Consider the following 269,925-nt stretch of genomic DNA (forward strand, 5'->3'; position numbering starts at 1 on the left):
AATAATGCTTTAATTTCTAATTTTCAATACTTTGACTTCTAATTTTCAATGCTCTGACTTCTGATTCTAATTATCAATTAGAATTCAAGAAATTTATCATAACTTCCCTAAATTTAGCATTAAATTAAATACCAAAAGTCCAGAGGGGGCAAATAAAATTTCAGAGGAGAACAAAGTTGAACCGAATATATAAATTTGTATAAAACTTCAAGATCCTCTCGAATACACTGGCTTTGCCCCTGATTTGAACCCTCCTCCTCCTCTCTCTCTCTCTTTATATATAGATATGTGTGTGTGTGTTATGTTGCAACTAACTGTTTTTGTGCTTGTCATTGCAATTTGGGTGTGCTATTAGAATATTATTTGTTAGTGTACATCTGATAAAAGAAACAAAATAATTGAGAAAGTTTATTTAATTAAAATGGTACAATCATATAGGGATTCTTTGTAAATATCAAAAATTTGAAAGGCTATCTAAGATCATATTTCATCATAGATAGCAAATATATATTTCAACTCTGAAAAAAAAAAAAAACTTTTGATGCTGCTGGATGCTAAGGTTAAAAAAAAGAGAGATGAGGAAACCGTATGTTCTTATTTATTCTTTGGGGCAATTTCATGTATGCCCCTCAAAAACATTGAAATTACATATTTACTCCTCAAAAGTTCATAATATCATATTTACCCTTCTAAATTTCAAAAACTCACAAATTTACCCATTTTATTGTCTTTTCTCTTTTCTCTTATTTTATATTTATAAAATATCCACTTTGCCTTTTATTAAAAATATTAAAATATGTAGTATGTTTCAAAAAAAAAAATGTCAATCTCTAATTGGTCAATTTTTTAGGGCAAATGAATAATTTTTCTACTTCTAACGCTTACACCAGCACACCTAGATTTCACTTTGTAAAGAACAAAAGTAGAAAAATTACCCATTTGCCCTCGAAAACCTTCCAATTAGAATACTGACATTTTTTTTTAAACATGCTACATTTTTTTAATAAAGGAAAAAATTGGTATTTTATGAATTTAAAATGAATTATAATATATATAAATGGGTAAATTTGTGAGTTTTTGAAATTTAGATGGGTGATCATATGATACTATGTAATTTCGAGGTTTTTAAGGGGTTTACATGAAATTCGCCTAATTGTTTTTTCCAAATTTGAAGGAAATTTTATTTTGATGTAAAATAATGCAAATTATTTCTTTGATTTTCATTTTCTCTCAGTTAATGGCAAGACGGAAATGTTCTTAATCATATATAGCAAGGGAGAAAGTATGGATTGTGGATGTAACTTCTCCTAATTAAATATTTAATTAATTACAAATTGATGAAAGACCCATATTTCCGTTGCCAACGAGCAATAAGAAATTAGTGCTGATCAATCCTTTAATTGCCAATGAAAGCAAACGGTAGATTAATACAAGAAGGCAACATATATCAATATTATTTGCGTTTGTAATAATTTTTTTATATATCAATTCAATTGATGGTGGTTTTTTGCCGCCAACTTTAAAAAAAAAAAATTATTTGCAGAGGTTGCAATATTATTGTTAATTAATTCACAAAATATTATTCCCAAACCGAGCTAGATAACGTTTGAACTTGATTCATGTGAATGAGTTGAGTCGATCCCGACTTATTTGAGACAATCACGAGTCAAACTGAGCTAGCTAGCTAGCTCATTAACATCTCATTCGTGCTGTGAGTAGTGTACAGACAATTGTTTTTCGTTAATGTTTTTTTTTTATCCGCACATAGATCATGAGCCATGAAAATTTCATCTTTTTCCTGTAACGAGTTTTATTCTCTTACAATGGACACAGATAGAAACTGTAAAAGTGTTATAAAATGAGTTTCATCTTCTTCTTACAACGAACGAGCAGAGAAACACACCGAGTTGAATCAATATTAAACTTGCTCCTGACAAATCAAATAAAAATCAAGCAAACAAATTACGAACTTCTTTCGAATCAATCTCGAACAATTTTCAAGAAACAAATTTATTTGCGAGCCCTACTTCTAGGACTCTTTGGTCTGATGTAATTAACGGCCCAATAAAAGAATTATTAGAAGAGATGAGCTTTATTGTGGGCTCACGGCCCAATAGAAAACCATGAGAAACGCCAGTATCAGCAAACCAATGTTATTTTAAACAAAACCCAAATCAATACCCATACCAAATGTTGGAAATTATACTAACGCGTATGACCTAGAAATTATAACCAGCTACAAATCAATTATCCATACATCCAAAATGATTTCTTAAATATGCATGTATTTCCAAAATGATGACGATGATGATAAATAATTACATAATAGAAAAAAATTCAGAACAATGAGAAAACAGCAGGTTTAAACATGCAAAATGAAAACGCTCAATTTATCCTTGAAGGCAAGGAATCGGTGAAAAAAAGGGGGAACATCACTATCTAATCGTGAGCTAGCTGAATTGAAGTGACCGTAGCAAACTTTTACTTGGTCAAATGGTTGGACAAAGGAGGAGGAGAAAAGAACACAACCCAACTTTTTCTTGTAAAATGCATCACCTGATTGATTATGGTTCTCCCTTCAAGGATTTCTGGTTTTACCAAATTTTGCATTGGACCTGGCATCTCAACGCCGGTGTTATTTTGTTTGAACAGTGAAAACAAGCCCAAGTATTAGTACTCTTAAATTATTGGAGTTTGAATGTGGGGTTAACGTCCAAGCATGAATTATTACAGATGCATCACAGGAATTAATGTAGTAACATTGCTTATAGTTTATGATTGATGAATCAGGAACTAGAAGTCGGTTGGGTGCATTTCAGAATATAAAAGTTTGAAAATTACTACAATATAGTTTTGACTGTCAAAACTATGTATTCAAATTAATTACATTAGCTATACAGATAAGTACACCAATAGTAATACAAAGACGAAACATCAAGATTGAAGAACAATACATACTTTCTTCAGTAATATAAGAAAAGATAAAGAACTACGTACATTAAACATTAATCAAGTAATAATTAAGCAACTCACATTACAAATAAAAAAATTATAGTTACTCCCATTATATACTAGAATTAAAAGCCATCTTTTGCCGTGAAAAAAATAGATGATGGTTGTGGTTGTTCAATTTCTAAAGTGGTGTAATGTGCCCTACGTCGCCTCACCTCAAAACTTTGAGACGTCAGAGGATGTTTTTGCGGTTGGTCAGACCGCCATAAGACCTCAAGCTGTACCTCCACTTTCTTCATTGTTGGCCTTTCTTCTCCTTTTAATCTCAGGCACAATTCTGCAAGCTTGGCAACGGCTTCGAGTTCTGTTTTGTTCTCCTCATTCATAACTTGGGGATCTATAATCTCGAAAAGACGGTTCTCTTTCATAGCATCACAAAAGTATCCAATGAGATTACCCCCTTCAAACATCCTAGAGGAGAATAATGGCTTTTTTCTTGTTAGCAATTCAGCTAGAATGACACCAAAGCTAAATACATCACTTTTCTGGGTTAATCGGGCAGTGGTATGGTACTCCGGGTCCAAATACCCGAGTGTCCCTTGGATAATTGTATCTATGCCAGTTTGATCTATTTGGACAGGTTTTGAGATCCCAAAATCTGACACTTTTGCTGTAAAATAATCATCCAATAGAATGTTTGCTGATTTTATGTCTCTGTGCAAAACTGATATAGATGCTGCAGATGAGTGAAGATAGGAAATTGCTCCTGCAGTCTCAAGTGCAATTCTTAACCGATGTTTCCATGTCAAGGAACAATGATCCTCAACATGGAGATGATTAAAAAGTGTTCCATTTGAAATGAACTCATAAACAAGCAACGGAACTTCGGTTTCTAGGCAACATCCATAGAGTTTCACAATGTTCCTATGGTTGACTTGTGAAAGAATGACCACTTCATTTATGAACTGATTGATTTCGGCCTGCCGATCAGTGGCCTGTTGAGCAACAGATCTCTGATCATTGGCCGGATCATCAATTTTGGACCTTTTTACAGCCACAACACGTTGATCTGACAAAATACCTTTATAAACATATCCATAACCTCCCCGACCAAGAATGAGTGCATTATCGAATCCGTTTGTTGCCTTTTCCAATTCTTTTAATGTAAGAATTCTTGTATTTTGTGTTGCATCTACATTTGAAGCCATTAGTTGTTGGAGAAGCGACCCCTGATTTTGATCAAAGAACTTCTTTTTTAACTTTTCCTGTTTTTTTTCTTCAAACAAGTTGATACGCTTGGCTATTGCAATATATAATAATATAATGCTACAGGCAATAACAAATCCCAGCAGGATCGTCATACCTGCGTACACAAATAAAGCATATATATGTTGAATCATTTTCTTTTATTAACATATCAAAATTCCCTCCTATGTTTTTATTGTTTAATGTTTAGTTTAACCTTGCATAACCTACATACAAGTATACAACTATATTATCTTATATATTTGGATCATTACTTTTTGGAACGAAATGGTAGGAATCTGTGTTTTAATTAAATAGTAAATAGTAGACTTATTAGCAGTTGTAACTAACTTTGCTGTAAGTCTGTAACAACTTCTTAGAGTTAGTTAGACATTGATTACTCTTGTAACAGACATAATTAGAGATTGTTAGAGCTAAGCTGCTGTTTGTAGACATCCTTATATAAGGAACTGTAAAGATTGTGAAATAGAAGAATGAAAAACAATTCTTCTCATCTCTCTGTCTCTCTTTACCAGTAACATTACAAACCTATTTGACTCAAGAGGGTTATAGAGGTATCAATCTCCAAATGCCGAACTATATGTGCCCAACAACTGTAAGAATTTAATCTCCAAATGGTAGGATTCCGTTTTCTAAAAGTTCATCCTTGCAAGGTTTGGTACATATTCCCTTTTTCCTACTTTGAACTCGAAAAAGGAGCCGGGGGAAGAAATATCATGCTAATACTTTAAAGCTAATGCTGATTTATGTTTGATTTTGTCTGGGCATTTCTGTTTGATGCTTGGATAGATACAATTATAAGTTTGGTGTGAGTCGGACGGTTTTATTTTGATCAGATTTGGCCTCCTCAAGCTAAGTATATAGGCAACTTTTAGTTTCAGCAAACTGTATTTTTATTTATTCTGAAAAGCAATTAATCCTTAATTACTCCCTATTTGTATACTTCTAAAAACATTCAAAACTTGATTAATTGATGTTATTTATCCTGAAAAGAAAATAACGAACCTATAACTAATACCACGTTGAGATGGCATCCTTGCTTGTCATCATTATTACGCCAACCAAAAGGACAACTGCATGAATAATTTCCATGAAGATTGTGACACTTTCCTGGCTTTGAGCATGGATTTTGGTTGGCACATTCATCAATATCTGCATGAAATATGCCACAATGAGTAGATGTGGCAGCCACCGGATAGATTATAAAAAAAATAAAAAGGAGAGCAACTGCAAGAACAGGAGTGAGAGAGAGATGTGTGTGTGCTGTTAACATGATGTAAAGACTGTTTATATTTTTTTCAATATATTGCCTGGCCTGGCAGCTGCTGGCAGCATTTCAAAAAAAAAAAAAAAAAAATCAGAGAGAGACAGAGAGACCTTGGCAGCCTCCATCAAGGTAAGGATTGCCTTCATAACCAATTGAGCAGTTGCAGAGATAACCACCAGAACTACTGTTTGAGTTTAAACAAACACTGTGATCACTTCTGCATGCATAGGATGATTTGTTGGTCTGTGCGTCTTCACACGTTGTGTTTCCTATGGCCCAGTCAAACACGATTGGCATTTGTGCTAATAACAACGCGTCAGTGGTGATGTAGTAGGGGTGCATCTGGAACTCAGCCTCCTCCACCACCATAGCATAGCTGCAAGGACTATAGTTACGCCCCTCCGAATTTTCGAATCTCATATCAAAAGTAGGAGAAAAGGTAATAGTTCCTTTGGGGATATCTGTCTGGCAGCAACCAATTCCAGAGCAGGATCCAAGCTCATTATGTATATCTTGGCTATCACAGGAAGAAAGGCATCCTACTGAGGAATTACTCTTCCGGCGGGGGTTGAGATAGCCAAGTGTATTACACCCAATGACTGTAAATTTGTTCTTCTCGGTGTTGAGCCGGAATGGTTCTTCACTATAAAATATTAATGTTGTTACGCTGCACGTTGAAGTTACAAGGCGGGATGAACGTGCCTGGCCTAAGGGCAGGTTTATATTCTTAATCAAAGATAAACCATGGGAAGGACCACGTTGGTTGCATCTGATATTGAATTCTTGAGACAGGGAGCAATCTATTCCAATGCCGAAAGGGTAAGGGATAAGAATATCACTTCCCTCACAGCTCTCTGGGCACCCGGGCAAAGCGATCATGGTGTTAGCAGATTCAATGTTTTTGAACTGCAGGAGGAGGAGAAGAAAAAGTTGGATTGAGATCATTGCTCTCTGCATTATACTGACAGTGCATGTGATGATTAATTCCTAATTTTTCTAGTTTTTATGAATGGCTCTTTATAAAACATATGCACATTCATATATATAATTGATCCAATAATTCAGCGGGGACCGAGTCAACATAGCTAGCGAGAAAAAGTAGCAGCTTGGATTGATTCCTCGAGTTAGTAACTTGGATTGATTCCTCGACTAAAGATACGTGGATTTTTTTTTTATAAAACGTAAATAAATAAATAAAATAAAAAACACGGGTAAATTATGCCCCAAATTACAAAAAGCATCAAAACCAAAAGAAATTTTCGATTATCCAATAGGGTATATAAATGATTTTTTTTACGATTACCCCTTTATACAAGCAGCCACCAGAAATTTTTATTAATAGAAAATTAATTAAATAAATATCGATAATGAAGAACGAATATGAGTTTTTTTGAGATATAGGAAAAACATGATATTTTATAATGTCCTCTCGACGTTGTAGACTATCACAGTCTAATTAGCCGTAAACTAATTACCGTACTTAGCTAGTAACTAACTAAAAAAGCAAAAAAAAAAAAAAAAAAAATTTCTGGACGTGATTGTTAATTAAGTCCAAGGCCCAATTTGAATTTTTACGCAAGACGGCAAGAGGTAAGGGCAGTTTATTTGTTTGTGCTCGTCTCCAGTTGTAATAAAATGGAGGGTCCGATACATTATAAGTGCTGGACAGTTTGTTTGTTTGTGCTCGTCTACCACCATCTCCATTTTATTACAGGTGCTGATGGTGATACCCATGACGTCGACTGTGCCCATGGCCAAGAGCCCAAGACCCAAGACCCAAGACCCAAGAGGTCTCTCTTTTTGGTGAGAGAGTGATAGTTAATCTTTTTTTTTCAATTTTTGGTGAGAGAGTGATAGTTAATCTTTTTTTTTCATGGATAGTGGATGGACGTGATACTCCATAATTAGTTTAGAGTTAGGCTAATATGACACTAGTGTTATATCAAACTAAATAACACCATCTTAAACTCTTAGATCTGCTTTAAGATTCGTACAAAATGAAGTGCTTGAACAGTAAAAGCGGATAGTACGAATCTTAAAGCAGATCTAAGGGTTTAAGATGTGGTGTTATTTAGTTTGATATAACACTAGTGTCATATTAGCCTAACTCATTAGTTTAAGACTAATCAGACAGTAATAGTCTATAACGTAGTAATAGTCTATAACGTAGTAATAGTCTATAACGTCTAGAAGACGTTATAAACTATTATGTTTTTTCTATATCTCGAAAAAATACAGATTCCTTCTCGATTATCAATATTTATTTAATTAATTTTTTATTAATAAAAATTTCGGAGCAGCGACATTAAAAAAAATTGGGGTAACTGAAAATTTTATTCGGTTACCTCCCACGTGGCATTTGCTAGTTACATCATCTTACCCCACTTCATTTGCTAGTAACCGAATATTATTTTTGATTACCCTTTTTCTTTTAGTTTTACTGCCATAACCGAATAAAACATTCGGTTACCTTTTTTTTTGTATAGAAGATTGTTCTGATTTTTTTATATTTCTTGGAAAATACATGTAGTACTATAAAAATTGAATTATTAGAAACACTGGGAAAAATGATCCGGATTAATATTTTTTAGACAGAAATATTTGCAGTTCTAAAAAAAATTAAAATATTTCTTGATATATTACTGGAAAAAAAATTCATCTGAGTAATTGATTCCGACTTAAAAATCACTTATGGATAAATAATTTTTTATCATGGTCCTTCTAGCTAGTAATTTTAATTCTAAGAGGTATTCCATATCTATTTTTCTAGAAGCCATTTTATATTTTAATATTTTAATTTTTCCTAGTAATCAACCCGTTCTTTATTTTCTTTATTTTTATTAACGTTTTATAAAAAAAAAAATCAAGATAAGTACATTGACATATAATTGATTATCCCAGAAAATTGATATATTCTAGTAGTACAATTGACAAATGGTAGCCATACTATATATATAAAAAATTCTGAAAAAATAGTAAATTTTTTTCCAAAAAATGTAAAATTTGGTCTCCAAGTACATTTTAATATGAAGAACACATTAGAAGATTCGAATCAAAGAACTTTGAAAATGAAGATATGATGAGAGAGTACACGTTAGAAGCACAAAAGGCATGATGCATTTTATATATATATAAATTTATCGAGGACCAAGCCAACATCAATAGCGATCAAGAAAGGTAGTAGCTTGGATTGATTCCTCGAATTAGTAGCTTCGATTGATTCCTTGACGAAGATATGCACATTCACAGTTAATTGATTAAAAAAAAACATATGCAAATTCTTTTTTTTTATGGTTGGCGGCAAGTTGCCGTCAACAAATTTTATAAATAGAAAAGTTATATTTACATAAATTTGCCTAGAGTAATTTAATAAAATATTTACACCGCATACGAATTAGTAGCTTCGATTGATTAAAAAAACATATGCAAATTCATATATTCTAGTCGTACAATTTGACAAAAGATCCCAGTAATAGCTTCGGTTGATTCCTCAGAGTTGTTATACCCAAAGGTCGAGAATTCGATTCCCTCTCACGAACCTTGGTAGCTACTACCAAGTTTTCAAAAAAAAGATTCCTCGAATTGGTTAAAAACCGTGTCTAGAGTGTAATTAATGTTTACGTGTAGAAATTAATGCACAATAAATGTTACTGTTGCCACAGTTTAACCGACCGTAGAGACTTCTTTGAATTGGCAATGTCAGAATATAAATATTGTGCGGTGCAAGACAATTTTGAAAACAAGTGACACTAAAGCGTAGGTTTATGTTTAAAAAATAGCAGAGTTAATATTAAACAAGCGTGGAAAGGAACAGGGAGAAAAAATGACAGAGTTTAATATTAAAGGGGGTGTTATTGTTGATTGCTACATAACACCCCATTCAACTTTTATAGTATATAATTACCCAACATCTTTTACAATCTACAAGCAATTGTCAGACAACTTCATCACTTCTAAACGGCCCAATAGAAGCCTATTAATTAAAGAGATGGGCTTTATTGTCGGGCTAACAGCCCAATAGAAAACCATGAGAGACACCAATTAATATCAGCAAACCATATGTTACATTAAACAAAACTCAAATCAATATCCATACCATATGTTCAAAATTATACTAGAAATATTTATATATCCATACATACAGCAACAAATCAACATCCACATTAAAATGTATCCTTAAATATCGATAAATTGCAAAAAAAAAAAAAAAAAATTCTAAATCCAAAATGCAAGTGATATATGCGAGTATATTAAAATTAAGCCCCATCCTTGCGCCGGCCAACACGAGCAACATATCCAGTTTTGATAGGCGCAACCGTGCGAGACGAACCGCACTGCACACCAAAATTAAATTAATAACTGATGATGATAATGATGATGATGATGATGATGATGATGATGGTGGTGGTGGTAATTACATAAACGCAAAAAAACTCAGAACGATGAGAAAACAACAAGTTAAACATGCAAAATGAAAATGCTGAAAAGCAAATAGAGGCAGCACAGAATTGATTTTAAAAGCCTAAAATGGTCATACTCTTGACGGAAACTTTAAAGATGTGACTTCTTCAGGTCAAAATTAGTTAAGATTATCTCATATTTACATATTCTTTAATTTATGGCTTAATTAGGTATTTTCTACTTAATTAGAGTACAAGAAGTTAAGAAAAAGTTAATTGAAGTTTGTATTACTCCCAACCTCCAATTCACTAAAAACAAAAAACAAAAACAAAATCCCAAAAGGGAAAGAAAATATTATTCGATATTTCACATTTTTCTGTTTCAATACCAGCACCAAATACCTGTTAAAATACTGTATCCAGTCTGTTATATATTTGACTTTTTTATTAACAAAAACTTCAATTTCTAATGAAATATTTGTTAACTGGTATATGAACTGGGTAAGTACCAAATTATACCAAATTTTTTATTTTTTAGTGTCAGTATTTGTGATTTTCAACTTATTTACTTGTACAGACACAATCACCTGGATATATACCCCAGATTTTTATTTGTGAATACATATTAATTATATATACCGGTTTCTTTCTTCTCTTTTTCTTTTCACCGAAGCTCGTTCCAGAACCCTCATCTGCAGAAAGCCATAGTTTGAAAACCAATAAATGATTTAACATGTACTCTTATGCAGGGGCGGAGCCAGACATTTACCGAATGGGGGTCAAACACATACTTAAAAAAAAAAAAAATTCAATGACATAACTATCTTTTACACAAGATGTTCTAAAATAATAGATGTATCCCAAGATTTTACACAAGTTATTCTTTTTTGAAATAGAATGGGGTCAATAGTATAAAAATTCACAAAAAAATATGGGGGTCAAAGTTCATGTACATGTAGCATTTTCATAGAATTTATATAACAAATTATATTTTTTCGCTGGTTTTTGAAAAAAATCGGAGTCAATTGACCCCATTCTATTGAAGTACATCCGTCTCTCCTCTTATGTTTACCAGGAAATATCCCTGAAATATCTGACCAGTACGGTTGAAGATTTTAACAGAGCAGTTTTAGCTTCATGCAGGGCATGGACTACAGAATTAAAATAACACTGCATACGGTTCGTGCGCTGCATGAAGCCTAAATTGTTCTGTTAAAATCTTTACCTAATTAGTATATATCCTCATAGATACTTCATACGCTAAGCAATTTCATTTCCTTTCAGTCTTAAGAATACTAAAACTATATATTGTTTTGATTAGGCTTATTTGTATCATTATTCATTAAGAAAAGAAGGAAGGAATTAATGTGAGTACGTACCAGTAATTTGTTGCTCCATTTTCTTAGGAGATTTATCGGCCTCTTCGGCGGTGTTCTGGAGAATGAGATTCTTGATATTTGGATCGAAAGGTGCTGCGCTTCTAAAACAGTATTAAAAATTTAATATCATGCCAAATCGCTGTTTGAACATGCATTCAGAACTCCACATTATATATTGTAGTAAATGATCCAAATGCTTGGCTGCCAAGTTAGTAGGATTTTCTGTATAAAAAGTCTGCAGCCATTCGTGATGCTTCTTGCACAAAATTATCAGTAGCTATTAATTTTCAACTCAATTTTTTAATACCTAGTCACTAGAACAGAGATTTGCACATGGCACATTAGATTCAAACGCTTGATAAAAAAATTGAAATGATTTTTATTTGTTGAACGTAGGTATATCTATGCACGGATTGATCAATAATATTATAACATTTTGTACAAGTTCAAATTTGTTCAGATTTTAGACTTGACGGAATAATTAAATGTGAAATCGATATGTATATTCTTTTTTTTATTAATATAATTATTTATAAATTTAAATTTGTCCATTGTTGATAAATATTAACCCAACTACTTGGAGGTCAAGTTTGAATGATTGGCTGCATTAATGTCTCTCTAGTTATTTGTAGATTGAGGGCTTTGATCAAATAAAGGGTGTAATCATTTCTTTATTTCATTTCTTCTTACTTTGCCAACTTTTTGTAATGGATCTCTCTAAGAGAGAGTAGTTCTCTGCAACGAACCTAGAGGTCTCGTGCAGGAAAATCGATTTGTAATCGATTTCAATGGAAAAGGAAAATAATTTTGGATTTTGATGGAAAGTAAATTGTGACACAAAATTGATCCTCAAACAGAGAAATCAGATTTTTCATAATATCAAAAGCATAAACTTGGATACACAGATATGTTCCCTATATATAGGTGAACTCAATGCAAAAGAAAAAACACAAAAGGATAGATAAAACGAGCTCTAATCGATCTCGTCGTGCAAGTGCAAATATAGAAACTGGACACATCACTCATCCATATTTTACACGTTTTTAGAGGTGGTTTTTTTTCTCCGTTCAATATAACCAATATTTCTGACGATCTATGAGGAATTTTGCAAATCTAAAACCACGAACGTTTTTTACACAATTTTATCTTTCAAATGAGATCCATGATGACATACTTTCGAGTTGTCCGTTGCACAAGTATTCATCTCTTATCGAGAAAGTATTAATCCTCATCCTGTAAGTGTAAATATAAAAACTGGACACATCACTCATCCATTTTTTTACATGTTTTTAGAGGTGGATTTTTTTTTCTCCGTTCAATCTAACCAATATTTCTGACGATCTGGGATGAATTTTGCAAATCTAAAACCACGAACGTTTTCTACACAATTTTATCTTTCAAATGAGATCCATGATGACATATTTTCGAGTTGTCTGTTGCACAAGTATTAATATCTTGTCACGCAAGTATTCATACATAAGATATTAAGTATTCATTTATACACATTGAAGTATTCATATCTAAGACATCAAGTATTCATTCATATATCTCTATTTTTTTCAAAATTTGTTTTTATGTCATTTATTTAATACGCAGTGGCCTAATTCACCATTAATAAAGCTTTGTTCTTTGCAAAACTCGCTACTTCATGAGGAAGGGGAACATAAACATGAAAAAGATTAATTGCATATACATATACAAAATTATTTTGATACGATCGACAGTGGCGGATCTGACCCGGTAGAGACGTGCTATAGTATTCATTCAAACACATTGAAGTATTTATTCCTAGCAGAGGCGTGCTTGATTGGGATGGAGTGACGGATGATCTCCGGCAAAATGTTCGCTAGAGCAGGAGCAGCATGCATAGAGGAAAAAAATCGAGGCGAAAGTGTAAGAGGGAGGGAGCTTATTGTATTTATCATTTCGAGGTGGGAGAGGGAGGGGAGCTTATCAATGGAAAAACGGAGGTGGAGGAGGAGGTGGGATGCGGAGGTGGGAGAGGGAGGTAGAGGCGGAGGTGAGGTGAGGTGAAGGTGAGAGAGAGAGGTGGGAGAGGGAGGCGGAGGCGGAGGTGGGAGAAGAAGATGGAGGTGAAAGAGAAAAATAGAGGTGGAAGAGAAAGGGAGAGAGAAGAAATAAATAAATGTTGTTAGAAATAGTAGTTATAGTTAAAATAGAAAGTTAGTTGGAGGATGAAATGAGGGATGAATAGGTGGGGATATTATAATTACCCCCTTTTTTAATGCTAAATCAGCGAATTTCTTGGAGCCAACTTTGCATAATGGTTTCAATAACTTAATGGTTTCAATAATTTGATTCCAAATCAGAGAATTTTTTTTTAATGCTAAATCAGCGAATTTCTAAAATTGTTGTATGAATTAAATTGACTTTTGATTCTGTTTTTAGTAAAATTTGAATCTTTTTTTTTTATTATATTTTTATCATATCGGTACGTTGATTTGGCCATATCCAAACGAACGTCGAGTGTTGACCAAACTGTCTCAATTTTAATACTACAAGATAAGTATAATTTAAGTCATCTACACAAATAAACGATTTTAATACATCTTTATCCATTCAATGATTCTCATAATGGGTGAGGATAGAAGTTTGTAAGCCCAATTATTTTTGGTACTTATTTTGGGCCTAATATTAGTTCCTCTTGGGCTACATTCTTTTAGGGCCCTCTCACATTTAATAAACTTATTGGTTTTATATCAACCAAATATAAATAATATCATTGACCTTGCCATTTTTTTTCTTTATATCGCTTGGCCTTCATTTTTTTTGTTATTGTTATTGTTCCGATATTGCAACAGAAACTTAATGTAAAAGGTTACAAAGCTAACCATCTCACTGAAGTAATTAAATAAGTTTCAACAATGAGAAATGTTTTCCAGTGAGTCCAATCATTTTAAAAAAAAATCAAAATAAGTACTAGAACCAGTGTACCAACTCACACTTAATAATTCCTCTACTGAACCCAGATTACAATAAATGTACAATAATCACTACGCAATCTTCCCCCGACTATGCTTCATCGTACCGATGAACTGTTTTTTCAATCTCCTTTTGAAGTTCTGCTGACTTATCAGATTCTTTCCTCAGGGTGAGGTACATGATGGCAATAACATAAATGGCCATAAAAGGGAATCCAATCATGCCGATTAAGACGTTTGCGTATTTCGGTAACCCGCTATGGAGTAGCCATGCGACAAAGCTTGTAGATAGAAAATAGACATTGATTCCAATCACCATTGAACCAAGGATCCAACATATCACAATTATCTGTATTGTAAAGAAAAATAAATGTGATAATATGTGCATTAATGGTACAGTGCTGGTTCTCTATAATGCAGTACAGATTGTCTAAACATGTCTTAGGCTGGACCACTGACAAATTGGCATGGAACATTAAATGGTTCTCATCCCTGAAACAAATCCACTTAGAATAAATACTATTTCTTATACTTCTCTGTCTTTTGCAATCCCTGAAACAGACCCACTTATAAACTTACAGGGAGAGAATTTTTGTGGGATCCCATTTTGGAGTTGCTGCTGCTGAATTTGAGTAGAGGTACTAGTGCAAAGGGTAGCTCAAAAGATAGGATGATCTACAATTAAAAAACATTTGCACTGTTTATAGTTAGTGAAAGCGATTATTTTCTAATAAAATGAAAGAAACATTTTAGGCATTGATCATGTTTAACTCTGACAACATTTTAAAAAAAAAAATTGTCAACTGAAACAGTACAAATGTGGGAAGTAAAAAAGAAAAAAAGAAGAAAAATTGTTAACAGCAATAGTACAAACCCATGTACTTTTATTGAAGAAATGAGAAGTGGCAAGTCAGATTTCTCTTGTAGGAGCAACCATGAACTCTATTCATAAAATAAAATGATGCTCTGATTTGGTAATAATAAAAGATAAATGAATGTACTGAAGCAATGATTATGAGGCGACCGGCACCGGAAGGACCACCAATGATTGCGACAACAAGGCTAGGAGTTATGGCAATGCTTCTTGTCAACAGGTTTTGTTGCCATTTCTTCAACTTTATGTCTAAGAACCCCTATTTTTTTTTTTCGTTCAATGTAATTAATAAATAGCAAGAAAAAAGTAAAAAAATAAATTGAATGATCAAATTGTATACTTTTTATGTGCAAATACCTCCATAATATACTGACCGGCATAGGTGCCGGTTATAGTAGAGCTCTGACCAGAGGCTAACAATGCAATTGCATATACAATGGAACTCGATTTTCCCAATATATTCTATAGAAATCAGACAAAAAAGAATAGCATGAACAAACCAATTAAGTACAATAATTAGAATTTTAATTCTGGTATAACTGATTAATGGACTAAAATTAATTCTTGTATGCTACCTTGAGCAAAAATGGTGCTGAGTTCAAGCTGAGGTCTTTGCATTGATATGCATTTGTTGGAGAGAGGTTATTTGATGCACATACTGTACCAGATACTGATATTACTGCTATATTTATCAGCAATGCCACGCACAGTGCGAAGCCGCTCTCCCAAAGGAAGTATTTACAAGCCTCCTAAGAAAAACAAACAAGAAGAGATTTTGGAAGTTTGAATTTTGATCTTAGTTCAGTTTGTCATATATGATTAATTAAAGATTAATTTGGATTGGAATGAATAAACAAAAATTTGGGGATGTGTCCCGGAAACAACCGTTAAAGTAACCACCCCCAGGTACCAATTGAAATTCAGTGCCTATCTAGATATAGGGTGTCCGTTTTGAGATTCGTGCCAGATTAAAACTGACGGTTTGATCTCATTCTACTGAGCTAGGTAGTGCACTGGATCTGAATTTCACTCCCCAAAAAAAAAAAAAAAAAATGTTGTATAGATCAAAATTTGCAAATCTCTATCCAAAATTATTTCTTATTATAGCAAGAGATTCTTACATTTATTTCTTTGGTAGATTGTTTAGTCTTTCTTGATAACACTAGTGCCGAGTGCAAGAACAAATTGTGACTACATAAAAAAAATTAATATTATTAATAAAACAAATGAAAACGAGTACGTTAATTAGTATACAAATACATATACTACTGGAACAATTAAGTACTTAATTAATGGAATCCGTACCATTTGTGTGTGGGTGGGTTGGGGGTGGGGTGGGTTAGAAGCAAATAATTTCACCTTGGTTGTACCTACTATTAATTTGTTGACTTCTGTTCCAACAATAATATGACTAGTTGGCGGTCCAACAAGTTAATGCAAAATTTAAGGTGGGGCGGGGTTTGGGTGGGTGTGGCCGAAATTTTTATAAATACTTAAAAAAAAAAAAAATTACGGAATCTACCCACTGTTTGAATAAAATTTGAAAAATACCCAATCTGGTTATCCAATAACCGGATTTGTGACAAATTTTCGGTCAATGGATTCCCGGACTCAAAACAATATATCCGGTTAACCATTCACCGGAAAGTTGTATTTTTTTTATTTTATTTTTAAAACAACATATCCAGTTGGAAAGTTGTATTTTTTTTATTTTTTTTAAAAAAAGAAATTTTTTAATTTTTTGTATTGAAATATTAGAAATGTTGAATATATTTCTTTAAAAATAGATGGAATACAATATAATTTGATTTATTAGAAAGACTGCAACAAATAACTCGGATCAATATTTTTTAGGCCGAATTTTTCGCGGTTGTAAGAAAAATTAATATATTTCTTTATGTGTTATTGGAAAAAAAATAAAAATGCTTAGATTCTGAGTTATTGATCCCGGTTCAAAAGTCACTTCTATGTAATCTAGAAAATATTGTGATCCTTCTAGGACATTTAATTTATGAAAAGTTGTATCTATTTTTGAAAAAAAAACTTTAAGTTATTTAATAATTCTTATTCAAAAAGAATTCTCAAAATAGATACAACTTTTTATAAATTAAATGTCCTAGAAGAATCACAATATTTTCTAGATTACATAGAAGTGACTTTTGAACCGGGATCAATAACTCAGAATCTAAGCATTTTTTTTTTTTTCCAATAACACATAAAGAAATATATTAATTTTTCTTACAACCGCGAAAAATTCGGCCTAAAAAATATTGATCCGAGTTATTTGTTGCAGTCTTTCTAATAAATCAAATTATATTGTATTCCATCTATTTTTAAAGAAATATATTCAACATTTCTAATATTTCAATACAAAAAATTAAAAAAATTAAAAAATTTCTGTTTTTTAAAAAATAAAAAAATACAACTTTCCAACCAGATATGTTGTTTTAAAAAAAAAATACAACTTTCCGGTGAATGATTAACCGGATATATTGTTTTGAGTCCGGGAATCTATTGAACGGAAATTTGTCACAAATCCGGTTATTGGATAACCGGATTGGGTATTTTTTGAATTTTATTCAAACAGTGGGTAAATTCCATAATTTTATATTTTTTTTGGGTATTTATAAAAATTTCGGTGGGTGTGGGGTGGGGTTTGGGGTTAATTAAACTAATCAATAAAACCTGAAAAGGAACACAGGTTAGGTACAAAATAATCCAGTCAAAAGATAACTAAAGGTAATTCTTTTCTTGTACAAAATCTCTCAATTCATCGAGTACTAAATAATAAGTCCAATTTGGGTGTTCCTAAGTTCACCAAATTTTTTTGTGAACTCAACTCTAATATTAATCGGATTGACTTTAAATAATGAATATGAACTGTTGAAACCTATCTACCTTACGAGTCATGCGTCTACATGTAATAATTTAAAATATTTGAATTAATTTAATATAAAGTCAAGCTGTCAAAATTAGAAAGTTTATAAATTAATTTTAATGTATTTATTTTTTGAATATTTTTTTACCACTTGACTATATACAAAATTAATTCGAAAATTTAAAATTTTTGTATGTAGACACATCACTCGTAAGGTAAACAAGTTTTAACAATTCATACTCGTCATTTGAAATTAATCCAATAGATATTAGAGTTGTTCACAAAAATACATAGTACACTTAGGAACACCCTAGTTCTTCTCCTAAAAATAATCTCTGTTTTCTTTAGTATGAATGTAGAAAAAAGAAAAGGTATTGCATGCATGGTTTATACTTACGGCATGACAAGAGCACCGAAGAGGGCAATCGCATCGCCGGTCGCACCAATGCCACTCAATTTGGGCACAAACAATCCCTCGATGACCTTGCCGGCCGGCGGCTTGACGTAGCTCATCTCCCCGAAGAAACACGCCGCCATGACAAACACTAGCATTGATATCACTAGCTCAAGTTTGCGCTCCTACACACATTTTTTTGTTTCTAATTAAATTTGGTTTAATTCACAGTGTTAGCAATTAAGATTAATTAATGTATCTCATGCAAAGAGATTCAATGATCATGCTATCAAAGGAAGGTACGTAGCATTCAAAACCCATCATATATTTTGAAAATTAGTTTTATGTAAGCTTAAGTATCAGATATTTTTTGACAAATTTAAGTATACGTACCTATAGCAGCATCAGATATTTTGACAGTTAATGGTTGTCTTTTTCTTTTTGCAACTTTAATTACCACTATTGTGAATGTCGACAATTTGTAGTGCTCAAGATTATGATCGTTTACTTTATTAACAAAAGCGTAAATAATAATAACAATAATAACATAATTAATAATAATTGCATTACTGCTGTTGTTGTTAATATAATTATATGAGCAAAACTAGGGTGTGATGCATGTGCTCACCAAGAGGGCTCCAAAAGACTATCGGATTGACTTCGAACTATGAATCTAAACTGTTGAAATCCAAGTACTTTATGAGTGATGTATGTGCATGTAAATTTTTAAAGTTTTGAATTCATTTAGTACATGGTTAAGCGGTCAAAAAAATAAAATTTTTATAAGTTAACTTTTTAATTGTTTTATGTATTAAATTTTCATCATTTTTTTGACCGCTTGACCATGTACTAAATGAATTCGAAACTTTAAAAAATTTACATGCACATATATCACTCACTCATGAAGTATACACATCAATTTACAAGAGAGCAACATCTGGCATAGTTGTTTGAGATATTGATCATCATGTAAGAAATGTAGATTTAAATTCAATGCATGTAACTAAAAGTGATTACAGTACATGTGATTCTCAAGTCATGATATTATTTAAACTAATCATATATTTTTTTTTTACTGCAAGAAAATAAAAAAAATAGTAAAAATCAGGTAAAACATTTAATTATTACCCCATATCGCTGTAATCCGAGAAGTAAAAGAGTGCTTGAACCGGTTATTAGTACTCCAATCCACAGTGGTATGTGAAATAATATGTTCAGTGCAAATGCGGTCCCAATTACTACATCAAGCATGCACAAAAATTTAGATTCAGAATTTCACAGCAGAACTCAACCAACAAAAAAAAAAAAAAAAACACATATACAAGCTAAACAACACATTAATTTCTTCTAGTAATGAGGTGACATTCAAAATTATATACAAAGGTTTTTGTTTTTTTTGGATATAATATTTTTGTCCTGGATTGTTTGTTATTCATTATGCACAATTTGTTTGGTAAATATAAGCCCTATACAAATTTGATGTTGTGTATGATTTATGGGCTAAATAATAAAGCTTCCTTAAAAAATAATTCTGAACAGTTTGCTAAATTGTGACCATTAATTTCCAATAAAAAACATGTATAGATGAGAACCTTCAGGGATGTCAGAGGCTATAACTGCTACCTCAGCAAGCATCCAGAGAAATAATTTGAGAAATTTTGGATATTCCATCTTACATAGTTCTGCCAGATGCTTCCCTGTATTGTCAGAACAGGCATATGCATTGTACCAAAATTTAAGTTTGATAAAATTGAAGCCAAATCTATTAAACAAATTAAATATTATATGAAATTTTGATAGAAATTAATGTACCTGTTACTACACCAAGATTGGCAGATAATGACTGTATGATCAATGCAAAGATCAAACCGACAAGAATAACCCACAAGAGCTGCCAAATTATTAAATAAAAATAAAAATAAATGAAAAATATGATGTAATGGGAAACTGAAGGTATTGAAGAAAAATATGTTGGTACCTCATATCTATGATTTGCTCCAGCTTGAAGATCAGTTTCCACTTTTCATGAAAATAAATATTCATGCATTACCATCAAATTAAAGTGTGTGCTTGAAAGAGAAAGAGAGAAAAAAATTAGAGAGAGAAACTTACAGTTGGCTGGATCAATGTAAGCCAATGACACAAGAAATCCTGGTCCAACATGTGCTAAGAACTTCTTCCATCCTGATTCCTATCAAATTTATTTTACCATATTTTAAGTTTGAATTATGTGTTACTAGTGTTATATATAGTGCTAGAAGGGATATATACTGGCCTAGAGAGAGATAGTGGTAACCTTTTGAGAGGCATCATCATTGCATTGAGATTTGTCTACTATGTTCTCTTCAACATCCATCCTATCACTTCCTTCTTCACACTTTGCCATCTCTCTCTCTCTCTGGAAAGTTATACTTAAATTGTAGTCATAATTACGGGGGGCGCCTCTATTTATGCATTGAAGCATGCATATAGAGACAAATTGTATTAATTAACTATGTCACAATCATTAATATATATTAATTACCACATGGCATTCATTAGGTACTAATAATCACATTTGGTGCTTGACCAATCTACATCCCACTAGTAGCATTTGGTTCATCCCCAAATAGATATCTTATCTATTTGTTAATTCAATGAATGATAACACCAAGATTTCTTATCTATGAAGCGTGCAATGTAATTTATCATATTTAAAGTTGTGTTGAAAACTATGATTATAGTGTTTGAAATATGAATATTAATGTGTTGACCGAGTTATTTTTTACATCAATATCAGGCCTCAAGGAATATGGAAGAGAGAAAAAAAAATGGTCACATGCTTACAAAAATAATAATGAAATTAAGAAAAAAAAAAGTGTTATGTGTTGTGTCTACGTATGTATTGTTTTTGAACATATTTGTTTGATAAAGGTAAACATATCATATATATGGGAAAGGAAAAAATAAGATATGATTTATAAACGAAAGAGAATTCTGTGTTGGATCTAAATGAGGGAGAGGGATTGGATAATTAATTATCAATATAATTTATTGTTTTAAAATTGAGTAGTAGTAACTTAATTTTATTTTGGAAAATTAAACTATGTTTAAAGATGGATTTAGGTTCATAGCTGAGATAGCTAAGCCATCACGTTCATAATTAAAATAAAATTAACAAGTTTATTTATTAATATTTTCAGTTTTTTCTACAAAATAAAATTACAGTCCAATAATTTATTTAGTTTTGAATACTTATATTTTATTTCTGACTAACTATATATGTTATAAAATAAATCGAATATATTATATCATTCAGATGCATTTGCAGCCTCCATTTCATTAATTACGAAAAAAGAAAACTTGGAATTGAATGCCGAGTGGTGTTGCTAGGCTAGTTATATTGGCATTTGAAGACACGTGTGTGCCATGTATGCATTGCTTTACACGTGTTAATACATTAGGAAGCGATCCAAGATGCAAACGCAACCGTCTGATCATGTCTATTGAATTGCTTAATTACATCAGCCTTTTTTTTTTTTTCTTTCTTTTAGAAACATAAATATATACATCACACTTTTTGGGTAAACATAATGGAAACATTGGGACCTTGGTACTACTGAGTTTGGATCCAGACGTCAGCAGACTGAGTTCTCAGAAAAATATTATTTTAATTTTTAAGTTTTAAAATTTGAGTCATAAAAGTTTTAGAAATGAAAGTATGATGGAAGTATGAAGGTATTTGAACTCTTTTTTTTTATTATATAAAATTTAATTTTCGAAAAAGATATTTATTTATGTTCAAATTTATTTGACTGTAAAATTCTCTATAGCATTAGTATCATAAATAGTTATTCTAAAATATAATAGATATAATTTTTGGAACAAAGTTCGAGTAGCAATTAATCCTGATAAATTTAATGATGAAATGGTTATTGATCTATTGTGGGGCAGGTTTAATTTTCAATTAATAATTCCATGAACTAACATCAGTAAAATATCTTTAGAAAGGGTGCTCAGTGACATCAAGTTCCAGTATAAAAGAACCTTCTTTCAAAATTTAAAAACAAATGAACTGAGAGGAAAAAGGAATAAGCACTAACAAAGTTGGATAGAAAAAAATCTGCTTTAAGACAAAAAAAAGTGTAGCTTTTTTAAAGTTAGTCAAATTAGACACTTCAGCAATTGAATTAGATCCATCTAATTAAGTTAGTAAAAAGTGCTCTTTATTTTAATACAAAGATTAATTGCATACTGGAACTTATAGCGGCAGTATTTTCTACAAATTCAAATAATACATTTTTGAAAAAGTAAATAACAACAACAACGAAACTAAAGTTAATATTTGATCAAATCTTCATTTCCACCGGATCTACATTTTTAGTCAAAGAAAAGTCCTCATATTATAGACTTTCTTTGTCTTTCTACTTTAAAGTGATGTTTTAAATTACTTGTATAAATTCAGGAATATAGTGATGTATTTGCATAATTAAATACTCCAACTGCAATGGAATTCCTCGTGAATTGAGTGGTTTGTGGTATTTTATTGATGATCATGGGTTTTTTTTGGCATGGTGTGATCATTGAAGATTGATTATGAAATGGGCAACGCAAAAATTAATGTTCAATTTTTTAATTAATTTTAAATTAATTAATATCTATAGTTATTTCGTACTAAAATATGACGCGTGTCGACCACGAGACATGGCCAATTTAATATTGGATGTAGGTGGAGTATCAGTATATACCTGCATTAAAATAAAATTCAATAGATGAAGAGGTTTTTTGGGTGGAGGTACTAAAGGCACATAGATTTTCAAGTCATTAATTTGATATATGGCATATATAAATTATGGTGTATCTGCCCAACTATTTTTTGGCCGAATATGAATATTAAAAAGGATACTGATAATTATCTCCGTACTCCTATCTCCACATTAACTTCTATAACTATCATGAAGGAACTATAAAAACTTCAATTTTTTTCTTCTAAAATATTAATACTTACACACGGAAGTATATATTACTATAAAGTGAATAATTTATACATAAATAATTGTCTCTCTAACCAAATCTCAAACTACATGGGGGATCATACACGTTATTAGATGTGTGTGTGTGTGTTTGTTTTGTTTTTATCTCATTTCAATCTCGTCCACATTTCTGAAGATTTATGAGGAATTTTGCAAAACTAAAACCACACAAATTTTCTACGCAATTTTCTCTTTCAAATGAGATTCATGATGACGTATTTTCGAGCTCGTCGTCGAGACATCATGGAGACACAAAAAATAGAGACATAAAAAAATTACAAATTACTGTAGCTGACCGCCCCAAAGCTGGGCAGTTTGCTCGAAAAAAAAAGGAAGCTGACCGCCTAAACGCGGGGCAGTTTGGTAAAAATAGCTGACCGCCCCACGTTTGGGCGGTCAGGACATTTTTAAAATTAATTTCAATGCGATGACATATCTGCTATTTTTTTTGGAGTATTAATAAAAATCTCGACATTTTAACCCTCCTCATATAATAGATCTCCTGTTTGAATAATTTCAATGTGTCGTTAATGTTCAACAGAAAAATTTGGCATTAACTAAGCTGACCAACCACCCTAATTATTGATATATTAATTGGTTGTCCAATTAATTAATTAACAATATTTGTATAGTCAGGTTCAATGTGAAAATGCAAATAGTGTTTAACATCAAGTTTCTGGGTCCCTCCAACTGTCGGTGTTAGCATACTTAGCAACATTCAACCACACCTGTATAGTTTCGACATTTGATATTACATGCAGATTGACAACAGATTTTTCTATAGATGACTTGTGGTAGCCACGCTTCATACCAAAAATATATATATATGCCATGTGGATGATGTTTATAGCATTATTCTTTGAACAAGTAAATCAATCAATCATGCTAATAGAGAAATGTTCTGATCACTCGAGCTATTATACTTAAGTCTGTCCTCTAACTAGTTTAATAGAAAACGTCTTTCAATTTTGTCTAACTTCTATTTTAATTGCTCATATTTAAGCTTTTAAAGTTATGTTTTTAATCTTTTACAATGCTCCTCGCAAATATTTAAACCTTTATCTGCAAACATTTAAATTTTAAATCTATGTAATATTAATTTCTAACTACTTTTGTTTTTAAGTCAAAAAAGAAAAGATCTATTTTACCCACTTTTTAGTTTTATTTTTCTCTGATCATTCTCGTCTATTTTTTCAACAATCCGTGATAAATTTTATGAATCTAAAAATGCGAATATTTTGTACTCGATTTTTTCTTTCAAATGATATCTATGAAGAAATATTTTTGAGTTATCTCGAAGTCATTTTTTTTTTTTAAAAAAAAAAGTAAAACTCATGAGCACTTTAATTTTTAAGCTTTAAATCTCAGTCTACAACCATTTAAACTTTTGATGTCAAAATTTAAATTACTATGTTCAAACATTTAGATCTCTAATGTCGATATATAGTATCACACATTTAAACCTCTATCTACAACTGTTTAAAGTAGTTGTCTGAAACATTTAAATAGTTTCTATTTCAGGTTTAAAAGGTTGTACACTGAGATTTAAAGTGCTAATGGGCTTTACTTTATAAATAAAATAAAAATGATGACTTGAAAAGTAAACTCAAAAAATATTTTTTATGGATCTCATTTGAAAAAAAAAATTAAGTAAAAACTATTTGTATTTTTTTATTCGGAAAATTAATCACAAATCGTCAGAAAAGTGAATGAGAATAATCAGAGGAAAAAAAGTGGGTTTAAGGAATCTTTTCTTTTTTTGCTTGAAAACAAAAATAGTTAGGAATTAAAACTACTCAAATTTAGGATTTAAATGCTTGGGAGTAACATTATAAAAGGTTAAAAATATTGTTTTAAATGTTTTAATATAAGTGCTAGAAATGAATATTAGACATTAAATACTTGAGTGCGCGCTCAAAAATTTAATTTGAAGGCAATTATGAGGCTCCATATTAATAAACAAGGTTCTTACAGCAAGGATGTTTATATCATTAGTCTCTGGGCAAGTCTACTAGAAGTAAGTAGACTTGTAATTAATGGTAACCAAGTGTCCCATCAAAGCACGAATTGGCTCTTTTTTTCTAGAGAACAACTCTTTTTGAAGCAAATATTTAGTTATCTTGTTATGGGTTTGGTAGGATTAGTATGTTTTGTTAGGTTACAATGGTAGCTAACTTTTGACCACGGATTGCCCTATTATGAAAAAAGAAAAAGAAAAAGAAAGAAATATGTTACTAATGATAAAAGACAAAAGTATTACACTCCAAATTAGAGGAATTAGTTTTATTTTCATTTTCTTCTTTCCAGTGACCAGCTCATTTGGGCCCTCTAATATATTGTGCCGACAGTTCAGATGTACTAGTTTTTCCTTTTTTGAGGAGGTAGAATGAGATTTATTCCTTACATTAAACACCTAATTTCAACAAAAGAAAAAAAGAAAAAAGAGCCCCACATCAACTTTTTCACAGACAGTCTTTAAAAGCAGCACTAAAAACACCAGATGAGGGGTAATGGAAACCAGGAAGAATGATTATCAGAAAATGATAGAAGAAAAGAAAAAAGAAAAAGAAAAACACAAGACAGTTGTTTTGCCTAATTCAATCTACAGCATCCAATAATGACAAACATCTATTCAGACTATCCAATAAATGCTCTTAACTTATCTGCCAAAATATGTAATGCAATAAAATCTGTCAGCATCACTTGTGATGGTGCCTCTTTCAAAAGCAAGAAAGGTTTAATCTATCATATTTTAATAAAATACCGAAAAGTAATTCTTAGTGATAGTTACTTTCAAAGCAGTAATATTTCAAATTGAACAGTATAAAAGTTTTGGTACAATACCAAAGAAAGCAACACCACTGGTATCAAAGTTTTGGGGCTGTTGTTTGTATCTAATTTGTGGGCCCTACCAGGGTAGATACAGAAGGGAAAGGATAAAACTTCTTCAGGCATAACAAATAAATTAATTAAAAATTAAATACTATAAACAATCAATTAGACCTGCAGCATAAATTACAAAATTTCGACTAAAGAGTATCCATAATTTATTCTTATTTTGGATGTCTTTTATCCACTACTATTTTTAATAAGAATACATTTAACATTTTGTATTTTATTTATTTTTCTGTATTTTTTTTGTAATTCCTTAGAGATTTTCTGATTAATAATTTTTTCTTATTTTGGATGATATTTTTTAATAAGATACTTACATACATTTAACATTTTGTATTTTATTTATTTTTTATGTATTTTTCTGTAATTTAATAGAGATTTTCTGATTTAATTACTAGTATTTTGTGTGTGTATGTTCATTTTTGTCTTTTTTCTTATTGAACCTGTATTTTAATAAAACTGAACATACTTTTTGTCTTTTGTCTTTTTTCCACCACTATTTTAAATACATACATACTTACATACTCTTTGGGTATAGATATACTTTGATTTGTGTCCTAAACAAAGTGACATTATAATTGCCTTCTCTGCAACACTTGCTTTCGTTCAATTATGCATTGATGTAGGTCTCCTTTTTGCATTGATGCTCCAAGAACCAACAGAAGACAAAATACAGAGATAATGTATTTTGAGGAAACTTTATTTGCTTAATTGAATTTCTCTCTCAACAAAGAGTCTTAACATAAACAAACTACAAAACAAGATACAAGTTACACAGTCAAAACGGACTCAAAAACAATTTGAGTCATGATACAACAAAACTAAAAACAAGATACAAGATACATACTCAAACGGACTCAAAAACAATTTGAGTCATGATACAACAAAACTACAAACAACATAGAAGATACATAGCCAAATGGACTGACAACAATACATCCCAAACTCCACTCGAAGTGTGCAGGTCTTTTTTGATTTAGTGAGATATTGAATAATAAAAAGAGAATTTAGACAAAGAAGGGAGATAAGAAACTTTCCATATATTATCAAAGTTGAAGAAAGATATGACATGCCATCTCTTCTTATAATACAACCATAACATAATAATTAAATTAGAAAAACTAAATAAACAACATATAAACTAATACCACAGGGCTCCTTCTTGGTACTTGTGCCTAGACATTTAAGACATTTAAGTTCGAGTCCGACTCAGTTTGTTTTTCATCACGGACTCAATACAATTTGAGTCCTGATACAACAAATCTAAATTAAAACTCAGGTTTATAGAAGATAGTTTCTCTCTACAGTAAGAGATTATTCCACTGCCATCATACTATTACTTCGGTAATTCAAAAAGGGAAGTGGTAACTGTTGGGTTTGTCATTTTGTTGTGCAAAGTCCGGCATGTAGTTCCCATCATGTCCATGTTCTTCAAAGGGTTTCTATGGGAGAAAAAAATCAAAATATTTTTTTTTTTGAGAGTTATCGACAAGTGTCGATAACGAATTTTGATTAATAAAAGCAAATTACTTAGAGTAGTTTATTCTTCCTATTGCTTAACCTATTATAATACATTGATATCTCGGGTAGATATCAACACTAAAATAAGAAACACAAGATAAGAGAAAAAAAAAACCAAAACTCATTCTCTATGAGGCATCTTCAACTCCTCTATTGATTACACATTTCGTGCCCATGATATGACCTCCACTGCCGTATCTTGAATAAGGACACTCACTGGGCCTCCTTTTGTTTGAAAAGAATCTCCTATTCCTTTTCCACCATAGTGCTCAGACACCTGCCACCCAAGCTGTATTCCACAACGATTTGACCCTTGCTGAAGATGTTTGCTGACCCCTTCTCCACATGTCATAAATGCTTGTATTCCCATTTGAGCTGAAACCAAAACTTGCCATAATACCCCTCCAGAAGTTCACCGAGTATCTACATTCCCACATTAGGTGATCCCTTGTCTCTAAGGTGCGCAGGCGACATAATTGACAGCCTGGTTGCACATTGCACCCCCTTGAGATAAGGACCTCCTATGTCCGGATTTTATTTTCTAGCATTAGCCAAATGAAGATTCTGACTTTCATCGGGGCCTTTAGTTTCCAGAGTCGGTTGTGGTATGGGTTTACGATCCCTGAATGATGCATCAATTTGTATGCTGAGGCACAGGTGAATCTCCCTGAGGTCGACCAGTTCCACTTTCACCCATTGTCCCAATGAACCGAGATGTTAAAAAAAAGGTAACAGTTGGTTTAAGTCCTTTATAAAGAAAGATTTGTTTGCATTTTCACTAAAATCCGACGAGCCAGCTATTCCATAGAGTCATCTAATGGTGGATGGCCATATCCCCTCCGGATTATCGCCTACTGCCCAGATCCATTTTAGTAGTAGCGCATCGTTTTGTTGGCGTAAAACAATGACTCTCAATTCACTAGGCAATTAATCCCTCTACAGATTGCATTTCCTTTCCAGAGGAAATTCCTGCGCATTCTATCAATGTGTTTGATTACCCCCTCCGGTAATCCAAAATATATATTATAAGTGATAACTATCAAAATCATATAATTAATACAACAATTTACTCGGTTATTTAGCTTAACGCCTAAATACACCATTTTCTTATAATAAATATTTGATCTAATATTAGTCATTCGATAAAGCAAGAAAAATATGAAAAATTAAATATAATTTAATACATTTTTTATCATAGATCTAATAGATATGGAATTGTGCTAATTGAGAGTTAGACAAATGTGAAGTTTCCTAAGATGAATTTATATTCTCTTATCTTATTTTTAAGATAATAATGACTCTAATGTCTCTGATTATTCTAGTCAAGCCGTTGTGTTGAACCTGTTGAAAGTAATTGGACAGTCTGGATGCGTCGTAAGAGGAACCCCAGCTGTTGTTTAGAGACGGCATTAGAGGGGCGATCGTTGGACCCGGCTGCTATTTGCTTGGGTCTGTATTAGACCAGGAGGTAATACCATTGGACTGAAAATGAACAAAGCCAAGGGATCATATATGATGAGTTCAATTTGAAGTTAAAAACATGCATGTTTGATTGGAGGGGCTTTTAAGAAAAGTAAATTGGTATAAGTTGCAATTGCTCTTCTTTGGCATTAAATTTATTTGATTAAATGAAGCATGCATGAGGAAAATTTAGAGAAAATTAATTACTTCCGATCATTTCTTTTGATTGGACTTGGATATCTCATATTTTAACCATATTATTTTGTTTATATGCAATGAAAGGCAAACTATATATATATTACTAAACACCCCCCCAATATATATATATATATATAGGACTTGGCTACGGTGCTATGGGTAGCTAAGAGGCCTCCCGTGCTACGGCTCAATATTCGACTTTTCAAAATTCTAACGGTCGATCCGAACCATTCATCTTGTTCTCCATATTAATATGTGCTTGGAGACCAAATTTTACATTTTTTGGAATTTTTTTACTATTTTTTTAGATTTATTGAAAATCGCTGTTTTTCAGACAAATCTGGACCATAAAAAACAGCGATATTCAATAAATCTAAAAAAATAGTAAACAATTTCCAAAAAATGTAAAATTTGGTCTCCAAGCACATATTAATATGGAGAACAAGATGAACGGTTCGGATCAACCGTTAGAATTTTAAAAAGTCAAATATTGAGCCGTAGCACGGGAGGCCTCTTAGCTACCTATAGCATATTAGCCAAATTATATATATATATATATATATATATATATATATATATAGGTTGGCTAAGATCAAAGTGGTATAGTTCCTGAGCTTTGGTGCTACCAATTCGTTTTTCAATTTTCAAAGTTCAAAACGTCGATCCGAACCGTTCAAGTTGATCTCTATATTAAAATGTGTTTGGAGACCAAATTCTACATTTTTCTGAATTTGTTTACTATTTATTAAGCCACTTTGAAAATCACTGATCCAACGGTGGCTTAACAAAACAGTAAAATCAGAAGCCACCGTTGGATCAATGATTTTCAAAGTGGCTTAATAAATAGTAAAAAAATTCAAAAAAAATGTAAAATTTGGTCTCCAAGCACATTTTAATATAGAGATCAACTTGAACGGTTCGGATTGACGTTTTGAACTTTGAAAACTGAAAAATAAATCGGGAGCACCAAAGCTCAGAAAATACCACTTTGATCTTAGCCAACCTCTATATATATAGAGAGAGAGAGAGATAGGCTAATGTGCGTTCGGTAGCATATGGGTTGAAATACACACGGTCCAAATTTGAAATTTCAAAATCCAAAAAGTCGATCTGAACCATTCATCTTGTTCTCCATATTAATATGTGGTTGGAGACCAAATTTTACATTTTTCTCAATATTTTTACTATTTATTAAGCCACTTTGAAAATCACTAATCCAACGGTTTTACTGTTTTGTTAAGCCACCGTTGGATCAGCAATTTTCAAAGTGACTTAATAAATAGTAAAAAAATTCAGAAAAATGTAAAATTTGGTCTCCAAGCACATATTAATATGGAGAACAAGATGAACAGTTCAGATCGACTTTTTGGATTTTGAAATTTCAAATTTGGACCGTGTGTATTTCAGCCCATATGCTACCGAAAGCACATTAGCCTATCTCTCTCTCTCTGTCTATATATATATATATATGAGGGTTCAAATGCCTCCATTTTTTGTGCCTCCACCATGTCTCCATTTTTTAAAACTTTAATAACTCAAAATTTAAAACTTAAAAGTCAAAATAAAACGTTGGATATGATCTACGTCATTTTATTTATGCACGTGTAAAAAATTATGACATTTCAATTTTATTTTGATTGTCATCAAGAGCTTGTAAAAAATGCATTAATGTGGATGATTTCTAGATATTGATTTTTGAACTTATTGATTCACATTAAAACAAAATTAAAATGTAATATTTTTTTATGAACACATCGAGAAAATAACATACATCAAAGAACAATCGGCCATTTTTTTAATACCCCAAAAAAAAGAAAAATATAAAAATAACCTCTGTTTTGGATTTTTTTTATATATGCCCTGACCGCCTGGATACGGGGCGGGCCAAAATTTTAGCAAACCGCCCATTGTATGGGCGCTTCATGCCATTACCAAACCGCCCATACAGTGGGCGGTCCACTTTTTTTTTTTAAACAGAAATTTTTTTATTTTTTTTATTTTTTATATTGAAATATTAGAAATGTTGAATATATTTCTTTAAAAATATATGAAATACAATATAATTTGATTTATTAGAAAGACTACAACAAATAACCCTGATCAATACTTTTCAGGCCGGATTTTTTGCAGCTGTAAGAAAAATTAATATATTTCTTTATGTGTTATTGGACAAAAATAAAAATGCTTAGATTCCGAGTTATTGATCCCGGTTCAAAAGTCAATTCTATGCAATCTAGAAAATATTATAATCCTTCTAGGACATTTAATTTATAAAAAGTTGTATCTATTTTGAGAATTCTTTTTGAATAACAATTATTAAATAACTTAAAGTTTTTATTTTTTTTCAAAAATAGATACAACTTTTCATAAATTAAATGTTCTAAAAGGAACACAATATTTTTTAGATTACATAGAAGTGACTTTTGAACCGGGATCAATAACTCAGAATCTAAGCATTTTTATTTTTGTCCAATAACACATAAAGAAATATATTAATTTTTCTTACAGCCGCGAAAAATCCGGCCTGAAAAATATTGATCCGGGTTATTTGTTGCAGTCTTTCTAATAAATCAAATTATATTGTATTACATCTATTTTTAAATAAATATATTCAACATTTCTAATATTTCAATACAAAAAATAAAAAAATAAAAAATTTCTGTTTAAAAAAAAACACAACTTCCAAAAAAAAAAATGTAGAACCCCAGACTGCCCCAGCCATGGCGGTTCATTTTTTTTTTTTGAAATTTTTTTTTAAACAGAAATTTTTTTATTTTTTTTATTTTTTGTATTGAAATATTAGAAATGTTGAATATATTTCTTTAAAAATAGATGTAATACAATATAATTTGATTTATTAGAAAGACTGCAACAAATAACCCGGATCAATATTTTTCAGGCCGGATTTTTCGCGGCTGTAAGAAAAATTAATATATTTCTTTATGTGTTATTGGACAAAAATAAAAATGCTTAGATTCCGAGTTATTGATCCCGGTTCAAAAGTCACTTCTATGTAATCTAAAAAATATTGTGTTCCTTTTAGAACATTTAATTTATGAAAAGTTGTATCTATTTTTGAAAAAAAATAAAAACTTTAAGTTATTTAATAATTGTTATTAAAAAAGAATTCTCAAAATAGATACAACATTTTATAAATTAAATGTCCTAGAAGGATTATAATATTTTCTAGATTACATAGAATTGACTTTTGAACCGGGATCAATAACTCGGAATCTAAGCATTTTTATTTTTGTCCAATAACACATAAAGAAATATATTAATTTTTCTTACAGCCGCGAAAAATCCGGCCTGAAAAATATTGATCCGGGTTATTTGTTGTAGTCTTTCTAATAAATCAAATTATATTGTATTTCATCTATTTTTAAAGAAATATATTCAACATTTCTAATATTTCAATATAAAAAATAAAAATAAATAAAAAAAATTTCTGTTTAAAAAAAAAAAGTGGACCGCCCACTGTATGAGCGGTTTGGTAATGGTTTGCTAAAATTTTGGCCCGCCCTGTATCCAGGCGGTCAGGGCATATATAAAAAAAAAATCCAAAACAGAGGTTATTTTTATATTTTTCTTTTTTTTTGGGTATTAAAAAAATGGCCGAAGAACAATTAACCCATACTAGGTTTAGTTTTCGTCACGGACTCAATACAATTTGAGTCATGATACAACAAAACCAAATTAAAACTCAGGTTTATAAAACATAGTTTTGTCTCTACAGCAAGACACTATTCCATTGACATCATACTATTACTTCGGTAACTTCAAAAAGGGAAGTGGTAATTGTTGGGTTTGTCATTTTGTTGTGCAAAGTCCGGCATGTATAATACAATACTATGTTAGGGTTTAGGGTTGGTATGGGAGAAAAAAATAAAAATATATAATATAATGATAACTATCAAAATCAAATACTTAATACAACAATTTAATCGGTTATTTAGTTTAATGCTTAAATTCAGCATTTTCTTATAATACAATATTTGATTTAGTCATTCGATAAAGCAAGAAAATTATGAAGAAAAAAACTAAATATAATTTAATACATTTTTATCATAGATCTAATAGATTGAATTGTGCTAATTGAGAGTTAAACAAATGTGAAGTGTCCTCAGACGAATTTAAAATTAAAATGACTCTAATGTCTCTGATTATTCAAGTTAAGCCGTTGTGTTGAACCTGTTGAAAGTAATTGGACGGTCCGGCTGCGTCGTAAGAGGAATTCCAGATGTTGTTTTGAGATGGTATTAGAGAGGCCGATGGTTGGACCCGCTTGCTCGTTGCTTGAGTCTGTATTAGACCAGGAGATAATACCATTGGCAGATTTAATTTAGCTTTCAGAAATTGAAGAATCTTTCTCGATCAGATTTATGCTTCTTCGGTACCTTTGTTTTTTTTAATTTCAATATAGAACCAAAGCTTTTTTCATCTTTAATTTGGCCTTTCTTATTACTTCTAAATAAATTTGATTTTAGAGATGCAGGTACCAGCTTGAACTTTGGAGTTGTAGTTCAAACTTCCAAATCTATATAGTGGCAATAGGAACCTTATTGTTCGTTAGTTTAAGACAGTAATATTGCAGTTTCTAACAATAACACGGAGTGATGTAATAACTATTTTAGTTTTCATGATATGAAATCATAATCTAGAACACATGATGATGAACCTAGACTTTCTACAAAAAAATATCGGATCAATTCTCACACAAAATATATTAAAAGAAAAAATTGGAAATAAAAAATTCCATGAAGTTATAATATACCACATTTCAGGAGGCTGTATCTAGGGGTGTCAATGGGTACAAAACAGGTACGATGGAAGCATTTTCATACCCGTACCCACTAAAATGTGCAATTAATTTCAACTGAATTATATCTTTTATAAAACAAGAGAATTCAAAAACAAAAATATATCTTCCAACAAATTTAATTATTTGATTAAAAAACAAGACATACAAATAAAAATAATATATTTAGTATTTTTCTTACAACAAAAACAATACACTAAATAACAAAAGTACTCACTAATTATTGCTCGAATATTATTATATTTTATATAATTAACCTAGAGGGTAATGAGTAGGAAATAGCCTTACCCATATCCTTACCCGTTTAGCTAACGACAAAAAAATCCTTACCCATACCCATATTATCCATACCCAATAAGCTAACGAAAAAAAAACCTTACCCATACCCACCTTATCGAATATGGTACGGGTCGGGTAAACGGCTAAAAGGGTATCATTGACACCCCTAGCTGCATCATTTGGTGTGAGCTTGAGGGACCTTCTCTGATTGAATTATTCCTCATAGCTCTGCCATATAAATCTTCCATGTAACTCTGCGATATAAAGAATACGCTATTGCATTTAATAAATCATTATTTGTAGTATATTTTGCTAAAATTGATCATTATTGGTAGTATATTCTGATTTCAAAAGGAGAGGTCGGCTACAAGACTCTTTTGTCTGGCAATAATATATATACTTATTTAAAAAAAATTATAAAACTATGCCTAATCTGAATGGAGGGACTTTGAAGGGAAATTTGGGTTGCCTGTCAACATGTAAAGAGTGAATCAGTGCCTCTCAAATTTACAATGACTGAATTTAATTATAAGGTGCAAGGTGAGGTCTTTCCTTTTTTTGAATAATGGACGCAATGTATTATATGGACAGGTAATTCAGGTATTATTGGAAATGCTTGAAAGGGCCGAAGGTTATATAGATTTCTGAGAATCATTGCTAGCTCAAGCCTCTTGTATTGATGAACATCTGTGTCGAGATGGGAATTGTTTGAAACTTAATTGAGTATGGTGCCACCAATTTATTTGTAAACACAGTTAATTTTTACTAAACTAGCCAATATTTATAAATAACTTACATCTGTTTGCTCCATATTAGCAATCAAGGCCTTCAGCATTTCCTCATAATAATCTAACTGGTCAGCAATATCTACCGTGACCGTACGACAGAACCTAATTATAGAAACCATATTGAGACAATTTAACATGTTGTTCATTCATAACTTGAAAAGCCCACTGAAATTGTTCGTAAGCTATATGATTTTTCTCATAATAAATGCGGTAAAATGCAACTTGGTATTTCGATATTTTCAGGCAAATTTTAAAAGAAGTACCTGTTGATTTCATGTATCTTTTGACGGAAGACGCCATATTGATAATTAATCAACTCAGCATGCTGCACATTACATAAAGTAAACTTTAGTAATATATATAACTCGTAACTCTGGGTGCATCTACGTTATTAATGGATCTCATTTGCCTTATCGGTAGTATTATATTCATTACTAGGGAAAAGGAAAAACAAATGAGATCAATCCAGTTTGTTGTTTGTAATGTAAACAATACAAATAGAACATGTTGGAAACTTAAAGTAGTACCTGATTGAATTGGTTGTCATCACCTGAAGTTATCGGCCCGGAGTTATTATCTTGTTTAGTACTAAAAATAGAAGGCATGAATATACACGGTGAGTATTGGTAGCGCATGCATGATAGAACAATATATATAACTGTTATTAGCTTCACACTAGCTATAACTACTCAATTAATCATTATATATTGAAGATCATTTCATTAGCTTTAAATTGGCCTAGCTACGCAATGCAAAATAATTTTATATATATTTATTGATATAAATAAATAAAAAATGGAGGTCAAACTTTATAACTTCAAAATTCTATTACGATTTATAATATATTATAATAACGTGATCTCCTTTGAGCACATACCGGATTTCTTCATCGGCCGCCATGTCGTCTTGTATTTTGCAATTTTGAAGTTTGTCAATTAGACTCTGCATTCCATGAAACAAACGTTTTGTTATAAGAGAGAAGTTACATCTTTGTTGGGGATTTTCAAAAGTAAGCATAACCAATATCAATATGAATCTAAATAAGGATTTCTTAATTAGGACAAACTGTAAAGTATTTTGATGGATATCTAAGCTAATACTATTTTCATGCACTAAACTATGGGCTCTTATATCAATGTGCTATTTAATTAGTTTACAAGGCAGTGTTCTTTAATAAATGGATTTTGATTAACTCTATATATTCTTATACTATATGGAGTTATGGCTACTTGTGTGAAACAATACTTAATATTATATTATTATTCGATTATTTTTTTATATTAAACTAAATTGGGTACAAATAAAGATAACTTACATCTTTGTTGGGGATCAGGCTTCTTCTGCAGTTCATAAAAGGACAAATGAAAAAAACATAAACAAGGTCAAAAACGAAAAACATAGAGTTTCTTTTATCACATTGATAATATGAGTCTTCCTATTCTCTGTGTTCTCCAAATCAATGATTTTTGTTTTTTTTTAATATAATAGCCGGATAGATAGAGCTATATGCAAATTAGAAAAATTCTACTCAGGTTAAATAGGTATGTGGTGCGTTTCTACTAGCTAGTGAAATCCACAATTACAATGAAATAACAACAACACAAATAAAGCTAATAGAGAGAATTATTACATTTAAGTTTTTTTAATTATCTAGTAAATAAAGTTGTTTTTCATGCAATTCAAGTATATGAGGCATATTTGTACCTATATTGACAACTGAAATTTGTTTCGTAACATTGTAATATTTATAATTGTTACTCCAAATATCCAATTGGGTTGACACTTCTATCCAATATATATATATACATATATATATATATATATATATAGAGAGAGAGAGAGAGAGAGAGAGATAATTTATACTTCAAACTATTAAAATTGAAGTAATAAATTCAAAATGTCTAGTGAGTTTGCCACTTAAAATAATACAGTAATATCATCAATTAATCATATAGAAGTAATATAACAAATTATAAAGATATATAATACCGTGCATCATCTGGCATGTTAATATATCTAAGCAATGCATCCTCCGGCCTAGAAAATAAGCATATAATAAAATGTAATTAATAAATGTAAAGCACATGGCGTGCAGAGGCGTACGTAGACAATAGATGCAATTAAGAATTTCTTAAAAGTAAATATGTAATTTTCCAAGGACTTATTAAAACATGGTTGCATTATTTTAACTGTCCGCAGGCGTCCGATTGATGCCTTTTGTTCTTTTCTTATCCGTCAGAATTTAATTTTCAATCTGGAATTAATGATTACATTAATTGTGCATCAATATGTGTGTCTTTTGTAATGTGTAATGCATTAATGTGACAATTTATGAAATATGCATTTTGTTCTAAACGTGATCAAGATGTCAAAATATGCTGAACAAACGAGTTGTACATATTTATTAATGCTTCCTTACATATTCTTAGAAGTGAAACTTAATATATGTTAAGAAGGTGGCGTTCGAAATAATAAAAAAAATCTTCAATTTTGAATATGCTCTCAACACAAATGTATATATATATATATATTTGATAGGACCATGTAGGTCCTACGAAACTACTCCTAAGTCAAGCATTAGGTCTGCCAAACATGTCCTCAAACCGGACCTCACCAATAGGTCAGCAAAACCAAAGACAAGGCCCGCCAAGGCCTCCTCAACAGGCTTACTCGGCACGAGTAGGCCCGGCCCGAGCTCGAGATCACATCGCAATGACTTTCATATGATCTGTCAGGCATATTGTCAGGTTACCAGGTTGACACTACACGATAGTAATGTACTAACCTATAAAAGGCCCAAAACTAAACCAAAGAGGAGGGTCACAATTTTTTCACTACACAAGGTGTCTATAGAAAAGAATCCGAACACCTTCATATCCATCTTTCCACCTCAAGACAGGACGTATTAATAGTCTTATGCTATGATTATTGTTTTGTTTGAAAGTTAATTTGTTGCTTAGGCAACGATTATTATATTTTTAAAAAGACCTTTTTAGAAGTTGCAAGGTTTGGTACTGGTCGTCTTATTGTATGATTATTATTGAACTCAAAAAAATTGTTTCTTCTCGTTTAAGCCTTAAACAAAATCTATTGAAATAATTTAGACTTTGAAGAAAATCAAATGAAATAGACTCAACAAATTACTAAACATGATTTGTGGGACAGCATAAGAGGAACAAGGTCATAGAGATCGTTTTGTCATCATCACAACTAGAATTAACAATTTTTTTTGTTTGTTTGAATTCGCCAATATTCTGCCAGTATTAGGTTTTTTTTTTTCCAAAATTTCCAAATCGAGAATAATGGAAAAAATGATGTAGAATAAGTAATCCCTACTCACTACATATATAGAAATAACTATTACTTCAGACATTTAGAAATTCAAAGAAACCTTAATAAACATGATTTATGAAAGTAAATATATATGAACGAGTCATGAATACCTAATGAGTGAGAAGTAACTGAGTTTGTCATCAGAAGGGTTGGTAGTGATGAGCACCCCGTCAGTGACGGTGAGAACGGAGAGCTCATAAGCCTTCTTGATGAGGCCAGGGCAGCGCTTCGAGAACTTGTTCTTGCGGCCGCTTAGTTCTTTTATCTTCTTAATTTCTAGCTTTTTTCTTCCCATCTTGCCTCTGTCTCTCTCTCTCCCTCTCTCTCTCTTTCTCTTTATCTGAAACCTTGACAACGGCTGTCAAGTACTCCCTCTCTGTGCCAATTAATTAATGAAAGCACGTAGAGGGTTTTAGAAAGGGTTTTGGACATGTAAGTATATAAAGGAGGGAACCTTCCAAAAACAAAAGTATATAAAGGGAGATGTCAATTATAGAAACTTTATTTTGATAAATGATAAATATAACAATTTGAGTAAAATCCATTTTGGTCAGTTATATAAAGGGCGTGTTTTTTTTTTCTCTTTTCCTTAGCCTTCCAAAAATAAAATCTTAATATAACTCTTAGGTGAAATTTAATACAGCGAGTGTCGATATAATAGGAAGAACATTGTTGGGGAAAAGAAATAATTTTTTGGCATCCGTGTTTATCTAACACGTCTGACTAGTCAACGAGTAGAAAAAATTGATTGAATCACTTTTTACAAATACAGAAAAGTTTGATTGGCATCCAAGTTAGCAGTTCGGAGGTCAACAGGATCCGCTCTTATAAATTACTTAAAATGTGCTTTATAATTTTAGTATCATTTAATTTAGCATACTTAGTAATCAATGAGAATTTAAATTGAATTCATACATCCACTGTAGACTAATAAACCCAAATGTATAAAACAGGCCCTCTAAAGTAGTAAGATATATAGAATACATTTATGCCATATGAAAACCTAATTATGTCCCGTGCCAGCATGCATGCATCTCAATTAAAAATTCTAAATGTTGTAATTATACATGAAGATTAAGTACTTCCAACACCTATATCTTTTTAAGTGTAAATATATAGCCTGCTTTCAGATATACACTTCATACATTTCAATGTAAATACTAAACAGACTGCGATGTGCATGATATTGGAAATGTATAGTAGAGATAGAGAGAAATAGCCCAATAAATCTAATTATATTGTTTTCGGTTATTTAGTGTCATTTATTATTCTTTTTAAAAAAAATGCATTGTAGCAAATCATTTGTATTATCAGCTTAAAAGAAAAAAAAAACATTATAGGGCTATCAGCTTAATTTAACATTTTATTTAGATACTTTAAAAATTGATTTGACAACTAGTATTCCATTTTATTTTAACCCAATAGCCTGTGCCGCTTTAATAACTTCAAAATTCCTATTTTGGTGAATAGCTTTTTATTAGTTGATCCGATTCTTATGAAATTCTCGGCATCAAATTAAATGTGGAAATTTTCCTTTATTAAATTAGACTAAGAGTAATTTTCTTAATATTTAAATATGGGAGATGTGTTTATACAAAGAAAAAGAATAAAAGGGTGCCCTTTTTGTAACTAACCAAAAATATTTGACTATGCTAAAAATAGTACGATTTGTCAAAACAAAACAAAAAAGTTTATATTATTGGCAACTTCTTGTGGTACACGAATGCTCAGAAAAAAAAAAACACAGTCCAACACTCCAACGACTTATAAAATAATGTATGCTAACACATAAAATAGTACGATTTATAAAATAACATTTATAAATAGAAATTGAGACGCATGCATGCTAACACATGAATTTAGGTCTTCTGGTATCATTAATGTATTATAACTTATATATTATTATTATTTTACAGATCTTGTTATTTATTTGATTGGAAATTTTGGACTGTTATCACTACTAAACAACAATTAGCCAATAAAATCTCGGTGTGTACCATGTATCAATATGTAACGTTCATCCTTCAAAAAGTAACATGATAAAATAAATTACAAGATGAAGCATAATATTAGATAAAAGGTCAAAACTAAGGATATGTCATAGTTGGTAACATGCGATGGGTTATATATAATGTTCTTACAAAACCAATATTTTGGAATGTTATTTGACCACAATTTGCATACATATAAAATAAAACATTCTCAAAGATTATTGATGGAAGTTATTTTTTAATTTCTTCTTATTTTTATTTTAAGGTTAAATTAAGTTCTTTGGAGAGTATGATTTTGTAATTTAGTAGGCTTCTTGTCCCCTCATTTACCTAGGATTCAATGACATTATTTGATTCATCTTTCTTTGGAAATTAATTATATATTTCGGGGAGAATATTTGAGTGATTCTCGGAGGACAACCAAAATCAAACAAAATGTCAGATGCAGATGTTATTATGAACAAAAATATTGATAATTTTATTTTTATTAGTTTAAACAAGCAAGTACACAACACACATTTCACTAGTCCCGCTTATAAAGAGCTATTGCACTCTATTTAATTCACAACTTGAGTAATAGTAACATCGGGATTTCCCTGAAATTCTGGATCATACTTGCTCTCCTCCTCGGAAGCGCTCCTTTGAAACCTTGGAGCAAATAAAGCCATTTCCTCCCTCCTGCTGTTCTTAAGCCTCCTCGCCTGTTCTATCGTTAGGCGGTAAGAAGCCCTAAGAACATCCAATGGCAAGGCTCGGATAGTAGATTCCTTCCCGGTTATTTTGCTCACCATAGCATTTGGGTTCGTCTTGAATGAAACATATTCAAATTGATCTTGGTACGCCCTTTTCAGCACTGCATAATTCTGAGGGATTAACAAAATTTGTCTTTGGTGGAGCTGGCCATCAAAAACAGTTCTTCCTTGGTGGTTGACAATCTGGACCCTTCCTCTTCCACCGGTCACATAAATCAAGCTATGAGCATTGATGTTCCAATGTGGGGCAAGAACAGAATTCTACAAATACGGACAATATTTCATTATGTTTGAACAAATTTAGTTTCTCATTGCTTAATACACAAAAAGGTTTTTTTAGAATTACCCTTCTCAAAACAACCCGGTTGGCACTCATTTGGACGTTGTTAAGGATGGGCAACTTCTGGCTGTTGAGTATTGTGATTCTTCCTCTACGAGGGTTGTAGATATCGGCACGGGATGGATCATTAATGTTCTCCCTTATTCTCATAGTGCAGAAGTTCTCATCCAAACCATTGGTATAATTGCCCCTTCGCTCTCCCTGATATCTTTCCCCGTAAAACTCTTCCTCTTGTTGTTGTATTTGCTCCTCTTGGATCCTAGATGGTCTGAGCAATTCAAGCCCTTGCGATACATGAACTATTTCGCCTCGCTCATCATTTAGACTCTGGAGCCTTCTCACGAGCTCCTGATTTACTCCGAGAGCCTCAGCCAAAAAGCGAGTGTCAAATCCAGTTAGGATATTTCCAGATTGTTGCTCGGTTTCATAGGATTGTCCTCCCCTCTGGTGCCTTCCAGCCAGCAGGAACTCCTTATTCAATTCAAAGAAGTACATAAATTAGAAGTTTATTCTACAACATGAAGATGCATTCAATTTTGCCCAACACATATGTTACGTGATAAATTAATGTTTTGTTACATCCCATACCCTGCGTCTTGGCTCAAGCTGATTGGCGCTATTGCTTATGTCAGACACAGTGACTGCAACTGCAGGGACATCACCATCATTGTAGAACCAGTGAGTAACACCTGCCGGTAAAGCAACAACATCTCCCTCACGGACACGCCGAACTTTCTGGTGTTCATCCCGAGGCCTCTGATCCTGAGCCTCGCCTTGCTGCCTAGACTGCTCAAATTGTTGCTGGAATGATTGGTAACTTTCTGGGCACCCAGGATATACAATTCCCATTAGGCACCTTCCTGTAAATTATGTTAAACAAAATTTTGTCAAATATGGTATATATTATCTCGGAATGGTACGCAAATAAGTGCTTTGATTTGAAATATTATGTCTATGCAATCTCTGAGAACCCAACTTTACCTTGTTTTATGTAGACAAGAGAAGGCGCATTAGAGTAGGCAGGTAAGCGAAGGCCTCTAGGCTCGATTATGCGGCGTCTAGCAGATAGGCCAGCGCATCGAAGTTGTTCGTTATTCTCATCATAGTATTCAGTGACGCCCGCCTCATGTTGCACCCGTCTTGATGGTTCGAGTGCTTCAAGCCTCTCAAATCGACATGCCCTCTGGCCTATACCGAACCCTCTTGAGGTATGCCATGGGCTCTGACCACCAACGCCAAATTGAGCTGCACATCCATGAAGCAAGACCGAAAGGCAAAGTGAAAGGGAAAGAAAAATAGTGGAAGTAGCCATATCTAATTAAGTTCTCACCAGAAGATTAGTGGCTGAATTGATTACTTGGTGAAGAGAATGACAGGGCTCCTTGGTATTTATAAGTGAAAAAAGTGCTTTGTTTTTGATAGACTCAGAGAAGTTGGTAAGGTCAGGACAAAATGACTTTAACAGAATTATATTGTGGGTGGAGATTATTATCACAAACAAGCGATTTTCCGCGTATTTTTCTATTGAAAAGCCAAGAAATATTGATCATATCAAATATAAGCTTCCTAAATAATGCAGAGAATTCCACGTGTCATTCTTCATCATGAAAATTATCAAAAGTATTCTTAAGGGTTCAATCTTGCTGAAAAAACTTGTGGGAAAAGCTAATCTCTTTTGGACGCTAATAAAAAGGTTGGTGAAGTGTAAATGATTGAAATTAATCTATACTTGATCATGGTAACTAAGAAATCTGTCATTCTTTTTTCCAAATACCCTAATTAATTATTATAATTAAAATGCTATTTTTATTGTAATAGTGCAATTTAGTTTTGTCATTCATTTGGAACCAGAAACTATGTAAAGACTTTCATGATTATTTATCTTCTTATTTAAAATTAATTGCGAACAATTGATTTGTTTCATAATTTTAATTTTTTGGGAAGTTTTCTTGTAGATACTAGTAAAATTTTCTTGGATATGCCTTGTTTATGATTTGCAAAGCAAATTTGTACCATTCCCGTTATATCTACATCTGTGTGTTCAAGTACTTCATAGTTTTATCTTTCGGTTGCTTAGGCTTAAGTTGGGCTTAAATCTGCTTCAATCAAAAAGTGTTGAAATATATTAAACAATAAACACTACAACACCTTTTATTTATTTTATTTTTATGAGGGTAAAATAGAAATTATGAATTTAGGAGGTTGAATGATTTAATAATAAAAAAAAAATTAATGAATTGGGAAACTATGTGATTTTTCGCAACTTTAAAGGGTAAATATGATATTACAAACTTTTGAGTAGTAAATGCGTGATATTGAAGTTTTTCAGGGAGATACATGAAATTCTGTCAGTTTCAAGTTTCTAACTAGTGAAGGAGGCCCAGTATAAGCCCATTATAAAAAGCCCATATTAAACAAGTCCAATTATTTTCCCAGTTCGTATAAAAACCAGTCAGTGGTCCTATTAGGAAATAAATCTGCTGCGATTCTTTGGGATTGCAGGGACCTGCAATTCCAAATCTCACCATCTATTTTCTGGAATCTACGAATCTTAAAAGCAATTATTTTCTTTGCACGAATCTCAAAATAATTAAAAGGACAGATGTGGAATTGCAGGGTCCCTGCGATCCCAAAAAATCACAGCAGATTTATTTCCGGTCCTATTATGCCCGGTTCGGCCGATCAGCATCTAATGCAACCTATGTTACCCTGACACTCCTAGGAAGCCATCGTATCCGTGTCCGACACGTATCCGACACCGACACGTCTCTGACACGCGTACGATACGTATCAGACACGCCAGCTGGCGTGTCAGATGAGCTGGCGTGTCCCTACCAGTCTGATACGGTCTCCGACACCTGGTTGACCCTGCCGATACGGCTTGATACGGGTGGGACACGCCAGCTTGGTGGACCGTGAGCTGTGAACCGCGAGCTGTGAACCGTGTGAACCGCGTGTGGACCAGTAAATTAAACAAAAATTGGTGCTAGCTGCAGGGATCGAACCTGGGAATGGGGTTAAATGCAACGGACTCCCAACCACTGCACCAAATTAATTTTGTTTTATAATGCCGCAGATATTATATTTAACTAAACGTTATAAGAAATTTTTTATTCAGAATTTTTAATATTTAATTTATATAGTAATTAATAATATAATTAAAATAATAAATATATAATAGCCGTGTCGTATCCTCTATTTTTTAGAATTATCGTGTCGCCGTACCCGTGTCGTATCCGACACGATACCCGTACCCGTATCCATGCAACATAGAATGCAACAGAGGACAGGACGCGCCATAACTGCTGATGGTGCATCATGTCTCAATCGAAATATCAATACGGTCGCATGAACTGTCGCATATATATGTTTATATAGTAGCGGATCCTTTTGCGAAAATACCATGCAGCCGATTTTTTACGAGTTTCACCATGCGATTTGCATATACAGACAAATATTACATGCATATACATTGCTAAATCGCCACAGAAAATCCGACATCTACCTGATTGTTTAGGCCAATTCTATTGGGCGAGTCAAGTCGAGACGATTGATTTGTTGGTAACCAAGTCAGGTTCGAATTTGACATATTACATGCGGGTAAGGTTAATTGTCATTTACAAATTTAAAAGCCGAAATAAACTTCTAAGCGCGACTAATTCAACATTTCGATCAAATCTGACAATATTAGTAAGACAGTATGCACAATAACATCAAAATCTATTAAACCAATATCTTAGACAAACAAAGTCAATATTGCACAATTCCCTGTGCATAATTCCCTTGCCATCTGATGATGGTTTTAATCACAATAGTCCACATGGATAGAGGTTCGTTATATCCTTTCCACCACCATCTCAAGAGTAAAGAAATATTTCTCATGTATAGGTCAGAGATCCCCATCCCTCCCCATTGTTTATGCATACAGGCCAGATTCCAATTACATAATGATATGGCTCTTTTTGTGCTGTTATACCCTCCCCATAGAAAGCTTCTTCGTGCCTTGTCAATTCTGACAATTACCCACTTAGGTTCATATGTAATCAGCGAATCAATTTAACTGTAATCAGCAAATCATATGGTAAATAGGTATTGTTGACACAACCGATTGAATAAGTTGCAACCGCCCCCCTCTACTGTACTCAACAGTTTCGATTGCCAGCCTTGTAATCTCCTCTCAATTTTTTCCACCAGTGGTAGATATAAATCCTTTGTCGGGGCACGGATAGTGAGAGGCATGCCAAGGTAGTTAACAGGAAAGTTAGTTTGTGTGCAACCCATGACTGCTCTAACCCATTGACTGTTTTCTGACTGTATATTCATTGGTATGAAAGTGCTTTTGCCGAAGTTGACTTGCAGCCCTGAAGCTTCGTGCAAAGGCGTGATACTCAGTATGATATATGGTTGTCGTAAGATTCGTATGTGACCAGCTGCATGTTAAAGCATCCTTACAACTCTCATAAGACGCTAGAAAGACAATTGTTAATTATGGATTAATGCTATCGGCAATTGTCCGTCCATCAGTCCGAAACCGAGTGAGCATCCGTATCCATGCACGAAAAAAATTAAAATACCTAGATCTGGGAATTCAGCCGTTTCTTCATTCTCTGTAAATCGATTTACAGACGGAAATTAATAAGCTTAGTTCTTTTCACGAGTCATGATTTTGTTCTGCGACAGCGAGTGCGAAACAAATTCTTGATTGAGCGAGGTGGAGGCAGCGTCTAATTAGGACAAGACCAACGCAGCGATGCATCGACATAGCATTTGTACTGGATGAGACGTGGCAGCGACCGCGATCTCTAGATTGGACTGCCTTATTACCTAGGATTTATCCTTCTATTACTTTGTTTTATTTTTAATTTAAAACAATGTTTTCTAAAAACACATGCATTAGGTAGTAAAAAGAGAAACATAAAAAGTATTAGGTAGTAAAAAGTGAAACAAAAAAAGAGAGGGTGAAGAAAAAATAAAATCTCAAAAAGATTCTATTCAAAAGCTTAATTTGGAATTAAATTAAACTACAAAATGGATCTTTGAAAAATTAAAACAATTTTTTTTTCTCTCCGGATCTCAAAATCTTCAGGACCGGCCCTGGGTTCAAATAAAGTATATTTTTACTTCTTCAAATTTGATCAGGCTATACTTATTAACATTTTTGAAATAAAAAAGGAACAAATAATTGTCCTTCATTTGAATATTTTATTGTAATTAGGGGTGCAAATGGATCAGATAGTGGTAAAACCATATCCATATCCATCTTTATTTTTCGGATACAGATATGAACTGGATATTAACGAATATGGATATGGATATCCATTTTATATAATGGTGGATAACATATATTTTTTCATAATATATATTAAACTATATGATATATATCTAGTATTCAAATATGGATAATTCAAATTTAAAATCATATATGTATATGTTTTTGTATGGATATTCAGTTATTGAATTTTTGTATCTAATTTTTTTAATACGGATCCGGTTGCCGAAGGATAATATCCGACCCATTTGCATCCCTAATTGTAATGTAATGTGACTTGACTTTGGGCTCAATATTTTAGTAGAGATGCACTGGTCCAGATAAAGCTCAATGGGCTGAGTTGATAGTTATACTATGCAAGTACTAACAATTAGATCATGACCTGATGATTCTAGAAATGCCATATTTGATTATAAAGAAATTTTAGTCATAGAAACACTATGCCTATACATGTTTTATACATGTTTAGGTCAACAATAAATATGATATGATAAAATGATTATCTTGTGTTATCTTATTATGAAAAACATTGTTATATACACATAGATCGTGCCATATATTCAGTGAATAAATTATTTTGTTTGTCGTTGTTAAGTTAAAGTTGCTAGTAGTTTTCTAACTAGATTTAAAATATTTGACATTAAAGTTGTCTTTAATGATTAAGATATATGAGAAAATCAATATTAAAAGTTTATTTACACATTTTAGTTTCAATTAATTGGTGTAGGATTATTAAAAAACACAACCATTTGGTTTATTACTTTAGAAATTTTTTTCAATTATATGAAATTAAAGCATAATTTTAAGATTTATTATTATTTAGGGTTCAAATAGTTTATTAGTTAATCATATTTTTTTTAATATGTAGCATATAATATTTTTGTATTTTTATTATGTAAAGCATATAATCTTTTTTACTTTTATTTTATAATTTTTAATCTAAGATCACGATTATCTAATTAGTTTCAACTTGATTAACTATTTAAATCAAATTTGATAATTTATTGCCTTAATATGGTGAAAATTTGATAGTTTCAAGAGAGTTGCCATCTTTTAGGAATGCCCTTATGCAATAAGATTCTAGAGGAGATTGTGTGCAAATTTCAACTTCACTGTTCCAAGGGCTAACACAATCCCAGAAATGTGGAACTTGGGAATAGGAGGCTAAGATCGGCACGTGGTAAAGTTCTATGGGATACGATGTGGGCGGCAGGTATCTGGGCGTTATGGAAAGAGCGACATAGAAGACTCTTCACAAATAAACAGAGGCTTGTGCATCATTTAATAGATAGCGCAATTACGGACACCTTGCACTTGATCAATGAGAAATAACAAGTGAGAACTAATGGCACAAGCAACGACAAATTTAAATAGTCTAGCGGCTTAGATCATAGAATTAGTAATTTTATTTTCAACAAGAGTTTTGTGCCATTCAGTAGTAGTTTGAATTTTAATGTAACTTATTGTACTCTTTTGATCATTTGATCTTTTATTATCAATATAATTGTTGGCAAACTCGCTAACCTTCAAAAATATGGTGAAAATTATAAATGACCACACACACACACACACACCACACACACCCCCCCCCCCCCCCCCCCCCCCCCCGAACTTTGATGAATCAATGATTTTAAATGAGCCAGAATTAATAAATTATTATACTTTCATATTTTATCAAATAAATATCTGGACATGTATCGGTTATATTTGAAATATAGCTGACAATTTTGTTGATTTAATTAATTGAAATTTTTCCATAATTGTTAAATATATATATATATGAGGAGGGTTCAAATGCCTCCATTTTTTGTACCTCCATTATGCCTCCATTTTTTAAAACTTTAATAACTCAATATTTAAAACTTAAAAGTCAAAATAAAACCGTTAGATGTCATGTGATCTATTTTATTTTCTCTATGTGCTCATAAAAAATTATCACATTTCAATTTTATTTTTATGTGAATCAATAAGTTCAAAAATCAATGTCTAGAAATCATCCAAATTAGTACATTTTTTACAAGCTCTTGATGACAATCAAAATAAAATTGAAATGTCATAATTTTTTACATGTGCATAGATAAAATGATGTAGATCATATTCAACGGTTTTATTTTTATTTTTAAGTTTTACATTTTGAATTATTAAAGTTTTAAAAAATGAAAACATGATGGAGACACAAAAAATGAAGGCATTTGAACCCTCCTCTATATATATATATATGCCCGATGCATACAACAAGTTTTTAATGCTTTACAATAAATTATGCCACGGAAAACTTGATTCATACTCCCAATAGTGATGAACGTATATCTATCAGTTACGGTAATAATCACTTCATGAAATGAGTCCAAAATATATAAAAAAAAAAAATCATTTGCGTCGTAGTGCATATAACAAACTGAAAATATTTTGCCAGAATTGATGATTTTTTCAAGATCAATGAATTCCGACTTAATTTAGGTGCATATATATTTTTTTTTTCTTTTATTTATTTTCAAAAAAAAATGTAACCCACCTTGCAAACTTTGGTGTTTCCATCTTGATTGTTGAAACTTGTGTAACACACCCTTTAACTGTTATTCCTATTCATGGTACACCAGTATTTAACCTAGTGTTTTTAAATACGGTTGCATAGACTGCCGTATATGTTTATATAATAGTGGATCTTTTGTGAAAATACCAGGGTTTCACGATGCAATTTACATACACGGAGACATATTTTATCATGCAACTACATATAACACGCATATGCATTGCTAAATCGCCACAGAAAATCCAGAAACGTCTTTTGTAGGAAAAGCTCCAGAAAGTATGCTACAGAATGTAATTAAATGTTTCCTCATAAAACAATATCTTTTACATCAAAATTTCCTAAACCATCTTATTATACAAGCTAAGTCGATAAGCACAATAACAATATATAGTTGGTGGATTCTAGCTAGGGGAAACAATGATAATTTCTAAGAAAGCTATGTAATATATAAAAAAACATACAACTAGGGGTAAATGGATCTGTCAAACAGCTACTTATTTTTTGTGATTTTCTATAGTCATTAATTAGTATGAAGCAGATTCTGCAGATATATTTGCAGCGGGCCACACTTTAAATGTTGTGGATACATGGGTGGATGTGCTACACAGACGTCTGTAGAGCATTTAGCACCAAAGCATAGATGTTAGGTACGATGTTGTGGAGACGAGTCCGAATCTGCTGTAATTTTGGGAGGAATTACAGGGTCCTGAAATTCCAATATCAACCGTTCAAATTTTTTCTGCACAGATCTCGAAAAAAAGTAAGTTTTCATGCACAAATCTCGAGAAAGACCAACGGTTCGCATTGGAATTACAGGGTCCTGTAATTCCTCAAGAATTACACCAGATTTATTTTCTGTGGAGAGATGGGTGGATGTGTGCTACACTGACATGATTTGGTGCTCCAGATTTTTGTTTAGAGTGGACTGGATCCAGATATAGCTCAATGGGCTGATTTCCGTGGTATACTAAACAATTCGATTTATTCATCTTTATGTCATGATTATGCAGAAATTTTATATTCATTGAAACACTATGCTTATACATGTTTAGGTGAATAATACAAATGATATGATTAAATGATTATCTTGTGATTTCTTATAATTATAAGAATGATTCTTACACATAGATCATGCCATATGATTCAATGAAAAAATTAATTCTTCTGTTAATTTTTCTTAATAGTTGCTAGGAGTTTTCTTAATAGTTTTAAAATATACGAATCTAAAATGTCTTTAATGATTGAGATATTTGAGAAAATCAATGTTGAAACGTCTATTGACGTGTTTAACTTTCTATTGACAAGTAAATTATGTTGAAAGGTACCGTAAAATATATAAATTATATTAAATAATGAAACACATATTGACATATTTCATTTCCAATTGACAAGTAAAGTGCTTCATAAAAAATTTCAGTGTATTGTGTTGATTTGCTTTTACAGGAGAGACTGACTAGTCAGGAGGAGGAGGTAAGGGACCTGCTGCCTACAGGTGGATTAGAACTAAATGAGAAAGTGAAGATGTTGCAAAATCTTATGAATGACTTAACCTTATGGATGTGAACAGAACAAGCAATTAATATATGTTGTTGTTAGAGAGAAGAACTTTCGTGTAAACTTGGAGATAGAAAGAAGTTTCATGGAGATTTCCTGTCAATAGAGAATCACTTTCCTTGTAAACAATTGGTTATATAAAGCTGGAATTAATTTTTCTGTCAAATAAACGTATACATAAATATCTGATTATTGGAAGTATTTTTTAATTAATTAGTTAATTATATATATTGTTGTCCTTTGTGTAACGAGCTGGTGCTGGATATATTAATTAATTTGCTTCTGCATGCTGGCTAGCTCTAGTAACCAATAATTACTGTATTTTCGATTAGTTGTATAGCTTTCCAATTAATTAAAAGCATGCATGCAGGAAAGTATGTTTTAAGTTTCGACAAAGTTTAAGACGATTGCTTAAGTGTATGACATAAGCTATATATATATGAACTATGAAACGGTATTAAATAAAAACTACATATGATGTTATGGTTTCTTAAAAGAATATTGTAATCATACTCTTTATTTATAAACAATATATTCAAATAATTATATAGAAGATGAATTGCTTGATTTTTTTTTCCTTGATTTTCTTGATACTAACTTTCTACTCCACAAGCCTATTTGTATTTGTTCTAGAAAAGTTAATGAAATATCTAGAGTTAAGATATTTTTGGCTCTCTTTATCTACGACTCACATTGCAAGATATTTTATTTGGTCGTTTTTAAAAAATCTTGAATATATTTTATGTGCTCTATTGATCTCTCTTGTAATTAAGATGAAGACAAAGAATCATGGACTTTCAACATTTTGCATTACCAAAACTAATCTTAAATGCAAGAAGCTACTGAGAGTGAAAATTGCTTCGCACCTAGAGTTTCTGTTAGGCCTTTAATTTTGCTTCTTGAATTCTTGAAAAGATGTTTTTTTTTTCTATTTTTCATTTTTAATGGTCAAATATTAATGGGTTATTTGAGCAGCTAGCTGTTTATGGATAGTAAACTACTATTGAATTCTATGTTTTTGTGAATTGAGCATGCATTGACTTATTTATTAATTATCATCTGAGGTATGATGTGTAAATACACAAAAGAAAAAACAAATAATCTTATGTGAATAGTTTCCGGAAAATTTTGTTTTATTTTATTTGGTATCTTATAATATTATACATGTAAATTGACATGATCATTATGCTTGGAGTAACCCGATAACTTATTATTTAGGCGAACTGCATGTGTGTAATTTTGTTTCTTATATGTTTTAAACTTTAATCATAATTGTAATCACATATAATATGTACCCTAGTTTGCTGAAAATCCCAAATAGGACTGATGTTTACATCAGGCCCAAATTTGTGGATATTATTCAGGCCCAGGCCCAGTCCACCTATTTTCTGTGTTGACGACATTATAATCAATCGACCACCATTCATTAATTCAAGCTTTTTTTGCCTAACACTACAGTTGGAACTGCCCCTCACCACAGCACGGACGTAATCCTTATCCAAGTTTTTTGAATAAAAGTTTGAATATCAAGCTATTTAACTATTTAATATTTATAAAGAATTCTTAACTTATCCAAGTTTTTTGAATAAAAGTTTGAATATCAAGCTATTTAACTATTTAATATTTATAAAGAATTCTTAACTTAGTTATTTAAAGAAAAAAATAAATTATGTACTTATTTATAAAGAAAAAAGGTATCAGGCCGAGTCTGAGTTTCGTTAGGAAGAGTCACGAATTTGGAAAGAAAGAGAGGGGTAGTCGATTTGGGAAGAAAACGAGAAGTGATATGTAGAGGAAAAAAGACGAATATATGTATATTTTTTTTAAATAAATATGGTGTATTGTTTTATTGTCTATTAAAATGGAAAAACCATTTGGTCTATCGTGAACCAGGAGCAATGAGGATACATGGTGTATAGAAATAAGAACATTAATTTTCTATTTGAGAGTAAGGTGGCAAGGTGCCATCTTACAGTTTTTCATTGATTAAGAAAAGTATTTACATCGGTACTAAAAGACCGTAATAACGAAATACAAAAAATCAAAAGTAATTACAACGGTTCTCTGCTCCCTCACAATATGTCAATCACTGTTGAATATCTCTTATTGTCTCGCCTAAAAGGATGTGGATCGTTTTTGTCTTTTGAGAGAAAAACTTGTTGTTCCTTTCCCGCCAAAGAGCCCAAAGTCTCGCTGCCCAGACGACGTCCCATTCTCTTTTTTGTATCTTGTCCAAGGGCTGCAAATGTGCTATCCAGAAGGCGACGTGTGAAGCTATAACCCGCGATGGCGGGGACCTGTGCAGTGACAGCATTAGTGCCCACCAGAATGCAGTCGAGTAAGTACACTCCCATAATAGATGTACACTTGATTCGACTATGTTTAGCCCACACATTACACATCCGTCCATTGTGGGGCAACTCCATCTCATGAGCACCTCTCTTGTCAACAATTTGTTCTGAAATAAAATCCACATAAAGACACGGACTTTCGGTGGAGTTTTGAATTTTCATAGTTGACGAGCGAATTGACAATTGACTCCCCTTATGTGTAACACTTTGTATGTCAACGCCGTAGAGAAGAGACCCCTGGCTTCCCATTTCCACACCACCGATTCCGTCAGATGTTGAATCACAGTTGATACCTCAACAAAAGGTACAAGAGATTTCAAATCCTTGAGGAAGAAAGAGTGGTTCACGCTGCTGCCCACTTGCGTGATGTTATCAATATCGTGTAAGCGTGATGTTATCAATATAATATTGAGGAAGAACATTAATTTTCATTGACTGCCTTTTTTTTCCTAATTCTTTTCCTCTTATTTCTTTTCCTCTCCATTTCGTTTTTCATGAATACCTCCACTTTTATTTTATGATTTTTATTTTTTCAGCACCTTTATTTTTTAACAAATTAATGTTTTATCATTTTTTCTATTTTTTTAATATAAAACAAACTTCTGACAAAAAAAATCCAAGTTTCTGGTCCGATTCAATCAATTTCGACCTATTGATCCGATTCTGCATGATCAAGTATCCGATCCTAATTCTAATTCTGAGTTTCAAAACCATGTGTCTCAGTCACCAATGAATAATTAAATTAAGACGCCAAATGCCAATAAATGAAACGAGTGCAATAAAAATGAAATAATTTGATCTTAAATGCCAATAAATAAAACGAGAGTGCAATAAAAATGAAATAATTTGAGATCAAATGAAACGAGGGGCTTACGGCAATGGCATGCTCTCCTGTTTTTGTTTCTTGTAGTACTCCAATCCTCATCAAATATCAAATGATTACTTGTACACTAGTGGAGAACTTGGAATTAGTGTCGGCTGTTTATGGGTATTAGTGTCGGACATTAGGCGACACTAATCGGGCTGATACTAATACTTTGTAAATAGCCAACACTAAAAGTAAGGCATTAGTGTCGGTTATTTATTAAATGGCCGACACTAATACTAACTTTTAGTGTCGGTTTTTTAATAAATAGCCGACACTAATGTTTTTTTTTTTTAAAAATAAATTTCAAAAATTCACTATAAATCATAGAAAATTCTAAAAATGAAAATTTTTGTTCTGGAATGCTCATATATTTTTGCTGAACTATATATAAAACAAAGATAACAAATAATTCATCATAATTTACAAATAACACTCACTAAATAAAATATCATCCAAATTGCTCATTTATTGTTATCATACAAATCCTAAAACAGAAAATACATAAAAGATACATAAAAGACCATTTATTGTTATCATACAAACCCTAAAACAGAAAATACATACATAAAAGATACATAAAATACCCTAAAAACTCTAAAATTATAAAGACTATACCAAAAGTCCATGAAGGAAGACTCGGATCGCGAATCTGTGCTCGCAGAATAGTGAAACAAATCATAGATTTGTTTTTGATCCGATTTTGGGCTGTGGAGTTCCTGTCAAAATTTCAGCCCGATCCGACGGACGGATCAAAAGTTACGCCCCTTTTCGTGAAGCATGCGCAGAAGAAGCAGCTGAGAAGATCAGATCGGAGAGAAGCGTGAAGCGAAGTGAATGTTTAAACTCTAGGCGTGCGTTTGAAAGAGGTGCGCGGGACTTAAAATGAAATTTTTTTAGCTTTAGTGTCGGCTGTTTATAAATAGGCGACACTAATAACTGAGAATTAGTGTCGGCTGTTTATAAAAAGGCGACACTAATACATTAGTGTCGGCTGTTTATAAATAGCTGACACTAATTGTTAAGTATTAGTGTCGGTTGTTTATAAATAGCCGACACTAATACATTAGTGTCGGCTATTTATAAACAACTGACACTAATTCTCAGTTATTAGTGTCGCCTACATCTAAATAGCCGACACTAATATTATTAGTGTCGGTTTTTTGTAAACAGCCGATACTAAAGTATTAGTGTCGGTTTTTTAAGGCGACACTAATTGTATGTTCTCCACTAGTGGTAATTTAGTGATTAGAGCTCTATTTTATTAGTGTAAAGACTTCAGTTCAAATTATATTTACCACATATTGCTCATTTTAAATTCCAGCCCCTATTAAAAAAATTTAGTTCCCCCTTGTTCACAACTCCATATATAAATGCATGAATCATGATACATATTTTGGTTACGTCAGCCAATTAATTTGTAGTATATATACATATTGTAGAGGATCAATCAATCACAGGTGCAGATGATTAATAAATTTTAATAGTATTAATTAAGTAATAAGTGCTGCTTCAGCTGGCCTGATATATTAATTTAATTAAGATAAATACTACTGCAATTACAATTGCAATTCGGCCTCAATCATTTCCATTGCAATATATCTAGAAGAGCATACGAATAACACAAAAAGTGTAGAGTCTCAAATCATCACGACTGATTGAATCATTGTTTTGCATATCTCCATTCTATTATTAAGCATGTTGGGTGTCCGATCCGCCAACGGCTATGATTGAAAGATGAAACTTCAGATTTGATCTCAACCCTTCAATTACATAATTTGTCTTCTTTTGATTAAATGCATCTATTTTATGTATAGAAGTCTAAATTTAGTTAAAAACATACCCACCACATGTGCTGCCACACGATACGTTACAATTAAAATTGAACAAATTCTTAATTTTAACAGTATATTTATCTGTTTCCATATTTCTCCTCTTCAATTGAGAAGACTCCACCTTCCATTTTCTTATTTTTTTTTTGTTTCCTTACTTCTTCTTCGTTTCTATACAGATCACAATAGAAATCAATTTTTTTATTTCCTTATTTCTCTTTCTTTGTTTCTATATATATTGGTGTGAGCAATTTAGAATATATTTCCAATATATAATATATCAATGTGTGTGTGTGTATTCTAAATTGGAAACAAAGAAGAAGAAGAATATAAATTGGAAACAAAGAAAAATATAAATTGGAACGTGTGTGTGAATATATATTTCTCTTGTAATATGTGTGTCCTATACATACAAACGATAACACTTTTTATTTATGTTTTTTGATATCATATTATATGTTGATATTGAATTGTTGTATAATATTTGATATTAGATTCGAATCGAGCTATTATTTGATATCATTTGTACTTAAAAATAAAGAATCATCACATCATCAAATTGTTATCAAAGATCACGATTAAAGTTAATTAAAAATACATAATCATATAAATTTTCTATTAACATGTGTTTTAATTTTTAAATAATTATTATTTTCATTGATATATTTGTTTCTTATAATATGTCCCGTTGCAACGCACGGGTATGATACTAGTAATTCTATTACATAATTAGTCATGGACGATTGAATAACAATTTATTCTGATGGAGAAATAGGCATCAATTAATTTTGATTCAAAAGGGAGACATTTCAGGCTGTACCTTTAAACTAATTGGTAATGATTTGGCATTATAAATGAATTAGTAAGAGCAGTATTTTGCATAGCCACCATTTGAGTTTGTTGAAGGTTATTCCTTGGATAAGTTGTGTGAGTTTTTCTAGCAGATCCATAGAATTTATGGTCACACTGGATTCAGACATTATTTTATCAAGAATTGATAACTCTTTAGAGCAATATAGCACAAGAAATTGAAGTTAAAGACAAGAAGAGCAACAATTTCTCTAGCTATATCACCAGATAATCATGCTCTGATACAATGTCAAAAGTATTAAAATAGTATAACAAAGAACAAAAACACAATTACTCCCATGAAGCTCCCTTCCCTCTCTTTGTTTTTATTAATTCAGAATAGAATTTAATAGAATAGAATTATAAAGTATTTATATATATTTTTTTCTGGGCAGCACCCCTCATATATAGTCTGATTGCTATTCTATCCTGCTTTAAATGAATATTTCCTAACATATACATATTTCCTTAATAACATATTTCTTTCATAAGTCAATATAAATGTACACTAAAAAATTTTGAATGCGACAGTGTACCTATTTTGTTCATAATGCATACAAAAATCATTAGGTTGCGTGCATTATGTAAACACGGCATGCAGGTCAACTCTACAACTTCATATATTTATTTTTTTTTAAATCGTTATATATAATTTTAGAGATCTCACTATAAGAATGGAATAGTACCTGTAAGCATAAAAAGTGACTATTTGTGAAGATACATTGATAAAAAAAAATATATTATTTTTGAGCAATAGAAATATTCGCGACAATATCCTCACAAATACCTTTGCAGATACTATCTCATTCTTATATTAAATTTTTCTTTAATTTGCTGTGATTAAACATGTGTACACATGAAATTCATCATCCAAAGTTTTACTGTATAGCATATGGTATGATTTGGAAAGAACATATATATAAAATGAGATAGGCTATGATACTATTATGCATATAGCACAGATTGGTCCATATTACGGATAAATATTTTTGTTTATAAAATTTTAACAGTAGATCTTAACTATTCAATATGATCTTTATATAAATATGTACTTAAAAAGTAAACTAAATTTTATATTTTTTTTAGAATGTTTTTACTATATTCTTATATGTAAAAATCATTGTTATTGTTTTTGGATGGTCTATAATTTTCAGATCAAGTGATTTTCTACTCATCTAAAATTTAGTTTTCAAGTAAACATTCATATAGAAATTATGTTGAACTGTTTGAATGAATCGTTAGAACTTTCAAATTGAAAATTTAAGTCCGTAGCCAATATGCGTTATGCATATATAATGCCATAGCCTCACTCGTAGAAATTACATCTGTACTATAATCTTTCCTGTTGCATGGCCATGGGCACTCTTAGCCCATGCCTCTTGTGTTTAATTGGTCAAATGGGTAATTGGAATCAATAACAGTTTTAAGCCTCCTTTCTCGCATCAACTCAGCTAGAAATTGCAAATCATTTTTCCCCAGAGACACCATTATTATCTTAATTTTCCTTTTTGAGAAGGTGAAGATCCCCCATAGAAACGCCAATAGGATTGAAAAATTAGGTGGCGCTGCCTCCAATACCAAACCTTCGTTACTTAGGCTAGATTTAAGTGTTTTCCATGGAACTGCTGGGGCGCAATTTATGATGTAGTCATATTTCTTGTTAGATGAGTTCTTCAGGCTTTGACCTATATATATTGAAAAGCAAATTACCAGGTTTAATTTAATCCCAATTGGCAAACAGTATAATTACTGGGAATTGTGGATTAAAAAATAATGTTTCTAATTGATTTATTGCCTTCAGGGGTTTTGTAGTCAAGAACCTCATCAGCACCCAAGCTTCTGACCAGGTCAACATTTCTGGCACCACAAGTTGCTGTGACATGGTGGCCTCCCAGCTTTGCCAGTTGAACCGCGTAAGTCCCGACCCCACCAGAGGCGGCCGTAACAAGGATATTTGCCCCCTTTCCAGTTCCATCGAACTTAGTCCCAATCATTTGGAGCGACTGCAGTGCCGTCAGGCCAGCTACTGGGAGCCCAGCTGCATCAGCAAAAGACACTTCCTCGGGCAGGAGAGCAGTCTCTGTTTCTGAGGCCACGGCATACTGGGCAAGCCCGCCCCCTTTCTGTACCAGTATCACAAATCATAATTGTTTTTTTTCTGTTGTAGACTTGTAATTGTAGTGATAAAAAGCAACTTTTAGCTAAGTATTACATACTGTGAAACCGAGCCTGCATACAACCTTGTCACCAACTTTAAATGCAGTCATATCAGAACCGATTTGAATCACTTCACCTGACATGTCAGTAACTGTGGCAGAAATAGTTACAATTTTAGTTTATTGTGATTTTCTTGTTCTTTAATTATATATTTCATAAAAAAAATGGAAAAAAAAAAATATGTACAAAGTGTCCCAAAGATGAATAAGAAAAATGGTTAGCCCCTTGTTTGTAATAAATGATTCTCACCTCTAGATTTAATTTCAGTAGGGTTGAGGTGGTCTTATAATTAATAGCAGAAATAAAGAACTTTAGTGTGTATGTGTTACAGTGTTAGTCTTTGTGTTATCTTCCTTCCTTTTTGTGCTTACCAGGAGTAAAGGGAAATTTATATGGCAAAAATGGCCGAAGCTTTCCCTTTTGAATTTTGCAATCAGACGGGTTGATGCTTGCCGCTTCTACTTTAACTAACACCTCATCTTTCTTTGGTTGTGGAATAGGAATTTCAACATTCTGCATTCAAACTCAAATATAATCAAATCATACACTTACGATGCTATTTTTTTCTTAAATAGTAAAGAAAACCATTTGAAAACTGTCCTCTAAGGCTTGATTCAACACTGTAGTGCTACTGACTTGTACCAGGGATATTATATTCTCCGCCATTCCATACACCAAATACTGGTACCCGGAGGAATAAATGTTATATATGTAGATAATTGTTGAACTTTAATATATGGTGGGGTACTGGGATCATGTATCTTTGGTAAATTTTTTTCTGGCAAGGAAAAAATATAAATACACTTATTGCATTAAGAAACCAAAGAACAAACAGTTCAAAAGAGAAATAGATCCCCTAATTATATTAGAAAAAAGTATGGAGGAGATTCAGAAAGAGGTTGATGTGCCTGAAGGGAGGAGATACCACCACCATAGCGCTTGTACTGTATTGCATGCATGGTCTTCCCAGTGTCACCAGCCATGTATTATATCTAAGAAAAAAGTAGTGCAATAAATAGAGAGATAGGAGAGTTAATTTGAAATTTTCTGAGACACTCAGGCAATTGAACTGGATAATTGAGAATCAGATCAGGCTATATATAATAGAAGCAATTTTTATTTGCTTAGTGTCTAACATTGAGTGTTTGACTGAATTTGATTATGTCACTGATGTTGAATCTGGAACAGCAAGCATTTAAAAGGCAAATAAAGAAAATATATATAAGCTGTATTGACTTTGCTATTTTACTTGACATTTTCACATGTTTGGACTTTGGATTATCTAATCCACACATTTAAAAAATAATAATAAGTAATGATCTGTGATGGATTTCTCTATATGATGCATTGTCTAATCGGTCTATGTTCACGCTGATTAGATTGGATTTGCAATATATTTTACCAATTAAAGCTTTGCAATGCATTGTGTAATCAGCTCAATCACCATCCAATCTGCATCAAGATTTGTCCCTTCCGCTTTAAAATTATACGTGTCTGCTTCAATTTCCGTGCACACAGCTCTTGATACAGATCAGACGGTACTGGAGCTCATTGGACTACTCCGTTCTCGTCTAAACAACCTAAATCTACTCGGTTCGATGAGTGCGTATCCTCTGAGACATCTCAACTTTTGCGTTTTGCGTTTTGCGTGACCGACGTGTCCGGTGCCTATTCGGAGGGTTACCACAAGCCCTCTGACTAACACATGATTCTTTAAACAACTTGTGCGATTCGATTAGAACCTTACAGCTTGTGTGATACTTGACACAAATAACCAGGAACACCTCACTAATTCTTGTGCGATTGTTAATGCAAGTGCTCAGGTTATTTCACTTTGGCATGTTTTGCTTTGGTCTACTTGTGCGTATCTCACTCAGTTTGTGGGCAAGCAGTGGGCTCAATTTGAAATAATGGCAGGAGCTTGCCACAAGAGATGCGCACAAGTAGCAACCAGCATTGTTTTGGATGATATACATATTTTGATCCTTTCATTATGTTTTATCTTTTTACAAACTTAATAGCCTTTTTAAAGAAAAATGTCAAAATGGTATCAATATAGTATACTGGTAAATTGGGTCATGTTCTGGTTTTTAAATGGAGCCTTTTGGGACCTCAGGATGCTGAGGTATTAGTTCTGTTGGGGTTTTGATTGATGTATATGACCTCTCAAAATAGCTCAGGTAACAATTGGTATACTGTCTAGTACCTGTACCACATATCTGGTATAAATATGTTATGTCCCAAAAATAGCTGAAATAACTGTTCGATAAACATCTTTATAGTTTATATTAAGATGAAAATTCAGTGGTTGCAAGTAGTGTTGTAAATAACGGTATGCGTTCGTCGGACGGATAGAGTACCGCCAAGCGATTAATCGGAATTATGCGGATAATTTAAGGTTTTTATTAAATTTATGTATATATATCATAATTTATTAAAAATAATTTATTTAACTCATTAAACTTATCAAATAAACTTAATTTAACTTAATTTCATTATTATAACATGACACTACATTTTCTTTTTTTAACGCATAAGTACTTTACATGTGTCAGTAACACGTTTATTTAATGAAAAAATAAATTCAAGAGTTAAACTTTTTTTAAATACTAAAAACATATTATGTGAAGAAATAAAATATTCCAACATAAAATCACTAAATTTAGTTTATAATAACAACTTAGTTTCATAAATGAATACGTCGTACTAATTGAAAAAATTACATCAGTAATTAGTAAGAAAAATATATGATAAATAAATAGAAGAATAATTAATTAATTTTAAAATAAGTAAGAAGAAAAAACATATATAAAAAATATTAAATGTATGTCCAAGCACAAATAAAATTGCAATACATGATTTATAAAACTTATTTCACACACTATCACATAAAAAAAAGTCAATGTGAAAAAACAATTACTGACATAAATTGGAATAAACGGAAATAAACAGCCGATTAAACAGTAAAACGGCTAATTAATCGAAAAAATCCGCAAAAAGTCCTCCGTTAAGTGTATTCGTGATGGTATGGCCGCCGTTTCCGATTAAACGACTGATTAATCGGCCGTTTTGGCCGTTTTTTACAACACTAATTGCAAGTATATATTTTAAGGGCCCAGTGATGTGATTTTTACAATACAAGTAATAAATCCTAAATTGCACTCAATTTGGTTGCAAGTGTACAATCTTATCGAGGAGTACTTAGGGATCGTCTCCACAGGGACAAGTCGGAATTTCAAGTCTAACCTAATCAATTTAATTTAGTAAAAGAAAATAAAAGGAATTTGTTTGTTTTTAGGATGGTTTGGTTGTGATTAAATTGAATTAAACTAAAGTCTTAAAGCAAAATCTGAGTTTTTAACAAGTATGAGAAATTAGGGTTTCTTAGGGTTCCTATCCACTAGTGTTATGACTAATTGGTTTGTAAATTTTGTTCTTATATTTATGAAGGCACAGTTGGGTGTTGTAGGTAAAAAGTGATATCTCTATATTAATACCATCTTTCAATTAGAATAAACGTCACCTCTCGGTACTTAGCTACTCTAATCTAAAGTCATTAAGTTCTTACTGTCCCAATAAATCTAGAAAACTATCTTTCACCTCTCGGTACTTGGCACAATTTTCTAAACTATTAGGTAAAGCCCGTATAAGACAAGCGTCACCTCTCGGTACTTAGCCGATCAAATACCCTATTCCTTATGGTCTGAACCTAATATTCAATTTCTCAATTGCAAATACCAAATCTTAGTGTTTCATGTGATTTCGATTAAGTCCTCACAATCAATTAAAATAAAGAATAGATCATAACAAAGAACAAGAATATATAAAATAAAACCAACTAAATCATAACAAAAGTTTCAAGTACAACCCTAGAAAAGCCCTTAGCCAGTCATGGCTAAAGCACAAATAAAATCAAAAGAATAAAAGAGTTCCAAAGGAAAGAAAATAATAAAACCGGTTGATCGATTTTTGCTCTCCTCCCTTCTTTTCTCTTCCTTGCTTTTCCTTGTTTTTCCTTGTTGAAACCCTAGAAATTCTGCCTAAAAAACCTGTCCTTAATCTGTTCTACAAGTTCCCTTTTTATAGCCCCCTCTAAAACCTAAAAATAGATCTCCAAAAATAGCAAATTCGGGCTCTGAACCGCCTTATTGCGGACCGCAATGAGTGGAGGCAGTTGATAACTTCGCGCAGAAACACTGTAGAGGTTATTGCGGGCCGCAATAACTATGCTGGAATAAAAGGGGCTCTAACTTGTTTGGTTGCGGGCCGCAATAACTGTTGGCAGAAGCTCCAATCTTCGTGCTAACTCACCCGTTTTGCTTCGTTAAGCTCCAAACACTTGATTACCTGTAGAACAAACATGACTAGGGCAGTAACTTGAACTTTTGGACATTTCTAACCTAATTAAACATAATTTAATCAAAACTTGATTTAATTTACATAACAAACCCTAGGTTTCAATAGATACAATTTCAGCTTATCACCCAGGTGTCATTTTTACTCAAATGAAATTATTTCTATTCTATTATGTATACTTTCTAATAAATAATTGGAAAAGAATTCAATTCTTTTCTTCAATTGTAAATCATCAATTCTACTGGTATTGAAATCAATTCAACTCCAAAAATTATTGGTTCCGATCACAGCCTTAACCTTCCTCCTCCACCTTTCTCCCGCTTACACATCAAATAAGTTATCAAATATTTTTATTTATATTGTGGGCTTAGCCCATATGTCTTGTCTTCTTTCTGTATCAAAAACCAAGCAAAATGGAATGAAATAATGAACTTGTATAATACGAACTGATGTATAATTTTTATTAATTGAATGACTATAAGTCTTATATCTAGAATTTAAAATAGAATTATCCCTTTTTACTATTGAATTTCATTCCATTAACCCAAACAATAATCTTGTAATTAAGTCTGCCATAAGATGTGTTTAATGCGGTTCATCCCATAATATCAGGAAATTAGATTGGCACGTTTTGATGTCGGAATGAACTAAAAAAAACTCGAAAAAAAAAATATTTGCTAATAAATGAAAATCTTTCTTTCACTGGTAATGATGATTTTCAAAACATTTCCAATCCAAAAAAAAATTAGAATTTCCGTTTTAAATGAAATTTTAAAAGCCTAAACAAGCTCATAAATGTGACTAATTCAGTTCGATCAAATCTGACAATAAAATGTTTCCTCATAAGACGATCTCTTTTACATCAAAAAATCTAAAAAAGTCTCTTGAGCCGTCAATAGGCACAATAGCAATGGTGAATGGATTCTAGAGGAAACACTGATAATTCCTATGAAAGCTATGTAATATATAAACAACACACAAAATTACGCAGCATTTACAGACTACTAAAGAAAAAAAAAATGAGTTACTCAAAACTAGAAGACCTGCTCCACCGATCCAAATAATCCTCGATGGATGTATTGACAGAGATTGAATCTACTGTCTGTACTGTACTGGCAACTGAGACTGAATCATCCTCCAAATCGAGCAATGCAAGACTGAGATACGATTTGATATTTGAACCAGGTGGTGTTATTGCCGCCTCATCATCTGATCCGTCACAGCTTTCCTCTGCTATTGTGACTTGCAACTCAGCCCATTTTGTTACTTCTTCATCCCCTTGAAGAAGCTTCACCACCTAAGGGTAATTATAAAATAGCAGAACAAAAATCAAAATTTTAAATTAAGACTTTTGAGGATGAACTGGTAAATATTATGGTAACAAAACAGGAACTCTTACAAGAGACATTGTCGGTCGGGATTGGTAATAGGTTCTAAGGCACAAGGAAACAGCCAGTATAACTCTTCTCATTTGTTTGGCCACGTGTGCATTTTTCAAACCCGGATCCAACAAGGCTTCGATGTTTCCATCTTGTAATATCGGTTTTGCCTTCATAGCAAAAAGAAAATAATAAGATATCATAAGGAGAAGTATACAGTATATTGTCAATTTTTTGCTTGTGCAATGCAAATCAATGGAATTATCAATTATAAATTTTTGGTTTTAAGGAGAATTTAGATACCCAGGAAACAATGCTCTCGCGACCTTTAGGAGACCCGGATTGAATAGGTTTTCGGCCAGATAAAAGCTCAAGTAGCACCACACCATATGCGTAAACATCAATTTTCTCATTAACCTTTCCATACATGAAATACTCAGGTGCCAGATACCTACCATAAAGGAGAAAATTATACAAAGTTACTAATAATATATAAAAAATAAAAAATAAAAAACACACACACACACAGTTGTGCTTATAACCTAAAGTTACTTGCTATTAAGCCCATGATGCAAAATTGATAAAAAGTAATTAATTGTTTACCCAAATGTGCCAGCAATATCATTGCAAGTGAGGTTTGAATCTGGAGAGGAGACCCGCCTTGCAAATCCAAAATCTGACAACTGAAACAGTAGCAGCAGTGTTTAATTGAATTTCTCAAGGTGCTTGTATTTCAACCCAAGTACTGAATCATATTGGAATGTTAGCAATACTAACCTACACATATAAATTATTATTAAAAGAAAAAAAAAGTATTAATTGACCTGTGGCTCAAAATCCTTCGAAAGGAGTATGTTTGATGACTTAACATCTCCATGTATCACTGGTTCATCAGACCCACCGCCACTATGCAAATAGTCAAGTGCTTCAGCTATGCCAACAGCTATCTTATACCTGTCCTCCCAGCTTAGCACATGTTTGTTCTCTTGTTCACCTGTTAAAAAAAAAAAACGATCAATAATGAGATGCTTTTATTAACATAAGCTTTTGTAAATGTATTGAATATACTCCTTAATGGTCCAAAGAATGCAATTAAATCTTTTAATGATAAAAAATGTGGGTGTGGGTGTGGGTGTGGGTGTGTGTTTGTTAAATTTGTTCATATATTTTTTGTTTAGTAAAAGCCTAAAAAAAATTTGCATATTTACAATGGTATTTCTCAAAAACACTTAATTTGCATATGTAAAAGCCCAGACAGAATGTTTAGAAGCACGAGAATATCTATACTTGGGAGAGTAAACCTAATATACACGAGAAAAAAATAAAAAAAGCCTCATAAGGGCTCTCATAATAAAAAAAGAAAAGTAGCAAGAGTATCGATTCAAATGAAGAATGAAATAAAAATAATCAAGCAAGTTAACAAAAATCAAAACTATAAAGGGACAAAATGGAAATTCAGTTTTGAAATCACAAAAACATCATACCGTGAAGAATTTCTTCTAAGCTTCCATTAGGCAAGTAGTCATACACCAAAATAAGGCTTTTATTCTCAAAACAAAAACCAGCAAGAGAGATTATGTTTGTGTGGCGCAAAACAGATGTGATCTCGACTTCACACATGAACTCCGTAAGGGCCGCATTACTGGGTTTTAACATTTTTACAGCTAGATCCCTCCCTTCTTGGAAATTTGCCTTATAGACCCTGCTTGTACCTCCTTTCCCTATCAGCTTATCTACAACATAATGAGGCAAATAACTTTCATAAGTTTAAGATATTTCCAGAGAATAATAGTTTAGGTTTTGGATAAGAAAAAGAAGAGAAAACAAACCAGCTGAAAAATTTGAAGTAGCTACTTGAAGTTCTTCATATCCAAAAAATTTACAGACCGAAGAAAATTTTTCCTCAAATTTTTGCAACTCCTTTGGAGGCCAATCTTCGCTCAATTTCAAGTCACTACTCGAGCTCATTACACCATTCCTTACCGGGTTATCGGGCCTCCCTTCCAGGTGCAATCTGGTCGGAAGCCTCATGGCCCACTTCACCACAGGCCACTCTGACGAGAGACACCTCCTATGAGTCAAAACCTTCTTTCTAAGAGAGTGGGACCCACCATTTGATTTCTTATTGGATTCACTAGGTGAGTTGCATGAACTGGAGTTGCTGAATTCATCCTCTGATGAAATAGTGCATACTGAGCAGTTCCTCTCACTATTTCTGGACACGGATCCATTAACGCTGCTACTAGTATTGTTCACCTCACCTCCTCTTGGCCATGAACAGTATAAATCTGCATCCTCTATCTGACTTGCGGTTTCACTCTCTGCTTGGGTTGGGTTCTCAGTGGGCCAGGGACAGTACAAGTCGTTATTTTCATTGTTACTAGTTGGCTTGTCAGCACTGGTATCATCGACATTACCAGATTCTGAAAGTACACATTCATCTCTTTTCTCTTGTAAAGTAAAACTAGAATTGTCCGTATCAGGGGTAACGCTGGGATGGAGGTATCTTGAGGGTAACACACAATAGAGGTCACTCGCTTTGATTATACCTTCTTCTGATTTTGGCTTGGTCTTATCTAATTTTTAATAATAGTTGTGAAGAATTCATTTATTGGATAGGATTAAGAGAACTTTTTGAGAGATAAATAAACAAAACAAATAAGCCAACTAACCTGGTACTTCACTCTTGAATACGATTTTTCCACAATTTATGGCAACAGCCGAGCAAGTAGATCTCAGCTTCCTCGCACAATACTTTGCAATGGATAAAGAAAACCTAAAATAGAATATTAATAAAAAAAAAATTTTAATAATGCTATGATATTGCTCTCCAAAAAGACCACAATTGGCCAAACCACTAAAACTTCCTTTGTTCATATATGACCTCAACATGTATTTGTGATTATAACTACGCCAGAACTGAATGGTACCAAATGGCATAGAAATATGTTGGATTGTTGGTGCACAACTTTTTATAATTTTTAGAAAAAATTTACCTTTAAATGGGTACAAAAAGGTTTTTCCTATCTAAAAAATAGTAAAAAGCTTTCAAAAAATAGAAAATTTTGGTTCCAAGCACTTTCAAGTATGGAGATCATTTTTAGCAGTTCAAATCAACTGTTTGAACTTTGCAAACAATGGGACATCTTAACCCTACTCATTTATAAATTTGCTGCTATAATATATTTCATTATTGTTGAAGCTACACTCGGGACTTCACCGCATTATCCAGTGCACAACCAGTATAGTACCAGTATTAGGCTATACGTACCCATTTTTGCGCTTATTCCTAGCGGCACCGAGAATAAGATGTGATGCTCCCAGGGAATTAGCTTCGCAAACCAATGCTCTTCTACGTGAAAATCCTTTACATATCTTTAGCTTCAATTCTATCTGTGGAAATAAGAAATTGCATTAGAACAATATATAAAAGGATGGATGAAATACTAGGATTACTTTAATAATTAATATTGAGAAATTTGAGTTAATGCAAAGTAATCACACATCTTAACAAGGAGAGAACCAAATAAATTTTCTATGGTAATTGACAATTAGTAACATTTATAATCAGATTGCAAGTTACTGTTAAATAAAAATATATGATAATCTATTTGGAAAGAGTCACAATGAGGGCAAATTCAGAAATGAGTCAAAATTTACACCAAAAATTTCATAAAGATATACTTGAAGGAAAATACCAAAAACAAAATTAAAAGATATCAAACGTTCAATCTGTATTTGGAGAGATAGTAAGAACTACCAGAAATGGAACTACATACTAAATTGAGGAAAATTGTCAAAATATGTTCTACACCATTTTTAACACTGAATTAAAATTCAGAAATTACGCTAATTACCATCAATTAGACAAGCAACTAAATTTTGGAAATGAGCAGTCAAATTGCATTTAAGGAGAAGATCCAAACTCTGAATGAACATTACTAATACAATAGATTGCAACTTAATTGTTAAATGAAAATGTATGACAATTTCAATCTATTTGCAAAGAGTCAAAATGGGGGCAAATTCAGAAAATAGTCATAAAAATACAGAAAAGAGTCAAAATTTTGTTTTGAGACATGGGTTAGCATGACAATTTACACCCAACAATTTCATAAAGATAAAATTGAAGAAAAATACCAAATGGTTAATCTATAATTGGAGAGATAGAACTAATCAGAAATGGGACTACAGATAAAAATTGAGGAAAAATGTCAAAATATGTTCTACCTCATTTTTTAACAATGAATTATGAATTAAAATTCAGAAACTAGGATAAATAAGACTAGAACAAATAAAATATATGAACTCTCAGGACACCAATTTACTAAAGTAAAATAGAGCATGGCTACTACCAGGTTTTCAAAAAAAAAAAGAGAGAGAGCATGCAAATGGAAACGCTAATTACCATAAATTAGACAAGCAAACAACTCAATTTTGGAAATGAATACTCAAATTTCAACTACAACCAGACAAGTTTCTACAGAAAGAAGAACAACAAAACCTAAATTAAGTACAAAAATAAAAACCTGTTTGAGATTGCAAAACCCTTCGTAAACAGCAAGCATGGAATCCAATTCCAAGTTGAGAGAAGAACAGGAAGCACCAGGCGAGGTGATGACGTGGCACGCCACGAAATGGTCCCCACTGTGGGCCAGGTTCACCAGTGCCCAAGTGAGTGTCTCTTTACTCTGTGAATCCATCTTTACTGCCACCACCACTGTTTTCTTCTCTCCTCCTCCTCCATGAATCATCTTCTCTTCTTTCTCGATATTCTTCATTTCTACTGTACGTTTCTCTTCTTCTTCTTCTCCATCCAATTGTTCCACATCTTTCTCTGACTTGGGGATTCCCATTCTCTCTCTCGATCGATCGATCGATGGATTTGTAAATAGTGGGATTACTGATTTCTCACATGGGTTTGTTTATGGGTGGGGAGAGAGAGAGAGAGATGCTAATTGGAGCTTTTGTCGCGAGAAATGATAAAAATGATGAGGTTTCTGTTCTCACTATTTATCTATTTGCGATTTCTCTGTTCTAAGAAACCCGCGAACAAAACTCTCTCCCTCTCTCTCTGTCTCGACTTCGGGGTAGGCCCATTGAACCTACTTCAGGTTCGATGGGCTCCATAACCGTCCGATTCGCTTTAAGATCTGTGTTTTGAGCTTTTATTTCTGCGCATCCGCATTAATTGTCGTGTGCACGGATTATAAAGCAAATTGGACGGTTTTGGATCCCGTTAGACCCAATTGGACCTACTCCCTCTGTCGCTATCTCTCTGTCTTTCTTGGTGTCTTTTTCTTTCATAATTTTGATTTTAGATCGAAACCGTCTGATCAGCATTAGGATGCAAAGGGATACATTAATATCCGTGCAGAAGTAGATCATACGGTCTGTATCTAACGTCAATATTTGAGTTACTTTAGGTTGTATGAACTCAAAAGAATGAGTCCGGTTTCTCTGAAGTAACTCAAATTTTTTATTATATCTGGACCATCTGATCAGAATCAGGACCAATACAATCGTACATCGGACGGTGTCGATCGAAAAACAAAATTTGAGTTATTTTAGAGTGATATGAATTCTTAAAGAAAGAAGAGATGGCGTCCGTTCCCACATACATTGCATCATTTGACACAGACATAGTAATTAAACGACGAATTTTCGCATTCCCCCCTCTCTTTCTATCGCTTTCCACTACAGTCCAAAATGGTTTGCCACACTCGGTTCCAGAAGAGTCTCTGCACCGGAGTAATTGTAAACCGTGTTTTGACTTGATAAGTAATAACAAGTCTTATATGTTAGAAAACCGTTGAAAAATAAAATATTTGTCAATATATGCTTGCCTTAAAAAAATCTACTAACTTGATTATGATTTAACTTTTTTTGAACATTTTTTTAAGTGTATTATTTTAGTTTGGTAATCTTTGTCACTTAATATTTTCTAAAAAATATTACATAAAAATCCTCTAATTTTCATAACAACTTGGAAATAGAAAAATACTCAATAAATAATATTTTTAGAAATTCAAAATCTAAATCAAACCTCCAAATAATTAATACACTAAACTTCTAAACAACTAAACATCTTATTCGAGCATCATACAAGTTCGATATAATACATTACAAAATATAAAGCCTGATTTAAAAAAAAAAATACTAAAACGTTCAAATTCAAATAACATGAAATGTTTTTCACAATTTACCAATTTTGTGTTAAATTTTCTTGTTAACCTAGCAAATTTACATTATTCATTGTAGTATTAGAAGTACAAGTATTCTCTTCTCCTCCAAATGACAAACACAAATGTAAATGCGATCTATCTTTTCAATTTTACACCAAGTGTAGGCAACATATTCTCTCCGGTAAAGGTATTTTCGTTCTCGCCCGCCTATGCCTAGTTGGTAGCATGCTGATTCTGTAATTGACCTTTCTCTTTCCGTAAATTTCTTCTATTGGTAATTAATTTCTTCATCTCCTCTCCTGTTCTTTTTAAACGGAGACATCCATTACATTCTTAAATGCAGCGTTCTAGTTATTAGAAAGAAGCTTCACTTTGGCTTGCAAAGCAAAAGTTACATTTTTCTTTCTTTAATCCGCAGCCAATTGGTGCAAACGGATCGGATATTATCGGTCTGCATTTATATCAGTGTCAATATCTGTATTTAAAAATTAAATGTAAATATTAAATATCTAAATATATGTGTAGATACTGATAATACGAATATAATTTTAAATTTTAATCATTTGTATTCAAATAGTAGATATATATCAATTAGATAAATAATAATATTGTTTATAGTTACAATTAGATAAATATTATGATTTGATATTTTACTAATATTTATATTTTTAAATTAATATTGAGAAACATATATCTAATATGTATCTGTTTAAAATCCAATATGCATATCTATTTGTATCCGTCGAATATTAATTTGTATATTTATCCAAAAATAAAAGCGGATACATATATGATTTTACTATTATCCGATCAGTATATGATTTGTTTGCAACCCAAGACCATAGTAATAATAATCGCATTTTATTAGCAAATAATTCGTGAATAAAACGCTTTGTTGGGATTGCTGAACCGAATGGAGAATTACTTGGTTGACCGAATTTTTAATGAATTATTATTTTATTTTTTATTTTTAAAAAGGCCTAAGCCCGGTTCCATTTCACTGAAACAGTTAAATAATACATTCCAGTTTAGAAGCAAATATAACTCCTCGTCAAAAACTAGAGACTCAACTCTGCCATACCATCTAAGACATCTAAAAAACTCAAGCTAACATCCAACAAAAGCAGTCCTTGCTATTGTGAGTGTGTTGGAAAGTTTATCTATTACTCTTTGTCTACCACTAACATTAGCCCTCTAGTGAGGCATGTATCTTCACTGCTCACTCCCCTCGGCTGGCAGCTGATAAGGAACAAGCTGATCATCGTCAGGATACCAGATCCGAAGTGGAATTGCGTCAATATCGCCTGCATCAGGCATCCATTGCTCAGTTGCGTCTTGGACCTTTTTCTTCTTATCCTTCTTAGAATGACCTGTCCAATAAACAACCAATGACATAGTAAGTAAAATAAGAGTTCGAGCTGTTTTAGGTTGTGTATTTTGAAAACAAATCTCATTGCAGTGTTTCCATATAGTCCAACACGTAGCACAAAAAACTATCAAAAAGGTTGTTATTTCTACAAGGGGTAGTGTTTTAGCAAAAATGAGTATATCTCGCATAGTTCTCCAAGATTGGAAAACTTGTTGATTTTTACCCATCCAAAACCATATTTGTTTTGCCATTGTACAATGTATGAACAAATGGTTGACTGATTCCTCTCTGTCACAGAACACACATGTGAGCGAACCTGTCCACCCTTTCTCACTCAAGTTTGTCTTGGATAGTATTTTATTTTTCAAAGCAAGCCAAATGAAAATTCTGATTTTTGGGGGAATAGGAAGGGACCAAATAAGCAAAGGGTTATCTACAACAATCCCTCCAAAATTAAGAAAATTGTATAAATATTTCACAGAAAAGGTTCCTGTTGACTCCCATCTCCAAGAAAGTTTGTCAGTAAAGTGAGTAAAAGAAATCTGACCGAGTATGCTGAGGATGTGATTCCATTCCTGGAGGAGTATTCATGTAAGGATTCTACTAAAAAATACATTTTGCCCCTGTGAATTGACTACATCAGCAATAGTGATATCTTTAAATAAACAAATTTCATAAAGTTGAGGATAGCTAGATGCTAATGGGTAGGAGTTTATCCAAATGTCCTCCCAAAATCTCACTTGAGAGTTATATCCAGGGACATATTGTACACTACATTGACCAAGGGTATCTAAGGCAAGAATGTCAGACCAAAATGAAGATATAGGAGTAGAAGAGTTATAACTAGAGTAAAGGTAGGTGATCAAAGTTTTCCAACTGGAATGATAGTTGGGGTCCTTATACTTAATCCACCATTTGACTAACAATGATATGTTCATATCTCTTAAGTCTAAGATGCCTAAACCACCAAATTCTTTTGCTCTACATACTGCCGGCCAATTCAATAATGAGTATTTCCTTTTTTTATCAGTACCTTGCCATAAAAAACGGCGTCTAATTTTATCAATATCTGAAATCACAGTTTCGGGAACTTTATAAAGGGAGAAGGCATATAATGGGATGGCTAATAAAACAGAATTAATGAGCGTATGTCTACCTCCTAAAGAAAGAAGTTGGCATTTCCAATTGTTCAATTTCTTTTCAATTTTGGTTATCAAGAATCTTCAATCAGCTATGGAAAGTTTTTTATCGTGCAAAGGTAAACCTAGATATTTCATGGGAAAATGTCCAATTGTGCATCTAAAAGTGGTGACTAAACTAATGTCAGGTTCATCTCCTATAAAATACATTTCGGTTTTAGCTAAATTAAGTTTGATTCCTGAGGTTGCTTCAAACGCTTGCATGGCCCATTAAAACCGAAATGTCCAATTGTGCATCTAAAAGTGGTGACTAAACTAATGTCAGGTTCATCTCCTATAAAATACATTTCGGTTTTAGCTAAATTAAGTTTGATTCCAATTTTTAATGAATTATTCGCAAATAAACACAAATAAAATAAATTTTACGAACTATTCACAAATAAAACAGAGAAACAAATTTGAGTTTCTTTTTGGTTTTTTTTTTTCCTTTCTTGTGGGATCAAACTTCTTGAATTATTTTTGAATTACGAAAATTTAATTCCGCCGAATCGAATCCGAATAATTCATTTGTTACTATGCCTACGGGACCCTTCTAAATTTCCCAGCTTCTCTTCTACTCTTTCAAACTGGAGACATCCATTACAGCATTAAATACAGCACTACAACATTAAATACGGCGTGCTAGTTCGTCACTTTGGGTTGCAAAAAGTTACATTTTTCTTTTTTTAATCTAAGACCGTAGGCATCTACGAAATAAATCTGCTGTTATTCCAATCCCAACCGTTCAAATTGTGTTCCATGCGATCTCAACGAAGATCAACGGTTGAGATCTGAATAACATGTGCCTGTTATTATTTTGCAATAACAGGAGATTTATTTCCAGGCATCTTGTAAAAGTCTTGAGCACTAGCAATCACCTAACCCCAGTGACCCCACATAAATGAATCTAAGCCATCTAACAAATTATTATTAATGAAGAAAATAATATATTTATTGAAAAGATGCTTATGAGGTGTCTGACTCTGACAGTATTGACCCGTTGACTACTGTAGCCCAGTACCTTTTTCCTTGTTTTTTTTTTCTTTTGCACGTGATCTTTTATACCACAAAAGGTTAAAAATAAATTTGTTGGGAAAAGAATTGTTCAGAATAAGAAATTGAAATTTAAAATTGACAAAATTTTTAAAAATATATTATATTCGGGAATATCCAAATTAGGTATTTCTCTTCCTAATTTCATAATGTCATATGCATGTAAATTTGAATATTTTGTTTTCTTTTTTCCTTTTGAGTTTAGACTTGGTGTTTTGACGCCCAACATTTAAAAAACAAAATTAGAAAAAAAAAATGTTCAGTAAGCAATTGAAATTTAAAATTGACAAAAATAAGAGAATTTCATGTTTAAAATCTCATTTTATTGTTTTCTATTATAACTCTTTTTAAATTTATGAATTGCCTATTTTACTCTTCATTAAAAAAAATATCACTATTAACATTATTAAAAAAAAATGTCTTTTCTAATTGGTTGATTTCCGAGGGCGAATGAGTCACTTTTTACTTCTGACACTTACACAAGCATATACTTAAATGTTATCATGTAAGCGTCAGAAGTAAAAAAAATAGCTCATTTGTCTTTAAAAACTGTCCAATTAGAAAACTATTTTTTTTTCTAAAACATACTACATTCTTTTTAATGAAGAGTAAAATGGGTACTTCAAAAAATTTAAATGAGTTTTAATAGAAAAGATATTAAATGAATAAATTTGTGAGTTCTTAAAGTTTAGAAGAGTAAATATGATATTATGAATATTAGAGGTGGAATACATAATTTCCAAAAAATTTAGGAATATACATGAAATTCCCCAAATAAAACTTTATGTTAATTTTAAAAGTCCGCTATGGATAAAATTGTTTGACTGAACAATGTCAAATTATAAATGAGAATTTCAAATCCAAGCGGTATAGAGTTGAAAAAATTATGATAGATTTCAAAGCTCCGGCTGGAAAATGAAAGCTGGATTTGGAAAGTATTTATTTATTTCAACATTTTATAAATTTTAGTTTGGAAATGTTAATTCTGAAAATTTGTTTTCAAACAAAAATGTCAAACTTACTCCATCTCTTGATATTTGGAGCTAAGTTTATATATATATATATATATTTAATTATTTATATAAAGAATTTTCATTCTGGTCCCTGTTGCATTTCTGTTCATAGTTAGCAGTCAGAATTGTCCCACAACAAAATAAAATAAAATAAATAAAATAGTCCGTATCTTCTGCATTTATTTTCAGAGTATGGTTGCACCAATTGATTATTCATTATATTTCTATTTGATCCAACCTTTCAATTTTATTATTACAGAGACTTCGGCTCAATTTGAATTTAAACCGTCTGATTTTAATCTGATGGACCTAATTAAAAATTAATAGTGTCAAAATCATAGCAATAATGCATTAAATTCATTACGGCCCCAAAATATTAAAAGCGTACATGGAATTAGCTCTGTCTCTATCAAACTTTAAATCAAAGAAAATATTTTTAGATGGGACTTGTCATTTATTAGGTTTGCATCTTTGATTATTTTGATTGTGTTAGATGAGTTCCAGTGTGTTCAATACCTATAAATTTATAAGGAAAATATTTGATGCATGAATCTGGGTGAACAATAAACTTTTCATATAAACTTTGATGAAAATATAATTAAATTGTGCATTGTGTTGAAACTTTCTCACACTAAGGCCCTGTTTGGTGCGTTATTGTTCACTTGAAAAAAAAAAAAAATCATTCCGACTGAATTTTTTTTCCCCACGTGAATAGTATTTTTCAGTTCCTGTTCTTATTCCTATTCCCAATAAGAACGCCGAAGAGGGCCTAAAAGTGTGTTTCAAAACGTCTTTATTAAAGAAAATGGAGCAACGGGAAAAAAGTGAGAGGGTAATCAAAGCTGATTGAGGAGAGTTGCTCTTGAATTTTGAGAGAAAGAAGGGAAATTTGCTATATAAAATCAACGATTTTTAAGAATCAGTATTTGATCTAGTGATAAAAACGCTCTCTGGACATGAGATGCGTGTTCGAAATCCAAATATAATTTTTTTTTTTAATAACAATGATAAAATTTGAACAACAAAAATGTCCATCTCTCTCTTTCAAAAAAATCAACATTTTTATCATCTTCAAATCGGAATGAAGAGAAAGTAAACTTTTACTGTATCTTATCCCCGTTCATCCCCATTTTTCATTAAACAACAGTTTGAAATCTAAAACTGAACAGGATACAAATTAATTTTCTTTCCCAATATCGAATTTTTTGTGTATTTACTTTATTTTAATGATTATATACGAGTTTAGCAAGTAAAAACTCCCCAATAAACTTGCATTAATTCATAGTCATAAATATAAGAAATAAATTCACATCTCTTCTGACCTAACATAGGTGACCAATTATGTTAGAAATAATGAATACAACGACTCTGCAACAGAAACAAAAACAAAAAAATGATAAAAAAATAGTAAAATAATTTGAGTGAGGCTATGGTACTATGCATAGTGCGGATTGGTTTGCGCTACGGATCAATATTTTTGTTTTAACATGGGCTCTATATGAATATATATTTGTAAACTAAATTCTATATTTTTTAGAATTTTTTATTATTCTCTTAGCTGTGTAGAAAATTATTGTTTTTGGATAATTTAGAATTTCAGATCTAGTCATTTTCTACCAATCTAAAACAATAATAAAAAAAATTCAAAAATTTAGTTTACAAGTACATATTCATATGAAGATCATGCTGAACGGTTTGGATCAACCGTTATAACTTTTAAATCAAAAAATTAAATTTATAATGCGGACCAATATTCACTATGCATAGTACCATGGCTTCACTCAAAAACAATTTTACATGAAGTTTTCAAGCTAGACTAAAAAGAGAAAAGGATAGAGACACTTTAAAAGTAGTAGTCTGTTTAATTTCTTCATTGCAGGGACCAGACCACAGCAGCAGATCTGGAAAAGTGGTACATGTGCTGAAAATAATGAGAAAAAGGGTAAGAGAATCATTTAAAAGTACACCTTCATAATTTGTCATGGTGCATTGCAAATATAAGACATGTGATTATATGACATGAATAGTTGGATTGCTCCAACTCTCATCACATGATGATGAAACACATTGTAATCAAGTGTGTGGATTTATACCATTTAAAAAAAAAACTAATAACCACAATTTTTAAACTGCAGACATAAATTAAATGTCCGCAGTTTCAAACTGAGGACAACTTAACAATTTTATGTTCTCAGTTTGAAAATGCGGACACAATTTATGTCTGCAGTTTCAAACTAAAGACGTGGTGAAAGTAAAATTACTCATAAATTATAGTTATTTGTTTTATTATTTTTTTAAGATGACATAAATAAAAAAATTAATTGGATCAAGCTATGAACTTTTTAATATCCAAACATAATTCTTCATCTAAATTGAACCTTCAATTTCACACATGAAGAGTATTAATTATCTTTTGTCACTAAATCAAAAGTTGGTTTTCAAAATATTTTTTTATATCCATGCAAGTTTAGTAAATTCAATAATATTTATGTTTTTATCGTTTAGTTGTATTTAATTTATAATTCAATAAACTAGAAGTTACTCTACAATCTACATGTTCACAATTAAAATTGTAATTATCATGTTGGTATCTGTAGTTGCATTAGAATAATTAGTGTTGCTTTCCAAGTTAAAATGGAGATGATTTTATATTGACCCAACAAATTTTAATTTCTTATGTGATAGCTGTAATATTCATTCAGGATCAGCATTGAAATCTTATCATAGGTAACACAATCTGCATTGAATTCCAGCGGTGCTCCTTGATGTCAGAGATATATCACATCAAAATCTTATCATAGGTAACTATATCTATATGTCAGATCCAGGTGACTGCTTCAATTCATTTCGTCTTATTCATAATTTTTCATTTCTAGAAAAGTAATAAATATTTTTTTTAATCATAAAGATGGTAAAAAAAATTGATTTCATAGATAGAATCGCATAGCGTACTGTTTCCAGGAATTTGCATATTTAGTGCGATTTCTTAATGTGCCACAACACTGTACATAGCTACTGCATAAAATAGTTTTAATTATTTGATGATAGCTTCTTAATCCCATGATATAACCTAAATAGGATGAACCACTTGTTTATTTTAATTTATTATTGAGATCGAACTAGTGAAATACTTAGACAGGATAAAATCATAATTAAATGCAATTTACGTACTAGAGGTTGGCAAGGTAATGTTGGTTGTCTATTTTGTGGTGCTCCTGAGATTGTACATCACCTATTTGTTACTTGTCCATTTATTTTTACTTTGTGGTATTTAATTGGTAACCATAACAATTTTGTTTTTAATTGCACACAAGTGTCTGACCTTTGGAATTTAGATTATTGAATACCTTTAAAAGATTCATTGTTGGTTGAGCTAATTAGGACAGCTATTTTATGGATTGTTTGGTTGACCAGAAATAAAATTTGTTTTCAAAATACACTAGTACTAGCTATTAGTTATGTTTCATCTTCTATATATTATTGCTTTGACTTCATATTGGTGTAAGTCTCGTTTAGATAATTCATATTTTAAATTGTCATTAATTATGTCTTTTGATATTTCTCCTCTGTCTCAGATAGGCCCCTTGATATTGATATCGGACACAGACTCTCAAGACAAAGCCAGCTCCCATTTGGTTTTAGACGGGGGTCCCTTCTCTTGGTTTAGGAGAGTTAGATGATGGGGACATCTTTGATGCCATTGATGAGGCAGCTAGTTTATTATCTCCTGATTGGTCTTTAGTTGATTCTAGCTCTTCTTCTGATGTGATTACTCTTAGTGATTGATAGAGATTTTGTTGTTTTTAGTGATGTTAGTTTGATTATATTTGGTATACTTCATTGTTTTGTGGTTACTGATACTAGTTGGTTGATGTTCCACTAGTTTAGAATAATTGAATTTTTGTAGGACCTATATTATTTTGTAATGAAACATGTGGAATTTCACTTTTTCAAAAAAATAAATAAATAATTAACTACTTCTCAATTGTATCCACACAACATGCATAGTAGAGAAGATAATATATCATAGAGCAATAATTAGCATTTAAATATTGAAGCTATTAATATATATTGAGTGACTAGATCAAAATGGTTGTTTTTGAGTTGTGGTAATAACAATTCGGTTTTGCGATTTTCAAAGTCAAATAGTCGATCCAAACCATTCAACATGATATATATATATATATATATATGAGATGAGCTACACTACTCCATGGAATAAAACGCGTTTGTACTCTATGCCGTATTTTCATTTTGAAAGTCCAAACGACCGATCCGAACGTTAGATGTAATCTCCATATTGAAATGTGCTTGGAGACCAAATTTTACATTTTTTGGAATTTTTTTACTATTTATTAAGCAATTTTAAAAATTGTTGTTTTGCTGTGAACAGTAAAAACAGTAAAAATTTATGGACCGTCGGATTAGCGATTTTCAAAATTGCTTAATAAATAGTAAAAAAATTCAAAAAAAATGTAAAATTTGGTCTCCAAACACATTTCAATATGGAGATCATGTTGAGCGGTTTGGATCGGTTGTTTGAATTTTCAAAATAAAAATATAGTGCCATAGAGCACCAACGCGTTTTACTCCATGGAGTAGCGTAGCTCATCTCATATATATATATGAGCTACGGTGAGCCATGGAGTAAAATGCGTTTGTACTCCACGCCGTATTTTTATTTTGAAAGTCCAAACGACCGATCCGAACTGTTAGATGTGATCTCCATATTAAAATGTGCTTGGAGATTAAATTTTATATTTTCTGGAGTTGTTTTACTATTTATTAAGATTGTTTGAAAATTATTGTTTGTAATTAATGATCTAAAAGTTTTTTATTGTTATTATAACAATTCCAAAAAATATAACAAAAATTTCAGAAAAAAATAGTTTCAATTAGGTATTTCACGTGTCACACTTAAGCTGGTATGTGCGAGATCCATCTCATTGTATTGATCACTCCGACTTGCACGTCCAAGATGACCTATCCATCTCATTGTATGTGGGAGAAATATTACGTTAAGAAATTTTTAATAATAACAAAAAAAAAATTAAAATGTTTAAAACATAATCAAATTTTTTGTTGACGAACTAGGAGTTTAAAATCAAAACAATTATAACATTAGTCTGAAATTTCGACAAAAATTTACTCGAATTTAAGAAAATTTATCAAGTTACCTTACATAACTGAATTATGACATATTTGTTACGTGTGTGTCACTTTACAATCACATTTTTAGAATATGAAGCATGCAGTAAGCTAGAGAGCTCTCGAACAAAACACAGATTGGGTGGAGAGAATCTTGCTCAGTAGTTCCACACTTCCACTTATTCTTGCCTTTTTACTCCAGGGATATGATAAGAAGCTCCAGTTCTTTTACATCTTAAAATAAATTTGGGGTGCAAACGGATCAGAAATTAGATGCGGATCGGATAGTGGTAAAATCATATCCGTATCCGCTTTTATTTTCCGGATATAAATACGAATAAGATATTAGACGGATACATATTGGATATCCCTTTTCCAATACTATTATTTATCATAAAAATATAAATATTAAAGTTCACAATATTTATTTAATTATAATAGTGAATAATATAGTTTTTTAAATATATATTAAATTATGTGATATACATCTATTGTTTAGATACATATAATTAAAATTTAAAACCATATATATATATATATATATATTTGAATATCAAATATCTGTATCTAATTTTTGAATACAGACCTAGATAGGGACATCTGTCCGTTTGAGCCCATGAAATATTTATATTGGTTCTTATTTGTTTCACTTTTGTTTCACAGTATCTTGTCCAAGTATATATAGTACCTAATTCCAAATCTTTTCTATTGTTCCAACTTCCAAGCAATACTAATTAAGTAAATAAAAAAGGATCTCAACATCAATGAAACAACAATTTAAGTTAGAATACATATGAGCTGATGATAAGTGCTAGCCAAGCGTTGATCAATCAAACAATTAAGAAATTTTTTTCTAAAACATCTACTTTTAGCCTCTCAATTTTAAATATCTACAAACAAAATATATATACTTCAATTTCAAACTTGCAACATCCACACGAATGAGATAGATTTGTTTTAGCCGTAATGTATTAAAATGATACAATTTGATCAAGTTAAATACTTATAAGATCATGTTATGTCTTGGGCTTTAATTAGGTGAGAAGTTTAAGCATACAAGTAATATCTTAGTTGCAAAAGTAGCCTATTTGCAACTTACCTATTTTATAAATTATGTTGAATGTGCATCTGTTCAAAGATTAATTAAACTTGACAAATCTTTAATTTATGTATTATAATTTTAAATAAGATATTCTTTTAACATAAACTTGTACTTTCTTGCATGCGTATATATCTCGTTTTTTTTTTCTCTCAATTTGAGTCATATTTCTAATTGTAAAATCAACAAAAATGATATGATTCTCCAATCATTATCAAATTTGCATTGAAAAGTATATGAATACTAATCCCAAATGACACACAATACTTTTGTGAGAACTACAACAAACAATTATACTTCAATTATTGTCAAATACTTGCATAATCAATTATTTATGCTAAGTGGAATTGATACACCTTTTTTTTTTTTTTTTGACAAACATATACACTTGAATGCATTTACATCATATTACGCACAATTATAGAACTTTTAATTAATGCAAGTCTCACTTTAGATCATAATCTCCACTGACAATTATTCTTCAAAAATAAACAAATAATTGAACAAAAGTTTATTGTGCAAATTGCAAATTAATAAAGAGAGCACTTGTGCAATTAATAAATCGCCACCATATTTTGTACGTGCCAAGATAAATAAACCCACTACATAACTACTACAAAGCAAATCAATTTTTAATAAAACTGCATTACATCATCTGACAAATTATTGCAGGAATCTTTCTTGGGTGCAACATTTTTATGTCAATAATTCTTGTTGGCGATTTATTTCATTGGTGGTATTTCAACAAATTATTGTATTTCGTCTTGGCACTGTCTCCTAGATATAGACCGATAGACATCATTAAGCGTTGGTCAAATTAAATAAATGTTTAGTTAAGCAGCAACTTGTTATGTGACCTCATAGTGGGATGCACGAGGAGCATATTTTTTAATTAGATAAATTAATCAGCAAATTAAGTTTGTTATTTATTATAATATATATATGAGGAGGGTTCAAATGCACCCAAATTTTTGTGCACCCAAATGCACCATATCTTTCAAATTCTTTTTCTCTGTTTTCAAAGTCCGAATAGTCAATCCGAACCGTTAGATGCGATCTACATATTAAGATGTGCTTGGAGACCAAATTTTATAATTTTTGGAATTTTTTTACTATTTATTAAGCCACTTTAAAAATCGTTGATTTTACATTTTCTGGACCATTGGATCAGCGATTTTCAAAATGGCTTAATAAATAGTAAAAGAATTACCAAAAATGTAAAATTTGGTCTCCAAGCACATCTTAATATGTAGATCGCATCTAACGGTTCGGATTGACTATTCGGACTTTGAAAATAGAGAAAAAGGATAGGGTGCATTTGGGTGCACAAAAATTTGGGTGCATTTGAACCCTCCTCTATATATATATATATATATATATATATATATATATATATATATATATATATATATATATATATATACAGAGAGAGAGAGAGGGGGGCTAATATCAAAACATTTGCACTACGCCTCCTGTGCAACCAAGTCATTTTTCGATTTTTAAAGTCCAAATGATCGATCCGAACCGTTAGATTTGTTCTCCATATTAAAATGTGCTTGGAGACCAAATTTTACATTTTTTAGAATTTGTTTACTATTTATTAAGCCACTTTGAAAATCACTGATCCAACAGTGGCTTAACCAAACAGTAAAATCAGAAGCTACCAACAGTATTAATTATCTTTACCGTAAGAGAAACTATTAAATTCCTTGTAGAAGTTATTCCACATTTTTAAGTGAAATATTTTGATATGTATTTAAGGGTATTCAAACGATTCGGTTTGTTTGATTTTCAACCGAGGCAAATTATTTTTAGGTATAAATGGATCGGTTTGGTTTATATTTTTCAAAACCGACTAACCGAACCGATTAAATTTTAATGGTTCAAGTATAATTTATATTTTGTTTGGTTCAATCATTGCCTTTTTTCTTTAATTTTGGTTTGGATATTTTAGATTTTCTACATATTTTGTATGAAATGAACAATGTGTGTGATAGTATCTTGATGATATATTTTTGACTTTTTTAAAAATTTAATTTCTCTTATTCGATTCAACCAAGCAAACCAAAATTTAGTCCGGATTAATGGTTCGGTTATTATTAGGTTGCCCATTTTAATTTAATTGATTCGGTTTGACTTTTAAAAACGGAAAAAAGTTTGACTAGCCTATTTTAAAACTTTGATTAGCCTATTTTTATTTCAGTTTCAACCGAATCAACCGTTTAAACATGCATCCCTATCTGTATTTTTGTATTTCAGTGAATTCAGTGTACCCTTTGAATTTTATTGTTTTTATAAGTAATACTATATATACAACTTTGATCAATATGTCGTGATTAAAAAACTTTTAACTATTATTTAAGTAAAAAAAGATCTTAGACTAGGAAAAATATATTGACAGCGCTGTTTTATCTTCATGCAACGCACAATTATATGTTTTTCTTTATTTTAACTGTATTGTCTGTACAAACAGACACAGTAAAAATTTAAAACAACGCTATCAAATAACACACTTAAATCTATTTGGCAAGGAAAAGCTCGCTATATCTTTATGAAATCATCAATATATTCAGGTAGTTTTCCATCAATGCTTTCCAAAATAATTTACTTGATCTGCTATATATAGAGAGGTAACAAAAACTGTAGAATATGTATCAGATATTACCAAAAAATTAGAATCAGAAATATGTAGACAACAATAAGAATATATTGGATCTGTACAAAGCCTATTACAAAAGTGATAACAAATAATTTATCCATTATTTTAGAGAGGCAATGACAATTGTTAGTGAACATCAGTGAAATGTAAAAAGAAAAACTTCTACCAATACTAGAAAAAATAGGTTGCTGTAAAAAAGACATAGCAACAAGAATTTAATAAGGGGTTACTGCATTAATTTCGATGTAATAGTTCATTTAATTAGGTAGAATAAGATATTTTCATGCAGCTTGTTTTACATTGATTTCAAATAAAATTGAAAGTGAAAAAGGCTAAGGGCCTGTTCGGCACGCAACTGTTTCCGTGGGAAAAAAAAAATTCACTCAGAGTGAATTTTTTTTTCCCATGCGCACAGTGTTTCGGCCATTTAAATTGAATCCGAACTCAAACTCATTCCCGTTCTCGCCTAACAGCAGAACAGGCCCTAACATTGTAAAGCCATGAAAATAGGGGTGAAAATGGAGCGGATGTGGAGCAGATAGTGCTAAAACTATATTCATATATTTTTTTTCCGAATATGGATATAGAGCGGATATCAGACGAATCCGAATATAGATACAGAAAATGGAGCGGATGTGGAGCAGATAGTGCTAAAACTATATTCATATATTTTTTTTCCGAATATGGATATAGAGCGGATATCAGACGAATCCGAATATAGATACAAATCAGATGGGATATTTATTAAAATAATATAAAAATAATTAAAAAATATTAAAGTTCATAATATTTATCTAATTAAAATGGTTAATAACATAATTTTTTCATAATATATATTAATATATGGTATACATCTATTATTTGGATATAGATAACGGAAACGTAAAACCATATCAGTATCTATATCCACACGGATATTCAAATATCATATATTCACATCTAATTTTTCAAATATAAATTAACAAATCAGATATTATTCATACCATTTTTCACCCCTACGTGAAAAGCAAGTGCATAACTAAAATGTTCTATAAAATGAGATTTATGAGTGCGCATGATTTTCAATTATAGTGGGTGTACCTTGTCAATGCCTAATGGGGTGACCAATATCATTTCTTTGACTTTTTCCATTTTTTTACTATGATTTTTAATAATAAATGACACAATTGGACCTGTTCTAAAGCACGAGGTTTGATCATCTCTGATAGATTGGACCACACACGTGCCTCAGACTTGACTCGCTGGAGATTTCATCATTTCATCACTTGTTGATTACACCAGTAGCATGACCCAATCAAATAAAACCGTTGCCGGGTAAATATATTGACAGAGCAATTTTTGCTTCATATAGAGCCCAAAATCCCAAATCATAAGCAGTGCTGGTAAGACAATTGTCTGTGCGCTGCTGCATAAAGCAATAGCTGCTCTGTCAATATATTTACCCGTGCCTGCCTGGAGCTCACTAGTCTGTTTTACTAGCGACAAAGGCATTGCCATTTTCCTATTGGAAACAACAGTTGAAAAATATGGCAAATATTCATAGAAGCCCATATTTCGGCATTATAGTACCAAAATGTATTTATTTGGATAACCAAAAATTTTAAATTCTAACAAGCCCATGTTTTGGCCCGTCAATGCCAATATAAACAACTTTTGATAATGCAAAACCGGTCCATTAAAGCCGGGTTTACCTTTTCTTCTACTCTGGTTGTCAAGTCAAAGTCCAAATGTCGCACATACCATATCTATTCAATTGCTATACAAAAATTAAACTATAAAAATTAACTGTTCTGAAGAAATTTCCTTTGAAACATATATACTACACAGTGTGAAATTCAACTAACTAACACTAGAAAATTTAACCCAAAGAACCAGAAGCATTGACAATTCAATAGTCAGCAAAAAGCTCAGATAATTGTTCATCTGTCCATTCTGGAATCGAGACCTTCGAAACCGGCATTTCTTTTGCATCATTTCCTTGGTTTGGTTGCATGTTGCCTTTCAGAATCTTGACCGAAGTGTTTTCTTTAGAAATTTTGCTGAACAAATCATCTCCCGGCATTTTATCGGTGCAAATTGTGGAGACTTTATTTGCTTTAGGGTTAAGCCGTGAGATTATTCCACAAAAATCAACTTTTTCGCTCCTAGTTTGTTCAATAGCTGATGATCTGATTTGTGCATGATTTTCTAATCCACTGTTGATTAGGGACTGTTCCATCAGCCTATTTTCCTCTTTTCTCTTCCCTATGAAAATAGAGGAAAGTAATATAAAAAAAGACATGCAGGTCAAATCTGAACTGACCTGAAAAACCAGACCAGTCAACAGTGGCTGGATTTTTATTAATCGAAATTATTAAATATAGGAAACAGAAAGTGGCTGGATTTTCAATTGCATAAGGATCTGGAAAAAAAAAAAATCCGGTTGGAGCTGATTTTTTTTTTCTGGTTCCAAAGTGTTTTTATTCTGTTTCAAATAAAACTCAGCAACTCTTTCAAGAAAAAAAAAAAACAAACACTTTGGATCCGAAAAAGAATCGGCTCCAAAGTTTGGAGCCGAAATATTTTTCTGATCCATCTATGCCATAGAATATCCCAGCCACTCTTTCTATTTCCCTACATTATTTAATAATAATTTCTATTAATATAAAACTTAAACTAGATCATAACTCCAGTCTTAAACCCAGCCTGGTACAACCCAGCAAAACTGTTATATAAGAAAAAGGTTCCTATTACCAGTAAAAACACATGTAAATGTAATACAAGGGAATTGACTGGATGCCTTGTTTAAAAAAGCTTATTCCAGTCAGGTTATGATGCCAGTCTAGTGTCTCTATAGCACAACTTGGATTATACTACAAAAAGGAGAGAGAAACTAACCGTTATCTTGAAACCTGGTTTCCACTGCAGAAGTCAAGTGCTCTTGAATGGGCCCACAGTTCTTTCCTATAAGCTGTTTAAAAAAAAAAAAAACTAATTGCAATTATTAAATGTACCATTCAGACCAATTCCAACAAGTACCGATTTGTTTACTGTTCTTACATTACTAATTTAATTATTTACACCTTCAACAAGTCATAAGTTGACCATTTCTTTCTCTGTCAGGCATTGCAACACTCATCTATATCAGGTGTTGTTCATCTATTGACCCCTTTAAAAATGGTCAATCTGAATAGTTTTCAATATAATAATTGTTCAGTTCCTTGGAGAATGCAAAAAGTTTATTCATTTAGTAATGCAATGCATTTTGACAGAGACTAGTCAACCAAAATTTGTCAAAGAATGGCAACATACAGTGAAAAGAGACTATGTTCAGTTCTTCCAAATACATTTTTACTTCTCTAACAAGATATCTTGAGAAAAGACTTATTTAAATATAAAGTATAAAAATTCCAAATTAGTTGTTTGGACAAAGATCTTTACAAACAAGACAAAAGCTTCACAAATTGTGTTCCAACTGAGTAGTAGCATTGCATTGTTTAATAAATACTGTAATCATTTAACTCAATGCTAGCAATAGAGGTATTGCACTCATTAATAAATTTGAATTTATACAATGAAAACCAAACCTAGACAAGGAAATTCATGTAAATTATCAATGACACGCAGAAGAAAAATAGCTGTATTTATCATTTTTCAGAGGGGAATAAAGATCAAATCAGTCTTTAATATTGAGATACTGAACTGATCAAGCAGGAGAAAATACTGAGATACCCACCTTTAGCACATTATCTTCTGTAATATTGATATACTGAACTGATCGAGAAGGAGAAAATACTACTACCTGAAATTACCAAAGTGATTAATTTTAATTGATAACTACAAAAACAATAAAAAATTGAAGTCCATAATAAACCAACAGTTGGACATATCATGGTTTTTGAATTAAACATGGTTGACCACACAGTGACTGATCAAACCTAACACAATAAAAATATTCAAATTAAGCCTTAAAAACAAATTACAGATTGATTTTATCTCCAACATGACTGATGTAGGGTTCAATTTCAAACAAAACTACACAAAAAAAAAAACACAAGTTGAAAAATCTAATACCTGCTTTAAAATAAGAACACACCCAACTGCTACATCACTCCCAAGAGTTCGCTCTAATAGAGCTTTATGATGGATTGAGGCGCAAATTGTACCAGTTTGATCCTAGAATGGGGGAACAAATTAAAACAATCAAAGATTAATTTATAGTCAAAATATATATGTATATAATATTATAATTATAAAGAGTTGGGCCATTGTAATTCATGAAGTAAAGGGCGTGTTTTACTTCACGCTCATATTTGCAATTTTAAAGTTCAACCAGCCAATCCAAACTGTTCAATCTCATCGCCGTATTAAACTGTGCTTGGAGACCAAATTTTACATTTGTTGAAATTTTTTTAATATATATATTTTTATTTTGAGAATCACTTATTTTTTATGGTCCACAATTTTCTGAAAAACAATGATTTTAGAAAATTCTAAAAAAATAGTAAAAAATTCCCAAAAATTGTAAAATTTGGTCTCCAAGCACATTTTAATATGGAGATCATGTTGAACGGTTCAAATCCGACATTTTGGACTTCAGATTTGAAAATATGGGCGTGAAGTACAACACGCACTTTACATCATGAAGCACAATAGCCCAACTCTAATTATAAATTGCCAACTTTTTTTTATACCTTTAAAGTCAGTACCAGATCTCCAAGTCCATTTGACGTGCAAGATTTAACAAGACCCACCACCTAACATTTCAAATATAATTTCATTATGAACTTCTACTATGAAAAAGAGTTACTCAATGATGTATCAAATGGTAGCAGTATAATTACCATTGGTATTCGACCAATTGTGCGTGTTCTGATAGAACCAATTGGAGTAACTGAATTGCTTTCTGTACCTGAACTGAACAATTTATTAATTACAGTAAAAAAGTGTACGAATTTGTACCAATATTAAAATCACCTGTCAATTCCAAATGGAAAAAAAAGTAACCTAGATATCGCATAGCGTAGATCCAAGAATCAAGCTGAAAATCACCATCGACCTCTTCACCCAAATCCATAGATCCACCTACTCTCCACCCAATTTCTTCCCTTTGGGACCCATCCTGACATACATCTTTCATCTTGACACGATGCATTGCCGCCTGTACAGCCCCAGCAGGACCTGGTATAAGACGAGGTGGTGAAACTGATCTAGGGTTTTCAACAGAGGGGTTTGTAGAGCGAGAAGAGCAAGGTCGAAGGGGGAAAGAAGAGATCGAAGGAACAATGGTGAACAAGTCCGAGTCGTCTACGTCTAATCTTTCCTCCCAACTAGTGCTCTCAGCCATGGTCTAGTTCTAGTTCTCTCTAAGCCAAAACCTCTTTGTTTTTTTTCCCCAAAGGAGAGAAAGGAAAGATGTCAGAGTAGGTCCGATGCCAATCGGACATACTTTGGTGAAATGACTCAACCACCGTCTAAATGGCATTAAGATTCGTGCGTCCCTTTAAAATGAGTGTCTGCTTTCAATTTAGTTTGCACAGATCTTAATACAAATTAGACGGCAAAGATCTTATTGGACATAAAAGTAGATCCGATGCCCATCGAACCTACTCCGTTCTCGAAAGAATAATGTAAATCTCTTTTGGGTTTACTGTGTCATACTTTTTGATTCAATGTATGTAATGTTGTTGTTTAAAAAAGCTTTCTGTTTCTATATATGTCGTTCACTACATGTATAGTTATAGAGAATGAGCCGTGTAAGATCAATTATTGTGAGACTGCATTGGGGAAAAGGCGGGAAGATATAGAGAAAAACCTGGATGCACATGGTTCATGTTTGCAAGCTTGCAGATTGAACTGAGGAGGTGCGGTCAACCCGACTCGTAGACCGTAAAAAGTTTTCCTTTTTGGAGTAAAGAGACCCCACATTGCATGAGATAATTAAGTTATTTGTATATAGAATGAGGATATTATGAAGAGTATGGTTAATATAATATCAGTGTCATTTCAGTCTATATAACACAAACTTCAAAACCTATCAAATTGAGTTTAAATGGTGAATTCAAACCGTTCAAACCAATTTACTTTATGAGTGATGCGTTTACATGCAAACTTTTTATATTTTCAAGTTATTTTAGTATCAAATCAAGCGGCAAAAAAATTGAAAAATGAATGTATGAAAATTAACTTAAAAACTCAAACATTTGACTACTTGACTTGATATCAAATAAACTCAAAAACTTATAAATTTTACATATAAACACACAACTAATGAAGTAGATCGGTTTGAACGGTTTTGAATTAGAGTATGGCTAATATAATATCAGTGTCATTTCAGTCTATATAACACCAACTCCAAAACCTATCAAATCGAGTTCAAATGGTGAATCCAAACCGTTCAAACCAATTTACTTTATGAGTGATGCGTTTACATGCAAACTTTTTATATTTTTAAGTTATTTTAGTATCAAATCAAGTGGCAAAAAAATTAAATTTGAAAGGATAAATTACAATTTTAGAGTGTAAAAATTTATGGATATAAATATGACAGATTTTGTGGTTATAATGATAAATATAATATTTGTAATTTTAGAAGAGAAATATGTAATTTTGAAACTTCAAGATATATATGTGATTGAGTAAATAATTTTCTTTTGGCATGTTTAATTATGTTTTGTTTAATTTATATTGGTCTTGTGTTTGATCAATTTTTATATAGTTAAATTCTGATTGTGTGTATATATTGTTGACAAATAGATAGTTGAAAGTATAGGGATAATTTTGGAACAAGAGAAAAAGAGAGAATTAATATTTCTCGCGCAGTTATCACAAAAAACACAAAAGTTTGTCCTAAGTGTTGTTCGGCAAGGGTCTTTAGCTTAAATTCTAACACTTATGTAAGCGTTAGAAGTAGAGAAATGACTGATTCGTCTTTGGAAACCGATCAATTATAAGATTGAATTTTTTTGTAAAAATGCTATATTTTTTTTTAACTTTTTTTAATAAAGAGTAAAAAAGGTACTTTATAAATTTAAAATGAGTTCTTAAAAAAAAAGAGTAAATTTATGAGTTTTTAAAATTTAGAAAGATAAATATGATATTTTATATTATGAATAATAGAGGAGAAATACGTAATTTTGAAAGTTTTGAGAGGTATACAAGCATGAAAATTTCCCTTTATTATTTATACGAGGAAGGCACAATATTAATTGTTATTAAGACTAACTTAGTGTCTTTTTCATTTACACGAGGAAGGCACATTAAAATTTTATTTACAATTAATTAAGTAGATCGTCCTTTAACGATTTTTTTTCATTTACACGAGAAAGGCACATATATTATTAGATGAAGGCACATTAATTATTATCGTTTGTACAAAGCATGCATGACAGTACTGAATTGAAGACTTTTCAAATTAAGAACTGTACCATGTCTGACTAATTCCTCACATGTGGACATGGTTATATATAGCAATTAGCCATATTATTTAATTAATTTGTCCACTCAAATGTGCTTGATACGAGGAACGCACATGTTAATATTAGTCGGTTACATGCAAGGCGAAACAGTAGTCAACTTTTACCATCACTTTTTCCGGCCCCCTTCTTTTTCTTTGGAAAAAAAATTAATTGCGGACGTCATTCAAGCAATATTTATAATTTTGTTTGAAGTGAATGGAACCTATACATGTTATATGTACTATGATAGAGCAGAGGGTTTCTATCCCTCTTGTTTTTCATACTTTATCATGTATGTTTTATATTTTATATTTTTATTTTTAAAGTTTAATCTGTCAATCTGAATCTTTTATATGATATTAATACTAAAATATGTTCGTAGATGAAATTTTATAATTTTTGAAATTTATTTACTATTTTTTTAAGATAGATGCAAAATCACTTTTTCTGGACTGTTTGAAAGCAATGATTTTGTACTTATCTAAAAAAATAGTAAATAATTTTCAAAAAATATAAATTTGATCTCCAAGTATATTTTAATATGGATATCATATTGAGCAGTTCGAATAGACAGTTTAGACTTTGAAAACAAAAATATTAAATATATATGAAGCATGATGGGTATGAAAAACATGAGGTATTGGAACCTTCTGGTGATATTTATATATAGAGAGAGATGAGCTAACTTGCTTTGGAAATTAAAGAAGATGTTTTACTTTCTGCTTATATATTCATTTTCAAAGTTCAAATAGTTGATACGAACCTTTTAAAAATGTTCTTCATATTAAAATGTGCTTGGAGACCAAATTTTAAATTTTTTTACTATTTTTTCAGAATTTTTGAAAATCATTGCTTTGTTGAATATTTTTTTTTTATATTTAATGAAAATTAGTGATTTTCAAAAATTCTGAAAAAATAGTAAAAAAAGTTCTAAACAATGTAAAATTTGGTCTCCAAGTACATTTTAATATGAAGATTGATCTTATGATGAAAGATTCGAATCAACTATTTGAACTTTAAAAATTATGATATGAGCGAAAAGTAAAACATCTTCTTTAATTCTCAAAGGAAATTAACCCATATGCACACACACAGTGAGAGAGCATATCCATCATGAATTTCATGAATATATGGCCGGCCTAATAATTAGCAAGGCTAGTTGTTATACAAAAATACAAGATATAGATATTGCAACCGTCATTTTGACAGAGAGAATAATGGAATATAACATTGATTTGGCCTAGTCAATAGCCTCAATACAATTCAACACTGCGCAGTATTGTGGGAGCACTTCATATATTTTTTCTGACTTGGTACAATTTTATATTAGAAACAATACAAAAAAGTATTCTAGAATGGCCCGCAAATATCCCACAACTACCACCTCTCCTCTTATAAATAGAGGACAAGTTTTGAACACTGAACAACAACGCTTTATAAAAGTATTCATAGTTTGTGAACACACCATATACATTAGTGCAACAATGGTTCCTTCTTTCATTGAACAAGCCTTCCCTTCCTCCACACTATTCTTCATCTCTCGTCTCCTTCACCATCTTGATCTTGCTAGTCACCAGAAAGCCCTCTAAGAACCTCCCCAACCCCCCTCCTTCCCCTCCAAAGCTCCCTATATTAGGCAACCTCCACCAACTTGGCACCTTAGCGCATCACTCTCTCCAAGAGCTCTCAAAGAGATATGGTCCTATCACGCTCATTCACCTTGGAGAGATACCGACTCTTGTAGTTTCAAATGCTCGCATGGCACGTGAGGTTTTAAAGACCAATGATGTAGTCTTTGCTAGCCGACCTCTTTTAAAAGTGGCCACAATATTAGCATACAACCACCACGATCTTGCGTTTGCGCCATACGGTGAGCAATGGAGGTCTTTGAGAAAGATAACCAACATGCACGTGTTGAATTCGAAGAGAGTGGTGCACACATTCAAGCACTTGAGGGAGGAAGAGGTATTATTTATGGTTCACAAAATTGAGAAAGATGCTGCCGCATTGCCTGAGGGAATCGTGAATGAGAAATACCTTTTACAAGTTCACCAACGACATTATTTGCCATATGATGACGGGGAAGTCGTTTAGGAAAGAAGGAAGAGAGGAGAAGTTGATGCATATAGTGGTTGATAGCATCCCTCTCCTTGGCAAATTCAATCCGGAGGACTTCTTCCCTTCTCTCAAATGGGTAGGTCGTATTCTCGGTGCGAAGGTGAGAGAGGAGGCAATGAAAACATTTATGCTCGGTGATGCGATGATGACGGAGGTGCTCAACGATCGTGTTGAAGGGAGGACCGAGGGTGACGACGACTTCCTTGACACGTTGCTCAAACTTCAAAAGGATGAGAAACAAAAGAAAGAATTTGAGATAAAGGATGAGCATGTCAAAGCACTTTGTTATGTAAGTTCTTTATATAATTATATACTTATACATATACATATGTGCGTGTACACATGTATATGTATGTACACATATATGTAAATGTATGTACATATATATATGTATATGTGTGTGTATTTAAAGATTTGTTCACATTCAGAAGTCTTGAAAAAGTGCTATTATGTTTGTATAAATACAGTAAGGAGCAAAGTGCTTCTTCATTAGTAATTTGTATATGAAAATATGTTCACTAAATAATTAACTTCACTAGAAGAAAAAAAATATTTCATTAACTTTACAATTAGGTATGTAGCAATCATTGGCCGCTGGCTCAGAACCGTTAGACTTAAGTTTGGAGCGGACCATGATAGAGCTCTTGAGACACCCAAGAGTATTGAAGAAGCTACAAGAAGAGGTGCGCAGCATTCCAGCGCAAAACAATCTGCTCACTTCTGAAGATGTCAGCAAGATGACATACTTGAAGGCTGCAATGACAGAAAGCTTCTGGCTACACCCACCGACTCCGCTTCTAATCCGGAGAGAATCCATGGACTACTGCAACATAGAAGGCTATGACATCTCGAAGGGATCAAGAGTTTTTGTCAATACCTACGCCATGGGAAGGGACCCTGAGGTATGGGACAATCCGTTGGAGTACCGACCGGAAAGATTTGTCGATAATCCGTTTAACTACAACGGTAACACATGTGAAATTGTTCCCTTTGGAGGGGGGCGGAGGATTTGTCCCGGAATGCAGCTTTCGCTCCTGACAATGGAGTTGGGCGCCCTGGCAAATCTCTTATGGAGGTTTGATTGGGAGCTCCCGAAAGGGATGAAGTCAGAGGATGTCGACATGACTGAGATGCCAAGTTTGTCGCTGAAGAGGAAGGAGGAGCTAGAGTTAGTTCCGAAACCTAGGCGGATTACATCTTAAAAGAGAGAAATAGTTTAAGTGGATTAATAATGTCTAATACATTTGGAATAAAAAGATTAAGTATATAAGTGGGTACTTCTTGTTCTAAAAGTGTGTGCATTTTTGTATTTTCTTTTCTTGTTCGTCATTTTGGATTAACTGCTAAGTTTCACGGAGTAAGATATAATTAATGTATGAACTTTGTAGTGTACTGTACTAAAGAAATTTGCATACTATGGATCAATTTTTTGGTTTTCAAAATTCTAACGGTTGATCCAAAGTGTTCAACATAATCTTTATATGTACTTAAAACCCAATTTGTGCAGTTCACATATTTTCTCTTGCACTGAGTACATTAAAGAAGTGTTTTCTTTGAACAAAATAATGGTTAGTGGAAGGTTCTAGATAAATTTTCTTTTTGTTCCTAAAGTGTACTATTTTACTGCATTCAGGAGTGTATCTAATCTATTTGATACAAATGATTAGTTAGGAGCTAAAATATCATCACGCAGATGTAAGTGCACACTAATGTCGGAAAATGCATGGGTTCAAACAACACCTTTCCTGCTAAGCTACAAACTTATCCATAATGGCAATAAACCTCAATATATAATTAAATTGAACGATTGTACAAGTCCTTGAGTGTAGGAAGTGATTGTACACTTAGCAATGTGGTAACAGGCCAGTAGGTATGATTGCAAAAAACACATGGAGGTGTATGGATAGCTTTCTTTCCAACAGTCAGCATGAATAACGGGTAAATTTTTTTAAGAAAGCAATTATGGCTTCATGCAACCCAACTACCATATGGAGCGCTGTTTTAAGTCCATACAATCTATGCAGCGTAGCAGCGCTGTATGAAGTCAAATTGCTCTGTTAAAATCTGTACCTGAATAACTTAATTATACATAATTATTACTCAAAGAAGTTGTTTTGCTAAATTAAGTAACATCCTAGAGCAGTTGGCATCCAAAAGTTTTCTAATGACATCTAACCAGAGAAAATAACACACGTGACACGCCTAATTATTTGAAGAGGACAGTTGGCTGGCGCCTATATATAAATAACATCCAGATTGTTGTAAGTAAAACCATCTTTTTTTTTACTTGCTACTTTTTTCTTCATGTTTGATAGATTGAACACAATGACTTTCAGGTTCTCAATTACTCTTATTGCTATTGTGTCTCTGTTAGGCATTTTTGTTGCTGCGCAGGAAGACTCCAATTATGATGACTCCGACGAAATTGGCCCCGATGATGGCAAATATGGATGGCATCCTGGCAATGCCACATTTTATGGGCATCCCAATGCTTCTGGGCCTCCTGATAATGGTAACAAAATGCTTTGCTTTGTTTTCCTACACACTAATGAAAAAAACGATGTCTTTTTTGAATGACCTTGTTATTCTAATGATACAATATCATAATATGTTTCAAGAATCCAAAGGTCCAAACATACATAAGAACTAAATATATATACATGCAAGATTCATAAGCATTGTTCATTAACTTCAACAACCAACCTTTTTTTTTTTTTGGAATCTGTATATGACAAAGAAGTAATTTATTGTGAATAATTAATATTCTGCCATTCAAAAGGGATAAGATATAATTCATGAAGTATTAATATTTGATTAATTATTGCAAAATGATTCAAGCGGTTGTTGATCATTATTCTATTATATATACGCATACAGGTGGTAAATGCGGTTTCAAGAATATAAACCTTCCCCCTTATAATTCCTTGACTGCCAGTGGCAGCAAAGCCATGTGGCGAGATGGCAAGGGTTGCGGTGCTTGCCACTCGGTTAGTTGTGAATGATATTCTGATATTTCCATATGAAAATGATGCATGACATTTTTATTTTCTGTTTCAAAAATTCGCTTTGCTGTTTCAGGTGTTGTGCAACAAAGAGGATATCTTCGGTAGACATCCGCTTTGCTCCGGCGAAGAAAAACTCATTACAATCACTGATGAGTGCTTGCATGGTCGCTGTGATGAATCAACTTATCACATCGACATGTCCGGCATAGCATTTGGCTCACTGGCAGATCCCGGAAAAGAATTTCAGCTGCAAAAGGCTGGAAAAATGCGTGTTATGATTATGAGGTAAGCGCTTTGCATCATTTTTAAATATCTGATATGATTTTACAGCTTCAACTTGACATATTATTAACTCAAAAAAAAATGTTCTAAAAATTTTCGTTCATGTTGACAATAGATTAATTATTATTCCTGCTGACAGTAACCCATTATCGATGTGTACATTGTTTAACTAATTATATATAACATAATTTTGGTTTAATTATTATAGGGTTCCTTGCGACTACAAGGGTCGTAACATTCACTTCCACGTCTTGAAAGGCTCAAACCCGTTCTACTTGACTTTGTTGACAGAGTACCAAAATGGTGATGGCGATCTCTCTAAACTAGAAATTAAGGAAGCAGGCTCATCTACATGGACCCCATTGAAGCACTCATGGGGTAAAATCTGGAGTCTTCACTCTCCCCATCCTCTTAAGGGACCCTTATATTAGAGTTACAACCCTTTCAGGGGAATGGTCTCTAGTGGCAAAACATGCTATTCCGGCTAACTGGAAGCCTGACACCAAATATGACTCTAAAGTAAACTTCCCAGTTGATATGTCGCGTTGGCTCACGTGATTAATTTGGCTCATAAACCACTATGAACTGAAGGAAGGGCAGTTTAGGGCTATAATTCTAAAGTACACTTCCCGGTTAAGTTTCCATTTTTTAATGAGTATGTAACTATGTATCGCTCTTTACGTCCGGTGAACTATTCCAAATCCTAATATCTGTGGTTTTATGTATAATATATGATTATTTATTTTTATTGGAGGAATGTTGTAATATTTTTTCACATGATATTATCTCTTTAAGAAACTAGCAGTTGTTTGGAATTATAGACATTAGGATTAAAAAAGTTGAATCAATACAATTAAAAAATGTCTCATTAATATGAAAAAGTTGTGACCTCGGGGAAATCAATACTCAAAATTAAGATCAGTAGAGAAAGTTTTGTGACTAAGCTAGAGATTGTCAAATCCCAAAATTAATGCCTTTAAAATAGCAACTCGTAATAAGGATTTTAACAGCAAAATTTTGACTCGAGACAGCAAAGAGGTGAGAAAAACCATTTATTTGGACCATTATATCCATGATTTAAAAAAGGAAATTAATAAAGCAGCACAGCATTAATGGAGTATCACATCTGTAATAGAAATTTTCTTGGTTAGGATGATTAATGGTACCTCGGTTCAGGATACAATAACCAAATCATACAATTCATGCGTTTCAAGGTTAGCCAGAAGGAAGTGGGGGGTCTATTTTTTTGCTGCCTGTTGGACTATCTGGAAGGAGAGAAACTGCAAGATTTTCCAAAGCAAATGCGTAGATGCAGTGGTGGCAGCAAGGAAAGCACTGAAGGAAGCTTTATTGTGGTTTAAACATTGTTGAATACTGAAGTTGTTGTCTTTTTCTATTTTGTTTGTTTTAACGTGCCTCTAATGGCATAGTGTATCACCTGATAGCTTCTATCCGGTTCTCAAAAAAAAAAAAGTAATAGAAATTTTCTTCGAATAAATTTAAAGATATACACGATGAAATTTGGAATGTTGTATTACATTTTAATGTTAAAAATTCAAACATTATTTTTGCTAAAAATGACGACCCGTTAATTTCTATTAAATATTGAGTTTAATTTTGTTTATTTTTTTTATAGTTATTGTTTGTGAACATCATATAACAACAAGTACTATTTTTGTTTTTGTTTTTGTACAATTTAAAATTTTGAACAGTACAATATTTTTTTTTTACTTTTGATTTTGTGAACAGTACAACATCATAAAGCAAATAAGTTGATTTAAAAATTAATCTTTACTACTGCATGTCTTATACTTTCTCTAGATGGAACTATATATTCTCTTTAAGAATCAGTTCTACCAAACGAGTTAGCATTTCAATTTTTTTTATTTTTTTATTTTAATGTCAGTTTAATAATAGATCCACCAACATACCACATAAAGTTTTTAAATCGTTATAATCTATACATATAACGTAGTAGCATAAAAATAACAATCAATTATTCCTAAAAACTTCAAAAAAAAAAACTAAAAGCTTAAAAAAAATATACCACAGTAGCACAAAATTTGAATAGACATTATTATTATACTAACAATAAAACTTAAAACTTAAAATAATAAAAAAATAATTTAAATTAAGCATATTAGTAACATTATTCTCATATCATATTAAGATCTTCATTTGTATTCACCGCTTCATTGGCTTGAGGGGCTTCATTGTTTTTTTTTTTTTTGATTGTTAGTGGGTTACCCACTAAGAAATATATTGATGATTAAAAAAATTTACAGTGTCATGGCATAGTCCAATTGGACTTCTGCTATGATGGTCTCCTGTCTATATATACAATTACTATTTACATCATATTAAATTGAAAGGAGATCCCTTAGTAAAACCAGAGAGGTTTCTCTACTGTCTAAGCCTCTAATCTTTCTTACTCTAACCAAATAGGGTCCAGTTGTGTACATCCATTGCCGCTGCATTTATTACACTACTAGAATTTACAATATTTCCCACGATATGAAATGTGATTTCCCACGGTAGGAAGGGTCCATGGAAAAGAATTTGCGATTTCTGACACACTCCATTATTTCCAACGGTAGACATATGGAAAAAGTAGCGCATGGAAATCCCTCCTGTCTGCTGATGGAAATGCTTTCTATTTGCCGTTGGAAATACTAATGCCTGACCCATGATCCACCAAACAGACCAGATATTATATTTTATTGCAAGTTCATGGAAATGCCTCTCCTATACCGTTGGAAATACTAATGCCTGACCCATGACCCACCAAATAGACCAAAAAAAATATATTTTATTGATAGTTCATGGAAATACCTCTCCCCATACCGTTGGAAATACTTATGCCTGACCCATGACCCGCCAAATAGACCAAAAAATTATATTTTATTGATAGTTCATGGAAATACCTCTCCCCATACCGTTGGAAATACTAATGCCTGACCCATGACCCGCCAGATAGACCCAAAAATTATATTTTATTGATAGTTCAAGGAAATGCCAGATACTATACCCTGGGAAATGTTTTATTCATCCAGTTCAAAGTGGGTGGACTGTGTGGTTGAGAGTTAGCTGAACATGGTAGTGGCTCGCCGTGTTTGTGCCAAATCTGATATGAGTTGCAAAAGCCGGACCGATAAAGATGTAGTTCGACAGTCCCCGCATCTCTGTTGTAGAGGTTGTCACATGACATACACGGACACGGGATACACTTCCTCCCCTGTCGATCGACACGCACAATAGAGGGTTTAGTCAAGGCTGTTGCAATAAATTCGGCCACACCATTAGTGAATTCGGGTTCAAGAGTTCCACCAGAGTTTTGTCGGCCATGGTACATCCATTCCCGACTAGATGCCATGATTAGCTATCTATATACACATATTAGAGTACTTGAGTTAAAAGATCTAATCATCAAATTGAGCATTAAGGAAAATTGGTCTTTCTTTCTGCTGTGCACTGGTGCCATTTCATCAAGCACTTTGTGTGCATATAATCAAATATCATTATACAACTAGAAAAACCAAAAAAAAAATTATGGCATACAATGTCTCTATATATATAGGTTTGCTATAGTTATATTCAGCCTATATTTATTTTGAAATTCATACAAATAACTTCTTCCCATTAACGAGATTGACAAAATGTATAGAACGACAAAATTATTGCAAAGCACAAAGTACTGGTATCTATTTGTCAAACTTGGGACCATTAACAAGATCGGGCAGCAAGATAGTACCTTAATTCAGACGTTGTAGCAACGGAGGTAGCTGATAGACGATGGCGACGGGTTCAAAATAAGAGAAAGAGAACTAACTGGTGATGGGTCCACGAAATAATATTATATCGGAAGCGGCGGCACGGCAAAAAAAGGGTTGGAGGTATTTCCGTTGGTATTACCAATGGAAATAGTGGTATCCTTTATTTGAATCCAACTTATTTTGTTGTTGCGTACCCATTGTACGCATAAATTTTTATTAATACCACCAGCATAACCCAGCAATCTTACAATCCATAAACCCCAATAAAGATAAAAAAGATCAAATATCATGGAAATCATAAAAGCAGATAGTAAGTTCAAAGCAGCTATTAAGGAATTCAACAGACATCCTAAGTTAAGGAATTCAACAGACATCCTAAGTTAAGCAACACATCATAAAATTCAGTACAACATGTAATCCTAAAAGATATTTATTACAACACTCCATAATCACAGTAGGCTCTTAAAATGCATGACTTCCTCCATTAGTGCCTCCTTCACTTCCGTTGTTACCCCCTTCAGCTGCGTTATTGTCCCCATCCCCTGCATTATTATCCCCATCAGCTGCGTTATTACCCCCATCAGTGTTGGCCTCTGATGCCGGCTCCTACAAATCAAACACCTAATGTTATTTTGTTTGGCAATTAAAAAAAGAGTTATAGTGATTTTAGTGGTAAACTACCATACATTAAGTTATCATCGTAAAATTGCTTACATTAAAAAAAGGTGGAGGGTGCATGTTATGTTGTTTGAAGAGCAACTCAAAACATGCTCTAAACTTCTCGAAAAATGTGGTTCGTCCTGGGCAACAAACTTGCTTATTCCTAGAGTTTAATAAGCCGATCCATTTCAGCTCTGTGTCGCTCGTCCTGGGCAACAAACTTCTCGAAAAATGTGGTTCGCTCTTCTGATATCATCTATTCCACTTCTTCCTTTGTGTAAGGTCTGTTCGGATCTTCAGTAGAGGTGGCAGTGCTCCTGGTTGGACCTGATGGGCTCATCCCCACTGTCTCGGGTACTCGGGTTGACTTGCTTGTTCTTCCCCGGAAGCCAAACCCGAATAACCTGCCTCTAGAGTCCTCCCCTTTCACAGCTTTCTCCCAGATTTGATCTTCTTCCAGCTTACCCCTGTATATCCCCTTAAGTTTCTCAAACTCTTCCTGCAGTGGTAATAAAAATAGTCATGATGCGCGTATAGGTTAATCCTAGGCACTTTGTAGAACCCTTGAACAAGCCTCACAACACCATACTAGGCTCACCTTGTACATATGGAAAAGGGAGAGCCAATGGTACCCTTACTGGTACAAGATTGTGCACCATTTAGAAACCATGATATGCTAAACATCACTATACCAATTTTCCATCTAAAGGTCAGCTATTCAGAATGGGCAAAACAGTCAGCACTAAACAATCTATATGCCAAGCTCAACCAAATAAACATGTAAAAATTGTGGTTTTTAAGGGCAACAAATGTGTGTAAAGGTCCCAAGAACATTACTATGTGTTTTAAACAGTGATTTAACAACAAATCAAGACTATGCAATAAGGAACCTATAAGAACACATCAAAACAGAACAAAGGGGTTTACCGCTGCCTCTTGTGCTCTGGTGGTGACGTACTCCTTTCCATTCCGTGACTTGTGCATGTGAGTTTTATCAAAAACATCTTTCAATCCAACAGAGATGCCCTTCTCCTTTGTCTGAATGTTAGACAATTGAAACTGGTTAGTGATGTAAATAAAAAAAAAGAAATTAGGTATGAATATAAACCAACGATAATTTTTCAATACCAATGCTTGATAGTGCCGAAACATACTCCTGGAACCAGACACGTGATAGACACCTTTTTTCTGTTATTACGGTTGGTCTCTGATTGTTTGTCCCAGTTAGGCATGGCCCATATGTCATACAACCCCTTCCAAGCTTCTATGTTCTTGCACCATTTAGGCGGGAATTCTTTCCAAACTTCATTCTCCTCCGAATGTTTCCTAGCCCAAAGTTTGCTTGTTTCATTCATTTCACGCATGTATGAATCCGCCGCTATCTTCTCGAAGACATCAAGACAACGCCCGATGTCTTCCTTAGCATGCCAGGAATACCTCTCCAGGAACTGTTGTAGGATCACAAACCGAACCCGCAATGGAAACATGTAGTAGGACCGATACAGTCCCGGCAGGTTCTCCAGAGTTAGAAGCCGTATCGTGGTTATCACCTTAGTGCACTCTGGCAAGGACGTGAACTCCGCGTTCCCAACCACCATCAAGTTTGGTCTGTCTTTTAGATGCACTGGGTCACGAGGCTTCCCAAGTCCCCGCTCACACCTAACAGGAGATTTCCCCTTGTTTCTCTTTTGCTTATTCTTGCGAGCTGACCCTTGAGCTACCGACTCGTCGAGCTCTCTCCCGCTTAGCTGATGAGCTTCAGGTAATGAACGGAGGGTCTGATATTTCCGGCACCTAATGGTGCCATCATCATTATACTCCACCTCAGTCTCACTCGACTCACCGGTAATAATTGCTTCCCCTTCAGAATGGCCACTGGAGTTTTCACTCGACTCACTCGACTCACTCGACTCACTCGACTCACCGGTAATAATTGCTTCCCCTTCCCATGGGGGCCATTCCGGTGTCTCTCGGGGGGGTTCATGAGAGGACCAGGCTCCTGACATTGGCTGGGACTGGTCAATAGGTGGTGTGTCCTGAGTCGGTGACCGAGTGGACTGGTCAGCAGATGCTGTGGCAATTGACTCTGGCTGGGACTGGTCAGCAGGTGGTGGGGACTGGTCAGCAGGCGGTGTCTGAGAGGACTTGTTTCTGGACTGAGGGGAGATGGTCTGGGACTTGGAACGAACAGGTGGGGGAAGACCTGGGCCATACCATATTCTGGCACGCTTGGAGGATGACTCTGACTCTTCACCATTGAGCCTCGCATATCTTTTGCGGATTTGGCCCACGCTCGCCAAGTCCCTTTTTTTTTTACTCGAGGACTCAGCACGAGAATCTGGTTGCGGCAAGGGTGGCTGTGATAGGGGCGGGGTAGGTGGACGTGGCTGTGTCAGTGGCTGGTGCGGTGGAGGTGGCTGTGACAGGGGCGGGGTAGGTGGACGTGGCTGTGTCAGTGGCTGGTGCGGTGGAGGTGGCTGTGACAGGGGCGGGGGCGGTGGACGTGGCTGTGACAGTGGTGGTGGAGGTGGATGTGACAGTGGCAGGGGCGGTGGAGGTGTGATTGATGGCTTATTAAGTCTCGGGGATTTTCTCCGTTGAAGTAAAACAAACTGGGAGACATCTTGGCCCTTAGCCTTGTTTGCTGAAACAAATTACACAGATTAATAAGTTTGTCAAATTACACAGACTAATATGCAGTAGGAGGCAATATGTACATTTATTTTACACATTATACTAATTTAGGAACCTTTCTTATATGCAGTAGGCTGAACTAATTAAACCGCACTGTATGTAAACTCGCTAAATTTTAAGCTTAGGTTTATTTGCCCTCTGCCATATCTCATTGTCGTGTAGCAATTGAAGGTTAGAGATGAAGTAAATACAATTACAGTAAACTGGATCAAATCTGTACAACCTCCTAGAATTACAAACAGTGATTATAAGTAAACCTAAGTGATTAACAATGAGTGTGCAGTCTCCTAAATTTACAATTAGAGACAATGAGATATGGCAGAGGATGCGAATTTGAAACTTGTAGCACACCCTAACCTATCATGCTACACTACTACTTTTCTTGTTCGTATTAAAGCCAGACAAGACTACTTATATTAAATATGCATAAAGACCCTCGACTTCTAGGAAATCACAAAGGCTTGTTTCTTTAGGTTGCTAAGACTTGACAGTTACTTGGGAAGTTCTTTCTAGACACATAAGCAACACATAAGTTATTTATATAGACACAATTTATTTATATAAGCATTTATGCAACATTTAAAAAACAGTGATTAAATAAATATAGGTGGATAAAAAACAAGGTGTTGACCTCTTTTCTTTCTAGACAAGGGTAGAACCAAGCCTTTTCTACTTATTTTTGGGAAAGTTGGGAGAAGACAAGCAAAAAGATCACCAATGATTTCCAAATTAAAAAAAAATGAAGGAGAAAGAGAAACACAGAGGGAAAGATTCTAAATCCCCAAGGAAGGATACTAAATAAAATGTTTAGAATTATTTTTAATCCTCACAGAAATGATCTCAGTATAGCACTCCCCTAATTTATATCCTAATTAAACTGATTAATCTAACTACTCTAACAATCCACGCATAGGCTGCAAAGCCCTAGAACCTAATTTATAAGCTTTTGACTGAAACCTCAGTGAAAAAAACAGTGATTAACTACTATCAACAAACAATGCATGGGCTTCCAACTGAAAACTAATTTATAAACCTAGAGTATAAACCCTAATATCAACTCCTGGAACCCTTTACTTACTATTCTAACAAGCAAAAGACTAAACTATTTATGCAAATTGGACTAAAAGACTTACTGGCGTCGGAAGGCTGCTCGGTTTGCATCGCCTCCATTCTCTGATGCGTACGGTTTACCCTTCGACCAAGGCAGCGCTGGTTTTAGGACGATAATGATGAAGGGTGGGGAAGGGGGAATAGAGTCGGCGACTGAGGAAGCCCTAGAACGAACGAGTGGGGAAGGTGGAGTAGATCGCGGCAGATTTAGGGTTTGGTTATGGCGACGATCGGGTTTCTTCTTCGCTGAGTGAGCCTTCAACAGGAGAGAGTGTGGAGAGGGTTCAAAATTTGGGTTTTGATTTTGTATTCAATTCCGCATTCAAGGATTTCACTAAGTCCCAGAGAGAGCATTTACGCTGGATACAACTACCTCTTGTGATATCTTAGGAAGTACCGTAATATTTACTCTTGGATTGTGACCGTGTGATATGAATTGCACGATTGCTGAAGATCCTAGATAATATATGATGCGCCAGATTGGAAAAGATAAATTGTGTTACCTCATTGAATAGGATCTAATGCAAAGATATATGTAATGGATATCTCCATTTTCGGATCATGACCCTTCATCAGTCATCAGAAGGCCAGTATTAACAAACCTACTAATTATGCTTTTTTTTACATAAAATATTATGATTAAATTCAGGAAAAAAAATAATAGATGTTTAAACACATAGTGGGAACATATAAGGATGGTATTTGTCGATTTCATATGACTTCACTAATATATGCCTCTCAAAATTGAGCTAATTAATATGGATCGTTCATTTTCGTTTCAAAATTCAACGGTCGATTTTCGATGAAATGATTTCAAATTAGTTTTTAAATGATCAAGAATAAGCATTATACATAATAATAAAATAAGAACAGAAGTTTTGATAGGGCGAAGCTTCGATCCACCGTATTTTGTTTCTAGTCGTATGATTATTATATTTTATATCGGCTTGATGAATATCTAGACGAACATCAAATCTCACCCAAAGTCAGTAGAATGAAATAAATGTGATACTCTTTGATTTAAACGGTTCCGATCGACTATTGGACAATACATACTCGCGGGTCTTCATTTTCCTATGTGGCAAGAGTTGATGTTCTATGTTGATTCTTAAAGGATGTGAGTTATTCATGAAAAAACTATCTTATGCTATTTTATTTTTTTTATACACATTATTTAGTGAATCATAAACATCCTACTTTAGATATTATTGTGTAAATTTCATTTATCAAGCATGAAAATCAAATTTATTTCACATTTAATGTTCACATATCCAATTTATATGTGGTTTCCTTTGAACACAGCAGTTCTGGCTACGAGCAGCACTGTCTTACATAATCCAAGGAGCTCCCAACTACAAGTCTGTGCTACATGAAGATGAAATCGCTCTGTCCATTTAAAATGAAAGAAAATTGTGCCAAGGAAACACATTCTCCCTGTATGCATACTCGAACCAATCCCAATACCGTGGGCATGAATCCGGACCGCTATTTTTACTCTGCACGATGCTCAAATCATTATATCCCAAACGCTCGCCCGAATCTCAAAGCTATCGGATTACATCTCCCGCCGTAAAATTGGAACGACGCCCTAGACCCTTCCAACTGGCGGCCGCCTAAACCCCTCTCTAATTTCTCAAAATTTGGCGAAGTACTCCATTTTCGTTTCCCCCCCATTCGCACCATCTTTGCCCCCAAATTTCACCGCAATGTATTTAGGCGGCCACCCAAACCATTCTCTCGCTCCAACCCTCAATTTCACACTCCTCTCACCTCATCTCTCAAACTTAAAATCTTCACCTGCTACTCTCTCACATCTATCTCTCAAGCTTAATACCTCTCCTTAATTGGTAAGTCTCCCAAAATTTCATCAAGTCAAACTCTTTAGGTTTTACTTGTTAAATTGTACTTTCTTTTGAGCTGATTTCTATTTGTATGCGAAATTTGATCTGCAATTTCAGAAGTTTTCAGGGGTTGTTTTGTTAAATTGCAATACTTGTCAGTTATAGTTTGCTTGATATATTTTGTTATGCTTGTTTTATAGATTACAAAATACTCATTGCTTATTTCTAGTTTGTATGCTTCAATTGTTTTCGGTTGTTTAGGTTGTACAAGGTATTACTTAATTCATAGGGCTTTATTTCCTTTTGCATGTAAATCGGTACCAAATCTGATACAATGCAATGGTTATCTATTTTAAAGTAAATCGTTGGGATGACCAACTGTTCCAAAAAAAAAAAACATAGTACGATTTATATTTCTTATAAAAAAAAATACTTTGTATGGTTTACTTTACAAGAATCTAATTCTATGAATTATTGGGATAGATTATAATTTATCCCTTTTTTTCACTATATATGAGAAGACGGCAGTTCAGACATCTCTAGATGAATTACCATGTTAATTTTTGTATTATGTGTTACTCTTTAGAGACATTGATTTTTGCTTTGCAGTACCATACATAACACAATTTTTTTTTATTAGCACAACAGACATGGCTCCTAGAAAGACTGGTCTTACAAGAGTAGCATGCAAAAAATACTTCAAGAGAAAGGGTACCTCACAGCCAGTTCTCGAGGTTGGCGAGGGTTCAAATGCTAACCCTGAAGGTGAAATTACACAACCAGAACCGCCAAAGAAAAGGGGACGCGGCCCCGGAAAGATACAAAAATCAACAGAGGTAGTGGAGGACAGACCGATAATCTGGCCAGTCGGTGATTGTGAGTTCACCTGTGAAAAAGACCCAAACAAAATAACAGCAGCAATCACCAGGTATAAATCTGACTTGAGTACTGGCAGTGGCGCATTTACATAGAAGAATGTGTCAATTGACCATTATATTTAAAAAAGAATTTGGTTGTGTTGACAAATTTGTTAGTTAATTGCATCAATTGACCAATTTGTTAGTTGCATCAATTGACCAATTTGTTAGTTAATTTAGGGTTATAAATTTGGTTGTGTTGACAAATTTTGATATGGCACTGCATTTCAGCTTTCACCTGGTAGGTTATAAAACACTAAAATATAATTGATGTTATCTAGTTGAATTGAAAATTTAATCTGAATGAGCTTAAAATGAAAAGACTGAAATGTGATAGCCCAATATATTTTTTATTAATAAGAAAAAAGGAAGTTAATTAAGAGGGACAGATAGTTGTCAAATTTAGGACCCTTGAAATATTCAAATTGACTAAAGAGTCAAACTGTCATGTGATATTTCTAGACGGGTTTTATTTTACATACCTCAATTAATTGTTGCTTGTATTTTACTAATTTACTGCTTCATGCATTTCATATCACTTGTTTCTGGTTGGTCGATTTAATTTGTTGGGTCATCACTTATTTCTCCTATCATATGCATGTGGTATGAATTTTTGATATGCATGAGTGTATCTGACATGCATTAATGTGTACCTCATGTGCATCTGTACATGCATAAATGTGTATATGTCCTATGCAGTATACTAACATTACCTCATGTGCATTGTTTAACTTAGGATGTAGTAAATAGTTTTGGAACTCAGCAAGATGTCATTGGGAATTTTGCTTCTCTTCAGGTCACACTTTTAACTGTAGAACATAACAATGTATATTTTATTCATTTTCCATTTGGTAATCTACGGATTATAACACTGCTTGCATATACCATATTTAGGGTCAAGGGTTCACCAATCAACCATCTAATGGAGGAGTTTCGCTTATGCAGATGCCCATCTCCCAGGTAATGAGTTAAATATTGTTCTCTCTTGTTCAATTCATGTCATCAAGTACACCGGTACAGAATAATAGTTCCATGGCATGTGTTACATCCTAGTAGTGTCGTATGCATTATCATAATAAATGCCTCTGATTATTTTTTTTTGCTCTTCTTTCTGATTTTCCTTTGTTTTGAGCATAGTTCAATGTTTTGCCAATTTATAGTTCTGAAAAAGCTAAATACCAGTTCTGTAGTTATGTCCTTGGTTGTTGAACCATCTTTTGTGACAATAGTCTGTATTATAAACTTGTCTCTGCAATGCATGTCAGGTGGGGCCTCTTTTTGTGCTGGCATAGTAACTGTTCAAGATATTTTTTGTGCTTGCATAGCCACTATTTAGCTTAAAGCTGTTATTTTAATAGAATCGGGTCTAAGTTAGTCATTGTAGCAAAACTGGATACTACTATGTGCTGAGTATTCAGATGACAGATTAGAAGGGTAAAATTGGAATGATAGGGTAAGGTTAAAATGAATTATCCAACATATAATCGCTTCCACTGCCAAAATTGACTAGTGTATTTTTCCTATCTTGAGGGTTGTATATGCATAAATGATCTTTGTAACAATAACATGCTGTGTCTATGTGGTATAGGGTCAAGGGCTCATCAGTCAACCATCTCGTGGAGGAACTTCGCTATTGCAGATGCCCATCTCCCAGTTAATGAGTTAAATATTATTGATTTCAGATTTAACTTTCTATTAAAATCTGCTAAATGAGGGTTCATGTAGGTACTGTTATAAGTAACTTGAGGGTTGTACATGCATGAAAAATCTTTGTAACAATAACATGCTGTGTCTATATATGTGGTATAAGGTCAAGGGTTCACCAATCAAACGGGTTCATGTAGCTACTGTTATAAGTATGGTCAAATTTAAAAAAAAAGGGTGAAGTAAAAACAAATTGATGTAACTGTTAAGTCATTAGGTCAACCAGCAGTTCAATCACATTGACTGGTTGTATGATGCAAAATCATGTCAACACCAGGAGTATCATTACTTGAGGGGTGTATATGCATAAATCACATTTGTAACAATAATATGTTGTTTCTGTGTGGTATACATAGGGTCCTGTTTTTCCGATACAACCAAACCAGGGAGGGGCTTTCCAAGCACTACTAAATCATGCTCAAGCTGGAAATGATGACTCGACAAGGGGTGAGGATGAATGGTTCGAGAATTCAACCTTCCACATGAACCAGCGCTAGCTTCTAATGTGCAAAAGTGCACATTTTTTGTGAATTTATAAGTTCCAACATATGGCAAAAGGAATGAACTTCTTTTTTGTGAATTTTGGCTAACTCATAGTGGGTATACCGTGATTGGTATTTATATGGTAAGCTCTGCTAATTAAAGAATACTGTTGTTGTAATGGAGGTTTTTAATTCAAGAAGACATGCCTTTGATTATTACAGTTTGTTCATGCTATACGAACATTAAATGCTATCGATCTATTTATGAATGTGTTTTCAATCTATTTTTTTATGTTTTTCATCTATTTATCAATGTGTTTTCAATCAAAGGTAAATTGGTAATGTATGCGAGTACCTATTTGGTACAGGGCAGATTGTATGGGAGTGCATACAAATATGATGCTATGTTTGTATTTCAATGGCTGTATCTTTGGAGCATTAAAAATAACCTGCTCCAACAATATTATCCTGTGGAAATAAGTTGGTAGGGCCCACATTAGATAACCATGGAAATACTGGGGTGGGATCCACGTAAACGGCTCTGGGAAATAAGCTGGTGGGATCCACATTAGATATCCATGGAAATATATATTGAGTGGGTCCCACGCATGCGACCGTTGGAAATAAACATGTGGGTCCCATGCCAGTTTGCCTTGGAAATACAGGGGTGGGTCCCATGCAATATGCTGTTGGAAATAAACATGTGGGTCCCATGCCCGTTTGCCTTGGAAATACAAGGGTGGGTCCCATGCAATCTGCCGTTGGAAATAAACATGTGGGTCCCACGTTTGTTTGCCTTGGAAATACAAGGGTGGGTCCCACGCAATCTGCCCTGGGAAATACTTAGGTGGGTCCCACTCACCACCCTTGGAAATACTCTAGACAGTTCCCAGGCGTGAAAGTATTTCCAACAGTCGTTTTTCCATCGGTGTGCCCATGGAAAATATAAAAAATGAGTATTTCCCACGATGTCGTCAGAAATAATCACTATTTCCTTCGAGGGCTGTTGCCACGGTGGTATTTCCAACGATATCCGATGGAAATGACGATTTTAGGGCTTTTTCCAACGGTATGCCTATGGAAAAGCCGATTTTCTACCCAGGAAAATATTGTGAATTCTAGTAGTGTTAACATATACTCTGGCATCCTCTTTTGAGAGAATGTTCTCTTATTCCGTTCCTTCCATAGTGCCCATGTGCCCGCTGCCCAGGCCACATCCCAATGTTGCTCTCTCTTCCTGACATGCGTTGTCGCACCTCCCACCATACCTCAGTCAGATTATTGCCAACCATCTTTGGTAGGTTTAGTTGCGCTCTCAGACCTCTCCAGAATCGGGAGGCGTATTTGCATGTCCATATTATATGATCTCTTGTTTCTATGCTACTATTGTTACACATTGCACATCCTTATGTTACCACACAGCCCCTAGTTGCCAGTGTCTCATGTGTTAGAATTTTATTCGCAATCATTAATCATAAGAAAATTTTTACCTTCATAGGTATTTTTATTTTCCACAGTATTCTATGGTATGGCGAGCTTTGTCCCGTGTCATGCAGGAAGTGATATGCCGAAGAGCATGTGAACTGGCCCGATGCCATCCATTTCCATTTAATTTCCTACGTGATGGTCGACACACCTATTGAATCTCTGAATACGGGTACCAGCTGTGAAAGTTCTTTGAGGAAGGAATGGTGTTGTGAGGAGCTTCATTGTTAGTGCATTAAGTTTTTTCGATGCTTCCGCAATTTCAAATTTTAAAAGGATAATTGATCCGACAAGTCTTGTTGTCTTTTCTCTTTCATCGAAAGGCATACACTATGCATCACAATATTTACCACAACTATTACATTGTAAAACCACATAATTTTCAGTTTTGAATCACAAATAGATAATGCGTAACCTTCAGCCGAATAAAATGCTCTAACATCATTGAGTAGATCTTTGTGAGTTTCATACTTGAAACCGAGTACTTCAAGTTTTTTGGTCCCTTGTTCAAATAAAATTGCCGACTCATCAATATCCATATATTAAACAAAATAATATGTAAATAAATAAAGTAAAATATCAAATGGCCTCTTAAAATAAAAGTTCCATCACATTGAGATGATAAACTGATCTTAATTTGCTATGTCCCCTTTAAAATAAAATTGATAAGTATATTAAATTATCTTTGATTTGAGAATTGAATAGCAACTGCATGGTCGAAGAAGAGAGAAATATTGCACAACTCAAAGCAGCAATTTGTTTTCTCACATCAATCTTTTTTGTTCCGCCCAAAAAAGTAACAAGAATTGACTGCTAATTAAAGAAAGAATTATATATCAATCGATTATACTCAATCAATGAAGTATCTATTAAAGGAGTAAGTGGTCATTTTCAAAAGTTTCTCTCACCTCTTCACTGCTTTGAGCCAAAATTTCACTGTTAAAATCTACGCCCCATCCTATTCTAGATAGTGTGTTATGCAATGTGAACGGATAATTGCTAATTGCAAATTAGAAACCCTCAAAAGCTCCCCTTGCTAATTACATATAAAGTAACTCTTGATAGTTGAGGTCGGGATCCAACAAAATTTCCTCCTAACTTATGAAGTAGAACCCTCAATCAAATCTGCCTTGTCACGACAAGTTTCAAGTTTTGAAGGCAGTAAGGACTTTGTTAACATATCAGAGCCATTCTCACTCGTGTTAACTTTCTTTAACATTAATTCTTTCTTCACAAGCATATCATGTATCCAATGATGACGTAGCTCAATGTTCTTCAATCTTGAGTGACATGGATTCTTGCTAAAATGGATTGCACTTTGACTATCACAAAGTAACATAGATCTATTGCTGAATACCCAATTTGTAGAAGAATTTCTTCATCATTAAAAGTATTTTGCACGCTTCGGTAATAGCAATATATTCAGCTTCGATTGTGAATAGTACAACACATTTTTATTCACTTCCTCGAGTTAATAGCAAATATAATAGCAATATATTTTCTCAATTGCCATGTGACCACATCATTCACGAAATAAACAAAATAACCTGATGTTGACTTCCTTGAGTTAACATCTCCGGCTCAATCGACATCAGTATTGTTAGTTTGTAATAATCTAGAAGTCAATAATACGATAAATTATCATAAAGCTTTGTTCATGAATTGAATGTACATCATTTTGTTGCCTTGAGTATTATTGCATTTATGGATCATTTCGAGTTCATGACTGAAATTGTGAAACTCCATAATATAGATGATATATATACTTTTAAAAGGTCACTGACCAAGGTAATTAGCAGGAACACTAATTACCGCTACAAGGTTAGTATGTGGATTAAAAGATGGTTAAGTTTTACAAACCACCTGACACGAGATGTCATTTTAATCACATAGATACATGTTCTAGGAACATGGTATTTGACAGACCCCGAATGAAACATTAAATAGAATTGTGTTCGTATCATTAATGTTTTCATTCAGTGTCAAGTTCTACAGTATGAGGTATTTATCGTTCCCATTAAGAAATATGTATGTGTGAGTGTTATCTAACGCTGTCCGTAAAAAGCAGTCATAATGGTAGCATTTCCATATGTATAGCTTAGCTGAGGAAGTGATAGTCTGCCAAGAATACTATTTGTCTCTCGTATCTCTATACGAGCTATAGCATCACTGGGCCCCTTGGTAGAGTTAGATTATCTGCATGCGGTATAATTACAAGAGTAATTATATTTGATAATCTACTCAAGATCAAGAAAAGATTCTGTTAACAAGGATGACACACATCTACCTTGAAACTGATCTGATAGCTATGAGACAGAAGAACAGACACAAGTAAATTGTTTACTGGATCGTGATATTGTACAGTACAGCATCATCTGTGTAATTGGATGGTCATAGTGTATACTGCCAGATGCCTCCTATGATTATAGAAGTTAAAACAGTTTTAACTCTATTTACCAACATAACACAGATCCTATTGGGTCACACCATATAGGAGCTATTCAGAGAATCTTACTGATTAATTATAAATTGATTGTAATTAATATTAAGATGGTTATAATTAATTATATGTGTTATAATTAAATTATATTTGTCATGTTAAAAATGACAAAGCAAAAACTAATGGTTATAATTAGTTATACTTGGTATAATTAATTATAATTAATTGTACGTCATTTAGAATGACAAACAGAAACACTGGTTAGTTTATAAACGTGTTTGACATGTTGTATAAAAATTACCAAATGAAAACCGTAGACGAATATAATTGTACATGACAATTATACATATTTGATTTGGATATTTACTATTCATAATGGGTTTGGGTTAATGAGTTTAGAATCCATTAAACTAATCTAACCAATATGAAGTTGCAAAAACAATCGGGGGTATTTCGGTCTTTTGCGAACCTCCTCAAATGCCTATAAATAGAGGGGCATAGGTGAAAGAGAAAACTTACTAATTTACGTGTTAATCTGATTACTTCGTTAATTGCAATTTCTCTCTTTCTCTGTTTACGGTTTTTCGATCGGTGAATAGTGTTTTACCGAATTTTCGCGGTATTTCAGTTTTTGCTTATTAGTGAATCTGATTAAGCAAAAAATTTCGGTGAATAGTGTTTTTTGCAGAATTCTGCGGTTTATAGTATTTCTGGCAAAAGAAATAAACCGCTCTCTGGTTAGTCCTGGTGAATAACCAATAGAGGTATCACACGTGTGATACTCCGAGTCGATTCCTTCCCTGGTGTAGCTTTACTCGCTCGGTCTGCATTCCAACTGTGATTTGGAAACAAGGTATAAACATGTTATATTAATCTATTTAATTGATAAATAAATTTAATGTTTTAGAAATCAATTATGGAGTAGATCTGTAAATAGGATTAAACGGATCTTCTTGATTCATTTAATCCGTAGCTTAAGGTAGATGTAAAAAATTTTGTTTTACTCTTTCTGCACCTTAAGCAAATCAATGGGTTTGAACCGTCAAAACCCAACAAGTATATGCCTCCAAAACTAGTATGCTAGTCCCATAAGAGAGACAGTAACCAGTGGTACCGCGAATGTACCTAAGAATCCATTTCACAGCATTATTCAATGAGTTTTTTCTAGGATTCAGGTGATAATGACTTACAACTTCTACAACATGAGCAATATTGAACCTTGTACACACCATTTTATACATCAATGAACCAACAACATTTACATTTGACACGTTCTTCATTTCTTATTTCTCATTTTCATCCTTTGGACAATCATCAAGTGTCAACTTGAAATGACTTCCAATCGGAGAAGAATTCAATTTGCATTTGTTTATATTGAGCCGTTCAAGTACATTTTCCAAATATCTTTCTTGTGACATTTCACGATCTCTAGTGATTCTCATACCAAGAATTTATTTTGGGGGACCCATTTCCTTCATTGCAAACTCATTTCCAAGCTCCTCTTTCAAAGCTCCAATATCCTTTACATAATTTCCGAATACCAACATGTCATCGATGACATAGAGTAAAAGTATCTCCATTCTATTATTAAGCACGATGGGTGTCCGATCCGCCAACGGCTACAATTGAAAGATGAAACTTCGGATTTGATCTCAACCCTCCAATTACACAATTGGTCTTCTTTTGATTAAATGCATCGGTTTTATGTATAGAAATCTAAATTTAGTTAAAAACATACTCACCACATGTGCTACTACACGATACGTTACAATTAAAATTGAACAAATTCTGAAATTTAGCTATATATTTATCCATTTCCTTATTTCTTTGTTTCCATATTTCTCCTCTTTAATTGAGAAGACTCCACATTCCATATTCTTATTTCTTTATTTCCTTCTTCTTCGTTTCTATGTGGATCACAATGGAAATTATTATTATTTTTTATTTCCTTATTTTATTTTCTTTGTTTTTATACATATTGTTGTGGGCAGTTTAGAATATATTTCCAATATATAACATATCAATGTGTGTGTGTGTATTCTAAATTGGAAACAAAGAAGAAGAGAAATATAAATTGGAAACAAAGAAAAATATAAATTGGAACGTGTGTGTGAATATATATTTCTCTTATAATATGTGTGTGTGTGTGTATCCTATACAAACACACGATAACACTTTTTATTTATGTTTTTTGATATCATATTATATGTCAATATTGAATTGTTGTACGATATTTGATATTAGATTCGAATCAAGCTATTAACATGTGTCTTAATTTTTGGATAATTATTATTATTTTCATTGATATTTTTTTTCTTATAGTATGTCCCCGTTGCAACGCACGGGTATGATACTAGTAATGAAATTACCAGTAGAATATCTTTGAATGTTGACGCAATTGTCGAAAGTGGTCTTTATGAATTTGTTGTCACACATAAAATATTCAAATCCTTAATTTATACGAGTTTTGGTACGCTTTCTTCAAGCCATAAATGCCCCTTCTCAATTTGTACACTATGTTCTCTTTACCTTTTTCAACACAACCCTCAGGTTGCCCCATGTAGTGCTCCTCCTCATTATTCACCATGAAGAAATGCAATTTTCACATTAAGTTGCTTGACCTCCAAATTCAAACTAGCAGCTAATCCGAGTATAACTCAAATAGAGGACATCTTAATCATATGTGAGAATATCTCCTCAGATTCTATTCCTTTCTTTTGATCAAAATCCTTCTCCACTAACCGAGCTATGTATCTCGGCTCTCAGCTTGTGCCTTTAGATTTCACCCGAAACACCCATTTGTTCTTGAACATATTCTTACTTCTTGGTAACTCTACCAACTCAAAAGTGAGATTCTCATGCAAAGGTTTTATTTGAATTCAGATCTAGTGTTTTATTGGATTTTTTTAAAATAATAATGTACACAGTTTTTAATAAAAATCGTCATAGGATTAACATTTTCATACATAGATTTACTTTAGCAACTTGTATATATGATGTGTTTGTGCGGAAAAAGATTGACAAAAAAAATATGAATTTTAAATGATTTTTAGTAAAATTAACCATGTAGGATTAGTGTTTTCATACACAGTTTACTTTAAAAACAGTGTGATGTATTTTGGCGAAAAAACCAATTTTTATGGAAAAACATACACCGTTTTAGAATGGTGTTCAATTTACCGAATCTGTTAGACAAGACTCCCGCGGACACAGTTGAAAAACCGTGTATAAGCCCATTTTTCAACTATGTATGGAAGCGTATTATGTAGTAGTGAGAAATTTCAAAATGAAAATATGAATCTACAGCGCGTGCCAATATGCACTACAATAGCCTCACTCTTTAGTCTATATGCCATATACACCCCCATTTTTATATTTTTGAAGAAGTATGCCCTTAGCTAATTAACCATGTATTTTGTTTAAATTCTTTAAGATAAACAAAATACATGGTTTATTAGTTAAGGGCGTATTTTGTTTATCTTGAATCGATACACACACACACACACACATATATATATATATATATATATATATATATATATATATATATATATGCCTTTTTTCCCAGTTCCGTATCTCAAGGGTCAAGACCAATTTGTGCAGTTCACATATATTTTCTCATGCACTCTAGGAGTATATTAAAGAAGTGTTTTCCTTGAACAAAATATGGTTATTGGAAGGTTCAAGGTAATTTTTTTTTTGTTCCTAAAGTGTACAATTTTACTGCATTTAGGAGTGTATCTAATCTATTACTTTGATTCAATAACAATTAACTTGCGGAGCTAAAATATCGTCACACAGATTTTAGGGCACACTAAAGTACGAAAATGCATGGGTTCCAACAACACCGTTCATACTTAGCTACAAACTTCTCCTTATCGATATTGGCAACAAACTTTTTTTTTTTTTTTAAAGATTGGCAGTGAGTGACTGCCAAGTATAATTTAATTGGCAACAAACGTTAATAGATTAATCGATCGATTGTACAAATCCTTGCTTTTAGGAAGTGATTGCACCCTTGAAATAATTAACAATGTGGTAACTGGTAGGTATGATTGCAAAAAAACACGTGGGGATGTATGGACCGCTTTCTTTCCCTTTCAGCATGAATAACAACAATTTTTTTTTAAGAAAGCAATTATGGCTTCATGCAACCCACAAACTATATGGAGCGCTGTTTTAAATATATACAATCTATGCAGTGTAGCGCTGCATGAAGTCAAATTGCTCTGTTAAAATCTGTACCTGAATAACTTAATTATACATAATTATTACTCAAAGAAGTTGTTTTTGCTAAATTAAGTAACATCCTGGAGCAGTTGGCATCCAAATGTTTTCTGATGACATCCAACCAGATAAAATAACACACGCTTAATTAGTTGAAGAGGACAGTCAATTGGCTGGCCTATATATAAATAACATCCAAATTGTTGCAAGTAAAACCATCTTTTTTTCACTTGCTACTTTTTTCTTTAAGTTTGATAGATTGAACACAATGACTTTCAGGTTCTCCATTACTCTTATTGCTATTGTGTCCCTGTTGTGCGTTTTAGTTGCTGCGCAGGATGACTCCGATGATGGCCCCGATGATGGAAAATATGGATGGCATCCTGGCAATGCCACATTTTATGGGCAGCCCAATGCTTCTGGGCCTCCTGACAATGGTAACAGAATGATTTGCTTTGTTTTCACACACACACACACACACACACACACACACACACACACACACACACACACTATATATATATATATATAGAGAGAGAGTCTGGCTAATTTGCTACCTGAAGCACTTCGACCGAGGTACTTACGGGGTCATATTTTAGTATTTAATATTCAAACAATAAATCCAAACCGTTAGATGTTCAATCTATTATAAAATATGCTTGGAGACCAAATTTTATATTTTTTGGAATTTTTTTACTATTTATTAAGCTGGTTTGAAAATCGTTGTTTTCAATTCTTTAGAAATTTAATAAAAACAACAGTTTTTAAACCAGCTTAATAAATATTAAAACAATTCTAAAAAATGTAAAATTTGGTCTCCAAGCATATTTTAATATAGATTGAACATCTAACGGTTTAGATTTGTTGTTTGAACATCAAATATGCTAATATGACCCTGTAAGCACTTCGCTGAAATGCTGCCGGCAGCAAATTAGCCAGTCCCATATATATATATATATATATATATATATATATATATATATATGTATATATAGAGTTAGGCTGGGGTGCTATGGATAGCATAGTGGCCTCCCGTGCTACGGCTCAATATTCAAGTTTTCAAAATCCAAACGGTCGATCCGAACCGTTCATCTTATTCTCCATATTAATATCTGCTTGGAGACCAAATTTTATAATTTTCTGAAGTTTTTTACTATTTATTAAGTCACTTTGAAAATCGCTAATCCAACGGTTTTACTGTTTTGTGCAGCCACCGTTGGATCAACAATTTTGTAAAATACTTAATAAATAGTAAAAAAATTCATAAAAATGTAAAATTTGGTCTCCAAGCAGATATTAATATGGAGAATAAGATGAACGGTTCGGATCGACCGTTTGGATTTTGAAAAATCGAATATTGAGCCGTAGCATAGAGGCCTCTATGCTATCCATAGCACCCCAGCCTAACTCGTATATATATATATATATATAGAGAGAGAGAGAGATGGGTTACGGTGAGCCATGGAGTAAAATGAGTTGGTGCTCCATTGCACTATATTTTTATTTTGAAAATCCAAACGATCGATCCGAACAGCTCAACATGATCTCCATATTGAAATGTGCTTGGAGACCAAATTTTACATTTTTTGAATTTTTTTTACTATTTATTAAGCTACTTTGAAAATCAATGATATATTCAATTTACTAAATCGGTCGTTTGGATTTTCAAAATAGAAATATAGTGCCATGGAGCACCAACGCGCTTTACTCCATGGCTCACTGTAGCCCATCTCTCTCTCTCTCTCTATATATATATATATATAGAGTTAGGCTGGGGTGCTATGGATAGCATAGTGGTCTCTATGCTACCGCTCAATATTCGAGTTTTCAAAATCCAAACGGTCGATCCGAACCGTTCATCTTATTCTCCATATTAATATCTGCTTGGAGACCAAATTTTACATTTTTATGAATTTTTTTACTATTTATTAAGTATTTTACAAAATTGTTGATCCAACGGTGGCTGCACAAAACAGTAAAACCGTTGGATTAGCGATTTTCAAAGTGGCTTAATAAATAGTAAAAAAATTCAGAAAATTATAAAATTTGGTCTCCAAGCAGATATTAATATGGAGAATAAGATGAACAGTTCGGATCGACCATTTGAATTTTGAAAACTCAAATATTGAGCCGTAGCATAGAGGCCACTATGCTATCCATAGCACCCCAGCCTAACTCATATATATATATGTGTGTGTGTGATTTTTTAATGATCCTGTAATTCAAATGATACATTATCTAATATCTTTTAAGAATCCGAAGGTCCAAACATATGTAAGAACTATATATATATATATGCAAGATTCATAAACATTCTTCATTAACTTAAACAACCAACTTAGAAAAAAAAACTTGTGGTGGTATCCGTATATGACAAATAATGAAGTAATTTATTGTGAATAATTAATATTCTGACATTCGAAAGGGATAAGATATAATTCATGAATTATTAATATTTGATTAATTATTGCAAAAATGATTAAAGTGGTTGTTGATCAATATTATTCTATCATATATGCACATACAGGTGGTAAATGCGGGTTCAAGAATATAAATCTTCCCCCTTATAATTCCTTTACTGCCAGCGGCAGCAAAGCCATTTGGCGAGATGGCAAGGGTTGCGGTGCTTGCTACTGGGTTAGTTAATTGACTCTTTCGACAATTTGGAATGAGATTGTACTATTTTCTATTTCTATTTATCCGAGTTAAAGAAGGGAAAGTTATTTTCAAACATACCATTTTTTAAGAATTATAAAAGAAAACACCACAGAAATTCATTGTATACTTCCACAAACAACAATGCATAGTTGCAAATGACATTCTGATATTTCCGTATGATACTGATGCATGACACTTTTTTTTCCCTTTCAAAATTCCAACTCATAAAATTCACGATATCTTTGATTGATTTAGGTGGTGTGCAACAAAGACGAGAACTATCCAACCAATGGCAATCGGCTTTGCAACAATGAAATAAAACCCATTACAATCACTGATGAGTGCTTGCATGGTCGCTGTGCTGAATCAACTTATCACATCGACATGTCTGGCATTGCATTTGGCTCACTGGCAGATCCTGGTAAAGAACATGAGGTCTACAAGGCTGGAAAACTCCCTGTTGTGGTTCAGAGGTATGCGCTTTGCTTCATTTATAACTATCAGATATGATTTTACAGCTTCAACTTGAAATATTTTTAGCTTATGGCTCCATCGTTCTATAAATTTTCATTGATGTTGAAAATAGATTAATTATTCTTCCTGATAATAACCCATTATAGAAGTGTACATTATTTAACTAATTATACATAACATGATTTTGGTTCACTTATTATAGGGTTCCTTGCAACTATAAGGGTCGTAACATTCACTTCCATGTCTCGAAAGGCTCAAACCCGTACTACCTGGCTTTGTTGACCGAGTACCAAAATGGCGATGGAGATCTCTCTAAACTGGAAATTAGGGATGCAAGTTCTTCTACATGGACCCCATTGAAGCAATCATGGGGTAAAATCTGGAGTCTTCACTCTCCCCATCCTCTTAAGGGACCCTTCTCAATTAGGGTTACAACCCTTTCAGGGAAATGGTCTCTAGTGGCAAAACATGCGATACCGGCTGACTGGAAGCCCGATACCAAGTATGACTCTAAAGTGAACTTCCCAATTGATATTTCGCCTTGGCTTACCTGATTAATTCGGCTTGTAAACCACTATGAACTGAAGGAAGGGCAGGTTAAGGAAATGATTCTGAATTAAACATCTTGGTTTAGCCTTCATTTTTTGTATGATTATGTAACTATGCATCAGTCTTTACATACGGTGAACTATTCGAAACCCTAATATCTGCGGTTTTCGTGCTTAATATATTATTCTTATTATTGGAGCAATGTTGTAATTTTTTTCATATGATATTTTCTCTATAAGGAGCTATCTGGAAAGACATTAGGATTAAAAAAGTAGAATCAATACAATATAATTAATGCCTAATCCCAAAATTAATGCCTTCAAAATAGCAACTAGTAATAAGATCCTATCCTAGATAAGGTGTTATACAATGAGAACGCATAATTGCTAATTGTGGATTAGAAACCCTAAAAAACTCCCCTTGCTAATTACATATAAACTAACTCTTGATAGTTGAGGTCGGGATCCAACAAAATTTTCTCCTCCCGACTCATGAGGTAGAACCCTCAATCAAACCTGCCTTGTGAACTATTCAAAACACTAATATCTGTGGTTTTCGTGTTTAATATGTGATTCTTTAATTTTTTTTTTTGTAGGAGGAATGTTGTAATATACATAATAAGAGGATCTTCAGTTTGAAATATACATAATAGGAGGATTAAATTAATGATCGTTTGAAATATTCAGGAAGGATCTTCAGTTTTTTTTTTTTTGTATGTGACTGTCGTGTACAATTTCGGTCTTTCTACAATTCTCTATGTTGTGGTCACTCTATTGAAAATAATAGTTATCTACTTATCACTTTATTTTATCCTACTGTGAAATATGACGCTAGTATATTTTATTCAAGTAAAACCATAAGTTTTCATATATCCGTGAGAAATATATAGGATTTATTTGGCATGTTTAATTTTTTTTAAATATTGTATATTTCATGATGAGTAATTGAGTTGAACATAAATTTCTTTTTTTTCTTTTAAGAAAAAGCAATACCCCATTTATATATTTACCAGTAAGTCCTTATATAATCTAACTAATTAAATACCCCAATATGTCAAAAATAACAAAATCTTTTGTAAAAAACCCAGGGATATATGCCCATATTGCCTCAACCACACGCACTCCAGAATCCTTAACTACCAAGGACATATAATCTTACTTGGAAACACATCTCCGGCGATTTTTATTAATATCCCTAAAACAAATCAAAATTTAAAAAATGTCCCTGCTCCCAATTTTTTTTTAAAAATGCCCTGACCGCCTGGGCTTCGGGCGGCCCAAAAAAGCCTGTGAGGCGCCACCCCCTGGGGCGGCCCAAAGCACAAGTGAGGCGCCACACAGCAGGGCGCCTCATGTGTGTGTGTTTTTTTTTTTTTTTTTTTTTTTAGAGAAATGTTAGTATTTTGATTTGAATAATTTTGTGAAGAAAAACGGATTAAAATTCATAATAAATCCAGGAATTTAAAATTCAAATACATTACTAAATAATACAGTACCGTCGAGTCCATAGAATAAGGTAACATAAAATTCATACAGCAACAACCAGTTCAAATATCAATTATACAAACCGTTACAGTTAAAACATAAAATACTACAACAACATACAATTGGGGTCTAAGCCTTACGAGACGAGGAGCTTGTTCCCTTTTTTTCCTCAGCCCGACGGACGCACGCAGGACACTCCCACGTAGTGAGACGAGCGTCGTTCAGCAGATCTGCATGCGGGTCCATGCAATTGGGATGAACAGCTTTGCCACATTTATAACAGAAGAACATATCCACCATATCTCCGTTCAGCTCACATAAGCAGCACTGTCCCCATCCAGGTGGAGGGACCCTGTCCACCCAGCCTTCCATCAGCATTTTTCTAATTGATGGATCAAGAGTGCTCAGAAATTCTTCATTATTTTTGGGTGAAAACAATCTTTCCAAATTCCTCATCGCGTAGGCTTCAGCCGTCCAAAAATTATTAATGAGTGCTCTTTTTGCTTCGCGTTCGGTTTCAGTTCTTCCTCTATTTTTTCCAACTTTGGGTGCCATTATAACTAGGGTTTCAAGTGACAGCAATTGATTAGGAAGGCTAATTATGTGCGTAATTAAATACTAACTGTACAGTAATCAACGGCTAATTAGAAAATAATTAGAAAATATATAAAAAATAATTGAAATAAATATTTTAAAAATAATTAAAAGAAATATTTAAAAAATAATTACAAAAAATATTTAAAAAATTATTAAAAAATTATTTAAATTACCTGTAGCTGTAGTCGCCCAGAAAATCGCCCGAAATCGCCTTGAGCGCTTTCTCCCTTCTTTCTGCCTTTGAGGTGGAAGGTAGACTGATGTTGGAGTGAGAAGAGAGAGAGAGAAAAAACGAATAAATAGGCATCCCTAGTGGACCGCCCGTGGCCCAGGCGGTCAGGACCCTAGCAAACCGCCCCTGTCACAGGCGGTCTGCTGGGAGTGTGGGTCGCAAATAGTGAAGAAATTGTAATTACTTGAATATAATTTCTTAGTTTGAATGTAATTACTTGAAGTATACATGTGCTGCTTTTAATTATATTGTTGAACTTTAATTGTATTGTTGAACTTTAATTGTATTGTTGAACTGTGTTATAATAATGAAATGTAAAGTGCAAACAACATAATACCAACATGAACATAAAATAAAAAAACGTAATGTCAACATAATACAGCAGTCCCATAGTCAAAATACTACAGTCAGAAATATATCACAATAAACAAAAACTCTACAATCATCATCTTCGTCTCCTTCCGGATAGAGACAACCTAGGAGCCGCTACGCCCTTGCCATGCCTGTGCGGCTGCACGCGCCTCTGCAGACTCACATCTCGGAGTGCATCCTCTCCCAAATCCTCCTCATCGTCCCCCATATCCTCATCCTCGTCCCCCGTATACATGTGCTGCGTACCTGTCCTGGCTGCCCGTGGATCAAATCCAGCAGCTGACTCTGCATTGGCGGGCTGTGTACGCAGCTCCCATGGATCTTGCTCCCAGCTTGCAGAATACGTGGAAGGAGGCGGTGCGCCAAATAATGCAGAGACAAAGCCATCTGCAGTCTGAGATGAACTCCCACCAGCCTCAAAGTCATGCTCCATCTCCACTCCATATCGTGGTCTGTGGGAGCCATACGCCTCTGCATCTGTATCTGCCGGGTCCAGCTCATTTATGCTAAATATGGGATCGGCATTACCGGAGTGTAATAGTACCTCCTGACCGCCTCAATGTCATCAGTATCAACATCTATCTGATTATGGAAGAAGTGAGACCGGAGTGCCTTTAGAGAAATGCAGTACCCGGAATAACGAAACTCCTCCTCCTCCCCCTTCTTCTTCTTATATTTCTTCTGCAGAGTCTTCGGATCACACCCTAACAACTCCGGTATCATCCTCTGCAGCTCTGGATGGTCTGAGATGCCGCCTATGGGGTCGCCATCGATACGTAAACCCCATAAGGCGCTCACATCACCAAGGGTGACTGTCATCTCCCCGACCGGGAGATGAAATGTATGAGTCTCAGGTCGCCATCTCTCCGCTAGACCCTGCATCAGAGACACATCGATCCTACTCTGCGGCATGGTGGCAAGCTGATACAAGCCGAGGTTCAAGATGTATCGCTGCATTTCTTTATGGGGGACGTACGGAATCTCAGACCTGCGGTGCCTCACCGTAAGCATGACATCGTCCTGTATTTATTATCAATTTGTCAGACTCAAATCGTGCATTTTTTTTAATAACTCAACAGAATGTCATTTTTTAAAGTATAAAATTCACGTACCTCAAGAGATGCCAATGAGACGCGGTGCTTAACATGATGGGTCCATAGAAGAGGACTAAATGTGTCAGGATCATGCACACCATCTGGAAAATCGGCCTGAGACGACGGATCCGCTCCAGTCGGATCCTCAAAACCCCTGCCAGTCGTATCATCATACGACGACGGGCCCTCTCCAGTCGGATCCACCGAGGACGTGCCAGCTCCACTCGGATCCACAGGATCTGCACCCTCTGCAGGCTCAGCTCGTACTCCCCACCGTCTAACTCTAGGCATACTACATTTGCCAAAAAATATTAATCAAAACATACAATTTATATAAAATTTTTTTAATAAGAAGCATATACAATTCTGGGTTTACTTTTTTAATAAGAATTGCATGTATATAATCCAAAAATAATTGTATGTAAATAAATTGCATTTATATGATGTTCAAAAATATACAATTAATTTTGTTGCATGCATATGCATTTGCATGTATATACAATTAATTTACACTTTGCATGTAAGTAAATTGCATGCATACGCATTTTTTTTTTACAAAAATTAATTTTGTTGGAAATAAATAAACTTTACAAAAAAAAATGCATATACAATTCTGGGTTTATTTTTTGGGTGTATATGCAATTTGTTTACAAAATTAATTTTGCATGTACATGCATTTTTTTTTGGTAAACAAATGCATGCAATTTACTTACAATAAAAAAAATGAGATATAGATGCAATTTACTTACAATAAAAAAATATATATATCATTTTTAAACAAATATTGATATACTTCAAAATAATTAGTTTTACTTCAAATCTTTTATATTCATATATACATGTTTTTTATAAACTATCACAAAAATAATTTTCAGAAAATAAATATGCATATTTTTAAATCATAAACCCTAAATTGAAGTGTAAACCCTAAATTTGTAAGTAATTCACAATTGACAACCATAAACCCTAAATTTAACTATAAACCCTAAATTTAAAAAAAAATTCACAATTCACAACTACAAACCCTAAATTCAACCATATGTCATTCAAGCAATTTTACCATAAATCATAATCCTAAATTCGAGCAATTGCACCAATTCAAGCAATTCAAGCATCCAATTCAAGCAATCAAGCAATTCAACCATCTAATTCAAGCAATCAAGCAATTCAACCATCTAATTCAAGCAATCAAGCAATTCAATCATCTAATTCAACCATCCAATCGAACCAATTCGACCAATTCAATCAATTCAACTAATTACTAACATTTCACCCTAAACATTGAATCAAACAAAACCGAATCACATTACATCATTTAATCACATTTAACCGAAACCCTAAACCCTAATCAAATCGAAAAAAAGAAAACTCACTTGTTCGATCGAGAGAGAAGCGAATCGAGGCGCGAGGCAGAGAGGGGTCGGCTCGGAACGGCTTCTTTCTTCTTCTTTCTTCTCTTTTTTTCTCTTTTTTTCCTCTTTTTTTCGGCAGAAACAATGGGGGAGAGAGAGGAGGGGCGGCTCAGATGGGGGGGGTTATAGATGGGCAGTGGGGCGCCAGATGGGGGGGCGCCTCACTTGGCTTATGGGGCGCCAGATGGGGGGGGGCGCCTCACTGGTGTTGTGGACCGCCATTTGGGCCGGCGTCTCACAGGCTTTTTTGGGCCGCCCGAAGCCCAGGCGGTCAGGGCATTTTTAAAAAAAAATTGGGAGCAGAGGCATTTTTAAAATTTTGATTTGTTTTAGGGATATTAATAAAAATAGCCGACACATCTCCTACCAAACAGGTCCTTCGGGTTTCCAATAAAATAAAATAAAATAGTAGATAACAAAGATTTGATGGGATCCAGAAATATATTTTGGGGAGGATATAAAGGATGTTTGTCTTATAGTTGGTTTTTTTCTATAGCTAAAACAATAATGAAAGAGGAAAGAAAGAAGAAATGATGCTGTAAAAAGTAGATATATTAATAGCAATATTGCATTGTTAATTAATATATAGAATTGGAGGCTGTCCGATGGGCATTGGACTAACAAGATTCACGCAACAATTTTGAGATCTGTATGGATCAAGTGTGCACAAATTTTGACGCGTATCAGACAGCCTACCACTCCACTGTAAGTATTAGGTGATAGACGTGATACCAAGCGAATTCGCATCCTCTGAGATATCTCAAACTTTGAGTGTTTTTTTGGAAAATCTCAACCGTTCAAATAAGTTCTGCACGAATCTCAACGCACAAATAATATTGGCCCTGCACTTTCCCCGAATAGGCACCGTACACGTCGGTCAAGCAAAAGTTAGAGATATCTCAGAGGATACGCACTCATACCAGCTGCATGCGTCTAAATTATGTCATCTTCAATGTACCTACTACCTAGAAGATAACAATTAAGTTCAATCAGGGGCGGAACTTGGTTCATGCTGGGGGTGCTAAGCTACCCCAACATTTTAAAATTCTTTTACCGGATATTGAACTTTAACTGATTTTTCTTTTTTCATATGTACTATAGCCCCCCCTATATAATATATATCGTAAACTTAGAGGGGGCTGAAAGGAAAGTTTTTGAAGTCAAAATCACGGATGCTTCACTTCTTCATTTCCAATTGTGTGCCTTGATTTCCGAGTCGTACTATGTGAAGTAAAAAAATGTTACTTTCCAACTTGAAAAGGCAAACATACAAAGAAAACAAAATAAAGGTGTAACTGTGTGTGTGTCCAACGAAATAGATAAAAAGACAATCTTTATTTTCGTTCTCCAGTTCTCCACCGTTCAACCAACATGCAACTAATTAAGTAGCAAAACTGAAAAAACAAGTGCCCAAATAAAAAAAAAAGAAAGATTTTCATTGAGAAAAATTCATCTCTCGGTTGCAAACTTGCAACAGTGCTAAATTTACATCGTCACCTTTTAATATCAGTTCGTTTTTTTTAGATTTAGATATGTGTTTATTTGCAAATTGTTAAATTATTATTAATTATAACTCAAATGAGATTATTATCGAATTTGATTTTTTAGAAAATCATATTTCAAAATTAAAGAAAAATATATGAATATTATGTTTTTAGTTTGATTTTGATAAACATGACACTTTATTGGTGTTAGTTATCTATTGTATATTTTTATGAAATTAAATAGTGAAAGATCTTATTAACTTATGTTATTTTATATTTTATAAATTTATTTTTATTAAAAAAAATAATGTTTAGCCCCCCTATACTCAAATCCTAGTTCTGCCCCTGCAGTTCAATGAAAGTGAGCACATTAATTGCTAGGAATATATATATACGATATACAAGTCATTTTCTAATTTAGACGACGACAGCACATATTAATTTATTGTTATCGTATGTAAAGAGGAATTCGTATCCTCTGCATTAACTCAAAAATGAATCTTTTAAGTAAATGTATCTGGACCGTCTAATCAGCTTCGAGATTTGTGCAAATTAGAATTAGATCAGCACTAAAATTAAAGACCTCAACGTTATAGGCAGAGTCGGATGGACTCCGTTTATAATCGGACGACTCATATCTATTAACTCAAAAGATGATTTTTTGAGTCAATGCATACGATGCGGACTCATGTAAATTAAAGAGCATCATGACACTACTGGAGACTTCTGTAATTATTAAATACCATGTCTGACAAATTCTTCATCTAGACATGGTCATATATATATATAGTAATTAACAATTAATTAATTAATTTGTTCACTCAAGGCGAAACATTACTAATCAACTTAGACCATTATTTTTGTCCCTTTTTTCGGTCAGAAAAATAAATAATTGCTGACGTCATCAGAGTCGTTAACATATATGATCATGCATACAAAATTTGCAGTTTTTTTCTAAGTGAATGCAATATGTACATGTTACACGTACTGTGATATATATTTATATATATAGTAAAGAGTATCCATTATTGTGATTTTCATGAAATATATGGCCTATTAATTAATTAGCTAGGCTAATACAGGTGCTATACAACAATACTATAAATTAATACTGCAAACGTCACTCTGACAGAGACAATGGATAACATTGATTGGGCCTTGTCAACTTACAAAGCCTCATACAATTCAACTATAGGCTTTTTTTTCTGACTTGGTGGAATTCTATATCAGAAATAATCAAAAAAGGTATTCTAGAGTGGGTCGTATATATCCCACAACTACCACCTCTCCTGCGTATATAAATAGAAGAATAGTTTTGAACACTGAACAACAACTCTCCAAACAAGTATTCATAGTTTGTGAACACACACCATTTTAGTGCAATAATGGCTGCTTCTCTCATTGAACAAGCCTTCCCTTTCTCCACACTATTCTTCATCTCTCTTTTCTCCTTCACCATCTTGATCTTGCTAATTACCAGAAAGCCCTCTAAGAACCTCCCCAACCCCCCTCCTTCCCCTCCAAAGCTCCCCATATTAGGCAACCTCCACCAACTTGGCACCTTAGCGCACCGCTCTCTCCAAGAGCTCTCAAAGAGATATGGTCCTATCATGCTCATCCACCTTGGAGAGATACCGACTCTTGTCGTTTCAAATGCTCGCATGGCACGTGAGGTTTTAAGGACCCATGATGCCGTCTTTGCTAGCCGACCACTTTTAAAAGTGGCCACTATATTAGCATACAACCACCATGATCTTGCGTTTGCACCATACGGTGAGCAATGGAGGTCATTGAGAAAGATAACCAACATGCACGTGTTGAGTTCAAAAAGAGTGGTGCAAACATTCAAGCACTTGAGAGAGGAAGAGGTATTATTCATGGTTAACAAAATCGAGAAAGATTCTGCCGCATCGCCTGAGGGAATTGTGAACATGCGAAATACCTTTTACAAGTTCACCAACGACATAATTTGCCATATGATGACGGGGAAGTCGTTTAGGAAAGAAGGAAGAGAGGAGAAGTTGATGCGTATAGTGGTTGATAGCATCCCCCTCCTTGGCAAATTCAATCCGGAGGACTTCTTCCCTTCTCTCAAATGGGTAGGTCGTATTCTCGGTGCGAAGGTAAGAAACGAAGCACAGAAAACATTTATGCTCGGTGATGCAATGATGACAGAGGTGCTCAATGATCGTGTTGAAGGGAGGACCGAGGGTGACAACGACTTTCTCGACACCTTGCTCAAACTTCAAAAGGATGAGAAACAAAAGAAAGAATTTGAGATTAAAGATGAGCATGTCAAAGCACTTTGTTATGTAAGTTCTTTTCTTAAAAAAATATCTATAAACATTTGTTCGCACATGGAAAAGTTCTTAAATTTGGCAAATAAGTTTTTAATGTATAGTGCCTCTATATAGTCACCATGTTCACCAACATTTCTCTTCCAGGAGAACTAATTATAAGAACAATATATTTGTATAAGGAAATATCTTCACTAGCCAAATAATTAACTTCACTAGAAAACGAAACATTTCATTAACTTTGCAATTACATATGCAGCAATCACTGGCTGCTGGCTCAGAACCGTTAGCCTTAAGTTTAGAGTGGACAATGATAGAACTCTTGAGACACCCCAGAGTATTGAAGAAGCTGCAAGAAGAGGTGCGAGGCATTACCGCGCAAAACGATCTGCTCACTTCTGAAGATGTCAGCAAGATGACATACCTGAAGGCTGCAATGACGGAAAACTTCCGGCTACACCCACCAACTCCACTTCTAATCCCGAGAGAATCCATGGACTACTGCAACATAGAAGGCTATGACATCCCAAAAGGATCAAGAATTTTTGTCAATACCTACGCCATGGGAAGGGACCCTGAGGTCTGGGACAACCCGTTGGAGTACCGACCGGAAAGATTTGTCGATAATCCATTTAACTACAACGGTAACACATGTGAAATCGTTCCCTTTGGAGGGGGGCGGAGGATTTGTCCCGGAATGCAGCTTTCGCTCCTGACAATGGAGTTGGCCCTGGCAAATCTCTTATGGAGGTTTGATTGGGAGCTCCCAAAAGGGATGAAGCCGGAGGATGTTGACATGACCGAGATGCCGAGCTTGTCATTGAAGAGGAAGGAGGAGCTAGAGTTGGTTCCTAAACCTAGGAAGATTACATCTTAAAAGAGAGAGATTTTATGTGGATTAGTGTCTATTACATTTGGAATAATAAGATAGAGAAGTATGTATGTGTGTGCTTCTTGGTCTAACCGTTTTTTCTATTTACTATTTTTCTTTATTGTTCCTCCTTTTTATTTAGGTTAAGTGCTAAGTTCACGAGGTAAGATATAATATGTATGAGCTCTGTAGTTTGTAGTAAAGAAAATTGCGACTTTGTAAGGTATTATGTTTAAAGAACAATAATTATTATAAGATGCAACATTAAAGTCTAGCTATCGTTTACTTTTTGGAACTTTGGAAGCGTCTTTTGGTATATATATGTGACCTGTTAATTAGACTAGACAGTAGACCCTATTTTCCCATTTAATTTTAATGGGGAGTGCTATAATGAGGGCAATATTTGAAATTTTGAGAGCTAAGAGAAAATTTTCTCTCTAAATATCAATTTTATCCTTTTGCTCTCTCTCCTTTATTAATATGTCATAATTAATACATAAGTCTATTAAGGACAAAAATAACCAAGAAAACTTACTCCAACATAAAAAGAAAAATTGTAATTTTGGTAAGCATCTCTTTTTTTTTGAAATATTAGCAGTACTGCCAATCAAATTAAATTAATGAGAAAAATATAGAACATCTTTACATCATTAGATTCTCTACTATGGCCTATGGCAGCCATACTTCTACCTGAATCTCACTACTATACTAGCACATACCTATTACATGAATAATTACTCAATAAAAACAGAAAAATGAAACAAAATTACATCTCAATTCACATCTAATTGGTTCAGGCAACAGATTTGTGCCATCTGTCTTCTACTTCCTGCATTACAGTATTTTAACCATAACCTACCATCCATTATAATCCTGTCTACAAGGAATTTTGACATCGTCGTTCTTCATCGAAAAATAGTTTCATTCCTCCTTTTTGTCATTCTCTATATTTTTGTCTCCCTCTTGCTCTTGCTCAGGTCTGTAAATTTGTCCAGATTTCCTCAATAGAAATTGCTGGTACCATGAGCTGATACCCAAATTACAAAAGTTTGGCAGCAGCTACCAAAATTTATATTAAATAATAAAAATTAAAATACATATTACAAACCATTGTAGATAGTTTTTCATCACTGCTCACATAGCAGTACTATTCTAAACATAGCAAAAAAAAACCAGTCCGTACCTGGACCGGTACCATGTCAGATTGACAGGACTACCTTACCAGCAGAACTGATCAATACTGACTTCTACCAGCAACTAGCAATATAAATTGAAAAAAAAAAACAATCCCTAAATTATAAAATTTTCATTATAGTATTCATATAACAATGCCTGAAATTTACTTAAAAATTGCTAAAATTCAAGTATGTAAGTTTTAAAAGAGTATACCAGTACTCTTTTTATTTCCCAAAATCCATCACGGGGGGATTTTGAGGAATTTTAATTAATAGTTTAATACATCAAATGCACAAGTCAAGATCATAGAACAATAACAACGAATGTAAAATTTTAAAAAGATTTGCAGCTGATTCATTTCCATTTTCTCCTCCTTTATTAGCTCCCTTCTTAATTACTTTAGAAAATCTCAATTCGTGCCCTCAAAATAGAGCAAATAACATAGATCACATCTAACGGTTTTATTTTGACATTTAAGTTTTAAATTTTGAGTTATTAAAATTTTTAAAAATGGAGGCATGATGGAGGCACAAAAAATGGAGGCATTTGAAATAATAATAATAATAATAATAATATTAGTAGCATCAGCAGCAGTAGTAGCAGCAGTCCAAATTTGTTCAGTTACCACCTTAATATTATAAAATTATCATCAATTTCTTAAAAAAAATAAAGATATTAGATATTATATTGATTCAATATAATATAATGAATTTGGCTAGTATAACATCAATGTCATTTTAGTGTATATAACACTAACTTTAAAATCTATCGAATTAGTTTCAAACGGTGAATTTAACCAGTTCAAACAGATCTAATTCATTAGTTGTACGTTTACATATGAAATTAATAATTTTTTAAATTTATTTAGTATCAAGTCCAGCGGACAAATGTGAGAGTTTTTAAGATAATTTTAATGCATTCATTTTTCAACATTTTTAACTGCTTGATTTAATACTAAAATAATTCAAAAAAATAATCTTTTTACATATAAATTGATCACTCATAAAGTTAATCAGTATGAAGTATTTTGAACAATTTAAATTAGTTGTTTAAAATTTATTCAATAAATATGAATTTTATATTATGTGACACTAATATCATACTAACTGAGCTCTAACATAATATATACAAGCAATCAGCTTTATTTTGTCCCCTGCATGCAAAAATCAGTGAATATAAATCCACGTGTCCCATGCACAAATCACCTTTGTTTGGTTTATTATGTCATTTGAAAGAGAGAAAATGAAAGGGTCATGCGCAGTACCACGTTTTGCATGCACTACCGTTGATTTCTTGATCATGCGTATTGCGTAGCATGGTGCTGCATCTATGTTAATTATTGATTTTTTTTTTCGAAATTAATAATAAAGTTAGAATTTTCAAATATTAAGATGGTAACTATAAAAAATTTTAACACCAGTATAAGTAAATATTTATACATTCATCAACTACGGAGGTGAAATCTCATTAATGAAAAAGAAAGGAACGTGAAACGAGCGTTATTTGACCGATTGTAATATTATAGTAGTTTAAAGATTTTCATGAGAATAAAAGAGTAGGTTTAGAAATTACTGTCAAATGACCAATTATAAATTTATTTTTTATCAATGAAATTATTAATAGACATTTAAAGTCACTAACTTTAAAAAAAAAAACGACCGTCATTTCACCTCCTCTCCACTTCAAAATCTACGTAACGTTCTCCTCCGCACAGTATCGCTCTCTTCCGTTCCCTTTTTGTTTCACTTCTATTTTCATTTCTTTTAGAACAAGTGAACTTGTCCGGTCAAATACAGTCTGGCTCTTCCACACACTAGTTTCTCTTTAATTTCCCTCCCTCTGTGTATCTCCAATTAGAGTTGAGTCTTACTGAACTACCTACTTATATATGTTGACCTTTTATTCATGTAAGACTGAAGTACATGTCAACTATTCTGGAACGGTATAATAAATGTGTAGCAGACCTATAGCTCACATGTACTTAATTAGTTGACATTTATTATACCTCTTACTGAACCACCTACTAAATAATTAAGTTTCTGATAATACCTATATAAATCACATATTATTTATAAATTCATAATTAACAAATCATAATTCATAAGAGCATAAAAATGAATAAGTACTTGGTCAACTATTCTCCAAAACAGTTTTATTTGAATCGCCGTACATGACAACTATTCTGGAACGGTATAATAAATGTGTAGCAGACTTATATATAGCTCACTAGTCAAATACAAAGAGGTTTGGCCGTTTCAAATTTGAACGAGAAACAGGTTGGAGATGGATCGATATTAATTTCATTTACTTTCTGTTTTAATATTTATTCTGAAACATATATTTCAAAGCTACTAACAATCTAAAGACAGAGAACAATATATATGTATGTTTATATATATTTTCTAAGAACTATTATATAAAGATATTTGTTGAAAACAAAATAATAAATCCAAATAAGCATCTCTTTGTAGTCCTATACAGGCTTTATATTGGATAATATTTTCTATGAATAAAACTTTTCTTAAGAAGATCAGGATTAGAATGTCAAACCCATATTTACTTTTTACTGAATCTCTTTGAATTTCTAGATTTCTACGATTGAACTATACATTTAGATAATTAATTTACCTGTCTCAATCTACAATTTCAACAAACTTGGAAGTCATGGAAATACACTTACAGTCAACAAAATGATCAACGGGTCCCTTAGGTGCATGGAAATACACTTACAGTCAACAAAATACGAAATACATGGATAAAAAAAATGATGCACATGCATGAGACTTGTGAGACATGAAGCGGTTTTGGTCTATTTCTTGAAGAAAGGAATATATTTGTAATATATCTGGTTTGTAACTATTCGCGATCGAGAGTACGTAGTCTTTGTCATGACGATATCAGACGAGAAATAGAGCGTCATAACGATATTCGCCTATCACATTTGTTCAGAGTTCAGACCCAATGTAGCAACAAATTTTCTTTTGTTTCAAATTTTAATCGGTTCTGATATTCATATATTTGTGTACATGTTGTGTAAAATCTTTTATTTTTAGATTACTCCAAATTGACCACAGGCCAGTCACAGACTATGTATGTTCCGAAATTTTTATTAATATCCAAATAATAATAATAAATTTCAAATTCTACCCACTTTTGTGCAGGATTTTGAAAATTGTCAAAACCAATCAAAATCTCACCGGTATCCAATACATATCCAACACGGATAAGAACTCCTATCTCGAGTATCCGAGTAACATAGCTATATATGGAAGATATAGCTAGGGCTGTTTTGAGATTTATGTCAGATTAAAGAACAGTCCGGATTTACTTGTGGCACCTAAGGTACCTATGGGATATGAATTCTCCTTCTATTGCATGAAAAATCGAAGGTATTTTTCTGTTTGTCTATACTGAGTAATATTTTCTATGAATAAAACTTTTCCCAAGAAGATCAGGATTTGAATGTCAAACCAATATTTGCTTTTTACTGAATCTCTTTGAATTTATAGATTTCTACGGTTGCACTGTACATTTAGATAATTTAATTACCTGTCTCAATTAATCTACAATTTCAACAAACTTGGAATTAAGTCAAATGATCGATCAACAGCTAGCGTACGTACGCACAAAACAAAATACGAAATACATGGATAAAAAAAATGATGCACATGAGACTTGTGAGACATGAAGCGGTTTTGGTCTATTTATGGAAGAAAGGAATATATATATATTTGTATATATGATATCTAGTTTGTAACTACTCGCTAGTAGTCTTTGTCATGACGATACCGTATGCGCCTAGCACATTTTCTTCTGTTTCAAATTTTAATCGGTTCTGATATTTATATATTTCTGTTGTATAAAATTTTATATTTTTATAGCTCTCGAAATTGACCACAGATATATCTTAGCTAGAGTTATTTTAGCGAACGAGTTCGTATTGTTATAAAAGACCTCAATATGAATTCATGATAATAATAAAATTGATATAAATTTTCGTGGAAATTTTTTGAGCATATATATGCATCTGAAATTATATGATGTTTCTTTAAAATAAAAAGTAAGCATACTTTATTTTTCTTTTTTAGTTTTCAATTTTTATAAAAAATTAGAATAAAAATAATTTAAGTATTGATGCTTAAAAAATTAAAATATGACGTTAGCAAGTCAAACTACAGGGTTTTAAATTAGTAAAAATTAAAACATACAAAGAAAAAAAATATATCCAAATGGTGTCTTTTTTAGGATTAATTTCATAAGGATATGATTAGAGGAGTAACCATATTATTTCTCATATAGCAAATAATATGATTAGAGGAGCCCCAATAAGTCAAGTCATGATCAGATTAAATTGACCGATCATTTGAATAATTCCAAATAATCAACCTTCATGCATCAGCATTAATTTTCATCATAAATGCATCCCAACAAACTAGCTGTAATGGTGGAACAACTAGAAGCTAGTTACCTAAATATCAAAGGAAAAAATTCAACATGATTTTCATTTAAACTTACACTTTATTTTACATATTATATATATTTATTTTTTTAATTTTTATTTTTTATTTTGTTTCATTAAATTTATTGTAAATTTTGACATCACTGATGTTACAATTAATTAAATTTGTAGGTTGGACTTCTATTTCTTTTTTTAAATGTTTTCATTTAATTGTTCAGATTTTTTATTAAAATTTGCAAAATATATTTAGAAATTGGCAGCTTAATTACCCTACAATTCCTGAATTAAAATTTATAATGTAGATTTCAAACAGCCATTTCTTTGTTTAATTAGCCTACTATTACATAATCTTTTAAAACTAGGTTGGTTGGTTTCTTAGAGGAGTTTTTGTGACAGTTGTAGCTTTGTAGGCACATCATAAATTTGAAATTTAAGAATATTTTGACAAGATTTAAAATTTATTTTCATAATGCAATACAAAATATATAATTTTATCATTATTTGTTTTTCTATAATACAAATAGGATACTTATAAAATGCTAATATTTTATAAAAGCATATATAACTTAAAATTCATTAAGCTTGTTGATAATACCGATATAAATCACATATTTTTTGTAAAATCATAATTAACAAATCATAAGAGCATAAAAATGAATAATTGGATATCATGAGTTGGTACTTCCCGATTTTTTATTTATATCCAAAAAATAAATAAAATTTAAAAAAATAGCCAAATCCCGACTGAAATTCGAAATTTACCCAAACCGGTTATCCAATAACCGGATTTGGGACAAATGTCCGGTCAGTGGATTCCTAAACTCAAGAAATATAACCGGTTAATCACTAACCGGAAAGTTGTTTTTTTTTTTAAAAAAAACAAAAATTTCTAATTTTTTTATTTTTTGTATTAAAATATTAGAAATGTTGAATATATTTCTTTAAAAATAGATGGAATACAATATAATTTGATTTATTAGAAAGACTGCAACAAATAACTCGGATCAATATTTTTCAGGCCGGATTTTTCGCGGCTGTAAGAAAAATTAATATATTTTTTATGTGTTATTGGAAAAAAATAAAAATATTTAGATTCCGAGTTATTGATCCCGGTTCAAAAGTCACTTCTAGGTAATCCAGAAAATATTGTGATCTTTCTAGGACATTTAATTTATAAAAAGTTGTATCTATTTTTGAAAAAAAAACTTTAATTTATTTAATGATTGTTTTTTCAAAAAGAATTCTCAAAATAGATACAACTTTTTATAAATTAAATATACTAGAAAGATCACAATATTTTCTGGATTACCTAGAAGTGACTTTTGAACCGGGATCAATAACTCAGAATATAAATATTTTTATTTTTTTCCAATAACACATAAAGAAATATATTAATTTTTCTTACAACCGCGAAAAATTCGGCCTGAAAAATTTTGATCCGGGTTATTTGTTGCAGTCTTTCTAATAAATCAAATTATATTGTATTCTATCTATTTTCAAAGAAATATATTCAATATTTCTAATATTTTAATACAAAAAATAAAAAAATTAGAAATTTTTGTTTTAAAAAAAAAAAAACACTACTTTTCGGTTAGTGATTAACCGGTTATATTTGTTGAGTTTGGGAATCCACTGACTGGACATTTGTCTCAAATCGGGTTATTGGATAACCGGTTTGAGTAAATTTCGAATTTCAGTCGAGATTTGAATATTTTTTAAATTTTATTTATTTTTTGAATATAAATAAAAAAATCGGTACTTCCCTAAATGGACAAAATTGATTGTCCCCACACTCTTCCCAACTGTCTGATTTTTCTTTTTTGATATGTAACTGTCTGATTTTTTTGAAACTATTTGACAGTGGCTGTCAAATTACTGTCTGATTAAAATATGACATTAAATTTTCAAAATAGGTACGATTCTGAGCTAGCATTAATTGATTGGTTTTGAATTTTAAGCACTTGCAGCAATTATATATCCATTTGTCTTTGTTTTTGTTTAGTCCAATATATATCAATCTATAGCAGGCCGGATGGAAACGGATCGGATAGAGATAAAATTATATTTGTATCTGTTTTAATTTTTCGGATATGAATACAGATTAGATATTAAACAAATATCGATACATATATCTATTTTTATAATGATAAATAACATTAATTTTTTATAGAGGAGGGATCAAGTTACAACAATTTTTGAGTTACAACAAGTTACAACAAGCATTTTCTACATTTTGAAAGTCCAAATCGTCGATCCAAACCGTTAGATGTGATCTCCACAATAAAATGTGCTTCCATACCAAATTTTACATTTTTTGGAAATTTTTTACTATTTATTAAGATGGGTACAAAAACTAGTCAAATTTAGACCATTGAATTTTGTACCCATCTTAATAAATAGTAAAAAAATTCCAAAAAATGTAAAATTTGGTATGGAAGCACATTTTATTGTGGAGATCACATCTAACGGTTTGGATCGACGATTTGGACTTTCAAAATGTAGAAAATGCTTGTTGTAACTTGTTGTAACTCAAAAATTGTTGTAACTTGATCCCTCCTCTTTTTTATAATATATATTAAACTATATGATATATATTTACTATTCAGACATGAATAATTTAAATTTAAAACCATATTCATATCCATATCCGCACAGATATTCAGATATCAAATATCTATATCTAACCTTCGAATACGGAAGATAATATCTGATCCGTTTGCACTCCTAATCTTATAAATTGAATTTTTTTTGTCATATAAATTTTTTAATTTTTATGAAAATTATTACTATTAATTTTCTTCATAAATGCAATTACATAATATTTATTCATCTAGTCCTCTAATCATAATTTTCTGATTCCTCTCCTTACATGAATATATTAATTGTACCTACCTCCTCAGTTGTAGATAACTAAGTGTCGTAATAATACTTTTTAATTTTCCTTTTTGATGAGACTTACTGATCATCGTTTTTTCTTGTGAAGTTGCTTCACGAAAGAGAAAACAAAAGAAAAGGACCAATGATACATTAAATTAATATAATTGTCAATGTCTCGTTCAAAATGGATATTAAATTAATGTTAGAATAGCTTTTCACAAATAACCAAATCAGGGATTGTAGGCTGATCATATATAATTTGTATGACATGATTATGAAAAGCATATGAACTACATATTATTGGTAGTTATGGTTTTGTGATCACTGTATAAACACATAGTATGTGAAAAGTGCAAAGATCCCTTGAATAAACACAATATATTATTTTTTAGAAGGGTGGGACATTTTTGTCTCTAGTTCAACCACCTATCAAAATCAAAATGTAAACATAAAATATGATTAAAAGAAAGTCTGCTTTTGCAGAAAATATAGAAGTTCTCATAATTGTTATCTGGAATAGTCAAAGTGTACTTTAAAATCATTAAAAGTGGTATGATATAATTTCGAATTCATGGTACGTTTGTATAAATTTTAAAAAGAATCAGTATTTGATTTAGTGATAAAAAAAAAAAAAAAACAATGTTCTCCATATTAGATATTACATAATTGAATGAGAGAATTTTTATACATATATTAATTAATTGATAGCTTGACTCCTCGCATCTTCTAAAAAAAGTTTTACTATGAAATTTTTTTTACAATTTGAGTGCTTGATATGTGTTTCTATTCTTCATCAAAAATTGAAATAATATATTTGATAAAAAAGAATCTAATATACAACACCTCTAATAATAAAAAAACCTTTCCTATATTATCACAATGCCCTATAACCTAGGATGCCTGCAATGAAACCAATGAAACCAATGAACTATGATGAACCGAATTTTTTTTTTTTTTCGGTATCGGAGATCACTAAAATATAATTTAAATATCTTAAAATATTAAATTAATTCATATTTTACTAAGGTGGAATTTCTAATTCTTAATATCTGGTCCTAATAAGTTAAATATATAACGGTTCGATTGTGAAATTCTTATCCTTGGATTGGTAGGAGTTCAGAAAATCTCTATTAGTAAAGGATTGGAATTAAAAAATCATACCCTTCATGGACTAGATTTTCATATTTTTATTCTTAATTTCTTTTGGGCTGAGTCACATTCCACAAAAGCTTGGCCCAAAGTCATAAAAACTGACAAGCTTTTATTTTTCTCTTGTTATACAAGGTGCAAGTATGCAAATATTTGATTTGAGTTTGAAGCTTAACAAAACTTCACAATCTACATAAAAAAAATGTGCTTAGTATATAAAGAGAAAAACTTTGGCAGGAAATTTACTTTAGTCAAAAGCTGGTAGATCATCTGACCATGAATTTACCAAATAATACATAAACAACATATTTAACTCCTAAATCATAACAGGTACTTTTCAAAAATATACATAACACAACAACCATATCATATCATACACTAGATAGAACTCACAACTTAATCACCTACTTGCATGCACACGGATCTAACAAACAACCTACGCCACCATACCTGAAATGCCGTGCTAAGATTGGGGCATTCCGTTCCCTTTACCGAGAAAAAATTAAACCACTCTTCAAATAGACTTTGCTGTTGCACAAGTGGAAGAGTTAGTAAAGCCTTCCCTAGGGTTTCTTCAAACATCCTAAAATCTAACCCTTTTGGGCATCGTTTCAACCACCCAAAATCTAACAAAATTGGTCTAAACCAACTGTTAAAAATTCGTAAACGCACGTTACCTTTGCATTGCAATTTTCCCTTTCCTAAGGCAATGAAAACACAAACCGAGACACGACTCAGTTCATATCTCACCATAGGAGAATACTTCTCGTGCAATTTCACCAACTCCTCTTGGTTCCCCCATAAATCTACAAATTCTTCGGCCATGTTATTTCTTAGAAGAATTTCAAAAAGCCATGTTAGGTTCTCGACTTGGGTAGAGACCCGTTCGATCAATGGTTTAGTACTCACCGATTTCTCTTCATTAAAGAGATCTTTTAAAGTGCTCAAACATGAATTGCAAAGTCGGTACAGGCTGTCTCGGTTAATCCTCGTATGGTCTTTCTGATAAACTGAACTCTCACATAAGATGCTGTTTACCAAAGATTGCATGTCTTTCCTTGCACTACCATTGGATGAGTTTGCTATTTGCCGTATGAGGTGCACAGCTAAATCACCTTCTGCTGAGCTGGCAAAATTGGGTTTTTGGTTTAATCGCAGTACTATATCATCAACAATCGGTTGTTCCAATTTTATTTTTGAAAAGAGGATTTTTAATTTCTCCTCTTCGTTTTCAGTCCATGGTGCCGCTTCAATGTACTTTAAGCATGAACTGATGCCTCTTTCATACTTTATTGTACTCATTACCTAGAATGAAAAAGATATTTGATCAGTGACATTATAAAGAGAACAATTATTTCATTCACATATTTCCTGAAACAATTATTTATGGCTTTGAAGAAATTCCCCCTAGAAGAAATGGCATTCTATACACAAGCAATGCCCAGAGACAAAATTAACATCAGAAATAGGGGGGATTTCATGTATACCCCTGAAAACTAAGTATTTCCCCCTCTAAACTTCGAAATTACGTATTTCTCCCTCTAAGCTTCAAAAACTCACAAATTTACCCATTTTATGGTCTTTTACATTAAAACTCGCTTTAAATTTATAAAATACCCATTTTACCGTTAATTAAAAATATAAAAAGTATGTAGCATGTTTATGAAAAAATAGTAATTTTGAAGTCTAGAGGGGGGGGTATGTAATTTCAAAATTTTGAGGGTGATACGTAATTTTGAAATTTTTGAGGGGTATACGTGAAATTAAAAAAAAATGGTAATATGAAGTAACGAATGTGAAGAGAGATACATTACAAATTAGAGAAGAATATTAACTTATTAATTAACAAAAAAATGTACCAATCTTTGATAAAAAAAATAAATGAAAGAGAGAACTTTTCACCTCAAGTAAATCAATTGCATGTGAAACTCCATTTTTCACAATTGACCTCATCAAATCTTTCTCACTAAATTCAATCAACTCAATAGCATCCTTGTACAAATCCACATTGTCCACCTCTATAGCCATTGTATCATTTTCAATTAAACCCTTGAAAAACACACTATTCTCGTACAACACTCCCCGATCCATCAACTCCACCAAAACCCCCCTACCATCCTTCCCTTTCACCTCAAACTTGAAATCCGCACACACTTCCTCCTCACTGACAAGGAGAGAACTTTCCTCTATACACGCCGTAGCTGGTGTGGAAGTGGAATCGACGACAACTGCAACCAAATCTGTAGCCATTTGGTCAGAATCGATCGGGGAAACTCTTCCCGGGGACAGAATACGACGGCTGAGGAAGGGTCGTGGGTTAGGGTTAGGGTTACGGTTTGGGCTTGGGCTAGGGTTGAGGTTCGTGGAATGAGCGGGAGATTTGACAGGGATTTTGCGATCGGGGCTCGCAGGAGGAGGAGAGAAGGAACAGCACCAGGTGGAGGCGCGGCGGCGGTGGTGCGCCGCCATTGGAGCTGAGGTTAGGTCTGAAGGAAAGTATTACAGGGGAGGAGAAAGGAGTAGTACTACGATCTTTTTCATTTTGCACCCTTTCTCTCTTTCCGAGGCTTTGCTTTGGTAGAGTTGGAGTGTAGTTCCTAAGATTGGGAAATTCAATTCACCTAAAGTAACTTAAATTTTGAGAATAGATCAGGATCGTCAGATCTGTTTCGATACGAATATTGAAGAGACTCGGATTCTAATCGAACGGTCCTTATATAAAATTAAAATGAGTTACTATAGGGGAATCGTACACTGGTAGAGTTGGAGTGTAGTTCATGGGATTGGCGAGCAATTGAGATTTCTCTCTAATTAATATATTGACTTCATCTCCATTAGTTAATTATGTTGGGATGTATTATAATCATACTTGCAATTGGTAGTTTTTTGGAGGGTAATATTTTTGTAAGCAAAAATTATTGAAAATATAATTATTTATAGATTATTGCTTTTATTAGAGGGTTCAATTCTGTATATAAATACTAATATATTAATTCTTACGAACATGACTCTAAGTATTTACTCGGTGGTAAGAACTGGAGTGTCCATTAGTACATAAATGGAGAGATTCAGCAACGAGTGTTGGTTTGGTAGGGGGAGAAAACATTGGATTCCTGAAGTATGGAGATATAATTGCGTCAACAAAAGATGGCGAAAAAGAGGAAGTTGAGACAGTACGAACAATCCGCTACATTCTGTATACAACCAAAAGTGTACTACCTAGCTATCCTGATGAAACCACGAGCAACAGAGTTTACTTAGTGGATATAGTGGACACGTGGCTATCTACAAGAGGACCATAAGGATCGTCAAACATCCACCTGTTGTAGGAAATCTGATACGAATTTGTACAGCGAACGTAAGCCTCACAGGCTGGAGGGATCGGATCTACGTGCTTCCGTAGAATGGTGGGCAACCGCGCTGATTTGGGCCCCACTATCCAGAAAAAATCAACGAAAATAACAAAAAAAAGGATGCCCACATGCAGGATCGAACTACAGACCTTCAGTTTACAAGACTGACGCTCTACCACTGAGCTATACGGGCAATTTTGTTCTCAATTTTTCTATATTATACAAAACGGAAGAAAATTTCCACTGAAGTAACACCGATTTTGCGACTTTAGTTAAGTTCGATAAAGTGAACTTTATACGAATGGGGGTCCGCTTTATTAATCAATAACAAACGGTGTAGTAGGATGGAGGGGGTAAAACAGTAAAAGTAAAGACTCTGATGTTACTTCAAGATGTCACAAGATCTTTACAGTTTCATAAATTGGAAGGTACAAATCTTAGGTATCTAGAATATGACAAGATATTTGGGAGACAATGCTCAGAATTTTTTTTTTAAAACATAAATAAAAAATAATATTTTACTAAATTAACTTTGATTGTTGTGGTTTTTACAAAAACTACAAGAACTGAGATTTTATTTCTGTCCAACTTTTTTTTAGGGACCGAAATGACATTTCGGTCTGGATCATTTTCATAGATTCCAATAAAAAATGATGATAAAACTTGTGAAAACACTCCAGATTAAAATGACATTTCGGTCTCAAAAAAAAAAATTAGATCAAAATGACATTTTGGTTCTTATAATTTTTGTAAAAACCAAAGCAATAAAATTTGTTTGCTATTTTTTTTTATGGTTTTTAAAAAAAAATACCATTGCTCATCTTTGACGAGAAATAAGGTTTAAGCTGTCAAATAAATACTTATTATTTCTCCGTTTAAACTGTCAAATAAAATAACTTGCGATGGTTTAAGATATACTACAGATTTAAGTTAAGTCAAACCACCTTTTCAGATAGGGTTAATTTTTTTATGTCTATGGCTCTCAATTTCAGAGAAATTTATTTTCTACTACCTCTTTCCTCAATTAATTTTTTAAGACGTGACTTCAAGTAACAAGTTTCAACCAAATAAGATAGTTTAAGTCACTTTAATTTGAAGTAAATTCTTCTTAACTGTAAGTAGTAATCAAATATGACCCAAAAAATGTGATTATCAAAATCAAATTAATAGTTGTAACATATGTCAACAATATATGAAGAGTGTGATTAGATATAAAAACGAGATTAAAGCTAGAGTGTGATGTGCTCATCAAGAGGGTTTGGTGAGTACAACTCTAAAAGTATATCGGAACGACTTCAAGCACCGAATTCAATCCGTTGAAATCAATGTACTTCATTAATAATGTATGTTTATGCAAAATTTTAAAAGTTTCGAGTTTATTTGCTACAAGGTCAAGCGGTTAAAGAAATGAATTTTTTATAAGTTAATTTATAAGTTGTTTTATATATTCAATTTTTATCATTTCTTTTATCGCTTGACCTTATAGCAAATAAACTCAAAACTTTCAAATTTTTGTATGTACATACATCACTCATGAAATACATGGATTTCAACGGTTTGAATTCAATTTTTGAAATTGATCCGATATATCTTTGGAGTTGCATTAAACCCTCTTGGTGAGCACATCACATCCTAACTTTGCTCTAAAAAGGTATCAAAGAGTTGTGACAAAATATCAAAGAATATAATAGTTATTCCTAGATATTAGGGAATATCGAAGTTGTACTAATATAATATTTCGTCTCTTGAGATGTCTTGAAATTCAATTTGCCATCTATAATTAGAGGTGCCCCTCTTCCTTTGTGTGAGTCAAACAAATATTTCGTCTCTTGTATTTGACAATTTTATATTATAATTCTCGAGGGTACTATAGTTTTTAATTTTTTTATTTCCGAGTTTAATGGAATTTTATTGCGCAAAATATGTGTTTTCAACTCTGTGATTGTTTATACAGTAATTTTTTTTTTTTTTTAAAACTTGATAGTAGCTACCAAGATTCGTGAGAGGGAATCGAACTCTCGATCTTTGGATATAACAACTCTAGGACGTTTTCCTAACCAATTGTGCTACCTCTCCTTTCTCATACAGTAAAATTAGTATCTTGTTTACTTCATCATATTATTCTCGTTGTATTTGAAGTTCCTCATAAATAGTGAAAATTATAGGCCGCAATTTGCTGGCAACTTAAGATATCACTGTGTTATAGTTTTTATGTATTTATGTCGAGGATTAATAACAAAACACATAAATATATAAAGCCCAACGATGCAAATCCTAATTTTTGTGCGGTCTGGTTGTGCAAAATTCCCTACTGAAAATGCTTATAAATATTCAATTTTTACAAATTTAATGCTTATAAATATTCAATTTTTACAAATTTACAAGTCCATTTTTAAGAGGCCGAAAAAAAAAAAAAATTTTGCAAACTGTTTTGATGGCTTTATGAAGGGTGCCATTTGATGCTGCATCCAACACTAGAAATGAAATTGAAATAAATTGATATTAGCTGTAACTAAAAAGATTAATTAATGTAAAAGATTAGTAAAACAAATCTTTACCTAGGTTTTTGCTCCATTAGCAATTTCTGGCCACTAAGAACACAATCTATTGCCTGACTCAAATCCCTACAATTGAAAAATATGCATATTATTTTGAGATGTAATTAGCACTCAAACCCTTTTGCATCATGCACCCTGTATTTTGTCGATATTTGCTGAGAATCATCAATTTGTTTCATCCTTTTGCAACAGAAGCCAACTGTTTTGAAACATTTGCAAACTAGTCCCAGGCATTTAGTGTCCAATTTTAAAAATGTCAGCCCAACTTGAAACATTTTAGATCACTTCTTTCGAAATTCAAATTTGGGTAAAATCTATAGAAAGATGTACTCTTTTGGGGTTTGGAAGTTTATGTAATTGCAAATATAAGAAGTTACATGCTTTTTTTTTATTGTCATACAGAACAAAGTTGGCTGCAATTTGTCAAATTAACCAAATTTTAATCACTATCAAAACAGGTCAAAATGATCAAAAGGGTGTTCAGGTAATTACCGTCCGGTAACTGGCAAACTATTGCTCGGCCTTGAATCATCAAATTGACCATGGTATACTAATTCGAAAGGTCTCCTCCCATCCTGTTCCAATACATAATTTACACGTAAATTAAAAATCTGCTTTTGAATTTGCAAAAAAAAAAATATTCATGTGTATTGGGTATATGATATATTGGTGATATTAATGCAACCAAGTACCTTTTTGAAGAGGAAAAATTCAGGCGTGCATACTGCACCAAAAGCACGTGCTACTTCCTGAGACTACATGTGAAAAAATTCAAAGACATAAAATTAATGTGATAATTATAAGACTAACGTGCTTCTAAACCATCTCAAATAAGATCTAATCTCCATTATAATATAAAAGGTTGATATAAAAAGTAAGTAATGAGCATAAAATTACTTCATCAAATAAATAGGGGAAAGGGTAACCAAAGGACTTTGCATCTTCGGCCATAAATTCTGGCCCGTCCTGAAAAATCAACATATTCACAATTTAGTCCTGAAAAATCAACATATTCCAATTCACTGTCTTAAATTCTGAATGGAATATTCAAAATAACCTGAGGATGGGTAATTATGGAATTTGAAGAAATTGCCACAACTGCTAAATCCTTCTGCAAAGTAACCAATATCAACCAGAAAACAGAAAAAAAAAATAATCATAATTTTTTTTTTTTTTATATCAGATGCATAAATCAATAAAATAAATAAACTTTACCGTCATATAGAATCTTGTAAGTTTAGTGATCTCTTTCTTTAAGTGCTTGACAAATGGGCAGTGGTTACATATGAACATCACCTTGACAAATGAATAAAACAATTAGGTATTAAAAGAGTGAAATATTTTCATATCAGATTTCTGTCGCAGATACTTTTTTGAAAAAGCTATAAACTTAGCAATGCATAAAATATGGGAAAATTTAGGTTTTAGTCCTCGTACTTTGTCGAAAGAAGCAAATTGGTCCTTGAACTTTCATTTACACTTAGTCCTTAAAAGTTAAAAAAAAAAAAACCAATTAGTCCCTTTACTTTTAAAAAATGACTACATTAGTACTTCCATCAGTTTTTCGAAGGGGTAAAGACTTTAACAGAGCAGTTTTGGTTTCATGCAGCACACGGACTATAGAATTAAAAAGCTGCAGCATATGGTTTGTGTGCTAATCTTTACCCGATGAAAGTTCATGTACCAATTTGATTCTTTTCGGGTACATTTGGATGAGGCAAAGAATAGTGCTAATTTGGATTAGCAACTATTCCGAACTACTATTTTATGTTGAATGTGTTTGGGTTAGCCAAAATAGACTATTCTTTGTTTGTCTTTTATGGTTTAGCATACTATTCTACCAATCCAATCAAAAGTTGGATTAGCTTACTATGTCAAATTTGGGTTAGCTCACTATTCTAACCAAGCCTTCATCCATAATTGGACGACTAAAATCTAAATTTTTCCATAAAATATCTAAACACCATACCAGCAAAGCAGGATTTCCCTCGAAATCATCCAATTTTACAGTTTTTCCAGTCAGCGGCTCCGGAAGCTGTGTAAAATAAATTCCAAATCCAAACTTAAATATTCATAATCAGAAAATGTATATCTAGTATTTCATCTTAAAGGAAAAAAAAAAAAAAAAACCTCGAAGTATGGAGCTCGAAATCCGAGAGAGACGCCAGTGGATTCGGTCCGGGCCGCCCGAATCCGTAGCGAAGCGGGTCTTCGAGTTCTAACGGGTAGAATCCGTAACGACCGACGGTATTGAGTGCTGGCGGCAGGGAAGATAGATGACGTGGCAGAGCACGTTGTAGAGGTCGTACGGAGGATAGCCGGAGAAGAGAGGAGCACGGCCGTAGAGGACCCGTACGCACGTGCCAGCACAGCCATATCTGATCTCTCTCTCTCGTACCAGTTACCAGTCTCTAGTTGTTGCTGCTCAGTAGGAATGCATATCGCCAGAGGTAACAGAAATTTAGAGTTAGATCCAGTCCGTTCGATCCGCGATGGTACGAATATTAATGAAGTACGTTACTTCCCTCAGACCGTTCGATCTAATTACTAATATTCTGTTACCTCAGGTAATATGGACTCGGAAGCCTGTGGAAGCCAGGAAGGGCTTCCTGATGAATTCGTATCACCTAAGGTAACAGAATATTTCTGTTTGGATCTGGACCATCCAATTGGTCATCCGCACGACTATTAATGAAGCCTAGTGCGTTCCACCACGTTCCGGATTGACCCGGATTGTGATCGGACGTCCATGATCTAAAAGGAAATATTTTGTTAGATATAGATTCCTTGATCCAATCGGCAATCGCCACAATGAGTGTCACCGTGGATGGCTCCGAGTTTGGTATTACCTTTATCGGTTCGGTTCGGTCTAAATCGAATTAAACAAGTAAATTAAAATTCTATTCATTTTTCAAAAACTAAACCGAATCAAATTAAAATAGAATAAGAACTGAACCGAATAAATCAAAATAAATTGTGGCTTTTTTCGTTGAATTGAAAATTTGAAATATGACATTAATTATAAAAATAAACATTTTTTGTTATTTTTTAGAAAGATGGATTGAAATTTTTTATAAAGATGGATTGAAATTTTTTGTTAGGTTCGGTTTAATCAGTTTTAAATTGAACCAAACAATATACATTATGTTCTATTTTTTTTTTAAATGTTTAGTTCGAACGAGAAATAAGTTTAAAAATTTCGGTTGGTTCGATCTAACTGATTTTAAAATTTCTAAATTGAATCAATCTATTTAACTGAAAAAATAGAACCGTCAAAACCGAAATCTCTCCGTTCGCTTTAAAACCAATTAAACTAAATTTGATGAACACTGCTAATCCCATCTGTTGTATTTAAAAATTTGTTTATAATTGTATCCGTTCTCTGCTGCATTTGCTTTATCTATCTTAGGCTGACAAGTTACAAGTAAACAAATAATTAATTAGTAAATATTTGAGGAACTAAATGTTTTTATTGTTTATGTTTTCATCATTCTTTCATTTTTTAACGTTAATAACTTAAAATTTAAAATTAAAATAAAACTATTACATTTAATTTATATAATTTTTTTATGCACGTATAAATGATTATGACATTTCAACTTTATTTTGATCTGAGTTGCAAAACTACATTGATATGAATAAATTATGGATGCTGGTTCTTAAGGATTTATATTAAAATAAAATCGGAAAGTGATAAAAAGTTTATGTACATAAAATAAAATAATATAAATTACATCTAATGGTTATATTTTGAAATATAACTTTTAAAGTTTTTGTTATTAGAAAATTAAAAAGTAAACTTATAATTGAAGAGAAAAAATGAAGACATTTGAATCATCCACATAAATCAATGACTTCTATAATTTAATCTAAAATTAGCAAATAAAAAAATATATATTATATTAAATATAAAAAAAATATTGGTTTCATTATTTTTAAATAGAATAAAACACAAGTAATTAAGCAAAATTATATAAAATATTATGTAAAATAATTTCATTAAAAATTTCTAATTAAATAAAATTGAGTAAAATATTGTAGATAAGTCAATCTCCTTATAATTATTATATTATTAAAAGTACAAATAAAAAAATATATATTTATCAATTACAAATAGAATAATGATACAAAATAGTCCTTGTATCCTTATCCGATAAGTTACAAATAATTTTTTTATTCGTAACCTTAGCTGATAAGATTATTGTTTTTAATAATTTTAAAAATCATACTAGACAAAAAATAATTCTTTAATAGGATCATGGTCATGGCCTAACCAACCGGAGTAACCATTAAAAGGGAGAAATCAAAAGAACAATCAAAAGCGCCTCCATGTTATAAAACTATATTGGGAAATACTAATTTATCCTTCCAAAAGTTTTTTTCATGGAAATTTAAACACTTATCTTCATTCTCTATTCTTATTTGTTTCAACATACTGGCTCTAAAAGGCAAAAGAGCCTCTATTAAGAAAATGAAAATAAAAATAAAAATGGACAATAATATATACAAGTAATTAACAAATAAATAAAATCTGCAAAAGCTTTGACAACTACCAATAATCTCCACAGGAGCATTTACCCAAATTAAATCTATGTAAACGGGTTGGGTCTCTAACCAAAATTTCCCTCTTTTCACTATCCGATAACAACTTGATCACCTCATGGCTGTCATTACAAACTCTCTGGTTCTTCACAATTCTAATTGGAGCGAAATCGGGTAAATCTGTTAATCCGATGCAAACCGCCAACAATTCGCCATGGATATTTACTGAATTACCCTTCTCCAATTTGTTACTGGTATGAAACTCCATTTCCCATATCTTGCTGTCACTATCCTTACTCTTCTCCTTTGTATCAAGTAAGAATTTGTGGAGTTTTTTGTAAATAGAACTATATCTGGGTGGTAAAAAATTAGTTGATCCATCAGTAAAAACTTTAACGGGCCCACAGGTTTCAATCCAAGTAAAACCTGTTTCTCTAACAGCTCCTCTTTCCCTCATTAAACCTCTTGTTTTCATAGCCAATGAAAACTTCCCCATACTCATATAAATGTTGTATACAATGATGTAAGTAGCAGCATTTAACGGTTCAAGCTCTATTAACCTCTCTCCTACCTTCATAGCCCGATCTTTATCTCTGTTAAGTCGACAAGCCTGAAAAAGAGTGCGCCAGATTAAAGGATTGGATTTGAACCCGGAACCCGTTATGAAATCCTCGGCCTCTGTTAGCCTTCCAGCACGGCCCAGCAAGTCAACCATGCAAGCCATGTGGTTGACAGTTGGAGATAATCCATAGTATTTGATCATTGTCTCGTAAAACCTATAATAAAAAAAAGACAAAAGAACTAAATAGGTGTTACTTCTTTTGTACTTGGTACAAGCCAGTGTGGTACCGGCAGAGGATCCATGGTATTGGTACATGCTTGCATGGTACCAGATAACCTGTATATATGGTCTGTGCGAGAAACAGGAACTACATATGATTGGTGCTTGTGAGTAGGGGTGTTCAAATGGTCGGTTCGGTTAAAACTGAATTAAAATAATCAAACCAAAATTTCAAAATTCTAACCGAACCAACCGAATTAACTTGTCAACCGAATAACACCAAACAAAAAAAAACCGAAGTAAATTTCGGTTGTTTGGTTGAATCGAAATAAGAGAGATTAAATTTCAGAAGGTCAAAACTCAATACATACTCAAATACATTTAATCTGAAATAAGAGAGATTAAAAAAACCGACGTAATTCAAGTACATATCAATTAAAATTCAGTTTGTTTGGTGAAACTAAAATAAGAGAGATTAAACCGAACCAAATATAAAAAAAAAGAAGTAATTCAAAAATTCAACCGAACCAACCATTTAATCCAAAATTTGTCAGTTCAGTTGAAAATCAAATAAATCAAATCCAATGAACACCCCTAGTCAGAATGTGTGTATGTGGATGAAAGTGTGCATGCTGCTGTGTGGTTATGTGTGTGCATGAGAGAGAGAGAGAGGGGGGGGGGGGAGAAATAATAATCCTGACCTAATTCCATCTTCAATTTTCCCACAATGGCTGCAAGCGGTAAGAATTGCCAAAAAGACCTTTTCATTTATTCTAAACCCACGCCTTTCCATTCCTTCGAAAAGCTCCACGGCCTCACTGCCACAACCATTAACACCATAACCCGAAACCATACCAGACCATGAAGAAGTATCGAAGCAATCTATCGCATTGAAAACCCTAATTCCGGCCTTTATATCCCCAGTTTTACTATACATACCAATCAATGAATTACAACAAATCATGTAACTATCAAGCCCTGATTTGATCACGTAAGCATGGATCCCCTCTCCAATTCGAATTAAACCCATATCCGAACAACCATTTGTTAAACTTGATAAGATGAAACCATCAGGGTATAACCTAAGAAACAAAGTTTCTTTGAACAAATCAAATGCCTTTTTTAAATGCCCATTATGAATATAAGCATTGATCATAGTACCCCAAACAAAAACATCTTCCTTTGAAACCAAATCAAAACATTTCAAACAATCAGCAATCAAACCTGAATTTGAATAGAGAGAAATTAGAGCATGGCCAACAAACCTGTCATGTTCAAGCCCGTTCCGAACCACGTGCGCATGAATTTGCCTTCCAAATTCAATTTCATTTATTAAATGACAAGCCTCTAGCACACTCTTCAAAGTATTTTTAGATGGCCTGATTCTCCTCCTTAGCATCTCACAGTATAGCTTTAGTGCTCCGATCCTAATTTCCCTATTTGTTTCGTTTTCTAACCGGCAAAAGCCAGCAATCATGGCATTAAATACCACTACATTTGGATTTGGAATATTTTGAAATATTTTAATCGCCTCCTCTAAACAACCACTTTTTGCATAGAGATCGACCAAGGCACTACCTACAAATAAATTCAAATCCAAACCAACTTTTACCACACAACCATGTATCACCCTTCTTATTTCATCACAATATAAAGAAGCATTGCATGCTTTGAGAACCGTGCAAAGAGCAAAGTTGTTAAGCCTGGCCCCTGACCAATGCATCCAAACTAGAACTTCTATTGCCATCTCAGGCCGGATAGATTTTGCATAGGCACTGGCAAGTAAATTCCATGAACTTTCATTTACTTCTTTAGCTCGGTCAAAAACTAATCTCACGTCACCTATCATGCCACATTTAGAATACATATCCATTACAGAATTCACAGAAAACGGGCTAGTAAGCAACCCGTTAACAACAACTAACCCATGAATTATTCTACCATGCTTTAAATCCTCTAACCCGGCACACGCACTAAGTACACCGGCATATCCATATTGGTCAAGAAAAACTCTACCATTTCTTGCATTTCTAAAAGCATCTAACGCACTATCATACAAATCCAATTGAGAGTAGCCAGAAATTAAAGTGTTCCATGTGACGGAATCTCTCACAACCATTTTGTCGAACAGTTGACGGGCAGTCAACATGTCACCACATTTACAATACAAGTTGAGGAGTATATTGTGCATGTATAGACCGGGTTTATAGTCGGTTCTGATCATGAGCGAATGAAGAAGCTTTCCGAGGTGCAAAGACCTGGTCTTGGTGCACTGAAGAAGAAAGCGGGTGTAAGTGGCAGTCTCCAACCAAACTCCCAGTCGTTTGTTCGATGAAATAATTCCATTAGAGTTAGGGTTAGGGTTAGGGTTTGTGTAGAGAGGTTGAGATTCTCGTGACAAGGGAATAGCCATTGATTGGTGGCGCGAGGTTTCGGTTTGAAGTTTTGCATTTCAAAGAGGGAGAATAAAATGGCGAGGGTTCACCCGCACTAACGGTTAACGAGTCAAATTTCAGATCCGCTTCTGTTAACCATATATCGGGTTCGATATTAAGGTCCAATAGTTCGATAGTGACAGTTGCTGGGCTTATCAAACATTTTGTTCTTCATCTGAAAAGGCAGTAGCTCGAAGTGGATTCGTATTGGTATTGCAGAGGATTACCTTCATTTTACGGTTGAGATTAAATCTCAGACTGATTTGGAATTCGGGCTAACATAGGGAGTGTTATTGGGCTTTGAGATTCGTGTCAAGTTAAAAAGAACGGTCCAGATTTAGTAATTGTAAAAGATTTCCTTATCAGGTATTGGAGAGGATGCGAACTCGCTCGAAGTAGGAGTGAAACGGAACGGATACGGAGCGGATAGTGGTAAAATAATATATGTATTTATGTTTTTATTTTTTGAATACGAATACGGACCTATTATCAGACGAATACGGATATGGATCCGGATGAGATTGGATATTTATAAAACTAATATAAAAAAAATTAAAAAAATTAAAATTTATAATATTTATCTAATTATAATGTTAAATAACATAATTTTTTTATAATATATATTAAAATATATGGTATATATATATTATTTGGATACGGATAATTGAAATGTAAAATCATATTAGTATCCTTACCCACACGGATATTCGAATATTGGATACTCACATCTAAATTTTTGAATACGGATCGTATCGATACGAGTCAAATATTATCCATACTGTTTTCACCCCTACCTTTAAGTGATGGTTTTGATCTCAAAATAGTCAGAGGTCTTGGCTCAAAAAAAATAAAAAATAAAAATGTTTTTTATTTTTATATTTTTCAGAAAAAATATAAAACTATAAAAGTATCCGTAGTTCAAAAAATTAAAAAATTATACCTTACTCCTTACTCTAAAGTTTATATTTTCTCTAAAAATTTATAAAATCCTTTTAACAAATATGTTTCTATTTTTATATTTTTTTTCAAAAAAGAAAATTATAAAAATATACTTAAGATTAATTTTTTTTTTTATAAAATTACGCCTTGCTAAAGTATTTTTCCTAAAATATACTTTTATTCATGTGTTTTTCTCAAAAAAAAATATTCAAAATAATTATAAGGCCCTGTTCAGCCATTTACTCTTCCCATGGAAAAAAAAAATTCACTCAGGGTCTGTTCAGTGGAAATAAAAATGTTATTTTTTTTTCCCACGTGAATAGTAAAAATCAGTTCAATTTTTTTAACAACCCATACATATTCCCATTTCATTAGGCCTGCCGAACAGGCTCTCAGAGTGAATTTTTTTTCCCACGCGAATAGTATTTCGGCCATTCAAATTGGATCCGTTCTCGTTTCCACCTGGCAGCCGAACATGGCCTAAAAGAATAGGGTTTCAAATGTCTCATGTCTCATTGTGTCTCACATTATCTATCTTGGTTTTAATATTAAATAATCAACTTGAACAGTTCAACATGATATCATATTAAAATTAATATGTTTGAAAACTAAATATTATATTTTTTTAGAAAATATTTACTATTTTTTTTAGATAGATACAAAATCACTCTGACATTTGAATTCTTATTATTAAATTGTGTCTCGTTCTAAACTTTGTCACACACTACTAAAAATCTTGATTCTGCCATTTTCCTTTTTGTATCCAATAAATAGTAACACAAAAAGCACCTCTCCATGAAGGAGGTCACATATACAAATATCAGGGATACAAATCACACAGTTCTACATCATAAAAATGATTTTTGTTCTTCTTAATTTTCAAAAAGAATTATAATTCGATAACACCACCAATTTATAAATTTTTCATAATGTGTGCATCCAAAATAAGTGGAGTATCTTGTAACCAACAAATTAGTACTCCATTCCTTTTTAAAAAATTTCAAATTTATGTGGTTAGTACATCAGGGAGAGATGTCTGTGAACCGAGCACCTTACCACCGACATCGGGAAATGTCTCGAATCCCGGCATGGGACCCACTTTGCCGTTTCTCTCTACTCTAATTGGGTACTTCATCAAGTGTCCCTGCATATCATTGTATACTTCTGGTGAACCATAAGTGATCCAGTTCTCCTCTGCCAATTCATTTACCCTTTTTACGCATTCTAGGCTTTGCGGCTCGATAAAACAGTCTTCGACTTCGCCCAAGTGCTCCGCCCATAATGACATTCTGTACCCGTAAACCTGTATGAAATTAAACAATTGTAATTGAGTAAAAAGATTGATTTTGTAAGGTGGAAATGTAGTATTTTCTTGACTATTTTGATTTAAAAAATACATGATAAAATATCAATCTATCTTGACTAATGTGATGTTCATTGTTCAGTTGTTGTTTTTTTTTTCACCACTATGTAGTACTGATTCTGGTAAAATCCAACTAACACTAAAACTTATATACATATTATTGCATGTTCAAATAATTAAAAGTGAGGGTTCTTGAGTGAGGCTATGGTACTATGCATAGCGCGGAGTCCGTACTATGGATTAATATCTTTGTTTTCAAAATCCAAACAATCAATCTGAACCATATTAATATGATCTCCATATGAAAATGTACTTGTAGATCAAATTTTACATTCTTTTTATAATTTTTTTACTATTTTTTTAGTCACTAGATCTAAAAATCCTAGACCATTCAAAAGTAGTAATTTTCTACCTATCTAAAAACATAGTAAAAAAATACTAAAAAAATGTTAATTCTAATCTGCAAATACATTTTCGTACAAAGATCATGTTGATCCATAGTACGGACCAATTTGCGCTATGCATAGTACCATAGCCTCACTCAACTGATGCTTTTCTTCATTTCCCTCACAAAGGATGTATATGCATATGTCTGTGAGTAAGAGAGAGAGAGAGAGACCTGGCCATGGGGGTGAGCGTGTTTCCGGGCCCACGTGTAGTGAGGCTGGTAAGCGCCCATAGCAATTTCGGTATCTCGAGATCCTTCTAGAGACCTCTGGTTTATATTAGCCGATCCAATTAGCACGTATTCATCATCAACTACCATCCCTTTGGAGTGCACATATATCATAAATCTCCTGAATTTCTGACTAGCTTTCTGCACACCCAAAAAAAAAAGTTAGCAAAGGTGATTATATAAATTTCAATATAGTTGGTTTAATATGTCTTGAATGATGCGAATCGGATGGTTCCAAACAGGCATCAGACTGATTTGGGTCCGATGCCCATAGGATGTGTCCCGCTTCCGTGCAACAATGGTATGTGTGAAAAAGTATCATATGCCTAGAAACTGAAAATATAATTTAAAAATCATAGAAAATGTTATACATGTTCATAAAAAACATGGAAAAAAAAATCATTTTAGTGTTTTTAGTAACAAAAGGTATGGTATTTTATAACCTGCATGTAGAGCACATGTAAAAAGAATAAAATCTGAAACTAACATCACTGCGTACTCACTGAGGAGCTTTCACCAAGAAGAGAAGACCTGTCTTTTGTACTAGATTCACGCTTTCCGAGGCAGTAAAAATTCAAATAGTCTTGTGGATGGTGTGTTTCTGATAAGCCTTCTTGGTTTAAAGCAGTTGCTATCATCTTGTACATCATTTTCATTGTTAGCCCCTAATCAACACAAAATAGAAGTGTTAACAAATAGGTGACATATATAATTGTACTGGTCGGATTCTAATATATGCATTTTTGGGTTCTGTTTGTGATGAAATTTTTTTTTTGAGGAAATTTCATGTATACCCCTCAAAATCCTTGAAATTACATATTTCCCCCTCTAAAATCCATAATTTCATATTTACCGTTCTAAATCTCAATTACTTTCAAATTTACCCAATTTAAACTCATTTTAAATTTATAAAGTACCCATTTTACCCTTTATTAAAAATGAAATTATGTAACCTGTTTTAAAGAAATATTTAGCTTTCTAATTGGTCAGTTTTTGAAATTTTGAAGAGTAAATATGATATTATGAATTTTAGAGAGGAAATTACGTAATTTTGATGTTTTCAAGGGGTATACATGAAATTTCCACTTTTTTTCAACCATGGAAGGGACCGGGGGTTGCAGGGAGATGTGGATCACAAAGAATGGGTCATATATAATGGTACAATACTTGGATTATGCATCTTACTTCTGGCATGTATCATTTGTTTTTCTCTCTGCTCAGTGTTTTGTGTTATGTGCTTGCTGTTGTATGAACTAATTGCTAGCATTTTCTTTTACCTGCCAGAAGAGGATCTCTTGCATTGGTGCAGTGGTAGGGTTTCCCTCGGGCCACATGGGAATCACAACATAAACCGAGAAGCGTTCTCTGGCCTTTATCTTGCTTACGATTTTTAATGCTAATTCAATTGGTATCAGATTATCAGCACCTATTTAAGAAGCATTAAATTATAATTAAATGAGAATATGGAAATTGGTATATTTTACAAAGAAAATTAAGATTAGCACAGGTATAGAAACAGCAAAACTATGTGAGCAAAATTGTCTGGTTTAAGTTTTTACCTGTTTTTCGGTGGGAAGGCCAACTGTATGATGAACCAATAAAATATTGGTTTTCTATGTATATAAAGTGCTGTGCTGCTCTTATGGCTTTTACATATGCTCTGTGTATACTCCTGTCAATCTTTAAATTCTTTGCACATACAAGGTTCTGTCATGAGGAAAAAAAAAAAAAACAGATTAAAAATGAATAACCAAGTAGATATTAAATATTCATTTCATTAATGATAATTATTGCATCATTGGCTTTAGGTTTTTTCCACATCCAAGGTTCAGGAAAAAAAAGAAGAAGTCAAAAGATAAAAAATTACAAAGAAGTACCTCCAAAAGCCTTATAAAATAATAACAGTTCCCTGATTTTGGCGTACCTGTGCTTCTGCCTCTTGTACCACTTTTGGAAATCCCTTCACTGATCCTGAATCAATCGATCGAAAAACCTAGCATCAAATAAGAAAGTTCTTAATAGAAGTGGTGGAGAATATTCAAACTTTGAATGTAATTTAATGTTTTATTTCCTACAACTTTCAACTGGTTTCACCAAATTAAAGAAAATCAACATCAGAATATTTGATCTCAGTGGCTGTCTAGTATAGTATTGTAAATAGTTCTTATATTCAAAATTATCGAAAAAAATTTGCTCAATATTGAAAAAGGAGGGTATGGTACTATGCATAGCGCAGATTAGTCCATACTATGGATCAATATCTTTGTTTTCAAAATCTAAACAGTTGATATGAACTGTTCAACAAGATCTATATATGAAAATTTGGAATTAAAAAATGATGATATTGATCCATATTAGGGACCAATCTGCCCTATGCATAGTACCATAGCCTCACTCATTGAAATTTTTTTAAGAGGGTAAGATAGTAAATACATACTTGCACATGCCAACTTTCGGGATCGTCTTCGTTACAAACATATGCATTATTGGAGTTGTCATTGGAAGGAGAGAGAATCCAAGATATTCGATTGACTTTTATCAATGTATCATCGGTCCAACTCGTCACTCTTCTCAAACTAACCTTCCATTTTGTCGCCTTTCGCCATCTCTGCTCGAAATTTGTTAATATGTCATATGCCGCAGGCCCCTCAATTTTACAGTGGAGGTCATGCCACGGTTGTCTCGGCCCATTTCCATTTACCTATTTAGAGTGGGAGTGTTATAAGTAACAAACTGTTCATTGTATCCCTGTTTCCTAACTCCATTTGTTTTTCAACTAATAATGTGGAATCATTTTCTCATTGATTTTCTTTCTTGAAAATAAAAATGGACACCAGATTCTGCTAATTAAGAAAGCATCATATATAGTAGTATAATAATATTGAAGTTGTGAATAACATAAGGTAATACCATTTTAAATATTCCTACTAAGTTATGGCCTCCTTGCAAAAATACAGGTAAGGAATTTTGTGGTGATTTATCAGTAAAGCAGGATAATTCTTTACAAACCCGTCATGATATTTCATTTCTATAGAAATTTCGATCAAGGGATGAGAGAAGGGTTGTACAGTTAATGTGGGATTGTGGATGTCGCTTTCGAAAACCGTGTTGAGATCTTTAAAAAGCCTGTGCTCTGGTGTGTCGTATCGTCCATCACACATGTCGAGACCTCCAATAAAAGCGGTTACTTTACGGTTGTTTCCACCAGCAGGTGTGTCGACAATCACACACTTCTGATGGTGTGTGAATAGAGTACCCACTACCTGAAACTCAAATAATGTTTTTACTTCCTAAATATGAATAATAATAAACAAAATTAGGACTGAGGCTTTCTTTTCACGTTAATTCTTTGTCATTGGGGATTTCTCACTGAACCGTTGCTTTATTTAAGGATTTCACTTATATGATCACATAATGTTTCACATGTAGTTTATGATATAATTTAATAATTTAATTAGCACATCTCTCATGTAAGGATAAGATCTGGGGGCTCACCTGTTGTTTGAAAATGCTAAGTTTTGTGCTAGCATATCTTGGTGCCAACACACAATGCACACTTGAATGCTTGAAAAATTTCCTTGTTTCTTCATCATGCGTATGCATTATGCCATTCTACATTGTTAAAAATTGTGGAAATAAAATAAATAAAACCAAAATTATTCACGTATATCTCTTCAATTTTTCAAATTATCATATATATATATAATATACTCAACATGCGTTGAAATTGAAGTATACTTTACAGTCAATAAAATAATGATTTGATTCCCTAAAATGTTAAGAGGAACAAAGCCAATTGTGATATTCTTACATGAAGAAAAGATTAGTTAGATGTACCGTTTTGAGATAAAATTTATCATGCGAGGTTTTATCGTCCCAAATCAGCAGCACCACTCTTACTCCCTCCTGTGTCTTAAATTTCAACATCTCTCCTAGAGTCAAGTCACCTCCATTCGGCAATGGGCGTGTCGGTTCACGCACTAATTTCACCGGGTGGTAAACAGACCACCCTACCACATATATCAAATGGTGTGCTTCTAGTATGGCATGGCAAATATCCTCCCAACATTTATTCTGCTCATATATTTTGCCCCCATCTAACTCTATCTTAGGCAATGTGTCATCCATCACATGAGCATCTTGGTACAAGGTTACCTACAAATCAGAATCCACGAGTTTGATCAAGTATATGCTATATAATGTAACCTTCAATCTGGGTATGGTCTTATAATTATACAAGTATAATAAATATATTCTCAGGTTTACATGTTTTAATTGCCATTACCTTACCGCCTTTTCTTAACGGGAAGTACGCATTGGGCACACCCGAATAGTTTGGACCCGCTCCAACGCCGTTTCCGTACAAACAATTCGTGTCTACCGACTTATATTGCAATGATATGTGCAGCTCTGGGCTACTTTGACCAGATTTGACCGGTTCACCCGACTGATTCACCAGGGGAAACCAACTTTTTATTACTTCTCCTGTCATGACCTTTTCAACTGGTACTGAGGCAATACCAATCAATTGCGCACCGAACAAGTCGTTATCTTTTACCTAACAATATGTAGAGAGAAATATGATTAACTAACGATTACAGCTGGATTTGGAGTTACTGTCAAGAAATAAATGAAAAAACAAGGAAATTTTATCTCACTGGTACAGTACCACTACCAGACAAGGTACCAATATCCATACTGATACTGGTGGAATATATATTGAACAGTGGTCAGCTTTTTATTTTGCTTTCGGTGGTTACTTTATCTTTCTGTACTTGATTTTTATTTATTACAGGAGCAACAAAAACCGACCGATTCTAGTTAATTTAATGCATGCAAAAATTTGTACCAGTGCTTTAATTCTTTACCTGAAATTCAACCGTAGCAGTGGGATGCGCCACATTAACAACAAAATGTTCCTCCCATTTCGGGTTCTCGGAGTTGGGTATAACTCGGGTCTGTGCTACAGTTGCACCCGATAAGCAAACAGATACATACGGGTCACTGGTAATAATATTGTGGACCCCACCTCGCTTCTTTCTAGGTTTCATGCAAGGGGGCTTGCATCCGGAAAAGCACCGCCTCATCCTCTCTGACATTATATCCATGTTTGGTAGGGACCGGGCTTCATGAATCCATATGTCGAGGTCACCATGCAAGACCTTAATGTAAGTAACTGTACAAATTTTTGAGCTTGTACTGGCATCTGTAAAAGTTTCGGTACTGGGACATGGGGTGTGGTTGTTTGGGGTCTTGTCAGATTCTTGGATTTCATTCATTAAATCGGTGGACATGGTGTCAGAACTTTGTTATTAAATTGTACACAAGATACTACTGATAGAGATTTAATTGCAGCTTTTTTTATTTTTTTTACTGGTAATGGGGTTAGGGAGTGAAGATTGCATTAACTCTGCATAGCCAGCAATGAAGATACCTAAAAGGAAGTTCAAAATGTGTTTACTCAAGAACATGGCGTAACCATCCGATCAAATATATATTACCTGTCCGGTAAGAACATTTTAATGAAAAACAACATCTTAATTAGAAATTAAAGTTCTTCATTTGCCGAATTGGACCAAAAGTTACAAAAATATTCTGGATGAGTCTCTTAATAATTAAATGAAAACTTATTTTTTTCCAAATAAAGTATTAGGACATTTGATCAATAATATCAAAGGAAAACAAAACTGATAGCTGAAATCAGAATACCAGATATAACAATCAAACAAGAAAACTGGTTTCTTCATTGCTCATCGGACATAATATTAAGCAAGAAAAAAAATCTACAAAATAAAAGATGAAATTGGAAAGTGTAAAAAGAAAATGGGTTTAAATCAATCACCTTCAATAAAGGAGTGCTGACTTGCAGAGAAAATTGAAAAATTAAGATGGGATGATAATTTTTTTTTATTTATTTTCTGTTCTTACTGTTATTTTCTTGAGGTTAAAAGACCATCCCTGCATAATCTGCCAGCATGAGTCGATGAACTTTTTGTTTGCACCTGGAGCAATAAAAATTTATAGACCCCAAAAATGGAATATTTAAAAAATTATAAAAAGGCATTTTTCAATCTTCTCTTTTTCTATTTTTACTTATCCAAGACATCAGACCTGAATTATAGGAAAGTTTAACTGTACAAACAATGCAATTATGTTTGTAATTTATTAATGACCAGTGTAATTTAATTTGTCAGGTACATTTTTAAATTGTGTATCCTCTATATATTTTGTCTTAGTTATGAAATCGCACATTAAATATTAGGAATATTTTTCTATTTCTTATTTATCTTATTCACCTTTCAGCTCTTGCAACTATTTCTTATTTATCCTTATGTAGTAAATTTCATATTAATTCTAGTTAAATTATTTAAAAAAAATCTTATTTACCACTAATTAAGATTATCAAACTAAAAAAATTTCTTTTCTAAAATTACTGCTTTTCATCTAGCTAGCATAGAAAGTCAAAATTACATTTCTTTCATTATTTTATTTTTTCCCACCAACTTTAACTTGATCAAATCTACTCATCCTAAGTCTAAGTCGCTGTCTTAGCAATTTCAGACACTCCCTCAATCTGGAATGAGCAACAATTAATGCTCAGATTTTACACAATAATCCAAAACTAAGACTGAAATCTTGAAATGAGCAACAATGCTCATATTGTTTAAGGAGTGAGTTTATTGAGACACAGTTATCAGAATAAAAAATATGAAAAAGAAGAACTCAAAATGATGAAAAAGAAAAGGAAACATAGAATAGAGCAACTGACAAATGCTGATGCAAGGAATAGAGCAACAAAACATCAGTTATAACACAAACACAATACCCACTTGCTACACGGAATTATACAACTGAAAATTATGTAGGTTAACGATGAAAAGTACCAAATTATTGTTCTCATTTTTCTTCAAATTTTTGTGGGAAACACAATAAACATTGATATTGCAAAAGGTTTTTCACAATTTCTTTGAATTTAATTTCAGCACTCAGCAAAGAAGCTCTAATTAGTATACTAAACTGACATATATAGAGATAAGTTTGACTAGTATAAAATTAGTGTTATTTTAGCCTATATAACACCAATTCCAAAATTTATCAAATCGACTTTAAACGATGAATCAAAACCGTTCAAACTGATCTTCATTAGTTATATGTTTACATGCAAAATTTATAACTTTTCAAACTTATTTAGTATCGTGTCAAGCGGTCAAATGTGTGAGTTTTTAAGTTAATTTTAATACATTCATTTTTCAACATTTTTACTCCTTGATTTGATACTAAATTACTTAAAAATATAAAAAAAATTGTGTGTAAAGACATCACTCATAAAGTAAATCGGTTTGAACGGTTTGAATTAGTCGTTTGAAGTCTATTTTATCAATTTTGAAATTAGTGTCATATGACACCAATGTTATACTAGCTGGGCTCTATAAAGACCACTAAAAATTATATCTACAAAATTAAGAAAAATTTCATTTCAGCTAGCTAGCATTTCCTTTGTTACATTTTTTCCCCAAAAACATTAAAATACAATGCCTAATTAAAAAACATATTAAAGCGAGCACACACAAACAAAATGCATTATTTTCTTATCTTTGTATTCTGCATCTTCTCTAGTTTTTTACTCATGTGGGAAATAAAAGATACCAAAACAAATAGAATGTAATTTTTTTTCTTATAACATGCATGCTTGTCTAGTGCATTTTACTTAATAGTAAAAAGAAAAACAATTTTACAAAGCACCGAGACAAACTGGAACCGATAATAAAATCCGAGGTAGTCACTACTTGGTTTTCAAAAAAAAAAAAAAAAATCCGAGGGGAAAAATTGCAAAATTACCAATAAGTTTCTTGGGCACTCAGCAATGGTAGCATGCCGGCAGCTTCTCATTGGGTATGAAATATGAAATGCCCACTTTGCTAGGGTTCATTCTGGAATAATCTAAATTTTTGGTGTTCTTTTCCAGCACAACGTCCATCCTTGAGAACAAAAGAAAAAACAATAATTTGATGTATGTTTACAGGTAACAAGGCATGAAATAAATTATGCTCACATGTCCAAACAAAATATCAAGAAGTCATTTCTCAAAAATTACTCAATGATATTATAATACCTTAATTTTCAATGAGGTGTGACCTCAGCAATAAACAGTGCTTCCCTATCTTTTCTCCGTCTGATGTGATTTCTATGGATTAGATTAGTTTACAGTGACGCTTCTAAGCGTCACCTTCAACCCACCGACCACCAACTCCGCGTCTCACGCGATTTTGCCCAAAAAACTGCAAAATTCGCCTCTTCTCTTCTGTGATTTTGCCTCTCGCCGCTTGCTCTCTTCTCTTTTGCGATTGCCACGTAGTCGCTCTTCGCCTACGTGTTCCTTCTTCAGCGCTCCATGCCTCCTCGTCTTCCCTTTTGGTCGGTACTTCTTCCTTGACTTATACTCTTCTCATTTAACACCTGATGATTACCCGTATTCTCTTCCGTTCATCTTACCTTCCTCCCTCACTGTTCTGCACAGCGACTACCCCCCTCCACTGTGAGTTTTGGACCCTCACCACCTTTGCTAGCTATGGTTCCTGCCGCTGGTACGGTTTGTTCATGTTTTACTCATTTCTACACTTATTTCACTATTTTTTAACAAAACCGACTGCTTATCAGCCAAATTGATAGTCGGCACATTCCTCCCCTTTTCTGATTTCAATATTTATCTCATTTTCCCCCAGCCGTGTTGGGTTTCCTCCACTATTCATGCGGCTCGGTTTTCCCAGGGTTGGGCGTTGCCATTGCTTCAGAATCAGAGAATCTCCCTTCTTACTCAACTGCAGGTGCGTAACTTTTTCTGATTCCAATAATTAGTGGAGTTCATTTAGAACGGGTTAAATGTCACGTATCAACAACCAACTGCATTCAATTCTGTAAATTAATAGTTGGAAATTTTCTTTTCTTTTTCCCAACTAGAAGATTTTACGGCAGCATTTAAAATTGAGCACTCCTAAATTCCGGATTTTCCTCTGATATTAATTTCTTTCTAGAAGTATAATTTTATATTTAATAGAATAAAAAATCTCGGCAGTTAGAAGCAAATCAATACAATTACCACCATGATACATATCTAGAATATGTTCAAATCAACACAATTAGTCTTTAATTTGTTTTCGTAATAGCTTTTGTCTCTCGTCTTTGAAATACATATCTAGAACACAGTACCGAAAAAAAAATCATTGGAAACATAAATCTTACATTTTGAAAGCATATTCAACAAGTCCAGAATAAAAGTAAACAACAAATACATTAAAAGGAAAATAAAATGATAGCAGTACGGAAAGAAAACCTCCAAAATAAATTAAATTAATCGATCAATATGTAGGGAACATGTTTGCAGATGTCACGGATCTCATCTGCGTGCTCTTTTAATTTCCTGCAGTCTATTACCTTGAGTTCTTTGAGGTTGGACAGGTATTGAAGTCCGAGAGGCACCCCCAGCTTGTCACAAGATTGTAGTGTCAGTTGCTTGAGTATGGGCATGGCACCCGCCTTTATCTCCCATTCTTCTAGATTGCCTAGCCTGTGAAACTCCAACTCATGTAGCTGTTTGAAGCCTCCAGCTGAACAGCTCATCTTTTGATTCTCTTGTTTCCACAAACAGAGCCACCTGAGGTTGCATAGTTTCTCTAGCACTGACAGCGGATCAACATTGAACTGGAGACCCCAGAGTGTAAGCTCTGTGATGTGGATGGGAAACATGCCAACCTGAAGCGACAACTTGTTTTCAACGGATGGGGACATATCACACAGAATCAGAGATTGTAAATGTTGGTAAAATGGAAATCTTTGCATGTTGACTATTTCTAGTGGCACTTGATAGCCATCTAACTCAAGAGAGGTTAGATGCTTCAGTGTGTCAAGCAACTTGGCAAATAAATCCCACGAAAACGAGCTCTCCACGTTGATAACTAAATTGCACAGATTTGGTAGTTTAGGTAACTGTGCATTCCATGACTCTCGGCTCTTCACACCCGAGAGTGTTTGCAGAGTTCTTAAGTCGGCAGATGATGAGGGTCCTGATGAAGTATACCTTGGTAGCTTCACATGCCGAAGTGTTTTCACATTCCATATATATTCAGGTAACTCGCCAACATCATGTACAGCACTAAAATCAAGGGTCTCCACAAATTTCAGGCCGCTGATGAACGACTCAAAAGATGTTGTGTTAATTAAACCACCACCAGCAAGTTTGCAATACCTTAAATGAGTCAATCCATCAAAATACTCAAAGTTAATTGGGTTAGCAGAAGGATAATTTTGCATGTCACCCAACACCTTAAGCAGCCTTTGCTGAGAGCAATTTGGCAATGGCCTCTCAAAGCACAACAAAGAACGGAGATTTGGATTTGCATGTTTCATCAATTCATCGCAACCTGAGTAATGCACTGCCACACGGCGTGCCTTGGCGACGCTCATCCAATTGTCAGGAGGTTTCGAGCAAATTGTGACAAAGTTATCCTCCTTGGCCTTTTGGATGGCAACTTCACGAAGGAGATCATGTATACGACAACTTCTGATGGAACCAACGTGAGATCTCCATGATACTTGAACCAAGCTTCTATTGAAAAGAAATTAGAAAATTAAACGAATTAAGTTCTTTGGATTATAGAAGGTGCATGTAGAACTATATATATATCTTCCACAAAACACTAGATGTGCATATCGTAAACTGAAAAGAAATGTTGAGAAACGAAAAGCAGTAATTGTTACTGTTGTAGTAGGGGTAAGTAAAAGGTATAAAAAAAGACAGTAGTTAATTAGCTTGTTGAATCTAATATTCAAGTTTTGTAAAACATAGGATATGTAAAACTAGCTACCGAGTAACAAAATGAGTACTCAAATTAGTAGGGGTTTCAATGTGTATGGTACGAGTGAGATGGTCACATTTTCATACCCATGCCTACTTGAAATTTGTCTTACTCATACTCTACCCTTATCCATTAAATATTAGCTTAACCTTATCCTTACCCATTAAGATAATGGTTAATAAAACAAATAATAGTAATTAGCGAATGAATTGATAGCTTATATAATTTAATCACAAAATATAACTAATAAATAAATATATAAATACATCATATTCCTAACAATAGAAAAATATAAAAAAATTATATTTTTTATTCCATTTCAAATTATTGATATTATTATTTTAAAAGATATATATTATTAATTAATGAAATAATAAAATATTGTATAAATCAATTTTGTCATAAATTACTAATTAAATAACTATATAAAATGTTGGATAAATTACTAATTAAAAAATTATATGAAATGTAATATAATTCAATCTAATTATAATAATAAAATTATATGGTTATATGTATAAAAAAATATCATATAATTTTTTTATATTTATTAATTAACCTATATGATTATAGATATGAAATAGCTCTTACCCATACCCTTACCCAATAAGTTAACAAAAAAAAATTTTACCAATATTCATACCCGATAAACTAACGAAAAAGAACCTTACTCATACCCGTCTTATCAAATAGGATATGGATCGGGTAAATGATTAAAAGGGTATCATTGACACCCCTACTAGCAGTGAGCAAACCAATCATATTAAGTACATTTACCAAAATGAGCAATCATGTACTGAAACAAGCAATCCAAACAAAGAAAATAATTGCCAATAGGCATGTTGTCGAGACTAATTTGTTTTTATTATTATGTTTGAACAACTTATAGTTATTATAGAGATTCTTTTTAATTAGCACAAAAGGATTACCTAATTAAGGGTGCAACGATCGAGGCCTCCCAACAAATACCATTTTATTGCAACGAACCGACACATAAAACTTAGTTAGGCCTTCAAGGATCGATGACAAAGAAAAAAAATGTAGTTCTGTATTGAAACAAATATTGATGAAACCTACACCACTATTTATTTTACGCCCTGTATTTTTCAAAGTTAAAACTAATTAAGATGTATAACCATATCCTTAAATACACGACACAACATTATGTTCTCTGATAAATGCAACAAAGAAACATTTTAGGCATGTTTGTTTTAAACTAAATAGTATAATTAATCTATATGAAAAATGTTAGTCAAGAGTATGAATTTATTGTTAAATAGCCAATTAAATTTTAAAAGTACAAAAAATATAAATAAATAAAAATCAACCGAATCTAGATGAATCTATAAAAGAATGTTGAACTATGAAAGTATACCTTTGCACTAGATCCTCTAGAAAGATCTCAGCAGTATCCTCCAATGTTCTGGATTCTTCTGTCGGTATGAGCATTTCAGCAACCCACAACTGAAATAATTATGTAGCATCGATTTCATAATCTTCAGGGAAAACCGCTAGGTACATAAAACATGACTTCAAGACAAATGGCAAATCATTGTAGCTGGTGGCTATGATCTGAGTACATTCTCTCCCATCAGTTCCCCAGTTCATAGTTTGCAGCATTTTACTCCAAGCAGCATAATTGTTTGGTCTTTTTGGTAATAAACCTCCCAAAACCACCAATGCAAGGGGTAATCCACCACATTTTTTAACAAATTGTTCCCCAAGCTCATACAGATCATCGGGATACTCTCTACTCAAATCTCGACTAGGCAGAGCCTTTTTCAGCAAAAGCTCTAAGCTCGGTTTCTCAGTTAAATAGGGAAGTTTATATGGTTCAGCATCACCGACAATGTTTTGGATTCTAGTAGTTATGATTACTCCACTTCCAATCTCATCAGGTAGCACCCCACCAATTTGAGTCCATAGATCACTTGTCCATATATCATCTAAGACAAGAAGGTACTTCTTACCATTAAGGGTTTCGTAAAGCTTTCTCAATAAATGTTGTTCTCCTCATTCTAGGTCGTTTGGAAGGAGAGGCTGGACTTGCTCTATTATCTTTCTCAAAATATCCATTAGATTGAACTCCTGAGAGATAGCTACCCATATGTGAATATCAAATTGTCTCTTAACATCATTGCTGTAGAAAAAGAAGTAGATGGTCATCAGTTTTTGAAAGATTGAAATAACATATTATTAATCAATTATTGACACAATTGCTTCATATAATCATATTTACCTATTGTAGACTTTTCGAGCAAGAGTGGTTTTTCCGAGCCCACCAGGTCCCACAATGGAGATGATAGCACGCCTTTTAGTGCTTGTGTCAAGTAACTGTTGCACAATGTTGTCCCTGTCAAGATGGAAGCCGACAACACAAGGATCATCAATGTCAGGTACTATAGGGGGCCTGACCGGTAGCTTCGGCCGCTCACCACTACCTTCACCCGAAAAGGTTATTTCATATTTCTCTCTACTTTGTATGATATCCTGAATTCGTGCCAGGATCTCATTCATCTCACCGGCAAGGTTGTGCAAAGCTGGGAGCCTTTTGCGCTTGCTCCACATCCTTTTAGCAGCACTAACAATTCGAGAACATCCTCTTGGGAGCTCTTTCGAAGGGTTTTCCGGAGCATTCAAGAAATGGGCATTGTCAATAACATCTTCTATGTCGTAAGCAACATCTCTGACCTCATTGACCCAATTTTTCTGCCTCTCATTTAAGGTCTGCATCATGTCGGCATCCTTGAGAAAAGATTTAATCCGACTAAGCTCACGACTCAATGTTTCCACTTGCTTGCCGACGCCTTGTATTTGTAGAACCTCTTTAACAACAGCATCCGACAACTTCTCCAAAACAAAAGTAACTATCCCTTCGGCCATCTTTCAAGTTGCTTCGTCTATTCTTGGCCGTGCAAACTAGGTGAACAATTGTACCAATAAATTCGAGTAAGAATAGTGTTTTGACAAATAAGAGGAAAAAAAACAACCATTAAATTCTTGGCCGTGTATTACTGGTAAGATTTGGAACTGTATATACTGGTTAACTTGTAAGGCTCAAACAATATGGTACTACCTCAACATCATACTAATTAACAGACAGCTAGAGAGAGCGAATGAGCTATTAATTAGTGGGTCTTTTGCTAACAGCGACACGCGCGTTTATAAGATTTCTCCAATATAAATAATTATTCTATGTCTTGTTAGGACTAAGGATTTATAGGATGACACACATCTTGTTCTATATGAATTTTTGTTTATCCAATAATATAATACTTCGGTTAACAAACGGTGTGATTTGATGACCAAACTGATCGATTTTATCCGAAAATAAACAACTTTTTTATTATTACAATTATGCAATTAATGGACAATATGTACGTTTATCAATATCGTTTTTTCTCAAAAAAAAAAAAAATCACACCAGAATATGGTTGTGAAAATCAGAATCGGAATCAGTCACTTGACTGTTGATTCGGAATCGGATAAATCAGCCGAAATTGGCTGAATCGGATCGAAAATTCGGATTTTTTTTAGCAAAAGCTTATTTTGTAATATAAAAATAGAAAAAAATGATAAAAAAGTAATTTGTCAAAAAAATTATGTTAAGATAAAATATTACACTCAAATAGTCCACTAATATAATAAAATACAAGCATTATAACTAAAATATTTTTTTTTTATTGTCAAAAGCTCTACAACCTAGCTGAATCATCTCGTTTTTCTGTGTATTGAAATAAAAATAGGATATTATTGTACTGATTCAAATAATAAAGACATTAATATGATAACAATCAAATTTGTGCTGATGCTACTTAAATAAATAAAACTTATTTTATCTTAAATAAAATAATAATAAACTAATTAATATTTACAGGAGAAATACTTCTTCTTTTTAATTTCAACCTTTATATTTTCATAACAATCGAATTTTTAGGTTAATCCCATACTCCCATCCCTTAATTTAGTCAAAAAAAAAACAGTCGAGTGTCAACAACTGTACACAGGACACCCTTGTCTCTATTCATTATAACATTACAAATTTACAACAATCCGTTTGAATCATTTATCTATATAAGAGATGATATGAACATAGTCTACTGTGAAACAATTATATTGTCAAAATATAACAGTACACCTCATGTACACCATGTCTATCTAACATTTTACAATCCTTTAAAGCTTCTTCTCTTCTCTGAGTCGCATCTATTTTCCCCCAATTCTCTTCGACATCCATGGTAAAACACAAATTGGTTCGATTTAACTATCAAAATAGTTTAATTTGACTCTAAACGAAAGAGAAATAGAGGAAATTTGGCCGATTGTTTTGATTCATCATCGATTTTATTGTTTTTTTTACACATAACTCGCACAATCGAGTCAACTCGGCAAAAATCGACTTGTCTCCGGCCGATTCTGGTTCGACTTGGTCAAGTCAATTCGGAATCAGCTGATTTTCCAAACCATTCCGAATCATGGTCTAAGTACATGACTTATAAATAACAGACCTCAATTATCCGTCATCCAAATTTACAACTAATTTTAAAACATTTTTACAATGAAGTACATACTCTGTAAATAATAGACCACAATTAAATATACAATTACCTAGGTATGTCAATTAATAGGTCGGTCAAATTAATTAAATGACTGAAAAATTTTGTGAGTAATAAATAGGAATCATACCTATGTCTATGTGAGTTTATTTCTTCAAATGCTTTGACGTTTGATATTCGTTCAACTAATTTTGATAGTTGTATTACACTTAATTATCCATTAAAACACGTAAATAAATTTCAAAAGATTCCAATAATATCGTCTATATCTGTATAATGAATGGGTTTCAATATTTTATTTAGTAAATAATAAAAGTAATTATTATATTAATATTATTTTGTTATTTACTTGCTATCTTTTCATTATCCGATAACAATAATGGTGTAAAGATAAAATACCGAATAAAATAATTTATAACAGATAATCAGGTAAGTGTAAGATATGGATCAAAAAATAATACGAATACGGAAATGGTTCCACCTAAATATAAGGTCTCGTGCTTTGTGTGTATTACTGGAGAAAATTCTCTCCTCTTTCAATCAATCATCAAATAAAAAAGCACCGCTTGGACTCGGAGACCCAACGAAATGTTATGTAAGTTTATTCAAAGTTGGCCGGTGAGCTTTTCTCTCTCCTCTTTCTTTTTTATCTAGAACTTTTTCTCTCAATTCATTCTTTATTCAAGTTGGATCAAAAGTTTAAGTGCATACAGAATGATATATATTGTTTGTATTATAATATTTAATTATTTGATAAGTAAAAAAATATATTTGATATTACTCACACATTGAAAGTACATTTTTGTGAGACAAAAATTAAATATTTAGAAAATAAACATTGTTAAAAAATGAGTTAATCGCATCTAATTGTCAGCTACTTCATTGATCAAACCAGTGTTGTTAAAAAATGTCCGCTTAAACTGACTAATCGGCTAATTAGTCATTGGCAGTAACCAAACTGTCATAGATTTTTCAATTAATTGGCCAATTATTTTTTATTATGACCAATTATTTCCGATTATTTCTGATTAATCACTTGGCGGTACCCTGTTCGTCCGATATTCGCATACCGTTATTTACAACACTGGATCAAAGAAACATAAGAAAACAGGAAACTAATTAAACCAAACAAATTTGCAGGGGATTGAAGTTTCACACGGATAAACCAGAAACGATTCCCTCTCACTCGTGATGTTAATAAATTTATCAATAAAATTTAAAGTCGCAAATACTTACAAGAACAAATCGATGCCTGCTGCTGTTATTTTTCTCACGACCCCTTTGTGCTCCCCCTTCTGTGTATTCTCTCTCTGATTCAGATCTCTCTCTCTCTCTCTCTTGATAATTGATAGTGGGTGCCAACTACAAGTAGATTAAATTAAACATAACATTGACTCGGCATAGACTTTTGTCTTTTCTTCACATTTCTAACCCATAACAGCACTGTGGACAACTACTTTAAGATAAGCCTTTGCCGACAGTGGCTGAGTCACGTGTACACAGAGGACAATACCCTTAAAGCTACACTTCTAAATAAAAGTTTTTTTAAAAATATACTTAAGGTGCAAGGCAATAAAAAATTGTTTCACTTTATTTTACAAAATTTGAAAATCAATTAAGAGCAACGCTTCATTTTACAATAATTTTGTAAAGTAATCCTCCATAATCAACTCTATTTCTGTAATATAAAATTATAAGAAATACTTAATTTTAAAAACATCACTATAAAATCATTATGTAATTATTAACCGTTACTTAATTTTGTACATATATTGGTAATTTTTTTAATGTAATAGAGTAAATGTTGATATGATTAACTTATTTTTTTTTAGTTTTAATTTAAGTAATAGTTACTCCGGAGTACGATTCTGGACAGTATTCAATAAGTAGAAAATGCACTTTTAGTATCATCACATTAGGATCGGAGATAGCAAAAAACCGATAATGATATATCTGGAACGGACAAAGTAAATGGCCGACCTTAATTATAGAAACAGGAACGGTTGTTTATTAAAGAGTTGTTCCTAAAAAAGTTTAGACAATAATCAAAACGATTGTTTATAATAAAGAACTATTCTTGATAGTGACCTATTAGAATCGGCTATTTATAACAACTATTCCCCAATTATGCATATTGCCAAGTTCCGCTCCTCATTTTCATTTTCATATTGTCACCACTCATATTTATGTTAACACGATATCCTTTAAAAAAAAAAAAAAGTCAATGTATGGATAATATTGATCCTCTTTAAATGTCTTTATATCTACCATATTTATTCATAATGTAATTAATATAGTGATCATTTTTATTCATTATTTTATTTCCATACTTTTGCACATCATATGAAATACTGTAACAAATAATTGACCAATGATTGTAATTAAGTATGATTGCCAATTAGCTAATAACCATGTAAAAATTAACGATTCACCCGGCACTGCTGCCCCCACCTACACTGGATATATGGTACATATCGAATCTCCTCCTAATCAGAATCTGAGGAAGAGGATGTTAATACCCCTCTATATATCTTGATCAAAATCAGTCTCAAGATCTAACGCAACACATAATACCATTGCCACACTCATATGATAATGTTTTCACATGTACAATTTGTTGTTCATCCATTTAGATATATAATAATGTCTCTCTAATCCATATATTTTTCTCCTACATAATGTAAAAATAAAATAAAAAATACTGGGTTGGTGCAATTTTAGAGAAATCAAATAATTCATTCTTTTATTAAATAAAAAAATTCGGCAATTAGAAGCAAATTAGCACACTTATCATTGATGGAGACATAAATCTTGTGTTTTGGAAGCATGTTCAATAAGTACAGAATAAAACTAAACAACAAATAAATTAAAAGGGAAATAAAATGATATCTACTAACTCAAATAACATGAAACCTGCAAAAAATTCAAATCCAATTTGTATCGGTGAAAACCAATTTTATCGGCCGGTTCTTGTAATAAGTCGTTGAACAAAACCGCGTAAAAGTATCGGTTCAAATCCAATTTGATAAAATCTTCGTATCTCTTGTACAAATCTGATTTCGTGCATGCATCTTCCAAATTCGCTAAAAGTTTTTCATTTCCTTCCCTTTTCTCCACTGGCTAATGGAAAGAAATGAGAAATTGACTCTCATTCCTCCTTCAATTTGACTTTCTCCTTCAATCTTCTTATTTTTGTTGTGGTGTATTTCACAGTAGCTCAAGGGCAGAAGACTAAACTTGAAACAAAATCAAACCTGCACAAAATATCGTAAGTAATCTCCTTTAATCATTTAGTTCGAATTTGTAGTCCATGGATTTCAAAAGATTGAATTTTTGAGATGATTTTATTAAATAGAAGAATGCATTAAAGGTGTTTGATGAAATGCTCAAACCAAAATAAAATGTTATATAAGGGTAGTGGAATTGTCAATGATTGCGTGTGAGTGTCTTAGTAATAAATCTGTATCATTTACTTGAAATGGATTTGGTAATAAATTTATATCATATACCATTGAAGATCGTAGCTAATTAAAATGGATTTGGTAATAGCATGTGACAGATGCCAGGGGAATGAATCACCTTTCCAATGATAGTAGTTGTGGCCATCTTGGAAAGCTGCCGAGATAATGATGAGTGCAATTAACATATTCAGAGAGGGTACTCAAAGAATGAACCTGAATCAGATCACATGACGGGCATTGCAAACACCGCACAACTTAGCGAATTGGGCGAGGAAGTCAGGAAGGAATGGTAATGGTACACCAATACAATGTCTAATATCTCATTTGGAGAATGAACACAAGCTGAACAATGATTTCTTTAGAAGGACAGAGCAACTGAGTACTGCAGCAAGATCCTACAGACCTTGTGGGGGAGACTGGTACGAGCTAGAAGGATTACTGGTACGAACACAGTTCAGTGTAGGAGTTTTTTTTTTTTTTGATCAAAAGTGTAGGAGTTTAAATGGTGCAACCGGCACCTATTTTTTGGATACTGGCATCCAGCGGGGAGGTTGTCAGAAAGAAGGGATGGGTTATTTTACAAGGAGCCCCACATTCTTTTCTTTTATTGCATATTGAATAGGAGGTTAATTTAGTTTAGGGGTATCAGCAAGCTTCTGTACTACTTGCTTTTCTCTATTTTTTTGTAACTTATGTTTTTATTTTATTTTCTTAGGAGGCACTGTAATTGTAAAACTATTATCTTTAGTTAATGGAATATACCTACGGGTTTTTATCAAAAAAAAAATAAAGATAGTAGTTGTGGCTTTTGTCTCTTTATGGTGCATAATGTTGAGTACCGTGTACCAGGGTAAGCCTTGTACTGGCACAGTGGTACCAGTACGCACTAGGCAGTATGGACTTCCTTTTGAATGAGTATTTTTTCTTTTTTTGGATTGTTTTTTGAATGAGGTTTTCCTTTTTAGTTTACTTGTCGAATGATTGACACTACAAGTTATCTTCTTCTCATTTGTTTTTTTTTATAGTTTAATCATTTTTTTATGGCCACTATGATTTCTAAACTGTAATTAGAGAAATCATCATCTTCTGACCTCCATTTTTGCAATTTCATACATTATTGAAGAACCTAATAATTTTTGTTATACAAAGACTATGCTGGCAGTTAATTTTGAAGCAAATGGATCTGTTGCACCTTCTTCTTGAAAAACAGATATGTACTCTCATTATTCCTTGTTAGAAGATGTAAAAACATATAATCAGTTTGACACTCAGATAATAAGTTATATATATATTTAAAAAAAAACCCAGTAATTAAACCGGTTGAACCACTGGTCCAACCAGTAAACCATTGAACCGAAGCTTTAGCGGTTCGATGTTCGGTCCGGTTCTGATAACATTGCTTTTAGCCGTTTATCCGATCCAATATATTTTTCTTTCCATCTCAGTTTTCTTGTAATCATAAGGATGAAAAGTAAAATCTGGGAGAATACTCTCTCATTACCAATTCAATTTCCTCTGAACTTTGGAAAATGTTTACAATAATAATTAATCAAAGTTCTTGATATGCCGTTAGGTATGTTAATTTCATGTTTGTTTAATTTGTCTTTTCCTCCTAGAATGAGAATTCATCTTTCCCCTTGATGATTGATATATCGTTAAGGTTGTGTTGCTTGTTAATCTCTGGCAGTGTTCCCGAGACTTACTTCAGATATATCGGTTTGTGAACAATGTAATTATTTTTGGCAGAAGTATTATGTCTGAGTTGAACTATGTTTGAATAAATTATTTTATTTATTTTTGTTTCTCTTTTATTATCCGGTGGCTTTTTTTGCTTCTCTTTTGTTAAATGTGTTTTTGAGCAATAATTAATTAATGATGTAATTTGGTTATTTAGTGTTGCATGTCTTTTGCTATAAAAAATATTAAACATAATATTTTTATTTGCATATTTTGTTATTTGGTTCAATAATTGAATTTGTTTGTAGTGATATATAGTCGTATTTTTTAATTTTCCTACTTTACAAAAAAAAAAAAAAAATTTAATTGAAATTGATTGCACATTTTTTTTTTATTATTATTAATGCAATTACACATGTGTGAAATGAATGTTTTTTAAATATTCTATTTGTAAAATATAATAAAACTAATTATTATATTAGTATTATCCATTATTCACCCGTCACTGTTTCGTTACCCGATAATATTAGCAGGTATGGGCAGGGTAGGATAAGGTTAATTTTTGATATATAAGAGTAGGATATGAGTAAGATCAATTTTAATAGATATGGTTATGAAAATGTCTCCATCCGACTGTACCGTATACATTAACACCCCTATACCATATGCTGTATGGATCGTATGGTTGGTTCTGATAAAATCCAAGTCATGCAAAAAATTCAATTACTTTGACAAAAAAAATAAAAAAAATAAATCTGTCCAACTGTTCCAGTATTCAAATAAATTCAACAAAAATAAAATAAAAGTTAGAAAAAAATGGAAAAGGAAGGTAAGTTGTCACACCCCAAATCCCGCGGGTCTGACAGCCTGCCGCGTGTATAAATCAAGCGTCACATATACACGCAAGGCAGTGGATCTTTTTATATGCATTACCAATATCCTCATCTGCTGCATCTGATAAATAAACCTGAAAATAATCGGGAGGGTGGGGGTGAGAATAAATTCTCAGTGCGAATTTGCCACAGTTTAAACTATTGGACTTGCAATCAAACTCTATATTCAATAATGAAACCCAAACAATAACAATGCAAACAGATATATATATAATCATAAATAACAGAATGCCAGTGCTCGACAACAATTTATCAACCTGAAACACAGTTCACGGAATTTCCAAGATGAATCTCAAACACAACATATATTTTGGCTTAACTCGATTCCTAACTCAGTTCAGTAGGGCTTGTAGCAATTACAGATGTTCTTTCGAGCTGAACCATTATCAAACCCACATCTGTAGGGTTACTGACACCTACAGATGGCCAACCGCTGGACCCTTTATCTGACACCCATCTGCAATCGCTTGGCTTAACAGTTTATTAAGGTCTGGTTCGAATCATATAAAGAAAATCCACTTTAGAATCGTTTCCAATATTCGTCATATTCAATCGACCATTCAAATGCATTAACACGTAGGAAAATGCTACCGGGCCATAGACGTTACACAAGTCACCCACGATTTCCAATCACACATCTCATAACATAATCACCCTCCCTCGTCCCAACCGGTACTGAGAATATCGAGGGCTGTTCACCTAAGGCCATTTAGGATCCTGGGAATCCAAGTCAGCATACAGCCCGACTTGGCAAATTCATTGGATCCAAGTGCTTAACTTCGTAAATCCATTCACATACATTCACATACATTCACATACATTCACATACACAGTTCGTGGTGACTTTCAATCAAAATCAGATCACAATAGATCAACATAACCTATAACCATACCAGCATGCAAATCATTCAATTCAGATCAATTCGAGTTTAATTTAATTGGGCTATGCAAATGCTCTACGCAATTCAGTGATGCAATCAATGATATTCAACATGACAAACGAATACACAGTTTAATTCCTGAAAATAAAGTATCAAACAAGTCCAAGAATCCCGCACCTTATTATGACGAGCGTACCGCTTAATTACGGATCGGGCGTCTCGAATTATCTCGCGATATCTGGCTCGACTGAGCCTACACCTATATTATACGATTACTTGGTTTAGTTCGGTTACATTCTCAAACTTAAATTCCGAAAGCCGTATTTTAATTCGTCAATTCTTTTATACCTTTTGGCTCATTTATAATCATTTTAATTCAATTCAATTTAATTAAAAGCCCATAATTTAGCAAGGGTTTAAGCCGCTAATTAACAATTCACAATTTACTCCAAGTCCATTATTTTAATTCTCAAAGCCGAAATCCAATTTTATTTACACATACACATCATGTCATATTCATTTCCATATTTCAAGAATTATGAAATTACAAGCCCAATTCAATTTTAGCAATTCAATTATGCATTCATTAAAGGTCCATAGCCCTTTATCCATTATCTACATTTTTATACATGTCATTTCGGCTCAGCAAGGAAGAGGCCCAAAGTATAATTAATATACATCAATTCAAAGCCGAAATAACCATATTTCATATCAGATTTGCATAGAGGCCCCTCCCTTTTTAATTTATTTACCACAAGTCAAGCAAATTTTCATATAACACCTCTTATACTTAATTTATTCGAGTAATTCTAATTGAGCCCAATTCCATATTAACATTCATAGGCATGGCCGGCCTTATACACCAATTTCACCATATTTACAATTTGACCCCTTCATTCATAAAATTCACAATAGTCATATACTTTACAATTCAGACCCTAAGAATTTTGCAATAATTGCAACGAGGTCCTTGTCAGGTCAAATACTGGTAAACATGCCAAAACCAGACTAGTCACAGTACCAACTTCGGTATTTAGCACAACACCACAAGTTCAACAATGCACAAGACAAGCATCAACAAGTCAATAGCAAGGCACAAGCCAAGTAACACAAACACACAACATTCATAAATTCGATACAACACAATCGAGAAGTCAAATAGAAAATTAGAATATATACTCGATACAGGAATTCATAAGGCAGCAGGATACGTGATAAAAACGGCCGGATCTCGAGGTGGGGCCTCACTTCATGGCCGTCAAGATTGACTCAGCCAACACCCAATTAAGCGTCTCCAATCACCAATTTAGCACCGAGAGAGCACCAGAACAGCACCAGCACACCGAGGCAGCACCAATCAAGCACTCGTGCAGCACCAAACCGAACCCTAATTTCTAGGGTTTCAGATCCTAGGCGGGTCTGACGGGTCTGGCGGGTCTGGCGGGTCGGACCGGGAAGGAAAGGGAGAGATGAGGCTGTGGCGGCGGCGGCGCTGCTGGCCGTGGCAGGGGCGGAAGGGAGAGGCGGGGCCCCCCCTGTTTTTTGGCGGAGAAGGAAGGAGAGGGGGCGGGGAATGGGCCTGGGGCTCTCACGGCCCGAGAGGGAGAGAGGAGAGTAAGGGGGACGGGTTGGATAGGTTCGCCGGCGACGGGAGAGGGGAGGGGGCGGAGCCCCCTGGGGTTGGCGCTGAATAGAGGAAGGGCACGGGTTGGGGGGAGAGGGGGTCTGTCACCGTGGAGGGAGAGAAAGAGGGAAGGGGGGAGGGTGTATTAAAAAGGATGCATCAAGATTCGTGCTAGATTAGTTGAGAGGTTGATATAATTCCAACATTTAAATTACAACCTTTAAGATCCGTGTTAGATTAATCCAAAGGTCCAAAAAATTCTGAATTTCAATAGTGTCATTTAATTGGTTTAAAAATCTGTTTCTACTATAATTTCGAATCGAAAATTCATAATATTTTTGTAGCTATATTCGTACATATAATTCCTATATTTATATCTCAATTTAAGATTTGAATAATTTACTTTTCCTTTTATATAATTATAAATAATTATTTTAGAATTCGAATAAATCGATATCGGATAGTATCTATGTCTATATATATAAATATCAAATCAAATCCTCAAAATTCTCAAATAAATGAAATTGGTAACTTTTATATAATTTATCTCATACGAATTATTTCGTATAATTATACTCTTATTTTGGAATTTAATTTAATTATTTATTTACACGAATCTAATTAAATCAATTTCTCCTTTCCTAAAACTTAAAAAGAATTGTAACGAATTTTTCTAAGTTTCTAATTTACCGAATAATTATAATTTTATTCCTAGTGCTATATTTTATTTTATTTCTAATCTCTAAATTTTATCATACATATTTTCATACATTATTAATATTACGAAGTTTTAGTTTCGTTTTAGTCGCTCAGAAAATTTCTGAGCGATCGTTAATTTAATTAAACTTTTTATTTAAGCAAATTGATCGGTTTATCAATTTAATCAAGTTTTAAAATTTCTGAATGTAACATAAGTCGTAGCTTCCAACGGTGGGATCCAATAATTTAAAGGAGCTACGGAATGCTTTTTCAGTGGCCCAATTGCACTCCATAAAAGTTACCTATTAATTTTTAATTTTTAACTCTTTTTAATAAAGTTAGTGTTTGCTCACCGATTTCATTAAAAATCATAATGTCAGATGCCATTTTCTCCAAACTACGGGAGAAAGAAGCAAAGTGGCCTATTAATTTAACCTTTTAAACTTTAAAATAAAACACACTGTTAATTGCTGATGAGCAAAAAATAAAATATCTTTTATATAAAGAAAGGCAAACATAAAGAAAGCAACTACCAATAATGCAGTTCACTGGTGGGCTCACCTAATATTTCACACAAGACAAGCACAGAATATGAAATAAAATAACAGAGTAGTACTTAGGACCGACTAGGTTACGATTTTCTTCGTCAATAATAAAATCCGAGGGTAAAAATTGTAAAATTACCAAAAAGTTGCTTGGGCACTCTTCAACGGTAGCATGCTTGCAACTTCTAATTGGGTATGAAATATGAAATACCCATTTTCCTAGGGTTCTTTGTGGAAAACTAAATTTTGGTGTTCGATCTTTTTCAGCACAATGTCTATCCGTCAGTAAAACAAATTTTTGTAAGTTAACAAGCTAGGCGTGAAATAAATTGTCCTCACATATCTAAACAGAATATGAAGAAGTAATTTCTCAAAAATTACTAAATGATTTGTCATTGTTGCAAGTGATATAGCTAGGTTATGTCATTTTTATGAGGAAAAAACATGATTCATGCCCATATTTGATTGATAAATGTTGCTATATAAGGTTACGTCATTTTTCTGTATTAATTATAGAATTCTTGTGGTGGTTCCACCTAATTTTGCTTTTAAGACAAAAATTATTGTGGTTGGTGCGGGCTCGCCTAATTAAAAGAAAAAGAAAACATGAAGAAAACGACCAACAATTAATAATGCAGTTTGCAAAATAAGACATTGGAAGTGCAAAACAAAAAATAAGTTTAAATCAATCACCTTCAATCTATGTTGCATGAATACAAGTACGGTTATTAATTGTATGAGATACGAAATAGAATGACAATTTTGAAAAACCTAGAATACAATACTCCTATTATATATATTTTTTATTATTTTACTAAGGGTATTTAGATTAATCATAATCATAACTTAAACCAAACTTACACAAAGGACTTAAATTAAATACCATTGTTAATAGCATATATCATATAAGATAGTCTAGCATATATAGTGGCTAATTAAGAGTTTTGGTGCTCAACTCATAGAACAATTTGTAACTGTGAATATCAATTAAATACGGACGAAACCCATATTTTTTCTCAAAAGAAAAAAAAAAAAAATTTGGTTTGAAACACGGAGGGAACAAAAAATTTGGGGTAAATTTTGCTGTAGGTCACTAAACTTTGTTATTTGTCACGAATTGGTCACTCAAGTTTGATTTGTCCCTTTTAAGTCACTCAACTTTGTTATTTGTCCCAATTAAGTCCCTCTACACTTTTCCATCCAAAATTTTAACGGAATATTCCTATTCCATCCAAAAAATAAACGGAATATACTTATTCCATCTAAAATATTAACGGAATGAGCATATTCCATCCAAAATACTAACGGAATTAGTATATTCCGTTAAAATTTTGGATGAAAAAAATAGAGGGACTTGATTGGGACAAATAACAAAGTTGAGTGACTCAAAAGGGACAAATCAAACTTGAGTGACCAATTCGTGACAAATAACAAAGTTTAGTGACCTACAGTGAAATTTACCCAAAAAATTGAGAATTTAAGTGGTGTTGCGTAGCTTACCATGGACTCCTATGCACATATGGTCCATGAACGTCTATGGACCAAAAAATGGAATGGCCGAAATAAACTGTTTCGGCCTGAAACAAATGGGCTGTAACAGGCTTCAATTAACAGGAATGTTGGCCTGCAGAGAAAAATGAAAATTAAGTTCTATGATATTGGGATCATGATTTGCTTATTATTTTTTTTTCTTACTATTATTTTCTTGAGGTTAAAAGACTATGCCTGCATACTCTCAGCAACACAACTAAAATAATTTTTCGCTCTTTGAATATCAAACGAATAATATTATACACAAAGCTTAAGTCTGACGTATACGTTAGAATTATATATCCATTTAATTTAATGAATATAAATTTTAAATCCAAACTTCTAAAATAATATTAAACAAATTTCGAGATATATAATAGCTGAAATTTAAAATTCTGATACTGAAAAATGGACCAGACTTCCATATAGGGGCCACTAATTTTTCTTTTCTTTCTCCCAACTAGAAGTTTTTATGCGGCATAATATAAAATTGAGCACTCTTAAATTCCGGATTTCCTCTAATATTTCTTTCTAGAAGTATAATTTCAAATTTTACATTTAATAGAATAAAATATTTCGGCAGTTAGAAGCAAAACAATACAATTACCACCATGATACATATCTAGAATATGTTCAAATCAACATAATTAGTCTTTAATTTCTTTTCGTAATAGCTTTTTGTCTCGTCTTTGAAATACATATCTAGAACACAGTACCGAAAAAAAAATCATTGGAAACATAAATCTTACGGCGATTTTTATTAATATCCCTAAAACAAATCAAAATTTTAAAAATGCCCCTGCTCCCAATTTTTTTTTAAAAATGCCCTGACCGCCTGGGCTTCGGGCGGCCCAAAAAAGCCTGTGAGGCGCCGGCCCAAATGGTGGCCCACAACACCAGTAAGGCGCCCCCCCATCTGGCGCCCCACTGCCCAGCTACTAACCCCACCCGTGAGCCGCCCCTCCTCTCTCTCCCCCATTGTTTCTGCCGAAAAAAAGAGGAAAAAAAGAGAAAAAAAGAGAAGAAAGAAGAAGAAAGAAGCCGTTCCGAGCCGACCCCTCTCTGCCTCGCACCACGCTCGTCACTGCCTCGCGCCTCAATTCGCTTCTCTCTCGATCGAACAAGTGAGTTTTCTTTTTTTCCATTAGATTAGGGTTTAGGGTTTCGGTTAAATGTGATTAAATGATGTAATGTGATTCGGTTTTGTTTGATTCGATGTTTAGGGTGAAATGTTAGTAATTAGTTGAATTGATTGAATTGGTCGAATTGGTTCGATTGGATGCTTGAATTAGATGATTGAATTGCTTGATTGCTTGAATTAGATGGTTGAATTGCTTGATTGATTGAATTAGATGGTTGAATTGCTTGATTGCTTGAATTGGATGCTTGAATTGCTTGAATTGGTGCAATTGCTCGAATTTAGGATTATGATTTATGGTAAAATTGCTTGAATGACATATGGTTGAATTTAGAGTTTGTAGTTGTGAATTGTGATTTTTTTTTAAATTTAGGGTTTATAGTTAAATTTAGGGTTTATGGTTGTCAATTGTGAATTACTTACAAATTTAGGGTTTACACTTCAATTTAGGGTTTATGATTTAAAAATATGCATATTTATTTTTTGAAAATTATTTTTGTGATAGTTTATAAAAAACATGTATATATGAATATAAAAGATTTGAAGTAAAACTAATTATTTTGAAGTATCACAAAAATAATTTTTTATTGTATGCATGCATTTGTTTATAAAACATGCATTTGTTTATAAAAAACATCTATATCTCATTTTTTTTATTGTAAGTAAATTGCATGCATTTGTTTACAAAAAAAAAATGCATGTACATGCAAAATTAATTTTGTAAACAAATTGCATATACACCCAAAAAATAAACCCAGAATTGTATATGCATTTTTTTTTGTAAAGTTTATTTATTTTCAACAAAATTAATTTTTGTAAACTGCGTATGCATGCAATTTACTTACATGCAAAGTGTAAATTAATTGTATATGCATGCAACAAAATTAATTGTATATTTTTGAACATCATATAAATGCAATTTATTTACATACAATTATTTTTGGATTATATACATGCAATTCTTATTAAAAAAAATTATATAAATTGTATGTTTGCATGTATATGATTTTCAATAAATCTAAAAAAAGTAAACCCAGAATTGTATGTAAATTGCATGTATATGCATTTTTTTTTGTTTAAACAAATTGCATAAATTGTTTATGCTTCTTATTAATTATGTAAAAAAAGTAAACCCAGAATTAATTATGTAAACAAATTGCATATACACCCAAAAAGTAAACCCAGAATTGTATATGCTTCTTATTAAAAATTTTTTATATAAATTGTATGTTTTGATTAATATTTTTTGGCAAATGTAGTATGCCTAGAGTTAGACGGTGGGGAGTACGAGCTGAGCCTGCAGAGGGTGCAGATCCTGTGGATCCGAGTGGAGCTGGCACGTCCTCGGTGGATCCGACTGGAGAGGGCCCGTCGTCGTATGATGATACGACTGGCAGGGGTTTTGAGGATCCGACTGGAGCGGATCCGTCGTCTCAGGCCGATTTTCCAGATGGTGTGCATGATCCTGACACATTTAGTCCTCTTCTATGGACCCATCATGTTAAGCACCGCGTCTCATTGGCATCTCTTGAGGTACGTGAATTTTATACTTTAAAAAATGACATTCTGTTGAGTTATTAAAAAAAATGCACGATTTGAGTCTGACAAATTGATAATAAATACAGGACGATGTCATGCTTACGGTGAGGCACCGCAGGTCTGAGATTCCGTACGTCCCCCATAAAGAAATGCAGCGATACATCTTGAACCTCGGCTTGTATCAGCTTGCCACCATGCCGCAGAGTAGGATCGATGTGTCTCTGATGCAGGGTCTAGCTGAGAGATGGCGACCTGAGACTCATACATTTCATCTCCCGGTCGGGGAGATGACAGTCACCCTTGGTGATGTAAGCGCCTTATGGGGTTTACGTATCGATGGCGACCCCATAGGCGGCATCTCAGACCATCCAGAGCTGCAGAGGATGATACCGGAGTTGTTAGGGTGTGATCCGAAGACTCTGCAGAAGAAATATAAGAAGAAGAAGGGGGAGGAGGAGGAGTTTCGTTATTCCGAGTACTGCATTTCTCTAAAGGCACTCCGGTCTCACTTCTTCCAGAATCAGATAGATGTTGATACTGATGACATTGAGGCGGTCAGGAGGTACTATTACACTCTTTAAATTAACTTAGTAGTTGCTCAACCGTCTCAATTATTTACATTGATTATTTTATATTGCAGGTATACTAGAGCATATGTGCTGGATTTGTGCGGTGCTGTCATGTTCGAGGATTCCAGCGGTGACGCGGTTCCGATGATGTACCTCTCCCTGCTGAGGGACCTAGAGAAAAAATCGAGATGGAACTGGGGTGGAGCTGTCCTCGCCCACTTATACAGAGGCCTCTGTCATGCTTGTCTGGTAAGTCTGTATTAATATACGTTGTTTTTGAAGGATGGATAAGAAGCACCTAGATTTAATTGTAAGTTAAATTTTCAGGTCAAGAATAAACAGCTCTTTGGACCACTGCTTCTGCTTCAGCATTGGTCGTGGTCACATCTGCCCATAAACCGGCCAGTCATACCATTGCCGCATCCCGATTGGGGAGGCCCTGAGCCAGCCAGATGCCCCGCATACGCCGCCATATGGGGCAGTCATCACGATCATGAAGAGAGGGGCAGGGGGATTTCTTATGTCCGGGGTCAGCTCCAGATGCTCCGAGATGGGAATATCGATTGGTTTCCGTATCGTGCATGGTATCAGCGCAGATGGCTGAGCCCGCTGACATTAGAGCAGACACATCTATGGTATTATCGGGGACCGGTCGTCTGTTTCTGGATAGTGGAGTACCATTACCCCGATCGGGTATCCCGGTAGTTTGGCTTGGATGCTTTCATCCCGGAGCACCCGTTGATGGGCAAGGATGCTACCGACAAGTTCCACAAGTAAGTACCATCTACTTAATTAATTTTTAACTTTAATATATCCATTGTTTCTCTACTTTCTAATTAATTGCACTTGCAGAACGGCGCACACTAAGGCTAAAGTCGACTGGAGCCAGCATTTCGTCATGCAGTACAACTGGGCTCGACATCCGGAGCAGCACTTATGGAGCCCGCCAGATACTACATCGTTGGGTGCTGGTCCCGGGGATCTGAGATATGCCGTACGGTACCAGAGATGGGGCATGCCGTCAGTCTACCTGACAGGCCATTATGGCGAGACCCTACGACGTAGGCTGATGGATTCATCCAGCAATTATATGCCCTGGGGTCCGATCAATGCTCGCGCGGTAAGTAAAACCGAAACATACTTTTATTTTAAAGTGCAAATCCAGATTACTTACTGTAGGCATAATCATGTTGTGTGCAGCTGTTGACCGCTATGAGAGGAGTTGGACACAGCTTGGCGTGCATGGCGAAGGATGCTTGGCGATATATAGGATGCCAGATGCTCGAGCACACTGCACCAATCGTGGAGACAGGCGGTTTTGAAGGCCGCCTCGTTGGCATGCTGCGCGATGCTGGGGAGAACATCAATTGGCGGGAGATACAGTCTGCACCGCGAAATCCAGATTATCAACGAGTCCCTGTCTACGGCGATGAGATGCCGCAAGCTCCTGCAGGTAATTACAAGTTAATATTAAAAGTACGACACACACAATATTCGTATTTTCGTTGAATTGTTCGTTCTAACTCAGTTAACTTCCAATTATGCAGCTGATGACTCAGGTTGGGCGTTCCACGACTGGGTGCTGAATACCCAAGGATGGGATGCTTATAAAAATAAATACGGAGTTGCAGTAGAGCTTGGCACGGTCAGTCGCCAATTATACCATTATTTGTTGCAGAGTTCTTTGTATGTAGCAAAACTAACATTATTTTAATCTAGGATGGAGCACCTCGTTGGAATGCCGATCCCATATTTAGCATAAATGAGCTGGACCCGGCAGATACAGATGCAGAGGCGTATGGCTCCCACAGACCACGATATGGAGTGGAGATGGAGCATGACTTTGAGGCTGGTGGGAGTTCATCTCAGACTGCAGATGGCTTTGTCTCTGCATTATTTGGCGCACCGCCTCCTTCCACGTATTCTGCAAGCTGGGAGCAAGATCCATGGGAGCTGCGTACATAGCCCGCCAATGCAGAGTCAGCTGCTGGATTTGATCCACGGGCAGCCAGGACAGGTACACAGCACATGTATACGGGGGACGAGGATGAGGATATGGGGGACGATGAGGAGGATTTGGGAGAGGATGCACTCCGAGATGTGAGTCCGCAGAGGCGCGTGCAGCCGCACAGGCATGGCAAGGGCGTAGCGGCTCCTAGGTTGTCTCTATCCGGAAGGAGACGAAGATGATGATTGTAGAGTTTTTGTTTATTGTGATATATTTCTGACTGTAGTATTTTGACTATGGGACTGCTGTATTATGTTGACATTACGTTTTTTTATTTTATGTTCATGTTGGTATTATGTTGTTTGCACTTTGCATTTCATTATTATAACACAGTTCAACAATACAATTAAAGTTCAACAATACAATTAAAGTTCAACAATACAATTAAAGTTCAACAATACAATTAAAGTCCAACAATACAATTAAAGTTCAACAATATAATTAAAAGCTTAACAGTATACTTCAAGTAATTACATTCAAACTAAGAAATTATATTCAAGTAATTACAATTTCTTCACTATTTGCGACCCACACTCCCAGCAGACCGCCTGTGACAGGGGCAGTTTGCTAGGGTCCTGACCGCCTGGGCCACGGGCAGTCCACTAGGGATGCTTATTTATTCGTTTTTTCTCTCTCTCTTCTCACTCCAACATCAGTCTACCTTCCACCTCAAAGGCAGAAAGAAGGGAGAAAGCGCTAAAGGCGATTTCGGGCGATTTCGGGCGATTTCGGGCGATTTTCTGGGCGACTACAGCTACAGGTAATTTAAATATTTTTTAAATTATTCTTTAAATATTTTTGGTAATTATTTTTTAAATATTTCTTTTAATTATTTTTAAAATATTTATTTCAATTATTTTTTATATATTTTCTAATTATTTTCTAATTAGCCGTTGATTACTGTACAGTTAGTATTTAATTACGCACATAATTAGCCTTCCTAATCAATTGCTGTCACTTGAAACCCTAGTTATAATGGCACCCAAAGTTGGAAAAAATAGAGGAAGAACTGAAACCGAACGCGAAGCAAAAAGAGCACTCATTAATAATTTTTGGACGGCTGAAGCCTACGCGATGAGGAATTTGGAAAGATTGTTTTCACCCAAAAATAAAGAAGCATTTCTGAGCACTCTTGATCCATCAATTAGAAAAATGCTGATGGAAGGCTGGGTGGACAGGGTCCCTCCACCTGGATGGGGACAGTGCTGCTTATGTGAGCTGAACGGAGATATGGTGGATATGTTCTTCTGTTATAAATGTGGCAAAGCTGTTCATCCCAATTGCATGGACCCGCATGCAGATCTGCTGAATGACGCTCGTCTCACTACGTGGGAGTGTCCTGCGTGCGTCCGTCGGGCTGAGGAAAAAAAGGGAGCAAGCTCCTCGTCTCGTAAGGCTTAGACCCCAATTGTATGTTGTTGTAGTATTTTATGTTTTAACTGTAACGGTTTGTATAATTGATATTTGAACTGGTTGTTGCTGTATGAATTTTATGTTACCTTATTCTATGGACTCGACGGTACTGTATTATTTAGTAATGTATTTGAATTTTAAATTCCTGGATTTATTATGAATTTTAATCCGTTTTTCTTCACAAAATTCTTCAAATCAAAATTATAAGATCTATATAAAAAAACAAAAAAACCATGGGGCGCCCTTAGGGATGGCGCCTCACTTGCCTTATGGGGCGCCCCAGGGGGTGGCGCCTCACAGGCTTTTTTGGGCCGCCCGAAGCCCAGGCGGTCAGGGCATTTTTAAAAAAAAATTGGGAGCAGGGACATTTTTAAAATTTTGATTTGTTTTAGGGATATTAATAAAAATCGCCGTAAATCTTACATTTTGAAAGCATATTCAACAAGTCCAGAATAAAAGTAAACAACAAATACATTAAAAGGAAAATAAAATGATAGCAGTACGGAAAGAAAACCTCCAAAATAAATTAAATTAAACGATCAATTTGTAGGGAACATGTTTGCAGATGTCGCGGATCTCATCTGCGTGCACTTTTAATTTCCTACACCTTTCTACGTTGAGTTCTTTGAGGTTGGACAGGTACTGAATCCCGAGAGGCACCCCCAGCTTGTCACACGAACGTAGTGTCACTTCCTTAAGTATGGGCATGGCACCCGCCTTTATCTCCCATTCTTCTAGATTGCCTAGCATCATAAACTCCAACTCATGTAGCTGTTTGAAGCCTCCAGCTGAACAGCTCATCTTTTGATTCTCTTGTTTCCACAACCAGAGCCGCCTGAGGTTGCATAGCTTCTCTAGCACTGACAGCGGATCAACATTGAACTGGAGATAGCCGAGTGTAAGCTCTGTGATGTGGATGGGAAACATGCCAACCTGAAGCGATAACTTGTTTTCAACGGATGGGGACAGATCACATAGAAACAGAGATTGTAAATGTTGGTAAAATGGAAATCTTTGCATGTTGACTATTTCTAGTGGCACTTGATAGCCATTTAAGTGAAGAGAGGTTAGATGCTTCAGTGTGTCCAGCAACTTGGCAAATAAATCCCACGAAAACGAGCTCTCCACTTCGATACCTAAACTGCGCAGATTTGGTAGTTTAGGTAACTGTGCATTCCATGACTCTCGGCTCTTCACACCCGAGAGTGTTTGCAGAGTTCTTAAGTCGGCAGAGGATGAGGGTCCTAAAGTACCCCACGGTAGCTTCACATGCCGAAGTGTTTTCACATTCCATATATATTCAGGTAACTCGCCAATACCACGTAGATATCCGAAATCAAGGGTCTCCACAAATTTCAGGCCGCTGATGAACGACTCAAAAAATGTTGTGTTAATTAAACCTCTCCCAGCAAGCTTGCAATACCTTAAATGAGTCAGTCCATGAAAACACTCAAAGTTAATTGGGTTATCCGAAGGATACTTATGCATGTCACCCAACACCTTAAGCAGCCTTTGCTGAGAGCAATTTGGCAATGGCCTCTCAAAGCACAACAAAGAACGGAGATTTGGATTTGCATGTTTCATCAATTCATCGCAACCCGAGTAATGCACTGCCACACGGCGTGCCTTGGTGACGCTCATCCAATTGTCAGGAGGTTTCGAGCAAATTGTGACAAAGTTATCCTCCTTGGCCTTTTGGATGGCAACTTCACGAAGGAGATCATGTATACGACAACTTGTGATGGAACCAACGTGAGATCTCCTTGATACTTGAACCAAGCTTCTATTGAAAAGAAATTAGAAAATTAAACGAAGTTCTTTGGATTATAGAAGGTGTATGTAGAACTATATATGTATATCTTCCACAAAACACTAGATGTGCATATGGTAAACTGAAAAGAAATGTTGAGAAACGAAAAGCAGTAATTGTTACTGTTGTAGTAGGGGTGTACCGAAATTTTTATTAATACCCAAAAATTCTATCAAATTACTCAATCTACCCAAATTTGCGCAGAATCTCGAAAATTGCCCCTTCCGGTTACTAAATAACCGGACTCCCTTCTTTCCGGTGATTTAGTCACCGGATTTAGAGAAGATTTCTGGTTACTAAATAACCGGAAAGTAATTGCCTATGTTTGACCGGTTACTTGGTAACTTTTTTTTTTTTTTTTTTTACAAAACAGAAATTTTTAAAATATTTTTTGTATTGAAATATTAGAAATATTGATATATTTCTTTCAAAATAGATAGAATAAATATAATTTGATTTATTATAAAAATTGCAACAAATAATCCGGATTAACATTTTTCAGGTCGGATTTTTCGTGGCTGTAAGAAAAATTAATATATTTCTTTATGTGCTATTGGAAAAAAAATGCTTAGATTATGAGTTATTGATCGCGGTTCAAAAGTCACTTCTAAGTATATACATAAAATATTGTCATCCTTCTAGTACATTTAATTTCTAAAAAATTGTATCTATTTTTGAAAAAAAAAATATAAAAACTTTAAGTTACTTAATGATTGATATTCAAAAATATTTATCAAAATAGATACAACTTTTTAGAAAATAAATGTACTAGAAGGATCACAATATTTTTTGTATTACCTAGAAGTGTATTTTGAACCGTGATCAATAACTCATATTCAAAACATATTTATTTTTTTCCAATAACACATAAAGAAATATATTAATTTTTCATACAACTGTAAAAATCCGGTCTGAAAAATATTGATCCAGATTATTTGTTGCAGTCTTTCTAATAAATCAAATTATATTGTATTCCATTTATTTTCAAAGAAATATATTCAACATTTCTAATATTTCAATAGAAAAAAAAATTTAAAAATTAAATTTATGTTTTGTAAAAAAAAAGGGGCCAAACAAACAAAAGTTACTTAGTAACCGGTCAAGCCACTTTCCGGTTATTTTGTAACCAGAAAATAACAGAAATTTTTTCTAAATCCGGTGACTAAATCACCGGAAAGAAGTATAGAGTCCGATTATTTAGTAACCAGAAGGGGCAATTTTCGAGATTCTGCGCAAATTTGAGTAGATTGAGTAATTTGATAGAATTTTTGGGTCATTTAATAAAAATTTCGGAGGTAAGTAAGTAAAAGGTCTAAAAAAAAAAAGACAATAGTTACCTTGTTGAATTTAAGATTCAAGTTTTGTAAAACAAAGGATAATATGCAAAACTAGCTACTGAGTAACAAAATGAGTACTCGAATGAGTAGGGGTTTCAATGTGTATGGTACGGGTTAGGTGGTCGTATTTTCATACCCATGCCTACTCATATTCTATCCTTACCCATTAAATATTAGCTTATTTATATCATATCCTTATCCATTAAGATAACAGTTAATGAAACAAATAACAATAATTAGCTAATGAATTGATAGCTTATATAATTTATAATCACAAAATATAAGAAATAAATAAATATATAAATACATCATATTCCTAATAACAGAAAAATATTAAAAAATATATTTTTTTTATTCCATTTATAATTATTGATATTATTATTTTAAAAGATATATATTATTAATTAAATGAAATAATAAAATATTGCATAAATCAATTTTGTCATAAATTACTAATTAAAAAACTATATAAAATGTTGGATAAATTATTAATTAAAAATTATATGAAATGTAATATAATTCAATCTAATTATAATAATAAAATTACATAGTTATATGTATAAATAATAAAATTAGCATATAATTTTTTTATATTTATTAATTATCCTATATAGTTATAAATATGAAATAGCTCTTACCCATACTCTTATCCAATAAGCTAAAAAAAAAAAAAAAATCTTACCCATATTCATATCCGATAAGCTAACGAAAAAGAACCTTACACATACCCGTCTTATCGAATACGATATGAGTCGGGTAAACGATTAAAAGGCTATCATTGACACCCCTAGGAGTGAGCAAAAACCAATCATATTAAGTACATTTACCAAAATGAGCAATCATGTAATGAAACAAGCAATCAAAATAAAGGAAATAATTGCCAATAGGCATGTTGTCGGGTCTAATTTGTTTTTCTTATTATTTTTGAAGATTTTATAGTTATTATAGAGATTCTTTTTAATTAGCACAAAAGGATTACCTAATTAAGGGTGCAACGAGAAAAAAAATGTAGTTCTGTATTGAAACAAATATTAATGTAACCTACACCATTATTTATTTTACTCCCTGTATTTTTCAAAGTTAAAACTAAGATGTATAACCATATCCTTAAATACACGACACAACATTATGTTCTCTGATAAATGCAACAAAAGAAACTGTTTAGGCATGTTTGTTTTAAACTAAAAAGTATACTTAATCTATATGAAAAATGTTAGTCAAGAGTATGAATTTATTGTTAAAGAGCCAATTAAATTTTAAAAGTAAGATATTTTATCACACAAAAAATATAAATAAATAAAAATCAACCGAATCTAGATGAATCTGTAAAAGAATGTTGAACTATGAAAGTATACCTTTGCACTAGATCCTCTAGGAAGATCTCAGCAGTATCCTCTAATGTTATGGATTCTTCTGTCGGTATGAGCCTTTCAGCAACCCACAACTGAAATAATTCTGTAGCATCGATTTCATAATCTTCAGGGAAAACTGCTAGGTACATAAAACATGACTTCAAGACAAATGACAAATCATTGTAGCTGGTGGCTATAATCTGAGTACATTCTCTCCCATCAGTTCTCCAGTTAATAGTTTGCAGCATTTTACTCCAAGCAGCATAATTGTCAGGTCTTTTTGATAATAAACCTCCCAAAACCACCAATGCAAGGGGTAATCCACCACATTTTTTAACAAATTGTTCTCCAAGCTCATACAGATCATCGGGATACTCTCTACTCAAATTTCGATTAGGCAGAGCCTTTTTCAGCAAAAGCTCTAAGCTCTGTTTCTCAGTTAAATAGGGAAGTTTATATGGTTCAGCATCACCGACAATGTTTTGGATTCTAGTAGTTATGATTACTCCACTTCCAATCTCATCAGGTAGCACCCCACCAATTTGAGTCCATAGATCACTTGTCCATATATCATCTAAGACAAGAAGGTACTTCTTACCATTAAGGGTTTCGTAAAGCTTTCTCAATAAATGTTGTTCTCCCCGTTCTAGGTCGTTTGGAAGGAGAGGCTGGACTTGCTCTATTATCTTTCTCAAAATATCCATTAGATTGAACTCCTGAGAGATAGCTACCCATATGTGAACATCAAACTGTCTCTTAACATCATTGCTGTAGAAAAAGAAGTAGATGGTCATCAGTTTTTCAAAGATTGAAATAACATATTATTAATCAATTATTGACACAATTGCTTCATATAATCATATTTACCTATTGTAGACTTTTCGAGCAAGTGTGGTTTTTCCGAGCCCACCAGGTCCCACAATGGAGATGATAGCACGCCTTTTAGTGCTTGTGTCAAGTAACTGTTGCACAATGTTGTCCCTGTCAAGATCGAAGCCGACAACACAAGGATCATCAATGTCAGGTACTATAGGGGGCCTGACCGGTAGCTTCAGCCGCTCACCACTGCCTTCACCCGAAAAGGTTATTTCATATTTCTCTCTACTTTGTATGATATCCTGAATTCGTGCCAGGATCTCATTCATCTCACCGGCAAGGTTGTGCAAAGCTGGGAGCCTTTTGCGCTTGCTCCACATCCTTTTAGCAGCACTAACAATTTGAGAACATCCTCTTGGGAGCTCTTTCGAAGGGTTTTCGGGAGCCTTCAAGAAATGGGCATTGTCAATAACATCTTCGATGTCGTAAGTAACATCTCTGACCTCATTGACCCAATTTTTCTGCCTCTCATTTAAGGTCTGCATCATGTCGGCATCCTTGAGAAAAGATTTAATCCGACTAAGCTCACAACTCAATGTTTTCACTTGCTCGCCAACGCCTTGTATTTGTAGAACCTCTTTAACAACAGCATCTGACAACTTCTCCAAAACAAAAGTAACTATCCCTTCGGCCATCTTTCAAGTTGCTTCGTCTATTCTTGGCCGTGCAAACTGGGTGAACAATTGTACCAATAAATTCGAGTAAGAATAGTGTTTTGACAAATAAGGGGAAAGAAATTAAACAACCATTAATTATTCTTGGCCGTGCATACTGGTAAGATTTGAAACTGTATATACTGGTTAACTTGTAAGGCTCCAACAAGATGGTACTACCTCAACATCACAGTAATAAACAGCTATGGAGAGCGAATGAGCTATTAATTAGTGGGTCTTTCGCTAACAGCGACTCGCGCGTTTATAAGATTACTCAAATATAAATAATTATTATCTTGTAGTATATGAATTTTGGTTCATCCAATAATATAATACTTCCGTTAACACACGGTGTGATTTGATGACCAAGCTGATAAATTTTATCTGAAAATAAACAACTTTTTTATTATTACAATTATGCAATTAATGGACACTATGTACGTTTATCAATATCGTTTCTTCTTAAAAAAAATCACACTAGAATATGGTTATGAAAATTGAAATCGGAATCAGAATCGGTCACTTGACTGTTGATTCGGAATCGGATAAATTGTCTGGAATCAGTTGAATCGAATCGGAAACTCGGATTTTTTTAACAAAAGCTTATTTTATACTAAAAGAAATAGGAAAAAATGATAAAAAAATAATTTGTCAAAAACAATATGTTAAGATAAAATATTACACTCAAATAATCCACTAATATAATATAATACAAGCATTATGACTAAAACATTTTTTTTTACTGTCAAAAGCTCTACGACCTAGCTGAATCATCTCACTATTATGTGTATTGAAATATAAAGAGGATATTGTTGTACTGATTCAAATAATAAAGACATTAATATGATAACAATCAAATTTGTGCTGATATTACTTAAAGAGTGAGTCTATGGTACTATGCATATTACGATTTGGCACCGTGCTACGGCTCTATATTCGAGTTTTCAAATTCTAATGGTCGATCCGATCCGTTCATCTTGTTCTCCATATTAATATGTGTTTGGAGATCAAATTTTACATTTTTTGAAATTGTTTTACTATTTTTTTAGATTTATTGAAAATCACTGTTTTTGGATGGTCCAGAATTTTCAGATCAAGTGATTTTCTAAATATCTAAAAAAATAGTAAAAAAATTTGAAAAAATGTAAAATTTGGTCTCCAAACACATATTAATATGGAGAACAAGATGAATGGTTCGGATCGACCGTTAGGATTTGAAAACTCGAATATAGAGCCGTAGCACAGTAACAACCCATGATATGCATAGTACCAGAGACTCACTCTTACTTAAATAAATAAAACTTATTTAATCTTAAAAGGAGAAATACTTCTTTTTAATTTCAACATTTATATTTTCAAAACAATCGAATTTTTAGGTAAATCCCATACTCCCATCCCTTAGTTTAGTCCCAAAAAAAAAAAAAAAAAAAAAACACAGTCGAGTGTCAACAGTTGTATACAGGACACCCTTGTCTGTCTCTATTCAGGGAACGCTATTCTCTGTGGATTTTTTTCGTGCGGAGCTTTTAATCTGGTCCGTTCGTTTCAGATCGGACGGACTGGATTAAGGGTTCACCAAATTTTGAGTTTTTTAAAGTCCGGACAATATCTGATCTGGTCCGTCCGATTCGAAACGAACGGACCAGATTAAAAGCTCCGCACGGAAAAACTCCGCGGATGATACTTTCCCTCTATTCAGTATAACATTACAAATTTACAACAATCCGTTTGGATCATTTATCTATATAAGAGATGATATCAACATGGTCTACTGTGAAACAATTATATTGTCAAAATATAACAGTACACCTCATGTACACCATGTCTATCTAACATTTTACAATCCTTTAAAGCTTCTCCTCTTCTCCGAGTCGCATCTATTTTTCCCCAATTTCTCTTCGACATCCATGGAAAAACACAAATTGGTTCGATTTAACTATCAAAACAATTTAATTTGACTCTAAACAAAAGAGAAATAGAGAAAATTTGGCCGATTGTTTCGATTCATCATCGATTTTATCATTTTTTTTTACACATAACTCGCACAACCGAGTCAACTCGGCAAAAATCGACTCATCTCCGGCCAATTCCGGTCCGACTTGGTCAAGTCAACTCGGAATCGACCGATTTTCCTAACCATTCCAGATCATGATCTAAGTACATGCATGACATATAAATAATAGATCTCAATTATCTGTCATCCAAATTTACAACTAATTTTAAAACATTTTTACAATGAAGTACATGCTCTGTAAATAATAGACCACAATTAAATATACAATTACCTAGGTATGGCAATTAATAGGTCGGTCAAATTAATTAAATGACTGAAAATTTTTGTGAGTAATAAATAGGAATCATACCTATGTCTATGTGAGTTTATTTCTTCAAATGCTTTGACGTTTGATATTCGCTCAACTACTTTTGATAGTTGTATTACACTTAATTATCTATTAAAACACGTAAATAAATTTTCAAAAGATTACAATAATAACGTCTATATGTGTATAATGAATGTGTTTCAATATTTTATTTAGTAAATAATAAAAATAATTATTATATTAATATTATTTCGTTATTTACTTGCTATCATTTTATTATCCGATAACTATAACGTGTAAAGATAAAATACCGAATAAAATAATTTGTAACAAATAACTAGGTAACTTTAAGATACAGATCAAGAAATAATAGGAATACGGAAATGCTTCCACCTAAATTTAAGGTCTCGTGCTTTGTGTGTATTACTGGAGAAAATTCTCTATTCTTTCAATCAATCATCAAATAAAAAAGCACCGCTTGGACTTGAGAGTTGAGACCCAACGAAATGTTATGTAAGTTTATTCAAAGTTGGTCGGTGAGCTTGTCTCTCTCCTCTTTCTTTTTTATCCAGAACAGTTTCTCTCAATTCATTCTTTATTCCAGTTGGATCAAGAGTTTGAAAGTGCATACAGAATGATACATGTTGTTTGTATTATAATATTTAATTATTTGATAAGTAAAAAATATAATTGATATTACTCACATATTGAGATAATGTTTAATAAATTAAAAGTACATTTTTGTGAGACAAAAATTGAATATTTAGAAAACAAAAATTGTTAAAAAAATGAGTTAATCGCATCTAATTGTCAGTAACTTCATTAATCAAACCAGTGTTGTAAAAAAAGTTTGTTTAAACCGATTAATTGACTGATTAGTTGTTGGCAGTAACTAAACTGTTACAGATTTTTTTCAATTAATTGACCGATTATTTTTTATTATGATCAATTATTTCCGATTATTTCTGATTAATCACTTGACGGTACCCTGTTTGTCCGATATTCGCATACCGTTATTTACAACACTGGATCAAACACACATAAGGAAACAGGAAACTAATTAAACCAAAGCAATTTGCAAGGGATTGAAGTTTTCACACAGATAAACCAGAAACGAGTCTCTCTCACTTTTGATTTAAATAAATTTATCAATAAAATTTCAAGTCACAAATACTTACGAGAACAAATCGATACCTGCTCCTGTTATTTTTCTCACGACCCCTTGTGCTCCCCCTTCTGTTTATTCTCTCTCTCTGTCTCTGATTCAGATCTCTCTCTCTCTCTCTTGATAATTGATAGTGGGTGCTAACTATAAGTAGATTAAATTAAACATAACATTGACTAATTAGCATTGACTCGGCATAGACTTTTGTCTTTTCTTCACATTTCTAACCCATAACAGCACTGTGGACCACTACTTTAAGATGAGCCTTTTCCGACGGTGGGAAAGCCACGTGTACACATAGCAGACATTACCTTTAAAGCTGTACTTCTAAATAAAAGTTTAAAAAAATATATATACTTAAGTTGAAAGGTAATAAAAAATTGTTACGCTTTATTTTAATTTTTTTTTTAAATCAATTAACAGCAACGCTTCATTTTACAATTAATTTTGTAAAATAATCCTCTGTAATCAACTATATTTCAGTAAATATAAAATATAAGAAATACTTACTTTGAAAAATATTTAAATAAATCATTATCTAATTAACCACTTCTTTAAATATTTTTTTAAAAACTTCGCAAAAGCTACCAACTCAAGTGCAGTGCATTTGCCGAATTCATCACATCACTTTATAAGTAAAAAAAAATTCTTTCTTCAATGAAAAACTGTAAGATGGCAAGTTGCCACCTTATTCTCAAAAATAAAAAAGTAAAAAAAAAAATTATGTTTAGATCTTGACTTTATGATCAAAACTCAAACGAATATTAAAAAGATCTCATGTATTTTATTTTAGATTGGTTTGATCTGGATTATGGTTAAATGGTCTGGATCTAAACATTATTTTTCTGTTACTAATTAGAGGTTATAGATTCTCCACTTCTCCATTTCTTATCCAAAAACATTTCAAAAATTTACTTTTATTTTATTTATTTCAATTTTTTTATAAAAATATACGTAAATTTAAGAGAAATGTTCTAGCCTCCCGAACCATTATACTCGAGTGCGTCCTTTAACTAGTTTAAAGTTATATTTATAACATTTTACAATGCTATTTACAAGCATTTAAACCTCTATCTGCAAACATTTAAATTCTAAATCTATGTAGTTTTAACTCTTAACTACTTTTATTTCCAAGCCAAAAAATGAAATATATATTCTTTTTACCACACTTTTTTCTTATTTTTTCTGATCATTTTTTTTTTTCTGAAGATCCGTCTTTAATTTTACAAATCTAAAAATACAAACATTTTCTACTATATTTTCTTTTTCAAATGAGATTCACGGAGAAATACTTTTGAGTCATTTTGATTTATTTTTTTAAGTAAAGCTCCATGAACACTTTAAATTTTCAAATTTATAAACTTCATTCTATAACCATTTAAATCTCTGATGTTACAATTGAAACTACTATGTTCAAACATTTAAACCTCTAATTAATGTTGATTATATAGTATCACGCATTTAAACCTCTCTATACAATCATTAAAAGTAGTTGTGTCAAACATTTGTATAGTTTCCATGGACTTTACCTTTAAAAAAAAAAAAAAAAACGACGACTTGAAAAGAAAATCAAAAGTAATTTTGCATTTAAAGTTGAGAAAGATACCAAAATAAATGGAGGGTGGGCCCAACTAATTTTCCACAAGATATCAAAGATATAGCAGGCTCATAATACGAAACATAATAATTGGCAAACAAAATAACATTACTATTTTCAATTTTTTTTTGTACGTACCTAGGTGAAAACAATATATGAATATGCAAACAACATAACTAAAACGATTGAGGACGTCCTCCTTAGGGCTCCTTTATCTTGAATCCCTCTTAATCAAGCCAAACAACCATTCCTTAGACCGTATGAACAGTGAGAAATTTATTCGCGAATAGATTGAGGACGATTGGTAGGTTTCTTATATATATATATATAGAGTAAAGCTAGGGTGTGATATGCTTACCAAGAGAGTTTGGTGAGCACAACTCTAAAAGTTCATCGGATCGACTTCAAACATCAAATCTAAACCGTTGAAATCCATGTGCATGCAAAATTTTGAAAGTTTTGAGTTTATTTACTACACGGTCAAGCGGTCAAAGAAATAATAAAAATTGACTATATAAAATAACTTATAAATTAACTTAATAAAATGTTCATTTCTTTGACCGCTTGACCGTGTAGCAAATGAACTCGAAACTTTCAAAATTTTGCATGCACATGCATCACCCATGAAGCACATGGATTTTAACGGTTTGGATTCGGCATTTGAAGTTGATCCGATGAACTTTTGGAGTTGTGCTCACCAAACTCTCTTGGTGAGCACATCACACCCTAGCTTTACTCTATATATATATATATATATATATATATATATATATATAGAAAGAAAGAGAGAGAAGTGACTAATGTGCATTCATATGCATATGGCCCGATATGCATACGGTTCAAATTTGAAATTTTAAAATCCAAAACGTCGATCTGAACTGTTTATTTTGTTCTCCATATTAATATGTTCTTGGAGACCAAATTTTGTTACTATTTATTAAGCCACTTTAAAAATTGTTGATCCAACAGTGGCTTCACAAAACAGTAAAATGAGCAGCCACAGTTGGATCAGCAATTTTCAAAGTAGCTTAATAAATAGTAAAAAAATTCAAAAAAATATAAAATTTGGTCTCCAAGCACATATTAATATGGAAAACAAGATGAGTGGTTCGGATCGACGTTTTGAATTTTGAAATTTCAAATTTGGACCGTATGCATATCAGGCCATATGCATATGAATGCACATTAGTGACTCTCTCTCTCTCTCTCTCTCTCTCTCTCTCTATATATATATATATAGAGTAAAGCTAGGGTGTGACATGCTCACCAAGAAAGTTTGGTGAGCATAACTCCAAAAGTATATCGGATCAACGTCAAATGCCGAATCCAAACCGTTGAAATCCATGTGCTTCATGAGTGATGCATATACATGCAAAATTTTGAAAGTTTCGAGTTTATTTGCTACACGGTCAAGTGGTCAAAGAAACAAACATTTTATTATAAGTTATTTTATATATTCAATTTTTATTATTTCTTTGACCACTTGACCGTATAGCAAATAAACTCGAAACTTTCAAAATTTTGCATGTATATGCATCACTCATGAAGCACATGGATTTCAACGGTTTGGATTCGGCATTTGACGTTGATCCGATATACTTTTGGAGTTATGCTCACCAAACTTTCTTGGTGAGCATGTCACACCCTAGCTTTACTCTATATATATATATATATAGAGAGAGAGAGAGAGAGAGTATATATATATATATAGAGTAAGGCTTGGGTGCTATGTATAGCATAGAGGGCTACGGTGCTACGACTCAATATTTGAGTTTTTAAAATCCTAACGGTCGATCCGAACCGTTCATCTTGTTCTCCATATTAATATGTGTTTGGAGACCAAATTTTACATTTTTTGGAAATTTTTTACTATTTTTTTAGATAGGTAGAAAATCAAATATCTGAATGGTGCAGAATTTTTTAGATCAAGTGATTTTCTACCTAGCTAAAAAAATAGTAAAAAATTTCCAAAAAATATAAAATTTGGTCTCCAAACACATATTAATATGAAGAACAAGATGAACGGTTCGGATTGACCGTTAGGATTATGAAAACTCGAATATTGAGCCGTAGCACAGTAGCCCTCTATGCTATCCATAGCACCCAAGCCTTACTCTATATATATATATATTTTTTTTTTTTGTTAGTTCGATCAATTGGCAGGTCCGGCCTTGGTGCTGTGCAGCCAGGGCGACCGCTCCACGCTCCAAAATTCAAGGGGCCTCAAAAAAAATAGTTTTTATATATAAAAACAAAATTGTATATATTAAAAATAAATAAAATATTAGGGCTCAAATTTTTCTATAAATAGGTATCATCTATTGGTATATCAATAAAACTAGACCACCTAATCACTTCTAGGGGTGTTCATTGGGTCCGGTTTAGTCGGTTTTGAATTGAACCGAATTAGTTTGAACTAAACAGTTCGGGTTTTTTGGTTTAATAGTTTGGTTCGGTTTGCTTTTTAAAATCGAATTATAACTTTGGTTCGGTTCGGTTTGAAATTTTTAAAACCAAAATAATCGAACCGGCCGAATTTGGTTCGGTTTAATGGAAATGGTTAGATGTGACAGCAAACCAGATTTTATTTCCAAGGGCCCTTCCTACCCTTGGAAATACAGATGCTACCCTTGGAAAAAGTGGAAATTATAGTAGTGTATGAATTTGGTCCGGAGTGCCCCTATTTATTTCTTAATATACTTCATTTTATTATGAATCAATTCCTTTAAATAAAAAAATTAATATATTTCGGTTTGAATTGAAGAAACCGAACTTATAGAAATAAAACTTTAGTTCGGTTCAGTTCGGTTACAATGCTAAATCGGTTTGGTACGGTTTAATTTTTTAAATCAAATTATAACTTTGGTTTGCCTAGTTTGGTTCAGTTGAAACTGAACCAAACTGATGAATAACCCTAATTGCTTCTATAAGTACTTCAACACTATATACTTATAAGTCATTTTTCCATTTTAAAAGTTCAAGTAGTCGATCCAAGCCATTCAAGATGATATCCATATTAAAATGTGCTTGGAGACCTAATTATATATATATTTTTTTGAATTTTTTTACTATTTTTTAAAGTATGTAGAAAATAATTATTTTTTATGGTTCAGAATCTTCTGAATCAATGAATTTTCTATCTATCTTAAAAAATAGTAAAAAAATTCCAAAAAAATATATAATTTGATCTCCGAGCACTTTTTATCAGTGTTTTAAAATGCGGTTTTGTTCATGCATGCGGAAGGCCACTGCATACCGCATATGCGGTATGCGGACGCATATGCGGTATGCGGACGCATATGCGGATTTTCATGCGGATTTATATATGCGGATTTTAAAATAAAAATCCACGTATATATATATATATATAGAGTGTGTGACTAATGTGCATTTGTATGCATACGGTCCAAATTTAAAATTTAAAAATCCAAAATGTCGATCCGAACCGTTCATCTTGTTCTCCATATTAATATGTGCTTGGAGACCAAATTTTATATTTTTTTGAATTTTTTTTACTATTTATTAAGCCACTTTGAAAATTGCTGATCCAACGGTGGCTGCTGATCCGCATGGGAGGACTGCATGGCCGCATATTCGGACCGCATGGCCGCATTTTAATCCGTATATGCATTTTTTTATTCCGCATGGCCGCATATTCGGACCGCATATGCGGCCGCATGCTCAAAACCGCATGGGATGACTGCATGGCCGTTCTGAGCGCGGCTGCCGACCGCATACGCATATGCGGCCGCATTTTAAAACACTGATTTTTATTATGGATATCATATTGAATAGTTCAGATCGATTGTTTGGACTTTGAAAAATGTAAAAATTACTTAATAGATATATAGTGTTGAAGTACTTATAGAGTATTAGCTAGTCTCATAATAAAATTGTATATATAAAGGTCCCAAATATTTTTCTGCCCCGGACCCTAAAATCTTCAGAACCGGCCCTGTCAATTGGTAGGTTTCTTTTGATTTATATATTTGTTACTTAATGAGGGCGTTTGTGGAATTTAGATATGAACAAAAGGAACTACGAGCTAGTTAGCAGTATATGTAGTTCATTTATTTTGCTCCATTAGATAACTACATAAGAAAATCTGAATTATTGAAAGATGAAAGTAAAGTGTATTATAAATAAGACTAAAGCTAGGGTGTGATGTGCTCACCAAGAGGGTTTGGTGAGCACAATTCCAAAAATATATCAGATCGACTTCAAATGCTTAATTCAAACTGTTGAAATTCATGTACTTCATTAGTGATGCATGTACATGTAAAATTTTGAAAGTTTCGAATCTATTTGCTACAAGGTCAAGCGGTCAAATAAATGAACTTTTTACAATTTAATTTATAAGTTGTTTTATATATCCATTTTTTATCATTTCTTTGACCGCTTGACCTTGTAACAAATAAACTCGAAACTTTAAAAATTTTACATGTACATTCATCACTCATAAAATACATGAATTTCAACGGTTTGGATTTGATGTTTGAATAATATGTACGTCCTATTCAGCATGATTAGACTTAATTTGCCGAGTCTGTGTCTGATAGAAACTCATTGCCACAATTTTCATACATTTCTCTATTCAAAATCTTATGACAGACTATGATAGCAAAAATAATGGAGGGTGGGCCTGGGCCCAACTAATTATTCTCCACAAGATATCAAAGTTATCAGGCTCATAATACGAAACACCAAATTAACAGAGCAATACAAAATTATTCGATAATAATTGGCAAACAAAATAACGTTACTATTTTTTTTTTTTTTGTACGTACGTAGGTGAAAGCAAAGACTACGCAAACAAAATAACTAAAACCGATCGAGGACATTCAATTGTATAATGTAGAATCCATCATGCCAACTTTTATAATCAAAAGTGCAGTATAATCAATACCATACGCCAGATGCTGTATAGTTGGTTCCAGCATTCAAATACATTCAACAAAAAATAGAATTAAAGTAAGAAAAAATCGAAAAGGAAGGTAACTACCAGCTTCCAAAAAGTTGTACATATTTTGACAATTCTTTTTTAATAACAATAATTAAATAACTTAAGGTTTTTTATTTTTCAAAAATAGATACAACTTTTTAAAAATTAAATATACTAGAAGGATCACAATATTTTCTGTATTTATCTATAAGTGACTTTTGAATCAAGATCAATAACTCAGAATCCAAGTATTTTTATTTTTTTCCAAATACAAAGAAATATATTAATTTTTCTTACAGTCGTGAAAAATCTGACCAAAAAAATGTTGATCCAGGTTATTTGTCGCTATCTTTCTAATAAATCAAATTATATAATATTCCATCTATTTTCAAAGAAATATATTAAATATTTTTAATATTTCAATATAAAAAATAAATAAATAATAATTTTTTCTGTTAAAAAGGACAAAACCGCAAATAATTTTTGTAGAAAGAGAGTTTTGAAAAAAATAGAAACAAAACTGCAATTTTTTTCAGCAAAAAGTAGGACTAAAACTGCAAAAATAAATTGCAGTTTGAAATTCTAAAACCGCAAAAAAAATTTGCGGTTTGGGTAGATTTTGAAATAACTCGAAAAAGTTGGATAGTTTTTAAATTTTTTTTTTTTGGATATTAATAAAAATTTCAGAATTTTTCTTTTCTTTTTCCCAAATAGAAGTTTTTACAGCAGCATTTAAAATTGAGCACTCCTAAATTCTGGAATTCCTCTAATATTTCTTTCTAGAAGTATAATATAAAATTTTATATTTAATAGAATAAAAAATTTCAGCAGTTAGAAGCAAATCAATACAATTACCACCATGATACACATATCTAAAATATGTTCAAATCAACACAATTAGTCTTTAATTTATTTTCGTAATAGCTTTTTGTCTCTCGTCTTTGAAATACATATCTAGAACACAGTACCGAAAAAAAATCTTTGGAAACATAAATATTACATTTTGAAAGCATATTCAACAAGTCCAGAATAAAAGTAAACAACAAATAAATTGAAAGGAAAATAAAATGATAGCAGTACGGAAAGGAAACCTCCAAAATAAATTAAATTAAATGAACACTATGGAAGGAACATGTTTACAGATGTCGCGGATCTCATCTGCATGCTCGTTTAATTCCGTGCACCGTATTACCTCGAGTTCTTTGACATTGGACAGGTATTGAAGCCCGAGAGGCACCCCCAGCTTTTCACACGAATTTAGTGTCACTTGCTTAAGTATGGGCATGGCACCCAACTTTATCTCCCATTCTTCTAGATTGCCTAGGTCCATAAACTCCAACTCATGTAGCTGTTTGAAGCCTCCAGCTGAACAGCTCATCTTTTGATTCTCTTGTTTCCACAACCAGAGCCGCCTGAGGTTGCATAGCTTCTCTAGCACTGACAGCGGATCAACATTGAACTGGAGATCGTAGAGTAGAAGCTCTGTGATGTGGATGGGAAACATGCCAACCTGAAGCAACAACTTGTTTTCAACGGATGGGGACATATCATGTAGATACAGAGATTGTAAATGTTGGTAAAATGGAAATCTTTGCATGTTGACTATTTCTAGTGGCACTTGATAGCCACTTAACTCAAGAGAGGTTAGATGCTTCAGTGTGTCAAGCAACATGGCAAATAAATCCCATGAAAATGAGCTCTCCACTTCGATACCTAAACTGCGCAGATTTGGTAGGTTAGGTAACTGTGCATTCCATGACTCTCGGCTCTTCACACCCGAGAGTGTTTGCAGAGTTCTTAAGTCGGCAGAGGATGAGGGTCCGGAAGTATCCAACGCTACATGCCGAAGTGTTTTCACATTCCATATATATTCAGGCAACTCGCCAACATCACGTACAAATTCGAAATCAAGGGTCTCCACAAATTTCAGGCCACTGATGAACGACTCAAAAGATGTTGCGTTAATTAAACCTGTCCCAGCAAGCTTGCAATACCTTAAATGAGTCAGTCCATGAAAACACTCAAAGTTAATTGGCAAAGCTTGCAATACATAAGGATACCCATGCATGTCACCCAACACCTTAAGCAGCCTTTGCTGAGAGCAATTTGGCAATGGCTTCTCAAAGCACAATAAAGAACGGAGATTTGGATTTGCATATTTCATCAATTCATCGCAACCCGAGTAATGCACTGCCACACGACGTGCCTTGGCGACGCTCATCCAATTGTCAGGAGGGTTCGAGCAAATTGTGACAAAGTTATCCTCCTTGGCCTTTTGGATGGCAACTTCACGAAGGAGATCATGTATACGACAACTTGTGATGGAACCAACGTGAGATCTCTCTGATACTTGAACCAAGCTTCTATTGAAAAAAAATTAAAAAATTAAACGAAGTTCTTTGGATTATATATAGAAGGTGTATGTAGAACTATATATATATATCTTCCACAAAACACCAGATGTGCATATCGTAAACTGAAAAGAAATGTTGAGAAACGAAAAGCAGTAATTGTTACTGTTGTAGTAGGGGTGTACCGAAATTTTTATTAATACTCAAAAATTCTATCAAATTACTCAATTTACTCAAATTTGCGCAGAATCTCGAAAATTGCCCCTTCCGATTACTAAATAACCGTTGATTTCAGTAAATTTCTGCAGCATTGAAATCAGCGGTTTTCAAACCAGCTTAATATATAGTAAAAAAATTCCAAAAAATGTAAAATTTGGTCTCCAAGTAGATTATAATATAGATTAAACATCTAAAGGTTTGGATTTGTTGTTTGGACATCACAAAATAAAAAAATGGGTGGCAGCACCGCTAGCAGAAATGCTGCCGGCAGCAAATTAGCCACAGCCTGTATAAATAATAAAATTATCATATATTTTTTTAATATTTATTAATTATCCTATATAGTTATAAATATGAAATAGCTCTTACTCATATTCTTATCCAATAAGCTAACAAAATTTTTTTTTTACCCATATTCATATCCGATAAGCTAACGAAAAAGAACCTTACACATACCCGTCTTATCGAATACGATATGGGTCGGGTAAACGATTAAAAGGCTATCATTGACACCCCCTACGAGTGAGGAAAAACCAATCATATTAAGTACATTTACCAAAATGAGCAATCATGTAATGAAACAAGCAATCAAAATAAAGGAAATAATTGCCAATAGGCATGTTGTCGGGACTAATTTGTTTTTCTTATTATTTTTGAAGAACTTATAGTTATTATAGAGATTCTTTTTAATTAGCACAAAAGGATTACCTAATTAAGGGTACAACGAGAAAAAAAATGTAGTTCTGTATTGAAACAAATATTAATGTAACCAACACCATTATTTATTTTACTCCCTGTATTTTTCAAAGTTAAAACTAAGATGTATAACCATATCCTTAAATACACGACACAACATTATGTTCTCTGATAAATGCAACAAAAGAAACTGTTTAGGCATGTTTGATTTAAACTAAAAAGTATACTTAATCTATATGAAAAATGTTAGTCAAGAGTATGAATTTATTGTTAAAGAGCCAATTAAATTTTAGAGGTAAGATATCTTATCACACAAAAAATATAAATAAATAAAAATCAACCGAATCTAGATTAATTTGTAAAAGAATGTTGAACTATGAAAGTATACCTTTGCACTAGATTCTCTAGGAAGACCTCAGCAGTATCCTCCAATGTTCTGGATTCTTCTGTAGGTATGAGCCTTTCAGCAACCCACAACTGAAATAATCTTGTAGCATCGATTTCATAATCTTCAGGGAAAACCGCTAGGTACATAAAACATGACTTCAAGACAAATGGCAAATCATTGTAGCTGGTGGCTATGATCTGAGTACATTCTCTCCCATCAGTTCCCCAGTTCATAGTTTGCAGCATTTTACTCCAAGCAGCATAATTGTCAGGTCTTTTTGATAATAAACCTCCCAAAACCACCAATGCAAGGGGTAATCCACCACATTTTTTAACAAATTGTTTCCCAAGCTTATTCAGATCATCGGGATACTCTCCATCTCGATTAGGCAGAGCCTTTTTCAGCAAAAGCTCTAAGCTTGCTTCCTCAGTTAAATAGGGAAGTTTATATGGTTCAGCATCACCGATAATGTTTTGAATTCTAGTAGTTATGATTACTCCACTTCCAATCTCATCAGGTAGCACCCCACCAATTTGAGTCCATAGATCACTTGTCCATATATCATCTAAGACAAGAAGGTACTTCTTACCATTAAGTTTTTGGTAAAGCTTTGTCAGTAAATGTTGTTCTCCCCCTTCTAGGTCGTTTGGAAGGAGAGGCTTGACTTGCTCTATTATCTTTCTCAAAATATCCATTAGATTGAACTCCTGAGAGATAGCTACCCATATGTGAACATCAAACTGTCTCTTAACATCATTGCTGTAGAAAAAGAAGTAGATGGTCATCAGTTTTTGAGAGATTGAAATAACATATTATTAATCAATTATTGACACAATTGCTTCATATAATCATATTTACCTATTGTAGACTTTTCGAGCAAGAGTGGTTTTTCCGAGCCCACCAGGTCCCACAATTGAGATGATAGCACGCCTTTTGGTGCTTGTGTAAAGTAACTGTTTTACAATGTTGTCCCTGTGAGGATCGAAGCCGACAACAGAAGGATCATCAATGTCAGGTACTATAAGGGGCCTGACCAGTAGCTTCAGCCGCTCTCCACTGCCTTCACCCAAAAAAGTTATTTCATATTTCTCTCTACTTTGTATGATATCCTGAATTCGTTCCAGGATCTCATTCATCTCACTGCCAAGGTTGTGCAAAGCTGGGAGCCTTTTGCGCTTGCTCCACATCCTTTTAGCAGCACCAACAATTCGAGAACATCCTCTCGGGAGCTCTTTCGAAGGGTTTTCGGGAGCCTTCAAGAAATGGGCATTGTCAATAACATCTTCGATGTCGTAAGCAACATCTCTGACCTCATTGACCCAATTTTTCTGCCTCTCATTTAAGGTCTGCATCATGTCGGCATCCTTGAGAAAAGATTTAATCCGACTAAGCTCACGACTCAATGTTTCCACTTGCTTGCCGACGCCTTGTATTTGTAGAACCTCTTTAACAACAGCATCCGACAACTTATCCAAAACAAAAGTAACTATCCCTTCGGCCATCTTTCAAGTTGCTTCGTCTATTCTTGGCCGTGCAAACTGGGTGAACAATTGTACCAATAAATTCGAGTAAGAATAGTGTTTTGACAAATAAGGGGAAAGAAAAGAACCATTAATTATTCTTGGCCGTGCATACTGGTAAGATATGGGACTGTATATACTGGTTAACTTAATTGTAAGGCTCCAACAATATGGTACTACCTCAACATCATACTAATTAACAAACAGCTAGAGAGAGCGAATGAGCTATTAATTAGTGGGTCTTTTGCTAACAGCGACACGCGCGTTTATAAGATTTCTCAAATATAAATAATTATTGTCTTGTTAGGACTAAGGATTCATAGGATGACTCGCTCACATCTTGTTCTATATGAATTTTGATTTATCCAATAATATAATACTTCGGTTAACAAATGGTGTGATTTGATGACCAAACTGATCAATTTTATCCGAAATTAAACAACTTTTTTATTATTACAATTATGCAATTAATGGACACTATGTATGTTTATCAATATCGTTTTTTCTCAAAAAAAAAAAAAAAAAAACACACACACACCAGAATATGGTTCTGAAAATCGGAATCGGTCACTTGACTGTTGATTCGAAATCGGATAAATCGGCCAGAATCTGCTGAATTGAATCAGAAACTTGGATTTTGTACTAAAAAATAGAAAAAAAAATGATAAAAAGTAATTTGTCAAAAAAAAAAAATGTTAAAATAAAATATTACACTCAAATAATCCACTAATATAATATAATACAAGCATTATAACTAAAATTTTTTTTTTTTATGTCAAAAGCTATACGACCTAGCTGAATCATCTCGTTATTCTGTGTATTGAAATATAAAGAGGATATTGTTGTATTGATTCAAATAATAAATACATTAATATTATAACAATCAAATTTGTGCTGATATTACTTAAATAAATGAAACTTAATTAATCTTAAATAAAATAATAATAAACTAACTAATATTAACAGGAGAAATACTTCTTCTTTTTAATTTCAACATTTATATTTTCATAACAATCGAATTTTTAGGTTAATCCTATACTCCCATCCCTTAATTTAGTCAAAAAAAAAAAAAACAATCGAGTGTCAACAGCTGTACATAGGACACCCTTGTCTCTATTCAGTTTAACATTACAAATTTACAACAATCCGTTTGGATCATTTATCTATATAAGAGATGATATGAACATGGTCTACTGTGAAACAATTATATTGTCAAAATATAACAGTACACCTCATGTACACCATGTCTATCTAACTTTTTATAATCCTTTAAAGCTTCTTCTCTTCTCCGAGTCGCATCTATTTTTCCCCAATGCTCTTCGACATCCATTGAAAAACACAAATTGGTTCGATTTAACTATCAAAACATTTTAATTTGACTCTAAACGAAAGAGAAATAAAGAAAATTTGGCCGATTGTTTCGATTCATCATCGATTTTATCGTTTTTTTGCACATAACTCGCACAACCGAGTCAACTCGGGAAAAATCGGCTCGCCTCCGGCCGATTCCGGTCCGACTCGGCCGAGTCAACTCAGAATCGACCTCAATTATCCGTCATCCAAATTTACAACTAATTTTAAAACATTTTTACAGTGAAGTACATGCTCTGTAAATAATAGACCATAATTAAACATAAAATTAAGTATGGCAATAAATAGGTAGGTCAAATTAATTAAATGACAGGAAAATTTTGTGAGTAATAAATAGGAGTCATACCTCTGTGAGTTTATTTCTTCAAATGCTTTGTGACTTTTGAACCTCTATTTGCCATTATTCTGGGGTAAAATGCTTTAAATATGATTGCTATATATGCTAAAAGCTGGGATAGATGAGATGAGAAGTTGAGCAAGTCTGGGATAAGATGAGATGAGAAGTTTGAGCAAGTCTGGGATAGATGAGATGAGAAGTTTGCATATATGCTAAAAGCTGACGTTGTCTAAAGTTGAGTTTAAGGCATAATTAAAGTTCGCATATATGCTAAAAGCTGATCGATGTTGTCTAAAGTTGAGTTTATGGAGGCATAAATAAAGTTGAGAAAGATACCAAAGATAATGGAGGGTGGGCCCAGCTAATTTCTCACAAGATATCAGTATCATAAATTCATAATACGAAACATGGAACAGCGCAGTTCTAAATTATTCGCTGATCAGAGACGATGGAGATACTTTGCTTGATAAAAAAATGGCAAATTAATAAAATAAAATTATTATTTTAATTTTTTCGTACCTAAGTGAAAAAAGGAATGTGCAAGCAAAATAACTAAAACCGATTAAGGACATTCAATTGTATAATGAAGAATTAATTTATCAAAACTTACTAAATAATTTGTCACGTGATGCAAGTGAAATAGCTAGGTTATGTCATTTATATTTATTAATTATAGAATTATGTGCAAAAGTAGGGGTGTCAATGATATCCTTTTAATTATTTATCTGATCCGTATCGTATTAAATAAGAAAAGTATAAGAAAGATTTTTTTCATTAGTTTATTAGATATGGATATAGGTAAAGTCATGAGTAACCAGCTCTATTCATACATTGTTATTACCGAAACACAAATTAATCCAGTTCTTTCATCGATCCAACATGAATTTATGTTTGTATTTTATTAATCACAAGTGTAATTTCTCAGGTAGTTGTTTGAATTTTGTATCCTATATTTCTGTGTCTTTGTTATGAAATCCCGGAATAATTATCATTATAATTTGTACCTCAAATTATTATTTAGCTAATAACCTAGCAAAATTAGAGATCCACATGCAAGGGGAGTTTCCTCGATGTGTTTTCGCATCAACAAGAAAATATATAATGACTAATAATGACTCAGCAGGTACCTCTTTCAACAGCATGACCTACTTTTGCACATCATCTGAAATACTGTAACAAATAATTGACCAATGATTGTATAAAATACTGTAACAAATAATTGACCAATGATTGTAATTAAGTATGATTGCCAATTAGCTAATAACCATGTAAAAATTAACGATTCACCAGATGTGCATCCCAATGTTTAAACTTTCTGATCTAGAATTGCAACATTATTTGACGCAGTTAATAAGGAAATGTAATTATAATAGATCCATGAACCAAGAGAGGTAGCGAGGAAGAGATCATTACTGGTAATGCAAAAATCGGCACTGCTGCCCCCACTTACACTGAATGGTACATATCGAATCGATCTCCTCGATCCTAATTATATTTCACCTCCATAATGTAAAAATAAAATAAAAAATACTGGGTTGGTGTCAATTTTAGAGAAATAATTCATTCTTTTATTAGAAAAATATATAGGGGGTTTGTGTATACGAGAGAGAACTATTTTTCTTTGATAAGGTGACTTCTACAATAAAGTTTCCGTGTAACAAAAGCATAATTGTAAAAAAAAAAAAGGAATACATAGAGAATTTTGGAAGTTCATATTAAATCTATAAAATCAATTTTAAAATAAAGGAAATTAAACCACATATGCAAGGAAAATAAAGTAAATTAGACGTGTCGCATATATATGCAAGGCATATTTCTTGACAAGGCTCATGATGAGCACCACTTGTGGACACTGTATGGTGTGTCTATCAGGGCACATGATGTTTTACATTCTATCTCTTTATTCTTCTCCTCCAATCATGTCATGAACTGGTGGTACCAAAATAATATATATATATATATATATATATATATATATATAGAGAGAGAGAGAGAGAGAGAGAGATAGGCTAATATCAAAATGTTTGCACCAAACCCTCCCGTGCAACCAAGTGGTTCTCCGATTTTCAAAGTCCAAACGACCGATCCGAACCGTTAGATGTTTAATCCATATTGAAATGTGCTTGGAGACCAAATTTTACATTTTTAGGAATTTTTTTGCTATTTATTAAGATGGTTTGAAAATCGCTGTTTTTATTAAAATTCTGCACCACTGGAAAACAGCGATTTCAAACCATCTTAATAAATAGCAAAAAAATTCCAAAAAATGTAAAATTTGGTCTCCAAGCACATTTCAATATGGATTAAACATCTAACGGTTCGGATCAGTCGTTTGGACTTTGCAAATCGGAAAATGACTTGGTTGCACGGGAGGGGTTGGTGCAAACGTTTTGATATTAGCCTATCTATATATATATATATATATATATATATATATATATGGATTTACAGTGCATATCGTAACTTAGTTATTAATTTTTACATAGAGCGAAAATTATATTTAGGCATTGTTTTCTATCTTTGAATATTAAACGAATATTATATTTAGCTATCAAACGAATATTACAAAAAAACGAAATTTCTCTCATGCAATCATGTCAAGCAAGGTCTGCATTGATGAAAAAAAGTTAAGTATGTATTGATGTAATACTCAAGTGTATGTGGAATTCGTATCCCCTCAGGTTACCTACCTGAGTAGAGTTGAATCGGACGGTCCGTAAATGAATTGGCACGCATCTCAAAGCACAAATAATCTTGTCCCCTCTGTCATCTCGAATTCTGACCGGATGAGAGTAAATCTGAGCCGTCCGTTTCAATTGTGTTGAGTTAGGTACCTGGGAGGATACGGATCCGTGCATGTGCACATTGATTAAAATTTTAATGTACGTTAGAATTATCCTTTTTTTTTACGATTAAGATCATACAATTAATAGACACTATGTATCAATTTTAATTATCACCTAATTTACACAAGATCGTGGTCTAAGTACATGCTTTGTAAATGATATACCATAATTTTAATTCTTCGTTATCCAGTTTACATATAATTTTAAAACTTTTTACAATTAAGTACATGTTATGTAAAAAATAGAGCACAATTTAAATACACATCTAGGCAGGGGAGGGGGTCTAGGATTTCAATCATGGGTAGGCACAAAATGTTAACAACATTATAAAATAATTCATTTTTAATATAGAATCTCGTGAATTAAAATACAAAATGCTAACAAGAGTATAAAAGAAAAAAGAAACAAAAAAACAACTGAAGTAGCAACAACCATCTTGTTTTGCTCTCTAATTCATTATAATAGCGGAGCCATCTATTGTTTTTTTAATGTCGCTTTTTATCCAATGATGTTGAAGTTATTAAGATTAGCAGTGCTTTACCAGTGCTTCGGACCTTAGGCAAAGTGATATGACTTGATACATAATTGAGAAGGAATCCCAGATGTACTAGATTTATTTATTTTGAAAAGAGTAAAATTTTTTTATTGAATAGAGACAAATATAGGGGTGTAAACCGAGCGAAATCTAAGCGGATAATGCTAATACCAAATTTATATCTGTATTTCAATGAACGAATACGAATAGAAATACGAATAATAAATGGACATCAAATCTAAAATCAAAGCCGTCTTAAACGGATACAGATCGGATAATCCACTAATACAGATTCAATACGGATACAAAATGAATATTTATCGAATAATTGAGTTATATAAACATTAAGACACAAATATTAATTAAGAAAATTAAGAAAAACAAATTTTTAAAAAATGAATAAAAAGGAAGGAAATGGAGAAAGTGTGTTGTATGACTCAATATAGAAATATAACTAAATTTTTGTATATAAAAAAGGTACGTTGTGTATTATATGATAGAAAATTGATGAGGTTAAAAAGGGGCCCGGCCCAAAATGCTCTTTGAAGTTAGACGTCCGAAGCAAGTAAAAAAATGCCGGAATAGAACGAAGTCTTTTAGTCCTGCGCTTCACTTTAAATAATTTCCGATCAACCAATCCGCAACTGCAGGGAGAACGGATTTGGATCTAAATTTTTTTTATTATTTCTCATTGGGCCTTTAATAATTTCCGGGTCAGGGGTAGGCACCCTCTTGATCCAGGGGTAGGCACATGGTACAAATTGTATTAGACCCAAAAAAAAGTTTCAATTTCAAGGTAGGCACTTGTCCCCTGAGCCTCTTTAGGTCCGCCCCTTCATCTAGACTTACACAATGTACAACTTAAACTGTACATGGACTCATGTTACAAAAAACAAAAAGTGATTATGTTTCAAGTACCTACCTAAGCATGGGAAAAGCATTCTCTGAGCAAAAAGCTGATTAAAATTTAGGCCTTAAATAAATCTAGCACCATTTATCTATAAAAAAAATATTAACGTGAATTCGAAGATGTGCACCGAATCACTGATGGCCAGATTAAACATTTTCGTGAGGTGTTCGATGCTGGTTCTCTTAAAAAACCAAAGGGCATATATACATGGAAATACAATGCATATATGCTGTTTAATGTGAGGTGTTCTATGCTGGTTCCTTTAAAAACCAAAGGGCATATATGCATTACAAAGAAAAAATAAAAACAGAAAAGAAAATACAATAATTTACCTCTTTGAAGCCAGAGAAGGACAGACAACAACGGACGCAACAAAGAAAGATTGAAGTTTTGCTGTTAACCAAAAAAACAGCAACAAAAATAAGGTAAAATTAAGTTCTAAGGCTTCAGTTTTTCTGACAAAAGACAAACCCTAAAACCTAAATTTAGTTTCTGCCAACAGCCTAAACGTTAAATCGGTGAGGTCAGTCACAAAGAATCAACAAAATCAGAAATGTAGCGACAAGAGAGAGAGAGAATTAGGAACAAACAACACTACCTTATTCAAGTGAGACACAGAGAGAGAGATGGAGAGAGTGAAGCAGTGACCTGAAAAGAAGGGGGCGATATCGTCAATAGGATGGGCGATTTGTCGAGCTGGATGACAGAGAGAGAGAGAGAGAGAGGTGAATTTTGTTAAGCTGTAACTGAAAGAGGAGAGAAAACGGAGAGAACATTCATATATTGGACTGAGCATTTCATCTGGACACTTGATTGGCATGATTCCAATCTGACGGTACAGATGAAAAGAAAGAAAATGCTGAAGGCCTCTACTGTGCTGAGGGCTGTCACCGTTTTCAAGACTAGAAAAGAATCATTCTCTTGCTTAGTTTGCCGACAATGTTTATAAAAAAGATGCAAAATAATGTATATCCCTTCATTCTATGCACAGGATGAGGTCGGAGGTGCAAGAAACCAAGCATTCACCTCTAGACATTTTATTTTGTTTAATTAATTGATATATATTTAGTTCATGACGCACTCTCATCAACTCATTTGTATTTATTTCATTAGTTAAATTCAAACGCAGATCTCGAGGTCTACCTTATTCATTTCTTTAATTCAGCTGATTTAATCAAGTTCAGATCCAATATCTGCACCAAGCTCCACATATGTACTAAAAGACGGATTAATTATAATGCATGCATGTGCTTTCATTAATCATTATATCTTATTGAGTTATGAGCCTTTTTATCATGTAAATAAGTTTATACTAGATGTATATTAATTTACTAAAAAGAACCAAAACCTTAATGAAATATTAATAGAACTGGTTACTATTTTTCTTTTAAAACATAAATTATTTATTTTCATTGATTTTATAAATTTGATATATAGCAACAACTTGCAAAGAATTTTTTTGTGTATTTGGGCTGTGTTGTCATTTTATCAAATCAATGGTTTGATTAATTTAGTTATGATATAGGAAATCAATCACCATGATGTTAGAGAATATCATAAGAAAATTTAATTGCAAAAATACCATAATAAAATTCTGAACATAATGTCAGACAAAAGTGATGTCTTGTACCATGAGGTAAATATACTTTGCTAATATAATTTAACTTTTTGTCAATTAAAATAAATATTTTCAATTTTGTACGAACCCATTTTTAATCATGTACAATAAAGCTTTATGTAGTAGTGTCAGTGTGAGTTGAGTTAACAACATAAATTGTAACTCAAACAAAATCAGACAAATAGATAGCGTCGCATATCACACACACAACACAAGATACACGTGATAGTGTAAATGTAACAGAGCAAATGTTGCAACATGATTTTGTACATATATTGGTAATTTTTTTAATGTAATAGAGTAAATGTTGATATGATTAACTTATTTTTTTTTGTTTTAATTTAAGTAATAGTTAGTCCGGAGTACGACTCTGGACAGTACTCACTAGTAGAAAATGCACTTTTAGTATCATCACATTAGGATCGGAGATAGCAAAAAAAACGATAATGATATATTTGGAACGGACAAAGTAAATGGCCGACCTTAATTGTAGAAACAGGAACAGTTGTTTATTAAAGAGTTGTTCCTAAAAAAGTTTAGACAATCAAAACGGTTGTTTATAATAAAGAATTATTCTTGATAGTGGCCTATTAGGATCGGCTATTTATAACAACTATTTCTAATAGTTCAGACCCTATTAGGAACGGTTCTTTATAAACAACCGTTCCTGATTATGATTAATTAAGAACGGTTGTTTGATTAACCGATTCTAATACCTGATGACCCGACCCCTTTCCCTTCCAGTGCGCAATTTTTTAGTTTATGATCTAGGTTTCGCGCAGCATATTGCCAAGTTCCGCTCCTCATTTTCATTTTGCGCACCTTTTCCCCAATTATGCATATTGTCACCACTCATATTTATGTTAACACGATATCCTTAAAAAAAGAGAGTCAATGTATGGATAATATTGATCCTCTTTAAATGTCTTTATATCTACCATATTTATTCATAATGTAATTAATATAGTGATCATTTATTCATTATTTTATTTCCATACTTTTGCACATCATATGAAATACTGTAACAAATAATTGACCAATGATTAATTGTAATTAAGTATGATTGCCAATTAGCTAATAACCATGTAAAAATTAACGATTCACCAGCTGTGCATCCCAATGTTTAAACTTTCTGATCTAGAATTGCAACATTGTTTGACGTAGTTAATAAGGACATGTAGTTATAAACTTATAATAGATCCATGAACCAAGAGAGGTAGCGAGGAAGAGATCATAATTACATGTACTGGTAATGCGAAAACCGGCACTGCTGCCCCCCACCTACACTGGATGGTACATATCGAATCTCCTCCTAATCAGAATCTGAGGAAGAGGATCTTAATACCCCTCTATATATCTTGATCAAAATCAGTCTCAAGATCTGACGCAACACATAGTACCATTGCCACACTCATATGATAATATTTTCACACGTACAATTTGTTGTTCATCCATTTAGATATATAATATCTCTCTAATCCACATATATTTCACCTCCATAGTGTAAAAATAAAATAAAAAATACTGGGTTGGTGCAATTTTAGAGAAATCAAATAATTCATTCTTTTATTAAATAAAAAAATTCGGCAATTAGAAGCAAATCAGCACACTTATCATTGATGGAGACATAAATCTTTTGTTTTGGAAGCATGTTCAATAAGTACAGAGTAAAACTAAACAACAAATAAATTAAAAGGGAAATAAAATGATATCTACTAACTCAAATAACATGAAACCTGCAAAAAATTCAAATAACAATAAACCTTTTTAGTAGTTTATCCGATCCATATCGTATTCGATAAGACGAGTATGGGTAAGATTTTTTATTTTGTTAGCCAAATGGGTAAGGGTACGGGTACTAACTTTTTCGTACCCATTACCCTATAAGGTAATTACAAAATTTAAATTATATATATATTCAATATAGCACCAAGATTTGCTCTTCCATTTCAGCACTTCTTAATTAGTTGTGTCTTTCTATTTAAGCTCACAAAGTATTGTGTAATTAATTGCGTCTTTCTATTCCAACACCTAAATTTACTCTTCCAATATATTTTTCTTTCCATCTCAGTTTTCTTGTAATCATAAGGATGAAAAGTAAAATCTGGGAGAAAACTCTCTCATTTCCAATTCAATTTCCTCTGAACTTTGGAAAATGTTTACAATAATAATTAATCAAAGTTCTTGATATGCCGTTAGGTACGTATGTGAATTTCATGTTTGTTTAATTTGTCTTTTCCTCCTAGAATGAGAATTCATCTTTCCCCTTGATGATTGATATATCATTAAGGTTGTGTTGCTTGTTAATCTCTGGCAGTGTTTCCGAGACTTACTTCAGATATATCGGTTTGTGAACAATGTAATTATTTTTGGCAGAAGTATTATGTCTGAGTTGAACTATGCTTGAATAAATTATTTTATTTATTTTTGTTTCTCTTTTATTATTCGGTGGTTTTTTTTTGCTTCTCTTTTGTTAAATGTGTTTTTGAGCAATAATTAATTAATGATGTAATTTGGTTATTTAGTGTTGCATGTCTTTTGCTATAAAAAATATTAAACATAATATTTTTATTTGCATATTTTGTTATTTAGTTAAATAATTGAATTTGTTTAAAATGATAGTCGTATTTTTGAAATTTTTAACTTTACAAAAAAAAATTAATTTAATTGGAATTGATTGCACATTTATTTTTATTTTTTATTATTAATACAATTACACATGCCTGAAATGATTGATTTTTTAATATTCTATTTGTAAAATATAATAAAACTAATTATTATATTAGCATTATCCATTATTCACTCGCTACTGTTTCGTAACCTGATAATATTAGCGGATACGGATAGGGTAGGGTAAGATTAATTTATAATGGATAAGAGTAGCATATGAGTAAAATCAATTTTAATAGATATGGGTATGAAAATATCTCCACCTGACCCATACCGTACCCATTGATACCCCATATGCTGTACGTATGGATCGTATGGTTGGTTCTGATAAAAACCAAGTCATGCAAAAAATTCAATTATTTTGACAAAAAAATAATAATAATAAATCTGTCCAACTGTTCCAGTATTCAAATAAATTAAACAAAAATAAAATAAAAGTTAGAAAAAAATTGAAAAGGAAGGCAAGTCGTAGCTTCCAACTGGTAGGATCCAATAATTTAAAGGTGCTACGGAATACTTTTTCAGTGACCCAATTGCACTCCTTAAAAGTGACATATTAATTTTTTATTTTTATTATTTTTATTTTTTTATAAAGGTGTTTCTCCACTAATGAATTCATTAGAAACCATAATGTCAGATGTCCATTCCTCTAAAGTCCAAACTGCTGGAGAGCAGAGCAAAGTGGCCTATTAATTTAACTTTTTAAACATTAAAATAAAATACACTGTTGATTGCTGATGCACCAAAAAAAAAAAAAAAAAAAAACTTTTATATATAGAAAGGCGAACATAAAGAAAGGGACTACCAATAATGCAGTTCACTAGTGGACTCATCACCTAATATTTCACACGAGACAAGCAGAGAATATGAAACACTATAACAGAGTAGTACTTGGGATGTTACCATTTTCTTGGTCAATAATAAAATGCGAGGGTAAAAATTGCAAAATTACCAAAAAGTTGCTTGGGCACTCAACAGTGGTAGCATGCCTGCAACTTCTGATTGGGTATGAAATATGAAATATCCATTTTCCTAGGGTTCTTTGTGGAAAACTAAATTTATTTGGTGTTCGATCTTTTTCAACACAATGTCTATCCCTCAGTAAAACAAATTTTTGTAAGTTAACAAGCTAGGCGTGAAATAAATTGTCTTCACATATCTAAACAGAATATGAAGAAGTAATTTCTGAAAGTGATATAGCTAGGTTATGTCATTTTTATGAGGAAAAAACATGATTCATGCCCATATTTGATTGATAAATGTTGCTATATAAGGTTACTTCATTTTGATGTATTAATTATAGAATTCTTGTGGTGGTTTTACCTAATTTTGCTTTTAAGACAAAAATTATTGTGGTTGGCGCAGGCTCACCTAATTAAAAGAAAAATAAAACATGAAGAAAACAACCAACAATTAATAACGCAGTTTGCAAAATAAGACATTGGAAGTGCAAAACAAAAAATAAGTTTAAATTAATCACCTTCAATCTATGTTGCATGAATACAAATACGGTTATTATATGAGATACGAAATAGAACGACAATTTTGAAAAACCTAGAATACAATACTCCTATTATATATATATTTTTAATTATTTTACTAAGGGTATTTAGATTAATCATAATCATAACTTAAACCAAACTTACACAAAAGACTTAAATTAAATACCATTGTTAATAGCATATATCATATAAGATAGTCTAGCATATATAGTGGCTAATTAAGAGTTTTGGTGCTCAACTCATAGAACAATTTGTAACTGTGAATATCAATTAAATACGGACGAAACCCATATTTTTTCTCAAAAAAAAAAAAAATAAATAAATTGGTTCGAATCACGGAGGGAACAAAAAAAATTTGAGAATTGAAGTGGTGTTGCGTAGCTTACCATGGACTCCTATGCACATATGGTCCATGAACGTCTATGGACCAAAAAATGGAATGGCCGAAATAAACTGTTTCGGCCTGAAACAAATGGGCTGTAACAGGCTTCAATTAACAGGAGTCTTGGCCTGCAGAGAAAAATGAAAATTAAGTTCTATGATATTGGGATCATGATTTGCTTATTTTTTTTTTCTTACTATTATTTTCTTGAGGTTAAAAGACCATGCCTGTATATATACTCTCAGCAACACAACTAAAATAATCTTTCAACATCGATTTCATAGTCTTCACGAAAACTGCCAAATACATGAAACATGACTTTCAATATCAATATTAATCAATATTGGGAGTATGGTGTGTCTAACACATATATATCAACCAAAATGCCGTGCAAAAGAGCGGAGCACCTCTCTTTATTCTTCTCCTCCAATCATGTCATGCACTAGTGGTACCATAATATGAACATATGGATTCACAGTGCATATCCCAACTTAGTTATTCATTTTTACAAAGAGCGAAAATTATATTTAGTCATTGTTTTCGCTCTTTGAATATCAAACGAATAATATTATACACAAAGCTTAAGTCTGACGTATACGTTAGAATTATATATCCATTTAATTTAATGAATATAAATTTTAAATCCAAACTTCTGAAATAATATTAAACAAATTTCGAGATATATAATAGCTGAAATTTAAAATTCTGATGCTGAAATTTAAAATTCTAATACTGAAAAATGGACCAGATCGACTTCCATATAGGGGCCACTAATTTTTCTTTTCTTTTTCTCAGCTAGAAGTTTTTATGCGGCAGAATATAAAATTGAGCACTCTTAAATTCCGGATTTCCTCTAATATTTCTTTCTAGAAGTATAATTTAAAATTTCATATTTAATAGAATAAAATATTTCGGCAGTTAGAAGCAAATCAATACAATTACCACCATGATACATATCTAGAATATATTCAAATCAACACAATTAGTCTTTAATTTGTTTTCGTAATAGCTTTTTGTCTCGATCTTGTCTTTGAAATACATATCTAGAACAGTACCGAAAAAAAATCATTGGAAACATAAATATTACTTTTTGGAAGCATATTCAACAAGTCCAGAATAAAAGTAAACAACAAATAAATTAAAAAGAAAAATAAAATGATAGCAGTACGTAAAGGAAACCTTCAAAATAAATTAAATTAATCGATCAATATGTAGGGAACATGTTTGCAGATGTCGCGGATCTCATATGCATGCTCTTTTAATTTCCTGCAACATTCTACCTTGAGATTTTTTAGGTTGGACAGGTATTGAAACCCGAGAGGAACCTCCAGCTCGTCACACAATTGTAGTGTCAGTTGCTTAAGTATGGGCATGGCACCCGACTTTATATCCAATTCTTCTAGATTGTCTAGCTCGATAAACTCCAACTCATGTAGCTGTTTGAAGCCTCCAGCTGAACAGCTCATCTTTGGATTCTCTTGTTTGAACAAACAGAGTCGCCTGAGGTTGCATAGCTTCTCTAGCACTGACAGCGGATCAACATTGAACTGGAGACCATTGAGTACAAGCTCTGTGATGTGGATGGGAAACATGCCAACCTGAAGCGACAACTTGTTTTTAACGGATGGGGACATATCATGTAAAAACAGAGATTGTAAATGTTGGTAAAATGGAAATCTTTGCATGTTGACTATTTCTAGTGGCACTTGATAGCCAAATAACTGAAGAAAGGTAAGATGCTTCAGTGTGTCAAGCAACTTGGCAAATAAATCCCACGAAAACGAGCTCTCCACTTCGATATCTAAATTGCGCACATTAGGTAGTTTAGGTAACTGTGCATTCCATGACTCTCGGCTCTTCACACCCGAGAGTGTTTGCAGAGTTCTTAAGTCGGCAGATGATGAGGGTCCTGAAGTACCCCATGGTAGCTTCACATGCCGAAGTGTTTTCACATTCCATATATATTCAGGTAACTCGCCAACATCATGTAGATATCTGAAATCAAGGGTCTCCACAAATTTCAGGCCACTGATGAACGACTCAAAAGATGTTGTGTTAATTAAACCTCTCCCAACAAGCTTGCAATACTTTAAATGAGTCAGTCCATGAAAACACTCAAAGTTAATTGGGTTATCAGAACGATACCCATGCATGTCACTCAACACCTTAAGCAGCCTTTGCTGATAGCAATTTGGCAATGGCCTCTCAAAGCACAACAAAGAACGGAGATTTGGATTTGCATGTTTCATCAATTCATCGCAACCCGAGTAATGCACTGCCACACGGCGTGCCTTGGCAACGCTCATCCAATTGTCAGGAGGGTTCGAGAAAATTGTGACGAAGTTATCCTCCTTGGCCTTTTGGATGGCAACTTCACGAAGGAGATCATGTATACGACAACTTGTGATGGAACTATCGTGAGATCTCCCTGATACTTGAACCAAGCTTCTATTGAAAAGAAATTAAAAAATTAAACGAAGTTCTTTGGATTATAGAAGGTGTATGTAGAACTATATATATATATATCTTCCACAAAACAGTAGATGTGCATATCGTAAACTGAAAAGAAATGTTGAGAAACGAAAAGCAGTAATTGTTACTGTTGTAGTAGGGGTGTACCGAAAAACTAAACACAGAATATAAAAAACTAGAAGGTATAAAAGAAAGACAGTAGTTAATTAGCTTGTTGAATCTAATATTCAAGTTTTACAAAACATAGGATATGTAAAACTAGCTACCGAGTAACAAAATGAGTACTCGAATTAGTAGGGGTTTCAATGTGTATGGTACGAGTGAGGTGGTCAAATTTTCATATCCATGCCTACTTGAAATTTGTCTTACTCATACTCTATCCTTATCCATTAAATATTAGCTTAACTTTATCCTTACTCATTAAGATAATGGTTAATAAAACAAATAATAGTAATTAGTGAATGAATTGATAGCTTATATAATTTAATCACAAAATATAACTAATAAATATATATATAAGTACATCATATTCCTAATAATAGAAAAATATAAAAAATTATATTTTTTATTCCATTTATAATTATTGATATTATTATTTTAAAATATATATATTATTTTAAAATATATATAAATCAATTTTGTCATAAATTACTAATTAAAAAACTATATAAAATGTTGGATAAATTACTAATTAAAAAATTATATGAAATGTAATATAATTCAATCTAATTATAATAATAAAATTATATAGTTATATGTATAAAAAAATATCATATAATTTTTTTTATATTTATTAATTACCCTATATGATTATAGATATGAAATAACTCTTATCCATACCCTTACCCAATAAGTTAACAATTTTTTTTTTACCAATATTCATACCCAATAAGCTAACGAAAAATAACCTTACCCATACCGTCTTATCAAATATGATATGGATCGAGTAAACGATTAAAAGGGTATCATTGACACCCCTACTAGTGAGCAAACCAATCACATTAAGTACATTTACCAAAATGAGCAATCATGTACTGAAACAAGTAATCCAAACAAAGAAAATAATTGCCAACACTAGTGGAGAATACACTTTTAGGAACGCCACATTAGGGTCAGTCAAACCAAAAAAGTGATACTGTTATCTATCAGGAACGGGCAAAGTTAAAAGGTGACCTTAAAAATGGGTATTAGGAACCGTCGTTTATAAGTGACCGTTCCTGAATAATCAGGAACGGCTGTTTATAAACGACTGTTCCTGTTAGTTACTTATTAGGAACGGTCGATTATAAACGACCGTTCCTAATATCCAGGAACGGTCTTTTATAATCAAACGTTCCTAATATTTTTACATTAGGAACGCACAATTAATTTTAGCCGTTCCTGACTATTAGGAACGCACATTTAGGAAATAGCCGTTCCTGTTTCTGAATTACTCCACCTCCATCCAGTTGCGAATTTTTATTTCATAACCTAAGTTAGAAGGGTTTTTCGACGGCTCTCAGATCTCTCTATTTCGCATTCTCTAATCTCAGCTCTCAGCTCTCAGCTCTCAGCTCTCTGCTCTCTGCTCTCTGATCTTTCTAAACGAAACAACTATTGTCTATTTTGTATTATCTTCATTCGTTGAAATATCTCGTTTGAAGGTTGATTGAGGTAATATAAATTATATTCCTTTATTTTTTAGTATATATAGAACTTTTATTAATAGATCTATCAGAAAAGCTAGGAAATCCGAGTGTATATAACTCCTATTTCACATTCTCTTCACAATTTAACTAGATTTATTAGAAAATCAGACATATTGGAGAATTTTTTTCTAATAAATCTATTTAAATTGTGTGCTTTACTGATAATTGAACAGAAGTATGTGAACCTAGTTTGATGAGAATTTAGATTTATGAAAACTTAGAATTATGTGTGCTTGGTTTTAAAAAATTAGATGAAAATGTTAATTAAATTAGATGGGACTTAGATTATTTCTATTTGCTGAATTTATGCACTAATACTTAATTAGATGGAACTAAGATGGAAAGTAGATGATGGAACTTAGGTTATACTTATAATTTTGAATGGGTAAATGAAGATACTGCATTCCTTGATCCGGCATAGGTACACTTGATGTGCATGAGGTGGAGGGCGAGGGATTTGGTGGAACAATCTCTTCACATCACTCGATTTGGCATCCAAAGAAATTGTAAGTATAATACAAAACTCATGAATTTTTTGCATGAATTTGCATTATGAGAAATGTAATTAATTAAATGTATCTATAGTTGGTAGGTATATATCTAGCTAGAGTATTGTCTTAGGAGCCATAACCGAATTATTAATGCTTTTAGGTCATGATACCCGTTCGAAATTAATCCAATAGGGATTAATTTTGAATAGTCCCCATTTTGGGACTGCTCTTTGAATATTTTGTCTCAATTAGGAAGTGAATATATGTTAGTCGCGTTTTAGTATTTAAGAAAATTTCGGCAGCATTTCCTCTTATTAGTTCCCCGGATACTTGGGGAACTAAGGGGAAATGCTGCCGAAATTTTCTTAAATACTAAATCGCGACTAACATATATTTACTATGGAGACAAAGTATTCAAAGAGTGGGATAAGATTGTAAACCGGCCCTTTATAAGCCCTAATTTCAACATTTCACCCAAACTATGTACTTAATTGTATTTTCTTATAATTGCAGATGGACCGCAGGTGGATGTATGAAATATCACGTGTTTCAGATGAATATTTGACAGGTGTTGATGAATTTATGAAAGTTTCTATGGAAGACATGGCGAATAATGGGAAGGTGGTGATGTCGTGTCCTTGCCGTGATTGTAACAATATCAAGAAATGGTCTAACCCCATCCAAGTGAGGAATCATTTAATCCGTCGTGGATTTAAGCAACAATATACGCATTGGATATGGCATGGAGAGAGTTTGGAAACCGGCATAGGTACTGGTACTGGTAGTGGTAGTAGGCATCAGGAAGACCATAATTACAATAGTGGAAGTGATGTACAAGGCGATGAAAATGATGATATGGTGGTAGATAAAGGTGTTAATTTTGATCAAATGTTACGTGATTTAGAACATGATTTTGGTAATGATAAGCAATATTGTGAATTTGAGAATTTGTATGAAGATTGTAAAAAGGAGTTGTATCCTGGTTGTACAAAATTTACAAAATTACAAGGTGTATTAAAATTGTATAATCTAAAAGCATCTAATGGTTGGAGTGATAAAAGTTTTACTGCGTTATTAGTAGTATTAAGAGAAATTCTTCCGGATGGAAACGAGATACCATGTAATGTTTATGAAGCAAAGAAAATATTGTGTCCAGTGGATTTGGAAGTTCAAAGAATACATGCATGTCCAAATAATTGTATATTGTACCGGAATGAGTATGCAGATTTTCACGAGTGTCCAAAATGTGGTACATCACGTTACATAAGAAAGAAGCTATCGGACGATAATAGTGATGATTCTAAATTGAAAAAAGGATCTCCAGCAAAAGTATTGTGGCACCTCCCCGTGATACCAAGATTCAAACGTTTGTTCGCAAATGCTGAAGATGCAAAATTATTACGTTGGCATGCCGAAGACCGAAAAAAAGATGGAAAATTACGGCACCCTGCTGATTCTCCTGAGTGGAGGAATATCGACAGAAAATTTAAATTTGGCGATGATTGTAGGAACCTTAAGCTTGGGCTTAGTACAGATGGAATGAATCCGCACAGTAGCATGAGTAGTAAGCACAGCAGTTGGCCGGTTCTATTGTGCATTTATAATCTTCCACCTTGGTTATGTATGAAACGCAAGTACATCATGCTGACCTTATTGATATCAGGACCCAAACAACCCGGAAATGACATAGATGTGTATCTAGCGCCATTGATAGAGGACCTAAAAAATTGTGGATACCAGGAGTGCAGATGTTCGATGCATATCACAAAGAGAATTTCACTTTACGGGCTATGATATTCTGCACCATTAATGATTTTCCGGCATATGGCAATTTGTCGGGTTATAGTGTTAAAGGAGAAAAGGCGTGTCCTATTTGTCAAGATGATACCGTTGATATGTGGTTAACTAATTGCTCTAAAAATGTGTACATGGGTTATCGCAGGTTTCTTCCTACTAATCATGCACACCGAAAGAGAAAGAAAGAATTCAATGGAAAGATCGAGAACAGCAAAATACGCTATCCATTAACCGGTAAAGAAGTTTATTCACGAGTCAAGGATATCAAGGTTGAATTTGGGAAATTTAAGAAGAAGGGGGGAAGAAAGAAAGGAGCACCAAAAATTAGCTGGAAGAAGAGATCAATATTTTGGGATTTACCGTACTGGGAGCATTTAGAGGTTCGACACTGTATCGATGTGATGCATGTGGTGAAAAACGTTTGTGATAGCATAGTTGGAACATTGTTGAATATTCCGGGTAAGACTAAGGATGGTATCAATGTTCGAAAAGACATGCAATTAATGAACATACTGCCCGATCTACAACCAGGAGAGAAGGAAAGATCAGATGGTAAAATTTGTACATATCTCAAACCTGCTATGCATACGTTGTCAAAAAAAGAGAAAATAAGCTTCTGTGAATGTCTTCATGGTGTCAAAGTTCCATCTGGATATTCTTCAAATTTTAAAAAGCTAGTTTCACTGGAAGATTTAAAATTGACAGGCATGAAGTCCCACGACTGTCATGTTTTAATGACACAGCTTCTTCCTATTGCAATTCGAGGTATATTGCCACTGTGTGTTAGGAATGCAATCACGAGACTTTGTTTTTTCTTAAACGCTATTTGTTGCAAAGTAACTGACTCTGATACATTGGATGATTTGCAAAAGGAGGTTGTTGTAACTCTTTGTCACCTTGAAATGTATTTTCCGCCGTCTTTTTTTGACATCATGGTTCATTTAATTGTTCATCTAGTCAGAGAAATTAAGATGTGTGGACCTGTTTTCTTGCGGTACATGTATCCGTTCGAGAGATACATGGGAATTTTAAAGGGATATGTGAGGAACCGATATCGTCCCGAGGGCAGCATTATAAGAGCCTACGCTGCTGAAGAGGTTATTGAGTATTGTTCTAAATATCTGGATGATTTAGAAGCTATCGGCATCCCTAAATCTCGACATGAGGGAAGACTTCAAGGTCTAGGCACAATCGGGTCAAAATTAATTGTCCCCGAACATACAAGAATAGGGAAGTTAAATAGGCAGAGCCTTTTTCAGCAAAAGCTCTAAGCTCGGTTTCTCAGTTAAATAGGGAAGTTTATATGGTTCAGCATCACCGACAATGTTTTGGATTCTAGTAGTTATGACTACTCCACTTCCAATCTCATCAGGTAGAACCATGCCAATTTGAGTCCATAGATCACTTGTCCATATATCATCTAAGACAAGAAGGTACTTCTTACCATTAAGGGTTTCGTGAAGCTTTCTCAATAAATGTTGTTCTCCCCGTTCTAGTTTGTTTGGAAGGAGAGACTTGACTTGCTCTATTATCTTTCTCAAAATATCCATTAGATTGAACTCCTGAGAGATAGCTACCCATATGTGAACATCAAACTGTCTTTTAACATCATTGCTGTAGAAAAAGAAGTAGATGGTCATCAGTTTTTCAAAGATTGAAATAACATATTATTAATCAATTATTGACACAATTGCTCCATATAATCATATTTATCTATTGTAGACTTTTCGAGCAAGAGTGGTTTTTCCGAGCCCACCAGGTCCCACAATGGAGATGATAGCACGCCTTTTGGTGCTTGTGTAAAGTAACTGTTTTACAATGTTGTCCCGGTGAGGATCAAAGCCAACAACATAAGGATCATCAATGTCAGGTACTATAAGGGGCCTGACCGGTAGCTTCGGCCGCTCTCCACTGCCTTCACTCGAAAAGGTTATTTCATATTTCTCTCTACTTTGTATGATATCCTGAATTCGTGCCAGGATCTCATTCATCTCACTGCCAAGGTTGTGCAAAGCTGGGAGCCTTTTGTGCTTGCTCCACATCCTTTTACCAGCACAAACAATTCGAGAACATCCTCTCGGGAGCTCTTTCGAAGGGTTTTCGGGAGCCTTCAAGAAATGGGCATTGTCAATAACATCTTCGATGTCGTAAGCAACATCTCTGACCTCATTGACCCAATTTTTCTGCCTCTCATTTAAGGTCTGCATCGTGTCGGCATCCTTGAGAAAAGATTTAATCCGACTAAGCTCACGACTCAATGTTTCCACTTGCTTGCCGACGCCTTGTATTTGTAGAACCTCTTTAACAACAGCATCCGACAACTTCTCCAAAACAAAAGTAACTATCCCTTCGGCCATCTTTCAAGTTACTTCGTCTATTCTTGGTCGTGCAAACTGGGTGAACAATTGTACCAATAAATTCGAGTAAGAATAGTGTTTTGATAATTACATAAGGGGAAAAAAAACAACCATTAATTATTGTTGGCCGTGCATACTGGTAAGATATGGAACTGTACATACTGGTTAACTTAATTGTAAGGCTCCAACAATATGGTACTACCTCAACATCATACTAATTAACAAACAGCTAGAGAGAGCGAATGACTCACAACTAGTGGGTCTTTTGCTAACAGCGACACGCGCGTAAGGTGTTGAATCAGCCGGAATCTGCCGGAATCTGCTGAATCGGTCGGAATCGGCTGAATCGGATCAGAAACTCGGATTTTGTACTAAAAAATAGAAAAAAAATGAGAAAAAGTAATTTGTCAAAAAAATTATGTTAAGATAAAATATTACACTCAAATAATCTATTAATATAATATAATACAAGCATTATAACTAAAACATTTTTTGTTACTGTCAAAAGCTCTACGACCTGCTGAATCCTCTAGTTATTTTGTGTATTGAAATATAAATAGGATATTGTTGTACTGATTCAAATAATAAAGACATTAATATGATAACAATCAAATTTGTGTTGATATTACTTAAATAATAAAAATTATTTAATCTTAAATAAAATAATAATAAACTAACTAATATTTACAAGAGAAATACTTGTTCTTTTTAATTTCAACTTTTATATTTTCATAACAATCAAATTTTTAGGTTAATCCCATACTCCCATCCCTTAATTTAGTCAAAAAAAAAAAAAATAGTCGAGTGTCAACAGCTGTGCACAGGACACCCTTGTCTCTATTGATCAGTATAACATTACAAATTTACAACAATCCGTTTGGATCATTTATCTATATAAGAGATGATATGAACATGGTCTACTGTGAAACAATTATATTGTCAAAATATAACAGTACACCTCATGTACACCATGTCTATGTCTATCTAACATTTTATATAATCCTTTAAGGCTGTGCTCCAGTATCGGAGAGGAAATCTCATTAAAGAGAAGGGAGGGGACGAAGTGACGGGGATAGCGTATCCTTGGAACTGTAAAATCTACACTCCAATTTGGAGGTGACAGATTTCGCCAAAACCTGCCTTGTCTCTCCCATCCGAACAGTGCGTGCTCCCTCTCGTTCCTATTCGCTCCGTCTCTAATTCTCCTCTTCTGGAGCAAGTTAATCTGGGCTAATCAGATTTCGGAAGTTTTCCCTCTGCACAGGAAATTTGCCGTTCCTTTCTCCGCCTCCCTTCTTCTGGAGCACGCTCTAAAGCTTCTTCTCTTCTCCGAGTCGCATCTATTTTTCCCCAATTCTCTTCGATATCCATGGAAAAGCACAAATTGGTTCGATTTAACTATCAAAACAGTTTAATTTGACTCTAAACGAAAGAGAAATAGAGGAAATTTGGCCGATTGTTTCGATTCATCATCAATATATTTTATCGTTTTTTTGCACATAACTCACACAACTGAGTCAACTCGGAAAAAATCGGCTTGCCTCCGACCGAGTCAACTCAGAATCGGCCGATTTTCCAAACCATTCTAGATCATGGTCTAAGTACATGATTTGTAAATAAGAGAGCTCAATTATCCGTCATCCAAATTTACAACTAATTTTAAAACATTGTTACAATGAAGCACATGCTCTGTAAATAGTAGACCACAATTAAATATATAATTAGGTACTGCAATTAATAGGTCGGTCAAATTAATTAAATGACTGAAAAATTTTGTGAGTAATAAATAGGAATCATACCTTTGGGAGTTTATTTCTTGACGTTTGAACATCTATTCGGTCAACTACTTTTGATAGTTTTGTTACACTTAATTATTCTTTAAAACACGTAAATAAATTTCAAAAGATTTCAATAATAACGTCTATATGTGTGTCATGAATGTGTTTCAATATTTTATTTAGTAAATAATAAAAATAATTATTATAGAGAAAGGGGATGTAGCACAGTTAACTAGGAAAAAGTCCTAGAATTGTTGTACCTAAAGATCGAGAGTTCAATTTTTTTCCTCACGACTTTGTAGCTTTTATGAAAATTAAAAAAAAAATTATTATATTAATATTATCTATTATTTAATTGCTAATAACTATAATGTATAAAGATAAAATACCGAATAAAATAATTTGTAACAGAAAACTATAGGTAAGTCTAAGATACGGATGAAGTATTCTTCCAATCATCAAATAAATTCTCTCCTCTTTCAATCAAAATTCTCTCCTCTTTCAATCAATCATCAAATAAAAAAGCACCGCTTGGACTTGGAGACCCAACGAAATGTTATGTAAGTTTATTCAAAATTGGTCGGTGAGCTTTTCTCTCTCCTCTTTCTTTTTTATCTAGAACTTTTTCTCTCAATTCATTCTTTATTCAAGTTGGATCAAAAGTTTGAAAGTGCATACATAATGATGAGTTAGGCTAATATGACACTAGTGTTATATCAAACTAAATAACACCATATCTTAAACCCTTAGATCTGCTTTAAAATTCGTAATATCCGTTTTTACTGTTCAAGCACTTCATTGTACGAATCTTAAAACAGATCTAAGGATTTAAGATGTGGTGTTATTTAGTTTGATATAACACTAGTGTCATATTAGCCTAACTCCATAATGATATATGTTGTTTGTATTATAATATTTAATTATTTGATAAGTAAAAAAATATAATTGATATTACTCACATATTGAGATAATGTTTAATAAATTAAAAGTACATTTTTGTGAGACAAAAATTAAATATTTAGAAAACAAACATTGTTAAAAAATGAGTTAATCGCATCTAACTGTCACTAACTTCATTAATCAAACCAGTGTTGTAAAAAAAGTTTGTTTAAACCGATTAATTGACTGATTAGTCGTTGGCAGTAACTAAACTGTTACAGATTTTTTTCAATTAATTGGCCACTTATTTTTTATTATGATCAATTATTTCCGATTATTTCTGATTAATCACTTGACGGTATCATGTTTGTCCAATATTCGCATACTGTTATTTACAACACTGGATCAAACACACATAAGGAAACAAGAAACTAATTAAACCGAAGCAATTTGCAAGGGATTGAAGTTTCACACAGATAAACCAGAAACGAGTCCCTCTCACTTTTGATTTAAATAAATTTATCAATAAAATTTCAAGTCACAAATACTTACGAGAACAAATCGATGCCTGCTCCTGTTATTTTTCTCCCGACCCCTTGTGCTCCCCCTTCTGTTTATTCTCTCTCTCTCTCTGTCTCTGATTCAGATCTCTCTCTCTCTCTCTCTCTTGATAATTGATATTGGGTGCTAACTATAAGTAGATTAAATTAAACATAACATTGACTTATTAGCATTGACTCGGCATAGACTTTTGTCTTTTCTTCACATTTCTAACCCATGACAGCACTGTGGACCACTTTTGTCTTTTCTTCACACTATTGTCTTTTGGCTTCTTTAAATATATTTTTAAAATAAAGCTTCGCAAAAGCTACCAAGTCAAGTGCAGTGCATTTGCCGAATTCATCACATCACTTTACAAGTAAAAAAAAATTCTTTCCTAAATGAAAAATTATAAGATGGCAAGTTGCCACCTTACCTTAAAAAAAGACAAGTAAAAAAAAATATTTATGTTTAGATCTTGATTTTATGATCAAAACTCAAACGAATATTAAAAAGATCTCATGTATTTTATTTTAGATTGGATTGATCTGGATTATGATTAAATGGTCTGGATCTAAACATTATCTTTCTGTTACTAATTAGAGGTTATAGATTCTCCACTTCTCCATTTCTTATCAAAAAACATTTCAAAAATTTACTTTTATTTTATTTATTTTCAATTTGTTTTATAAAAATATACTTAAGTTTAAGAGAAATGTTCTAGCTTCCCGAGTCCCGAGCCATCATACCCGAGTGCGTCCTTCAACTAGTTTAAAGTTATATTTATAACATTTTACAATGCCATTTGCAAGCATTTAAACCTCTATCTACAAACATTAAAATTCTAAATCTATGTAGTTTTAACTCCTAACTATTTTTATTTTCAAGCCAAAAATGAAATATATATTTTTTTACCACACTTTTTTCTTATTTTTCTGATCATTCTTGTTCTTTTTTTTTTCTAAAGATCCGTATTTAATTTTACAAATCTAAAAATACAAATGTTTTCTACTATATTTTCTTTTCAAATGAGATTCATGAAAAAATACTTTTGAGTCATTTTGATTTTTTTTTTTTAAGTAAAGCCCCATGAACACTTTAAATTTTCAAATTTATAAACTTCATTCTATAACCATTTAAATGTCTAATGTTACAATTGAAACTACTATGTTCAAACATTTAAACCTCTAATTAATGTTGATTATATAGTATCGCACATTTAAACCTCTTTATACAATCATTAAAGGGTAAATTTCGCTGGAGGTCACTAAACTTTGTTATTTGTCACGAATTGGTCACTCAACTTTGATTTGTCCCTTTTGAGTCACTCAACTTTGTTATTTGTCCCAATCAAGTCACTCAACGTTTTCTATCCAAATTTTTAACGGAATATTCCTACTTGCACATACCAACTGCCCTATGCATAGTACCATAGCCTCACTCATTGAAATTTTTTTAAGAAGGTAAGATAGTAAATACATACTTGCACATACCAACTTTCGGCATCCTCTTCGTTACAAACATATGCATTATTGGAGTTGTCATTGGAAGGAGAGAGAATCCAAGATATTCGATTGACTTTTATCAATGTATCATCGGTCCAACTCGTCACTCTTCTCAAACTAACCTTCCATTTTGTCGCCTTTCGCCATCTCTGCTCGAAATTTGTTAATATGTCATATGCCGCAGGCCCCTCAATTTTACAGTGGAGGTCATGCCACGGTTGTCTCGGCCCATTTCCATTTACCTATTTAGAGTGGGAGTGTTACAAGTAACAAACTGTTCATTGTATCCCTGTTTCCTAACTCCATTTGTTTTTCAACTAATAATGTGAAATCATTTTCTCATTGATTTTCTTTCTTGAAAATAAAAATGGACACCAGATTCTGTTAATTAAGAAAGCATCATATATAGTAGTATAATAATATTGAAGTTGTGAATAACATAAGGTGATACCATTTTAAATATTCCAACTAAGTTATGGCCTCCTTGCAAAATACAGGTAAGGAATTTTGTGGTGATTTATCAGTAAAGCAGGATAATTCTTTACAAACCCGTCATGATATTTCATTTCTATAGAAATTTCGATCAAGGGATGAGAGAAGGGTTGTACAGTTAATGTGGGGTTGTGGATGTCGCTTTTGAAAACCGTGTTGAGATCTTTAAAAAGCCTGTGTTCTGGTGTGTCGTATCGTCCATCACACATGTCGAGACCTCCAATAAAAGCGGTTACTTTACGGTTGTTTCCACCAGCAGGTGTGTCGACAATCACACACTTCTGATGGTGTGTGAATAGAGTACCCACTACCTGAAACTCAAATAATGTTTTTTACTTCCTAAATATGAATAATGATAAACAAAATTAGTACTGAGGCTTTCTTTTCACGTTAATTCTTTGTCATTGGGGATTTCTCACTGCACCGTTGCTTTATTTAAGATTTCACTTATATGATAACATAATGTTTCACATGTAGTTTATGATATAATTTAATAATTTAATTAGCACATCTCTCATGTAAGGATAAGTTCTGGGGGCTCACCTGTTGTTTGAAAATGCTAAGTTTTGTGCTAGCATATCTTGGTGCCAACACACAATGCACACTTGAATGCTTGAAAAATTTCCTTGTTTCTTCATCATGCGTATGCATTATGCCATTCTACATTGTTAAAAATTGTGGAAATAAAATAAATAAAACCAAAATTATTCACGTATATCTCTTCAATTTTTCAAATTATCATATATATATATATATAATATACTCAACATGCGTTGAAATTGAAGTATACTTTACAGTCAATAAAATAAGGATTTGATTCCCTAAAATGTTAAGGGGAACAAAGCCAGATGTGATATTCTTACATGAAGAAAAGTTTAGTTAGATGTACCGTTTTGAGATAAAATTTATCATGCGAGGTCTTATCGTCCCAAATCAGCAACACCACCCTTACCCCCTCTTGTGTCTTAAATTTCAACATCTCTCCTAGAGTCAAGTCACCTCCATTCGGCAATGGGCGTGTCGGTTCACGCACTAATTTCACCGGGTGGTAAACAGACCACCCTACCACATATATCAAATGGTGTGCTTCTAATATGGCATGGCAAATATCCTCCCAACATTTATTTTGCGCATATATTTTGCCCCCATCTAACTCTATCTTAGGCAATGTGTCATCCATCACATGAGCATCTTGGTACAAGGTTACCTACAAATCAGAATCCACGAGTTTGATCAAGTATATGCTATATAATGTAACCTTCAATCTGGGTATTGTCTTATAATTATACAAGTATAATAAATATATTCTCAGGTTTACATGTTTTAATTGCCATTACCTTACCGCCTTTTCTTAACGGGAAGTATGCATTGGGCACACCCGAATAGTTTGGACCCGCTCCAACGCCGTTTCCGTACAAACAATTCGTGTCTACCGACTTATATTGCAATGATATGTGCAGCTCTGGGCTACTTTGACCAGATTTGACCGGTTCACCCGACTGATTCACCAGGGGAAACCAACTTTTTATCACTTCTCCTGTCATGACCTTTTCAACTGGTACTGAGGCAATACCAATCAATTGCGCACCGAACAAGTCGTTATCTTTTACCTAACAATATGTACAGAGAAATATGATTAACTAACGATTACAGCTGGATTTGGAGTTACTGTCAAGCAATAAATGAAAAAACAAGGAAATTTTATCTCACTGGTACAGTACCACTACCAGACAAGGTACCAATATCCATACTGATACTGGTGGAATATATATTGAACAGTGGCCAGCTTTCTATTTTGCTTTCGGTGGTTACTTTATCTTTCTGTACTTGATTTTTATTTATTACAGGAGCAACAAAAAATGACCAATTCTAGTTAATTTAATGCATGCAAAAATTGTACCAGTGCTTTAGTTCTTTACCTGAAATTCAACCGTAGCAGTGGGATGCGCCACATTAACAACAAAATGCTCCTCCCATTTTGGGTTCTCGGAATTGGGTATAACTCGGGTCTGTGCTACAGTTGCACCTGATAAGCAAACAGATACATACGGGTCACTGGTAATAATATTGTGGACCCCACCTCGCTTCTTTCTAGGTTTCATGCAAGGGGGCTTGCATCCGGAAAAGCACCGCCTCATCCTCTCTGACATTATATCCATGTTTGGTAGGGACCGGGCTTCATGAATCCATATGTCCAGGTCACCATGCAAAACCTTAATGTAAGTAACTGTACAAATTTTTGAGCTTGTACTGGCATCTGTAAAAGTTTCGGTACTGGGACATGGGGTGTGGTTGTCTGGGGTCTTGTCAGATTCTTGGATTTCATTCATTAAATCGGTCGACATGGTGTCAGAACTTTGTTGTTAAATTGTATGGAAGATACTAATGATAGAGATTTTTAAGTGCAGCTTTTTATAATTTTTTTGTTGGTTATGGGGTTAGGGACTGAAGATTGCATTAACTCTGCATAGCCAGCAATGAAGATACCTAGAAGGAAGTTCAAAATGTGTTTACTCAATAACATGGCGTAATCATCCGATCAAATATATATGACCCGTCTGGTAAAAACATGATGTATTAGAGCATTTTTCTTTTTCTTTTTTCAATAAAAGAAAGAGTAAATCATAATCTTTCATTTTAAAGAGGTATGCTACTTAGGCTCACTTTTAATGAAAAAAAAAAATCTTAATTAGAAATCAAAGTTTTTCATTTGCTGAATTGGATGAACGAAATCAAAGGAAAACAAAACTGATAGCTGAAATCAGAATACCAGATATAACAATCAAACTGGTTTCTTTATCACTCATCAGTTTCCGAACATATATAAGATTAAACAAGAAAAAAAATTCTGGAAAATAAGACCAATAATAAAGAAGAAATTGGAAGTGCAAAAGGAAAATGGGTTTAAATCAATCACCTTCATTAAAGGAGTGCTGACTTGCAGAGAAAATTGAATAATTAAGTTGGGATGATAATTTTTTTTTTCTATTTTTTTTTCTGTTCTTACTGTTATTTTCTTGAGGTTAAAAGACCATCCCTGCATAATCTGCCAGCATGAGTTGATGAACTTTTTGTTTGCACCTGGAGCAATAAAAAATTATAGACCCCAAAAATGGAATATTTAAACAAATTCTATAAAGGCATTTTTCAATCTTCTCTTTTTCTATTTTTACTTGTGCAAGACATCAGTCCTGAATTATAGGAAAGTTTTACCTGTACAAACAATGAAATTATGTTTGTAATTTATTAATGACCAGTGTAATTTAATTTGTCAGGTACATTTTTCAATTGTGTATCCTCTATATATTTTATCTTAGTTATGAAATCGCACATTAAATATTAGGAATAATTTTCTATTTACTCTTAACAACTTGTATAGTTTCTTATTTATCTTATTCACCTTTGAGCTCTTGCAACTATTTCTTATTTATCCTTATGTAGTAAATTTCATATTAATTCTAGTTAAATTATTAAAAAAAAATCTTATTTACCACTAATTAAGATTATCAAACTAAAAAAATTTCTTTTATAAAATTACCGTTTTTTTTTCATCTAGCTAGCATAGAATGTCAAAATTACATTTCTTTCATTATTTTATTTTTTCCCACCAACTTTAAATTGATAAAATCTACTCATCCTATGTCTAATTAGTCGTTGTCTCAGCAATTTCAAACACTCCCTCAATCTGGAATGAGAAACAAAGCTCAGATTTTACACAATAATCCAAAACTAAGACTGGAATCTTGAAATAAGCAACAATGCTCAGATTGTTTAAGGAGTGACTTTATTGAGGCACATTTTTTCAGAATAAAATATATGAAAAAGAAGAACTCAAAATGATGAAAAAGAAAAGGAAACATAGAATAGAGCAACTGACAAATGATAATGCAAGAAATAGAACAACAAAACATCAGTTATAACACAAACACAATACCCACTCGCTACACGGAATTATACAACTGAAAATTATGTAGGTTAATGATGAAAAGTACCAAATTATTGTTCTCATATTTCTTTAAATTTTTGTGCGAAACACAATAAACATTGATATTGCAAAAGTTTTTTCACAATTTCTTTGAATTTAGTTTCAACACTTAGCAAAGGAGCTCTAATAAGTATACCAAACTGACATATATAGAGATGAGTTTTGTCACACCCCAAATCCCCGGGGGTCTGACAGCCTGCCGCGTGTATCTATCAAGTGTCACATATACACGCAAGGCAGTGGATCTTTTATATGCATTACCAATATCCTCATTTGCTACATCCGTGAAATAAACCTGAAAAATAATCGGGAGGGTGGGGGTGAGAATAAATCCTCAGTGCGAAATTTGCCACAGTTTAGATTATTGGACTTGCAATCAAACTCTATATTCAAAAATGAAACCCAAACAATAACAATGCAAACAGATATATGTATAATCATAAATAACATAATACCGATGCTCGACAACAATTTATTAACCTGAAACACAGTTTACGGAATTTCCAAGATGGATTTCAAAACACAACATATATTTTGGCTTAACTCATTTCATTATGACTGGTAGCAACCACAGATGTTCTTTCGAGCTGAACCGTTATCAAACCCACATCTGTAGGGTTACAGGCGCCTACAGATGGCCAACCAAGCTGGACCCTTTATCTGACACCCATCTGTAGTTGCTGTTTTGGCCTAACCATCTCCTAAGGTCCGGTTACAAGTCACCAATATAGGTCAACTTGACAAATGCAATCACATAGAATCAAAGTTACCTATACAGGTCAACTTTGCTAAATCTCAAGCAAATATATCAAAGCCACACATACAGGTCAGCCTCGCAAAATCATCACAGGTCAACGCATAAGTCAGCAGCGTCACCTCATCCAGCCACCTAAACAGGTCGGTCTGGCAAATTCGAACAGGTCAACGCATAAGTCAGCAGCGTCACCTTATCCAGCCACCTAAACAGGTCGGTCTGGCAAATTCTAATAGGTCAACGCATAAGTCAGCAGCGTCACCTTATCCAGCCACCTAAACAGGTCGGCCTGGCAAATTCGTAAACACAGGTCAACGGATAGGTCACCGTCACCTTATCCAGCCACCTAAACAGGTCGGTCTGGCAGATTTATTCACATCAAGAACAATTAATAGAACTAATCAAATAATAACCATACCAACATGCCAATTAATCTTAACCTAACAATTCAATCATTCTCATTTATGCAAGAATCAATATGCATCATGAATTCCAAAATATGCAACAATTAATCATTCAACATGACAAACGAATAAACAGTTTAATTCCTGAAAATAAAGTATCAAACAAGTCCAAGAATCCCGCACCTTATTATGACGAGCGTACCGCTTAATTTAAAGATCAGGCGTCTCGAATTGCCTCGCGAAATCTTGCTCAACTGAGCCTACACCTATATTATACGTTTACTTGGTTTAGTTCGGTTACATTATCAAAACTTAATTTTCAAAAGCCATCTTTTAATTCGTCAATTCTTTTATACCTTTCGGCTCATTTATAATAATTTCAATTCAAGTCCAATTTACTAAGGCCCAAAACAATCAATCATTTCAATTCGATTCAAGTATATCCCAACCGCAAAGTCACGGCTATCATTCATATAAATTCACATCTTTTTCATGTTGGTCCTCAATTAATATAATTTCACACATTGGTGTCTACTTTACAATTCAACCCTTTTTATTCCTCTTTATTACTTAACATTTATCCAATCTCACATAAATATATACATGTGGTCATAACGAACTATTCCAAAGCCTATTTACCAACATTTCAATTTAAGGCCTCTTTACAATTATTTAAATTCACATATGGCCGGCCACCATTTCAAACAATCATTTCTTACATTTTAGCTCCTTTAATTCATACAAATCACTTCCTACAATTATGCTACAATATCAATTAAATATGACCGAGTCGGAAAAATCAACAATCCGAACTCGATAATTAGTCAATTCAAGTGCTACGGTCTTTAATCGACTCATCAAGGCCCAAATCAAGAATTTAGAAACAAATTTTAGGAATTACCCAAAAGAGAGGATGTCAAAGGAGAACGGTCGATTTCGAGGGTTTCGCCTCGCTTCGCATTGCAGCCATCTCACTCGAGCACTAGCAAGCACCATAGCAACCGTAAGAAAGCACCCGCAAGCAACAAGGACGGACCCCCAATTTCTAGGGTTTCGGGTCCTCACGAGTGTAGAGGCAATCGGCGCAAAAGAGAGATATTAATTGTAAGAGGAGGTCCACGGGTTGGAGAGGGAAGAGAGGAAAGGTTTGGTGGTGGTGGCGGGGGTCAGCGAGAGAGGAGGAGGGATGGTGCAGAGGGGCAGGGGAGGCAGAAACCGAGAGAGAGAGAGAGGGGTTTCTGGCGGGTCGGACCGAGAAGAGAAGGAGAGAAATGGGGCTGGGGCGCGGGCGGCTCGCCGGCGACGGGAGAGGGGAGGGGGGCGGAGCCCCCTGGTTTTGGCGCTGAAGAGAGGAAGGGGACGGGGGGCTGGGGCTCACGGACAGGGAGGGAGAGGAGAGAAAGAGAGAAGGGAGAGGGGGTTGTGTTAAATGGGTTGCTTCAAGATCCGTGCTGGATCAAGATGAGAGGTTGATATAATTCCAGCATTTAAATTACAATATTTAAGATCCGTGTTAGATTAAATCCAAAGGTCCAAACAAATCCAGAATTTCCATAAGGTCATTTAATTGGTTTAAGAAATATGTTTCTACTCTAATTCGAATCGAAAGTTCATAATATTTTTGTAACTATATTTGTACATAGAATTCGTATATTTATTTCCCAATTTAAGATTCGAATAATTTGATTTTTCCTTTTATATAATTATATATATTAAATTTTAGAATTCGAATAAATCGATATCGGATAGTATTTATGTCTATATATATATACATATCAAATCAAATTCTTAAAATTCTCAATAAACGAAATCGGTAACTTTTATATAATTTATCTCGTACGAATGATTTCGTATAATTATATTCTTACATAGAATTAAATTATTTTTTTATTCACACGAATCTAATTAAATAAATTTCTTCTTTTTCTAACAACTTAAAGAAATTTGTCACGGATTTTCTGAGTTTCTAATTTACCGAATAATTATAATTTTATTCCTAGTGCTATATTTTATTTTATTTCTAAATCTCTAAATTTTATTATACATAATTTCATACATTATTTATATTACGAAATTTTAGTTTCGTTTTAGTCGGTCAGAAAATTTCTGAACGATCGTTAAGTTAATTAAACTTTTTATTTAAGCCAATTGATCAATTTATAAATTTTAATCAAGTTTTAAAATTTCGGAATATAACAAGTTTGACTAGTATAACATTAGTGTTATTTTAGCCTATATAACATCAACTCCAAAATCTATTGAATCGAGTTTAAACGATGAATCCAAACCGTTCAAACAAATTTTCGTTAGTTATATGTTTACATGCAAAATTTATAACTTTTCGAACTTATTTAGTATCAAGTCAAGCGGTCAAATGTGTGAGTTTTTAAGTTAATTTTAATACATTCATTTTTCAACATTTTTACTGCTTGATTTGATACTAAATTACTCAAAAATATAAAAAAATTGTGTGTAAATGCATTACTCATAAAGTAAATCGGTTTAAACGGTTTAGATTAGTCGTTTGAAGTCTATTTTATCAATTTTAAAATTAGTGTCATATGACACCGATGTTATACTAGCCGGACTCTATAGAGACCACTAAAAAAAATATCTACAAAGAGGAGGGTTCAAATGCCTCCACCATACCTCCATTTTTTAGAACTTTAGTAACTCAAAATTTAAAACATGAAAAGTCAAAGTAAAATCATTAGATGTGATCTATATTATTTTTTCTATATGCTCATAAAAAATTATGACATTTCAATTTTGTTTTTATGTGAATTAATAAGTTGAAAAATCAATGTCTAAAAATTATCCACATTAGTACATTTTTTACAAGCTCGTGATGACAACTAAAATAAAATTGAAATGTCATAATTTTTTATGAACACAGAGAAAATGATCTAGATCATATCCAACGGTTTTATTTTGACTTTTAAGTTTTAAATTTTGAGTTATTCAAGTTTTAAAAAATGGAATCATGATGGAGGCACAAAAAATGGAGGCATTTGAATCCTCATCTACAAAATTAAGAAAAAATTCATTTCAGCTAGCTAGCATTTCCTTTGTTACATTTTTTCCCCAAACACATTAAAATAAAATACCTAATTAAAAAACAGATTAAAGCGAGCACGCACAAACAAAAATGCATTATTTTCTTATCTCTTGTATTCCGCATCTTCTCTAGTTTTTTAGTCATGTGGGAAATAAAAGATACCAAAACAAATAGAATGTAATTTTTTTTTCTTATAACATGCATGCTTGTCTAGTGCATTTTACTTAATAGTAAAAAGGAAAACAATTTTACAAAGCACCGAGACAAACTGCAACCGATAATAAAATCCGAGGTAGTCTCACTACCTGGTTTTTTAAAAAAAAAATCTGAGGGGAAAAATTGCAAAATTACCAATAAGTTTCTTGGGCACTCAGCAATGGTAGCATGCCGGCAGCTTCTGATTGGGTATGAAATATGAAATACCCACTTTCCTAGGGTTCATTCTGGAATAACCTAAATTTTTAGTGTTCTTTTCCAGCACAACGTCTATCCTTGAGAACAAAAGAAAAAACAATAGTTTGGTGTATATATGTTTACAGGTAACAAGGCATGAAATAAATTATCCTCACATGTCCAAACAGAATATCAAGGAGTAATTTCTCAAAAATTACTCAATGATTTTAAGTATAGAATTACTGTGGTGGGCCCACCTAATTTTGCTTTTAAGACAAAAATTTCGAGATTTCCACATCCTGATGGGCGTGGGCTCATCTAACTTTTATCACTTAATGAAATAGAAAAAGAAAAAGAAAACATGAAGAAAAGGACCAACAATAATGCGGTTTGCTGCTGGTCGCACCTAATTTGTTTCACACGAAATCAGGCTTAGAGAATTTGTACGAAACACCAAATAGAGCAGTACAAATGATCGACCGATCGAGATGAGCACTCCCATGGATAAAAAAAATGAAAATTGACAAATGATGAAAGAATAGAACAACGAAACATCAGTGCTGATACAATCACAATAGCCAACCCCCTACACAGAAAATAAACATTTCATCAATGAAATCAAAGGAAAAAGAAACTGAATACTGAAATCAGAATACCAGAGATAACAATCAAACAAGAAAACTGGTTTCTTCATCGCTCATCAGTTTTACATGAACCTCGTCTAGGATATCAGGTTTCAGTTTCTTTGCAACCGGGCCAGGCATGAAACCGTCCAAATCAGGCCCCAAAAGCCCAGTTCCATCTCTTCCTTCATTGGATAAGTGAACTGTAACTTAGGGGTGTAAACGGATCGGATAGTGGTAAAATCATATCCGTATCCTCTTTTATTTTTCGAATATGGATACGGATCGGAATTCTGTTATTTTTTTTTATAATAATAAATAACATAAATATTTTTTTAATATATATAATATTACATGATATAATATGGAAACCATAAAGTTCCAAATTTTTTTTAAAAAATGTCAAATTTGGTCTCCAAGCACATCTAATATGAATAACATGTTGAGTGCTTCATATCGATTATTTGGACTTAGAAAACACAAAAATACTTATGCAAGTAGAGTAGCCAAACTATATATATATAATACATAATTTTTTCTAAATAATTGATAGATTTAATTTTTTTTGTTTGAATAATATTTAAATATATATATACATTAAAGTTTGACATACGTTACAATTATCATTTTAATTTAATGAATATAAATCTTAAATCCAAACTTCTAAAAAAAATATTAAACAAATTTCGAGATATATAATAGCTGAAATTTAAAATTCTGATACTGAAAAATGGACTAGACTTCCATATAGCGGCCACTAATTTTTCTCCAAAATTTTTATTACTATCCAAAAAAAATAAAGAATTTGAAAAACTATCCAGCTTTTCAAGTTATTTTGAAATCTATCAAAACCATAAATTTTTTTTGCTATTTAGGAATTCCAAACCGCAAAAAAATTTTGTGATTTTTTTTTTCCAAAAATCACTTTCCACAAAAATTATTTGCGGTTTTTGTCTTTTTTTTTTTCCAAAACTCTCTTTCTTCAAAAAAATATTTGCGGTTTTGTCTTTTTTTTTAAACAAAAAAATTATAATTTATTTATTTTTTATATTGAAATATTAGAAATATTTAATATATTTCTTTGAAAATAGATGAAATATTATATAATTTGATTTATTAGAAAGACTGCGACAAATAATCCGAATTAACATTTTTCAGGCCGGGTTTTTTACGGCTGTAAGAAAAATTAATATATTTCTTTGTGTGTTATTGGAAAAAAAAATAAAAATGCTTGGATTCTGAGTTATTGATCTCGGTTCAAAAGTCACTTCTAGGTAATACATAAAATATTGTGATCCTTCTAGTACTTTTGATTTTTAAAAAATTGTATCTATTTTGATAATTCTTTTTGAATAACAATCATTAAATAACTTAAAGTTTTTTTTTTCAAAAATAGATATAACTTTTTAGAAATTAAATGTGCTAGAAGATCACAATATTTTATGTATTTACCTAGAAGTGACTTTTGAACCGAGATCAATAACTCAGAAGCCAAGTATTTTTATTTTTTTCAATAACACACATAAATATATTAATTTTTCTTACAGCCGTGAAAAATCCGGCCTGAAAAATGTTGATCCGGGTTATTTGTCTCAGTCGTTCTAATAAATCAAATTATATAATATTCCATCTATTTTGAAAGAAATATATTAAATATTTCTAATATTTCAATATTAAAAATAAATTATAAATTTTTCTTTTAAAAAAAGGAGAAGATAAAACTGTTACACTTAGGGGCACCTCTAATTGCTCAAAAACTGAAATTAAATTGCAATTGAAAGTAAATAGATGAGTTTAGAGAAATTTGACACGCGGGGTGATAACGGAGTTCGGCAAAACAAAGGCCTACGTCTCCGGGGCTTCGCAACCTTGTGAGGTGCGCCTTCCTATTACCCAATACGAAAGGATTACAACTTGTGAACCGTTGAGCCCTTACACACCAAGCGGGAAGTCAAACGGCCAACTCAAAGAGATGAGAACAAGGTCTCGATTGTCTAGGAACACAAGAGAAACACTCAATAGATCACTCTAACCTAATCTATAACAAGCTTAGTGAAGTAGGTTTGAGGTTGCTTGAGGGATTTTGAAGTTTTAAGCTCTCACAACAATGGAGTACGCTAAGCTCTCAGAAAATCGCTTTTTGAATAATTAGGGTCGGCTGAGATGAGTTTGAAAGTGATCCCTTCAGTCTATTTATAGTGGCAGCTCAAAAATGAGCTGTTTGACATAAAACGTTACCAACGTTTTATTAAACGTTACAACGTTTTATTCAAATGCGATTTTAGGGTTTTAAATCTCTGACAGCTTAGTAAAACGTTACTTAACGTTTTATGAACGTTACAACGTTTTATGAACGTTACAACGTTTTATGAACGTTACAACGTTTCTAGTTTGTACTGAACAGCTGTACTTCAGTTGTTCTGTAGCTGTTAAACGTTACAACGTTTGTCAACCGTTATAACGTTTGTAAAACGTCACAACGGTTGTATAACGTTATAACGTTATAACTTGATTATTCTTTTGATAATTTTGAAGCTTCTGATCATTATAAAACGTTACCAACGTTTTGAAAACGTTCATAACGTTTTATCCCAATTTTATCAACCTCACACATACTTTACCAAGCTTTTGATTTTACAATTTGTATTCTTGATAAAAGTCTTCGTGATTTCTTCAGTTCAAGCTTATTATATCGCAGTTCTTACTCTTCTTGGACCTATATGTTCTCAAAAATAGAAGAAATCGTAAAATTCAATAATTGTATATTTTTGCAAATTAGTCAAATAGACGTAAAAGATTATTGTACGAACAACAATCTCCCCCTTTTGGCGATTTGCAAAAACATACAATGTGAGTAAGTGCATAAATCGAAAATTTTCAAAAATTAGTTAATCCAATTTTGATTTTGCATTTCAATCCATTTGTACCAATTTCTCCCCCTTTTGGAAATCGACGAAAGGGTGAAAAATTAGCACTAATTTAAAGTGCTCCCCCTCAAATTATGCACTCCCCCTTAATTTAGTAATATAGCAACAATAATTTACAAAATAAAAATAAAGTTGAGGGCATAACTTTAACATGCAAGACAATTCAATTTCAATTCACCATATCAACTTATATATATCAATATGCATAAACCATGCATATAAGACATTTCGATTCATGCAATCCAAGCAATTTAATAAGACTTGTCAAGGCACCAAGATATCCAATTTTGCAATTTTGCGAAATAGCCCCTTGCAAGTTAGCAATTCATACACCATATTTAAGATATCTATGTCTCATACATATCCACACCAAATTTCCAATAACACAATTCAATCAAGTCATGCAATTTAATCAAATTAAACTAGTTGAAATTCACCAATTTAACAATTCAAAACAAGTTTAAACCATTTCAAAACAACCATTCAATTAACACAACTAAATTAAAAACAATTCAAACAATTAAAATTAAACATGCAATCAACAAACAATTCATGCAGTTAACACACAATTTAGATTAGCAAGTTTTTAATTTTGAAACTAGTGCGGTCTACTCGTCATTCATAGGGTCGTTTGGTGCATCGGCCACTTCTTCTTGACCTTCAATTGGGATGTCCTCTTCTTCATCATCCAGATCTTCTTCCTCAACCAGATGCTCACGTGCTCGTGCCGGGCTTCCCGAGGGACCATATTGCTTGATAAAGCGATTGGAGAGACTGGATTGTGCTTCATCAAGCGTATTGAGAGCTCGAGCATGTGCCTGCAGTTGTTGCCTTATCTTCATTTGCCCCTTTTCAAGCTTGTCGAACCTCCTTTGCGTGGCTTGATGATTCCGTTGAATCTCAAGGCTTTGAGCATGCATTTGTTGACAAAGCCACAACATTTGCGCTTCTTGACCTTGTGGAGGGACAAACGCACCCACTTGTGGCACAAATTGAGGTTGAGGTTGAGCCGGTGCCACTTCTTCTTCCGGATCCCAATATTGATTGGGTAGGGCCTCTTGATGGTTTATCCATTGGTTGATGGCTCTTGCATCGGGTTCATAGCGCCTCAGACCGGATTCTGAATGACCATGGACCCACCCGATTCTTGTCAAGTGGTCAACCAAACTGGTCGGGAAGGATACTTCTGCATCTTCAGGTAATTGGATACCGTTGAGGCGGATGATTTTATGAATGAGATGGGCATAAGGCAGAGAGTGGTTCGTGATTGAAAATGCACCATTAATGTGACGAAGAAAGAAGTAGGGTATGTTGATCCTTTTTTCATCCATTTGAATGAGATGACGAAGAAAGTACATGGGTCCCCACTCAAGATTGGTTTTGATTGTGGCTTTGGGCATGAGGATGTTGTTGATGAAGAGAAAAAGCAACCGATGTAGAGACGGAAGGTGAGAAACATAGATTGAAGACCCGGATATGTAGTTTCGGTCAAACCATTTCTTATAATCATTTGAGGTTCCATCGGCATAAAGATGCCAACTCCTCAAGGGGTAGGTTTCCTCCCCGTCATTCTCAACCCCAAGCCATTGAGCCACATTATTCAGAGAAAGCACGATTTCTTTCCCGCCAACCCAAGAGGTGATCGTGAAGGGTTCATCACTAGTTTTGATGTTTGCATAGAACGTGCGGGTAAGAAGTTGAGTGTAGGGTTCAAAACAAGTCACAATAGGTTCCCAACCCCAATGATTCACATAATCAATTAACTTGTCATCCTCGGGTTGGGAGAAGGTGACTACGGATTTGTCAAACCGGTAGCATTCAGTTATTTTCCTATTCATGAAAGAACCCACATAGTTCTCATAGGCAACAATATCCCGGAATAGGTATCTATTTGACCGGTGAATGGTCCAATTTGGTTCTAGATTCCCCCCACTTCCTTGACCACCCTCCGAGTCCACACGTCTTTTCTTACTACCCTTAGCCACCACATCTTTCTTTGGAGCCATTAGATTAGGTTTAGAGAGAAAGTTTACCGATTGAGAAGTGAAGCGCTAAACCGAGAAGAGGAGAACCCTAGAAGTGCAGTGGTGAAGCCGGATCGTCAATCCAACGGTCGGATCGCCGGATTTGCGTCTAGGGTTTAGACTAGGGTTTTGGAGAGAGAGAGATAGAGAGAGAGAAATGAGATTTGGAGAAGAGAATAGAGTAGAGAGAAGAGAGGAGAAGAGAAATCAAGAAAAATTTCTTGATTTGGTGGAGTAAGATGGCCGGAATGGGTAGAGAGAGAGAAAACGGCGGAGTAGAGGAAGAGGATGGAGGTTTTGGAGAGAAAAGATAAGGAAGGGACGGGTCCGGATCCAATATAACGCCTTTTCGCTATAAAACGTTACCAACGTTTGACAATCGTTACCAACGTTTGTTTAAAACACTGTGTTTTTACCTAAAACGTTATGACGTTTTTGTAACGTTTGTGTAACGTTTTTGTGAAGCTTTCGGACTTTTGAAGTCTCATAAAACGTTACCAACGTTTGGAAAGCGTTACAACGTTTTCATTTGTAATTTTTGCAATTTTGGTACCTTGTCAGGTAACCGTTGTAACGTTTTACAAACGTTACCAACGTTTTGAATGAAACTTTTACAATGTTAGCCCCTTGTCAGATAAACGTTGCAACGTTTCTAAAAGCGTTGTGACGTTTCTCAAACGTTGGAACGTTTTTGAAACGTTTGTGTAACGTTTTGGTGCACCTTTCGGACTTTTGAAGTTTCATAAAACGTTACCAACGTTTCCCAAAACGTTACAACGTTTATGGTGTAGTTTATCTCAGAATTTTGGCTAAGTATTAGAAGTAAAAACGTTACAACGGTTTCAGAAATGTTATGTAACATTTTTATGGTGCCTTCGGACTTTTGAAGTTTCACAAAACGTCACCAACGTTTTCAAAAACGTTATAACGTTTTATTTCTGTAGAACACTCTTTAAATGAACTATTTTGATTGCAAATGATTATTTTGAAATAAGTTATGAATATGTTTATTCTCTAAGTTCAAGCATGCCTAATTTAAATCTCAATTCATTGTGTTGTTGAGTATTTAGGGGTTTTGTGAATATATCGGCAATTTGTTCTTTGGTGTCGATATGTATGAGTTCAATTTCACATTTTTCTATATGATCCCTAATAAAATGATGCCTTATCTCTATGTGCTTGGTTCTAGAATGAAGGACCGGATTTTTGGATATCATAATGGCACTAGTATTGTCACACATAATTGGTACGTTGCGGAAGCGAATTTCATAATCATTTAGGGATTGAATCATCCAAAGAATTTGTGTGCAACAACTACCGGCCGCTACATACTCGGCTTCCGTTGTGGAAAGGGCAACCGAGGTTTGTTTGCGACTTGACCAAGATACAAGTGAACCACCAAGAAATTGGCATGTACCACTTGTGCTTTTTCTATCCATACGGTCTCCGGCAAAATCGGCATCGGCATATCCTATCAAGTCTAAATCCGATTGTTTGCCATACCATAATCCCAAATTTAAACTACCCTTGACATATTTAAGAATTCTTTTAACGGCTTTCAAGTGCAATTCTTTGGGATTTGCTTGATACCTAGCACATAGACATACCGCAAATATTATATCGGGTCTACTAGCAGTTAAATAGAGTAGGCTACCTATCATAGCTCGGTATTGAGTGATGTCCACCGATGTGCCATTCGGATCCGAGTCAAGATTTGCATTCGTAGCCATTGGAGTTTTGCTTGTATTGCTATCGGTCATCCCAAATTTCTTGATCAACTCCTTCGCATACTTGGTTTGGCTCACAAAAGTGTCATCCATGAGTTGCTTGATTTGAAGTCCCAAGAAGAAATTCAATTCACCCATCATGCTCATCTCGAATTCACTACTCATAAGAGAAGAAAATTCCTCGGCAAGTGCCGCATTAGATGAACCAAAAATTATATCATCTACATAAATTTGCACCACCAAAAGTGATCCATCTCTCTTCTTGGTGAAAAGAGTTGTATCATTTTTGCCTCTAATGAATTCATTGTCAATTAGAAAGGTACTCAACCTACCATACCATGCCCTAGGGACTTGTTTGAGTCCATAGAGTGCTTTGGTGAGTCTATACACATGATTAGGAAATGTTGGATCAACAAAGCCTTGAGGTTGATTAACATACACCTCCTCATCTATGAATCCATTCAAGAATGCACTTTTAACATCCATTTGAAATAATTTGAAATTTTTGTTTGAGGCATATGCTAAAAGCATTCTAATGGATTCAAGGCGAGCTACGGGTGCAAAGATTTCTTCAAAGTCAATACCTTCGTGTTGTTTGTACCCTTGAGCTACCAACCTAGCTTTGTTGCGAATTACATTTCCATCTTCATCCTTTTTATTTCTAAAGACCCATTTGGTTCCAATAATCATTCTATCATTTGGCTTAGGTACAAGTTCCCAAACTTTGTTCCTTTCAAATTGAGCAAGTTCATCTTGCATGACACAAATCCAATTTGGGTCTACATTTGCATCTTTAAATTTTTTAGGTTCTATATGAGATACAAATGCACAATGACCAATCATTTGATTTAATTCGGATCTTGTTTTAACCCTTTCCCTAGGATCACCAATTACATTAGAAAGAGGATGAGAAGATACTTCCCTTAGGTCTTGAGGAATTTGATACTCAATTCGTGAAGGTTGTATCTCTTCGGTTTGCATTCCTTCAACTATTGGATCCATCTCATTATTGGTTGCATCTCCAATTATTTGATCCGTTTCAATAATGTTGGTTGTATCCATTTCGAGTTGAGTTTGCTCGGGTTGAATCTCAATTGTGTCGGTTCTTGTCTCAACTTCATCTTGATCAAGAATTGGCACTTCAACACCTACAATCTCAATACCTTTCTTGACCTTTTGATTAGCATTTTCATCAAATTTAACATGCACGAATTCAATTACAATTCTTTGAGATGGAATGTAAATTCTATAGGCTTTACTTGAATTTGAATACCCTACAAACATTCCCTCAATTGATTTAGAATCAAATTTAGTTACTTTGGGAGATTCATCAAGAACAAAGCATTTTGAACCAAATACTCTAAAATGAGATATCTTAGGCTTGTACCCTTTCCATAGCTCATATGGTGTTTTATTCAATATAGTCCTTATGCTTACGCGATTTACCACGTAGCATGCCGTATTTACCGCCTCGGCCCACAAGTGTTTGGGTAAGGAGTATTCATTTAGCATGGTTCGGGCAAGCTCAACTAAGGTTCGGTTCTTCCTCTCAACTACCCCATTTTGTTGAGGTGTGCGAGGAGCCGAATACTCATGTTTATATCCCCTTTTAGAGCAAAGTTGATCAAATTTTGCATTTTCAAATTCCCCCCCATGGTCGCTTCTAATCCTAATGATTTTTGACCCCTTTTCATTTTCAACACGTTTGCAAAATTCAATGAAGTTGCTAATTGCTTCATCCTTGTGTTGTAGGAACAAAACCCAAGTAAAGCGACTATAGTCATCTACAATTACATATGCATATTTCTTCTTTGCTAAACTTGGTACACTTATTGGTCCAAATAAGTCCATATGTAATAATTGCAAAGGTTGATCGGTTGAAACCATATCCTTGGATTTAAAGCTACTTTTGGTTTGTTTACCTTGAACACATGCCTCACATAATCCTTCAAGTTCTAGTTTATGTGTTGGTAAACCACGCACAAGATCTAATTTCACTAATTTCCTAATGGTATCAATTGAAACATGACCTAATCTACGATGCCATAACCATGATCCATTAGATATGGCACTTAGGCATGTTTCACCGGAATCAAAGTGAGTAAAATACAAGTAATAAACATTTTTCTTTCGTTTACCCGAATAAATTAGAGCATCATCCGAAGACCTAACTATGTGACAAGCATTAGTATCAAATTTGGTATAATATCCCGAATCACATAGCTTACTCACACTAAGTAAGTTGTAATCTAATCCATCAACAAGATATACATTAGATATGGTCAAGTGTTGGTTACCAATTGAGCCTATACCAATAATAGAGCTCTTTCTTTGATTATTTCCAAAGGTAACCGTACCTCCATCATATGGTTCTAAGAATTTAAAATTAGATTTGTCACTGGTCATATGGTGTGAGCATCCACTATCAATGATCCAAGCACTTTCCTTTTGAGATGAAATCAAACACACCTACAAAGTATATATTAGTTATTATTGAGTTAGTAACTAACATATACCTTGTCTTTAATCTCCCCCTTTATGTTTGGCAATTATAATACTTTTAGGGGAGATTAAGTGTGAATCTAAGCTAGTATAGCTTTAGGAACCCAAACAACATTATATTTGTTGTTTACATTCCTAAATCTACATTCTAAGGAAGTGTGGCCAAATTTGCAACAATAGTTGCACATTGTAGTTGATTGCTTTTGAGTAGTAGAACCTTGTTTGAGAATGGATTGGTACTTCACTTCATGCATGTTACTCTTGTGACTATCATGTGACCTATTTGCAACTTTAGATGCAATGTTCTTGGTTTTGTTAGAATCAAATCTATTGTGATGTTGGGGAACATCTCTAGCTAAACCATTTCTTTGAGTTTGGTTTTGTAAAGCAATTTTATTTTTGAATTCATAAAACCATTCATCGGGTCCTTTAAAATAGGTTTTGTTTGACTCTTTTGCATTAAAAGTGTTCCTATCACTATTGTTAAAAATATTTTTGTTCTTAGAATTTCTTTTATTGTACTTGTACCTAAATGCGTAATTTGGTGACTTTCGATCTTGTTTAGCATTTAAGGCATGAGAAGACTTCAATTTTGATGACTCTTTGTTCAAAGGAGTTAAACCCTTTTTAGTAAAAAATTGATAAGTTGAATATTGTTCACAATTAAACTTTAGTTTGGCATTAGGAATACTTGAGGTTTGAGAATGTTCCCCTTTTTCTTTAGGGCCTTGCATGTGATTAGATTTAAGTGAGGATTTACCCTTCTTAAATCCAAGACCAACTCTATCATTTTTATAATAGGATTGATCATGTATCAACTTGCTCACATAGTAGGGATCTAGACTAGTGACTTTTGATAATTCACTAGGAGATCTCAATGCCCGAATTTCGGTTTCTAAGGTTTGAACTTTAACTTTTAAAATGCCTATCTCACCTAAGTGTGATGCTTTTAACTTTATATTTTCAAGTTCTAACATGTCATTTTTAGCAATTAATTTTTGAATAATACCTTCCTTCTCAACCAAGGTTTTATTGGACTCATCAAGGAGTGATTTCAACCTAGATTCATTATCATTGTGCATTAGAATTTCATTTTTGAAAGTGCTTGCATCATTGGTGTCTAACTGATTTGTACTCAAGTCATTGTTGGTCTCATTTGTGATTATACAATTTTCTATATCAATTTCACCACTATATTCTTCACCACCTTCATTTATAAATTCAAGTTCGGTCTCATAACCATCAAGACTAAGGGTTGAGTGTACCTCACTAGTGAAGTTTGTAGAGGTGTTGACTCCATCATCTCCCTCCTTGGCATTTCTTGATTTAACAAGCTCCATGAGAAAGTTGATGGTTGTTTCATCGGTGATGTTCTTGCTAGCTATAATTGAGTCTATGTCAATTTTCGAGGGAGCTTCATCTACACTTGCCATCAATGCAGGGTTGATCTCCTCTTCACTCTCCGATTCCGTATCGGATTGTTCGGCCTCACTATCCGAGAACAAGGCTTGCATAGCCTTGGCTTTCTTCTTTTTGTACCCATCGTACTTTTGTTTTGGTTTTCTATCTTGTTGTGTTTCACCATCCGTGTTCTTCAATTGTGGAAATAGCTTGAAGCATGTTTGAATGGAATGCCCCTCTCTATGGCAAGCAAAACACATTAACCTTTTGTTTTTCTCTTCTCGTTCTTTGTTGTATTTTCTTTCAAAGTCAAGCATTCCTTGGAACATCTGGGACAAGAGAAGAGCATCCTTGGATGTTTCATGATCAATTTTATTGATAAATTGATCATTTGAGAGACGGGTGTTAGAGGAGCTTGGAAAGTTTCGGTTTTGTGCCGGAAAAGCTACGATTTTGGATTTTGAGCTTTGCTTCAACTCACCGGATTGTCGAAGTTTTTCTTCAAAACTCCTAAAATGTGCATAGAGGTCATCCGGTGTGAATGTGTCGTGCGTGCCTTGAATTGCTTCTAGGGCACTCACCAATCCGGACCATCTATCTCTCATGAGCATTACCCTCAATAGCTTTCCTACAATTTTATTGTTAGAAAGTGGTTCTCCCAATTCGGTAAACTCATTTTGGATATGCATAAGTCTATTATACATATCCTCAATGCTTTCACCATCTTCAACCTTAAAGGTTTCAAATTTTGCTTCTAAACCGGTTATTTTGGTTCGTTTGATTTGGGTATTGCCTTCATACCGGTTTACAAGAGCATCCCACATTTCTTTCGCACTTGATGCACTACCAAAGAGTGAGGCTACCGATTCACTAACCAAATTGAATATGGCATTGGTTGCTAGGTCATTATCTTTCTTGGCTTGTTTGGAATCAACGGTCTCAGTTTTGGCATCGGTTGAACCTTCGGTAGCTACACTTGTGTATGTTGGTGTATACCCTTTTTCAACAACATACCACACCTCAAGGATATTTAAGTAATTAATCATGGTTTTCTTCCAATGCATGAAATTTTTGGTGGTAGTACCAAAAATTAAGGGTTCTTTCACGGATCTATAGGGTGTCATTTGTCAAGTTGATCTAATCTCCAATTAAGTGTGTCTTAATTTGAGTAACTTGCTCTGATACCACTTTGTTACACTTAGGGGCACCTCTAATTGCTCAAAAACTGAAATTAAATTGCAATTGAAAGTAAATAGATGAGTTTAGAGAAATTTGACACGCGGGGTGATAACGGAGTTCGGCAAAACAAAGGCCTACGTCTCCGGGGCTTCGCAACCTTGTGAGGTGCGCCTTCCTATTACCCAATACGAAAGGATTACAACTTGTGAACCGTTGAGCCCTTACACACCAAGCGGGAAGTCAAACGGCCAACTCAAAGAGATGAGAACAAGGTCTCGATTGTCTAGGAACACAAGAGAAACACTCAATAGATCACTCTAACCTAATCTATAACAAGATTAGTGAAGTAGGTTTGAGGTTGCTTGAGGGATTTTGAAGTTCTAATCTCTCACAACAATGGAGTACGCTAAGCTCTCAGAAAATCGCTTTTTGAATAATTAGGGTCGGCTGAGATGAGTTTGAAAGTGATCCCTTCAGTCTATTTATAGTGGCAGCTCAAAAATGAGTTGTTTGACATAAAACGTTACCAACGTTTTATTAAACGTTACCAACGTTTTATTAAACGTTACAACGTTTTATTCAAATGCGATTTTAGGGTTTTAAATCTCTGACAGCTTAGTAAAACGTTACTTAACGTTTTATAAACGTTATAACGTTTTATGAACGTTACAACGTTTCTAGTTTGTACTGAACAGCTGTACTTCAGTTGTTCTGTAGCTGTTAAACGTTACAACGTTTGTCAACCGTTATAACGTTTGTAAAACGTCACAACGGTTGTATAACGTTATAACGTTATAACTTGATTCTTCTTTTGATAATTTTGAAGCTTCTGATCATTATAAAACGTTACCAACGTTTTATCCCAATTTTATCAACCTCACACATACTTTACCAAGCTTTTGATTTTACAATTTGTATTCTTGATAAAAGTCTTCGTGATTTTTTCAGTCCAAGCTTATTATATCGCAGTTCTTACTCTTCTTGGACCTATATGTTCTCAAAAATAGAAGAAATCGTAAAATTCAATAATTGTATGTTTTTGCAAATTAGTCAAATAGACGTAAAAGATTATTGTACGAACAACAATAACCACAAATAAAAATCCATAAAACCGCAAAAAAATTTTTGCGGTTTGGGTAGGTTACGAAATAACTAGAAAAGCTGGATAGTTTTTTAAATTCTTTATTTTTTTGGATATTAATAAAAATTTCGCAATTTTTCTTTTCTTTTTCCCAACTAGAAATTTTTACGACAGCATCTAAAATTGAGCACTCCTAAATTCCGGATTTCCTCTAATATTAATTTCTTTCTAGTAGTATAATTTAAAATTTTATATTTAATAGAATAAAAAATTTCGGCAGTTAGAAGCAAATCATTACAATTACCACCATGATACATATCTAGAATATGTTCAAATCAACACAATTAGTCTTTAATTTATTTTCGTAATAGCTTTTTGTCTCTCGTCTTTGAAATACATATATATCCAGAACACAGTACCGGAAAAAAAATCATTGGAAACATAAATCTTACATTTTGAAAGCATATTCAATAAGTCCAGAATAAAAGTAAACAACAAATAAATTAAAAGGAAAATAAAATGATAGCAGTACGGAAAGGAAACCTCCAAAATAAATTAAATTAACGGAACACTATGGAGGGAACATGTTTGCAGATGTCGCGGATCTCATCTGCGTGCTCTTTTAATTTCCTGCACTCTAATACCTCGAGTTCTTTGAGGTTGGACAGGTACTGAAGCCCGAGAGGCACCCCCAGCTTGTCACACGAATTTAGTGTCACTTGCTTAAGTATGGGCATGGCACCCGACTTTATCTCCAATTCTTCTAGATTGCCTAGCTCGTAAAACATCAACTCATGTAGCTGTTTGAAGCCTCCAGCTGAACAGCTCATCTTTTGATTCTCTTGTCCGAACAAATAGAGCAGCCTGAGGTTGCATAACTTCTCTAGCACTGGCAGCGGATCAACATTGAACTGGAGACCGCTGAGTGTAAGCTCTGTGATGTGGATGGGAAACATGCCAACCTGAAGCGACAACTTGTTTGGGAAATGATCAATTAGATGCAGATATTGTAAATCTTGGTAAAATGGAAATCTTTGCATGTTGACTATTTCTAGTGGCACTTGATAGCCATCTAACGAAAGAGAGGTTAGATGCTTCAGCGTGTCAAGCAACTTGGCAAATAAATCCCACGAAAACGAGCTCTCCACTTCGATACCTAAACTGCGCAGATTTGGTAGTTTAGGTAACTGTGCATTCCATGACTCTCGGCTCTTCACGTCCATGAGTGTTTGCAGAGTTCTTAAGTCGGCAGATGATGAGGGTCCTGAAGTATGCCTCGGTAGCTTCACATGCCGAAGTGTTTTCACATTCCATATATATTCAAGTAACTCGTCAACATCAAATAGATATCCGAAATCAAGGGTCTCCACAAATTTTAGGCCGCTGATGAACGACTCAAAAGATGTTGTGTTAATTAAACCACTCCCAACAAGCTTGCAATACCTTAAATGAGTCAGTCCATGAAAACACTCAAAGTTAATTGGGTTATCAGAAGGATACTTATGCATGTCACCCAACACCTTAAGCAGCCTTTGCTGAGAGCAATTTGGCAATGGCCTCTCAAAGCACAACAAAGAACGGAGATTTGGATTTGCATGTTTCATCAATTCATCGCAACCCGAGTAATGCACTGCCACACGGCGCGCCTTGGAGACGCTCATCCAATTGTCAGGAGGTTTCGAGCAAATTGTGACAAAGTTATCCTCCTTGGCCTTTTGGATGGCAACTTCACGAAGGAGATCATGTATACGACAACTTCTGATGGAACCAACGTGAGATCTCCATGATACTTGAACCAAGCTTCTATTGAAAAGAAATTAAAAAAATTAAACGAAGTTCTTTGGATTATAGAAGGTGTATGTAGAACTATATATATATATCTTCCACAAAACACTAGATGTGCATATCGTAAACTGAAAAGAAATGTTGAGAAACGAAAAGCAGTAATTGGTACTGTTGTAGTAGGGGTAAGTAAAAGGTATAAAAAAAGACAGTAGTTAATTAGCTTGTTGAATCTAATATTCAAGTTTTGTAAAACATAGGATCTGTAAAACTAGCTACCGAGTAACAAAATGAGTACTCGAATTAGTAGGGGTTTCAATGTGTATGGTACGAGTGAGATGGTCACATTTTCATACCCATGCCTACTTGAAATTTGTCTTACTCATACTCTACCCTTATCCATTAAATATTAGCTTAACCTTATCCTTACCCATTAAGATAATGGTTACTAAAACAAATAATAGTAATTAGCGAATGAATTGGTAGCTTATATAATTTAATCACAAAATATTACTAATAAATAAATATATAAATACATCATATTCCTAATAATACAAAAATATAAAAAAATTATATTTTTTATTCCATTTCAAATTATTGATATTATTATTTTAAAAGATATATATATTATTAATTAATGAAATAATAAAATATTGTATAAATCAATTTTTTCGTAAATTACTAATTAAATAACTATATAAAATGTTGGATAAATTACTAACTAAAAAATTATATGAAATGTAATATAATTCAATCTAATTATAATAATAAAATTATATGGTTAATATGTATAAAAAAATATCATATAATTTTTTTATATTTATTAATTAACCTATATGATTATAGATATGAAATAGCTCTTACCCATACCCTTACCCAATAAGTTAACAAAAATTTTTTTTACCAATATTCATACCCGATAAACTAATGAAAAAGAACCTTACCCATACCCGTCTTATCAAATATGATATGGATCGGGTAAATGATTAAAAGGGTATCATTGACACCCCTACTAGCAGTGAGCAAACCAATCATATTAAGTACATTTACCAAAATGAGCAATCATGTACTGAAACAAGCAATCCAAACAAAGAAAATAATTGCCAATAGGCATGTTGTCGAGACTAATTTGTTTTTATTATTATGTTTGAACAACTTATAGTTATTATAGAGATTCTTTTTAATTAGCACAAAAGGATTACCTAATTAAGGGTGCAACGATCGAGGCCTCCCAACAAATACCATTATTTTATTGCAACGAACGGACACATAAAACTTAGTTAGGCCTTCAAGGATGACAAAGAAAAAAAATGTAGTTCTGTATTGAAACAAATATTGATGAAACCTACACCACTATTTATTTTAAGCCCAGTATTTTTCAAAGTTAAAACTAATTAAGATGTATAACCATATCCTTAAATACACGACACAACATTATGTTCTCTGATAAATGCAACAAAGAAACGTTTTAGGAATGTTTGTTTTAAACTAAATAGTATACTTAATCTATATGAAAAATGTTAGTCAAGAGTATGAATTTATTGTTAAATAGCCAATTAAATTTTAAAAGTAAGATGTCTTACCACACAAAAAATAAAAATAAATAAAAATCAACCGTATCTAGGTGAATCTGTAAAAGAATGTTGAACTATGGAAGTATACCTTTGCACTAGATCCTCTAAGAAGATCTCAGCAGTATCCTCCAATGTTCTGGATTCTTCTGCCGGTATGAGCCTTTCAGCAACCCACAACTGAATTAAACTTTCAGCATTGATTTCGTGGTCTTCAGGAAAAACTGCCAAGTACATAAAACAAGACTTGAGGACAAATGGCAAGTCATTGTAGCTGGTGGCTATGATCTCAGTACATTCTCTCCCATCAGTTCCCCAGTTCATAGTTTGCAACATTTTACTCCAAACAGCATAATTGGCAGGTCTTTTTGATAATAAGCCTCCCAAAACCACCAATGCAAGGGGTAATCCACCACATTTTTCAACAAATTGTTTCCCAAGCTCATACAGATCATCGGGATACTCTCTACTCAAATCTCGATTAGGCAGAGCCTTTTTCAGCAAAAGCTCTAAGCTCGGTTTCTCAGTTAAATAGGGAAGTTTATATGGTTCAGCATCACCGACAATGTTTTGGATTCTAGTAGTTATGATTACTCCACTTCCAATCTCATCAGGTAGCACCCCACCAATTTGAGTCCATAGATCACTTGTCCATATATCATCTAAGACAAGAAGGTACTTCTTACCATTAAGGGTTTCGTAAAGCTTTCTCAATAAATGTTGTTCTCCCCGTTCTAGGTCGTTTGGAAGGAGAGGCTGGACTTGCTCTATTATCTTTCTCAAAATATCCATTATATTGAACTCCTGAGAGATAGCTACCCATATGTGAACATCAAACTGTCTCTTAACATCATTGCTGTAGAAAAAGAAGTAGATGGTCATCAGTTTTTGAAAGATTGAAATAACATATTATTAATCAATTATTGACACAATTGCTTCATATAATCATATTTACCTATTGTAGACTTTTCGAGCAAGAGTGGTTTTTCCGAGCCCACCAGGTCCCACAATGGAGATGATAGCACGCCTTTTAGTGCTTGTGTCAAGTAACTGTTGCACAATGTTGTCCCTGTCAAGATCGAAGCCGACAACACAAGGATTATCAATGTCAGGTACTATAGGGGGCCTGACCGGTAGCTTCGGCCGCTCACCACTGCCTTCACCCGAAAAGGTTATTTCATATTTCTCTCTACTTTGTATGATATCCTGAATTCGTGCCAGGATCTCATTCATTTCACCGGCAAGGTTGTGCAAAGCTGGGAGCCTTTTGCGCTTGCTCCACATCCTTTTAGCAGCACTAACAATTCGAGAACATCCTCTTGGGAGCTCTTTCGAAGGGTTTTCGGGAGCCTTCAAGAAATGGGCATTGTCAATAACATCTTCTATGTCGTAAGCAACATCTCTGATCTCATTGACCCAATTTTTCTGCCTCTCATATAAGGTCTGCATCATGTCGGCATCCTTGAGAAAAGATTTAATCCGACTAAGCTCACGACTCAATGTTTCCACTTGCTTGCCGACGCCTTGTATTTGTAGAACCTCTTTAACAACAGCATCCGACAACTTCTCCAAAACAAAAGTAACTATCCCTTCGGCCATCTTTCAAGTTGCTTCGTCTATTCTTGGCCGTGCAAACTGGGTGAACAATTGTACCAATAAATTCGAGTAAGAATAGTGTTTTGACAAATAAGGGGAAAGAAATTAGACAACCATTAATTATTCTTGGCCGTGCATACTGGTAAGATATGGAACTGTATATACTGGTTAACTTGTAAGGCTCCAACAATATGGTACTACCTCAACATCATACTAATTAACAGACAGCTAGAGAGAGCGAATGAGCTATTAATTAGTGGGTCTTTTGCTAACAGCGACACGCGCGTTTATAAGATTTCTCAAATATAAATAATTATTCTCTTGTTAGGACTAAGGATTTATAGGATGACTCACATCTTGTTCTATATGAATTTTGGTTTATCCATTAATATAATACTTCGGCTAACAAACGGTGTGATTTGATGACCAAACTGATCAATTTTATCCGAAAATAAACAACTTTTTTATTATTACAATTATGCAATTAATGGACAATATGTACGTTTATCAATATCGTTTTTTTCTCAAAAAAATAAGAATCACACCAGATCATGGTCTAATTAAGTACACGATTTGTAAATAATAGACCTCAATTATCCGTCATCCAAATTTACAACTAATTTTAAAACATTTTTACAATGAAGTACATGCTCTGTAAATAATAGACCACAATTAAATATACAATTAGGTATGGCAATTAATAGGTATAGGTCAAATTAATTAAATGACAGAATTTTTGTGAGTAATAAATAGGAGTCATACCTCTGTGAGATTATTTCTTCAAATGCTTTGACGTTTGAACATCTATTTGCTATTATTCTGGGGGTAAAATGCTTTAAAAATATGATTGCTATATATGCTAAAAGCTGGGATAGATGAGATGAGAAGTTTGCTAGATACCAAACCTGGTTTCATGAGCAAGTCTGGGATAGATGAGATAACAAGTTTGTATATATGCTAAAAGCTGATGTTGTCTAAAGGTCAGTTCATTATGGAAGCATAATTAAAGTTGAGAAAGGTACCAAAATTAATCTTGTGTCTTCCCCTGTAACTTCTAATTATAGACAATATATGAACAAAATAAGTAAACATATTGGTTTAATTAATGGAAGACCTTGCCGAATCTTTTTGGCAGAATAATTAATATAATGTAATAAATATGAATAATTATATGAATCCCCCCACTCTTATCTCTCTATTATCCCCTCATCTCTTAAACCCCCATACACGTTCGGAATGAGCCTGCGGGGACAATTATCAACTCCCAATAAATATATGTAAAAAGTATGTTCAAGTCAAGTGAGGGTTTTTGTGGAATTATATATTTTTTTGTTAGTTCGATCGATTCGCAGGTTTCTTTTGAATTATATATATATTTTTTTGTTACTTAATTATTTATAACAATGATATATAAATAGACCTTATGAGGGCGTTTGTGGAATTTAGATATGAACAAAAGGAATTACTAGCTAATTAGCACTTAGCAGTATGTAGTCTATTTACTTTGCTCTATTAAATAACTCATTTTGTGCTGTCCATTAATATTGATTGGATAACTACAGAAGAAAATTGGAATTTTTCAAAGATGAAAAGTGTTAGTATTATAAATTAATAATATCTAATTCCTTAATTTGCCGAGTCTGTGTCTGATAGCAACTCATTGCCACAATTTTCTTATATTTCTCTATTCATGTCTGGGTTAGATGAGATGAGAAGTTTCCATATATGCTAAAAGCTGATGTTGTCTAAAGTTGAGTTTATGAAGGCATAATTAAAGTTCCAAAAACCTGGTTTCATGAGCAAGTCTGGGATAGATGAGATAACAAGTTTGCATATATGCTAAAAGCTGATATTGTCTAAAGTTGAGTTTATGGAAGCATAATTAAAGTTGAGAAAGATACCAAAAATAATGGAGGGTGGACCCAACTAATTCTCCACAAGATATCAGACTTATAATACGAAACACCAAACAGAGCAGTACAAAATTATTCGCTGATAAAAAAGGGACCAATAATTCCAGTTCACTGATGGGCTCACCTAATATTTCACACGAGAAAGGCTCAGAATATGTCATGTCAGCAGGTTCACAAGATGTTCATTTTTCAGAAATCCGGCCGACCAGCATTTATTTGAATAGAAAAAGAAAGAAAACAACACAAAAGCCCAACTACAGAGAAACTAATGGATTGGATGAACTCATGATGTCAACCCATAAGAGTACATCGAACTATTTCATATCCACAAGGGATTTCGATCCGGGCTTCAAACCCACGACCTCAGAGTACATCGGACTTAAACAGGGGCAAGTTGGTTGTAAGTATAGACAATATTTGATTCGGTACGTGGGTAATAAATCTTGGAAAACATGTCTTGTAGATTCCGATGTGAGGTCATAGTTGACAGGATCTTATCCTGTGCCACCAACTCAGATGACTGGTTTTCTTCGGCCTTATTCAGAGTATTTCTCACAGTATTCAAATCTATCTCAGGTGCAAAAACAAGCTTCGACAAATGATCCTTCTCAGCTTGCCTGTCATACTTGTCTACCTCACTTGTACCAGATGTTATTAAATTGTAGGTATAAACAAATTTTCTTTGGCCAATGCGGTATGCCCGGCTGATGGCTTGCCGACCCACTGCTGGGTTCCAAACCACATCCAATAGCACGACTCTTGATGCACCCGTTAAGCTTATTCCCTCGCAGCAGGCTCTTGTTGATGCAAGCAAAACCCTAGCATCACTATCTGGGTCATTGAAGATATCAATTGAGGCTTGATGGTATCTAGGTAGAATCTTACCGTCCATTTGTAGAATCTCCGTCCCTTCTCTCCATTGAATGGACACCATTCCCTTTATCCCAGGTACACAACTTCACCAACCGGGTCAACTTCTCAGAGCGTTTCTCATTTCGTACCAGTTTTCTTATCTCACTGTCTTCATTCCCGGTGTACTCACTTGTGTTTAATATGTGAAATGGAATGTTAACGTTCCATTTTTTAAATTCCTCCTCCCATGTGTAGAGCATCCCACGTGGCGCAATTATGACAGGCCGACAATCTGGAAAGACTTTCATGTAGGTTTGGATGAAGACAATGGCAAGCCGGGTTTTTCCTATGCCGGGTGCATGGCACACAATGCATCCACCGATGACATCAGTGGGGGCCCCACTGCACAGGGAGTCGAGGTCAATCCCTCCGGCTAAATTGTTCCACATAAACTCCATTGCCTCGCGTTGATGTGCGTACATGGTGGAGAATGTGCCGGGAATTAGATCCCACACTGTACCATTTAGGATGTTGTAACATATATAGTTTATTCTCCTCATTGGTTTCCTCATTTGCACATAGGTTACTATTATGGTTCTTGAAAATCAGAATCAGAATCGCTTATTTGACTGTTGAATTGGAATCGGATGAATCGGTCAGAATAGAACGAATCGGATCAGAAACTCGGATTTTTTTTACCGAAGCACGTTTTGT

The 269,925-nt window shown here is 33.3% G+C and overlaps 22 protein-coding genes, 1 long non-coding RNA gene, 1 other non-coding gene and 2 pseudogenes across 31 annotated transcripts; 6 read left to right on the forward strand and 20 right to left on the reverse strand.

The window, feature by feature from the left end:
* Window positions 1–3,014: 3,014 nt before the first annotated feature.
* LOC144564838 (wall-associated receptor kinase 2-like) lies at window positions 3,015–6,499 on the reverse strand. The gene is made up of 3 exons (XM_078314452.1): window positions 5,596–6,499; window positions 5,224–5,370; window positions 3,015–4,315 (listed from the first exon to the last, which is right to left on the reverse strand). Exons 1-3 carry the CDS (start codon window positions 6,440–6,442, stop codon window positions 3,078–3,080), a joined length of 2,232 nt encoding a protein of 743 aa, XP_078170578.1. The 5' UTR covers window positions 6,443–6,499; the 3' UTR covers window positions 3,015–3,077.
* Window positions 6,500–14,126: 7,627 nt separating this feature from the next.
* LOC144564723 (metal transporter Nramp5-like) lies at window positions 14,127–20,765 on the reverse strand. The gene is made up of 13 exons (XM_078314321.1): window positions 20,649–20,765; window positions 20,465–20,543; window positions 20,331–20,371; window positions 20,165–20,243; window positions 19,945–20,049; window positions 19,481–19,590; window positions 18,356–18,537; window positions 16,202–16,271; window positions 15,656–15,829; window positions 15,438–15,542; window positions 15,208–15,339; window positions 14,786–14,881; window positions 14,127–14,555 (listed from the first exon to the last, which is right to left on the reverse strand). The coding sequence occupies exons 1-13, from the start codon at window positions 20,736–20,738 to the stop codon at window positions 14,298–14,300; spliced, it is 1,521 nt and encodes a 506-aa protein (XP_078170447.1). The 5' UTR covers window positions 20,739–20,765; the 3' UTR covers window positions 14,127–14,297.
* A 20,353-nt stretch (window positions 20,766–41,118) lies between these two features.
* On the reverse strand, window positions 41,119–43,199 carry LOC144564128 (cocosin 1-like). The gene is made up of 4 exons (XM_078313648.1): window positions 42,723–43,199; window positions 42,330–42,601; window positions 41,748–42,212; window positions 41,119–41,662 (listed from the first exon to the last, which is right to left on the reverse strand). The coding sequence occupies exons 1-4, from the start codon at window positions 43,051–43,053 to the stop codon at window positions 41,207–41,209; spliced, it is 1,524 nt and encodes a 507-aa protein (XP_078169774.1). The 5' UTR covers window positions 43,054–43,199; the 3' UTR covers window positions 41,119–41,206.
* Window positions 43,200–58,224: 15,025 nt separating this feature from the next.
* LOC144564537 (quinone-oxidoreductase QR1, chloroplastic-like) lies at window positions 58,225–60,017 on the reverse strand (annotated as a pseudogene). The gene is made up of 4 exons (XR_013514642.1): window positions 59,583–60,017; window positions 59,211–59,302; window positions 58,790–59,117; window positions 58,225–58,679 (listed from the first exon to the last, which is right to left on the reverse strand). The product of XR_013514642.1 is annotated as a quinone-oxidoreductase QR1, chloroplastic-like (transcript).
* Window positions 60,018–64,402: 4,385 nt separating this feature from the next.
* On the reverse strand, window positions 64,403–69,922 carry LOC144563989 (protein kinase STUNTED-like). Its single transcript, XM_078313457.1, has 10 exons — window positions 69,476–69,922; window positions 68,218–68,339; window positions 67,619–67,722; window positions 66,776–67,522; window positions 66,431–66,679; window positions 65,771–65,940; window positions 65,550–65,629; window positions 65,250–65,397; window positions 64,967–65,116; window positions 64,403–64,864 (listed from the first exon to the last, which is right to left on the reverse strand). The coding sequence occupies exons 1-10, from the start codon at window positions 69,800–69,802 to the stop codon at window positions 64,592–64,594; spliced, it is 2,370 nt and encodes a 789-aa protein (XP_078169583.1). The 5' UTR covers window positions 69,803–69,922; the 3' UTR covers window positions 64,403–64,591.
* A 16,441-nt stretch (window positions 69,923–86,363) lies between these two features.
* Window positions 86,364–90,013, reverse strand: LOC144564200 (nuclear localized protein). Of its 2 annotated transcripts, XM_078313759.1 has the most exons (7): window positions 89,637–90,013; window positions 89,474–89,541; window positions 89,324–89,386; window positions 88,704–88,805; window positions 88,366–88,431; window positions 87,528–87,600; window positions 86,364–86,894 (listed from the first exon to the last, which is right to left on the reverse strand). In XM_078313759.1, exons 1-7 carry the CDS (start codon window positions 89,974–89,976, stop codon window positions 86,539–86,541), a joined length of 1,068 nt encoding a protein of 355 aa, XP_078169885.1. In that variant the 5' UTR covers window positions 89,977–90,013; the 3' UTR covers window positions 86,364–86,538. The 2 variants fall into 2 exon arrangements, with proteins under 2 accessions (XP_078169885.1, XP_078169886.1); XM_078313760.1 differs by lacking the exon at window positions 88,366–88,431.
* A 3,523-nt stretch (window positions 90,014–93,536) lies between these two features.
* LOC144563991 (cytochrome P450 71B35-like) lies at window positions 93,537–95,470 on the forward strand. The gene is made up of 2 exons (XM_078313459.1): window positions 93,537–94,493; window positions 94,786–95,470. Exons 1-2 carry the CDS (start codon window positions 94,113–94,115, stop codon window positions 95,404–95,406), a joined length of 1,002 nt encoding a protein of 333 aa, XP_078169585.1. The 5' UTR covers window positions 93,537–94,112; the 3' UTR covers window positions 95,407–95,470.
* A 1,059-nt stretch (window positions 95,471–96,529) lies between these two features.
* Window positions 96,530–97,922, forward strand: LOC144564121 (expansin-B8-like). Its single transcript, XM_078313641.1, has 4 exons — window positions 96,530–96,716; window positions 97,082–97,191; window positions 97,283–97,494; window positions 97,700–97,922. Exons 1-4 carry the CDS (start codon window positions 96,530–96,532, stop codon window positions 97,920–97,922), a joined length of 732 nt encoding a protein of 243 aa, XP_078169767.1.
* Window positions 97,923–102,248: 4,326 nt separating this feature from the next.
* LOC144563799 (uncharacterized) lies at window positions 102,249–103,460 on the reverse strand. Its single transcript, XR_013514440.1, has 3 exons — window positions 103,053–103,460; window positions 102,852–102,962; window positions 102,249–102,423 (listed from the first exon to the last, which is right to left on the reverse strand). It is a non-coding gene; the product is annotated as an uncharacterized LOC144563799 (long non-coding RNA).
* A 17,972-nt stretch (window positions 103,461–121,432) lies between these two features.
* LOC144564486 (expansin-B15-like) lies at window positions 121,433–122,510 on the forward strand. The gene is made up of 3 exons (XM_078314083.1): window positions 121,433–121,447; window positions 121,738–121,955; window positions 122,159–122,510. The coding sequence occupies exons 1-3, from the start codon at window positions 121,433–121,435 to the stop codon at window positions 122,508–122,510; spliced, it is 585 nt and encodes a 194-aa protein (XP_078170209.1).
* A 211-nt stretch (window positions 122,511–122,721) lies between these two features.
* On the reverse strand, window positions 122,722–126,575 carry LOC144564487 (serine/threonine-protein phosphatase 7 long form homolog). The gene is made up of 3 exons (XM_078314084.1): window positions 126,303–126,575; window positions 125,989–126,210; window positions 122,722–122,751 (listed from the first exon to the last, which is right to left on the reverse strand). The coding sequence occupies exons 1-3, from the start codon at window positions 126,573–126,575 to the stop codon at window positions 122,722–122,724; spliced, it is 525 nt and encodes a 174-aa protein (XP_078170210.1).
* A 3,884-nt stretch (window positions 126,576–130,459) lies between these two features.
* LOC144563990 ((+)-menthofuran synthase-like) lies at window positions 130,460–132,469 on the forward strand. Its single transcript, XM_078313458.1, has 2 exons — window positions 130,460–131,492; window positions 131,737–132,469. Exons 1-2 carry the CDS (start codon window positions 130,566–130,568, stop codon window positions 132,352–132,354), a joined length of 1,545 nt encoding a protein of 514 aa, XP_078169584.1. The 5' UTR covers window positions 130,460–130,565; the 3' UTR covers window positions 132,355–132,469.
* A 9,769-nt stretch (window positions 132,470–142,238) lies between these two features.
* LOC144564127 (PRLI-interacting factor) lies at window positions 142,239–144,573 on the reverse strand. Its single transcript, XM_078313647.1, has 2 exons — window positions 143,912–144,573; window positions 142,239–143,314 (listed from the first exon to the last, which is right to left on the reverse strand). The coding sequence occupies exons 1-2, from the start codon at window positions 144,476–144,478 to the stop codon at window positions 142,406–142,408; spliced, it is 1,476 nt and encodes a 491-aa protein (XP_078169773.1). The 5' UTR covers window positions 144,479–144,573; the 3' UTR covers window positions 142,239–142,405.
* Window positions 144,574–145,483: 910 nt separating this feature from the next.
* TRNAT-UGU (transfer RNA threonine (anticodon UGU)) lies at window positions 145,484–145,555 on the reverse strand. Its single transcript has one exon. It is a non-coding gene; the product is annotated as a tRNA-Thr (tRNA).
* A 2,062-nt stretch (window positions 145,556–147,617) lies between these two features.
* Window positions 147,618–150,377, reverse strand: LOC144564168 (Thioredoxin superfamily protein). Its single transcript, XM_078313708.1, has 10 exons — window positions 150,051–150,377; window positions 149,890–149,955; window positions 149,136–149,216; window positions 148,978–149,031; window positions 148,818–148,886; window positions 148,613–148,675; window positions 148,413–148,495; window positions 147,921–147,986; window positions 147,711–147,836; window positions 147,618–147,678 (listed from the first exon to the last, which is right to left on the reverse strand). The coding sequence occupies exons 1-9, from the start codon at window positions 150,294–150,296 to the stop codon at window positions 147,803–147,805; spliced, it is 762 nt and encodes a 253-aa protein (XP_078169834.1). The 5' UTR covers window positions 150,297–150,377; the 3' UTR covers window positions 147,618–147,678; window positions 147,711–147,802.
* Window positions 150,378–152,306: 1,929 nt separating this feature from the next.
* LOC144564212 (pentatricopeptide repeat-containing protein At3g13880-like) lies at window positions 152,307–155,734 on the reverse strand. The gene is made up of 2 exons (XM_078313774.1): window positions 153,945–155,734; window positions 152,307–153,238 (listed from the first exon to the last, which is right to left on the reverse strand). The coding sequence occupies exons 1-2, from the start codon at window positions 155,654–155,656 to the stop codon at window positions 152,470–152,472; spliced, it is 2,481 nt and encodes an 826-aa protein (XP_078169900.1). The 5' UTR covers window positions 155,657–155,734; the 3' UTR covers window positions 152,307–152,469.
* Window positions 155,735–157,365: 1,631 nt separating this feature from the next.
* LOC144564827 (phospholipase D delta-like) lies at window positions 157,366–164,086 on the reverse strand. Its single transcript, XM_078314439.1, has 12 exons — window positions 163,525–164,086; window positions 162,942–163,214; window positions 162,494–162,811; window positions 162,152–162,268; window positions 161,725–161,919; window positions 161,094–161,357; window positions 160,581–160,649; window positions 160,216–160,363; window positions 159,934–160,082; window positions 159,160–159,321; window positions 158,600–158,797; window positions 157,366–157,920 (listed from the first exon to the last, which is right to left on the reverse strand). The coding sequence occupies exons 1-12, from the start codon at window positions 163,948–163,950 to the stop codon at window positions 157,624–157,626; spliced, it is 2,616 nt and encodes an 871-aa protein (XP_078170565.1). The 5' UTR covers window positions 163,951–164,086; the 3' UTR covers window positions 157,366–157,623.
* Window positions 164,087–167,877: 3,791 nt separating this feature from the next.
* LOC144564733 (putative disease resistance RPP8-like protein 2) lies at window positions 167,878–171,090 on the reverse strand. Of its 2 annotated transcripts, none has more exons than XM_078314333.1 (2): window positions 170,885–171,090; window positions 167,878–169,256 (listed from the first exon to the last, which is right to left on the reverse strand). In XM_078314333.1, the coding sequence occupies exons 1-2, from the start codon at window positions 170,956–170,958 to the stop codon at window positions 168,005–168,007; spliced, it is 1,326 nt and encodes a 441-aa protein (XP_078170459.1). In that variant the 5' UTR covers window positions 170,959–171,090; the 3' UTR covers window positions 167,878–168,004. The 2 variants fall into 2 exon arrangements, with proteins under 2 accessions (XP_078170459.1, XP_078170458.1); XM_078314332.1 differs by having other exon boundaries at window positions 167,878–169,259.
* A 297-nt stretch (window positions 171,091–171,387) lies between these two features.
* LOC144564734 (putative disease resistance RPP13-like protein 3) lies at window positions 171,388–172,496 on the reverse strand. Its single transcript, XM_078314334.1, has 2 exons — window positions 171,749–172,496; window positions 171,388–171,649 (listed from the first exon to the last, which is right to left on the reverse strand). Exons 1-2 carry the CDS (start codon window positions 172,390–172,392, stop codon window positions 171,523–171,525), a joined length of 771 nt encoding a protein of 256 aa, XP_078170460.1. The 5' UTR covers window positions 172,393–172,496; the 3' UTR covers window positions 171,388–171,522.
* A 17,140-nt stretch (window positions 172,497–189,636) lies between these two features.
* LOC144564488 (uncharacterized) lies at window positions 189,637–192,443 on the forward strand. The gene is made up of 5 exons (XM_078314085.1): window positions 189,637–189,741; window positions 189,822–190,074; window positions 190,169–190,266; window positions 190,341–190,505; window positions 192,435–192,443. Exons 1-5 carry the CDS (start codon window positions 189,637–189,639, stop codon window positions 192,441–192,443), a joined length of 630 nt encoding a protein of 209 aa, XP_078170211.1.
* A 58-nt stretch (window positions 192,444–192,501) lies between these two features.
* On the reverse strand, window positions 192,502–201,687 carry LOC144564728 (disease resistance protein RPP13-like). 3 transcript variants are annotated; one of them, XM_078314326.1, is made up of 4 exons: window positions 201,570–201,687; window positions 197,409–198,088; window positions 196,545–197,309; window positions 192,502–193,822 (listed from the first exon to the last, which is right to left on the reverse strand). In XM_078314326.1, exons 2-4 carry the CDS (start codon window positions 198,050–198,052, stop codon window positions 192,574–192,576), a joined length of 2,658 nt encoding a protein of 885 aa, XP_078170452.1. In that variant the 5' UTR covers window positions 198,053–198,088; window positions 201,570–201,687; the 3' UTR covers window positions 192,502–192,573. The 3 variants fall into 3 exon arrangements, with proteins under 3 accessions (XP_078170452.1, XP_078170450.1, XP_078170451.1); XM_078314324.1 differs by having other exon boundaries at window positions 192,502–193,825; XM_078314325.1 differs by having other exon boundaries at window positions 192,502–193,825; window positions 201,586–201,663.
* A 7,388-nt stretch (window positions 201,688–209,075) lies between these two features.
* Window positions 209,076–215,147, reverse strand: LOC144564730 (disease resistance protein RPP13-like). Its single transcript, XM_078314328.1, has 4 exons — window positions 214,987–215,147; window positions 212,608–213,287; window positions 211,750–212,508; window positions 209,076–210,458 (listed from the first exon to the last, which is right to left on the reverse strand). Exons 2-4 carry the CDS (start codon window positions 213,249–213,251, stop codon window positions 209,204–209,206), a joined length of 2,658 nt encoding a protein of 885 aa, XP_078170454.1. The 5' UTR covers window positions 213,252–213,287; window positions 214,987–215,147; the 3' UTR covers window positions 209,076–209,203.
* Window positions 215,148–230,061: 14,914 nt separating this feature from the next.
* On the forward strand, window positions 230,062–233,073 carry LOC144564359 (uncharacterized). The gene is made up of 5 exons (XM_078313964.1): window positions 230,062–230,106; window positions 230,605–231,655; window positions 231,832–232,440; window positions 232,594–232,763; window positions 233,023–233,073. Exons 2-5 carry the CDS (start codon window positions 230,605–230,607, stop codon window positions 233,071–233,073), a joined length of 1,881 nt encoding a protein of 626 aa, XP_078170090.1. The 5' UTR covers window positions 230,062–230,106.
* A 5,075-nt stretch (window positions 233,074–238,148) lies between these two features.
* Window positions 238,149–241,867, reverse strand: LOC144564362 (phospholipase D delta-like). Its single transcript, XM_078313967.1, has 7 exons — window positions 241,359–241,867; window positions 240,777–241,049; window positions 240,329–240,646; window positions 239,983–240,099; window positions 239,556–239,750; window positions 238,926–239,189; window positions 238,149–238,208 (listed from the first exon to the last, which is right to left on the reverse strand). Exons 1-7 carry the CDS (start codon window positions 241,782–241,784, stop codon window positions 238,149–238,151), a joined length of 1,653 nt encoding a protein of 550 aa, XP_078170093.1. The 5' UTR covers window positions 241,785–241,867.
* A 20,063-nt stretch (window positions 241,868–261,930) lies between these two features.
* Window positions 261,931–266,554, reverse strand: LOC144564732 (disease resistance protein RPP13-like). Of its 2 annotated transcripts, none has more exons than XM_078314331.1 (3): window positions 265,806–266,554; window positions 264,942–265,706; window positions 261,931–263,297 (listed from the first exon to the last, which is right to left on the reverse strand). In XM_078314331.1, exons 1-3 carry the CDS (start codon window positions 266,447–266,449, stop codon window positions 262,058–262,060), a joined length of 2,649 nt encoding a protein of 882 aa, XP_078170457.1. In that variant the 5' UTR covers window positions 266,450–266,554; the 3' UTR covers window positions 261,931–262,057. The 2 variants fall into 2 exon arrangements, with proteins under 2 accessions (XP_078170457.1, XP_078170456.1); XM_078314330.1 differs by having other exon boundaries at window positions 261,931–263,300.
* A 1,701-nt stretch (window positions 266,555–268,255) lies between these two features.
* LOC144564735 (SNF2 domain-containing protein CLASSY 3 pseudogene) lies at window positions 268,256–269,288 on the reverse strand (annotated as a pseudogene). Its single transcript, XR_013514725.1, has one exon. The product of XR_013514725.1 is annotated as an SNF2 domain-containing protein CLASSY 3 pseudogene (transcript).
* Between the last annotated feature and the right edge of the window lie 637 nt (window positions 269,289–269,925).

This window comes from Carex rostrata, chromosome 13, assembly GCF_964058835.1.
Source record: "Carex rostrata chromosome 13, lpCarRost1.2, whole genome shotgun sequence".
Classification (NCBI taxonomy): Eukaryota; Viridiplantae; Streptophyta; class Magnoliopsida; order Poales; family Cyperaceae; genus Carex; species Carex rostrata.

Bases quoted from the DNA above. Each gene is read 5' to 3' on its own strand.
- LOC144564838 (XM_078314452.1), bottom strand. From the start codon at position 6,442: ATGCAGAGAGCAATGATCTCAATCCAACTTTTTCTTCTCCTCCTCCTG. The intron at 5,371-5,595 runs GTCTCTCTGTCT...TATTTCATGCAG, and splicing joins CCTTGATGGAGGCTGCCAAG to ATATTGATGAATGTGCCAAC. The intron at 4,316-5,223 runs GTTCGTTATTTT...TTGTGTACGCAG, and splicing joins CAACGTGGTATTAGTTATAG to GTATGACGATCCTGCTGGGA.
- LOC144564723 (XM_078314321.1), bottom strand. From the start codon at position 20,738: ATGGCAAAGTGTGAAGAAGGAAGTGATAGGATGGATGTTGAAGAGAAC. The intron at 14,882-15,207 runs GTACATTCATTT...TTTTAATTGTAG, and splicing joins GCCTCATAATCATTGCTTCA to ATCATCCTATCTTTTGAGCT. The intron at 14,556-14,785 runs GTAAGTTTATAA...TTTACAATACAG, and splicing joins CCCACAAAAATTCTCTCCCT to ATAATTGTGATATGTTGGAT.
- LOC144564128 (XM_078313648.1), bottom strand. From the start codon at position 43,053: ATGGCTACTTCCACTATTTTTCTTTCCCTTTCACTTTGCCTTTCGGTC. The intron at 42,602-42,722 runs GTAAAGTTGGGT...CATAATTTACAG, and splicing joins TCTTGTCTACATAAAACAAG to GAAGGTGCCTAATGGGAATT. The intron at 41,663-41,747 runs GTAATTCTAAAA...CCGTATTTGTAG, and splicing joins ACCGGGTTGTTTTGAGAAGG to AATTCTGTTCTTGCCCCACA.
- LOC144563989 (XM_078313457.1), bottom strand. From the start codon at position 69,802: ATGGGAATCCCCAAGTCAGAGAAAGATGTGGAACAATTGGATGGAGAA. The intron at 65,398-65,549 runs GTAAACAATTAA...CCTTTATGGTAG, and splicing joins GATATTGCTGGCACATTTGG to GTATCTGGCACCTGAGTATT. The intron at 64,865-64,966 runs GTAAGAGTTCCT...AATTACCCTTAG, and splicing joins CCCGACCGACAATGTCTCTT to GTGGTGAAGCTTCTTCAAGG.
- LOC144564200 (XM_078313759.1), bottom strand. From the start codon at position 89,976: ATGGCTGAGAGCACTAGTTGGGAGGAAAGATTAGACGTAGACGACTCG. The intron at 88,432-88,703 runs GTATTAGATTTT...TGGTAATTTCAG, and splicing joins GTGTTCTTATTTTAAAGCAG to GTAGTAGTATTTTCTCCTTC. The intron at 87,601-88,365 runs GTGGGTATCTCA...TTTTTTAAACAG, and splicing joins CAGAAGATAATGTGCTAAAG to CTTATAGGAAAGAACTGTGG.
- LOC144563991 (XM_078313459.1), top strand. From the start codon at position 94,113: ATGAGAAATACCTTTTACAAGTTCACCAACGACATTATTTGCCATATG. The intron at 94,494-94,785 runs GTAAGTTCTTTA...TTAGGTATGTAG, and splicing joins ATGTCAAAGCACTTTGTTAT to CAATCATTGGCCGCTGGCTC.
- LOC144564121 (XM_078313641.1), top strand. From the start codon at position 96,530: ATGACTTTCAGGTTCTCAATTACTCTTATTGCTATTGTGTCTCTGTTA. The intron at 96,717-97,081 runs GTAACAAAATGC...ATACGCATACAG, and splicing joins TTCTGGGCCTCCTGATAATG to GTGGTAAATGCGGTTTCAAG. The intron at 97,495-97,699 runs GTAAGCGCTTTG...TAATTATTATAG, and splicing joins ATGCGTGTTATGATTATGAG to GGTTCCTTGCGACTACAAGG.
- LOC144564486 (XM_078314083.1), top strand. The intron at 121,956-122,158 runs GTATGCGCTTTG...CACTTATTATAG, and splicing joins CTCCCTGTTGTGGTTCAGAG to GGTTCCTTGCAACTATAAGG.
- LOC144564487 (XM_078314084.1), bottom strand. From the start codon at position 126,575: ATGCCTAGAGTTAGACGGTGGGGAGTACGAGCTGAGCCTGCAGAGGGT. The intron at 126,211-126,302 runs GTACGTGAATTT...TAATAAATACAG, and splicing joins TCTCATTGGCATCTCTTGAG to GACGATGTCATGCTTACGGT. The intron at 122,752-125,988 runs GTGAGCGCCTTA...ATGTCTTTCCAG, and splicing joins TGACAGTCACCCTTGGTGAT to ATAGCTCCTTATAGAGAAAA.
- LOC144563990 (XM_078313458.1), top strand. From the start codon at position 130,566: ATGGCTGCTTCTCTCATTGAACAAGCCTTCCCTTTCTCCACACTATTC. The intron at 131,493-131,736 runs GTAAGTTCTTTT...TTACATATGCAG, and splicing joins ATGTCAAAGCACTTTGTTAT to CAATCACTGGCTGCTGGCTC.
- LOC144564127 (XM_078313647.1), bottom strand. From the start codon at position 144,478: ATGGCGGCGCACCACCGCCGCCGCGCCTCCACCTGGTGCTGTTCCTTC. The intron at 143,315-143,911 runs GTGAAAAGTTCT...TTTTCATTCTAG, and splicing joins ATGCAATTGATTTACTTGAG to GTAATGAGTACAATAAAGTA.
- LOC144564168 (XM_078313708.1), bottom strand. From the start codon at position 150,296: ATGGCTGTGCTGGCACGTGCGTACGGGTCCTCTACGGCCGTGCTCCTC. The intron at 148,887-148,977 runs GTTATTTTGAAT...TTGATTTTTCAG, and splicing joins CCATAATTACCCATCCTCAG to GACGGGCCAGAATTTATGGC. The intron at 147,837-147,920 runs GTAAAGATTTGT...TTTCATTTCTAG, and splicing joins CTAATGGAGCAAAAACCTAG to TGTTGGATGCAGCATCAAAT.
- LOC144564212 (XM_078313774.1), bottom strand. From the start codon at position 155,656: ATGGCTATTCCCTTGTCACGAGAATCTCAACCTCTCTACACAAACCCT. The intron at 153,239-153,944 runs GTCAGGATTATT...TTTTTATTATAG, and splicing joins AAAATTGAAGATGGAATTAG to GTTTTACGAGACAATGATCA.
- LOC144564827 (XM_078314439.1), bottom strand. From the start codon at position 163,950: ATGTCCACCGATTTAATGAATGAAATCCAAGAATCTGACAAGACCCCA. The intron at 163,215-163,524 runs GTAAAGAATTAA...ACATATTGTTAG, and splicing joins CTGCTACGGTTGAATTTCAG to GTAAAAGATAACGACTTGTT. The intron at 160,364-160,580 runs GTACGCCAAAAT...TCCTCATGACAG, and splicing joins TACAAGAGGCAGAAGCACAG to AACCTTGTATGTGCAAAGAA.
- LOC144564733 (XM_078314332.1), bottom strand. From the start codon at position 170,958: ATGCTCATACCGACAGAAGAATCCAGAACATTGGAGGATACTGCTGAG. The intron at 169,260-170,884 runs GTATACTTTCAT...TCTTTTCAATAG, and splicing joins CTAGAGGATCTAGTGCAAAG to AAGCTTGGTTCAAGTATCAT.
- LOC144564734 (XM_078314334.1), bottom strand. From the start codon at position 172,392: ATGGCCGAAGGGATAGTTACTTTTGTTTTGGAGAAGTTGTCGGATGCT. The intron at 171,650-171,748 runs GTAAATATGATT...CTTTTTCTACAG, and splicing joins GCTCGAAAAGTCTACAATAG to CAATGATGTTAAGAGACAAT.
- LOC144564488 (XM_078314085.1), top strand. From the start codon at position 189,637: ATGCCGTCAGTCTACCTGACAGGCCATTATGGCGAGACCCTACGACGT. The intron at 190,075-190,168 runs GTAATTACAAGT...CCAATTATGCAG, and splicing joins GATGCCGCAAGCTCCTGCAG to CTGATGACTCAGGTTGGGCG. The intron at 190,267-190,340 runs GTCAGTCGCCAA...ATTTTAATCTAG, and splicing joins TTGCAGTAGAGCTTGGCACG to GATGGAGCACCTCGTTGGAA.
- LOC144564728 (XM_078314324.1), bottom strand. From the start codon at position 198,052: ATGGCCGAAGGGATAGTTACTTTTGTTTTGGAGAAGTTGTCAGATGCT. The intron at 197,310-197,408 runs GTAAATATGATT...CTTTTTCTACAG, and splicing joins GCTCGAAAAGTCTACAATAG to CAATGATGTTAAGAGACAGT. The intron at 193,826-196,544 runs GTATACTTTCAT...TCTTTTCAATAG, and splicing joins CTAGAGGATCTAGTGCAAAG to AAGCTTGGTTCAAGTATCAA.
- LOC144564730 (XM_078314328.1), bottom strand. From the start codon at position 213,251: ATGGCCGAAGGGATAGTTACTTTTGTTTTGGATAAGTTGTCGGATGCT. The intron at 212,509-212,607 runs GTAAATATGATT...CTTTTTCTACAG, and splicing joins GCTCGAAAAGTCTACAATAG to CAATGATGTTAAGAGACAGT. The intron at 210,459-211,749 runs GTATACTTTCAT...TTTTTTCAATAG, and splicing joins CTAGAGAATCTAGTGCAAAG to AAGCTTGGTTCAAGTATCAG.
- LOC144564359 (XM_078313964.1), top strand. From the start codon at position 230,605: ATGGACCGCAGGTGGATGTATGAAATATCACGTGTTTCAGATGAATAT. The intron at 232,441-232,593 runs GTAAAATTTGTA...TAAAATTGACAG, and splicing joins AGAGAAGGAAAGATCAGATG to GCATGAAGTCCCACGACTGT. The intron at 232,764-233,022 runs GTTGTTGTAACT...TGGATGATTTAG, and splicing joins TGGATGATTTGCAAAAGGAG to AAGCTATCGGCATCCCTAAA.
- LOC144564362 (XM_078313967.1), bottom strand. From the start codon at position 241,784: ATGTCGACCGATTTAATGAATGAAATCCAAGAATCTGACAAGACCCCA. The intron at 239,190-239,555 runs GTACAACCCTTC...CACTCTAAATAG, and splicing joins TCCACAACCCCACATTAACT to GTAAATGGAAATGGGCCGAG. The intron at 238,209-238,925 runs GTATGTATTTAC...ACTTTAAACTAG, and splicing joins CCGAAAGTTGGTATGTGCAA to TTGAAGGACGCACTCGGGTA.
- LOC144564732 (XM_078314330.1), bottom strand. From the start codon at position 266,449: ATGGCCGAAGGGATAGTTACTTTTGTTTTGGAGAAGTTGTCGGATGCT. The intron at 265,707-265,805 runs GTAAATATGATT...CTTTTTCTACAG, and splicing joins GCTCGAAAAGTCTACAATAG to CAATGATGTTAAGAGACAGT. The intron at 263,301-264,941 runs GTATACTTCCAT...TCTTTTCAATAG, and splicing joins TTAGAGGATCTAGTGCAAAG to AAGCTTGGTTCAAGTATCAT.